This window comes from Oncorhynchus nerka, linkage group LG16 (genome assembly GCF_034236695.1).
Source record: "Oncorhynchus nerka isolate Pitt River linkage group LG16, Oner_Uvic_2.0, whole genome shotgun sequence".
Classification (NCBI taxonomy): Eukaryota; Metazoa; Chordata; class Actinopteri; order Salmoniformes; family Salmonidae; genus Oncorhynchus; species Oncorhynchus nerka.
The window spans coordinates 13,239,179-13,527,536 of NC_088411.1; the positions used below are offsets into that span (position 1 = coordinate 13,239,179).

Consider the following 288,358-nt stretch of genomic DNA (forward strand, 5'->3'; position numbering starts at 1 on the left):
AAGGGACTCAAAAGACACTCATTTCGCGTATGACCTATCTTCCTGTCCATCTCCGTCACACCACAATTGTCCTTTAAAAAAAAAAAATCTATTGATTATGTCGGAGATTAAAGGACTGGCTTTCATTATCACAGTAATGTGCTGTTTCAACTCTCCATATGGAAACACTTGTCAGGCAGACCTGAACGTGTCTGTCACAATGCAGTCAGAGGATGTGACAGAGGTGGATATGAATGCAGAAGCCCAGAGTGAATAACCATGCATTCTGGAGATGACTGTATTGAAGAATTGAAAATTGTATAAAGATGACATTGTGGTGATAAATATTGACATATCTAACCAGATGCCCAACTGCTGATTAAGAGTGTGTGTGGTCTTTTCTTCCTGCATATGTAACAACCTCACAAACTGTGCCTGTGGTCACCTCATACAAGACTCATTACATTGCAAAAACAAGTATGACTGTTATATAAAAATAAAACACTGAGTAAGGATGCCAAGACCCCCAACCATTACTCTCACTGCTGATATATGCAAAAAAAAAAAAAAAAAATGCCTTCCTGCGGTGACACTAAATGACAGTATTTTTTTTCCACAATTACAAACAAGGCACTCTCGATACCTCTCCTGCCAATACCTTGGTTTCAGCTCCGTTTGTGGTGGCTTAGCCTTACGCGTGTGGTTTGCAACAGCTCAAAAACATTCACCAGTGGCATGCGAGTGGTTTTGATGAAAACCATGCATAGCAAACGACCTTAACTGTTATTTCTCTTGATAGGGCACGTACGTACATCTTTTCACAACGAGGGCTGAATCCAAAAATAACGTGACGAGTAAAAGAACGTGTCGTTTCTTTCCCACAGCCTCTATGGAATGATGAGAGGTGCAGCGCAAGCCCATGTCTATGACAACCCTCAGAGAGTAGAGACCCTACTGATTAACGGGACAGGAATGGCTAGCCGCGCCGCGCAGCGTTGACACGTTGAGTGGCGCCTGTGTGCAGGTGAAGGAAGCCCTCTTAATAACCCAGAGCATTTACCTATCAGGTAAGAACAACTGTCTTTGGAGTCGGAGACGACTCCTAATCCCATCCCTGGCCCACAGGTGCTTCCCATCCAAATAAACTTGTTTACTAAGAGGCTTCTTACTGAGGGATGATGACAAGAAACACCAGGAATGTCTATTGCGAACAGTGCCGAGCCAAGTTAGTAATTGGGCCATTTGTTTTACACAAACACTTCTGAGAAGATACAGTCCAGACAGAGAATTCCAAATTAGAACCAGCAAAGCTATTTACAGAAACTATTCCGTGAGGAAGACCACAAACATCAACAGCATCTTGCTTTGCTATTTTTTCCAGAGATATGAGTAAGAGATCACTCGCCAACTGATATACTGACGACTATTAGCATTCCACAATCCAGATGGTCGAAAGATGTACCGCTTCAGTAAGTATTCGCTACCATCCGGCACAGTGGCAAAACCAGTTCCTTGAGAAGACGGCCATTATACACCTTCTTACACTGAGCCATACCTGTTCCCATGGCTGACTGACAATGAGCACGTTACGTGCACACAATATTATGATTATTGTGAATAGTCAGATGAATATAATAGTTTGATTTAAATGGCAACATGCTTTGCAAAAAAATAACCATTTCCCTAATAATCTAGTTTACATGGACATATCTGAAATCAGGCAACCTGATGGGACTTTGATAAATGCAGAAGATCACCAATCTAAATAAACGGTCTACCACAGTGACCATGTTATTTTTGGGAAGCATATTTGATTCGGAGTTCGGACAAATGTTACGTTTTTCCAAGCTCACTTCACTTGTGCAAAAGAAGGAAGCTGGTGTTAGCACATCCACAGATCAAATACAGCACTGTAACTCTGATTAAGGCCTTTACATCAGAGGAGGCGGGAGGAGCTATAGGAGGACGAGCTCAGCGTAACGACTGGAATGGAATTAATGGAATGATATCGAAGACCTCAAATATATAGAAACCACGTTTGACTCCGTTCAATGAATTCCATTCCAGCCATTACAACAACCCCGTCCTCCTATAGGTCCTCCCACCAGCCTCCACTGGTTTAAATGTCCTAATGGAAGGCCACAGATGATGCAATCTCTATTGCACTCCACTCTGCCATTTCTCACCTGGACAAAAGGAACACCTACATTTGAAGTCGGAAGTTTACATACACCTGAGCCAAATACATTTAAAAACTCAGTTTTTCACAATTCCTGACATTTAATCCTAGTAAAAATTCCCTGTTTTAGGTCAGTTAGCATCACCACTTTATTTTAAGAATGTGAAATGTCAGAATAATAGTAGAGAGTGTAAGGTATTTCCTCCTCTTCTTCCGAAGTGGAGAGGCGAAAAGGATCGGAGGACCAATATGCGGCGTGGTAAGTGTCCATGGTTCTTTTAATACGAAATAGTACACATGAACAACTGAATACAAAAACAATAAACGAAACCCAAAACAGTACCGTGTGGTGAAAAACACAGACACGGAAACAAACACCGACAAACACACAGTGAAACCCAGGCTACCTAAGTATGATTCTCAATCAGAGACAACTAATGACACCTGCCTCTGATTGAGAACCATAATAGGCCGAAACATAGCAATACCCAAATCATAGAAAAACAAACATAGACTGACCATACTAAATAATGACAAAACAATGGAAATAAAGGTCAGAACGTGACAGAGAGAATGATTTATTTCAGATTTCATCACATTCCCAGTGGGTCAGAAGTTTACATACACTCAATTAGTATTTGGTAGCATTGCCTTTAAATTGTTTAACTTGGGTCAAACGTTTTTGGTAGCCTTCCACAAGCTTCCCACAATAAGTTGGGTGAATTTTGTCCCATTCCTCCTGACAGAGCTAGTGTAACGGAGTCAGGTTTGTAGGCATCCTTGCTCGCTCACGCTATTTCAGTTCTGCCCACACATTTTCTATAGAATTGAGGTCAGGGCTTTGTGATGGCCACTCCAATACCTTGACTTTGTTGTCCTTAAGCCATTTTGCCACAACTTTGGAAGTATGCTTGGGGTGATTGCCCATTTGGAAGACCCATTTGCGACCAAGCTTTAACTTCCTAACTGATGTCTTGAGATGTTGCTTCAATATATCCACATACTTTCCTACCTCATGATGGCATCTATTTTGTGAAGTGCACCAGTCCCTCCTGCAGCGAAGCAGCCCCACAACATGATGCTGCCACCCTCGTGCGTCACGGTTGGGATAGTGTTCTTCGGTTTGGAGGCCCTCCCCCCTTTTTCCTCCAAACATAATGATGGTCATTACAGCCAAACAGTTCTATTTTTGTTTCATCAGACCAGAGGACATTTCCCCCCAAATGTACGATCTTTGTCCCCATGTGCAGTTGCAGACCGTATTCAAGCTTTTTTATGGCGGTTTTGGAGCATTGACTTCTTCCTTGCTGAGCAGCCTTTCAGGTTATGTCGATATAGGACTCGTTTTACTGTGGATATAGATACTTTTGTACCGGTTTCCTCCAGCATCTTCACAAGGTCCTTTGCTGTTGTTCTGGAATTGATTTGCACATTTCGCACCAAAGTACGCCTTTAAACCTTTAATGAACCTCCTACATCTCTAGGAGACAGAACGCGTCTCCTTCCTGAGCAGTATAATGGCTACGTGGTCCCAAGGTTTTTATACTTGCGTACTACTGTTTGTACAGATGAACGTGGTACCTTCAGGCATCTGTAAATTGCTCCCAAAGGATGAACCAGACTTGGAGGTCTACAATTAGTTTTTCTGGGGTCTTGGCTGATTTCTTTTGATTTTCCCATTATGTCAAGCAAAGAGGCACTGGGTTTGAAGGTAGGCCTTGAAATACATCCACAGGTATCTCCAATTGACTCAAATAATGTCAATTAGCCTATCGGAAGCTTCTAAAGCCATGACATCATTTTCTGGAATTTTCCAAGCTGTTTAAAGGCACAGTCAACTTAGTGTATGTAAACGTCTGACCCACAGGAATTGTGATATAACTCACTGTATGTGAAATAATCTGTCTGTAAAAAATTGTTGGAAAAATTACTTGTGTTATGCACAAAGTAGATGTCTTAACCGACTTGCCAAAACTATAGTTTGTTAAGTGTATGTAAACTTCCTAAGTGTATGTAAACGTCCAACTTCAACTGTATGTGAGAATGCTATTCATTGACTACAGCTCAGCATTCAACACCATAGGACCCTTGGACGAAACACCTCCCTCTGCAACTGGATCCTGGACTTCCTGACGGGACGCCCCCAGGTGGTAAGGGTAGGTAACAACACATCTGCCACGCTGATCCTCAACATGGGGGCACCTCAGGGGTGTGTGCTCAGTCCCCTCCTGTACTCCCTGTTCTCTCATTACTGCATGACCAGGCACGACTCCAAAACCATCATTAAGATTGCTGATGACACAATAGTGGTAGGCCTGATCACCGACAATGATGAGACAGCCTATAGGGAAGAGGTCAGAGACCTGGCCATGTGGTGCCAGGACAATAACCTCTCCCTCAACGTGATCAAGACAACGGAGATGATTGTAGACTACAGGAAAAGGAGAACCGAGCACACCCCCATTGTCATCGACAGGGCTGAAGTGGAGCTTCAAGTTCCTTGGTGTCCACATCACCAACAAACTAACATGGTCCAAGCACACTAAGACAGTAGTGAAGAGGGCACGACAAAACCCATTCCCCCTCAGGAGACTGAAAATATTGGTCATGGGTCCTCAGATCCTCAAAATGTTCTACAGCCGCACCATCAAGAGCATCCTGACGGGTTGCATCACTGCCTGGTACGGCAATTGCTCGGCTTCTGAACACAAGGCACCTCAGGGGGTAGTGCGTATGGCCCAATACATCACTGGGGCCAAGCTTCCTGCCATCCAGGACCTATACACCAGGCAGTGTCAGAGGAAGGCCCTAAAAATGGTCAAAGACTCCAGCCACCCTAGTCATAGACTGTTCTACCGGAACGCCAAGTCTAGGTCCCTACCCCTAAGCCATAAGACTCCTGAACAGCTATTCAAATGTTCTACCCAGACTATTTGCAATGCCCCCCCTATTTTACACTGCTGCTATTCTTGGTTTATTATCTATGCATAGTCACTTTAATTCTACCTACATGTACATATTACCTCAATTACCTCGACTAACCTGTGCACATTGACTCTGTACCGGTACTCACTGTATATATCCTCGCTATTGTTATTTTACTGCTGCTATTGAATTATTTGTTACTTTTATTTGTTACTTATCTATTTTTTACTTAACATGTATTTTTCTTAAAACTGCATTGTTGTTTAAGGGTTGTAAGTAAGCATTTCTCAGTAAGGTGTTTTATTTATTTATTTATTTTTTTTGAAAACATGCTCAAGCGACAAATAAAATGTGTTTTGATGAAAACATGCTCCAGATTGCTCAAGACCTCAGACTGGGGCAAAGGTTCACCCTCCAACAGGACAACGACCCTAAGCACACAGCCAAGACAACGCAGGAGTGGCTTCGGGACAAGTCTCTGAACGTCCTTGAGTGGCCCAGCCAGAGCCCAGACTTGAACCCGATCGAACATCTCTGGAGAGACCTGAAAATAGCATTGATGCTACCCATCCAACCAGACAGAGCTGGAGTGGAACTGCAGAGAAGAATGGGATTAACTTCCCAAAAACATGTGCTAAACTTGTACGTAGCATCATACCCAAGAAGACTCAAAGCTGTAATCGCTGCCAAAGGTGCTTCAACAAAGTACTGAGTAAAGGGTCTGAATACTTATGTAAATGTCATATTTCAGTTATTTATTTTTTATGAATTTTCAAACATTTCTAAAAACCTGTTTTTGCTTTGTCATTATGGGTATTGTGTGCAGATTGATGAGGGGGAAAAAATCATTTAATACACTTTAGAATGTAACCGAACAAAATGTGGAAAAAGTCTAGGTGTCTGAATACTTCCCGAATGCACTGTATATATTGGTGCATGAGGCAGAAATAACGCAGTGCGACTTGAGGTTCGCCATCAGCCAGAAGACAGAAAGAGCAGAGAGACAGTAAGTCGGACGAGAGGCAGTCTGACCGCTGTTCCCTCCCTCCCCCCAGACTGACCATCAAATGCAGTTCATCAGTCCAGTAAAATAAATAAGCTAATTATTATGCTCACTCAGCTGTGCCTCACAAATAATACAACCAATTATCTATTACCAGCGTGATCATATACCTACATTTAAAAAAATATATAATTTCTAAATGGTCTGAGAAGAACAATATTGGCCGGGCAATTCAAGCCAATATGCAGTGTTAATGTATTGGGCCTATAGCCTACTGCACAAACCTCATTGCTACACAACTGTTTGTTTAATGCTGCATAAGCGTAAGTTTTTTAAAAGATATATGTTCAACAACATAAATACTGAGCGGTATAGATCTCAGCTTGCGTTTGGACTCTGATGTAAACAAACATACTAACTCCATCAGTAGGGCCAGGCTCCAACATCGAACCCCTTGGCCTAAAGGTTTACATTATAGAAGCAAAAAGATTTGAAGACATGTAAAGTTTATTTCACTATATCTTCACACTTGGATTGCCATGGGCTCATTCAAAAAAAAAATTGATTTGTGAAGAGGTCCCCTCAAAATCCCCTCAACTTTCCATGCACAGCGTGTCAAGAAAACTCTAGACACATTCCCTCTGGTTTGAGCCATAGCCATGCATTTTGTGGATTTTAAGGGGGCATCATCACTTCAGGGAACAGTGCTTAAGTGGCAATTAGAGAGCAATAGAGAGACTTGAGAGACTCTGTAGATGGGAGGAGAGAAGGGGGGGGGATCACGCTTGTGGCAGCCGCAGAGAGAACACCATCCACAGACCCCAAAGCCACCCCAGTCACCCAACCAATGATATTTACACACTTACTCAGCAGCCTGTGGTCACCATGTTATCCACTGGAAGTCTGTCGATGTGTCTGTCTCTGTCTGTCGACGTGTCTGTCTCTGTCTCTTTTGCCTTGGCTCTGCCAGGTCGTTACTGAAAATGAGAGCTGTTTCTCAATGAATGGACCTGATTAAATAAAGGTGGATTGATTTGAATTGGCGCAGTGTCTTCAGCAGCCGAGATGGTTTTTCTTGTTTCCACCAAGGTGAAAACACCCCTGTAAAAGTTGTCAGTTTGCAGCAAACATCCACCTGTGTAAATGTACCTTCGGACATTAATTTAGTGCAAACATTTATGTTTGTTTATTAAACCTGACATCTAAATGAAGTTTTAGTCTGGGCACTGGACCCTGTTGACTAAGGTCTTCAGACTATGCCTTAACAGCCAGGGGAACAGACACAATGTATAACTACTGTATATTCCCTCAGGGTAAGAACTTCTACTCACATATTTAAGTGCAACAAATGCTGACTCACATGCACAGGCATGACATGTACATGACATATACTAATACTATACCTATGACAATTATTTTCTAATATTTATTAAGTAAATCCACAAAATATTTAAACCTGCTTTTTTGGTATGAACCCAAGGAAACTTAATCCCCCCAAAAATCTCCATGACCCAGTCATATAACCATTTTGGGAGCTGCTTGATATTTAGGATGAGACAAAAAATAACGTGTTTTAAAATGGGTCTTCCTGGCCTTTTAAAGGATTGCAAAGGGGAAGTCTTTGATGCCTTTAAACCTTTAATGAACCTCCTAGTCTACACTAGCAGTAATGTTGCTGTGAGAGACAACTGGATTCAATCAGAGGAGAAAAGCTCTTCCTTTGAAAGATAACAATGACTGCACGTCTGATAGCCGAGGAGGCAATCTGTGATACTTAAAAGACATTGCGAGAGGATGATAATGGGAGGACCTAGAACAGGGCTCCTGACAAAAAAACCTACAATGGTAATGATAATTGATATCACATGTTCCCCTATCAAAGGACAAAGACAGGAGCTTAGAGGGAAAAGGCTATACATTAGTCTCCTGATCTCCAGTCTGCCAGTGCACTTCCTCAATGGTGCCTCTTGCTAATTTGTAGGGTTCCCTACTCGGCTCCAGAGAACCTCTCTGATAAATGGGGATTATGATGTGTGGATGGAACAACTAATGAAACGTCATAAAGACTAGGCCTGCTGGCTCCACTCCTGGTTGCCAGTAATGCCAGGGGTTCTCAAGGCCTCTTATGATGAATACAAGAGAAATCCTGAGGGGGAATGCAGAGAGAAAAGACAAGGTGTGGGCTTCCTTTAATCCTCTATGGTGACTCTCACAGGCCACAAATCCTTGTCCGTCTAGAGACTTGAGGGGGCACTTCAAGTGAGTTGGACTCATAGGCCTTTACTAATTTAAATGTTTATATGTATACAGTACCAGTCAAAAGTTTGGACACCTACTCATTCAAGGTTCTAATATTATTTTTTTTTACTATTTTCTACATTGTAGAATAATAGTGAAGACATCGAAACGATGAAATAACACATATGGAATCATGTAGTAACCAACAAAAAAAGTGTTAAATATATTCTTCCAAGTAGCCTTGATGACAGCTTTGCACACTCTTGGCATTATCTCAACCAGCTTCACCGGGAATGCTTATCCAACAGTCTTGAAAGAGTTGTCAGATATGCTGAACACTTGGCTGCTTTTCCTTCACTCTGCCGTCCAATTCATCCCAAACCATCTCAATTGGGTTGAGGTTGGGTGATTGTGGAGGCCAGGTCATCTGATGCAGCACTCCATCACTCTCCTTCTTGGTCAAATAGCCCTTACATAGCCTGGAGGTGTGTTTTGGGTCATTGTCCTGTTGAAAAACAAATGATAGTCCTAGCGCAAACCAGATAGGATGGCGTATCGCTACAGAATGCTGTGGTAGCCATGCTGATTAAGTGTGCCTTGAATTCTAAATCAATCACAGACAGTGTCACCAGAAAAGCACCCCCACATATCACAACTCCTCCTCCATGCTTCACGGTGGGAACCACACATGCAGAGATAATCTGTTCATGTACTCCGCGTCTCACAAAGACACGGTGGTTGGAACCAAAAATAAAACATTTGTACTCATCAGACTAAAGGACATATTTCTAATGTCCATTGCTTGTGTTTCTTGGCCCAAGTAAATATCTTCTTCTTATTGGTGTTATTTTGTAGTAGTTTCTTTGCAGCAATTGGACCATGAAGGCCAGATTCACGCAGTCTCCTCAAAGTTGATGTTGACATGTGTCTGTTACTTGAACTCTGTGAAGCATTTATTTTGGCAGCAATTTCAGAGCCTGGTAACTCTAATGAACTTGCCCGCTGCAGCAGAGGTAACTCTGGGTCTTCCTTTCCTGTGGTGGTCCTCATGAGAGCCAGTTTCATAATAGAACTTAATGGTTTTTGCGACTGCACTTGAAGAAACTTTAAACGTTGAAATGTTCAGAATTGACTGACTTCATGTCTTAAAGTAATGGAGTGTCGTTTCTCTTTGCTTATTTGAGCTGTTCTTGCCATAATATGAACTTGGTCTTTTACCAAATAGGGTTATCTTCTGTATACCAACCCTACCTTATCACAACATTGGCTCAAACACATTAAGAAGGAAAGAAATTCCACAAATGAACTTTTATCAAAGCACACCTGTTAATTGAAATGCATTCCAGGTGACTACCTCATGAAGCTGGTTGAGAGAAAGCCAAGAGTGTGCAAAGCTGTCATGAAGGCAAAGGGTGGCTACATTGAAGAATCTCAAATATGTTTTGATTTGTTTAACACTTATTTGTTTACTACATGATTAATTTCATAGTTTTGATCTCTTCACTATTTTTTCTACAAGGTAGAAACCCTTGAATGAGTAGGTGTGTCCAAACATTTGACAGGTACTGTATATACCATATATATATATACAAATATATACATATTCATATTTAGGTCAAGTCATCTACAATCAACATATCCTATCAGTTTGACAGTGGTCAAATGATCGTCCGAGTTCCATTGAAATCTAAAGGTGAGTGTTATCTTCGACAATCCAGCCATACGTGTACTGGAAAGACAGCAGCTTTTGCTGAGTAATTGGTTGAATCCTTACTGCAGCAGCCACTTCAGGAATGTTGGAAGCAGAGCAGACGTCGTCAAGTGTTTGAAGAGACAAGATGGAGATTCATGGCTGGATAATGATATGGCTCTGGACAAGAGGATTAGGGCTTCACTAATACATATACCATTTGACACGGAAAGTCACTTTGCTCATAATACATCTGAGAGGTTATAAATAACTCTGTCAAAGATGGACTGAAGTGCACGACCAAATCAGTATGGTATGCCTGCTTATTTGTTATCAAGACAAAGGGCTGTAGGGCTCTGGTCAAATTGTAGTGCATTACATGGGGAATGCAATGGCAGCCACAACTTTATCCTTCATTTAGCGTACCCCTCCTCCGACCACAACATTTTCACCAGTTATATAATATACAGACTCCCTAATGCATCACAATGACAATGCCTCTATGGGTACTGTAGTAATGTTCTACATTGATCAGTCTGTGGTGGACTGCCAGATTCAGGTTACAGGGCAGTAGCAGTGTCAGTGTGTCTCCCATTGGGCTGAAACCTGATCCGAGCTAGTGTTCAGAGTAGACCTACTGGCACCAGGCTGCACAGAGAGGGAAGATGCTAACAACGCTGGAGGCAAGGCCTGTCATTAGAGTGGCTGACTCCAGATCAGCTGTATGATTAATTACCCAGAAGAGCGGCGCTGTGTTGCACGGCCCTGGCTGCCCGGGACAGAGAGAAGAGGGAGTACTAGCGACACACCTTGAGCCTTGCTGGGCTCGCGCCTGCTGGGGTCACCCAGACCCCCCGGGTCTCATTAGGGCCTGCTCTGGCCTGTAATTTACTCTCCCCTCCCAGAGAGATCTGCCTTTGGCCCATCGTCAAAGGCTGCCTGCCATTCACCACAACACACTGAGGGGTCTGACCGAGGACCATTCAAAGAATTCCAGGAGAATAAGGTTGGAATATTCCATGGTAATGAAATCGTAACCTCTGAGATAATGTCACAAGTCACCGGAGAAATAAACGAGTTAAATTAGATCATCGTCACTCACGATATGGTCAGTTATTAATATGAACTTGAAATCCAATCGTTATCAAATAAATATGTCAAAACTGTATGACTGTATGAAGATACTGTATTAGTACCAAGACCTTTAAACATATCACATGCATAGCGCCCAAGAACCTCGAAGCAAAGCGTAGTCTACACAGCAGACAGACACATCAACAAAACAATACTGAAATATTTCAGCCCGACAGCGTGGAGATCAAATTCCTTCCTGTAAAAGAAATGACTTCATCTTCCTTGGAGGAGTCTTCCTCCAGTAATGAGCGGTGGGCGTAATGACAAGGCAGCCGGCGGCAGTTGTACATGCTAAGGCTGTGAGTGACAGCGGGAGTGTCTTCTCTCTGGCGTCGCTAGTCCTCAGACCATCCACACAATTTATCTTATTACAAGGCGATGCAGTTGATACAAGCCCGGCTACAAAATAAGCAATTACAGTTAATTAGACAACACAAAAAGATGGCATCGTGTACTTCAGTCAGTCTGACTGCACTCAAGCCAATGAATGAAGGAAACATCAAAGTGTAAGTAAAATGGCGGTTTCATCACTGGAGCCAACTGTGGACCCTAAATCGCGTATTCTTCTTTTCCCTGAGAGAAATGAGAGGTTTAAAGATAAAGTTTATTCTATTCAGACGGAGCTAAAGTTTGGATTAATTATCCCACGTGGTATAAATCCAATTAGTTTTCACTGTAGTGTTTTTGCATACTTTATAGCATTGTGGACATGACTGTAGTATTTACAGTTTACTATAGTATAAATACTGTCGTAAAATATATTCTATAGTCATTATTTCTGCTGTTGCGAACTGTAGTATACTGTAGTATTTACTGCAGTATTTTTGCAGACATTGCTGTAGTATTTACTATATTGTTTTTGTTTTATTATAGTTGGCATTGAAGTGGGGGCTGTCTCCTTGAGAAAACCTGGACAACATACTCAAAGAGTAATGTTTTCATAGCCTGTAAGTAGGTAGGTACTTGGCATGTAGGCTTCTCACTTATGGGTGGCACAAATTGGGATATGGGGGAGGAGAATGGGCAGGGTATATGTAAATTAAATACTGTAGTTTATATTATAGTAATTACTTTAGTGTTTTTGCGGACAGTAGTATACAGTTGTGGCCAAAAGTTTAGAGAATGACACAAATATTAATTTCACAAAGTCTGCTGCCTCAGTTTGTATGATGGCAATTTGCATATACTCCAGAACGTTATGAAGAGTGATCAGATGAATTACAATTAATTGCAAAGTCCCCCAATGCAATGCAAATGGACTGAATCCCCCAAAATATTTCCACTGCATTTCAGCCCTGCCACAAAAGAACCAGCTGACACCATGTCAGTGATTCTCTCGTTAATACAGGTGTGAGAGTTGACGAGGACAAGGCTGGAGATCACTCTGGCATGCTGAATGAGTTCGAATAACAGACTGGAAGCTTCAAAAGGAGGGTGGTGCTTGGAATCATTGTTCTTCCTCTGTCAACCATGGTTACCTGCAAGGAAACACGTGCCGTCATCCTTGCTTTGCTCAAACAGGGCTTCACAGGCAAGGATATTGCTGCCAGTAAGATTGCACCTAAATCAACCATTTATCAGATAATCAAAAACTTCAAGGAGAGCAGTTCAATTGTTGTGAAGAAGGCTTCAGGGCGCCCAAGAAAGTCCAGCAAGCGCCAGGACCGTCTCCTAAAGTTGTTTCAGCTGCAGGATCGGGGCACCACCAGTACAGAGCTTGCTCAGGAATGGCAGCAGGCAGTGAGGCAAAGACTTTTGGAGGATGGCCTGTTGTCAAGAAGGGCAGCAAAGAAGCCACTTCTCTCCAGGAAAAACATCAGGGACAGACTGATATTCAGCAAAGGTACAGGGATTGGACTCATGAGGACTGGGGTAAAGTAATTTTCTCTGATGAATCCCCTTTCCGATTGTTTGGGGCATCTGGAAAAATGCTTGTCCGGAGAAGACAAGGTGAGCGCTACCATCAGTCCTGTGTCATGCCAACAGTAAAGCATCCAGAGACCATTCATGTGTGGGGTTGCTTCTCAGCCAAGGGAGTGGACTCAGTCACAATTTTGCCTAAGAACACAGCCATGAATAAAGAATGGTACCAACACATCCTCCGAGAGCAACTTCTCCCAACCATCCAGGAACAGTTTGGTGATGAACAATGCCTTTTCCAGCATGATGGAGCACCTTGCCATAAGGCAAAAGTGATAACTAAGTGGCTCGGGGAACAAAACATTGATATTTTGGGTCCATGGCCAGGATACTTCCCAGACCTTAATCCCATTGAGAACTTGTGGTCAATCCTCAAGAGGCGGGTGGAGAAAACAGAAACCCACAAATTCTGACAAACTCCAAGCATCGATTATGCAAGAATGGGCTACCATCAGTCAGGATGTGGCCCAGAAGTTAATTGACAGCATGCCAAGGCGGATTGCAGATGTCTTGAAAAAGAAGGGTCAATACACTACACAATTCCATAGTAAGTACTACACATGATCGAGGGATACTACATTGTGTAGTACAGTATTCTAAAGTATACCACAGTTAACTACAGAATTAAATGTTAAGTACTATAGTTTTCTATAGTAAACTGTAATATTATTTAATGTGGGTGTTACCTAAATTCACCTAAACTGTTCATGTTGCTCCAGTAAAAGTGCTGTGTGCACAATTCCACCTTGTGTGAACAACATCCCTCACTTTGAGATTAACCTGTGAGAAGATTCAAAGCACTGAGTCACACAAGGCCGAGCAGACACACCAAAACACAGCTACTAATCCTGGCCCCAGTCAGTGGAGTTAAAAGGCAACGGCTTCCTTTTCTTGTTGTAGTTGCGGCAGGCAGACCGGCATAAGACACTCTACATGCCGTCTTGCCTCTCTCTGGTAATAGATCTGCCCAGCTCGCTCTTAATTTGCCTGGCTTCTCATCACTGTCAGGGCCTCCCGTTTGATCTCACAGACACCCTCTCCTCTACAGTCTATCTGCAGCCCTGGGAACAGCCACAGTAACCTCGCTAACACAGTCAGCGGTAATAAAGACAGACAGAGAGAGAGAGCATGCCCAGCTACTACACACACACACGAAAGGCAGACCTCTGAGGTCTGCCACTCGCCTCCTGTCGCCATGCCAACCTGTGTCTGAGGTCAGCTGACCAGAGGGTGGCATACTGTAATACTTAAGTGCAGGGGAGAAAGTGACAAATGCCATACATAGTAGGCTGCATCTACGGCTCTGAAAGAGACCTTCTTATATACAATATATGGGTCCTCACCTACTCTGAAGTCATTTGATCATGTCATATTCAGATTGATGCATGGGTGATAGAGGGACACTGTCACTCATTCATGGCCCAGTATCTTAAAATCAGCGTGGAATCAACAAGTGTTATAGTCATCAACACATATGCCAGGAAGAGATTCCTCTGAAAAGCAGAAGGCTGACTCTTACCAGGAAAATACAGGGAATTTGGAAAGTATTCAGACCCATTGACTTTTTGTCACGTTACAGCCTTAATCTAAAATGGATTAAATTGTTTTTTTCCCCATTCATCAATCTACACACAATACCCAATAATGACAAAGCAAAAACAGGTTTTTAGATATTTTTAAAAATATATTTTTAAAAGATACAACGACATACCACATTCACATACGAATTCAGAGCCTTTACTCAGTACTTTGCTGAAGGACCTTAGCAGCAATTGCAGCCTCAAGTCTTGGGTATGATGCTACAAGCTTGGGGAGTTTCTCCCATTCTTCACTGCAGATCTTCTCAAGCTCTGTCAGGTTGGATGGAGAGCGTCGCTGCACAGCTATTTTCAGGTCTCTCCAGAGATGTTCGATCGGGTTCAAGTTCGGACTCTGGCTGGGCCACTCAAGGACATTCAAACACTTGTCCCGAAGCCACTCCTGCGCTGTTTTGGCTGTGTGCTTAGGGTCGTTGTCCTGTTGGAAGGTGAACCCTCACCCCAGTCTGAGGTCCTGAGCACTCTAGAGCAGTTTTTAATCAAGGATCTCTCTGTACTTTGCTCCGTTCATCTCTCCCTCAATGCTGCCATCACCATGCTTCACCGTAGGGTGCCAGGTTTCCTTCAGACATGGACTTGGCATTCAGGCCAAAGAGTTCAATCTTGGTTTCATCAGACGAGAGAATGTTGTTTCTCATGGTCTGAGAGTCCTTTAGGTGCCTTTTGGCAAACTCCAAGCCGACTGTCATGTCCCTTTTACTGAGGAGTGTCTTCCGTCTGGCCACTCTAACATAAAGGCCTGATTGGTGGAGTGCTGTAGATATGGTTGTCCTTCTGGATGGTTCTCCCATCTCCACAGAGGAACTCTAGAGCTCTGTCAGAATTACCATCTGGTTCTTGGATACCTCCCTGACCAAGGCCCTTCTCCCCCGATTGCTCAGTTTGGCTGGGCAGCCAGCTCTAGGAAGAGTCTCGGTGGTTCCAAACTTCTTTTATTTAGGAATGATGGAGGCCACTGTGTTCTTGGGGACCTTCAATGCTGCGGACATGTTTTGGTATCCTTCCCCAGAACTCTGCTTCGACACAATCCTGTCTCAGCGCTCTACGGACAATTCCTTCGATCTCATGGCTTGGTTTTTGCTCTGACATGCACTGTCAACTGTGGGACCTTATATAGACAGGTTTGTGCCTTTCCAAAACATGACCAATCAATTGAATCTACCACAATTGGACTCCAATCAAGTTGTAGAAACATCTCAATGATGATCAAAGGAAACAGGGTGCACCTGAGCTCAATTTCGAGTCTCATAGCAAAGGGTATGAATACTTAATTAAATGAGGTATTTCTGTTTTGATTTTTTATATAAATTTGCAAACATTTCAAAAAACCTGTTTTCGCTTTGTCATTATGGGCTATTGTGTGTAGATTGAAAATATTGAATCCATTTTATAATAAGGCAAAATGTGGAAAAAGGGAAGGGGTCTGAATACTTTCCAAATGCACTGTACATGTTAACCCTTTGATTACTGTCCAACTAAGGGCCCTCGTGTGATTTCATTATGTACTGACTCACTACACTGATTACAACATGTGCCAGTGTCATAGAGACATTACTACAGCACAACTTGCTTTTTATTGTATTGCAGTCCTTTGTTCCCCTTCTCTCTGCACACGTGTGTGTAGGCAGAGATAGGACGGAGGTTAGTGGGTAGCTAGTTTGAAACTTTTAAATGTACGATTCTCGTGCTAAAAACTACAATCATTGCTTTTTTCTAGAACTATGTTTATAATGCCTGGCATCCATTCTGTATAAACCACAGTGTTAGTAAAAATATATGGTTGTCACACCCTGATCTGTTTCACCTGTCCTTGTCATTGTCTCCACCCCCTCCAGGTGTTGCTTATTTTCCCCAGTGTATCTCTCGGTGCCAGTTTTCCAAGTCAACAAGGGTTTTCCCCGTTCTCCTGCTTTTTGCATTCTCCCTTTTCTAGTCCTCCCGGGTTTTGACCCTTGCCTGTTTCTAGACTTTGTACCCGCCTGCCTGACCATTCTGCCTGCCTCGACCACGAGCCGGAATGCCACTCTGCACCTCCTGGACTCTGATCTGGTTTTGACCTTTTTGCCTGTCCACAACCATTCTCTTGCCTACCCCTTTGGATTAACAAACATAGTAAGACTCCAACCATCTGCCTCCTGTGCCTGCATTTGGGTCTCGCCTTGTGCCTTGAGAGTGGGGGCATCCGATCATCGGTGTAAATGACTATGTCTACGGAATGTCTGCAGGCATGGCCATTTCAATCTGGACAAAAGCATGCTATTACAGTCACATGGATAGAAATTGTACATCTCACACTTGACAGAACGGATATCTGAGGGAATAACAACATTCCTTTGCATGGTTCGCTTTGAATGAGCATAATCCTCACTTCTATTCATGCATCATTTAAATATTGTATTATTCTAAAGGAATCCCATTAATAACACAAGATCCCCATACACTCAAAACAGACATGATTTCATTGCATGCTTGTTTTCAAGTCATGCCTCCTGTTTTATTCCATTCCTGTTTTATTCCACTTGCTTCCTAAAGCTTACTGTAGAGCTAGAAATGACACACTGAATGACTATGGGATGATGAAGCTGCATACCAAATACAGCTGTGCCTTACTGTGCAATTTACCTGCAGTATAAGGTGTGTGCATACCTCCGTTCAGGCCTGGTTGGAGGAATACAGATAGATCCATTTACAAGTAGTGTTTGGTAAGAGCTGTGAGATGAGAAGACTGAGATTGTGTTATTCAAGGCAGGGGGCTTAATCATGTCAAATTAGGCAAAGTTGACCATATACAAACCGAAACGTGTAATTACAGTTCCATTAGTGTTGTTTGATGTTGGGTGGAAATACAAAAGGGAAGACTTGAAGACAAGCCCTAAAACAAATCCTGTGTTTGTGATACCATAGCAACCTCAACCTGAATCCAATGCCCTGGCTAGGCTGCTAAATAACAGGGTCCGAGCTTGAAGCATCTGATAGGCCTATCGACAATGGGAACTGGGTTGAAAACACATTCAGCTACAACTGAACAATAGGTGGCCGATAATCCACCATTCTGAACAGAACAGTCACGGAGGTCGAGTCATCAAAGGTTCTACCTCAATGTCTCGCAGTTACAAATCGTGTGCTTGTTGGATTGTTGTCAAATGCGTTCTCCAACTCCAGATACAGCTTGACTCAGCAGCTGGGGACAAAACTAAATGGGGTGAACCAAATAAAAGCCACAGAATGATGGCTTGCCTCGAATTCCAGACTATTTAGTGAGTCAGTTAAAGTTATTGGCATGAAACTCAGAGATACTAAATTCAGCTTTTAGGCAAATCAACACACTTTACGAGCACAGGGGAGTCGTGTTTTGTTTCTCTGAGTGTGCAGTGAGGGAGTTGATTTTTCGAGGACGCCAGACATCGTGGTCGGACTTGCATCGCATCCAGCTGTTATAATGAGAACAGACAGTCAAATTCTCATTTAAATATCTCTTTAGCGCCGGGTCCACCAAGGCCACTGGAATGTGCAAATGGAATTTTTCAAATTTGGTTTTAACAAGACTCCCTGCTGGGATGTTAGGAGCCAGTTGGATGGCTGGCCAAGGTACTGCTGGCTACAGCTACAGTAGCAGAGTAAGTACTGAGCCTGAAGCAGCCCATTGGTGTGAGGGTATGGTATATCATGATTGATTCACAGTGATTGATTGATTCCTCATACTCATTCTAGCAGAATTGATTTTCTACTGTAAATCTTGTGTGGTAGATAGTGTCTACTATAGACTTGGTTAGCTAAAACTGCTAAGCCCAAACTAACTCGGCTAGCTCCTTACCTGCCCATACGGTAGCAGAAGCATTGCTAGCTAATTCGTAATGAGTTCCCTAATGTGGAACGAGTTCTCTACCTTGAATGGTATCATTGTCAGCACCCTTGTGTAATACAACCTACATTCACTTGTTTTCATTGACTAGACTGACTGTTTTAGCCTCTCACTATTACGGTCATGGGAAATGTTCTACCCAAAGATGAATATCCATGCGGTTCCCTTTGGCTACCACTGTACTAGCTATAACAACCTTTGCCCATGAGCTGGTTGCTATCTAGCTAACACCTACACTAGCCCCACAGCTATATTGTTTATACTGTACACAGTGCTCACTTCAGCTAGCCATTAGCTGTGAGGCATCTAATAAGCTAGCTCACACCTGTCAAGGATAATTCGCAGCAGGCACTACTGGGTTTGCAGGCCTTTTTCCACGAATTAGGGACATAGAAAGGGTAACAGTGGCTTGACCATGGCCCAACCTGACTCCCCGGTTCATCAAATTATGGCCACTGCTACCCCGCCTGAGGTAGGCACTCAAACCCCCTTGCTCTTACGTAGGCAGCTCAATGATGCTAGGAAGCCAGCTGCTACAGGCTCTTCCACCAACGGTGGAATTGCCAGCTTGCTCTCTTGTTTAGTACATCTAACGTTCACTTTTTTGGGGGGCTAAACTGACCGGTTACACCTCACCGTGCTATGGTAGAAAAGAGACTCAAGACCGAAGAATCAAAGCAATCACTAGCCTGCTATTCAGTGGAGTGGGTGTGTGGTCCAAGTCTGGGTTTAAGGGTCTCTTTTCCAAGCTTAAAAGGATAAACATTCACATGAAACACCATGGGCAAGAAAAGTTTGAATACATTGGCCATGCTGTCAATCCAGTTTATGGTGAGTTCAAAACAACTGGAAACTCGGAACTGGGAACGCCTCTTGACACAGCTGCACCAATGTGTTGGAGGAAACACCGAACAGCTGGCGACCGAAGTCAGTGTGCATGTGCCTGGCCACCACAAGGAGTCGCTAGAACGTGATGGGACAAGGACGTCCCAGCTGACCAAACCATCCAATTAACCCAAACAAAGCAGGGCCAACTGTGTGCCCGCTCATGGGTCTCCTGGTGGCGGCCGGCTGCGACACAGGCCGGGATCTGTAGTGACACCTCTAGCTTGGAAGGCAGCCATGGTGCATACTTTATTTAAAGGGGAGATCAAGCTGATCCTAACTGTTATATGCCTTTTTTTGTATGTTTATTGACAAGTTTTTCCAGCACTTTTGATAATAAACTGAGTGGCTTTCTTGATGTCTATATTATTATCTCTGGTTTTTATTGACTTGACCAAAGCTCTTGATACGGTAGACCATTCCATTCTTGTGAGCCGGCTAAGAAGTATTAGTGTCTCTGAGGGGTCTTTGGTCTGGTTTGCTATCTACCTCTCTCAAAGAGTGCAGTCTATAAAGTCAGAACATCTGCTGTCTCAGCCAATGCCTGTCACCAAGGGAGTACCGAAAGGCTCGATCCTAGGCCCCACACTCTTCTCGATTTACATCAACAACATAGCACAGGCAGTAGGAAGTTCTCTCATCCATGTATTTGCAGATTATACAGTTTTATACTCAGCTGGCCCCTCCCTGGATTTTGTGTTAAACGCTCTACAAGAAAGCTTTCTTAGTGTCCAACAAGCTTTCTCTGAACTTAACCCTGTTCTGAACAACTCCAAAACAAAGTTAATGTGGTTAGGTAAAAAGAATGCCCACCTTCCCACAAGTGGGATTACTACCTCTGAGGGTTTAGAGTTTGAGGTAGTCTCCTCATATAAGTACCTGGGAGTATGGCTAGACAGTACACTGTCCTTCTCTCAACACATATCAAAGCTGCAGGTTAAGGTTAAATCTAGACTTGGTTTCCTATATCGTAATCCGGTCCACTTTCACCCCAGCTGCCAAACTAACCCTGATTCAGTTGACCATCCTTCATATGCTAGATTACAGAGATGTAATTTATAGATCGGCAGGAAAGGGTGCTCTCGAGCAGCTAGATGTTCTTTACCATTCGGCCATCAGATTTGCTCCTTATAGGACAAATCACTGCACTCTATACACCTCTGTAAACTGGTCATCTTTGTATACCCGTCACAAGACCCACTGGTTGATAAAACCCTCTTAGGCCTCACTCCCCCCTATCTGAGATATTTACTGCAGCCCTCATCCTCCACATTCAATACCCGTTCTGCCAGTCACATTCTGTTAAAAGGTCCCCAGAGCACACACATCCCCGGTCGCTCGTCTTTTCAGTTCGCTGCAGCTAGCAACTGGAACAAGCTGCAAACAAACACTCAAACTGGACAGTTTTATCTTACAGTTGTGGCTGCTTTGCGTGATGTATTGTTGTCTCTACTTTCTTGCACTTTGTGCTGCTGCCATGTTGTGTTGCTGCCATGTTGTTGTCATGTTGTGTTGCTGCCATGCTATGTTCTTGTCTTAGGTTTCTCTTTGTGTAGTGTTGTGTTGTCTCTCTTGACGTGATCTTGTCGTGATGTTTTGTCCTATATTTTTATTTTATTTGTTATTTCTAATCCCAGGCCCTGTCCCCGCAGGAGGCCTTTTGCCAGAACGTCATTGTAAATAAGAATTTGTTCTTAACTGACTTGCCTAGTTAAATAAAGGTTAAATAAAATATATAAATAAAAGAAGCACTGCGATGCAGTGCCTAAGACCACTGTGCCACTCGGGTGGCCTAAGAATGCCAGACTTTGATGACAAAATTTGCCCACAAGAAGGACCGCCGGGCCACCTTCCCGTTCAAGTGACCACAGCACAACAAGGTGAGTCCAAAAATGTATTGTATGCTGCTGCATAAATGATGTAACATGTCAGGGAGATATATATACTGTAGCTAAGAAATTAATACTAAGTGTATGTGTAGTAAGCTGTTAGTAGCCCATGTGCCTCACCCTAATAATTTGGTCCCTTTCCCCCTCATTACTTAGCCTACTGTTCTGACTTGGTGGTGCACATGTAGCCTATATACTGTTTTAAAGATTGTATATCATCAAATATTGTAAAAGCTTCCATTGTCTTATATGCCCCCTTTATTCATCCTATCATTCGGACTTGGTGTACAGGGAGAATAATGTAAGATACTGTCCATGTTCTGAAGTCTGTCGCTGTACATTTCAAAAGTGCTGAACACATAATTAAATTGACTACGTTCGTCCTAGCTTGCTCATTAATGTCTTAATCGAAATTACAGATTGCCTCTCATCAGATCATCATTTCCTTACGCCATAGTTTGTACACCTCAATTGTCAGTTGAAACCACATTTGATTAAGCAAGTCAGCCACATCAGTTGTTTATAAAAAGGCAGTAAATGAGGCTGAATGAACTGTTTCGCTGCCAGACAAGGCTCCGCTGATAGCCAGGTGTAGCGGTGGTAAGGATTCACTCCATGGTGCTGAAGAGAAAGCTCTGCTGTTGGGACATCTTTATGTGGACCCTAACAGTTTGTGGGCACCATTTGTCACCATTATAGTGCAATTAATGTATTATTTAGTATTGTTTAGTTGCTTTTCTGGCATGCATCCCATTTTGTAAGATTTACGTGCTAATATCGCCACCGGTATCATCTATGGCCTCCTCTACTGCAACAAATGGGGCTGCATTAATCATCAATGTCCTTTCTAATCACATCACTGACTGCTTCAATCAAACCATTCTGTTTGATGTACCCGAAAACACTAGACACTTGGTGGAAGTCTCCAAGTGTCTAGCTAACCTTTCGTCTTTTTCAGCAAAGGCATACAGTAACTCCACATAGTTGCCATGATCACACGAGCCTGTGCTCTCATCGTTACTGCAAAATTATATCTTGTTTCCCTAGGTAGCGCGTTGTTCTAATAATGTCCTTCAACATCTCAGGGTTTTCCTTTACCTTAGCATTGCATACGTTCACTTGTTTTAGCTGCTCACCTTTTCTGAGGTTTTGATGCAGTTTTAGACCACAAAAACTATCAGAATTATTTAGATTTTTATTTTTATTTTTTTAATTACAATTTTCTTAACAGCTTTTTTTCAAAAGGTAAGCAGTGCCTAGCCTGACTGCACATCCCTGTCGACAAGCCAAAGGCAACTCAACTCAATTGATGAAGAACCCTCTCCATCGAGCTAGAGATCAGTCAGTATAGTTGAATAAAAGGTGCATGAATCATAAAGTAGTACCAGATGAATATGGGCTTGACATCATTAGCAAACTGAGGGAATGAATATACAAAGGGATATAATATAGGACAAGTATATATTATTTAGGACTTACATTCTACAAACAGTATTATAACAAAGGGCTCTTACTTCAGCATATCATGCCCAAAGTAAGGAACAGCCTGTGGCATCACCAAGCATGAACCATTACTAGGGTGGCAGAAGGAGCATGCTGCTCATATGGGAAACAGAGGAGTGAAAAAGGAGAGGTGATTAGGGAGGGGAACAGGTGTGGTGGAAAGGGGGTTGTGGCCTAGGGTAATTGGAAGCAATTGGAGTCCTGTAGGGGTGTCACGACCCTTCACAACAATGGTATTTCCTTTCTTATATTTTCAACAGAGCCCCAGACAGCTATCTGTTACTCCCAACTCCATAACTCTCAGGCATTTTCTTCGTCCTGTTTCTACCCTGTGGTTTGTTCATGCGGTTGGGCCGTTGCCTGCTCTACTTCCCTTTACGAGCGCGAGCTGCTGGGGATTATTTTGCCCTTGAAAACCCTCCTCCTTGGAGTAGGGCCAAGATGGACCCGTCATCAGCTGCTCTTCTGATGGTGTTAAGAATGAACTAAAATTACATTTCGTCTTTAGGATTTGGTTGACGGATTGCAAACGTTTAGGTGCATACACCACCACCTACTCAAATCAAATCAAATGTATTTGTCACATACACATGGTTAGCAGATGTTAATGCGAGTGTAGCGAAATGCTTGTGCTTCTAGTTCCGACAATGCAGTAATAAGCAACGAGTAATCTAACCTAACAATTCCACAACTACTACCTTATACACACAAGTGTAAAGGGATAAAAATATGTACATAAAGATATATGAATGAGTGATGGAACAGAACGGCATAGGCAAGATGCAGTAGATGGTATAGAGTACAGAATATACATATGAGATGAGGATTGTAGGGTATATAAGCATAAAGTGCCATAGTTTAAAGTGGCCAGTGATACATGTATTACATAAAGATGGCAAGATGCAGTAGATGATATAGAGTACAGTATATACATATACATATGAGATGAGTAATGTAGGATATGTAAACATTATATTAAGTGGCATTGTTTAAAGTGGCTAGTGATACATTTTTTTCCCATCAATTTCCATTATTAAAGTGGCTGGAGTTGAGTCAGTATGTTGGCAGCAGCCGCTCAATGTTAGTGGTGGCTGTTTAACAGTCTGATGGCCTTGAGATAGAAGCTGTTTTTCAGTCTCTCGGTCCTTGCTTTGATGCACCTGTACTGACCTCAACTTCTGGATGATAGCTGGGGAACAGCCAGTGGCTCGGGTGGTTGTTGTCCTTGATGATCTTTATGGACTTCTTGTGACATTGGGTGGTGTAGGTGTCGGGTGGTGTTGCCCCCGGTGATGCGTTGTGCAGACCTCACTACCCTCTGGAGAGCCTTACGGTTGTGGCCGGAGCAGTTGCCGTACCAGGCGGTGATACAGCCCGACAGGATGCTCTCGATTGTGCATCTGTAGAAGTTTGTGAGTGCTTTTGGTGACAAGCCGAATTTCTTCAGCCTCCTGAGGTTGAAGAGGCGCTGCTGCGCCTTCTTCGCGACGCTGTCTTTGTGGGTGGACCAATTCAGTTTGTCCGTGATGTGTACGCCGAGGAACTTAAAACTTACTACCCTCTCCACTACTGTCCCGTCGATGTGGATAGGGGGGTGCTCCCTCTGCTGTTTCCTGAAGTCCACAATAAACTCCTTTGTTTTGTTGACGTTGAGTGTGAGGTTATTTTCCTGACACCACACTTTGAGGGCCCTCACCTCCTTCCTGTAGGCCGTCTCATCGTTGTTGGTAATCAAGCCTACCACTGTACTGTACTGGTGTGTGAGGCCATTCATGGTCTACCTACATTAAATTATTGATACAGTAATACAAAATTGGGAAAAAGGAAACTTGCCCTGCCAACTACAGTATTACCCCTCTCAACAACACCGCCCCACCCCATTCCACTATTAAACCCTATCTAATCCTATTCCAGACCAACGATCTGAGAGGACGGTACACTACCACTCAAGACCCCTTACAACTGTTCTGCAGTAAATCCTCACAATCACAAGTACTTCTCTGCCACTGCCAACTCTATTTTCAGTGACTTCTGATCCATTTCTGCAGTACAATTGACAACCATGACTATAAATACTAAAAACCCACCTTACTGAAGCACATATTCCTCCCTTCACGCTCTCTTGGTTTCTGCCTACTCACAGGAATCCTCTCAGTATCCCTCACCCTGTAACCATCTTCCTCTACCACTCTCTTCACTGCTTCGGCTTACAACACTTTCTGTACTACTCTAACCCTGGCAACCTCAACCTGCCTGTCTCTCACCGGACACCTCCGATCCCCACAGCTAATACACACAGCTTTCTCCACCGATACTACACATTCCTTCGTCTCATGCCATCTTTCCGGGCTGTCTAGCTTCCACCTATTCCTTCTCACAATTCGTCAAAATCGTCATGACATTTGCAGTTCTTTATGATAGCCACATTAGCAGCTAATTAGCATTTCATTTTGGGGGGGTAAATACGGGCAAATATATTGATAAGTCACCTTGTCCTAGAGAGATTTACACGGTTATCCAAACGTCACGCCGGGGTACGCCTACATGAAACACAGCCCTTATTTGAAGTCTTTCAAAAACCCCCCTGGAACTCCCATCTCATATTGCTCAAATGAACAGCAAACCTGTTTTTTCTTAAATGATAAAAATGTATGTAGTTCGGGCCTCCCGGGTGGCGCAGTGGTCTAGGGCACTGCATCACAGTGCTAGCTGTGCCAACAGAGACTCTGGGTTTGAACCCAGGCTCTGTCGCAGCCGTCCGCGACCGCCAAGAGGCGACGCACAATTGGCCTAGCGTCGTCCAGGTTAGGGAGGGTTTGACCGATAGGGATATCCTTGTCTCATCGCGCACTAGTGACTCCTGTCCACGGTGTTTCCTCTGACACATTGGTGCGGCTGGCTTCCAGGTTGGATGCACGCTGTGTTAAGAAGCAGTGCGGCTTGGTTGGGTTGGGTTGGGTTGTGTTTCGGAGGACGCATGGCTTTCGACCGTACAGGAGTTGTAGCGATGAGACAAGATAGTAATTACTAAACAATTGGATACCATGAAATTGGGGAGAAAAGGGGGTAAAAATTTAAAAATAAAAATGTATGTTATTCTGTTCTTGTCTATTAATGTTCTGTATTATGTCATGTTTCATGTTTTGTGTGGACTCCAGGAAGAGTAGCTAATGCTTTCGCAACAGATAATGGGGATCCTAATAAAATACCAAATAACCTACGGGAAAAATGAATGGTGGAAAAACGATTAGATCCACTTCCATGTTTGACCACTAGGTTTTATGGGTCAGAACAAAAATTTGGGAGAGAAGACCAGACTTGGATGCAACACTTTAACTAGTTGCCTTGAATGCAGCTCCACAACAAGCATCAGCTGCAACTCATTGCTAATCAGCCTCCACACCTGTCCTAACTCTTCTTAATCACCACTGCCACCTTACTTAAACCTGACCAAACTAACACTTCTCCTCTTTTGTTCTCCCCTTTTTGATTCTGTGTATTACTAGCCTTATCAAGTTTTGTGGCTCCCATCTGGTATCGCTTAGGTTCTTCCAAGGACCTCCTTGGAGGAATGCCATCACCACAGCAGCCTAACTATCATGGCCTGACAATGAGGTCTACCTGGGACTCCAAACCAAACTCCACAGAGTCCACCCCCCTGGATCCTTCATCTGCAGCCCCTGGCTTCAACTGGTCCATTCTTATTCCCTTCCTGAATCCTCATTCTCACACCAGTTAAATTTCCTCAATGAATATTCTAAACTCATTTCAATGTCTGGTCCTTAAAACTCGAGAACTCAGGATTAAGACATCTGATAGCCCTGTTCTTGCCACTCAATAGGGGCACAGTCCAAGAGGATTGAGAACTCAAAAGCGTCTTTCTCAAAAGAATACTCTGTCGACATAGCCCCGACATATGCCTCGGTCATGCGTTGTTGTACCCTGGAGTGCACATGACACGCATGCACTGGCATTTTTCACCTCTAAAGCACGCTTTCGTGTCTATCCAGACTGACTCCCAGACTGGTAGAAGGGACAACCCTTTGGAAGTTTTTGAAAAAACACTACTAGGGGTGGAAGTGCTAGAATCTATGCCTGACACTCCATCCCTTATCTTAAAGCCTCTCGATGGGCAGGGAAGGAGATCACTCTCCTACTTTACAACCAGCCCCGGCAACTACTGTTACGTAGGGATCTTTTGAGGCTAGCAAACAAGGAGATTTCCCACCCTCACCCAGGTACCGTGGGACTGGCCTTGAGAGGATGAACTTGACAGGTCTGCCACTCAAGGTCATTTAGACTATCCAAAGTGCCAGAGCCCCTTCTACACGCTCACTCTATGAACAAGCGGAGAGTTGTTTTTTAAGAAGTGTTGTGACCTAAGGCAGATCATTCCTTACCTATTGCACGCGTTGCATCTGAGGTTCTATGCTTTTTTTTTTTGCAGGATCTTTTGGATAGAGGGAAGGTTTTCTCCACTGTAAAGGTCTATTTAGCCTCTATCTCAACCTGTCATATAGGTTTTGACAATACACAGTATTGTCTTTAGCCCTGTCTTGGGACCTGTCTATTGTGCTTGAGGCTTTTCGCAGCAGCCTTTTGAGCTGCTGGAAAGCGTGGAGATGATATCTCTCTCCCTCAAAACAGCTTTATTTTTTTGCCTGCAAAGCAAGTGAGCGACCTGCACGCACTGTCAGTCCACCATTCGCGCTCACAGTTTTTCCCCCCGGGGTTATCCAAGGTAACCTTGTTACCTTACCCCGTCTTTTAGCCTAAGGTCAGTGGTAATTATCATTGCCTCGCCTTAGTTTGTGGCTTTCCACCCTCCGCCCTTCACTTCTACAGAAGAAGAGTGTCTCCACCGTTTATGTCCAGTATGCGCTTTGCACATTTACTTAGAACGAGAGCATTACGTAAGAGTGACCAACTCTTTGTACCTTGGGCACCTCGGCTGCTAGGGTAGACCACTCTCTTGTTTACACTTATCCCATTGGATATTGGAGGCTATTATATTGTCATTTAATAGCAAGGATTTACAGCCCCCGGAGAGCATGAGGGGCTCTTTCCAGCAGAGGTGTGGCCACCTATTCAAATGCATCTCTTTGTTGAGATTTGGGATGCAGCGTGTTGGGCCACCCCTCAAACATTTGAGGTTTTTACCAACTTTCGCTGGAGAGTACTGCCTGTCTTCAGTGTGGGAGCCTCTGAGGGGTGATGCTGTTGGGACTATCCTGGGTTCAGAGAGGATGTCTGCTATACTAGAGTTGGCCATATCCCACTGTGATACATCAAGTATTTGAAAGAGAACTCAGTTACTTCCGTAACCCTGGTTCTCTGATAATACGACTGAGTTGTGTCACCACATTTCCCCTGCTCGCAAGAGCACAAGGTAGGCATGCTTGAGAATAACCAGAGGGTGAGCGAGTGGCACCTTTTATAAAGAGGAGCTCGCTTAATTCGCCAGTCGACCTGTCTGTCTCCGACAGACGCTGTGGGGTTGATCTGCCTGGAGCGAATCCCATAGTGATGCAATCGCGATTATTTTACCAGAGAACCGGGGGTTAGGAAAGTAACATCAAGTTCTGGCCCCCCAATGGTGGAACAAACTCCCTCACGACGCCAGGACAGCGGAGTCAATCACTACCTTCCGGAGACACCTGAAACCCCACCTCTTTAAGGAATACCTAGGATAGGATAAAGTAATCCTTCTCACCCCCCTTAAAAGATTTAGATGCACTATTGTAAAGTGGCAGTTCCACTGGATGTCATAAGGTGAACGCACCAATTTGTAAGTCGCTCTGGATAAGAGCATCTGCTAAATGACTTAAATGTAATGTAAATGTAAGTTCTCTGTTGGTGTGGCGAAGACAGGTAGTCTACAATGTTTTTTTCACCTGTGGGAAAACATGTTTAAAACAGTATTTTCATTGTGTAAAGAGGACATTATTTGACCCAATGAGTGTAATTCTAATGTCTGAGCAGGAGACATGCATAAAGCACCCTCTCATTAGCTTGGCCCGACTGTGCCGAGCTTATATTTTCCTATAGGCCTTGCGTTTTGAGATATAATAAAAATGCTTGGGTGTGATGCCATCCACATGATTTACTCTGGGTATGTTTGTGGGTGAAGGGAGATCAAGAACATCTCTCAAATGTTAACTTAGACTGCACACACAATACATCAATTATAAAGCAAGAAGAATCTACACTATATAGTTTAGAAAAATGCTAAGAATTGGCTCTATCGCGGGTGTCAATTTTCACATAGTCCTGCCATCATACAGTGTGACAGAAATTTGGAAAAATATGGGTATGAAATTGGGAAAATATGGGTATGAAATTGGGAAAATATGGGTATGAAATTGGGAAAATATGGGTATGAAATTTGGAAAATATGGGTATGAAATTGGGAAAATATGGGTATGAAATTGGGAAAATATACAAACTGTTAGATGTGGTTCATCTCTAGTGAGTTTAAACAAGTGAAACAGTAGAATATGCCCACCGAGCTATTATCCACCTGCAGTCAACATCTCTGAAGCTACTGTGTGCTGTGTTTTGTCCGGTGTGTGTGTGTGTGCATGAGCGTGCATGCATCCTATTGCATGCATGAGTTCCAGTCAACACCAGCTCCCACTTCTGTATTGAACTTAAACCGTAGCTCCAGGTTCTGTATTCTGACACTCGGAGCGTCTCCCTCTGATCTTCCTGCTAATTATAGAATTTAAAGGGACCATGATGATCTGTTATTCCAAATCTGCAAGCTTGTAATTATTCACTTCATTATTTATTTTGGATGTTTGTTTGAAATATTTCAATGGGGATCCATCATGTGAAGATCAAAGGGGATAATGTCATTAAAGTCATGAGGTAGGCAATCTTGTAATAATTTTTAAGTGTTAATTAGACTGCCTCTCCTTGTAAGTTCTCTCTCTCTCTCTCTCTCTCTCTCTCTCTCTCTCTCTCTCGGCGGGGGTTCAAGAGCAGTGTAATTCACTTGTTTTCTCCCACGACTGCACTTATTGTGGAAGAAAACACACCGCTCAGTGTGACGAAGCCTGCTGGTGAAAAGTCATCTTCGAGTAGATCAGGGCACGTTGAGAACAGTATGGCACTCTACCTGTGAATTTAAACGTTAATTAACAAAGATCTACACAAGTCATTCCTATGCAGAGGTGAACTGTTTTTTTTTGCAGGACGTGACTGTCATTATATCATGCAATTAAAAACAATTGTTATAATTGGCACTTAAATTAAACATGTTTACTGCCTGTAATCAAACCAATTGATTCAACACCAGGGGTTGATGTAATGCAAACGTCATCACCTCCATCTACTGGTGAACAGCAGTTACTACAGTTACTTCGCCAGCAGCATACCACCCTGCACACCACTGCTGGCTTGCTTCTGAAGCTAAGCAGGGTTGGTCCTGGTCAGGTCCTGGATGGGAGACCAGATGCTGCTGGAAGTGGTGTTGGAGGGCCACTAGGAGGCACTCTTTCCTCTCGTCTAAAAAAACATATCCCAATGCCCCAGGGCAGTGATTGGGGACATTACCCTGTGTAGGGTTCCGTCTTTCGGATGGGACGTTAAACGGGTGTCCTGACTCTCTGTGGTCATTAAAGATCCCACGGCACTTATCGTAAGAGTAGGGGTGTTAACACTGGTGTCCATTCTGGCCCTCAAAACCATCACGGTCACCTAATAATCCCCAGTTTACAATTGGCTCATTCATCCCTCTCCCCTGTAACTATTCCCCAGGTCGTTGCTGCAAATGTGTTCTCAGTCAACTTACCTGGTAAAATAACAAATAAATAAATAAAAATACAGAAATCAGTATCACGACACATTAGTCCTTTCAATTCCTTTCTCTCTCAGGGCTCTCTCCACATAACCTAACTCTCTCCACATAACCTAACTCTCTCCACATAACATAGCAGGTGTAAAAGAAACGCCTTTCTCTCTCAGGGCTCTCTCCACATAACCTAACATAGCAGGTGTAAAAGAAACGCCTCTCTCTCAGGGCTCTCTCCACATAACCTAACATAGCAGCTGTAAAAGAAACGCCTTTCTCTCTCAGGGCTCTCTCCACATAACCTAACATAGCAGGTGTAAAAGAAACGCCTCTCTTTCTTTCTGGTCCTGCCGAGAGAGAAAAAAAACTTCTGCACAGTTCAACCAATCCATTAAATGTGCAGGTGGAGTTAAAATGGAGTGTCGCTTCGTTAAAGTCCAAAAGCAGAAGTCAGTTCATATGAGGAAATCAGTCAATTGAAATGTATTCATTCGGCCCTAATCTATGGACTTCACATGAATTGGAATACAGATATGCATCTGTTGGTCACAGATACCTTTAAAAAATAAATAAAAAAGTTGTGGATCAGAAAACCCGTCAGTATCTGTGGTGACCATTCTTTGGCTCATGCAAAGTGACAAACCTCCTTCGCATCGAGTTGATCAGGATGATGATTGTGGCATGTGGAATGTTGTCCCACTCCTCTTCAATCGCCGTGCGAAGTTGCTGGATATTGGCACCCTGTCGTGCATCAAAGCTGGGACCGAGAGACTGAAAAACAGCTTCTATCTCAAGGCCATCAGACTAACATTGAGTGGCTGCTGCCAACATACTGACTCAAATCTCTAGCCACTATAAACAATGCCACTTTATATAATGTTTATATACCCTACATTACTCATCTCATATGTATATACTGTACTCTATACCATCTACTGCATCTTGCCTATGCCGTATGGCCATGGTTCATCCATATATCTTTATGTACATATTCTTATTCATTCCTTTACACTTGTGTGTTTAACGTAGTTGTTGTGAAATTGATAGATTACTTGTAAGATATTACTGCATGGTTGGAACTAGAAGCACAAGCATTTCGCTACACTTGCATTAACGTCTGCTAACCATGTGTATGTGACAAATAAAATTGGATTTGATTAGATTTTTTGTCGTACATGTCGATCCAGAGCATCCCAAACATTCTCAATGGGTGACATGTCTGGTGAGTATGCAGGCCATGGAAGAACTGGGACATTTTCAGCGTCCAGGAATTGTGTACAGATCCATGCGACTGTGCATTATCATGCTGAAACACGAGGTGATGGCGGTGGATGAATGGCACGACAAAGGGCCTCATGTTATCGTCACTGTATCTCTGTGCATTAAAATTGCCATTGATAAAATGCAATTGTGTTTGTTGTCCGTAGCTTATGCCTGCCTATACCATAACCCCACTGCCACCACGGGGCACTCTGGTCACAACGCTGACATCAGCAAACCACTCACCCACACAACACCATACACACTGTCTGCCATCTGCCTGGTACAGTTGAAACCAGGATTCATCCGGAAAGAGCACACTTCTCCAGCGTGCCAGTGAAGATCGAAGGTGGGCATATGCCCACTGAAGTTGGTTACAACGCAGAATTGCAGTCAGGTCATGGCCCTGGTGAGCACGATGAGCATGTAGATAGATGAGCTTTCCTTAGACGGTTTCTGACAGTTTGTGCAGAGATTATTTGGTTGTGCAAACCCACAGTTTCATCAGCTGTCCGGGTGGCTGGTCTCAGACGATCTCGCAGGTGAGGGAGCCGGATGAGGAGGTCCTGGGCTAGTATGGTTTCACGTGGTCTGCGGCTGTGAGACCGGTTGGACGTACTGCCAAATTCTCTAAAAATGATGTTGGAGGCGGTGTAGTAGTCAAAATGATCACTATTTAATGAGATATCTAGATTTGTAGCTAACTTTAAAATAATTCACCATGGGGAACGAATTTGATCGTAATAAACACATTTCTGAGCCCAAAACATGTTTTTGGGGCCATTCTGCCCCATTGTAATTTACATAGGCTTTCTAAGGCAGACCAGGGCTTTTGGCACCGCTAGGTTGCTACGCAGTAGCTGACCAACAGAGCTTATAACTTCACATTCCAGACTGGACATTGGGGGCCTGTGAAAACCCATTGCATCCAGTTGTTTCCGACCCGTTGAGGGTGCTCGCTACAAGTGGATAAAGTAAAAGTAAAATGTAGTGTCAGATGCCATTTAGTGGATCACTTGAGAACACTGTGATTCTTCAAAAAGCCTGAAATAAACGGCGTAAACTGTCCAAAGGTATTGCTTAAAAATAACTGGTTTGAGGTTTCATGTTAGGTGTCAACACAACACAATTCAGTCAGATCCGTTTTAAGGCTTCAGCATGCATCAGTTCGGCTGGCGAACGAGTGTGCTGCATACTCCCTTAAAAATAACTGTTTCGCATTTGAACGCCTTTAGCCAACTTCTGCATAGGGGTTGTTTTGACGTGTTGGAAGTGGAACTGCACTACCTCTGTCAAATCCACAAGTGGCTCCTTATATCTTAAAAGCGGACATTGCCATTGGCTGCACAGAGTCGCATGAACAGAAATCCCACGCAGCGCTGTTTACAAGTTGGAACAGTGGAATGTGAGATGTAATCTACACCTCCATTAGGATGATAGAAACACTCATTATTTAGTTGAGTCATTTTTCATTTTGAGTGCTATAGCACCCCCTGATAAATCGAAATGAAAGAAATAATAATAATTGCATTACTCCTGTATGAACCTGAAACATTTGCATAATATTGCATCAGCCTGAAGTAAAAAGTGACTTAAATAAAAATAAAAGAGTTCACATACTCTCTGGCAGGAAGACTTAACATGAATCTATGGTAAACTCAGGAAAACTGTGAGATTCTCCCCTAGTATTTCTCACATCCAGGAGAATGTTGAAATGTTGAAATGGATTGGGCCTGAAAGCCTCCCTGGTTGTCAAGGAAACTAATTTGTCAACAAGCCAGAGAAAGAGAGAAGCGGTGATGGTGCTGGAGCAAAGAGCAGAGTCAATTTTGGAGATTGGTTTTTCTCTCCCCGTGTCTGGAAATCATAATCAGATGGGAGGACTCCGGCACCCAGAAGGCTTTGCCCTGCAGGAAAAATGCTCAACACCCTCATTAGCATAATCAGCCTGTGGGAGCAAAGAGCACAGTGAGTCTGGTAGCAGCAGTTGGGATGTGTGTGTTGCATGAGTGTGTTTGTTTGTTTTGTGTGTGTGTGTGTGTGTGTGTGTCTGTGTGGGTGTATGTGTGAGTGAGTGCATGTGTTCTAAGGTGCAGAGAATCAGATTTAATGTTTAGCAGTATTTTAGATAGAAACGGTCTCTGAGCCTGTTGGTATCAGACCTCATGCTCCAATACCGTCTGCCCGACAGTAAGGGAGTAAACAACTCATGGCTGGGGTGTGTGGGGCCTTTGATAATGCTACAGGCTTTGCTCAGGGCACCGAGTAGATATCCTGGATAGGTGGTTGCATGGTCCCAGTGATGTACTGGGCCATCTTCACCACCCGCCTGAGGACCTTACGGTTATTGATGGAGCAATTCCCGTACCAGGCCGTGACGCAATCGGTCAGGATGCAGTCAATGGTGCAGTGGTAGTATTTGGAGACGCTATTGTGCCCTCTTGACTAGAGTGGTGGTGTTGTTGGTCCATGACAAGTCCTCTGTGATGTAGACGCATATGAACTTAACTACTGACTCTCTTTACTGCAGTCCCGTTGATGTGGATTGGGGCATGTTCCCTCTTTTGCTTCCTGAAGTCAACAATCAGCTCCTTTGTTTTGCTGACATTGAGGGAGAGGTTGTTGTCCTGGCACAATGCCAGTTCACTTACCTCCTCCCTATAGGCTGACTCATCATTGTTGGTTAGCAGGCAGGGGGTTGAGGATACACCCCTGGGGGGGCCCTGTGTTAAGAGTCAGTTTGGAGGAGGTGTGGTTGCCAATCCTCACAGCCTGTGGTCTGCCTGTGAGGCAATCCAGGATCCAGTTGCATGGGCTGGTGTCCAGACCCAGATGCCTGAGAAGATGCCCGCTAGCTGGTCAGCACACACTCTGAGAACGCGGCCAGGGAGTCCATCTGGGCTGACGGCTTTGTGAGAGTATTCCCTCTTTTGAGAGTTTTCCTCAAGTCAGCCTTGGAGAGCGAAAGCACCTGGTCGTCCAGAACAGCGAAAGTCTTGCTGGATGGCTCGGAATTGTCTGCCTCAAAGAGAGCATAGAATGTGTGAAGCTCGTCTGGGAGGGAGGATTCGATGGGCACCATACAGCTGGAGTTACCTTTGTAGTCCGTGATAGTCTGTAGTCCTTGCCACATGCATCGTGTGTCTGAGTTGTCGAACATCAATTCAAGTATGAGTCTGTATTGAGTCTTTATGCGAGAGCCTAATGGATTTGTAGAGCTCGTACCTGCTTGCCCTGTGCGCGTCGCACACCCTCAAGTCATCAGGGTTCCTTCTGCTGACAGTGAATGCTTCAGTATGGGCTTTAAGCATGGTATGGATATCTCCGTTCTTCCAGGGTTTTTGGTTGGGGTATGTCCGGATTGTTATTGTAGGTACATCATCAACACATTTCCTAAATATTTGCAGTGTTGACCCTTCTTTTTCAAGACCTCTGCAATCCGCCCTGGCATGCTGTCAATTAACTTCTGGGCCACTGATGGCAGTCCATTCTTGCATAATCGATGCTTGGAGTTTGTCCGAATTTGTGGGTTTTTGTTTGTCCACCCACCTCTTGAGAATTGACCACAAGTTCTCAATGGGATTAAGGTCTGGGGAGTTTCCTGGCCATGGACCCAAAATATCTATGTTTTGTTCCCCGAGCCACTTAGTTATCACTTTTGCCCTATGGCAAGGTGCTCCATCATGCTGTAAAAGGCATTGTTTATCACCAAACTGTTCCTGGATGGTTGGGAGAAGTTGCTCTCGGAGAATGTGTTGGTACCATTCTTTATTCATATTGTTGGTCCATGTGTTCTTAGGCAAAATTGTGAGTGAGCCCACTCCATTGGCTGAGAAGCAACCCCACACATGAATGGTCTCAGGAATCTTTACTGTTGACATGACACAGAACTGATGGTAGTGCTCACCTTGTCTTCTCTGGACAAGCATTTTTCCGGATGCCCCAAACAATCGGAAAGGGGATTCATCAGAGAAAATGCCTTTACCCCAGTCCTCAGCAGTCCAATCCCTGTACCTTTTGCAGAATATCAGTCTGTCCCTGATGTTTTTCCTGGAGAGAAGTGGCTTCTTTGCTGCCCTTCTTGACACCAGGCCATCCTCCAAAAGTCTTCGCCTCACTGTGCATGCAGATGCACTCACACCTGCCTGCTGCCATTCCTGAGCAAGCTCTGTACTGGTGGTGCCCCGATCCTGCAGCTGAATCAACTTTAGGAGACCGTCCTGGCGCTTGCTGGACTTTCTTGGGCGCCCTGAAGCCTTCTTCACAACAATTGAACCGCTCTTCTTGAAGTTCTTGATGATTTAGGTGCAATTTTACTGGCAGCAATATCCTTGCCTGTGAAGCCCTTTTTGTGCAAAGCAATGATGACGGCACGTGTTTCCTTGCAGGTAACCATGTTTGACAGAGGAAGAACAATGATTCCACCACCCTCCTTTTGAAGCTTCCAGTCTGTTATTCGAACTCAATCAGCATGACAGAGTGATCTCCAGCCTTGTCCTCGTCAACACTCACACCTGTGTTAATGAGAGAATCACTGACATGATGTCAGCTGGTCCTTTTTTGGCAGGGCTGAAATGCAGTGGAAATGTTTTTTGGGATTCAGTTCATTTTTATGGCAAAGAGGGACTTTGCAATTAATCACAGTTCATCTGATCTGCAGTTCATCTTCATAACATTCTGGAGTATATGCAAATAGCCATCATACAAACTGAGGCAGCAGACGTTGTGAAAATTAATATTTGTGTCATTCTCAAAACTTTTGGCCACGACTGTATATTCCTCAATGCTGATGGATGAGTCCTGGCTGGATGAATCTTTGAACATTATCCAATCAGTATTCTCAAAACAATCCTACAGCATTGTCTGCCTCCTCTGTCCAGTGCATCACTATTCTCTGTATTGGTCGCTCCCTTCTGAGTTGCTGCTTGTAGGCGGGGAGTAGGAAGAGAGCCGTGATCTGATTGGCCAATGTGGGGGTGGGGGATGGCTTTGTACGCGTCATGGATGTTTGTATATACAAGATCCTGCATGTAGGATTCCGAGCAGGAACCTGCAAGACTACGAACCGCTATCTCTTTATCAATTGAGTTAAAGCAGCTGATTCAGACAGCACATTTCACAGGTTTGCCACTTTGAACAATACTGTTACGGGATATTTCTGTTGCTATTGGCTAGGATTACACGTATGGTGAAATTAAATCACAATACAAACCAAATAGTATAACATGTTAGAAATATTGGCATTATTGATATGTGACAACAAGTGTGAGCTTTGAACAGACTTGATTCAATTCAAAGTTGACCATGTAGAAATAGATAAGCTTTGAGTATGTAGACATGTAGATATGATTCCAGAGCCAAAGCACACTACTTCTCAGCTTATATGATTCTCCTCTGGATTAATGAGGTGAACCATCCTCTGACTAACGCAGAGATAATAAGCCCAAATGAATTCACTGTGTACGCACTGGCATCGCCATAATCAGGCAATTTATTTAAATCAATAAAAATGGATGTTTGATATATTCTCCTTCCAGAAACGATTAAAAAGAAACACTTTCTTCTTAAGTTCTCTAGCTCTAGTGAATAGCAACCAAAGTACTTGAAATGTAATCGATATCACACTGCTGATTCTCAGAGCAAAAGCAAACACATGGACATTTAACTGACTGCAATATCACATTTGAACTATGCATAGAGTAGACTGGGTTTTTGAACTTGGCATACTTCTCGATGCAAACAAATATATGTTTTATTATTTCAGAGAGGGGGAAAGGACTAGATGAATAAAACTAGCATCATTTTGGTGTGAAATGTTTATTTCTGTATCCATCATCAGGTCGGTAGCCAGACAGATGAAGGTGTGTTTGATATATCAGCACTAGAACAAAGATTACTGCATTTCTTTATGTGCTTATAAACATCACATGGCCAGTACGAATACAGATTCAAAACAAAGACCACAACCAGAATTGTTATTTCAAGACGTGTCAAATATGCAGTATGCAGCAAACAAGATAGTATTTCAATTCTCCCTAAAAAAATGTAACAATCTGTATAAAAATGAAAAAAAAAATAACAATGGATTCAAGTCTGAGTGACTTTTATGATTGGGGTGTCTCCAAAGCACAGCTATAGGCCCAGGTGGACAGCAAGTGCATCCCTAATCAATACATCTTCATGTTTCCCAGCTAAATTGATCCAGTCTTCTATGGAAACAACATTCTAGAAGTGGCTATATTAGGAAAATAGCATGTAAACTCAACATTTTGAAGAACCTGTATTTAAAAGAAACATCACTTGCTGGTTGCAAAAACTCTTAAATGAATGTAGCTACATTTAGATGTAGCATATTTTATAAGATTACGCCAATTACTTTTGTACTGTAAAAGCAAACCAGTGGATTTACTGATAAAGAAAGACATTATATTGAAATTAAGTGCAATTCAATTTAGCTTTATGCCATAGAATTGGAGGACAATACTAAAAAGTACAATTTGTCACATACTGTAGCAAAGTGGAAATACAAAAGTCACAGTTTTGTCATTGGTATGTGCAGATTGTTCCAAGGCCCCATCCATAGCTCCTCCTCATCGGACTGTGTGCGATCGCTCTGAGATTCTAAAGGTTCTCTCACGTCCTCATTGTCCACTGGTGATTCCTGCTCCTCAGCGTTCCGGCTTCTCTCGCTCCTGGCCTTGGCGATGTTGGACTTTGACGTTATGCTCTCTGGGCCACTGGTGCTGGAGGCCAGGGAGCCGCTGGAGGGCTGGGTGTTGAGGGTCTTGTCGACCGAGGACGTGGTCGCCACGGGGCTGTTGAGGGGCAGTCTCTCCTCGTGAGTCACGGCCAGTTTGTCCAGTTTCTTAAAGTGCTTGCCCAGCCGCACTGGGGAGTTGACCTTGATGTTGTTTGAGTGGACAAACCGGCGGGTGCGTATGACCGAGCCGTTCTGCGCCAGGTACACGCTGCCATTGATGTTGCTGTGGTTAGTCAGGTTAGACAGACGGTTTCTTTGGGGCTCCGGAGCGCTGTCCTCCCCCGTCGAACTAGTCTCATACTCCCTGTCCACCACCAGCTTAATCCGCTTCTTCCTCCCGTACTGAAGAACACAAACAAACAAATAAACAGAAGGAAGATATGAGAGACATGAAGCCTAACATCACGACATCATTAGAGATGGGTTCACACCATTTGACGGGCAAGGCGAAGAGATGCCAGCAGCAAACACAATGTCACACTGTCATGCCGGAGAAGGAGCTGTTGAAGGAAATGATTATGTCTTCTGATGTGATTTAACCACAATCTGTTATGCTTCTTGACACAGACAGATGAGAAGCAATCATTAACCATTTACTACAGAGCCCTAAGAGCTTTTGAAGGAAGAATACGATTATCCCACCAAAGGACAATGCTTTCAGTATTCATGAAAGCAATGTAGAAAAGGCAGCAGCAGCGGCAGCTAGAGATTGGACCAAAAAGTGAACAAAGCAAGGAAGGGCATGCATTTTAGACTCTCTGTAATTTAAAAGCTTCCTAAAATGGCTTATATGACAATAATAAATTCCACTCAGATAATTGCACACGCAATCCAAGGCATTCAGTGATCTTACTTAATGGGATCAGAATTCACTTTAAGATGTTATGGCTTCATCAGCATCGGAATCAGCTGGGTTGTCATCTTCCGATTCCCCGTCTTCCTCCTCCTCTTCCTCTGTGCTCTGCTTCAAGCCTTTTCCATAAATGCCGCTGGACGGTCTCTTCATCGTGGCTTCCTCCTCCTCGTCCTCGGTGACAGGGGAATGGTCATCTGAGGTGTCCATCATGCCACCGCTGACCTCTGTAGAGTAGGACACAGCGGTCGGTCCTCGTCCATTTCCTGTTGAGGCCGTTGTCCGACTCCCACTGGACTTCCTGGACGACGACCCTTCACTATGCTCCTCTGGTGATTCTCTGCTCTCAGCCTCCACTTCCTCCTCCCCCGAAGACTCCTCCTCTTCCTCGCTCTCCTCATCGATGGTGTCCTCGGACCCTAGAGTGTGGGAGGAGGACCTGGATGTAGCGCTTCTTGTCCTGGTAAATCTAGAGCTCCTGGAGCTTGGGTCAGAGACTCTTCCATTGTTGTCAGAGGATGCTCTCCTACTGGCTCTGCTACTGCGGCTCTGTGACCTGTCTGTGTCACCGCCACTGTCTCTGTCACTGCTCTGGCTGGTGACCACAGAGGCTCTTCTACTGGATGGTGGCCTGGGTGAGGACTTCTGAGCCCCTGGTGCTGTGTCCTCAGTTTCTGCAGATGTCACACTCCTCTTGTTGTCCTCAGTCTCTGATCCCGAATCTGCCTCTTTCTCTGTGTCCGAGTCTCTCTCTGTCTGGGACTCCTCCTCTGTCTCCAAATCCTTCTCTGTGTCTGAGTCCGCATCTGAGTCTCGCTCTGACATCCTTTCCTCCTCCTCAGAATCTCCCTGGCACTCCTCCTGCTCCTCGTCTGAATCTACAGCCCTCCCCTGGTCATCCTCTCCACCTAAGTCTCCTCCAGGGTAGCCCGCGGTACCCAGTGTGGAGGATGAAGCAACACTGCTCCTACTACTCCTGTTGGAGTAGGCCTCTTTACTAATGCTTTCTGCCTCAGAGCTGCTGCCCTCCTCTTGCTCACTAATGTCCCAAGCCAGGGAGGCCTGCCACCTCCTCCTCTCCTCCCCCTTAGTGTCATTGGAGCTTTGGGACCCAGACCCAGACATCCTCTGCTCAGCTAGAGAGCTCACACTGAGGATTTCAATAGGGGATATCCTCCGCTCTTGAAGCCTGCTGGAGATGTTTATACGGCTCAGCGCTTTCCCCAACTGCTGTTTGACCGAGGGCTTGGCATCATCCGAAGCCTGGAAGTAGCTCCCATCTATGACCATGCCATTGTCCATGATCAACATGCTGTCGGAGCGGTAGGCCTTAGTTAGTGTCAGGAAGTCCCCACCATCTCCTCCGTCCCTCCGATCTTTGGAGGAGAACTTCATGGGGAATATCCTGGCTTTGTTCCATGGGGGGTGGAGCGAGGGGGGGTTACCAGGTACCTTGCTAACCGAGACAGGGAACTTGCAGAGTTTCATGACTGCCTTTAGTTTCTGAATGACCGTGGAGGAGTGGTGGGGCTTGGAGTCTGATGCAGCAGTGCCCTCTTCTGGCGGTGGCCGGTCCTGCTCTGTTCTAGAATAGGGGGGCTGCTGGTCTCTAAAGGCCTGTCTGGGGGGGCCACTGGGTGGGCCGTGAAGGGGTCCTTTGCCTTGCATAGGGGGCCTCATCCCACCACGCATGGCCACCTGTTACAGTCACATCAGCCCAAGCTACCATTAAAGCCACTGTTAACCATTACTGAGCCATTCAACACGCAGTGTTTCCTCCAGGCACATAGTGTACTTTCCATTGAATTCAAAGTTGCATCATACATGTAGCTATTGAACAACGTAACAGTTGTAGATAAAATCAGCTACCTCTCCCTCCGACTCCTGCGGACTGTAGTAGTAGCTCCCATCGTCGTCCACGATCACCTCTCCGTACTCATCATACAGGCCTGTCGGAGATATCAACTTCCTGCGACTGCCATACTGAGGCAGTTCATACCTGGAGGGGAGATGGAACAGGTTAGTTACACACTGTACTGACACACATACACACACAAACAGACAACACAAACATAGCACACCCACGCACACACTCGCAGCCATCACTACATTTATTCAACCTCATTTCTCAGTAGAATTCTGTCATTTTGTTCTCCAGAAGTGAGTGTAAAACAGAATATGTGAATAAGCCCGGGTCCCCAGTGCCTCCAAACTGTGTATGGATATGAGAGAGAGAGAGAGAGAGAGAGAGAAAGAGAGAGAGAGAGAGAGAGAGAGAGAGAGAGAGAGAGAGAGAGAGAGAGAGAGAGAGAGAGAGAGAGACGGCAAAGGAGCCTCTTTATTTAGGCGAAGGCCTCCTTATGGGATTTTACAGTCATTACCCCAAGGAAGTGTTTCCTTTTCTTCTTTCCGTGTGTTTGTTCAGCTGATCTTTAGTGCCAGAGGGGGGCAGACAAGGCGTACCATAAGGTCCAGGGCCCACTCACTACAGAGTGTAGAAGTAAGGTCACTATGCGCCCAGATTAAAGGCTTTTAGTGCTCCCAGGGAGAAAGCGTCTTTTAAAATAGAAACAGACCATCAGCTTAACAGGGCGCACTCTGCCATCACTGGATGGACCAACAGTACATGGTGTCAGTAATGGTTAAATAGCTCAAGCCTCCAGCCAGAAGACTATTACCCCACATCTCAACCCCACGGGAGCCAAACTCTAATTGTATTAATGGCGGTCGGTGTGACGGGAAACATGAGCATTTTGAGAGAGAGGCTACATAGCAGAGAGAAAAATAACACCCGGTATGGCTGGAATGAGAGTCGGGACGTTCTAATTAAAAGTTGAACATCTGCGTAGAGAGAGAGAGAGGCGAGAGAGACTCAGAGGCAGGGAAAGGTAAATGTACTGTATCCTCTGCTGCAGTGTCTGTAGAACCAATCTTTCATCCTCTAAAACTAATCGCCCTCTCACTTTGGTGCTGCAGGGAGAAAGTCTTAAGAGCCTAATTCCGTGCACAACATTCAATCTTAATCCGCGCTCCTTTCTGCTCTGTTATAAGACACCACATGGATGGTGCTCATTGGAACAGGTTAGGTGAGTGATTAGACTCTCTAATTATGGAATTCATCGCAGGTGGCAACAAATGACAATATGAGCCGTTTCGTCTGAAGCCGTCGTTATGGATTCCGACCTGTATGCTCCACTTCAAGGCTGTTCGAAAAACTCATTCTGATGTTTCAGCGGGGAGGGGAGGCAGTCTGGAGGCCTGTCGTGACGAGAGCCGTTTGGTATTGAACACTGAAGGAGTCTCTGGACTCTGCAGACTGACTGAGCTTCCCTGGTGCGAGGCAAGCTGTCGGCCCTTGTGTACACGCAGGATCAGAAAGGCCTCAGTAACAAACACGCACATGCATGCATGCACACAAACACACGACACACACACTGTGCACTGACACACCGTGCACACACACACACACACACACTCTCTCTCTCTCTTACCCGTGGTCATAATTATAATAATCCTGGGTGTAATAGTCCTGGCCTGGGTCGATGCCAGACTCCATGGAGAGCTCCTGTCGTGGATAAAACAAAGCATTACTCAAAGACAATGAAGTTGAAGGAAAACATGAGAAGGCCAACAAATAGGCCTCTGTGCTTTATTAAAGACAAATATTTCACTACTTAGCCGAAGCCCAAAGGGGGGAAAGAGATTGTGTTCTGTACCTCTGGTCTCAGAAGAGAGGGCCTAAGCAACTGTTGTTGCTGCCAGAGAGAGCGCAAAGACAGAGGAGGAAAATACAGAAACAAGACGGAGAGAGAGAAATATCGGGTTTCATTAAAGAGATTGTGGATCAACGTAAATATGGATGGGGAAGGGGTAGCAAGCAAGGTCAGAGGGAGTTTGACGGGAAATAGAGATGAAAAGGAAACAGCCTGTGTCAGTGAAGTATAATAAGAGAATTTCATAACCAAAACCCAAGGTATATAATACCAAGGGATGACAGCTTACGCCATCTGCAGAACTTTTCCAATATCTGTTCATCACATCGCCTCCCCCAAATGTAAGGCGGGCGGCGCATTGGAAGTTTTATTTCCCCATTCCGATTTTGTCATTCTATCAAGGCGGTGTCTATAGATAACATTATGTTAAATAAACTGACAAGTAGGACGACCATTCAAAAGCAGCCATGTCAATTTTAGGCGAGTGGAAACGCCAACGTACCTCATGATGTCCGTACCCACGCCTGTAAGGGAAGAAACATTGTGGAAATCAGTAAACAAGATTGTCAAGATAACGATTGCTTGAGCTTTCAGATATGAACATTGTTTTACTTACTGTAGCTGAATTTGGCTGCTTAAATCAAACGTGGTCTCCCTTCACAAACGTAGTCTCCCTTCACACATTTTTCAGTTTCAAGTGGGTAAGAATTGTAAAGCATTTGTTCATTTCCTTTGGAAGGCAATAATCTGAAACATTCTTCAGTTCTCTTAAATCTATTCTACCCCTGTCCCTTAACCAGAGAGAGAGAGAGAGAGAGAGAGAGAGAGAGAGAGAGAGAGAGAGAGCCAAAAGCCAACAGAAAAATAACTTTTAAAATTGCATATTCTAATATGATATATAGCCATGGCTGTATTTAAAAAAAACATGTTTTAGGTAGTGCTGCTGTTCAGAGAAAAAAATGGAAGTTGTTGAGAAACTGTTTCTATTGGTTCTACAGACAGATTTGTTTTCTCTTTAATACAGTAGGCATTTGTTTTCCAAACTACGTTTTCCCCTGCAATTAAGATAATTTGCGAAAGGCAAACCAAGAGTCGCAACCAAGCATATAAATATAATCCATAGATGACAGTCAGGACTGGCAGCCATTGCTAGTGTACCCATGAGTTTAATAGTCAAATTGCCAAGGTAAGACGTTACAAAACCCTTCGATGGATTATATGTCTATAGCCACAACGCAACAAGATGTATATTTGGCGTGCATGCTGCCAAAATTGTGTCCTTCCCGGCTGTAGGCATACCGATAAAGGTAGCATTTGAGTAAATGAGGGATGAAAGTATACAGCACCTTTGGAAAGTATTCCGACCCCTTGACTTTTTCTACATTTTGTTACGTTACAGCCGTATTATAAAATTGATTAAATCATTTTTTTCTCAGCAATCTACACACACACAACACCCCATAATGACAAAGCGAAAACAGGTTTAGACATTTTTGCTAATTTATTAAAAATAAAAACAGAAATACCTTATTTACATAATTATTCAGACCCTTTGCTATGAGACTTGAAATTGAGCTCAGGTGCATCCTGTTTACATTGATCAACCTTGAGATGTTTCTGCAACTTGATTGGAGTCCATGTTGTAAATTCAAATGATTGGAAAGGCACACACCTGTCAATATGAGGTCCCACAGTTGACAGTGCGTGTCAGAGCAAAATCCAAGCCATGAGGCCGAAGGAATTGTCCGTAGAGCTCCGAGCCAGGATTGTGTCGAGGCACAGATCTGGGGAAGGCTACCAAAACATATCTGCAGCATTGAAGGTCCCCAAGAACACTGTGGCCTCCATCATTCTTAAATGGAAGAAGTTTGGAACCACCAAGACTCTTCTTAGAGCTGTCAATCTGATCAAACTGAGAAATCGGGGGAGAAGGTCCTTGGTCAGAGAGGTGACCAAGAACCCGATGGTCACTCTGACAGAGCTCCAGAGTTCCTCTGAGGAGATGGGAGAACCATCTAGAAGGACAACCATATCTGCAACACTCCACCAATCAGGCCTTTATGGTAGAGTGGCCAGATGGAAGCCACTCCTCAGTAAAAGGCACATGAGAGCCCACTTGGAGTTTGCTAAAAGGCACCTAAAAGACTCTCAGACCATGAGAAACAACATTCTCTAGTCTGATGAAACCAAGATTGAACTCTTTGGCCTGAATGCCAAGCGTCACGTCTGGAGGAAACCAGACATGGCTAATCACCTGGCCAATATCATCCCTATGGTGAAGCATCCTTGATGAAAACTGGCTTCAGAGTGCTCAGGGCCTCAGGCTGGAGCGAACGTTCACCTTCCAACAGGACAACGACCCTATGCACACACAGCCAAAACAACGCAGGAGTACTTGAGCCCAATCAAAACATCTCTGGAGAGACCTGAAAATAGCTGTGCATTGAAGCTTGAGAGGATCTGCAGAGAAGAAGAGAAACTCCCCAAATACAGGTGTGCCAAGCTTGTAGCGTCATACCCAAGAAGACTCGAGGCTGTAATCGCTACCAAAGGTGCTTCAACAAATTAAAGGGTCTGAATACTTAAAAATGTGTTCAGATTTGATCATCAGATTTCAATTTTTAGTACATTTGCAAATATGTAAAAAAAAAAAAAAAGTTTTTGCTTTGTAATTATGGGGTACTGTGTGTAGATTGATGAGGGTAAAAAATAAGGCTGTAACGTAACAAAATGTGGGAAAAGACAAGGGGTCTGAATACTTTCTGAATACACTCTAAAACAATTGGGAAATTAGATTTTTTTTATACTAATACAATTGCTCAGAGAAAGAGATTTAAAAAAAATAATAAGTAAGTAGGGGGTCAACATTATTAACACATTATTAACACGTCTGTATTCAATACCTCACCTTCCGAGGATAATGGCACTGAGCCTTTTTCTAAAATGTTTTATGAGTCAGAGAATACATTGGGACCATTCCACTATACATAATCCTTCCAGATCCTTGATATCATTCGCATGCGTCCATTGACTGTCCTCTTCTATTCAAACCACAATGGATTTCCAATGGATGAGACTGAGATGGCCATTGCAGAATGTTGATTTTGTGGCCAATTAATCATTTATTTTAGTGGGCTTTTGATGTGTGCTTGGGGTTATTGTCTAGTTGGAAGATCCACTTGCGCCCATGTTTCAGACTCCTGACAGAGGAAACCAGGTTTTTGGAAAAAATATCCTGGTACTGGGTTCATGACTCCGTTGACCTTAACAAAGGCCCCCAGGACCAGTGGAAGCAAAATGGCTCCATAACATCAAAGACCCACCACCATATATTACTGTAGGTGTGTTATTTTCCACTCATGCAACCCTCATTTCCGCTCCAAACACAGCACTGGTGTGCTCGGCCATCGGCCAAAGCACTGGTTCCAATCCAAGTGCCAATGTCGTTTAGCTAACTTGATGACCTGATAATAGAGCTCTTAGGCCACACACACACACACACACACCAGTGTTGTGTTTGGAGTTGAAATGAGAATGCATGAGCGGATGATAACCCAATACTTACTGTCAAATATGGTGGTGGACCTTTGATGTTATGGAGCCATTTTGTTTCCACTGGTCCCGGGGGGCCCTTGATAAGGTCAACGGCATCTCAGCGTATGAGTTCATATGAAAAGACAGGGAGTCTTCTCATTCACACTTTACACAGACTAGACTAACGGCAGTCGTTTGACACTACACTAACCATTGACACTACAATAATCATCCAGAGACACTGGACAAAAGGGAAACGTTTAATTACACCGAGGATGGGGGAAAAAAGGATCGGGAGGAGAGCATCTCCATTCGTCAGCTGAACCACTTTGCGTTCAACACTAGTGATTAGAATTCAGTCCAGGACGCTGATCATCTGAAGCAAATGATTGCAATTGTTCCCCGATGAGAACGTAATGAGGAATCCCAAATGAACATTTCACGGCTAAACAATCATTGTTGACTTTGAGAGAGGAATTTCTCAGCCCCACTCCGCTGGTGATGTGACTAATGTGCCCCCTGGGTGGTGTAGCTTGTCCAGTAGAAATACCCCTGCTCTTGTGTCGGGCTACAAAGGTCATGCCTCGTCCCCAGAGGAGGGTGTGTGGGACTGGTCCGAGTAGTGGATGCCTATGCTCCTTGGTCTAGGCCTGGATGTCATCACTGGCAGAGTTGATAAGCAGTTTGTGGTACTGGGTGGGAAAATAAGTCTCGCTAGTCAAGCTTATCATGGGTCACAAATCAGGGTTAACACTCCCAAAGACACAGTACTTCATTAAGTGACTCTGGCGGAAATCAGAGTCAAAGTGTATACAGTACATATAGAGTACGTACTATACATCTGTGATTGTGGAATACATCTGTAAAGTGTCCGGGTTGTCAGAAATGAGATTGTATAAACGTGTTAGCGCGATACTGTGAAACACTGTGGATGCTTACTTTGATCTCAGCACTAAATCTAGTGTCTTGACTTCATAGTGTGACTCGCCTGACTTCATAGTGTGACTCGCCTGGCTTCATCTGCCTTCACAGAAAGGCAGTGTCCTAATCCTAGACAGGAAATCATGAATATTTCCCTAGGATTAACAGATTCTGGAGAACAGTGCGTCATCTGTGAGGTGCTACTACCTCCTTCTCCCTGCTGATCAACAGCACCTAGTGTAACTAGGAGAAAACAGCCATGAGCACAGCATGAGCTAAGGATGAAAGGGAGGCATGACATGATACAGGGGGATATTGAGGAATGATGTGTGGAGGAGAGGATACTCTTCCAGGGCAAGTAGTGGAAAGAAATTGTAATAGAGTGAGAAAGGGGTAGAACGAGAGAGGTAGAGAGAGGGGTTATAGAAAGAGAGAGAGAGGGAGGAAGAGAGAGCGGTGCAAAATCAAGAATCAAGGCTATAGAGAGATGTCAGGTCAACCTTGAGTTTCTCTCTGCCAATTAAACTGCTATTTCTTCTACCACTGACTACCTGAGGTCCTACGATCAAACTCACACTGGCAAACAGGACACAACAAGGAGAGCCTCAGCAGCGGATATTGATGAAAGTGAGTGAGAACCACATGTAATGACGTAGGATACAGTCTCCATTAGTTGCCAGCCTAATGAAAAGTGGGATTATGGAGGGAGTCGGAGGGACGTCGGGCTGAATAAATGTGGAAGAGTTACCGCCGGGGTACAGGCGGGAGGTGACAGGAGGCCGACCAGAAACACGATGGATTGGTTAGGTAATTAAAAGCACATGCATCCCAATTTGACAAGCAAGTTGTTCCACCAGCTAAGATGTGCAGAGACACGGAAAAAGCCAAGTACCATAGAGAGGTACTCAGATCACTGACTGAGTCTCCGTGTCTGTATTTCATTCCACTGGCTGGCGTGTCTCCTCTTCAGATGAATAGTGATCCCTCTAGTGCTTTAGTTCTAGTAGGCTGGCCTTGCCTCTCTGTGTGAGACAGACTATCTTTCCAAAAGTATACTTGAATCCCATTCAATGAAACTGGTGGGTTTGTATTACACATTGTGTATAACACCACTATTGAAATAGAGAGTGTACACCTAACACGAGTGACAAATAGAAATGATTCCACAAGCCAAGACGTGGCAGCCCCTCGCACCTCAATCACTATCAAAGAGCAGAGCAGAGAACTCAAAGTTTCCCTCTGATTTCATACATGGTGTAACTTTATTTGAAAGTCATTTACATAACGCAGTAGACTTCAAACCTGCAGAGTGTGTCTGCGTGTGTGTTTGTGTGTATGTGTGGGACTGCATGAGGGAAGATCTAGGCTAGTCAAGAAGATGTAGAAGAAGGAGAAATGAGAGAGAGAGAGAACGTGTGGTGTGCGAGCGAGCAAAGCTTTATAGAACACATATACAGTGCATTCTGAAAGTATTCAGACCCCTTGACTTCTCCACATTGTGTTACGTTACAGCCTTAACCTAAAATGGATTAAATAAATACAACTATTAATTAAAAATGAAAATCAGAAACAACTTATTTACGTAAGTATTCAGACCCTTTGCTATGAGACCCGAATTTGAGCTCAGGTGCATCCTGTTTCCATTGTTCAAGCCTGGATGTTTCTGCAACTTGATTGGAGTCCACATGTGGTCAATTCAATTGATTGGACATAATTTGGAAAGGCACACACCTGTCAATGTAAGGTCCCACAGTTGACAGTGCATGTCAGAGCAAAAACCAAGCCATGAGTTCGAAGGAATTGTCTGTAGAGCTCAGAGACAGGATTGTGTCGAGGCACAGATCTGGGGGAAGGGTACCAAAAAAGTTCTGCAGCATTGAAGGTTCCCAAGACCATAGTGGCCTCCATCATTCTTAAATGGAAGAAGTTTGGAACTACCAAGACTTTTCCTAGAGCTGGCCGCCTGGCTAAACTGCGCATTTTGGGGAGAAGGGCCTTGGTCAGGGAGGTGACCAAGAACCCGATGGTCACCCTGACAGAGTTCCAGAGTTCCTCTGTGGAGATGGGAAAACCAGCCAGAAGGACAACCATCTCTGCAGCACTCCACCAATCAGGCCTTTATGGTAGAGTGGCCAGATGGAAGCCACTCCTCAGTAAAAGGCACATGACAGCCCACTTGGCGTTTGCCAAAAGGCACCTAAAGGACTCTCAGACCATGAGAAACAAGATTCTCTGGTCTGATGAAACCATGATTGAACTCTTTGGCCTGGATGCCAAGAGTCACATCCGGAGGAAACCTGCCTCCATCCCTACGGCGAAGCATAGTGGTGGCAGCATCATGTTGTTTTTCAGCGGCAGGGACTGGGAGACTCGTCAGGATCGAGGGAAAGGTTAAAGGAGCAAATTACAGAGATCCTTGATGAAAACCTGCTTCAGAGCGCTCAGGACCACAGACTGGGGCGAAGGTCCACCTTCCAACAGGACAATGACCCTAAGCACACATTTAAGATAACTTAGCAGTGGCTTCGGGACAAGTCTCTGAATGTCCTTGAATGGCCCAGCCAGAGCCCAGACTTGAACCTGATCTAACATCTCTGGAGAGACCTGAAACTAGCTGTGCAGAAACACTCCCCAATCCAACCTGACAGAGCTTGAGAGGATCTGCAGAGAAGAACTGGAGAAACTTCCCAAATACAGGTCTGCCAAGCTTGTAGCGTCTTATCCAAAAACACTCAAGACTGAAATTGCTTCCAAAGGTACATCAACAAAGTACTGAGTAAAGGGTCTGAATACTTACGTAAATGTAATTTTTCAGTTTTGTATTTTGAATAAATTTGCAACAAAATCTGAACCTGTTTTTGCTGTGTCATTATGGGGTATTGTGTGTAGATTTATGAGGAAAATGGAATCCATTTTAGAATATGCCTGTAATGTAACAAAATGTGGAAAAAGTCAAGGGGTCTGAATACTTTCCGAATGCACTGTAGTTACTCTGTGGAGTCCCACCAAACCAAAATTGGTTTGGTGAAAGTTCCCGGAACATTCATTAGGTCGCTGCAAATGTTTTCATAACACAAAAACTGTTCAGTCAGGCTTATGATTATAGAATGTTTGTATAAAACATTTGCCTGATGTTGCAAGAACGTTCCTAGAAAACATTGAATCTGTTCTTCAAAGGTTCCCAGAATGTTTAATTAGGTTGTGGGAACAGTCTGGAGAGAACATTGTGGGGACATAAAAGATGATATGTTTCCAAAACACAAAAACTGTCCAGTTGTGTTGATGATAATAAAAATTGTATTTTAGGGCACAAAAAACATTCACCAGATGCTACAAGAACGTTCCTAGAACACATTTTGTCGGTCCTTTAAAGGCTCTCAGAATGTTTCATGAGGTTGTGGGAACAGTCTGGTGGGAAAATTGATGGGACATCACAAAAGATATGTTCCCAAAACACAAAAACTTAATGTTCTGGCTACAGAGTTGAAGATTGCAGGTCCAATCCCACACTTTCTTAAACCACATTTCTTAAAAAAAAAAAAAAAAATGAAAAGAAATGTGAAATTGAGGCTCATATATAATCTACGAAAAGAGAGGATGTGTTTATTTCATCCAGATGTATAAATCTAGTAAGAAATGCAGAATTTAGCCTAACTGTAAAAAATAAAATGTGTAGAAATGGAATGTTCAACTTTTTTTTAAACACACCTGATAAAATTCCTACTTTGAGATGCTTGACATGGTCCCCCATGTCTTATTTTTCATGATCTGAAAAGCATAAGTGATCCGAGATCAGCACTCAGTCTTGGATACCTTGTAAATATGGGCCCAGAAGTATGCAACACATAAAGAGGATTGGTGAAGTAATGGTGAACAACCCAGTGACCAGTATATCCCTGGGTTAGTTACGTCTAATAATGCTAATAATTTAATTCCTGATTCAACTGAGAGCTTCCCTGGTGGTGCAGAGAATAAAAAACCTGGTGTGGGAACCAAACATTTCAGGTTCAAACCCCACATGTGCAGACTTTCAACATATAAAGTGTAAAAAATATGATTGTGTTTTTATGATTAATTGGGATAGGGGGCAGCATTTTCACTTTTTGATAAATAGCATGCCCAATTTCAACTTCCTGCTACTCATGCCAAGAATATAAGATATGCATATCATTAGTGATTTGGATAGAAAACACTGAAGTTTATAAAACTGTTTGAATCATGTCTGTGAGTATAACAGAACGTATGTAGCAGGCAAAACCCTGAGGACTAACCATTCAGAAAAGATTTTTAAAAGATTTTAAAAATTGAGGTCACTGTCTATTTCTTAGGCACTTGTTTGCAGTTCCTACCACTTCAACTTTATGTCACCAGTCTTTGGAATTTGGTTGAGGTTATTCCTTTGTGCAATGAAGAAGTACGGCCATCTTGGAACTGGGTAACGTTATGTGTAATGTTGAGAGTTGCGTAAGACTTGAAAAGTAGCGTTGGTTTGTGATCCTCCTGTAAACAGATAGACCTGTCTTCAATTTGATTGATTATTAACGTTTAAAAATACCTAAAGTTGTATTACAAAAGTAATTTGAAATGTTTTGGCAAAGTTTACAGGTAACTTTTGAGATATTTTGTAGTGACGTTGCGCAAATTGGAAGCTGTTTTTTTCTGGATCAAACGCGCCAAATAAATGGACATTTTGGATATATATCGATGGAATTAATCTAACAAAAGGACCATTTGTGATGTTTATGGGACATATTGAAGTGCCAACAAAAGAAGCTCGTCAAATGTAAGGCATGATTTATATTTTATTTCTGCGTTTTGTGTGGTGCCTGCAGGGTTGAAATATGCTATTGTCTCTTTGTTTACTGTTGTGCTATCATCAGATAATAGCTTCTTATCCTTTCGCCGAAAAGCCTTTTTGAAATCTGACATTTTGGCTGGTTTCACAATGAGTGTAGCTTTAATTTGGTATCGTAAATGTGTGATTTAATGACCGTTTGAATTTTATAGCATTTTTATTTTTTTGGCGCTCTGCATTTTTCCTGGCAATTGGCCAGGTGAGACATTTGCGTCCCGCCTATCCCAGGGAGGTTAAATACTGTTCAAATGTCCTATGAATGTCTCTATATCACATACAATACAGTCCCTTAAATCGACTTGTCATTAAATCTGGAGAGAAACATAGTGGGAATGTATTTGAATCTGCTTTAAGGAGCTACAAATTTGCAAGCTGAGAATTTTGTGGTAATATTAGGTAAAACTTACAAATAAATTCCCTCCAAGACCAGGTAGAATGTATATTGCGTGAACATCAATGGAATATTATGTTAAACCTAAAACAAATAGGCTATGAAAGTGATAAAAATGGACATATTTGGAAATTGTGGAACATTGTGCAACAGTGTGGGAATGTTCTGTGCAACCTATGTGAATATCACAAGAATATTCTTGCAACATTCCAGACAACTCCCATAACTTGATAACATGTTATGGGAACCATTAAAGAACTTAGACCAGGTTTTCTGTCAACATTCTTACAACATTAGAGGAATGTCAGCACAACTGGACAGTCTTTGTGTCTTGACGAAACATTCTGGGAACCTTTTAAAGATCAGATGAAATGTGTTCTGGGAACGTTCTTGCAATATCAGGTGAATGTTTTTTTGCACCCTAAAAGAAACATTGTACAATCATCCACACAAATGGACAGTGTTTTGTGTTTTGGGAACATATCTTTTGTGGTGTCGACACAATGTTCCTACCAGACCGTTACCACAACCTAATGAAACATTCTGGGAACCTTAAAATAATAAATTAAAGGTGTTCTGGGAAAACATTACTGGTAGATTGTGTTACTACATTACCTGGAAACCTAATGAGAACTTTTGGGGAATGTTCTGTGGTGGTTGTTGCAGATGTTAAGCACAATATTATAGTGAATGTTAGGAGAACATTCTAAGGATATTTCATTTACAACATAAAATAAGAAGAATACTTTGTTGTCATCATTAGATAAAACCCTAACTAGAACTTATTGGGAATCTTAGATAATGTTCTGGGAATGTTAACGTTTTGCTGGGGTGTGGCTTCAAGGTAATCCAATGTACTGGAGAACTTTCGTTATATATCTTTCAGGTTGGGAAAATTCTCATTTGGGGATTTTGACCATGAGACTCAAAATGAGACTCTTTAATCTTTAGGTGACCATAGAATTAAACAATTATAGGCTAACTATAGGCTAAACAACAAAACATCACTAACAATACGTACATCAATAAATAAATATTGATGTCTGATCGAGAACAACTCCCTTGAAAAAAAATACATAGATGACACACAAACAAAGAAAGAACACAAATGAAAACAAAGATAAAGAATGGAATTTCAAAATTAACAAAAAAATGAAGAAACAGTCAATGAAGAAAGAAAGAGAGAGAAGAAAGAGAGAGTCACATTGCAGTGGACTGAGAGGGGAAGCGTTTCTCCAGCTCTTCCACTATAGAGTTCATGCTAACGTTTGATTGGACCTGCACCTGATGTGGCTGTTCTGCAACCAGAGCCTCTGCCTGTACCTCTGTTATGGTGGGGGCTACAATCTCTGCAGTGTCTAGTATGCCATTTAAAGAGTCCATGGAATCCACAGACCCTCGTGGCCTCAGGGCGCTCCGTGGAAGCATCTGTTTTTTGTCTATTTGACTGTACATATTAGCGACAGATTTCTCGATGTCGGCGATGTTCTGTATGTTCTTCAGGATCCCCTTCAACTCCTTCCTGGGGGGCTGGGGATCGGTGGGGAGGGGCGGCGGGGAGGGCGCAGGGACACGGGTCTCAGGGTGGTCACAGCGGGCAGGGGGAGCACAAACGTAGATGGACGATTGAGGGAAGGGGACAGAGGAGGAGGGAGAGGCGGAGGAGGGGGCGGGGCAGGGTTTTTGCCGTAGTTAAGTGGGGGGATGGATGGGAGGTGGGTGGAGGAGGCGAGAGGGGGAAGAGGGGAGTTGGGTGGGGGTGGAGGGGGCACGTCAGGGGGGTCAGGGATGACCTCCAGGTTGACCTCGTAGGGTTCGGCGGAGGCTGAGTTGTAGCTGGAGAAGCTGGAGCTGAACCTGCGCCGGACAGGTGGAGTGGGCTTGTGGGTGGGGGGTGGAGTTCCATCGCTCTGGGTGATAATGATGCAGGGTGGGCCCTCTCTGTCTTGGCCCAGGTGGCGTTCCTCTCTACCCAGGATGGAGCTCACAGAGTGGCGGTGGCGCTGGGGGCTGTCGCTACCCAGGATGGAGCCCAGAGACTGTCGGTCCTCTCTGGCCCGGTGTTGGGGGCTGTCGAACCCCAACCCCATCAGGAAGTCTGGAGAGAGAGACCCCCGGGAGTCCCGACTCTGCCTCTGCTTCATCTCCCTCATGGCCTGCTGCTCAAACTGCCTGGCCTGCTCCTTCACCGACAGGGGCTTGGGCTCCATGTAGGTGCCGCGCCCCAGGTTTCCCCAGTCCAGGCCGTCCAGCATGTCCTTACTGTCCTTCAGCTCAGTCTTCAGAATCTCCAGCTCCCATTGCACCGGGTCCATCACCACCTGTCTCCTCAGAGCATCATACATCTCCTTCCTGTGGAGTCTGGAAGGTAGGGTCCAGGAGTGGCCCGAACCACCAGAGTTGAATCTCAGGAAGGAGTGTCTCAGGCCTCGAGGGGCCTGAGGAGGGGAGTAGGCCCCCAGGAGGTCAATCCTCCTCTGGTGCTTCCCCAGGGTCTCTGGGCTGCTGAGCGTGCCCGTGCCTTCGTCAAACAGGGGGTTCTTGGTGGTTAGGGGGTTCTCGTCCGAGAATAATGTGATGTTGCTCTCAGACTTGGGCATATTGTTGAGGAGGATCCCATTGGCACTGGACTGCTTGTGGGCAGTGATGGCCCGTGCGGCAAATGTGCTTATGAGCCTCTGGCGGTCACCTTCCTCTAGCACACAACGCTTACTCCTGCTTTCATGGAGACGGCAGAAAAGAAAAATACTTGAAATAAAAGAGGGAGATCAGGTGTGATGAGACAGTCAGAATGAGGGGATGCAAGAGGAAAGTCATCTATGAGATTCTAGCTAGACAAAATAAGGGCTAATTTCCAAAGAAAAAGGTTGTTTATCTGAGGCTACCATTTACACCTTATTGCCACCAAATAACGAAGCCAAATGAGACCACAACTGCCAGACTGACACAATCTACACTGACCAAAAATATAAATGCAACATGTAAAGTGTTTCATGAGCTGAAACAAAAGATCCCAGACATTTTCCATATGCACAAAAAGCTTATTTCTCTCAAATCTAGTGCACTATTTTTTTTACATCCCTGTTACTGGGCATTTTATCCTTTGTCAAGATAATCAATCCACCTGACAGGTGTGGCAGATCAAGAATCTGATTAAACAGCATGATCATCACACATACGCAATTTGTGCTGGGGACAATTAAAGCCCACTTTAAAATATGTTTTGTTAAGTTTTGTTATAAAATACAATGCCACAGATGTCTCAAGTTGCGGGAACATGTAATGTCCACCAGAGCTGTTGCCAGAGATTTGAATGTACATTTCTCTACCATAAGCCACCTTCAACGTTGTTTTATAGAATTTGGCAGTACGTAGAACCGGCCTCACAACCGCCGACCATGTATAACCACACTAGCATCTAGCTTCTTCTCCCACATCCAGCTTCTTCTCCTGCTGGATCATCAGAAAGAGGGGAGGGGGGTTGTGGCGGGGGGTGCTGAAGAGTATTTCTGTCCATAATAATACCCGTTTGTAGGGAAAAACTAATTCTGATTGGCTGGGCCAGGCTCCTATGCCCTCTCAGGCCCACCAATGGCTGTGCCACCTGCCCAGTCATGTGAAATCCATAGATTAGGGCCTAAGGAATTTATTTTAATTGACGGATTTCCTTCCATGAACTGTAACTGCAAAATCTTTGAAATTGTTGCATGTTGTGTTTATATTTTTGACAGTAACTGACGAGCAAAACATAGGGAATAGTTCACTCTGGGAAACTATCTACAAACAACTGAAGTCGGAAGTTTACATACACCTAGCCAAATACATTTAAACTCAGTTTTTCACAATTCCTGACATTTAATCCTAGTAACACTTCCCTGTTTTAGGTCAGTTAAGATCACCACTTTATTTTAAGAATGTGAAATGTCAGAATAATAGTAGAGAGAATTATTTATTTCAGCTTTTATTTATTTCATCACATTCCCAGTGGGTCAGAAGTTTACATACACTCAATTAGTATTTGGTAGCATTGCCTTTAAAATTGTTTAACTTGGGTCAAACATTTCGGGTAGCCTCCCACAAGCTTATCACAATAAGTTGAGTGAATTTTGGCCCATTCCTCCTGACAGAGCTGGTGTAACGGAGTCAGGGTTGTAGGCCTCCTTGCTCGCATACGCTTTTTCAGTTCTGCCCACAAATTTTCTATAGGATTGAGGTCAGGGCTTTGTGATGGCCACTCCAATACCTTGACTTTGTTGTCCTTAAGCCATTTTGCCACAACTTTGGAAGTATGATTGGGGTCATTGTCCCTTTGTAAGACCCATTTGCAACCAAGCTTTAACTTCTTGACTGATGTCTTGAGATCAATATATCCACATAATTTTCCTTCCTCATGAAACCATCTATTTTGTGAAATGCACCAGCTCCTCCTGCAGCAAAGCACCCCCACAACATGATGCTGCCACCCCCGTGCTTCACGGTTGGGATGGTGTTCTTCAGCTTGCAAGCCTCCCCCTTTTTCCTCTAAACATAATGATGGTCATTATGGTCAAACGGTTCTATTTTTGTTTCATCAGACCAGAGGACATTTCTCCAAAAAGTACAACATTTGTCCCCATGTGTAGTTGCAAACCGTAGTCTGGCTTTTTTCATGGCGGTTTTGGAGCAGTAGCTTCTTCCTTGCTGAGCGGACTTTCAGGTTATGTCGATATAGGACTTGTTATACTGTGGATATAGATACTTTTGTACCCATTTCCTCCAGCGTCTTCACAAGGTCCTTTGCTGTTGTTCTGGGATTGATTTGCACTTTTCGCACCAAAGTACATTCATCTCTAGGAGACAGAGCGCCTCTCCTTCCTGAGTGGTATGACAGCTGCGTGGTCCCATCGTGTTTATACTTGCGTACTATTGTTTGTACAGATGAACGTGGTACCTTCAGGCATTTGGAAATTGCTCCCAAGGATGAACCATCCTTTTTTTTCCTGAGGTCTTGGCTGATTTCTTTTGATTTTCCCATGATGTCAAGCAAAGAGGCACTGAGTTTGAAGGTAGGCCTTGAAATACATCCACAGGTATCTCCAATGGACTCAAATGATGTCAATTAGCCTATCAGAAGCTTCTAGCCATGACATAATTTTCTGGATTTTTCCAAGCTGCTTAAAGGCACAGTCAACTTAGTGTATGTACATTTCTGACACACTGGAATTGTGATACAGTAAATTATAAGTGAAATAATCTGTCTGTAAACAATTGCTGGAAAACTTACTTGTGTCATGCACAAAGTAGATGTGCTAACCAACATGCCAAACCTATAGTTTGTAATGAGTATGTAAACTTCCGACTTCAACTGTATAAAACTTAAAAAGGGCCTCCTACATAAATAATAGCCAAAAGACACGAAGCGGAAACTAATACTCTATCTAATAAGCAACTGTACAACTTTCACAGCTCACAGATTTGACCCCCCATTTACAACCTAGCGATACAACAGAAGTACTCACTTTAGTCTGGAAGCCAAGGAAGGGAAAATGAGGGAATAAGATAGACAGATGAGTATAGCAGGAAATGCAGGGTGAATCAACTAAATGCTATAGGCTGTACAACCAATAATTGCAGAATTAATTATCCGGTGGATGGCTGACCATATCAAAAACAATTTGCCCTGCCATTGCATTGGCTTTGATCGGATAAGGAGGAAGCTACAACCCAAGAAAACAAAGTGAGCACTGAGGGCAACATGAGCAGCGTACCACCCTCATAACCCTAGAATCCAGCCTATGCTCCATGTACTCAACAGCCTTAGCGATAAAATTAATTATGTTTCACCAAGGCCCATATAAATAGTGGCTGCATTTACTTTAATTATCTTAAATTGACATTCATTTCCCCCTATTTTTCGAAGAGTTACCCAGTCTGGTTGGATTTTCTTTACTGTCCATCTTGAACAGTAAAAAAAATCTAAAATAATAAAGATTCCAGATTGTATTCTCCTTGCATATAAAATGCTATCATGTTAATGGCAGCGAGCGTATCTGGAAGGCAGGAAACTGCTGAGCCATGGAACCGTGATAACAGCTCTGCCCCGAATTACACTGAAACATAGCATGTCTTTAACCTCCCAGATAAACTTAAAACAATGTCTACAGTAGCGCCTGTTTGACCAGGGAACCCAATCATGGCCAGGGAAATTGGTCCGATTCTAAATCAAAAAGAGAATTTGCAAGAACACTACAGGCCAGTCTAGGCCGCTCTGCCGCTCTAGGAGAGGCACAAAAAAAATGCCACCATCATATACTCGCAAATCTAGAATAGTCCCAGTAAGCATAATTAAGTTTAAAGATACCTAGAATACATATTTTCCAGACGTTGAAGTTAGGTTCTGAAGGAAGGTGAAAATGCATATTTTCCAGACGTTATTTAAAAAAAAAATTTATGGACATTGAAATCCGGTTAATTTTTGGTTCATAAAGAAAGTTGTGTCATTTACAGAGGTCTATTTTTGGACCAAATCAAGGCCGGTCCAGACAGGACCAAATCTGAAATCAAACATAGACGTCTATGATTGGTTCAAGGCCCCCCCTCCCCAAAAGAAAGATGCCCAAAAGAGTGGCGCAGCAGTCTAAGACACTGCATCACAGTGTTAGAGGCATCACTACAGATCCGGGTTTGATCCCGCACATTGGTGTGGCTGGCTTCCGGGTTAAGTGAGCAGTGTGTCAAGAAGCAGTGTGGCTTGGCAGGGCCGTGTTTCGGAGTGACGAATGGCTCTCGATCTTAGCCTCTCCCGAGTCTGTACGGGAGTTGCAGCGATGGGACAAGACTGTAACTACCAATTGGGGAGAAAAGGGGGGAGGGGGCTGTAGCCCAAAATAAATTGTGATACAAACTGAAGACCACTGCCACTGATCATGACAATTTAGCCCATGGGGTGAAATAGACATCAGATGTGAGTAGCCTGATTGTCTATTTGTTGTATGGTGTTTGTTCAAATGTCAGCGCATTTTTAAATATTTTTTATTGGGACCCATTTAGGTTGGGCTATTTAATCGGAGAATTGTGCATGATGTAAGAATTGTCCATCTCGTTGCATTGCACACATTTTATCTTCAGCCTGTAGGCTACAGCAAAGGCTACATACTATTTCTACCATATTATATATCTGCTACATTATTTGTAAGACGATTTTTTGACTGAATGTTGATGGAGCACAGCAGTGATGAGACCAGCCACACATACAGCTGATGAAACTGTGGGTTTGCACAACCGAATCATTTCTGCAACAAACTGTCAGGAAGCATCTCAGGGAAGCTCATCTGCATGCTCGTCATCCTCACCAGGGTCTTGACCTGACTGCATTTCGGCGTCGCCACCGACTTCAGTGGACAAATGCTCACCTTCGATGGCAACTGGTATGCTGGAGTAGTATCCTCTTTACGGACCCCGGTTTCAACTGTACCGGGCAGATGGCAGAGAGCGTGTATGGGGTCATGTGGGAGAGCGGTTTGCTGATGTCAACCTTATGATGTCATTTACAAAATAGCCTCCAATACCGTACTCAATAAATTGGATGCAGTCTATCACAGTGCCATCCGTTTTGTCACCAAAGCCCCATATACTACCCGCCACTGCGACCTGTACGCTCTCGTTGGCTGGCCCTCGCTTCATACTCGTCGCCAAACCCACTGGCTCCAGGTCATCTACAAGACCCTGCTAGCTAAAGTTCCCCCTTATCTCAGCTCGCTGGTCACCATAGCAGCACCCACCTGTAGCACGCACTCCAGCAGGTATATCTTTGGTCACCCCCAAAACCAATTCCTCTTTGGCCGCCTCTCCTTCCAGTTCTCTGCTGCCAATGACTGGAACGAACTACAAAAATCTCTGAAACTGGAAACACTTATCTCCCTCACTAGCTTTAAGCACTAGCTGTCAGAGCAGCTCACAGAATACTGCACCTGTACATAGCCCATCTATAATTTAGCCCAAACAACTACCCCTTCCCCTACTGTATTTATTTATTTTGCTCCTTTGCACCCCATTATTTATATTTCTACTTTGCACATTCTTCCACTGCAAATCTACCCTTCCAGTGTTTTACTTGCTATATTGTATTTACTTTGCCACCATGGCCTTTTTTTTGCCTTTACCTCCCTTATCTCACCTCATTTGCTCACATCGTATATAGACTTATTTTTCTATTGTATTATGGACTGTATGTTTGTTTACGCCATGTGTAATTCTGTGTTGTTCGTGTCGAACTGCTTTGCTTCATCTCGTCCAGGTCGCAATTGTAAATGAGAACTTGTTCTCAACTTGCCTACCTGGTTAAATAAAGGTGATATATATATATTTTTTTAAATGAACAGCGTGCCCCATGGTAGTAGTGGAGTTGGGTATAAGCTATGGACATAATTGCATTTTATTGATTTTATTCATTGCATTTTAGTGATACAGTGACAAGATCCTGAGGCCCATTGTCGTGCCATTCATCGGCCGCCATCATCAAGTTTCAACATGATAATGAACGGCCCCATGTCACGAGGATCTGTACACAATTCCTGGAAGCTTCCATGGCCTGTATACTCATCAGACATGTCACCCATTGAGCACGTAAGGGATGCTCTGGATCAACGTGTATGACAGCGTGTTCCAGTTCACGACAATATCCAGCAACTTTGAAGAGGAGCGAGAAAACATTCCACAGGCCACAATCAATAGCCTGATCAACTCTATGAGTAGGAGATGTGTCGCGCTGTATGAGGCAAATGGTGGTCACACCAGATACTGACTGGTTTTCTGATCCACACCCCTACCTTTTGTTAAGGTCTTTGTGACCAACAGATGCATATCTGTATCCCTGTCATGTGAAATCCATAGATTAGGGCCTAATGAATTGATTGAAAATGACTGATTTCCTTATATGAACTGTAACTTAGTAAAATCTTTGAAATTGTTGCATGTGACGTAAAAATTCCACAGTGTATGTTGTTGGAGGTGGTCAGTTTAGCTTGGAAAATGCCTCCCTTGTCAATCCTCCGCCATAGGCTAACCGTATAATCCTGCCTAATGGGCGGGGCCGGCCCTGAGGACACACATGACGGAATTTGTTGGGATATATCATAACACTTACATGGCACTGTCCCCAAGCTCTTCGTAAAGGTTGTTGGTGGCGGCGCCCACTGATTTGCCTGTAGGGAGGGCCATTTGGATCCGGGCAGTTTTAGCACACTCCGCTTGTCTCCTTTAGTAGTAGCATGGAGAGAAAGTCAACCAAGTTACGTTAAGTTACAGCATCAGCATATTCGAACAGGACACTGCTACATTATACATGCACATCACTTGGTAAGCAGTGTCATAATATGCTCAAATAAACCAATTTTGCCGGCACATTTCTTATTTATAGGCCTCCGACTGCAATTTAAGGCAGTGTATAAAAACAGGTTATGCACAATTTATTTGTTTTAGATTTCATTGACTTCCCTGGTCCCAAACGTTTACTTAGAAAACAGTGGAATGTGAATGCAGGTGTCCAAATAAAGGCCATAGAAATAAGTAATAACGACAATAATACTCACTCTTTGAATCTGTTGATAATGAAAGGAAATGAGAGAGGAAGAAAGAGAAGGGTGTTAGTAACAGCGAAGGGCAAATTACAGACAAAATGCTTCTTATAATCATTGTCTTGATACAAAAATAAAGAGAGTGAAAGAATTCACTGTAGGTTAAGCCAATCTCCTGAACCCGAGACACTGAAGAAGATGACACTGAGGATTCTCTTCTCATCTGTTTAACATCCATCCCTTGAATTTGTGACAGCCTTCAGTCTAGCCTTCCCGGCTTAGTTCGCAGGCTCAGGGAGGGGGGAGAAAAACCTCCCCAAACGGCAACAATCAGTCTGCGGTGTTTGTCTGCTCTGACATTAATTCATGTGCTTTTACGCTGTATAAATAAACATTTATGCCGGCTCTCAAAGGCCTTTCCATGGTAAATTGTGGAGTGAAAGCTAGCTTCCTCCTACAATGATGGGTATTAGGGAGAGCCTCTGGGGGCTGGAGAGCAGGTAGCTTGCTGTCTAAACCCCTGTGTCTACACTAATGTCTCTATCTGCACCAGTACTTGTGCCTGATGCCCTATCCCCTATGTCCTGCCCTGTGTCCCAGTCATACTCTCCTTTCTCACGACCAGTTCCCATTTGACACAATGTACTTCCAATAAAGCAACTGAACTTCGAACTGTTCTTTGTACTCACTGCCTGTAGGTGATGATGACGATGAGGATGGCAGGGATGCAGCAGAGGATGATGATGATGGCTAGGGCGAGCAGCGCCCCCTCTGTGTAGCCCACGGTCTGCACAGCCTTCTTCACACTGGTCACCACATCCGGTGTGCGGATCTCTAGGATCCTCCCGCCTCGGCCCAGGTACGGCTGGAACTCCTTGTTGATGTCCAGCAGCTTCCCGTCCAGAAACCTTGGATGTAAACAGACAATATATACAGTACAGTTACACACACACACACACACACACACACACACACACACACACACACACACACACACACGGACATTATCATCTTTATCACTACCCATCATCCTCATCGTCAGTCAAAGACTGCCTGGAGTTTTTCCTGATCACCTCATCTGATCTGACCGGGCCTTCGTCAGGAAAGGTCTCATTGCAAAATGAAGCCCGTTGCCGAAACAAAGACACTTCTGACAAGTTATTTGAGGAAGACAGGATTGCTTCACATCACTCTCTCACGTGAGTATCTTACCTATATAATCACAACATGTAAAGTGTTGGTCCCATGTTTCATGAGATTAAATAAAAGATCCCAGAAATGTTCCATACGCACAAAAATCTTATTTCTGTCAAATGTGCACAAATTTGTTTACGTGGCTGTTAGTTAGCATTTATCCTTTGCCAAGATAATCTATCCACCTGACAGGTGTGGAATACCAAGAAGCTGATTAAGCAGCATGATCATTACACAGGTGCTGGGGACAATAAAAGGCCACTCTAAAATGTGAAGTTTTGTCACAAAATACAATAACACAGATTTCTCAAGTTTTGAGGGAGCATGCAATTGGCATGCTGACTGCAGGAATATCCCCCCAGAGCTGTTGCCAGAGAACTCTATGTTCCATTTCTCTAACATTTCAAACATCGTTTTAGATCATTTGGTAGTACGTCCAACCGGACTCACAACCACAGACCACGTGTAACCACTTCAGCCCAGGACCTCCACATACAGCTTCTTCACCTGCAGATTCGTCTGAGACCAGCCACCCGGACAGATGATGAAACTGGGGAGTATTTCTCTTTGTAATAAAGCCCTTTTGTTGGGAAAAACTCATTTTGATTGGCTGGGCCAGGCTCCCCAGTGGGTGGATCTGGCTCCCAAGGCCCACCCATGGCTGCGCCCCTGCATTTCATGTTAAATCCATAGATTAGTGCATAATGAATTCATTTCAATTGACTGATTTCCTTATATGAACTGTAACTCCGTAAAATGGTTGAAATAATTGCATGTTGCGTTTATATTTTTGTTTAGTATATTTATTGTCAGATCTCATTTTGCTCTTTTGTAGCTTTGGCAACTCTGTGTTTTATATCCCAGTTCGCTCCTGTCACTGTAGGCTGTACAGACAATCCCCACCCCTTGGCTGCAACCCTTTTCATTTAGTGGAACCTGAGCACACAACCCATGTGGAATTCCTGATCTCTGGCAGCGTTTGGAACTGCCGATCTATGGTGAAGAACACGGAGTTCATCTCAGCCTATGCTGCCCTTCAGTCCCCTTGACTTTTTGGCCCTGAGCCAAGTAAACCCCCCCGGTCAAACCCTCCCCTAACCTGTACGATGCTGGGCCAGTTGTGCGCCACCCTATGGGACTCCTGGTCAAGGCCAGTAATGACACAGCCTGGGACTGACCACCAGGCTGTAGTGATGCTGCAACACTGATATGCAGTGCCTTAGACTGGCAGTCAATCTCCTTGCCTCTTTTGACCTCACCCTTCCCCTGTCCCCTCCCACTCCCAAGGCTGGTCAATAAGCTTGACCTCATCTTTACTAGAGGCTGTTTGCCTACTAATCTCACTGCATCCCCCTCCAGGTCTTATTTGATCCTCTTCTGTATCCCTTTCCTCCAACTCTAGCCACTCAGACCCTACCCAGATTGTCATGCGCTGTCGCAATCTTCGTTCTCTCTCTCCCCCACTACTCTCTTATCATCTCTCCCTTCTGCTAAATCCTTCAACACTACTGTCCTCCCTTTCTGCATACTACGACTCACACTGTCCCATTTCCTCCTGGCCAGTCTCGGCCCTTACCTCCTGCTCTGTGGCTGAATAGCTCATTGCGAGCTTACAGAACAGGGCTGCGGGCAGTGAAAATGGAGGAAAACTAAACAATCATCCTTCCACTCCCTCCTCTCTACCTTCTCTTTCTCTGTATGCGCTGCTAAAGCCACTTTCGATCACTCTAAAATAACCCCAGGAAACTCTTTTCCACCTTCTCCACCCTCCTTAATCCACCCCTCCCCCCTCCTCCCTCTCTGCGGACGACTTTGTCAGCCACTTTGAAAAGAAGGTTAACGACATCCGCTCCTCATTCACTCAGCCTATTGAGTCCACTGCTCCCACTCACACAGAACTACCCTACTCCTTGACCTCTTTCTCCCCTCTCTCTCCAGACAAAATCCTGTGACTAGTGAGGTCCGGCCACCCGACAACGTTCCTGCTCAATCCCATCCCCTCCTCCAGACCATCTCTGACCAGACCTCGCATTCCTTACTTCCTCAACTCATCCCTGACCAGCCGCTGAGTCCCCACTAAGTTCAAAATGTCAAAATGGCCCGAGTCGCTCCTGCCTCAAGAAACCAACACTCGACTCCTCTAACATCAAAACCTACAGACCAGTATCCCTTCTTTCTTTTCTTTCCAAAACACTTGAGTGTGCTGCCTCTGACCAACTTTCCTGCCATCTCTCTCAGAACGATCTTATTGACCCTAACCAGTCAGGCTTCAAGACGGATCACACCGTCTGGTGTTCAACCTTCCCAAGTTCTCCCATGTCACCCCACTCCTCTGCACACTTCACTAGTTTCCAGTCGAAGCTCGCATCCACTACAAGACCATGGTGCTTGCCTACGGAACAGCAAGAGGAGCTGGCCCTCCCTACCTTCAGGCTATGCTCAAACCCTACACCACAACCCGAGCACTCTGGTGTGCCATCTCTGGTCTCTTGGCCGTCCCACCCCTACAGGAGGGTAGCTCCCGGTCAGCCCAGTCCAAGCTCTTCTCTGTTCTGGCACTCTGATCAGTTTCCCCCTGAAGCTAGAACAACATAGTCCCTGCCCATCTTCCGAAAACATCTGAAACCCTACCTCCTCAAAGAGGATCTTAAATAATCCCACAGCACCCCCCCCCACCAAAAAATATATTGCACTTTACTTTTTCCCCCTTACCAGTTCTGACTTTTCTGATAGCTACTTTAATGTAAGTCACTCTGGATAAGTGCGTCTGCTAAATTACTAAAACGTAAAATGTAAAAACGAATGGCTCTAGTCATAACAATATGTATGAGAACAGCAGTAGTTGTGCATCTCTGAATGTTGTTATATTTATTATCGGGGTCATTGAAATGACCGAATCGATAGAACATGGCTCAGAGATAAATATACAGTGGGGAGTACAAGTATTTGATACACTGCCGATTTTGCAAAGCATGTAGAGGTCTGTAATTTTTTATCTTAGGTACACTTCAACTGTGAGAGACGGAATCTAAAACAAAAGTCCAGAAAATCACATTGTATGATTTTTAAGTAATTCATTTGCATTTTATTGCATGACATAAGTATTTGATACATCAGAAAAGCAGAACTTAATATTTGGTACAGATCCCTTTGTTTGCAATTACAGAGATCATACGTTTCCTGTAGTTCTTGACCAGGTTTGAGTGGAGAACAGGAGGGCTTCTTAAAGAAAAACTAACAGGTCTGTGAGAGCTGGAATTCAAATACTTATGTCATGCAATAAAATGCAAATGAATTACTTAAAAATCATACAATGTGATTTTCTGGATTTTTGTTTTAGATTCAGTCTCTCACAGTTGAAGTGTACCTATGATAAAAATTACAGACCTCTACATGCTTTGTAAGTAGGGAAAACCTGCAAAATCGGCAGTGTATCAAATACTTGTTCTCCCCACTGTATATAACAATGGAACACTACAGAGTGTGCAACACCATACTCCCTATAATGCCTGGAATCATAAATGACAGGTGTGGGGGGCACACTGCAACACAATCCTGTTGCCGTTGTTCACTAGGTCTATTAGACATGATCCCGAGCTGCAAGAGGCAGAGGGGTGGTTAGATGAACACTCAGCCTGCTGTGTAGAGCTGGTAGGAAGCAGTAGCGGGTTGACAGCCAGTTGAATGGCAGAACTAGAGCTGCTGTCGTACGAGGGCATGAGGAGGTTGGCTCTCTAATGAGGGCCTGACTGCAGGGTGACGGGAAACAAAATAACCCTGGTGAGTAGTGACATTCCCCCCTGCCACACACACACCTCTGTCTGCCACTGGGTAAACACCTGCTCCACGGGGGAATGGTGTATCTAGATACTACAAGGGGTGGCTCTGTCTGCCACTGGGTAAACACCTGCTCCACGGGGGAATGGTGTATCTAGATACTACAAGGGGTGGCTCTGTCTGCCACTGGGTAAACACCTGCTCCACAGGGGAATGGTGTATCTAGATACTACAAGGGGTGGCTCTGTCTGCCACTGGGTAAACACCTGCTCCACAGGGGAATGGTGTATCTAGATACTACAAGGGGTGGCTCTGTCTGCCACTGGGTAAACACCTGCTCCACGGGGGAATGGTGTATCTAGATACTACAAGGGGTGGCTCTGTCTGCCACTGGGTAAACACCTGCTCCACGGTGGAATGGTGTATCTAGATACTACAAGGGGTGGCTCTGTCTGCCACTGGGTAAACACCTGCTCCACGGTGGAATGGTGTATCTAGATACTACAAGGGGTGGCTCTGTCTGCCACTGGGTAAACACCTGCTCCACGGTGGAATGGTGTATCTAGATACTACAAGGGGTGGCTCTATCTGCCACTGGGTAAACACCTGCTCCACGGGGGAATGGTGTATCTAGATACTACAAGGGGTGGCTCTGTCTGCCACTGGGTAAACACCTGCTCCACGGTGGAATGGTGTATCTAGATACTACAAGGGGTGGCTCTGTCTGCCACTGGGTAAACACCTGCTCCACGGGGAATGGTGTATCTAGATACTACAAGGGGTGGCTCTGTCTGCCACTGGGTAAACACCTGCTCCACGGGGAATGGTGTATCTAGATACTACAAGGGGTGGCTCTGTCTGCCACTGGGTAAACACCTGCTCCACGGTGGAATGGTGTATCTAGATACTACAAGGGGTGGCTCTGTCTGGTAAACACCTGCTCCACGGTGGAATGGTGTATCTAGATACTACAAGGGGTGGCTCTGTCTGCCACTGGGTAAACACCTGCTCCACAGGGGAATGGTGTATCTAGATACTACAAGGGGTGGCTCTGTCTGCCACTGGGTAAACACCTGCTCCACAGGGGAATGGTGTATCTAGATACTACAAGGGGTGGCTCTGTCTGCCACTGGGTAAACACCTGCTCCACAGGGGAATGGTGTATCTAGATACTACAAGGGGTGGCTCTGTCTGCCACTGGGTAAACACCTGCTCCACGGTGGAATGGTGTATCTAGATACTACAAGGGGTGGCTCTGTCTGCCACTGGGTAAACACCTGCTCCACGGTGGAATGGTGTATCTAGATACTACAAGGGGTGGCTCTGTCTGCCACTGGGTAAACACCTGCTCCACAGGGGAATGGTGTATCTAGATACTACAAGGGGTGACTCTGTCTGCCACTGGGTAAACACCTGCTCCACAGGGGAATGGTGTATCTAGATACTACAAGGGGTGGCTCTGTCTGCCACTGGGTAAACACCTGCTCCACGGGGGAATGGTGTATCTAGATACTACAAGGGGTGGCCCTAAGGGGCAATCCCTTGTATTGTGACCTACTTTGTCCCTCAGGGCCACTGTAGTGACCGGCTACTACTCACTTGAATAGCTCCTGGCGTGAGATGGCCCGGTTGGTCAGAGGGTCGATGGCGTAAACCATTAGGTCCGACTTGGAGTAGTCCTCCTGCTCGAAGCCGTCGCCGAACCGCTGTGGCCCGATGGACTCCACCACCACTTTGGCCCCGGGAATCTGGTCCTGCACATAGCGCTCCAAGATCCTGCAGAGGGAGTGGAAGGAATAATCAAGTGCTTTGTATAAGAACAAGGTGACAGCAGGATCTCTGGGAAAACGGTGAATGATACGTTAAACCCAAATCGTAAGAACGTACTGCAATTCATAGTTGCTACACCGACCTGTAGCTGTATTCTATATCCCCACTTGACCCTGAGCTAACGCTGCCTCAACTGTTTAAAAAGAAGAGGCCTTGACTGAATGGATTCAGGCTCACTGAAAGGATTTCTCAGTCAGAGGATACATCCTTGATCAGTACATGAATTAGGACAGTGGTTAGAATGAGGTTGTGCATTGCATTTGCAATGGAAAAACATGACAACCTATATCCTCCGTCAGCAACTATAAAGAGTCAATTCCCACACGTTTCCATGACCCTGTCAAAATCACCTCTCGCTCCAAAATTCTTAATTGAAGCATCTACAATAGAATCAGTTCAAGGCGAATGCATCTTAAATGGCACGCTGTTCACTATAAAGTGCACGACCCACTGTACCAGCATAGGGCTCTGGTCAAAGGCAGTTCACTATATAGGAAAGAGTGGCCAGTTCAGACACAACCCTTGTTTGGTGGTGGGCGTCTGCAGCCGGGAGCTCTGATCTGAGCGGGACGGCAACGGCAAAATAGGCGTTGAAACAATTACCTGCTGTGCCCTGGATGTTCCCGCTCCCCTGGGAAACTCCGAAAAGAGGATGGCAGGACAGAATAGTAACCAGATGGATGTATTTCTGATTGGGTGGGGAGAGCATTAATAAACTAGGTGGCTCCATTGCTGGGGCCAGAGCCCTTGGAGCTAAAGTGGAGACCTGGGATGAGACCAAGTCAGAGGAAGTCCATCATGGAGGACTGGTACTCTATGACTGTTTGTCAGTAAGAGGATAGGTTGAGTGATGGATAGGTGTACAGAAGCAATACAGCCAATACACGCAAGCTCACAATACACGCAAGCTCACAGCCAATACACGCAAGCTCACCCCCACCTCAGAGGAACAGGAGACAGCCAGGGAGCCACTGACACTTTCCCTCTCTCCCTCATTTGCAACTTAGCTTCAGAGAGAAGTTGGACGCCTTTCTGATCACAATGCTAATAGCTAAGCAGTAAGCTCAAGACAAGGATGGAACCATCATTGAATGGCTGTGTGAAGTGTATGACAGAGCTCTGACAGAGCTGTGGCGACAGGTGGTGAGCGGCTCTAACGGAAACTGAAGGAAGGCTCTAACGGAAACTGAAGGAAGGCTCTAACGGAAACTGAAGGAAGGCTCTAACGGAAACTGACGGAAGGCTCTAACGGAAACTGACAGAAGGCTCTAACGGAAACTGAAGGAAGGCTCTAACGGAATCTGAAGGAAGGCTCTAACGGAAACTGACAGAAGGCTCTAACGGAAACTGAAGGAAGGCTCTAACGGAATCTGAAGGAAGGCTCTAACGGAAACTGACAGAAGGCTCTAACGGAAACTGAAGGAAGGCTCTAACGGAATCTGAAGGAAGGCTCTAACGGAAGATAAGTGTCTGCATATCAAGTATAGGAGACGGCTATAAGCACAGTTGCGACTTGACTGTTAAAATATGGATCATAAGATCTCTTAGATATCTTCTACGTTACCCGAGGAGCTTGTCCTTGTTCTGTTCCACTACTGTAGGAGCAACGTTGGAGACCACCACCTGCATATCCAGCAGATTCACCACAGATACCTGGGAAACAGAGGTCAATCAAAAGGATCAATGGTACAGACACAAAACAAGCATCTGTTTCCCTCCCCTCCCCAACTTCTACAAATAAGCTTTAATGTTGGACAGCAGGCTAAATCACACGGAAAATCTCCCTGTAGTTTGTGCAGTGCCCATGAAATGAAGCTTCCCATTGGAATTAGATGAACTTAGCCACAGCGTGGTTCCTCTTGTTCAGGCAAGGCTCTGGCCCAGCCAGCCTCTTATTTCATTAAGAGCAAAGGGAGTCAAATAGGCTGCAATGTATAATCAATGGTCCCCATCTGCCCTGGGACAGTTCAATTTGCAACAAACTGGGAAGAGGCCAGCACAGACGGAACACACATTCATCTACTCTCTCAGGGATAGCTAGCCTATCTACCACAAGGCTGGCACAGGACATGGACCATTGATTAGCTGGAGTATCAACACCATGCTTTTTTTTTTTTTTACAAATGCAATTCCTATGGGAAGCTTTTGAGTGTGTATTTTGGGATGGCTGGGGTGTTTAATGCCAATATACACCTGGGGAATGGAGATATTGATATTGTGGATATCGACACACTTAATGTTGGTCCCTCAGTTATTTTTAAAAGAGCCATAAGCTGGAATTGATCAAGGCTGGCAAGGCGGCTATGAACATTTAGCTGGCACTGATAGTACTTAGCATTGAACAAATAGAAATAGAACGGCTAGAACAGACATTCCATTTCAATACTCTGGGAGCAGGATGAACTCACCACCACCTCTGCCTTGCTGCTCAGCCCCCCCACGCCGTAATTGTCAGTGGCGACCACTTCAAACTTGAAGTAGGACCGTCGCATGTTCCTGTACATAATGGCAGTCTTGATGACGCCGGTGTAGGGCTCGATGACAAAGCCGTCCTTGCCGTCGGTGGTGGGGGGGATAATAATCCTGTATTGCATGGAGCTGTAATTCCCTGTGTCCTTGTCCAGGGCCTGAGACAGACAAACACAGACACACAGACACAAAGGATTCAAGAGGTTCAGACACAGCAGCGTCATCAACAACAACACAACATCAAGATACAGCTCAACTCATCCGTCGAAAATGAAAGGGCACAGATAGATTTTTGGGGCAGTTGTAGTTCTCAATTCTTGCTGTAGGGGGAGTCTTTGAGCTGCGAGCCACTCTCTAACAGAGAAACTCCTGTCAATCTTGCCCAGCTGATTTCACCATTTGCCACGTTGCTCTGCAGTGACATTGATTTATAATACCTTTTGACGACTGGGACTGAGTGTGACAGCACTGTGCCCTGCCCCGCCGGAGTCATTAATACAAATTAGATATTTTCTATATTCCGCAAGATTCATTCAACTCAATCGTACACCACAGGCTAACACTATTTATCTAAAGGTTCTTTGGTAACAGATTCCACCACCTGGGTTAGTTATTGGTGATACCAGACCAGACCAGGAAAGAACACATCAGTCTATGAATGCAGAGTGAAAATGTGGCACAGAGACAGCGCAAGCGGAGAAAGGAGAGCCTTTGACTGTGTTCTGAAAGAAATCCCAACCTGTTTGAAACTGTGGATCAGATTTGAGGCTGATTTGCTGTGAAACCCTCATGACATTGGATTTGCTCCTTGCAGAGATTCCTCTTTGTTCTCCTATATTTACAGAGACACAAATGCATTCCTCCAAAACAACTTATACTAACGATCAGATCAATGTGTCCTTCACAGACAACATGTGTCGCTCAGACGACGAGTCATTATTTATTTCTACATTGCCACTTCTGTCTCTCGCTCTCTCCCCACATGAAAAAAATACTATAATATTCACTGTGGTGTTTTTGTGGACTTTACTGTAGTATTTACTGAAGTGTTTTTGCAGACATTACTGTAGTATTTACTGAAGTGTTTTTGCAGACATTACTGTAGTACTTACTGAAGTGTTTTTGCAGACATTACTGTAGTATTTACTGAAGTGTTTTTGCAGACATTACTGTAGTATTTACTGAAGTGTTTTTGCAGACATTACTGTAGTATTTACTGAAGTGTTTTTGCAGACATTACTGTAGTATTTACTGAAGTGTTTTTGCAGATATTACTGTAGTACTTACTGAAGTGGTTTTGCAGACATTACTGTAGTATTTACTGAAGTGTTTTTGCAGACATTACTGTAGTACTTACTGAAGTGGTTTTGCAGACATTACTGTAGTATTTACTGAAGTGTTTTGCAGACATTACTGTAGTACTTCCTGAAGTGTTTTTGCAGACATTACTGTAGTATTTACTGAAGTGTTTTTGAAGTGTGGTTTTGCAGACATTACTGTAGTATTTACTGAAGTGTTTTGCAGACATTACTGTAGTATTTACTGAAGTGTTTTTGCAGATATTACTGTAGTATTTACTGAAGTGTTTTTGCAGACATTACTGTAGTATTTACTGAAGTGTTTTTGCAGACATTACTGTAGTATTTACTGAAGTGGTTTTGCAGACATTACTGTAGTGAAGTGTTTTGCAGACATTTTTACTGAAGTGTTTTTGCAGACATTACTGTAGTACTTACTGAAGTGGTTTTGCAGACATTACTGTAGTATTTACTGAAGTGTTTTTGCAGACATTACTGTAGTACTTACTGAAGTGTTTTTGCAGACATTACTGTAGTATTTACTGAAGTGTTTTTGCAGACATTACTGTAGTACTTACTGAAGTGGTTTTGCAGACATTACTGTAGTATTTACTGAAGTGTTTTGCAGACATTACTGTAGTACTTCCTGAAGTGTTTTTGCAGACATTACTGTAGTATTTACTGAAGTGTTTTTGCAGACATTACTGTAGTATTTACTGAAGCGTTTTTGCAGACATTACTGTAGTATTTACTGAAGTGTTTTTGCAGATATTACTGTAGTATTTACTGAAGTGTTTTTGCAGACATTACTGTAGTATTTACTGAAGTGTTTTTGCAGACATTACTGTAGTATTTACTGAAGTGGTTTTGCAGACATTACTGTAGTTTTTACTGAAGTGTTTTTGCAGACATTACTGTAGTACTTACTGAAGTGGTTTTGCAGACATTACTGTAGTATTTACTGAAGTGTTTTTGCAGACATTACTGTAGTATTTACTGAAGTGTTTTTGCAGACATTACTGTAGTATTTACTGAAGCGTTTTTGCAGACATTACTGTAGTATTTACTGAAGTGTTTTTGCAGACATTACTGTAGTATTTACTGAAGTGTTTTTGAAGACATTACTGTAGTATTTACTGAAGTGGTTTTGCAGACATTACTGTAGTTTTTACTGAAGTGTTTTTGCAGACATTACTGTAGTACTTACTGAAGTGGTTTTGCAGACATTACTGTAGTTTTTACTATGGTGCTTTTGTTTTATTATCTTTGACATAGAAGTGGAGGCTTTTTTGTCTTTCAGGAAGCCTGTAGGAAAAATAGGAAGAGCAACATTTCCATAACCTGTAGGTTGGTCGTACTAAGGACTGTTCAGAGCTTCTGTTCTTTTCTATAAACTTTAGATAATTTGGTTTAAACTTGGCATGTAGGTTTCTCACTTCTGGGTGGCACAAAATGCGACATGCGGGAGGGGAATGGGCAGGGTACATGCAAATTAAATACTGTAATATTTACTATAGTTTTTTTTAAAGTGTAGTGTTTTTGCGGACGTTACTGTAGTATTTACTACAGTGTTTTTTTGTTGTAGATAATACTGTAGCATGTACTGTGGTATTTACTGTAGTATTGTACAGTATACTGCAACATTCTATAGTAAGTACTACACATGATTGAGGGATACTACAGTGTCTAGTATAGCATTCTACAGTATAGTACAGTTTACTACATAATTATGTAGTAAGTACTGTAGTATTCCATAGTAAACTGTAGTATTTTTTCATGTGTGTCCATCTATCCCTTCTTCAGGTTATACACCACTCCACAGGGGGTTTAGATTCCTTCTTTCTCCCTAAAAAACTATTTAAAGAAGGATTTCAAAGTAGATTAGTCTAATCTTAGGGATACTGAGCGGCTTTTACAGAAATCTATATTCAGATCTGCTATGAATTTACGATTAGTTAAGCAACAGGGAATAGGTATGAATACTAAAGAGGAAGATATTGACCCGGACGATGAGTGAAACACCTGAGAAGTTGAATGATACCGTTAGGAGATGGAACCAGTGGGAGTCTCAGCTCAGTAAATCTTTGACCCAGTAATTCCATTACCTCCTGGTCGAAAGGATTATCTCTCTTTAGAGGTTCCTGGCAAACCCGTTTGCAACTGTGTGCTCTGCACTAACAGTCTTGCTGCCTACTCCAGTTGCACACGGACATGGTAGAGGCCCAGACAGACAGACAGACAGACAGACGTCTACGGCTCATCATTCTGCAACAGAGCATGAGATGCAAATGACCATCCAGCGGGTAGTGATTAGGATTATAATGAAAGGTGCCCTTGTGTGGGCGCTGTATAGTCTGCCCTCATCACACACACACACACACGCACACACACACACAACAGGTGTCACAGTGGCTTTAGCTACAAAAGGTGTGAAAGATAAACACAAAAACAACACGTTGGAACATGTGAATGCACCCGCCCTGGTGCACACAGAGAATAATTCCCTTTCACACAGGATGGTGCGGCATACGATTGACAGGTGTGTGGACATTTGTATGTGAGAGCCTCTACGGCCTTAGCATTGTAAGTATTGCCAGGGGTGTCGGAAAGTCTCAGATGTTAGAGCCTCCAGCTGGTAATGCATTGTCAACACGGGCCAAAGATACCGGCAGGGAGAATAACAGTTCTCCCAGGATTACAACTACAAAACTCTGCATTTCAAATGCAAGCACAGATAATCACTCAACCAGACACATTTTTTGGGCGTAGAACCTGTCTGTTCCTTTGGCTGGTTTCATTGTGAGGAGGAGTGATTGTGAAATGCGTCACGTATATTTGAGGATGTTTTGAAAGTTCCATTTGAGAAAATAATGGGTTGTTCTTTTAAGACACCAATTGCACTATCTAGAAGTGGTACACTTAGGCTGCGTTCAGACAGGCGGCCAAATTCGGATCTTTTTTTCCACTAATTGGTCTTTTGACCAATCAGATCAGCGCTGAAAAAGCTTTGGAAAAATAAAACAGAATTGGGCTGCCTGTCTAAACGCAGCCTTTGTGTTTGAAAAGAGCTGGTTGTACCTGAACTTGTAGTACAGAAGTGAATGTCTTGGCGTCCTCTGCCACTCCTCCCAGGTACAAGGGTTTGGTAAAGACAGGAGGGTGATCATTCTCATCCCAAACATCAATGAACACCCTCGCTGTGTTCGCTGCAAACAGAGGAGAAAGAAACAAAGGATTCAAAATGAACCCCCAGAGGAAAGGTGAATCTCATCTGGATGAAATAGAAATGTAAAAAACAAGAGGGCATGTCTAAACAGCCTAAATGTGCATCATATACAAAATAGGAGTCTACAATTCACTGCCAACACACTGATTTAGACGTTTGACTAATATAATACAACACTGCATTGCGGTTTGTCATTTCTCATAGTAAAAAGCCAAGCCACATCCTGAAGCGATACAACTGCGCCGAGGGACCTTGCCAAATAAAATGCCATACATCATCTGACAAAACGCTCTGGGACCGACCAAGGGGACAGTAGAGTCGGCACATTTCTCCTTTATCCCTGCCAGGATGTCCAATGTTACAGCGGATGACAACAGTAAACGGACAACAACAGGAGAGCACTTGCTGCTGCAATGCAACACATACAGACACACGCACGCGCGCAAATGTACGCACGCAGGCACACCAGCCACACACACACACACACGTCCCTGTTGAATCAGTGATGTGGCTCTAATCACTTGAACAAAGTGTCTTCATTATACAGTTGATGGTGGCCACCTTCATAGCCAAACGCAATGGGGAGTACCCATCCACACGCCGCTCGAGAGCAGCCATTTAACACTCCACCTCCTCCAGTGGAATGAATCAAACAACATCAATAGCCCCCCCCCCCCCCCCATTATGATACTCCCACCGCATCTCAACTCTAGCTGCCATGCCTGCTTCAGTGGAACGAGGTACTAATCTATTGCCATTGGGTGTCCTCGATCATGTTTGCCGCTGCCACCTCTCAGCTTGAATGACACATAGTGAGTGGCCAGGGTATATTAGTTAAACCATTACAAGAGGGGGAAATGCAACAATTCTCAGTCAATTGAGTTCGAGTAAAGACAAAACCTGCAAAATCTATTACAAAGCGCAATACAAAAATTATCTCTGTGTATAACATACAGCAGTGACTATATCCACAAGGGTTTCCTTTATTCTAGATGTAAAGTGGTTAACATGGGAATCACATTGATTTGAGTGATTGTTTCTGCATATTGAGGAGACATGATAAGATTGGCAAGAAATGGATGACTTGTTTAATCTGCCACACGAACCAGTAACTGCTTAATTAAAATGTATCCTCCGCAGCAACTCAGCATGATGTTGACTAATTAGAAAACTAAATAACGTGAAAGGACGAGGCGTGCTTTTAGTCTTTTGGAAAAAGCAAAGATGGGAAATAATTTATAGCCAAATGCCAGGCACATTTCTGTTACCAGAGAGAGAAAGACGGTAGAAGCAAACATTCAAATTACTCAAATTAAGGCCGTAAGAAGCTATTTGGCCGACTATTGCCTTCCGTTTTTAAACCTCTCTGAGGCAAATACCCCACAAAAGGCTTTTACTACTATGGCTGACTGTGTAAAACAACACATTTCACTGCACCTATCTGGTATATGTGACAATAAAACATACAAAGAGAAGAAGACTTTTAGCCCTGGGCAAAAGCCGTGCACTATATCGGAAACAGGGTGCAATTTCCCAAGTGACAGTTTAAATGGCAGGCAGGCTTACTCTTGGAGGGCGCTCTGAGATTGGAACCGACCACTTCCATGGAGTCAGCCTCCACTTTGAGGATGTAGCTGGCATTGGTCTCGTAGTCCAGCTGCTTGGCCGTAGAGAACACCCCGGTGCTGTTGTTGAGCCTAAATACACCTGGGAGATACATTCAGATCAACAGAGTAGCGCTACAGTCCGCACCATATCATATCAGTCCCGGGGAGAGAGGGGGGAGACACGCATATGTACAGAGTAGAGCAGATCTAGCACCATATCATACTGTATCAGTCCCCTAGGTAGAATGACAAGGGCATTCACCTCCCCAAATCCCACTGTGTGTAGTGTCAAGTGTTGAGGCACGACACCAGAGAGATCACACTACCCTGGAGAATCACTGAGTCACTGATTGTTTTTTTGTGTAAGGCATAATTGATGACTTACACTGAAACGCATAGCTAGTACTCACTTTTCAGACCTAAAAATGAATTCCCCCTGCACGCCATAAACTTTGAAAGCCACAACGACGAAGGAGACTGTCATTATCTTCCCGAGCTTCTTCATTGAATCTAATGAGAGTTAAAAGTGAAACCAATTCCATTTGTTTCCAAATGAATAAATGGTTCAGATGCAGTTAAGTGCAAGGTTCAATATGGGGATGCAATTTCATATTTTCCCACTCTGAAAAGCATGAGCCCCGGTTTTAATCACTGTGAGGAATAGTGGGAGGACGGTAGGGTCTAATCATCCCTCAGGTACTTTTACATGGCAGAAACTGTCAGCAACAGGGGACACTGACTAGTGCACACAAACACACACACTTTTGGTAGACTTAGGGGCAAAAAAAAGAGTGCAGTCTCAGGACAGGTACTCTTTTAGGTCCTTTAGACCATGACTATGACGGTGTATAACTTACATTGAACATATTTTACATTGCCCCTCGCTCAAGGCAAATGGTGAAATCATTCTGAGGTGCGGAGGATTCATAACTAAATGATGTGAAAGTAAGTGACTGACTAGAGCCACAGGTCCTAGGCCGTCATTGTAAATAAGAATGTTCTTAACTGACTTGCCTAGTTAAATAAAAATAGAGGTGTGTAGAGCTACATAGAGTTGTAAAGAGCCACATATGGCTGTATAGAGCCATATAGAGCTATATAGAGCCATATAGAGCTGTATAGAGCCACATAGAGCTATACACAATCATATAAAGCTGTATAGAGCTACATCGAGCTGTAAAGAGCCATATAGAGCTGTATAGAGCCATATAGAGCTGTATAGAGCTGTATAGAGCCACATAGAGCTGTATAGTCACATAGCTATACAGAATCATAGAGAGCTGTATAGAGCCATATAGAGCTGTATAGTGCCACATAGAGCTGTATAGAGCCACATAGAGCTGTATAGAGCCACATAGAGCTCCATGCATGGCTCTGTGAGTGACCTCATCACTACTTCATGTTGTTTATAGTGTGTCAGAATAAATGAGTGGTACTATCACTGCTGTATAGAAAATGATAACATGGCCTCTGGAACTAGGTCAAAGGTATAGTGTAGGTTACAGTATGCGACTCACCTCCCTCATTGCCCTCCACTATAGAGTAAATGATTGTTTGATTGATAGCAGCAGCCAGGATGACCCCGACCACCTTCCCCACCGTAGCCATCTCACTCACCGGGGGAAACCTGGAAGAAAACACACACACACACACACACACACACACACACACACACACACACACACACACACACACACACACACACACACAAATGGGAACACAAACGGATACTGAATAGAGCTCCCTTCCAACGGAATACAGAAATTACCAGATTTTTCCAGGCCACATGTTAGCTATTGATCTCTGCCAGCGCTATAATCTGCATTCCAATACCGCACTGCTGTTCATACTAATACCAGTCACAACATCTTTAGGTCCTAAAGGGTATTTTTCATATTTTCCATTTAATCAGCGACTGACTTTCTGACTAATTAGAGCTGTTAATTGACCAAAAAAGTGCCAGAAAGGAATAAGCAACTGCAAGACTACGGTCCGTGAGGCATGGAGTTGGGCACCCTTGTTTTATTCCACTTCCTCAGACCTAAAACTCTATGTGACGTACTGTAGTTGGAAAAGACAAGCCGGGAAAAACACCCACTTATATACAGAGGAAAAGTAGACAAACTACCCACTTACTTTTACACAGAAGTGTCCTGCTAACCCAGGATATGACTGACTGTGGAGCAATCTTGTTTACAAATCATTTCTGCATGATATGGCGTAATGACAACATGAATGGAAACACTGGCAGAGACACTGTAATTGCTTTGCCAAATAGCTTGATTATACATACTCCTACTTGGCACTGTGAAATCTCCCAGGTCAATTTCATTTAATTAAATAAACTCAATTCATGTGGTCTCTGATCACAGCTGGTTCACCTCGAAAATATTGGTAATTAACTAGGTAAGTTATCACAATGTCATAAACGTTCCGTTGATTTGACTCATATCACAAACAAAATGTGCATGTTAAAAGCAACTGAATGGCAGATTAAATGGGCATAAGGCAAATGAAGGCAAACATCAAAAAGCTGTGGTTGGACGCAGACACTCTACAGAGGGTCTTGAATGTCTCAATGAAAGACAGGGAAGGTTGTCCCAGTCTGTAATCTCAACATATTTCAAACTGACCACCATTGTCCCTGTTCCCAAGAAATGTACGGTAACCTGCCTTAGTGACTATCATCCTGTAGCAATCAGATCTGTAATTATGAAGTGCTTTGATAGGCTGGTCATGACATTCATCAACATCATCATCCCAGACATCCTAGACCCACTCCAATTCGCATACCGTACCAACAGATATACAGAGGACGCAATCTCAACTGCACTTCATACGCCATCTCCCACCTGCACAAGAGGGGAAATGTGAGAATGCTGAACATAGACTACAGCTCAGCATTCAACACCATAGTCCCCAACAAGCTCATCAGCAAGCTGGAGACCCTGGGACTGAAAAACTCCCTCTGCAACTGGATCCTGGACATCCTGAGGGGCCGGCCCCAGGTGGTGAGGGTAGGCAACAACACCTCTGCTACACTGACCCTCAACTGAGGGGGTGTGTACTTAGTCCCCTCCTGTATTCCCTGTTCACCCACGACCGCATGGCCACGTACAACTCCAACACCATCATCAGGTTTGCTGACGACATGACGGCGTTAGGCCTGATCACCGACGGTGATGAGGAGGAGGTCAGAGACTTGGCAGTGTGTTGCCAGGACAACAACCTCTGCCTTAATGTCAGTAAGACCAAGGACCTGATCGTGGACTACAGAAGGGAGAGCGGGGCTGTAGTGGAGTGGGTCTTAGTTCCTTGGCGCCCACATCACTAAGGACTTAACATGGTCCACACACACCAGCACAGTCATAAAGAGGGCACGACAGCACCTCTTCCCCCATAGGATGCTGAAAAGATTAGGTATTGGCCCTCAGACCCTCAAAAGTTTGTACAGCTGCACCATTGTGAGCCTCTTAACTGGCTGCGTCACCGCTTAGTATGGCAAATGCACCGCCCTCGACCGCAAAGCGCTACAGAGGGTGGTGCGGACAGCCCAATACATCACTGGGGCCGAGCTCCCTGCCGTCAAGGACCTTTATATCAGGCGGTGTCAGAAGAAGGCCCGGAAAATTGACATGATTCCAGCCACCCAAGTCATAGACTGTTCACTCTGCTACCGCCTGGCAAACAGTACCGGAGCATCGGCTCTCGGACCAACAGGTTCCAAAACAGCTTCTATCCCCAAGCCACAAGAGTGTTAACTAGCCATAAGGCTGTTAAATACTTAAATGGTTACCCTGATGATCTGCACTGACCCCATCTTGCGCTGACTCTATGCAGACTCCCAAGACTATATATAAACACTAGTACACTGACACTCTCACACAAACTCAACACACATTCACTACATACATACACCTGTACGTACACACACACACACACACACAGATTAAACACAAACGCACAAAAACACTTTTACACTCATCATATGCTGCTGCTACTCTGTTCTTATTTTACATTCATTACTTTCTATCCTGATGCCTAGTCACTTTACACTGCCTTCCTGTACATATCTACCTCAAATACCTTTTTATTATTATTATTATTATTATTATTTATCCTGATGCCTAGTCACTTTCCACTGGCTTCATGTACATACAGTGCATCATGTACATACAGACTCCTTCACTTTTTACACATTTTGGTACGTTACAGCCTTTTTCTAAAATTGATTAAATTGTTGAATTTTTCTCAATCTACACACAATACCCCATAATGACAAAGCACAAACAGGTTTTTGGCAGTGATTACAGCCTCAAGTCTTCTTGGGTATGACGCTACAAGCTTGGCACACCTGTATTTGTAGAGTTTCTCCCATTCTTCTCTGCAGATCCTCTCAAGCTCTGTCAGGTTGGATGGGGAGCGTTGATGCACAACTATTTTCAGGTCTCTCCTGAGATGTGCGATCGGGTTCAAGTCCGGGCTCTGGCTGGGCCACTCAAGGACATTCAGAGACTTGTCCCAAAGCCACTCCTACAGTGTATTGGCTTTGTGCTTAGGGTCGTTGTCCTGTTAGAAGATGAACCTTCACCCCATTCTTAGGTCCTGAGTGCTCTGGAGCAGGATTTCATCATGGATCTCTCTGTACTTTGCTCCGTTAATCTTTCTCTCCATCCTGACTAGTCAGCTGAAAAACATCCCCACAGCATGATGCTGCCACCACCATGCTTCACCGTAGGGATAGTGCCAGGTTTCCTCCAGACTTGATGCTTGGCATTCAGGCCAAAGAGGTCAATCTTGGTTTTATCAGACCAGGTAATCTTGTTTCTCATGGTCTGAGTCCTTCAGGTGCCTTTTGTCAAACTCCAAGTTGTCTGTCATGTGCCTTTTACTGAGGAGTGGCTTCCGTTTGGCCACTCTACCATAAAGGCCTGATTGGTGGAGTGCTACAGAGATGGTTGTCCTTCTGGAAGATATTCCCATCTCCACAGAGGAACTCTGGAGCTCTGTCAGAGTGACCATCGGGTTCTTGCTCACCTCCCTAACCAATGCCCTTCTCCGCAGATTGCTCAGTTTGGAGGAGCAGTCAGCTCTAGGAAGAGTCTTGGTGATTCCAAACTTCTTCCATTTAAGTTTGATGGAGGCCACTGTGTTCTTGGGTACCTTCAATGCTGCAGAAATGTTTGGTCCCCCTCCCCAGACATGCACTGTCAACTGTGGGACCTTATATTGCCAGGTATGTGCCTTTCCAAATCATGTCCAATTCATTTAATTTACCACAGGTGGAAACAGGATGCACCTGAGCTCAATTTCGAGTCTCATAAGCAAAGCATCTGAATACTTTTTTAGATTCTACAAACCAGTTTTTGATTTGTCATTATGGGTTATTGTGTGTAGATTGAAGAGGATCTTTTTTTCATCCATTTGAGAATAAGGCTGTAACGTCACACACTGTGGAAAAGGGGAAGAGGTCTGAATACTTTTCCGAATGCACTGTATCTACCTCAAATACCTTGTACCCCTGCACATTGACTTGCCACTGGGAGATTTAGTGTGAGAGGACAGAGTGTTTTGTCCTACAAGGTGAATGGTGTTACCTAAGGACATCTATGTAACCTGTTGTGGCATTTCATTGACAAAGAAGAATATGACAAGAGATAGGAATATTCATGTGAATCTTCTTGCTTCATTGTGTACTGTTTTCACAAGCTATATTATAAATTGCAATACCATATGGAATTTACAAATTGCCATGCAATCTTAACCCTTGGAGACCCCAACCTAACAATATAAAATATGTTTTTATTAACACAATGGCAAACCACATCACCCAAGGACAGTTTATCACTGTATTTCTGTGGTTCTTTATTGGTAAAATGTAACGGCCTGAGATCCCCCTTCTGTGAATCTGAATCATTTTGTCAAGGCTTGGAATGTCATCAATTGCCAGAGTGACAATTACGCCTCTTGCAATTAATGGTATTCATTAAAAAAAACTATCTTCTGTTTCTCTGGTCTCTTTGCTAACCACAAGCCGCATGATAAGAGTAACAATGTGTCAGAAGAACACAAACACCTCCTGCATGGTAATATGGCTGGGCTCAGGAATATTACTCTACCTGCATGCTAACCAATATCTTTCTATAGTCAGAAGCTGAGATTGTATTTCTGATGGGTTGTTGTTCTTAACTTTGGTAGCTGGGCTGACCGTTGGTTCACAGTGATACTGCCTCATCTCTACTCCCCACCCATCCCCATCCTCACACCTTCCTGTGTCTGCCTCCCTCAAGGTCTCCACAACAACACGGGAGCTTCCTGCCGGGAATCAGTCGCCACATATTTCATGACACGGTGGGCATGTCACAAACTCCCACCCTTCCCTTACACAAACACCTATGACACACACACACTGACATGCACATCAATACACTGAGACACACACACCAACACACGCACACAAACTTCTATCACACACACACACACACACCCTCATGCAGCATGCGTGGAGGGAGAGTGCTCCACCTCACACATCCCCAGACAAATCATCCCCACAGCACCAGCCTCTCTTGGAAGGAAGGAGGATATTACTGAGAGTTGAGCTGTAATGCCTTTCTCCTCCAGTTATGATGCAATTGGATGGCAGTGTGCGAGACGAGTTGCACTTAGACGACACACACACACGTTTTTTTGTTATGCAAGACCATGCTGAGGCAACGGGCTCTCAGTAGCTCATTCGCCCCCAGTAATCCCCCCTGACATTTCCCAATCAGCCGCTCCTAGCTGCCAAGTGAGTGGCGAGTGCTGCTCTGTTTGCACAGATAACACAAGAGGATGCTCATCTCTTCCCCTGGCTCTGACACAGCTCTAATGGCCACTCCACATAAGCAGACGGTTAAGTGTGAGAGACTAATGAGGTCCACAGAGCAATGCCCATATCACAGCTAACCCTGTTCCCCCATCTCTGTATCGCCATGCTGTACCTACAATCTGGAGCATGGACTGCAGGCTATGGCACCTCGTAATAACTGGAAGGAAAGTTAAGCCTCCAAGCTTATGTAGCTTTCTGGAGGAATTTTAATGGAATGCTTGTATTTTGAGTTGTTTTCCTCAGAGTGCTGTTAGTCGGTCTAGGAAATATGTAATAATGAATAAAAAAATCTGCTTCACATTCACCCCCCTTGACTTTTTCCAAATGTGTTGTGTTACAGCCTGCATTTAAAATGGATTCAATGTAGATGTGTTTGTCACTGGCCTACACACAATACCCCATAATGTCAAACACAGACTCAACCACAATGACCGGGGATGTTTTCCAATGGCTCACAAAGAAGGGCACCTATTGGTAGGTGGGTCAAAATAAAAATAAAGACATTGACATTCAATATCCGTTTGAGCAAATTTAAGTGATTAATTACACTTTGGATGGTGTATCAATACACCCAGTCACTACAAAGATACAGGCGCCTTTCCTAACTCAGTTACCGAAGAGGAAGGAAATTGCTCAGGGATTTCATCATGAGCCTTTAAAACAGTTAGTTTTTTTCCTATCACAGCCATTAAACTCTAAGGTTGATCAACAACATTGTAGTTATTCTACAATATTAACCTAATTGACAGTGTGAAAAGGAAGACTGTGCAGAATGTTTGCAACAAGGCACTAAAGTAATACTGCAAAGAATGTGGCAAAGAAATGTACTTTTTGTCCTGAATACAAAGTGTTATGTTTGGATATCCAATACAGCACATTACTGAGTACCACTCTCCATATTTTCAAGCACAGTGGTGGCTGTATAATGTATCCTGTATCATGTGTTGTGTAGGCTGAGGCTGAATTTATTGTAGCTGGGGATTTTAACAAAGCAAATGAGAAAAACGCTCCCGAAACCTATAAACATATTGATTGTTGTACTCGCGCTGCTAAAAATCTCGACCATTGTTATACTACCTTCCAGAATGCATATAAGGACCTCCCCCGCCATCCATTCGGCAAACCGGACCACGATTCCATCTTGCTCCTCCCCTCCTATAGGCTGAGCCTCAAACAGGAAGCACCCGTGGTGAGGACTTTTCAACGCTGGTCTGACCAATCGGAATCCACACTTCAAGATTGTTTTGATCACGCGGACTGGGATATGTTCAGAGTAGCTTCAGGAAATAATATCCACACATATACCGATACGGTGAATGAGTTTATCAGGAAGTGCGCATGAGAAGTTGTACCCACTGTGACTATTAAAACCTACCCCAACCAGAAACCGTGGATAGATGGGAGCATATGTGCAAAACTGAAAGCGCAAACCACTGCATTTAACCAGTGCAAAAAGACTGGGAATATGGAAAAATACAAACAGTGTAGTTATCCCCTCAGCATAGCAATCAAACAGGCTAAACGTCAGTATAGAGACAGTTGAATCCCAGTTAAACAAGACGTATGTGGCAGGGTCTACAGACAATCACGGACTATAAAAGAAAAACCAGCCACGTCGCGGACACAGACGTCTTGCTTCCAGACAGGCTGAACACCTTCTTAGCTCGCTTTGAGGATAATACTATCAGGAACCAAGGTAAGACCCAGACGCAGACTGTGTGAAGTAACAATGTTTATTGTAACAACAGGGGCAAGAAAACGACAGGTCAAGGCAGGCAGGGGTCGATAATCCAGAGTAGGAGCAAAGGTACAGGATGGCAGGCAAGCTCAGGGACAGGCAGAGTTCAGTAATCCAGAGGTGGAGCAAAGGTACAGGATGGCAGGCAAGCTCAGGGACAGGCAGAGTTCAGTAATCCAGAGGTGGAGCAAAGGTACAGGATGGCAGGCAGGGTCAGGGAGAGTGGTCAGGCGGGCGGGTACAGGGTCTGGACAGGCAAGGGTCAAAAACCAGGGGGACAAGAAAAAGAAAGGCTGGGAAAAGGCAGGAGGGGACAGGATAAACACGGGTAAGCTTAACAAACAAGACCAACTGGCACAGACAGACAGAAACTCCAGGTATAAATACCCAGAGGATTAGTGAGAAAGATGGGTGACACTTAAAGGGAGTGGAGACAAGCACAGGTGAAACAGATCAGGGTGTGGTAGTACCCCCCACCCCATGGGGGGTACTTGGGCCTAGAAACAGAAGACCTAGAAACAGAAGACAAGGGGCAGTCAGAAATAGTTTTGACTCTAGACACAGTAAAGGTAGGAAAAATATGGAGGACAGAGGACAAACAGCAGAGGGGCTAATGATCTTGGAGCGGGGGGGAATGGTCTCGGCGTCTGTAGCAGCGGTACAATAGCGGCGTGCCAGCGCCTCAGGCTTGACCTCCTTGGATACCGGTCGGTGCTGCAGAAGCGAAGTAGCCTGGGCCTTACTGAAGCCCTCCTGGAGGTTCTGGTACTCTGGGGAGCTGGCGGAGTGGTCTAGGGCAATTTCCAAGCCCCCAGGAAGATGTCCCGGGGCAGGCAGAGCTGAGTTCTGGCAATGAGTGTTGCGAGACGGGCTCCAACCCACAATGGCACCAGTAGCCCAGTCAATGGAGGGATTGTGTAGCTGGAGACAAAGAGAACTCCTATACCACGGGAACCTGCGGAGACTCAACCAGCAGGAATTGGATCATCTCGCTGTGGTTCCCCTACACTCGTAGGTTGACGGGGGTGGTCTGGTGGGTGACCCTGCCTCTATAGAGCACCCCGTCCAGCACTCTAACACCCATGGGAATGGAGAGGGGTTGAGTGGGGATTCCCAGCTCGGACGCCAGGGACAACGTCTATGAGACTCACATCGGCCCCAGAGTCGATGAGTACCTGGAGAGATATGGACTGGTCGCCCCACAGCAATGTGACATGGAGAGGGGGGTGAGTAAGTGGAGAAGAACAATTATCTTGAAGACCCACCAGTGTACTCACTCCAACAAATGAGCTTGGTCTCTTGAAGGGACAGGTAGACACAAAATGACCGGCAGTACAGCAATACAGACAACTCAGTGTCTCAAGTCTGCGTACGCATTTGCCTGGAGACAGCCTAGCCTTGCTGAGCTGCATCGGCTCGGAAAGAGTTGAATCGGCAGTCTCCGGAGGCTCTTGGAAGGACTCGGGTAAGCTCGGATCCTCTTGGGAACGTAGATGCCAGGGACTTCCGGAGTTCATCAGCTGCAAGGTGGGATCCCTGAGTGAGCAATTGGGACCGCAATCGGACCTCTTCTCCCTCCTGCGTTCCAGTGGCCAACCATCGATCTGGATGGTTAAAGTGATGAGTGAGTTGAGATCCGTCAGTAGTTCTCGGGTTGCCAGCTCATCCTTTACCGGGAATGTGTCGAACAACTCTTCCGGGTTCCAGCTACCCTCCACTGCTATCGTGCAGAATTCCACTGCATAGTCTGCCACACTGAGGGTGTCCTGCCAAAGCTGGAATAACTTCTGGGCAGCCTCTCTCCCGGACACCGAAGCCTCAAACTTTTCTCACCTCTGTCATGAATACCTCCAGACTGAGGCAGACGGCGGATTGTTGCTCCCACACCGCCGTAGTCCAGGCGAGTGCCCTCCCGGATATCAGCGTAATAATGTACGCTATCTTCGAGTGGTCCGAGGAGAACGAAGAATACTGCAGCTCAAAAATGAGGGAGCACTGGGAGAGAAAGGCCCGGGCAGGTTCTGGAATCTCCATTGTAGCACTCTGGGGGAGGTAAGTGGGGTTCCCGGGAGACCAGGGTGACGGCGCTGCGACCAGCCGGGTTACAGAGGGGCTGGGAGGTTACCGTCGTGGTAAACTGCCTAGTAGGCAACCCACAGAATTGCTCCCGCAATGCGTCCAAGGCTAGGTCGTGACGTTCGGCCACGGCCTGGAACCCTTCCATCAGACCGCGAAGCAACTCCTCATGACTACTTGGGAGGAGATGGCGTTGCGGAGCTGGTCTAAGGCTGCTGGGTCAGTCATGGCCAGTTCGTACTATCAGGAACCAAGGTAAGACCCATATGCAGACTGTGTAACGTAACAATGTTTATTGTAACAACAGGGGCAGGCAAACGACAGGTCAAGGCAGGCAGGGGTCAATAATCCAGAGTAGGCCTCATGGGTGGCGCAGTGGTCTAGGGCATTGCATCGCAGTGCTAGCTGTGCCACCAGAGACTCTGGGTTCGAGCCCAGGCTCCGTCACAGCCAGCCGCGACCGGGAGGTCCATGGGGCGACACACAATTGGCCTAGCGTCGTCCGGGTTAGGGAGGGTTTGGCCGGTAGGGATATCCTTGTCTCATCGCGCACTAGCAGCTACTAAACAATTTGGGGAGAAAAGGGGGTAAAATTCCAAAAAATAAAAATAAATAAATAATAATAATCCAGAATAGGTACAGGACGGCAGGCAGGTTCAGGGACAAGCAGAGTTTACAAATCCAGAGGTGGAGCAAGGGTATAGGACGGCGGGCCAGTTCAGGGTTGGGCGGGCGAGTACAGGGTCAGGATAAGGAAGGGTCAACAACCAGGAGGCCGAGAAAAAGAGAGGCTGGGAAAAGACAGGCGCTGACAGGACAAACGTAAGCTTGACAAACAAGACGGAAGCTTGGCCCAAACAGACAGAATACACATGTATAACTAGCCAGAGGATAAGTGGGAAAGATGGGCAACACCTGGAGGGGGTGGAGACAAGCACAAGGACAGGTGAAACAGATCAGGGTGAGACAAATACAGTGCCACCGACAAGGCCCGCTATCAAGGACTGTGGGCTCTCCTTGGCCGACGTGAGTAAGACGTTTAAGCGTGTTAACCCTAGAGAACTTTTAATTTATATATTTTTTTAAATAAAAATAAAGCCTCACAAGGCTGCCGGCCCAGATGGTATCCCTAGCCGCGTCCTCAAAGCATGCGCAGACCAGCTGGCTGGTGTGTTTACAGATATATTCAACCTCTCCCTATGCCAGTCTGTCAATCTCTCCCTATCCCAAGGATTAAATCACCTCCACTTTACCTGCCACCCTAGACCCACTTCAATTTGCTTACCACCCTAATAGATCCACAGACACCACCACACTGCCCTGTCCCATCTGGACAAGAGGAATACCTATGTAAGAATGCTGTTCATTGACTATAGATCAGCATTCAACACCATAGTACCCTGCAAGCTCATCATCAAGCTCAAGGCCCTGGGTCTGAACCCTGCCCTGTGCAACTGGGTCCTTGACTTCCGGACGGGCCTCCACCAGGTGGTGAAGGTAGGAAACAACACCTCTTTGCTGATCCTCAACACTGGGGTCAGCCCCCTCCTGTACTCCCTGTTCAACCATGACTGTGTGGCCAAGCATGCCGCCAACCCAATCATCAAGTTTGCAGACGACACAACAGTAGTGAGCTTGATTCCCAACAACGATGAGAGTGGAGGGCTCTGGGAGTCTGGTGCCAGGAAAATAACCTCTCACTCAATGTCAACAAAACTAGGAGATGATAGTGGACTTCAGGAAACAGCAGAGGGGGCACCCACCTATCTACATCGATGGGATCGCAGTGGAGAAGGTGGAAAGCTTCAAGTTCCTCAGCGTACACATCACTGACAAACTGAAATGGTCCACCCACACAGACAGTGTGGTGAAGAAGGTGCAACAGCGCCTCTTCAACCGCAGGAGGCTAAAGAAACTTGGCTTAACACCTAAAACTCTCAAACTTTTACAGATGCACAATTGAGAGCATCCTGTATGGGTGTCTCACCGCCTGGTACGACAACTGCACTGCCCACAACCGCAAAGCTCTCCACAGTGTGGTGCAGTCTTCCCAACGCATTACCGGGGGCAAACTTCCCGCCTTTCTGGACACCTACAGCACCTGATGCCATAGGAAGGCCAAAAAGATCATTAAGAACATCAACCACCCGAGCCACTGCCAGGTCACACCGCTGTCATTCAGAAGGCGAGGTCAGTACAGGTGCATCAAAGCTGGGACGAGAGACTGAAACACAGCTTCTATCTCAAGGTCATCAGACTGCTAAACAGCCATCACTAGCACATCAAAGGCGGCTGCCTATAGACACACGTAGATTAGGAATCACTGACCACTATTAGAAAAGGATCACGAGCCACTTTAATAATGTTTCCGTATCTACAGTAACATTACTCCTCTCATATGTATAAACTGCACTCCACACTATTATACGGTATCTTAGTCACTTTTAAATTGTGTTTTTAACCTTTATTTAACTAGACAAGTCAGTTAAGAACAAATTCTTATTTACAATGACGGCCTACCAAAAGGCAAAAGGCCTCCTGCAGGGACAGGGGCCTAGGATTAAAAAAAAAAAAAAAAACTATATAAATATAAAAACACACATCACAACAAGAGAGACAACACTACATAAAGAGAGAGCTAAGACAACAACATAGCAAGGCAGCAACACATGAAAAGATTGCATGGTAGCAACACAACATAACAATATGGTAGCAACACAACATGGTAGCAGCACAAAACATGGTACAAACATTATTGTCAACAGCACAGGTCAAGAAGGTAGAGACAACAATACATCACACAAAGCAGCCACAATTGACAGCAATAGTGTCCATGATTGAGTCTTTCAATGAAGAGATTGAGATAAAACTGTCCAGTTTGAGTGTTTGTTGCAGCTCGTTCCAGTCGCTCGCTGCAGCGAACTGAAAAGAGGAGCGACCCAGGGATGTGTGTGCTTTGGGGACTTTTAATAGAATGTGACTGGCAGAATGGGTGTTGTATGTGGAGGATGAGGGCCTCAGTAGATATCTCAGATAGGGGGGAAGTGAGGCCTAAGAGGGTTTTATAAATAAGCATCAACCAGTGAGTCTTGCAACGGGTATACAGAGATGACCAGTTTACAGAGGAGTGTAGAGTGCAGTGATGTGTCCTATAAGGAGCATTGGAGGAAAATCTGATTGCCGAATGGTTAAGGACATCTAGCCGCTCGAGAGCAACCTTACCTGACGATCTATAAACTATGTCTCCGTAATCTAGCATGGGTAGGATGGTCATCTGAATCAAGGTTGGATTTCTTAGAAACGTACCCAGAAAGACTCACAACTGTAAATAGATGACATAGTTGATTCTACGATGTATTGACTCAGGGGTGTGAATATTTATGTAAATGATATATTTCTACATTTCATTTTCAACACATTTCCAAAAACATAAAACAAACAAAGCTTTCACTTTGTCATTATAGGGTATTGTTTAGAGATGCGTGAGATTTAGTTTTTATATTATCGTCGTCCATTTTGAATTCATGCTGTAACAAAATGTGGAATATGTCAAAGGGTATGAATACTTTCTGAATACACTGTAAAAAAAACAATGTAAAAAATGCATGCGGCAGAGTGGCTACCTTTGGTTCATACATGATGCTACAGGGCCTGACTAACAAAAGTGCAACAAATCGAGGCAAAGTTTTTTTTTTTTAAAGATACTAACAACGTAACTGTTGTCATCTCTTAATCTGATCTTCGTAGCCTACTGTATCTCCTCCTTTGATCTTCTGGAGTGCAGTGGGAAGATAACATGGGGGGTGGAAGCACATCTGCCACACTGATTTGACAATTGTTCAAAAAACCCACCGTAAATATTGAACGTATAATAAAACACATTTAATCCAGAGGTCTTGAATAAAACATGTTTTTTAGGATAATCATATTAATCCACTTGAATACAAAATGAATCGGAGCAGTCTTTAATCATCACAAAGCCAGGGTCAAGTGTGCTAAGACCATGTTGTACATCTACAAATGCAGTAAATACCTTCAGTGTGCTATTAGTAGGAAGAAAACTAATTTACTATGATCCGAGTTATGCGTTTGTGTAAGGTCATGAACCCTGTTTCCGTTTTGTGTTCAAATCAAATGTATTTATATAGCCCTTCGTACATCAGATGATATCTCAAAGTGCTGTACAGAAGCCCAGCCTAAAACCCCAAACAGCAAGCAATGCAGGTGTAGAAGCACGTGTTGAAGTGAGAGACAAATGCTCATAGGTTACCCATGCCGAGCCCTCTAGCAGACCATGTGAGAGTGTGAGTAGCGTAGTAAAGCATGCTGTCTGATGTGGACTATACACAGCATCAATACCCCCCCGAAAACAGCCGACCACACCAATACACACCATGGCTTCAATCACTGCACACAACAGGACTCTCACTGACTCCCATTACTCAGAGCGGTATCAACACTCAACGAAGCCGAGTTAAACTAAAAACATTCATGTTTACTATTTGGCTATTTTCGATAAAGAGCCTTTTTATTTTTGCGACTGTTTTGCTATCTTGAGTGTTAGGCACTCACCTTTTCAAAGAATAGGATCAGTGCAGTTAGGAACCAGTTGCCATACCATGGCTGTCCTTTTGCAAACAAGAGGTAAAAGGTCAACTCTTAGTCCTGCAAACTTTGGTGAAATATCAAATCCATAAATACCAGTTAGCATGAGCACTTCAGTAGTGTTGTGAAATTGGGGAAAATATCTTTAGCCTTTCAAAACAAACCCATTCCTTCCCATTCAGATGGAACACATAAATATAAAGCAAGCATTATGGAAAATTAGTGTTTGTGTTGCAAATGGAAATACTGTCGTGACAATGATCCATAAATACCAGTTAGCATTAGCAATTTAGTAGCTATGATAACTATTTGAGCAGTTCTCCGGTCAAGACTTAGACTAGGGATATATAATAATATTATTGGATAATGTTATTAAGAGTATTTAATGGGAAAAGGGGAAGAAAAGAGACGAGCATCAAGGAAACTCTTAAGTATCATATAAAGTTCTTAAATGTACTTTTAAGCTGTAAAACATTTGAAAAAACATTTCTGGTTTCCAACCATCCCCCTCTGATGCTAGCTAGCTGTCTAGCCTAATACCAAGATTGGTAGCTAGCACATGAAACCCTGAGGCTGTTTCATCTAAAATACATTTGCATGATTCACCCATAGTGCAGCTTCACATTTTCCAATCATGCTCAGGAGAGTTTTTTAAAATAAGATAAGCCGATACATGTGATAAATAATTTAGCACCACAATGAATATTTAAACGATAGGCCCTTGTTGTACGGCTGCCAACAAAAGAGGGAGCAGATAAGGGCTCATGCTTGATTGAGACATTGTGGGATAAAAATGAAAAGGGCTCCATCGAGATGACTCATCAACGACAATCATTTGATTTCCTTATTCTCTGCGGGCCATTTGGCAAAGCTGTTAATCCATCTATCCAAATAAAGACACAGGAAACACACACACACACACACACACACAAAACACACATTAATGAGCCCGGTAATGATCCAATAATATCACCGATATGCAACGCACACAGGTGCCCCGAGAGAGTCCTGACGACATCTCAATGAACGCTGTTCATTGATCAAATCACACTGTTCATCGGGATGTCTGTTGTTGCTAGGTTTACATGTTCGTTTCAGTGTCATTGCCTCTATGATACTTGGCTGCTAACACTATCTATAAATAAAACAACACATGATTTCAGTGCGATCAACACATAAAGTTGCCTGTAGCACTTCAGGCTCTCTCGCTGTGATGCGGCAGCGAAGGTAACCTTGGATGTACTGTAAGTTGCTAGTCATATTTTTAGAACAATTGTTTCGGCACTTTTTACGACTGCACATTTATATCTTTGGCAATACTTGAGAGCTTCTGTGAGTCATGTGTTTGTTAGAGGCACATTTCTTTTTTTATAGCTGGGTAGACTTCATAAAAGTCATAAAAGTCAAAAGAAAAATGTTTTGAGTACGGAGGACAGACGGGTGTAGAATGATTAAATACGTCAGACAATTTTGCAAACCACACACATGTACTGTACCAGATGGCAGTCACATTAAATATGGAGCAACTACCTCCAAGCCACAAGACTGCTAAATAGTTGGTTAAATAGTTATCCAATAGCTACAGGGACTATCTGCATTGACCCTTTTTGCACTCTTTTGCACACTTGACTCATCACCTCCACTGCTGCTACTGTTTATTATCGATCCCAGGGATGGGCAACATTGATGGGGGTGGGGGACACAAAAAAACAGAACTCATGAGGGGCCGCAGCGGCTGGTGGAGCTGCGTACCCACATCCCCCCAACCCCACCTTGCGAGCTAAACATTTTAGCAGCTCCCCTCGTGACAGCGAAGAGGAAAAATGTACATTTTGAAGTAAATGTTTTGCAATTCTACACATTTTGCCATGGGTGGAGAGAACATTTTGCAATGAACTAATTTCATGCAATTTTACTCAATTGGCCATGTTGTGGAGGCAAATGTTTGCAGTTTTTTAACATGATAACTGATGATCAACGGGCCCAATCCCGGTCGATCATGCTTGCTACAAGTTTAGATAGCTGGCAGCGAGAATAACTTATCAATCTAAAAATGTTTTGCTGACCTGGGCTAATTGAGTGACTACTGATGCACAACCACATTTCGAAATTGCATTTTGTGTATTCTATTATTCTTTCTCTCAACAGTAAGTTGAGACCCAGACTGAGTAAAAAAAAAATATATATATATATTTTTTGTTGTTGTTGTAGACCCCATACCTGATCGTCCCCGCTGCCTAATCACTTTATCCTTACCTATATGTACATATCTACCTCAATTACCTTGAACCCCTGCACATCGACTCGGTACTGGTACCCCGTGTATATAGCCAAGATACCGTTGCTCATTGTGTATTTATTCCTTGTGTTATTATTTTGAAATGATTACACCTGCTGTTTACGACGCATGTGACAAACAACATTTGATTTGACTATTGGCTCTACTACCTACATACTCTTTGAAGTGTCATCTCATCTTACATTTTAGTCATTTAGCAGAAGCAAGTGCTTTGCTCAAGTGCACATCGAAAGATTAGGCTAGGCTACCTGTCGCCCTTATCTCGCTTTCAATGCACTGATGCAACTCACCTTAAAAATATCTTAATTCTGTACTCTCTACTTTTAATTACATTCATTAACAAGGCAGTTGTCCATAGGCCATGTCTATTTGACAGTGCACGGTGGTTAACTGAGCTGCTATCATTAGGACATGTTAATAAGCTATGTTATGCTAATGCAGTGTTTGTTTTTCTGCCCCCATGCTGGTAGTGGTGCGTGGTGACTGCCAACGGCTGCATGTTTATACTGCAGGTGCTGTCTTCCGAAGGAGGGAGGGAGGGAGGGAGTCCCACTACCCTAATCATGAGAGAGGGGGAGGGAGAGAGCGAGAAATAGAATTTGTGTGAGAGAGAGAGGGAGGCGCGAGTGGAGAAATTAGGGCATGCCAGAGGGGGGGTAGAGGGAGGGAGGGGGGTGGAGAGAGGGAGGGATGGGTGGTGGAGAGAGGGAGTGTGCGGAAGGAGGAGAAGAGGCTGGACTAAACAGCAGGACTGCCAGGCAGTTAATTGGACCTGACCGTTAGGAATGCATACACCCATGACAGATGACATTTAAAGCACGCACCGCTCCACTACACACTGGAGTGTGACTCTGCACAACCCCCGTCTGTAGTATGAACACTCCAAATAATAGGACAGGCTGGCGACTGGTGGCCGCGAAACTACCCTGCTCTACAGCTCTAAACACACACATTTAAGGGTATTAACACTCTTAACCCGGTTAAACGCAGCATTGCAAAACAGAGTGTCAACCAACTCCAAATAGATCCTTCAGAGGGAGTTGTGCGCGTCTAACGTGCATGTGGGGTGGGCACATTTCATCTGACCGTGTTTATTATTCTCCCCCTCCCCACCCCCCACAGAGAGACTAATCACCCGGCTGTGATGAGCTCCGGGGGGGTTAGGCTGGTCCAACCCATCCTTCCAGCCCTGCCTAGGACACAAGCACACACAGTCAGGCAGGCAACACTCTGTCTCTCCTCCTGCTCCAACCCAATGAGGGCCATGGAGAAAATAGAGCGTCCTCACCCTCTTACTGCGACTCGTGATTACCGTTCCGTACCTAGCAGCTAGTTACACTCCTTGCCTTGTCTGGCGCTCCGTCTCAATAACTTGTATGTTAGGGAGCACGGCGATTGCTTTCAACGCGGCCACAGCTTAACAGGCAGACGGTGGCACAATTTTCGCAATCGTTAAGTCATCCTATTAGGATCTTTCAATCATCTACCTCTGCAGGTAATCTAATTATCATGATTCACAGGTACTGGCATGCAACTCCACAGCTGTTCTTGTTCTCAATCCTGTTGGTTCACTGTTCTTATTCACAAGGCGTATACACAAAGGTATCCCTGGTGTAAAAGTAAGCAAATGACATGTTGTTTTTTCAATGCAATAGCCTTGTGTGTGTGTGTGTGTGTGTGTGTGTACTGCGTAATGACGAATAAACAATCAAATGCAGGGTTTTTCCGCTTTCAATTGGTTGCAGGGCACAAGGGCGCTTACTTCAAAGCCATAGTGTAATAGCCCATGTTTCCAAGCTCCCCTCATACAATCTTGTCTTGGATGATCCGTTTTCCCTCATGTTTATTCATGTCGTAGTCTTACTCAGGTGAAGGAGATGGGGGGGGCTAATTCACACATCTACAGAGGTAAGCAGAAAATGAGACAGTGATTGCAGTGATCGTCAAAATGACAAACTCAGAAGTGGCAAGGTGGTGACGGTGGTGGGTGATTTAGTGAAACCCACTGCGGCTTCATTAAGTGTTTCTATGAGATAACCGCTGTGGAAAACGCACCGGCGGCAGATTTGGGTGGCAAACTTCACAGTCAGTTCCACTCGGGGAGGGGGAATCTACTGGTGCCACTTGCCAGACAGCGCTTCTGCCAGCCAACCTGACATCACCTCACACACACTAAATCAAATCTCCGAAACAACACCAAGCTCTTCGTCAGCCCTATGCAAATTTCGTGATCATTGATGTTCAGAATCAACCAACTTCACACACTAATTAAAATCTCCACAGATTCCAAATGTTCTTGGCCTATTAAGTTCAAAGACTGGGCTACAGATATCAGACAAAGGCTTCTATCATCCAATTAGGTGATCCAATAAACTTTCAACCCAGCTCAAGGATTTCAGACTCTTACATTGTAACACCATTAAACATTAGGCCACATCATATGCCAAGTTCTAAACTGAACAATTGATAAAATGCTGAATATACAGTACATCATATAAAAGCACATACAATAAAGAAAATTGGCTGCAACTCAAAAGTTTGGTTGAAATGGACATTATAACAGTTTGTGAATAGACAGGGAATTATTGATGTACATTGATTGGCATAGCACAAGGACTGCTGGCACTGAGTTAAAGGGCTTATTGGTTCCTGAGAGGCCCACAGACGGAAGAGGGAGGGAAGGGGGAGGGAGAGAAGGAGGGGGTCGACGGAGGAAGGGAGTAGCGTTATCCTGTGGACTGTAACTCGACTAGGGGAGTAGAGGGAGGGATGGATGAGAGATGGAGGGAAGCAGTATCCTCTGGACTGCTCAACTAGGGGAGCAGATGGAGGGAGGGAGGGATTTGAGGGAGAGATAGAGAATAGAGAAGCAGTTTGTGGAGGCCCTGGCTGTGGAGGGGGACATAACACCTGGCTAATGTCTCCACAGGCTCTAATTAACAACTGATCCAGGCAATGCTGCCTGCTAGGTGGCCTGTTACCAACAGCCATTGTTATTCCCCCACCTGCCAAAGAGCCACTATCACCAGCGACCTTCCACCACTGTGTAGGACATGTCATTAATTCAAACCCCCCATTCAAGGCTTTTCATTGCCCATGTTCCTGGCTCTGTAGTCTTAATGAATCAGTAGATAAGGCTGGCTTGTTATAGAGCTGGTTTACACACATACCCCCCCCCCCACTAGATTACAACACAGCTCAACTCCTCTGCCAACAGAGAACTGGACCAAGTTAAGAGGCCTACATGGTGTGCGAGTGTGCATACAAAATATATATAAACGTAGAAGACACATTTCAGTTGAATGCAATCAGTTGTACAACTGGTATCCCCCTTTCCCTTTTTAAAGCATGTTGAGAACTTTAAACGCACTTCATATTCGGTATTGAAAATGATTCGATGTGGTGGGGTGAAAAATCATTGTTGCACAAGAGGCATTTCGCAATGCCCTCGCTAACTTTTTCAAAATTTCATTATGGAAATCAATAATAGCAATTTAGTAAGCCAGAGCTCCAGCATGCTGATCCATCTAGAGTCAATGCCAGGGGAGCTGAATTAATTAGGCCCTTATGTCACATATGTACAATACTTAATTCAATAAAAGAGCCATAATTTATGCAGAGCAAGTGCACTCTACCCTTTGAGAAAACAAACACTGTGCAGTGGTGAAGTACATTTGCTGTACTTACTACACACTCTAGCTATGAGCTATGATACCATATTCATATAAACACTAGCAATAAAAGCTTCACTGACAGGTTCCATATCGCCTCTAACCCTTTCTGAAAATATATCTGCAGTTTAGTGTTCTCTTAAATACCTTGACATCTCCACAAAGGTGAATTCAAATGTTGAGTGTTTAAACAGAGTTCCCGTTGTAAATTAAAAAGCTGGAGATCTATCCCTCTCCGACAGGGGAAGAGGAAATCATGTGCCCGGACTATTATGACCTCATAAAAGCGCAGAGCACTGTCATAAGCAACATTGTGTGACGTGTCAACCTGTTGCCCGCGGCTCCACCTTGATCAAGCCCTGATATTTGACCACTGGGAATAATTTATGTTTTGTGATTTAGAAAGACAACACGAAAACACCTCAGGCAACAAGCTCTCATACAAATCCATATTGAAGGAGAATATCCAAGCTCTACAAATGCAGATCAGTGACCGTGCAAACCATATAAAGTATCATTTCAAGTTCTAGCCTGGTCCCAGATCATTTTGTGCCGTCTTGCTGGTCTGGTTTACCATACCAATTTCACACAAACAGATCTGGGACCAGGCTAACAGTGCACATGCTCAGGAAGAAGTGTACCTGTATTCCTCCTGGGTGAAGACTGGTATGACGGAGGGCTGCAGGACAGTGATAACCACCAGGGTCTTGTTGACTTTCACTGGCTCCCCGTCGTCATAGGCAACAACGATTAGCTGCAGGGAGGCAATAAAACAAGAATCGAACAAGAAAAAAGTGGAACACAGGGTGTCACTCAATTTCTCCACTCAATGACGTTCTTAGAAAAAAGGTCACACTACAGTAGTGTTTATAACAAAAGGTATGTCCTCACACTAAACACTAGATTGGGCTCTTCATTGAGGTTGACACGTGTGATGACGCTGCCTGTGACTTCGTTCACGTCAAAGATGCTGCCGCTGTAAGGGTCCTCATCGAGGTCCAGTCTGTAACGCACACGGCTGGCAGGCGTACCCTGTGAAATACACACACACACACACCTTATGTTCATTTATCTACAATGGCAGGGCAATCTCAACAAAATGCATCAGGACATTTCTAAATAAGCCCCCCCCCCCCCCACACACACACACGCACACGCACACACACACACACAGGATCAAGGGTCAGGAATCAACATTCACTGGCTCTGTGGCTCACGCATTTGAAACATCCCGTTTCCTTGCCACTGAGGCATACTCTACAACGTCTAGGTTTTGTTTTTCATTACTCTCCAAAGGCTCCGGGTGGAACAGAATGGTGTTTCGCTCATTCTAAGACCTCTTTGTGAACTCATGTGTTGCCTTAGCAGGCAGGGAGGCAGACAGAGAGGCAGGAGGTGGCGACTCGGGTGGGTGTCTGGATCATTTGGGGTGGTGAAGTGAGGAGGAAGGAGAGACCCTACGGGGGCAGCGACGTCTCAAACAAATCCATCGTCCAACAGCATAAATGCCATAGCAAATGGAGCCTGATTCACAGGGGCTTAGCATGAAATCTGCCCAATATAGGATTTACTGATTTATTATGAAAGCATTGAGAGAAAGTACATCAATATCGACGAGGAGCGAGCGTCTGAAAACACTGCTTAACCTTCCTGGGGATGCGTCCCAAATGGGACCCTGTTCCCTACATAGTGCACTACTTTTGACCAGGGCCCTGTATCCGCAAAGTGTCTCAGAGTAGGAGTTCTGATCAGGTCCCAACCTGTCCATATACTGTAATCTTATTCCTTATGATCTACAAGGCAAAACTGATCCCTGATCAGCACTCCTACTCTGACAGATTTTTTGGCTTTGGTCAAAAAAAGTGCACAATATAGGGAATAGGGTGCCAATTGGGATGCACCCTGGCTGGAGTCATAGACAGGGAAATCTAGTCGGATATGTGTTCCACCGTGACTCAAACATAATCCTAAATCCTACTTTATCGTATCGCATTTCTGCAAACTTATCTCGTTCAACTCTAATATTTTCTCTGCACTAATACTTTAAGTCACCTTTTTAACACCGCCGAGACAACCTAATTGCACGCTGCCGCGACTGTCACACCGTCACACCTTTTAACAGAGTTCTGAATCTTAAACATGCAGGTTAAATCTCTCTCTCGCGCTCAGATATCGGGCCAAATTTGGCTGTAGTTTAGAATGAAGAAACATGTCTAAAGATGACTCATGAATAAACAGAAGTGTGGAATGTGGGATGCCCAACACGAAGAGACAGCTGACAGATGTTAGGAGAATAGGGGCGCAAAGAAGCGAGGTTAGAGAGAGAGAGCAACAACATCATTGGGCGCCATAACAACAAGCAGGTCAGAGCTGAGATGATAATGCTCGCTGACGAATTAAGGATCTGTCCTTTTGTTTGGCAAATGTCAAATGCACTTTCACGTGCTATGAATTTGGTAGATCACATGGCTTCACTTACAACACACTTTTTCAGTAGCAGTTTCACGATGCAAAAGATGTAGTTAAACAAAACAGCCGAACCAGCATTTGTGTAAACGCTTGTTCACTTTCTGTAATTACTGTGAGTTAAACTAGGATACATTTGTTTAATCACACAGCTCTCCCTTGTAAAGCACAGATTTTTTCTTTTAACTCCTAGGGGATTTTCAGGCAAACATTTCCTTGATTAAACATACATTCTGAATTTAAGTCGTATTGTCCTGATAAACAAAACGACTCAAGTTGTGCTCGAGTTCAGTTCTGTCTCAATAGCTGCTCCTTTTCAATAAACCAACCTAGCACTGAGTCAGCAGAATCTACTATAAAGTCCGGCCTGAGAACCCTTTCTCATATGACAGGAGAGAATCATGATCACAGTAAACAAATAATTCAAGTGTCAGTGTTTGACGGAGGACTATAACAATTCTGCCGAGCTTCTTGAGATGCTGAGAACAGCCCAGAGCCCAGTTTGTGCTCCGTAGCTTAGCAGCAAAGACAAACAAAGTTTCCCATCGAAGTTTCAGGCCTGTAACAAATAGTAAATTAGTCTTCCTAGTCAATAGCCAGTCATGAGTAGATTTGCAGTGCCTTCCCTTATGTACTGTAAATAGAGAGAAAGCTACACTTTCATCAACCGATTATTCTTCAGCCTCCACAACTTTCACGGTGAGAGTAACCCTTGCTGGAGTGCCTTGCAGGGGGGGGGATGTCAGGGGGTAGGGAGTTACGGACAGGGAAAGGGGAGGGGGAGAGGGGGAAAGTAGACAGCTCTGACAGGAGTCTCTGACTGCTCCACCATCTGCTGCAGAGGGGGTGAAGGACACAGGTCATATTGTAAAAATATGCACACAGACACACACACTCTGACAGGAGTCTCTGACTGCTCCAACATCTGCTGCAGAGGGGGTGAAGGACACAGGTCATATTATACAAACGTGCACACAGACACACCCATATAATTATGTGACTTCGCACAATTAGACACACATGCATGCAGACAGTGCACGGGCATGGTGCACAGACGCACGCACACACACAATCTCAGGCGGATCATATAATTTAGTGACTAAGCAACTACTCTGCTTATCAGATTGATTAAAAGGGGAGGAAAGTTTCCCTCTAGGGTGGGCTGTTTAATAATACCAGTATAATGAAGGCTGATCGTGTAGCTTGCTTTTGGATTGCGTCAATTGCGTATCACATTTAAAACTTTAGACAAGATGGGATATGAGAGGCGTAATTGAACTCTTGATATCAGAAGCCCAACACTGATCACCCCCCCCCAAAAAAAAAACCATCCCTCCCTGCATGAATACTGAACATTGGGAAGAAGACAAACAGCTTGTAGAGTGCACTGAATTCACCTGTGAGATGTCAGATAAAAGAAGAGAACAGAGCCAAAGAGGATTGACCTGAGTCTCATCCAGCTGTGGCTTGAGTTTTAAAATGTAATATCTCTTTGAAGGCCAACTCGGACATATGATAGATTTCACTACAGAAGCTTATTAAAAGCAGACCATTGCCTCTGAGATGCTAAAGACAGTGGAGGGTACAGTGACATAACATCTGCAGTGTGGACCCCCACCCTCCACAGCTTATCTGTCTGCAAACTTGGATATATATATATATATAGAGAGAGAGAGCAAGAGAGAGAGAGCAAGAGAGAGAGCAAGAGAGAGAGAGAGCAAGAGAGAGAGCAAGAGAGAGAGCAAGAGAGAGAGAGAGAGAGAGAGCAAGAGAGAGAGCAAGAGAGAGAGCAAAGAGAGAGAGAGAGAGAGCAAGAGAGAGCAAGAGAGAGAGAGAGCAAGAGAGAGCAAGAGAGAGGAAGAGAGAGCAAGAGAGGATGGACTGACAGAGAGAGAAACAGAAAGAGGGAGAGAAGAGAAGAGGGGAGGAAGGTTCTCTGCTCAGTCTCCTCAACTGAATTTATGATCAGGAGTGAGCTGTGTGTGTGACTGGGGGGGGGCTGCTTTGAGGTTCCAGCCAGGCAAGGTGCCAGGCAAGGTGCCAGGAAGGCTCTGTGGAGTCTCTCTCTCCCACCCTGTCTCTATCCGTGATTCATCTCACAGCTCAGCTTGAGAACTTGCCTCTTCTGTCATCTCAAAACTGCTTTACATACATCTGAGGGAGAGGAGTGATGCGGTGTGGGGCGCTGGTAGCCCCAGTCCAGCCAGCCAAGCCAGGGCCTCCCACTCATGCAGAGAGATATCACAAGGGCTCACCTCGGCCTGTCAATCCCGCCAGGCGGGAAGGGGTCTCCAGGGGGGCGAGGCTGGACCTCCGCTGGTGCTCTCTACTCTTCCCTTCCTCTCCTCCTTTCTCTTCGCCTTCTCTCTCCTTTTTTCTCTCTTCTCCTCTCCTTTCATCCTCTCCTCTAATCTACCGACTGCTGGGACCATTCAGAATGCCTTCAAGTTAAAAGGTTAATCTCCACATAGTCCTACAGTACCACTATGCCCTCTACACGTGTGAAAGAAATTATTGCATATAATCTATGTTGTTGTTCCACTGCATGTGAATTGATGAATAATATTCGTTCATGAATAACATTTGCTCCGTGTCTTATTTGCCCTGAGAGACCTTAAGGCATCTACCTCTTTGCGCCAATGTGATGGGTGAGTTTGTGAAATCAAGCGTTTACTATAAGGGGAAATGTAATATCATTGTATATTCAGGAACTTGTTGCCGAAGCATGGCTGATTCGCCACGCCTTGGGACGCCGGCTTGGCACCACTGACATTATTTCCTCAGGCCACAGGGCAATGAAATCCCACAACACAGTGAGCATGTAGAATATGCTCCTATATGATATGCAGTGAGCATATTGCTTTCTGCCTGCAGGTCCACCCGAGGCTATAAGATATCAGAACATGTAGTGATATCAATCTCTCTCATAAATAACCATCCATAACTTATGGATGAACGAACAAATCCACTAGCACAGAACATGATAAACAAATGAAAGCTCAAAACAATGAGACTTACCCTACCAATGTAAAAAATAGCAAAACACACTACAACTCCGTCCGATGCATCTACATTATATCATTAAATCGATGGGACGACTCTGTGGAATACATAGAAACAAGACAAACAAACGCAATGACAATGTACGAGCGCAGTAGCGCAGACACATAGACACACACTATGTTTTCTGTTCTCTCTGTTAAATCCCCGGCTCGGGACGGAGCTGAGCCAATCATGCTTTCACACCCGCGTTGCCACGGGAGCAGCGACCTGGCAGGCATGTTGTAAAGTGACAGTCAGACCCAGAGCAGGGCTGTCACGTTGTTGTCTACTCACAGGGGGGTCTAGGTCCTCTGCATGTACCGTGGTGACCACAGTCCCCTTGACTGCGTTGGGAGCCACCATGCCCCTGTACAACACCTGGCTGAACACTGGAGAGTAGTCATTCATATCCTGGAGAAGGAAGAGAGAAACACACTCATGTAATTAGTGAGTTACTGAATCAACAGCATTTTTACCCTAAAAGCCTACTACTACCACCACCACCATAATAAAGATACCCCTCATGGTAAATGCATCCAGTTGTCAGAATGACAGTCTCTGTGAGCTTGATTGAATCCAGCATTATTGTGAATTTGTGAAGTAGCTAGCGCTGTCACTGCTGACGGACATGGCAAGCCATCTTCCTCAGCTACTCCTTTGATTTCCTCTGAAGGACTGGCTGCATTTACAACTGTCAGCCTGGTCTAGAGAGGCTCACATTAACACTTAGGCAAAGCACTAAATCAAAATGGCAGATACTCAATAGGAGATCACGGGGCTTCATGAAGACTGACATGTGCGACAGAGGGACTGTTTTAACTTCTGGCCTGAGAGAGATCATTAGACCCCGTGTGTGAACCACGGAGACGAAAGCTCTATATGAAGCTTAGCAAACCCCCTAGTAGTGGTAGAGGACATCAGCACTCTATTTTCGCCAAAGAAGTGTTCTTTTCCAAAAGACTGTCTGAAGACTAAAAGAGGTCCAATAATGAGTGCCGCTGGATCAGAATACAAAACATGTGTTAGCCTACAATCTGTCCAGCGGCTGCTCAGCTATTCGCCCTTAAGACGGAGCGGCATTGCAATCCATTCAAAAGAGCCTCCTCACAAAATCCAAGGAGAGGCCAGGGCTCGTTCTGGTGTCCAAATTACACCTTCGTCTTCTGGCTACCTCCTGCTCGGAGAATTTACACTGAAAAGTCCTTGATACAGCGCCTAGGCTTGTTAATAAAACTTGGTGGTTGTCTGTCTGTCTAGACAGCAGCTTTCATCACAGTCCCCTTTTATAATCACACTTCCTCTGGGTGCTGATTTTTGCTCTGGCTGTCTGGTATAGAATATATATATATGAATTGAAATGCCTTTTTTTTTTGCAAGCTCCAAAACATACAACGCAATAATCGACATCAACGTAGCACTAAAAACACCATAAGGTAGAACAAATAAATTAGTGCACAACATTCACTAAAATGTCGCATAACAGAAAAAAACTGTTCAGTCATGCTGATGATTCCACAATATTGGTTTAAAACATTCACCTGATGTTGCAAGACCGTTCCCAGAACACATTGTCTGTTAAAAGGTTCCCCAGAATGTTTCATTAGGTCGTGGGAACAGTCTGGCGGGAACATTGTGGGGACATCACAAAAGATACAGTGCCTTGAGAAAGTATTCACATCCCTTGACTTTTTTTTCAAAACAAATTGTGTCACAGCCTGAAATGAAAATGGATTCAATTGAGATGCTTTTTTGTCATGTGCCTCCACACAATACTTCATAAAGTCAGAGTGGAATTATATTTTCTACATTTTTACAAATTAATAAAAAATCTAAAGCTAAAATGTATTAAGTCAATAAGTATTCAACCCCTTTGTTATGGCAAGCATGAAGAAGTTCAAGAGACTACCTCATCGATGTACACCACACATACAATTATCTGTAAGGTCCCTCAGCCGAGCAGTCCATTTAAAACACAGATTCAAATCACAAAGACCAGGGAGGTTTTCCAATGCCTCGCAAAGAAGGGCACTTAATGGTAGATGAGTAAAAATATAAAAAGCAGATATTGCATAAGTAAAACTGAAAAAAAATGTGGCAAAGTAATTCACTTTATGTCCTGAATGCAAAGTGCTTTGTTTGGGGCAAATCCAATACAACACATCACTGAGTACCACTCTCCAGATCTTCAAGCATAGTGGTGGCTGCATCATGTTATGGGTATGCTTGTCATCGTTAGGGACTGGTGAGTTTCTCAGGGGAGAAAAAAATGACTGGAACCAAGCACAGGCAAAATTCTAGAGGACAATCTGGTCCAGTCTGCTTTACACCAGACACTGGGAGATAAATTCACCTTTCAGCAGGATAATAACCCGAAACACAAGGACAAATCTACACTGGACTTGCTTACCAAGAAGACAATGAATATTCCTGAGTGGCCGAATTACCATTTTGACTTAAATCTGCTCGACAATTTATGACAAGATCTAAAAATGTTTGTGTAGCAATGATCAACAACAAATTTTAAAGAGCTTGAATAATTTTGAAAATAATAAACGGGCAAATGTTACACAATCCAGGTGTGGAAAGCTCTTAAAGACTTAAGGTACCCAGAAAGACTCACAGCTGTGATTGTAACATGTATTGACTCAATTGACATACATTGACATACACTCAATTAGTATTTGGTAGCATTGCCTTTAAAATGTTTAACTTGGGTCAAACGTTTTGGGTAGCCTTCCACAAGCTTCCCACAATAAGTTAGGTGAATTTTGGCTCATTCCTCCTGACAGAGCTGGTGTAACTGAGTCAGGTTTGTAGGCCTCCTTGCTCGCACACGCTTTAAAAAAAAACTTAGTTAAACAATTAAACAATTAAAAAGTTAAACAATTTAAAAGCAATGCTACCAAATACTAATTGAGTGTATGTAAACTTCTGACCCACTGGGAATGTGATGACAGAAATGAAGGCTAAAATATATCATTCTCTCTACTAGTATTCTGACATTTCACATTCTTAAAATAAAGTTGTGATCCTAACTGATCTAAGACAGGGAATTATTACTAGGATTAAATGTCAGGAATTGTGAAAAACTGAGTTTAAATGTATTTGGCTAAGGTGTATGTAAACATCCGACTTCAACTGTATTTGGAATCGATGCTTGAAAAGGTTAACCCCTTATCTGGCACTAAACTATATCTATATACACATTACTTCCATTCATTTTCCAAACTGGAACTGGGGGACATTCAGACGAGTCTGGTGAGGCTTGTGGGCGTCCTAGAGCAAAACAACGACGTGTTCGTGAGAATAGTGATTTCGGGATGTCTCATGGTCTGACAAACACCACTCTAGCTCTGCCACCATTCACCGCAGATGCAGAAGTGCGACATCAGCGGATGAGGTGGATTGAGACACATCCAATGCAAAAAAACAGATATCTATACCTTAAACGGATGGGTTTTGGTGGGGATTTTTTTATTCTGCTAATTGGGGCCGCAGAAATATATTCTAGAGGGTTAAAGTCCTCATTGGCCTCATGGTGAAATCCCTGAGTGGTTTCCTTCCTCTCCGGCAACTGAGTTAGGAAGTTAGGCCTGTGTCTTTGTAATGACTGGCTGTATTGATACACCATCCAAAGTGTAATTAATAACTTTACCATGCTGAAAGTCAGCTTTAAAAAAAAAAACCTATCTACCAATACGTGCCCTTTTTTGCAAGGCATTGGAAAACCTACCTGGTCTTTGTGGTTGAATCTGTGTTTGAAATTCTCTGGGACCTTACAGATCATTGTATGCGTTGGGTACAGAGATGAGGTAGTCATTCAAAATTTGATGTTAAACTCTATTATTGCACACAGAGTGAGTCCATGCAACGTATTATGTGACTTGTTAAGCACATTCTTTACTCCTGAACTCATGTAGGCTTGCCATGACAAAGGGATTGAACACTTGAATACTTTTTAAAAATGTTAAATTCATCTGTAAAGATTTCTGAAAATATAATTCCACTTTGACATTATGGGGTATTGTGTGTAGACCAGTGACACAAAAATCTAAATGGAATACATTTTAAATTCAGGCTATAACAAAATGTGGAAAAAGTCAAGGGCCGTGAATACTTTCTGAAGGCACTGTAGCAGCTAGAGCTAAGTAATTACACTAATGGACACTGACTGAGTAATACAGTCTCGTTTAATGTGTAAAACCACATCACAAGCCTGATCAGTGCCCACTCTTCTACTGGTCTAGGAGCGTCACGCAGAGGCCAACGGCGGGCTAATCTCCATACAGCTCGTGTCTGGTGCTTAATCGCCTGAATCATAATACATCAGATGGCCACGATACTGACAAAATAGAGCCCTCACAAACCTAATGATCATCCAGACATCAAATATCCCAGCACTGTACTACAATATCAATCTGTCAGTCTGTCTTTCATCGGGCAAGGAGAAATGAGAGGTAGCTGAGGAGCATCCATCTCTCTTTTACTTACTCCGTGGTGGTGAGAATGGCTAGTGGTTTTAGACCAGAGAGAGAGAAAGAGAGAGAGAGAGAGAGAGAGAGAGAGAGCAGAGCCATCTATTCATGAAAAATTTGATTCACAGGTCTTCTGCTACGCTTCTGCATTTTTCCTTTTGAATGATGAAGATGGCTTGTGAGTGATAAACAGCCCGGTGGCCTAGCTGATGGGTCCCTGCTATGGAGGCGGCAGAGGGAAGGTACAGTCGTTTCCTTACCGTTATCTTTACAGTGACAGTGGCCAGGCCTGGGGGCATGCTCCCTCCACTGTCCAGGGCTTCCACCACAAAGGTGTGGTCCGTGGCTGCCAGGGTCTCAAAGTCCAGCGTCTGCAGCACAGAGAGCTCTCCAGTCACTGGGTTGACAGCAAACAATTGCCTGGCCTCCGGGGTCCGTATACGGAAGGTGACGTTGGAGTCCAGGTCAGAGTCTTTGGCCTAGAGGAGAGGAGGTGAAGAGATGGAGGAGGAAGAAGTACTGCGGGTAAGAAACAGTTCAGTGTCCTGTATTAGTGGATCTCTGGTCTATGGGACTTGAAGTAACTTGTACTGTAGTTATAAATAGGTGTATGTAAGAAACAGTTTCCCTATTAGCTAAGAACACAACAGCCAGAAAATTACACAACGTTACAGCATGAATCTTAAGTCTATTATTCAATAGGCAATCATAAAAACAAAAGAATCGAGCAATTCTAGTTTCTGGCACTCGTCAGTCAAATCACAGTGACAAGCAGTAATAACTACTCAAATCCATTGTTAGGAGAGGCCTCTCTCCTGACAATGGATTCACCCCTGCGTCTGTGTGGGTTGTGCATGTCGGGTTTTCAAGTGGAGGTGTGTGTGTTCACGTGGAGTGTGTAGCGGGAAGAATAGCTGTGGGCCTACACACAGATAACCCCCCCTGACCATGCTAGTTCAGCCATTAGTGGCTCCACTAATCTGTCTACAATATCAGCCTATCAGCAGGCTCGGTGTGGCATGGGGAGCGACGGGAGGCCACGGTGATGAGAGGTTTGACACTGCTAGGGGATCAGTGCACTAGGACCAGACAGACACTGTCACTGTCACATAAAATCAACCAACCCAACCTGAAAATGTCCATGATTAGCCTCACACAGGGAGATGTGACTGGTCTCCTCAAAAAGGTATTCTCTGGGCTGACTAACAACAAATAACCACAATTCTAGATAGTCCAGACGATATACTCAACTTTTGGATCAAAGAAGAAGCATGTTCTTGGAAAATACAAATAACCACAATTCTAAAGTCAGGTTCTTGGAAAACAAGCAGGATTCCAATTTACATAATTTCACCTCAGAGAATAATGGGGGTAAAAAAAGTTCCTACTCCACTCAGCTCCTGTTTGACCTTTCCTGAGTGCACTTGACTGAATAGTGGGCCATGTAAAAATGTCCAAGTCTGAGGTTTTGATATCCTCTGTCAATATGCTCTAGGCTATCCATATGCCTCCTGACCTTGTGTGCTTTGATGTACCAGAGGATGCATTTGGACTGTGGAGCGTTTGAAGTAGTAAATACACTCCTGCCTTGTGGCTCCTGAGTGTCCATGGAGCATGCTGTACACTCTTGGACACACACGCACAGGCTGGCAATCACACACACGCACATACATCATGCACAAACACACACACACAAACTCACAGTAAGCTGCAGGATGACTGTCTTCTTAGGACTATTCTCCGGTAGATTGACCGTATAGGATGGTTGTGAGAACACCGGACTGTTATCATCCACATCCAGCACGGTCACCGACAGAGTCAGCGTGGTCCTCCTGGGGTCCTCCACCGCTCCGTCCTCCGCCTCCACAATGAGGTCATACTGACCCCTGACCTCTCGGTCCAGAGGCACGGCGGTGGAGATGGTGCCATTGGAGTTGACCCTGAAGAGGTCGGCGTGGTTGACTAGTCGGTAGCGCACCTGGCCATTAACCCCTGCGTCTGGATCTGTGGCCTGGGTGGATGGATGGGTGGGTGAGAGGGAAGGAGACAGGGGGTTAGACCCTCCATATCAAATCAAATCAAATGAAATGTTATTTGTCACAAGCGCCGAATACAACAACTGTAAGGTGTTCACCTTACAGTGAAATGCTTACTTACAAGCCCTTAACCAACAATAACGTTTTCGGGAAATACCCCCACCCCCCCACAAAAAGTAAGAGATAAGATTAACAAATAATTAAAGAGCAACAGTAAATAACAATAGCGGGGCTACATACAGGGGGTACCGGTCCAGAGTCAATGTGCGGGGGCACCGCTGTCGAGGTAATTGCGGTTATATGTACAAGTAGGTAGAGTTATTAAAGTGACTTTGCATAGATAATAACAGAGAGTAGCAGCAGCGTAGAAGGGTGGGGGGGGGGGGGGGGGGCAATGAAAGTAGTCCGGGTTGCCATTTGATTAGATGTTCTGGCTTGGCTTGGGGGGTAGAAGCTGTTTAGAAGCCTCTTGCACCTAGACGTTCCGGTACTGCTTGCCGTGCGGTAGCAGAGAGAACAGTCTATGACTGGGGTGGCTGAAGTCTTTTTAGGGCCTCTGACACCGCCTAGTATAGAGGTCCTGGATGGCAGGAAGCTTGGCCCCGGTGATGTACTGGGCCATATGCTCTACCCTCTGTAGTGCCTTGTAGTCGGAGGCCGAGCAGCTGCCATACCAGGCAGTGATGCAACCAGTCAGGATGCTCTCGATGGTGCAGCTGAAGAACCTTTTTGAGGATCTGAGGACCCATGAAAAATCTTTTCAGTCTCCTGAGGGGTAATAGGTTTTGTCGTGCCCTCTTCACGACTGTCTTGGTGTGCTTGGACCATGTTAGTTTGTTGGTGATGTGGACCCCTACTGGCAGGCATCATGCATACATTAATATGGAGGAACTCTCACGCACACATGCAGACATATACACAACACACACAAGCACGCAGGTAAGTGCACACCCCCCCTTCACACACACACACATACAAACAAACACACACAGATGCACACACACAGATGCACACACGCACAAGATGAGACACCTCTTTCAACAGCAGGGAGAGAGCAGTACACAGATCACAAGCAGACAGCCTTACACAGGTACACAGTGTTACAGTTGAACCGTCTCTTCAAACAGCCTGTTGTGTCCTCTCTGTAATGCAAATGGAGGATTTTTTTGTGCCGCAAGTTAAGCAGTTCTGTCTGTATATGGTAGGGATTGTATTGTATCCATACAGCATTAATCCTACCATTTCACTCTGGATTTATTTGAGATTGTGAAGACAGTGGTTTTCCAATGCACTCTAATGAGCTAATGGAACATATCGCTCATGGTGAAACTGTGTTGTGTGTTTAGAATTGTACTATGCTGTTCCATTGTAGTATATCCTGCATCTACAGTGGGGAGAACAAGTATTTGATACACTGCCGATTTTGCGGGTTTTCCTACTTACAAAGCATGTAGAGGTCTGTCATTTTTATCATATGTACACTTCAACTGTGAGACATGGAATCTAAAACAAAAATCCAGAAAATCACATTGTAAGATTTTTAAGTAATTAATTTGCATTTTATTGTATGACATAAGTATTTGATACATCAGAAAAGCAGAACGTAATATTTGGTACCGAAACCTTTGTTTGCAATTACAGAGATCATATGTTTCCTGTAGTTCTTAACCAGGTTTGCACACACTGCAGCAGGGATTTTGGCCCACTCCTCCATACAGACCTTCTCCAGATCCTTCAGGTTTCGGGGCTGTCACTGGGCAATACGGACTTTCAGCTCCCTCCAAAGATTTTCTATTGGGTTCAGGTCTGAAGACTGGCTAGGCCACTCCAGGACCTTGAGATGCTTCTTACGGAGCCACTCCTTAGTTGCCCTGGCTGTGTGTTTCGTGGTCGTTGTCATGCTGGAAAGACCCAGCCACGACCCATCTTCAATGCTCTTACTGAGGGAAGGAGGTTGTTGGCCAAGATCTCGCTAATCATGGCCCCATCCATCCTCCCCTCAATACGGTGCAGTCGTTCTGTCCCCTTTGCAGAAAAGCATCCCCAAAGAATGATGTTTCCACCACCATGCTTCACAGTTGGGATGGTGTTCTTGGGTGTTCTCATCCTTCTTCTTCCTCCAAACACGGCGAATGGAGTTTAGACCAAAAAGCTCTATTTTTGTCTCATCAGACCACATGACCTTCTCCCATTCCTCCTCTGGATCATCCAGATGGTCATTGGCAAACTTCAGACGGGCCTGGACATGCGCTGGCTTGAGCAGGGGGACCTTGCGTGCGCTGCAGGATTTTAATCCATGACGGCGTAGTGTGTTACTAATGGTTTTCTTTGAGACTGTTGACTGACTCCCAGCTCTCTTCAGGTCATTGACCAGGTCCTGCCATGTAGTTCTGGGCTGATCCCTCACCTTCCTCATGATCATTGATGCCGCACAAGGTGAGATCTTGCATGGAGCCCCAGACCGAGGGTGATTGACCGTCATCTTGAACTTCTTCCATTTTCTAATAATTGCGCAAACTGTTGTTGCCTTCTCACCAAGCTGCTTTCCTATTGTCCTGTAGCCCATCCCAGTCTTGTGCAGGTCTACAATTTTACCCATGATATTCTTACACAGCTCGCTGGTCTTGGCCATTGTGGAGAGGTTGGAGTCTGTTTGATTGAGTGTGTGGACAGGTGTCTTTTATACAGGTAACGAGTTCAAACAGGTGCAGTTAATATAGGTAATGAGTGGAGAACAGGAGGGCTTCTTAACCTCTTCAGCCTATGGGGGCGCTATGTCATTATTGTTTTTTTTTCTTACCCAAACGTGATGAACAAAACGGAGCGATTAGTCGACACAAATAATATTTTTTGTGGAACATCTGCTATCTAACTGAGAGTCTCCTCATTGAAAACATCTGAAGTTCTTCAAAGGTAAATGATTTTATTTGAATCCTTTTCTGGTTTTTGTGAAAATGTTGCATGCTGAAAGACAGGCATAATCCTATGCTAGGCTATCAATACTGTTACACAAATGCTTGTTTAGCTATGGTTCAAAAGCATATTTTGAAAATCTGAGATGACAGTGTTGTTAACAAAAGGCTAAGCTTGAGAGCAAATAGATTAATTTCATTTCATTTGCGATTTTCATGAATAGTTAACGTTGTGTTATGCTAATGAGCTTGCAGATAGATTTACACAATCCTGGATACAGGTTTTTTTCGTAGCTAAACGTGACGCAGAAAACGGAGCGATTTGCCCTAAACAAATAATCTTTCAGGAAAAACTGAACATTTGCTATCTGAGAGTCTCCTCATTGAAAACATCTGAAGTTCTTCAAAGGTAAATGATTTTATTTGAATGCTTTTCTGGTTTTTGTGAAAATGTTGCCTGCTGAATGCTAACGCTAAATGCTACGCTAGCTATCAATACTGTTACACAAATGCTTGTTTTGCAATGGTTGAGAAGCATATTTTGAAAATCTGAGATGACAGTGTTGTTAACAAAAGGCTAAGCTTGAGAGCAAATAGATTAATGTAATTTCATTTGCGATTTTCATGAATAGTTAACATTGCGTTATGGTAATGAGCTTGAGGCTGTAGTCACGATACCGGATCCGGGATGGCTCGACGCAAGAAGTTAAAGAAGAACTAACAGGTCTGTGAGAGCCGGAATTCTTACTGGTTGGTAGGTGATCAAATACTTATGTCATGCAATAAAATGCTAATTAATTACCTAAAAATCATACAATGTGATTTTCCGTCTCTCACAGTTGAAGTGTACCTATGATAAAAATGACAGACCTCTACATGCTTTGTAAGTTGGAAAACCTGCAAAATAGGCAGTGTATCAAATACTTGTTCACCCCACTGTATGTTCTGTTACTGTAGTATAGGCCTACACTGAACGTATCTCTGCATTTGTTGCTAGAAGTGCATCATTATCCAGGTCCTGTGCTCTGCTCTACCCTGATAGCTCTCTTATCTGGCTCTGATCACAGAGGTTCCCTGCATTAATCATCAAGGTGGTAATAGGGAGGCTGACTCTGTACCCATTGACTCCAGATGACATGAGAAGCCAGGATCACACAGAATTATCATATCATCCCTCTCATGACTTTGTAGGAACACGACTCCGTGATCCCATTGAACAAAGGAAGAGAGTAACTTAACATCTCACCTCCGGATTGGAAGCTAAAAGTAATTGAAAAATGGAAAGAAATTTGATGTTGAAAAAGTCATTTATTCTACTAAAAGGCAAGTGATAATTGACTTTGGAGAAAGGTGTCACACCCTGGTCTGTTTCACCTGTCTTTGTGCTTGTTTCCACCCCCCTCCAGGTGTCACCCATCTTCCTATTATCCCCTGAGTATTTATACCTGCGTTCTCTGTTTTTTTGTTGTCAGTTCATCTTGTCAGGTCTTACCAGCATTCTTTCCCGCCTTCCTGTTTCTCTAGTTCTGTTTCCTAGTTTTTCCCGATTCTGACCATTCTGCCTTCCCTGACCCTGAGTGCCGTCCTGTACCTGTCTGACTCTGACCTGATTACAAACCTCTGCCTGCCCTCGACCTGCCCTTTGCCTGCCCCGTGTTTCTAATAAATGATCTGAGAACTGTACTATCCGCCTCCCGTGTCTGCATCTGGGTCATATCATTATTGTGATAAAAGGGAGAGTGGACACAAAATGTTTATTTTCAGAGACATTGTTGGAGTCGTACAGAACATTTATTTTCCACCAGAGAATGAAATACATTGAGGAAATGTAAATGAATCAATCTTGGTGGTAATACTGAGACAGGATCAGTTTGTAATTTTCATAAAAATAAAAATGGAGATTGCCTTAACTCAAAGCATATTGCAATGCGGTGCAAAAAATGGAAAACAATACGGAAATGCTGCCCCTGCTGTTGTTGTGTACGGAACACAACATCCTGCAGGAGATCAGTAAGATACCATGAGAATAATAAGGAACATGTTGACTCGACTGAAGTCTGAAAACCCAATCGTCAAGCCAAAATAATGAAGATAACTCTCCAGTCAGTGATGGCATGAGTTCAATACATTTCTATCAGCTGCTAAAGCAACCAGGACCTGGTTATGGAAGCATTCACCTTCTCAGCAATGGTCGACGTTGGGCATAAATGCTAAATAACGGCTTTTACCTGTAACTTATCAATGCACCATCATACCAGTTAATTTAAAGCATGTTTAAAAAAAATGGATAATGGATCAATAAGATATTTGGCCACAGAAGTGCCATTTCTTACCGATCTCCACAGCTTCCGTCCAAAAACAAATCCTGCGAAATGACGTCAACACTACAAGTGGCTAACTTAGGTAACGAACCAGAATGTCACATCGATGACGCACCAAATGCACACCACAATAAATTGAGAAAGAGGAGTTGGACCATTTTTCGTGCCCAAAGTCGACCTTTAAAAGTTAATGATTTGATCACCCTGCTACAGGATAACTTTTCTGCAATGCAGGAAATAAAATAAAAATAGTCCATTTCAAATTTCAGACTTGATTTTTCCTTACGAACATTTCCAATACTTACAGTTGAAGTCGGAAGTTTACATACACTTAGGTTGGAGTCATTAAAACTCGTTTTTCAACCACTCCACAAATGTCAACGTTTTTTCTCCACATCCTGTCTGAATGACGTGCCCAAAGTAAACAGCCTGTAGACTACGGTTTGCAACTGCACATGGGGACAAAGATCGTACTTTTTGGAGAAATGTTCTCTGGTCTGATGAAACAAAAATAGAACTGTTTGGCCATAATGACCATCGTTATGTTTGAGGAAAAAGGGGAGGCTTGCAAGCCGAAGAACACCATCCCAACCGTGAAGCACGGGGGTGGCAGGAGGGACTGGTGCACTTCACAAAATAGATTGTATCATGACGAAGAAAAATTATGTGGATATATTGAAGCAACATCTCAAGACATCAGTCAGGAAGTTAAAGCTTGGTCGCAAATGGGTCTTCCAAATTAACAATGACCCCAAGCATACTCCCAAAGTTGACAAAATTCACCCAACGTATTGTGGGAAGCTTGTGGAAAGCTACCCAAAATGTTTGACCCAAGTTAAACAATTTAAAGGCAATGCTACCAAATACGAATTGAGTTTAGGTAAACTTTTGACCCACTGAGAATGTGATGAAAAAAATAAAAGCTGAAATAAATCTCTACTATTATCCTGACATTTCACATTCTTAAAATAAAAGTGGTGATACTAACTGACCTAAGACAAGGACTTTTTACTAGGACTAAATGTCAGGAATTGTGAAAAACTGAGTTTAAATGTATTTTGTATGCAAACTTCTGACTTCAACTGTAATAATCCACATAATAATTAACATTTTATGTTCCTGCAGGATTCTTTTCCAGCTGCAGCAAACTGGCTCAAATTAAGATTCTACATCGGTGAAACCTGTATCTATGCCCTCCGACGAACCATCAAACAGGCAAAGCGTCAATACAGGACTAAGATTGAATCGTACTACAATGGCACCAGCGTTCGTCGGATGTAGCAGGGCTTACAAACTATTACAAACTGCAAAGGGAAGCACAGCTGAGAGCTGCCCAGTGACACAAGCCTACCAGACGAGCTAAATTACTTCTATGCTCACTTCGAGGCAAGCAACACCGAAACATGCATGAGAGCATCAGCTGTACCGGACGACTGTGTGATCACGCTCTCCGCAGCCGATGTGAGTAAGACCTTTAAACAGGTCAACATTCACAAGGCCGCAGGGCCAGACGGATTACCAGGACGTGTACTGAGCATGCACTGACCAACTGGCAAGTGTCTTCACTGACATTTTCAAACTCTCCCTGTCGGAGTCTGTAATACCAACATGTTTCAAGCAGACCACCATAGTCCCTGTGCCCAGGATTACTAAGGTAACCCGCCTAAATGACTACCGACCCGTAGCACTCACGTCTGTAGTGCCCTCAAAGCTCATCACTAAGCTAAGGACCCTGGGATTAAACACCTCCCTCTGCAACTCGATCCTGGACTTCCTAACGGGCCACCCCCAGATGGTAAGGGTAAATAACAACACATTTGCCATGCTGATCCTCAACACGGGGGCCCCTCAGGGGTGCATGCTCAGTCCCTCCTGTACTCCCTGTTCCCTCATGACTGCACGTCCGGGCACGACTCCAACACCATCATTAAGATTTCCGATGACAACAGTGGTAGGCCTGATCACCGACAACAACGAGACAGCCTATAGGGAGGAAGTCAGAAACCTGTCCATGTGGCCCCAGGACATCTACCTCTCTCAACGTGATCAAGAAAAAGGAGATGATTGTGGACTACAAGAAAAGAAAGACTGAGCAACATTCTCTGAGACAGGGCTGTAGTGGAGCAGGTTGAGAACTTCAAGTTCCTTAGTTTGTTAGTGATGTGGACACCAACATGGTCCAAGCACACCAAGACAGTTGTGAAGAGGGCACGACAAAACCTACTCCCCTTCAAGAGACTGAAAGTATTTGGCATGGGTCCTCAGATCCTTAAAAGGTTCTAAAGCTGCACCATCGAGAGCATGGTTGCATCACTGCCTGGTAGGGCAAATGCTCGGCCTCCGACCGCAAGGCACTACAGAGGGTAATGTGTACGGCCCAGTACATCACTGGGGCCAAGCTTCCTGCCATCCAGGCACTCTATACCAGGTGGAGTCAGAGGCAAGGCCCTAAAAATGGTCAATGACTCCAGCCACCCTAGTCATAGACTGTTCTCTCTGCTACCGCATGGCAAGTGGTACCGGAGCACCAAGTCTAAGTCCAAGAGGCTTCTAAAGAGTTTCTACCCCCCAAGCCATAAGACTCCTGAACATTTAATCAAATGGCTAGCCAGACTATTTGCATTGCCCTCCCCCCTCTCTTTTACACTGCTGCTATTCTCTGTTTATTATCTATGCATAGTCACTTTAACGCTACCTACATGTACATATTACCTCGACTAACCGTGGTCCCCGCACATTGACTCTGTACCGGTACACCTTGTATATAGCCTCGCTATTGTTATTTTACTGCTGCTCTTTAATTATTTGTTACTTTTATTTATTTATTTTTTTCTTTTTTGTTGTTGTAGGTATTTAAAAAAAACTGCATTGTTGGTTAAGGGCTTGTAAGTAAGCATTTCACTGTAAGTTGTGTTGTGTTCCGCACCTGTGACAAATACAATTCGGTTTGATTTGATTTGCAGAGACTCTGAGCTATGTCTTACACCGTTCATCACACCAGAGTCCAACTGGTAAACACTACAATATGGGGATAGTTTCATTATCTAGTGAGGAAGAGAGGGCATGCTGAGCCAGAAAGAGTACAGTGATTTCTGCTTCACTTGTCTGTGAAGCTCTCTCTCTCTTTCGTTAAGTGAAAACAGTAATGTGTCTTGATGGCTTGATAAGCAGAGCAAAAGGCCTCTCAGGAGCACAACACTGAATGTGCCAAGTCAACTCATTTGTCTTGCAGACAGTACCTTGGATCACATGGATCAACTTTACTAATATTATTATTATTATTGTTGACAGGACATGGACATAAATCAGAAATGTTGCATAAATAACACCATAACACACATGGCGGTAACCCACCACCTCTACTAATATCCATTTCAGACAGGAAACGCCACATGTATTCGTTTAACCATTTGTTAGTCTTGGCTCCGTCGTGGTGGCTGGCTGCCAGAGCATACACAATAATTACAAGCAGAGTCCAAACAGGTGGAGGCCGGGGTGGGAAAACAGAAAACAGACTGGCATGGCGAGTCGCGCATGTTACAACAATAGCGTGCCACCGAGAACGCCAGCGCACAGCGTGCCACCGAGACCGCCAGCGCACAGCGTGCGCGTGGCAGCCCTCAGAGAATGTGGAAGCAGAAACCTGGTCCACTAAATAGACTGCCACATCGGGGTATGATGAATCTAACTGGTGCAATATCAGCCGATGCAAACACTCGGGCTTCCTGTATGAACCTGCTGTGCTCGATGCGTTCCCAGATTGGGGAAGAACTTGTATTCAACAGATGGATTAGCGTTTAGTGTTCCATAAAGGCTTACTCGTTTCGATGCACATATTGTTGCAAATCCCACTTGGCTGATCATATACTGAGACAGTATGGGTGAAGTGCTGATCACACATACACACCAGAGTGTGTGCATCGATCATCAATTATTCCCAGCAGTCAATGCAGCTCCAGCCACTTTCCCTCCAACTCTTCACCCAGGTAAACATTCATCTTATGATCCACAACACAGCAGTGCGCAGTACTGCGCCGCGCAACACCACACAAAGTCGCACGACTCCCTCCAAAGATGTCTGCCTGCATTATCCTCCGCTTATTCCACTAACAATCCCCGGCCCTATTAAACTACACCACTAATTACAACTCCTCGCAGCTTAACAGAGCCTAACAAAGCTACTCATTATAGAATGTCCCTGAAGGTGACAAATGATTTAAATTACATTTATTAAATTGGAAAATGATTAACAGCGGAGCGGGCAGGGAGCTCGCGGGGGGCCATCAGCCGCCTGGGCCCGCTCTGCTCTGGGCCTCCTGGCAGCTGGGCACACATGCTGGGGGGGATCGTCAGGCCGAGCATAGAGTGGGGCCATTGGCACTCGGCCATCACCTCCCTGCGGGCCTCTGATTACAATTAGCCAAATGGGACAGGGAGAGTCAGCGGGAGAGAGCCACCAGAGCCACAAAGGAACAGTAGGGTGTACTGCTGCAGGTCAGGTACAGATAAGTTCAATCGCATGGGACAGACTATTTCAATGTCAAAGGCCCCATGGACAGTATGCCTGCTTATACAAGCTGCAATTTACATGTTGATAGATTCAGTGCAACAGAAACATTACTCTACAGGGCAAGCCAGCAACAGTACACTGACTTATTCATCAGACAGATCTTAACATGAGTGCATTATACAAGGGGCTATGTATGAGCCAGCAATGTGGACGATACAGTAAATGCCACACAGTAAACAGTGTGGCATACATAAACGCAGACTTACCTTTACTTGGCCCACAAAAGAGTTGGCCTCCTCCTCTGTAACTGTTACGTTTTGGGGCACGAGTGGATCGAAGACGGGGTCATTGTCGTTGACATCAGTGACCACAACATTCACAGTAGCTGTGGAGGTCTGGAAGCGCAGGATAAAAACAACACAGTTATTGATCTCTGCTTCGAACAAAGCCTCTGGCAAGAGCAAATCAGCAGGAGTTCTTTCTCTGAAACAGTAGCTTAAAAGCACCGCAGACTTCTCCGTATGTCATGCCTGACCCAATCAGCATGTGCGTGAATACATTCTATGTCATTCTTAAACTCTCTAATCAAATAATACATTTGGTTTCATTATTCAGGGCCTGGGTGGGTTTTCATCAACAAATCCACTTGTTTCCTGATTAACTGCTATAGCTCTTGCAATAACGCTGATGTATTTGCATTCGCCATCGTGTGATGAATGACAAATCTCCTCAGCTTTAGGTGAATTAGCATTTTTGTGTTTGATATGACAACGAGATGCTCCCAAACCCAACACATTTAGTTGTAGGTTCTTTCAGACGGTGCATCTTGTCGAAATTATCACTTGATTAACAAGACTACTGAGCCGTGTAGATATAGCACATTAAATCTCTTCAGAAACCAGGATATATCATGACACAGGGACGGCAATCGCAGTACCCGGCTCCGGATAATCTTGAGCTGGCTACGAGAGCATCCTGTGACCATAGCGACTTGCAGTCTATTATAGAAAATAAAACATGGAGTTCAAGGCTTTTATAAAACTGAATTAATCAAATCAATGCCCCTTTGACTTCTAGCTACACGTTTTCCCCCGATAGAAGAACAGAATCCAGGAAGCTCATCCAGGTCAACAGGTGCAGGTAATCACATTCAATTTTTTTGTCATTTAGCAGACACTCTTATCCAGAGCAATTTACAGTTAGCGCATCCATCTTAAGATAGCTAGGTGGGACAACCACATATCACAGTCATAGGAAGTACATTTTTCCTCAATAAAAGTAGCTATCAGCAAAGTCTGTCCTAGTAAGAAAAGACAAGTGCGAGTGTTAGTGCAAAGAAGGCAAGTTAATTAATCAAGGTACTCCATCACACTACTTAAAGTGGAACTGACATATTTAGTACCATCAAATCTTATTCAAATATGCTCATATAATGTACAACCTAGGGAAGAATAAGACAACATTTTTCATTGTGTGAGAAGCGAGCACATAGAATGTCATGTTTTCATACATTTCATAGAACGTTTGGAAATGACGTAGAGTCAGGAATTGGTGAGCTTTCTAATAGTAATATTAATGGGAAAGCAGCCATGCGCGTCGGGCCATTCATAGAAATGCAGTAAATAAAAACAAATACAAACTTGTCGGTCTTGTCCTGGGCCAGAATCTACACAGACCGGTGTGCCATAACCAATCACTGCTAGATTAGGCAAATAAGCCATGCCAACAGCACTTTGATGTTGCACTCCACTGGACAGGCAGCGGAACAGCGCAACATCTCTCCTTCAGTTGCCTATCCAGAACAACAACAACGTTAGCCTGAACCATACGAGTTCAAATCTAGCACGGAGGACAGTAAAACTTCTCATATGGGGAATAGTAGCCTGCTCGGCCTCCTGCAGTGCCCCCCAGCCCAATAACAACATGACATCCTGCCAGCTAGCTACAAGGCTCTGCTACAAGGCTCTGTGTCATTTTAGGTTCTTTGGCTATCAAGTCATATAGCTAGCTTGCTAAATAAGTAGACCATACATAATAGATAAGGTATAGCCTTAACCACATCGCTACTGCATCGCTAGATCGATTGTGTTGAGGCTCCCAATCACTGCCCTTTTTGTCCAAAGTTTTGGTTGGACCTTGTGTGCAATTGAACAATAAAGTGATCTGAAATGTAACTTAAAAAAAAAAAAATGAAACCTCTTATGAAATTGGTTTTAAAGCACAAACTGCAAACGTGATATTTTAGACCAACATACTGATGATCTGTTTAGTTAAACGGTGTCAGATCCACTTTAAGCCTGCTTTCTATAGAGGTGTGGTATTTAAAAGCCAACATTTCAGTGTGGAAAGTTAATCTGTACATAACCCATCACCGTGACTTCTCTTCAATTTAAAGTGATCCTGAACCATTACCAGACCGTGGGAGGAAGGAAGAGTGATCACTGCCGGTCATCTAACATCTCAGCCCTTAAAGGTTTCATCCGTGGTCTGTGACGCTACAGACTCAGCCCTTAAAGGTTTCATCCGTGGTCTGTGATGCTACAGACTCATCCGTGGTCTGTGACGCTACAGACTCATCCGTGGTCTGTGACGCTACAGACTCAGCCCTTAAAGGTTTCATCCGTGGTCTGTGACGCTACAGACTCAGCCCTTAAAGGTTTCATCCGTGGTCTGTGACGCTACAGACTCAGCCTTTAAAGGTTTCATCCGTGGTCTGTGACGCTACAGACTCAGCCCTTAAAGGTTTCATCCGTGGTCTGTGACGCTACAGACTCAGCCCTTACAGGTTTCATCCGTGGTCTGTGACGCTACAGACTCAGCCCTTAAAGGTTTCATCCGTGGTCTGTGACGCTACAGACTCAGCCTTTAAAGGTTTCATCCGTGGTCTGTGACGCTACAGACTCAGCCCTTAAAGGTTTCATCCGTGGTCTGTGACGCTACAGACTCAGCCCTTAAAGGTTTCATCCGTGGTCTGTGACGCTACAGACTCAGCCCTTACAGGTTTCATCCGTGGTCTGTGACGCTACAGACTCAGCCCTTAAAGGTTTCATCCGTGGTCTGTGACGCTACAGACTCAGCCCTTAAAGGTTTCATCCGTGGTCTGTGACGCTACAGACTGACTGGGTGTGTTCTTACTGACGGACTGTTTCACAAATATGATGGATTCTCCAATTAGCTCGTTTTTAGGCTGGCGGTATCAGAGCAGAACATTTAATAAGGCTCTGGGCCATCATGTTGATGCTGATTAATGAGGTCTGTGATGGATCACAAAGACCAAAGCCCCCAATCTCCTCCTTTGTGAAGAAACTGCGGCTATCAAACAAAACACAATATCCAAACAGGTCAATTCCTCATTGAATGACCAGATAATACAGTAATTGTCAGAGCCAGACAGATGGTTGCATCATTCAGAGGTTCTCCGTCTTTTGTCTAACAGCCCTACGATTCAACATTTAAAAAAAAAAAACATCCAATTACAGCACAGAATAAATTAGCAACCAGTGGGTCGTTAGACAGATAGAGCTATAGCTAATTCCTTAGCGGTGGCTGTTGTATTCACACCGGTAACCCAAATCAGGCCGTACGTTAGAGCGCCAGCCTACGGGAAAGACTAAACCGCCATTAGCCCAGAACATATGGCTTCCCTTCGTCAGCGGAAGAATGGAGGGGAGAAAAGTGTGCAGGTGTGCCCTCACAGCAGGTCGATCCCTTCACTTTGCATCATCCCTTCCTAATGTCTCACTTCCTCATTCTCTTCTCCGCATGTAGCTTTGAAAGAACATCAAAAGATATTCCTTCCCACGACACACCCAGGGGAATGAAAAAGTGAGGAATAATCCAAAAAGAAGGTGTGTGTTATTTTCTGCTGTTTTGTCATGTCAGAAAGAGCATTTGAGAGAGGCTGGGATTATTCATGAGGCGTAACTTCACGATGCAAAACATCTCTGCGCTTCAGAAAACATTTACTTGGAGCGAGGAGGGGTAGTAATGAGTGAACTGGACAAATACATAGGAAATTCAGGACTATTGTTTGACATGAAAACAATGGTGCACAGCATGTGCACTTTGAAAAAGGTAAACACTCACGCTTTGTTTAGGACCAAAACTGCATTTTCTCTTCAAAGTGGTAGAAACAGCAGTAGAAACAATAACAAGGCATACTCCCCGCCCCCCATTTAGTAAAATGCTAAGGGATGGGGTTGGAGAGTGTGACCACTCTCAAATTCATAGACCAAGTAAAGGATACAAAAACTGGACCATCCATGATATCAAAATAACAGCTTTAACCATGTTTTGAGGCTATATAGCGTTTGTTAATATTTACTTTGTTTAAAAACATTGGAGGAAAAAAGGTTTTGATGGGGTACGACAGTTGAACTAAGCTCACGAGGCATTTACTAGTCAAATTCTTCAAGAATCAATGAATCAATGAACATCCATATAATTAAATGGATGTTCAAAGATGGATGTAAGAACTGATGATTGCCCCTTTAAGACCAAACAGTACAACCAGTATTTATCATCTGTAACAGAGTGTTATCTGACACCTCTGATATGACTGTATAATAGATACTGTCGGTCTCCCTCTCATGTGGTCCTCATCAGATAATATTGGCTAGCCCCGGGCCCTCCAGGCCCCTCTGGCACACCTGCAGGTGCCTAGAGAAATTCACGCCCCATCCAGTAGGAAACATCACCAGGAAGGGAGGTCAAACAGTTCTGGAGAGTCAGTGACAGTGGTGTGTGTGTGTGTGTGTGTGTGTGTGTGTGTGTGTGTGCGTGCGTCTGTGTACGTATGTTGTGTGTGTGTGCGTGTGTGTGTGTGTGTGTGTGTGTGTGTGTCTCCTAAGCCAGAGAGCCTTCCCTAGTCCCTACAGGACTGTTTATTAGCTTGGCTAATGACCAGCTGATTTGGAAAGGTCAATGAATTTTAAAGGCCTCAGTCTCTGCCTTTACCCTACCCGCTCAGGCTGCAGTTTAAACTTTGCTCAATGTCTTATAGAATAAGTGGAAACGTGGGGGGCACAGAGGGGAGGAGAATGTTGGCGAGCGCAGAGGAGGGAGGTTTTACTGGTACTCACTGTCCGCTGTCTCATTTTACTTGCATGAGACAACCAACCACACTGGGCTACTCTTTTAAGAAGAGGATGAGAGGTCCCCTCTCCACTAGGTGAGCGAGACCAGCTCTGAGAATATTGGCCAATTAAGTGATTCAATCTCGGGGGAGGTGCTTCAGGTATCAGAGTGTGCCGGAAGAGAGACGTTTGTATTCATTTCCATAAAGGTCAGCCGCGGTAAAGTGTCACACCTGCATTAAATATGCCGCCGCTGGCATCAAAGAGAATAATGCCACATGAATCGGTCTGCTGGCTTCCTCGTTAAGTGTGATATCGAAAGAGATGTTTTGGACATCGGGATATGCAACGACAAGGCAATATCTTTAGCCGTCATTAGAGTGATGCGTCAAAGGTTTTTGAGACCATTCACATTTTCTCAACACTGGATACAACCATTAAAGGGGGCCATGATTGATGACAAATACCGCTATTGCATTATTAGACTGGATTTGAAATCAACCCCGATTTTCACCGAACAACCCCCGTTACTGTTATGCAACATCTTATTCCTTGTTATTATCATTTACAGTACATAAATCACTGCTCCTCCAGTTTGGCCAGGATCCTATCAAAACAATGGACTGCAGACCTCCAACACAGTAAAAAAGGCTAGATACACAACCTACCATCCACTTAACTGAATGGTTAATGAACACAATAAATTGATTAATGGTGAGACAGCACACAGATTAATTAATAAATTAAATCATTTATGACGGAGAATAGATGAACGAATAGATGGATAGAAGGTCAATTGACGCAGGCTTACCCCGTCCGGATGGCCATCTGAGGCTGTTACAACGAGAGTGTAGCGATCCTCTGTCTCCCTGTCCAGCGGTTTGCCCAGGACCAAAAGCCCTGACCTGGGGAGAAGAGACGGAGACACGGTGGTTCTTTTTCACTAAACCACCACCAGACCACGACACACTCACATCATTCAATACAGTCCATTTGCAGCTTTCGTGAAACTTTCCCACTGACTCTGCTTCCCGCTGAGCCAGAAGCTTTCAGGGTTCCTAAATCAAACAGATCTCACGTAGTGATAAACAATACCCACACAAAAACAAGAAGACGTGAAGGAGACAGAAATTCTTGCATCAAAGTCTGCATTCAGACATTGTGAATGTGAACATTTCAACAAATGATTGAATCACAATTGAGACAGGTTTCAATTGGCCCAAAATCACAACTTTGTCAGTGTAAGCAGATTATTTTTTCCTTCTAATGCAAAACCACCGTTTATTTTTTTGCTTGTATGTGGTTTATAATGGGGGTTTATGTAAATCTGGCTATTCAATTACATACACGTCGGATACTGTGGGGCATGTGGACCCGCCAGCACATTAGAATGAAACGGAAGCTCCTTCTCTCGTTCTGCCGACAGAGGAGAGTTATATGTTGGCACTTTGACAAGCTACTGTAGCCTAACACACACACATGCTTTGTAGAATTTACAGTGCACGGTCATTCGGTGTGGGGTACTCTTGGCATGCATACAGCAGTGGTTTCAGCCCTCTCACAGAGCGATCCCTGAGTGTTTCAATACATGGGATGATTATCTGCTGTCAGCTCTACACTCGTAGAAAACAAAAAGGTTCCAAAAGGGTTATTCGGCTGTCCCCATAAGAGAACCCTTTTTGGTTCCAGGTAGAACCACTTTATTTCCAGGTAGAGCCCTTTTGGGTTCCACCCCGGAATCCAAAGTGTTCTACCTATAACCAAAAAGGGTTCTCCAAAGGGTACTCCTACGGGGACAGCCAAATAACCCTTTAGTGTTCTCGACAGCTCTCAGAGATGAGCCCAAACTAGAGGGCAATATACAGCCACCTAAGGAAACGCGTCTGCCGACCACGCATCTCGATTGTCCCTCTACTTGTAGTTTTCTGATGGTTACTCACCAGCAGTCATTTAGACACACATGAATCAGATATTAGAGGTACTTTTTAACTCCGTATTTTTAACGGTTCATAATCAGACGATTCTAAGAGACCGGGTGCACACATCCTAAGAGGGATACGAGCTCCGTGAGGACCATAGTGGAAGGATATGCCCCTGTTAAAATGAATTAGACAAACGCAAAGCGGCACCTCAAATGCTGCTGCCACGGCTCTCATGTATATTTATAAGCTATTCATAGAGAGCATTGTCTCTACACGCACACACACACACACACACACACACACACACACACACACACACACACACACACACACACACACACACACACAATCATCCTCCCATTCGAAAATATCAAGGATGATGATAATGCCAAGCTGAATGAAATATCATGATTATTAGCAGCTGGAAAAGCAAACTGGATCAGATCCAGCATGTGAGAGAACCTCATTCACAAGGGTGTTGTTTTGAAGTGCTGAATAACTAAGAGAGTATTAAAGATATCATCTGAGGCCCACTAAGAGGCAACACAGAGCATAGGTTATTCAACAGATTGTGATCTGTAAGGCCTGCCCGTTTCTGGCATTACGCTGGCGATGAGACGCAGGCAGGTCTCTGATCACAATCACCTCTACAGCGGACTTAAAGGCTTGACACGCTGACGTTTTAAGTCTAATACAAAGCAATCAAATGGGTAACTTGTAAAACTGTCTTGTAAACGATCAACTCATTAGCTGTACCAGTTGGATAAAAAGAGCTTTCTTTCGAAAGAAACAGATAAATATGCAAGAACTGGCTCAGTGGTATGACAATGGGGATACAATGTGTTGTGATAGGCACGTGAATCTATCGGGATGTATCCATAAATAGGGGCTATATAATGGGATAAACTTTAGCTCATCCCCTCTAGGACTGGGGAGCTTGTCCCCTACTGTTTTCATTTGCCTCTTCATTGAGGAGACGGAGACAGGCGCAGGGCTTATTAACATTTTGGAGTTGTGGTGTATGCAATTTCTTGAACCTGACAGTCTGCAACAGGAGAGGCACGATGACAATTTGAGTTTGGAGCTTTGATTGAAGTGGCCTCCGGTAGCACAGTTATGACTGCATGGCAATGTGCTGGTTATTGCAGAGAAAAATGGAGAGAGAAAGAGAGAGAGAGAGGGTGGGGGGGAGAGAGATTGAGAGAGAGCTCTTAGAGGTCTACCTGAGACCCGACCCAAGACCGAGTGGGTTCGGGTCCAAAATTCAAACTTGTCCATCAGGTGCGGGCCGAGTCCTGTTTGATTGCTATCGGTTATCGGGTCTATGTAACTAGAGCTGATAGACCCGAGTGGATCTGAATGGACCCAACGACGGCCTAGAGCATATTTATTGATTTGTAGAAGGCCTAGCAAAGATATAAAGAAATATTTGTTAACAAAAGTAGCTGCTTGCCAGGTAGCCTAGCAGTTAAGAGCATTGGGCCAGTAACTGTAAAGGTTGCTGGTTCAAATCTCAGAGCCGACTAGGTAAAAAATATGTTGATGTGCCCTTCAGCAAGGCACTAAACCCTAATTGCACCTGTAAGTTGCTCTCGATAAGAGCCTTTGCTAAATGACAAAAAATAAATAAACCATTATTTTTTGTTACATTTGGGTATGGTCGGGTCTAGGTCCGGTTGTAGTCGGTAGTCGGGTCCATTCGGGTTCGGGTCTGATTGTTCTCGGGTCCGGGTCCCCATATTATTATACTTTTTTGTATTTTACCCCCTTTTTCTCCCCAATTTTGTGATATATCCTAGTGATTTGAGCATTGCGCCAGTAACCTAAAGGTTGTTGGATCAAATCCCTGAGCTGACAAGGTAATAATCTGTCGTTCTGCCCCTGAACAAGGCAGTTAACCCACTGTTCCTAGGCCGTCATTGTAAATAAGAATTTGTTCTTAACTGACTTGCCTAGTTAAATAAAGGTTCAAATAATACAACATTTAAATAAAATATATATATCCTCAATTACGGTCTTGTCTCATCGCTCCCCAACGAGCTCGGGAGAGGTGAAGGTCGAGTTATGCTTCCTCCGAAACATGACCTGCCAAACCGCGCTTCTTAACACCCGCCTCCTTAACCTGGAAGCCAGCTGCACCAATGTGTCGGAGGAAACACCATTCAACTGACGACTGAAGTCAGCCTGCAGGCGTCCGTCCCACCACAAGGAGTCGCTAGAGCGCAATGAACCAAGTAAAGCCCCCCTGGCCAAACCCTCCCCTAACCCGGATGGCGCAGGGCCAATCGTGTGTCGCCCTATGGGACTCCCGGTCACGGCCGGTTGTGACACAGCCTGGGATCAAACCCAGGTCTGTAGTGACACCACAAGCACTACGGTGCAGTGCCTTAGACGGCTGCGCCACTAGGGAGGACAGGGTACCATTTTTTATAAATAAATCAGGGCCATTCAGCTCTGGGTCTAATTGTTGAGTACGAGTAATAGCTCTACTCCAAAGCCCCAGGGGGAGAAGGCTTCCTTCGCCACTAAACATAGAACAGTGCTCCCTAAAAAAAATCCCAGCAAATCTTATTGCAGGCTTGGATTAAATCTATGAAATTGTAAGAGGAAATATTTACTCCAAGCCAAGGCACCAATACTTTTCCCGCCAATACCAAAAGTGAAGCTCAGAGTAACCTTGGGACGACTACTGTATAATCTGATATTTGGTCTGTTTTTCAAACTGGGAGAAAATTGTTTTGGTTTTTATTCATTTATCACTTATTAATTATGTATTTGAGATGCTAGGGAGAATTGTATCTACCTTTTCAGCCCCTCGTGTCTCGCGGAGAGCTTCTGAGAGAGCAATTCAGTTTACTACAGATCACACATCATGGCAAAACACAATCCAAAATCCCTTTCCCCTAAATCGACTCCTCTGTAACAGGGTAACACTACCGCCAGCAAAGTTTCATGAATAAATCCTCCACGATAATACAGGTAGGTGTTGTTGATGACTAAAATAAGCTTACGCACGTTCGGGAGAGCTCGAAGAGGTGGTGGGAATCTCCGCTCTGGATGCTATAGGTAATAGGATCTCTTTCACGGTCCTTTGCCTGTAGAGACACAGAGACAGAGAGCCTCGTTCATGTCAAATAAAACCCAATTTCACAACAGACAATGAAGAATTCTAAATGACTTTACTCAGCAGTATCCGGGCCCATTTCTACTTGATGCATTACAAACAATAGTTTGGTAGTATTAGCGGACAACAACACAGTAGCGACGTCTACCGTCTGAGTGGTCTAAATAAACAGCTCGAACCATTTCTTCTCAAACAGAATAGACAGTAACATTGGTCTCAGTCCCTTCTGGTACAGACTGAAAAAGAAGCCATTGTTAGGAGCTCATCGGCTGTATACACGAAATGTTCCGAAGGGGATCCCACCGCCGACGCCAAATGTCACCCTCTAGATAAGAGTTCAGAGTTCATCACGCTAGGTCTGAACTAAAGAACAGTGTGTTATTGTGAAGAAGTCTCGTCCCCAGGCTCACCTGCAGGTGGAGGAGAGTGGCGCCGGTCCTCATGGCCTCGCTGACCTCCAGGCTGTAGAGGAAGCGAGGAAAGCGTGGGGGGCTCTGGTTGTTGGGTGGGAGCACCTCAATGTACACGGTGGTGATGGAGCTCCTGGGAGGGGAGATAAGGATGGGAGATGGGTGTTAAATTAATTCTGGTGGAAAAACCCAGATGAACGCGGGTTAAATTCGTTGGTATACATTTTTACAATCAAGAAGCACTTTTATCAACTTTAACTGTCCTCCAAGAGCTTCGATTCTGAAAGACCGAGACTGTGGGAGGGTTTTGTTTACAGTACGACAATTGGTGTGTGGGATGTAGGGTACACACAGATGCAATGTTATTGGCTGTGGGTGTTTGTTTTGGGTTTGTTAGGGTGTGTTTTGCAAGAAGATCCATATGACTGTAGATCAAACAGCTGTTGGGTACTGTACGTAGGCTGAAATCCAGAGTTGGCCGAAAGAGCCACGTCCATTTGCGACATTACAAAAACAAAGACGTTATTTCAAACAACCAACACTGTTTCTTCACTCAGACATCATTGTACGCGCGAACGAACAGCGTCGCTGGATGCTGTTCTCACCTGGTTCATCACCAAACAAAAGTGAAATGTCATTTGTGTACATAACATTAAGCCCCAAGTGTCCGAGTCGGGCCTGAACATAAACATCATTGAATGATTACAGCCACTTTTACAAGTCAATTTCAGAAAGACTGAATATGGGGGACTTCTTGAAGACTTTTTCCCAATGGGGCATGAATCAAAACCTGCTAAACATGAATCAAATGGTTTTGATGGATCGGCAGCATGTTCTGATCCTAGACATGCTACAAACAGTGCCCTGTAAAGCCAGGGCCAACTCTCCCTCTCGTAAAACTTTGAACCTGAGCAGTGAAATGTTTTGGGGGTTTTTCTCTGGGTTTTCAACCGTCCATAGTTGAAGCTCCATCTGGCCAATGCAAATAATTACACACCTGCTGGCTTTGCTATTATCAGCATTTATTTTTCTGCTCGACAAGATGGCACTCCAGACTTTTTACGTATTCACACCCCTAATAATCATCATCACAGTTTTATTTTGCGTCTCTGTCCTTTACTTCTCAAAAGAAAGGCTTCCAAGGTTCTTTGTGCGATGAAACTTTTACCTGGCCGTGTTTCAGGGAAGACGAAATTCCAAAAACTGCTGCCACAGAAACCCCCCAGTGAACTAAGACCACAGAAACCCCCCAGTGGACTGAGGCCACAGAACCCCCCCCCCCCCCATTGGACTGAGGCCACAGAAACCCCCCAGTGGACTGAGGCCACAGAAACGCCCCAGTGGACTGAGGCCACAGAAACCCCCCAGTGGACTGAGGCCACAGAAACCCACCAGTGAACTGAGGCCACAGAATGCCCCCAGTGGGTGCCTTAATGTTTTTCCTATTGAACTCAGGCACCAGTTAGTTCCCAATTCACTACATTTCCTGCAAAAAAAATATCTTTCTATGTTAGTGTATTGAGCTATATTGATTCTGTGGCCACCAAGCATTACAGAGGGCACAAAGGCGACACAGATTGAATTGAGTTGGGAGGGTGGGCATTGCCAATTATTGTGAAAAGCCTCTCATTTCCGCTTTGGGTACCAGATGGGTCAGTCCTGAGAGTAATGTCTATCAGCACATTGTTACAGGGATATTTCCACAGCAGAATGTGTTATCCTGCAGAACACTATCGATTTAAGAGAGCAAGAGAGAGGGGCAGAGAGAGAGAGATGCATAAAAAAAGGAGAGGGGGGTGACAGAGGGAAAGAGGGAGAACGGCAGCAAGGGAGGGAGGCTGTGGCTGCTGCAAACGGAATGGAAAGTACCTGGTCCTCTGTGGCTCTCAGCCTTTACAGTCCCCACCAGTTTCCAGCCACCACCACCACTCTACCTCTCCACGGCCCTGCTCAGTCTCCCCAACACCCAGCCCTCCCCATCCTCCCCTCCAGCCTCCCATCCCTCGGGCCCCCCCAGGGCTCCCTAATAGCCTCACCTCCTCTGGGACTCTGGGCCGTTATCCATGGCCTTCACGGTCAGGGAATAGGAGCGTCCCACGGCCAGGGAGATGCCAGGCATCACAGTGATCACTCCCGAGCGGTTATTGATGGCGAAGTGGCCTTGATTCCCCGCCAGGATCTTGTAGGTCACCAGCCCGTTGGGGCCCTCGTCAGCATCCAGGGCCGTCAGCTGAAAGGGATACAGGAGAGGAGCCACATAATTTCCCCGTAAGTCTCCATCGACAGTGTCCACAGTCGTCCTAGGCCCAGGGACATCACTAGGGGAAGGCAATCTATACCAATTTTCCCCCCACATTTCAAGGAACATGCAAATTCAGTGCTGATATTATTCTTAAACATATCTAATGCGTAATTAAACGTCTCGTGTTCGGGGCGTATTACAAATCAATAACATATATGGTCAGCAAATTTGAAATAAGAAGGTAGAGACTACTATCAAAATCAAACGCAGAAATACCTTTTAACATTAGCATCATCTCTGTACAACATATAGTACTTCATATTCAACACACTGTGATGTGTAAATAAGTGGCCACACATGAATAGAAACCTCAAAACATGAATGTGTTTAAAACAAACAGAAAGCTACAGTATGTGACTAAACAAAAGCATGACTACAACATCTTTAGTGTAATTTTCCCCATATGCCATTCTAAGACTTTACGTACTGTAACTCAAAGATGTCTCTGACTCATTAAGTCATTCAGCAGACAAAGAGTTAACTCATAACTGTCCTTATTAATGCATGTTTCTGAAGCCTAACCTGGCTTGCTATGAGAGGAAGTCTTCTGATCGGAAACAGAGATTTAACTGCCTGGACTTGACCTTTTCTGCCAGTCTTTTGTTCCCTGCGACTGAACTGGGCTCATGCTCAGACTGCAAAACAGGGGTTATAACAAATTACCCACAATCTTCCCTGGGCACAGAGGGGAACAGCCTATGGCAGCAGCCTGCTGAGAGCTAAGCCAAACAGTCTGCTGCCACAATTATTCCAGCTATAATTCATTAATAAATTAGGTTTACTAACGCTATTACTCTAAGTGGGTGGTTTGTTTGGGAAAACAGCGAGTGAGTATAGCGTATTGATTACCTGTAATACTGTTTCCCCTGGCTGAATGTCTGTGTAAACATGAACACTGTAGGAGGAGTTGAGGAAGGTTGGTGTGTTGTCGTTGGCATCAATCACTGTGATATGAACGGTCACTGTAGGGCTCTCCTGAACTCCGTCTGAAGCCATCATCTATAGAGAAGAGAGGGGGGGGGCAGGAGGGAGAGAGAGACAGACAGACAGAGATAGAAAAGGAAGGAAAGAAGGAGAGAGAAGGGGAGATGGGGAGCGAGAGAGAAATGATCAAACACCTTCAGAGAAACCATTGAGGAATGTACTTTTGAACAGCCTGTTGAGAATATCTAGGAAACAGTCAAACAATGCGAATGCATGATATACTGTATGTATACAGTAGAGACACTATATAACCCATGACATGTTCTGTCATGTCACGAACAACGGGTTAGACCCGGAGAGTCACAGTCACAGGAGAGAAAAGGAAGACAAGGATGGTGACCAATGGTAAAAAAGAAAATTGCAAGATTGAGAGCAATAACCTTACTAAAAATCCATTTACACCGAGATATGAATTCATCACACTGACTAAACAAGGCCTATTGGCTTAAAAACGACTTACAGTAATGAAGACTACACTGCTCTTACAACTCTAATCATGATTGGCATACCAATGTTGTTTTTTCATTAGATAAAGTGAACAGACCCTTTAATGTGCCTTTGCTAATTAATACTCTTAAGCTTCACTAGTGTGTGTGTGTGTGTGTGTGTGTGTGTGCGCGTGAAGCAGTATCTGACTGTGAACTTCCACATAGAACACAACCGATCACATGGATAAAACAAGACTAAGATTGTTTTTTTTTTTTAAAGGAAAAAAAAGAACATGCTAACAAGCATCAAACAGCGAGAAAAGCACAATGCTCCTCAGTTGAGCCGGAGATAAAACACCATTTGTCCCACTGGGATGTTCAAAGCTCTCCCCCATTAACTTTTCGAATTAAAGCTACTTATTTTGCCACCATTGTGATCTTCCCCACAAAACAATGGCGGAAGCAGCTAAAAAAAGCCCACAGGTAAATAAAGTGGTAAGTGCTAGCGGAAACCGGAATCCAGAGACATCCCTTTAGTATTTCTTAATGTCTATAGTGCTTAGCAACACCACACTTCAAAGTCTTGACAGGATAGCGCTGCGGGCTCCTCCACTGTTCCAGCAGGATGTGGCGGTGGGGAGAGAAAACGTCAAAGTGTTGTTTTCTCCTCTGAGTTTCCGGTGCAATGCTCTACCCTTGACATTATGAGGCTCTTGTCTCCGTTTTAGTCTGAGCAAGTTAGCACTATAAAAACCTCTACCAGCTCCCAACAACATAACAGTACAAATCCTCTTGGCAAGACAGAGGCAAAATGATTATTTTAAGCACTAAGCCATCATTAGGTGGGTAGTGGTTGTTGTAGCTGTGGTTGTATTCTGACTGGCAGGAAGGGTATCTTTCAGGGTGGGTAGCATAACAGATTCAGTGCCATTTGTCATTTGAATGAAATCAAGTAAACATACGCTGACTGAATATGTATCGGAATTAAAAACCCATCGAGACACATCCACATGGATATCTTCATGGTAATGATGGAGAGGGGAAACACATTGAGGCGCTGACTGACTGGGAAGCATTCGTATGTGAGACGAATCCATAATTTAACTCAGCATAGTAACTCCCAGACAAGCATGCTTGTTCTCAGTGTTTTAATCATTCGGTGACTGCCAGGACAAGGCCAACTCCAAGTGATCGAAATGCTAACAGGATGCTAAAACCACGTCCCACAGAATTAGGGCTGAAGGGAGCAGCACACCAATATTTGCATTCAGAGAAGTCTTCTGGATCTTCTTTGCACCATTATTTCATATTCTGATGGTTTTTGACGAAAACAGAGTTGATCCTGCTGTATTAACATACTGTTAGACAGGCACAGTCAATCGATAAGACATTGCCTTATCAATAAGAATGGCCCCCGGAGGGGATGGCTGCTATTTTACAGGCTCCAAAACAAATGTGCTATTTTGTGTGTTTTTTCACATTTGTTTTTAACTTATTTTGTACATAATGTTGATGCTACCGTCTCTTATGACCGAAAAGAGCTTCTGGATAACAGAACAGAGATTACTCACCTCGAACTGGGCAAAGATTATATAATGTTGCTCCCAGGCAAATCCCTGTCATTTGCATAAAGAAAATAAGGAAATACAGGGGTCAGAGATCAGGGTGCCTTGTGAGAATTCACCGGCAAGAGGGTAACCCGGCTCTACCATCCGTTCTATTGGCCAACGTGCAATCACTGGTGAATAAACTGGATGAGCTCCGTTCGAGACTATCCTACCAACGGGACATTAAAAACTGTATTATTGTCACGCCCTGGTCGAAGTATAGTATGTTTGTCTTCATTTATTTGGTCAGGCCAGGGTGTGACATGGGTTATTGTGGTGCGTTTTTGTCTTGGGGTTTTGTGGGGTGTCTAGCATAGTCTATGGCTGCCTGAGGCGGTTCTCAATCAGAGTCAGGTGATTATCGTTGTCTCTGATTGGGAACTATATTTAGGCAGCCATATTCTTTGAGTATTTCGTGGGTGATTGTTCCTGTCTCTGTGTTAGTGTTGTCACCAGATAGGCTGTATAGGTTTTCGCGTTACGTTTGTTGTTTTGTATTGTTCGTTTGTTCATTTTCATTAAAGAACATGAGTAACCACCACGCTGCATTTTGGTCCGCTCCTCTTTCTACAGACGAACGCCGTTACAATTATCTTATGTTTCACCGAGTCGTGGCTGAACGACGACACAGATAATATACAGTTGGCTGGCTTTTCTGTGCATCGGCAGGACAAAACAGCTACGTCCGGTAAGACGAGGGGTGGGGGTATGTGTCTATTTGTCAATAATAATTGGTGAGCGATGTCTAATATTAAGGTAGTCTCGAGATATTGCTCGCCTGAGGTAGAGTACTTCTTGATAAGCTGTAGACTACACTATCTACCAAAAGAGTTTATCTATATTTCAAGTAGTCATCTATTTACCAACACAAACCAATGCTGGCAGCAAGACCGCACTCAATGAGCTGTATAAGGCCATAAGCAAACAGGAAAATGCTCATCCAGAAGCAGCGCTCCTAGTGGCCGGGGACTTTAATGCAGGCAAACTTAAATCCATTTTACCTAATTTCTACCAGCATGCCACATGTGCAACCAGAGGGAAAAAAATCTCTAGACCACCTGTACTCCACACACACAGACACGTATAAACCTTCCCCTCACCCTCCATTTGGAAAATCTGACCATAATCCTATCCTCCTGATTCCTGCTTACTAGCAAAAACTATAGCGGGAAGTACCAGTGACTCGCTCAATACGCAAGTGGTCAGACGACGAGGATACTATGCTACAGGACTGTTTTATTAGCACAGACTAGAATATGTTCCGGGATTCATCCAATGGCATTGAGGAGTATAGCACCTCAGTCACTGGCTTTATCAATAAGTGCATCAACTACATTGTTCCAAAAGTGACCATACGTACATATTCCAACCAGAAGCTATGGATTACAGGCAACATCATAACCGAGCTAAAGGCTAGAGCTGCTGCTTTCAAGGAGCGGGACACAAATCCGGAGGCTTATAAAATATCCTGCCAATGCCCCCGCAATGCCTTCAGACGAACCATCAAGCAGGCAAAGTGTCAATACAGGATTAAGATTGAATCATACTACACCCTGCCACATCCAACGCCGGTCGGATGTGGAAGGGTTTGAAAAATATTAGACTACAAAGGGAAACCCAGCCGCGAGCTGCCCAGTGATGCGAGCATAGCCGACGAGCTAAATGCCTTTTCTGCTTGCTTCGAGGCAAGCAACACTGAAGCATGCATGAGAGCACCAGGTGTTCTGGGCAACTGTGCGATCACGCTCTCCGTAGGTGATGTGAACAAGACTTTTAAACAGGTCAACATTCACAAGGCTGCAGGGCCAGACAGATTGCCAGGACGCGTACCCAGAGCATGCGCCGGACCAACTGGCAAGTGTCTTCACTGACATGTTCAACCTCTCCCTGACCGAGTCTGTAATACCTACATTATTCAAGCAGACCACCATAGTACCTGTGCCCAAGAAAGCGAAGGTAACCTGCCTAAATTACTACCGCCCCCTCGCACTCATGTCAGTAGCAATGAAGTGCTTTGAAAGGCTGGTCATGGGTCACATCAACCAAATCATCACGGAAACCCTAGACACACTTCAATTCACATACCGTCTTAACAGATCCACAGATGACGCAATCTCAATCGCACTTCACACTGCCCTTTCCCACCTGGACAAAAGGAACACCTATGTGAGAATGCTGTTCATTGACTACAGTTCAGCATGCAACACGATAGTGCCCACAAAGCTCATTACTAAGCCAAGGACCCTTGGCCTAAACACCTCCCTCTCCAACTGTATCTTGGACCTCCTGACAGGTCACCCGCAGGTGGTAAGGGTAGGCAACAGCACATCTGCCACGCTGATCCTCAACACAGGGCCCCTCAGGGGTGCGTGCTTAGTCCCCTCCTCTACTCCCTGTTCTCCCACGACTGTGTGGCCAAGCACGACTCCAACACCATCATTAAGATTGCTGACGACACAGCAGTGTGGTACACTGGCAGTGTGGTACCAGAAAAACAATATCTCCCTCAACGTGAGCAAGACAAAGGGGAGGATCGTGGACTACAGGAAAAGGAAGGCCGAACATGCACCCATTCACATTGACGGGGCTGTAGTGGAGCGGGTTGAGAGTTTCAAGTTCCTTGGTGTCCACATCACCAACAAACTATCATGGTCCAAACACACCAAGAAAGTTGGGAAGAGGGCACGACAACGCCTTTTCCCCCTCAAGAGACTGAAAAGATCTGGCATGGGTCCAAGATCCTCAAAAAGTTATACAGCTGCACCATCGAGAGCATCCTGACCGGTTGCATCACCGCCTGGTATGGCAACTGCTCAGCATCTGACAGTACAGCCCAGTATATCGCTGGGGCCAAGCTTCCGCCATCCAGAACCTATATACTAGGCGGTGTCAGAGGAAGGCCCAAAAAATTGTCATAGTCAATTGTCAAAGTCATAGACTGTTCTCTCTGTTACCACATGGCAAGCGATACCAGAGCGCCAAGTCTAGGTCTACAAAGCTCCTTAACATCTTCTACCCTCAAGCCATTAAACTGGTCAACAATTAATTAAATGGCCACCCGGAGTATTTGCATTGACATTTGTTTTTACACTGCTGCTACTCACTGTTTATTATCAATGCAGTCACTTTACCCATGTGCAAATTATTTTGACTAACCTGTACCCCCGTACATTGACTTGGTACTGTACCCCCTGTATATAGCCTCCTTGTTGTTATTTTATTGTGTTACTTTAAAAAAATTAATAATAAAAAATATATTCTAAACTCAATTTTCTTAAAACTGCATTGTTGGTTAAGGGCATTGGTAAGCATTTCACAGTGAAGTCGACACCTGTTGTATTCTGCGGATGTGACAAATAATATTGGATTTGATTTCATTTGGATTTGATCAGATTGCTAAAAAAAAAGAACGTCTCTCAATTCTTAAAACAGAGTGGTAAAGGTGAGCAGGAAAAATGGAACTCCAAAACCTCCAAAGTTCTTAGGACAAATTCCAATTATGGTTTCTGATGACATGGCACTTGGCAATTTCAAAGCCTGACAATACTACGGCTCTCAGGCTGAATGATACAGCTGTTAGGCGACACTTCCTCAAATAAACAGGTTATCTGATCCGGAGGGAACAGCGAATAACCCGGTGCCAGTTTGAGCTGAAGGAAGAATACATCATCAAACATACTGAGGAATAGTACTGAGGTTAGCAGTGTGCTGTGCTGACCTGTGTGTTGCTGTGCTGTTCTCTGCTGAGCTGAACTATTCTGTTCTGAGCTGTGCTACGGCTTAACTGTTTTGTGCTGAACTCTGCTGCGCTGTGCTGTTCCGTGTCATGCAGTGAACTATACTGAGCTGTTCTGTGCTGAACTATGCTGTTCTGAGCTGTGCTATGCTGTACTTAACAGCTCTGTGCTGAACTCTGCTGTTCGGTGCTTTATCATGGTCTTCCAGCTGGTAACAGTGCACTAGCCAGCCGCAGAGAGTTTTACTCTTGCATGAAAGCTCAGTTATTGGTGAGTATTGGTTTCATTATTGAAACTTTGTAGGCGCTGGCTCAGGGGATTGCACAAATACTTAATGAGAGGCTACTGCATCACATTACATTAATCATTCACTGTTATCTTTTAGCACAGTAACATTTTTCAATGAGTGCTTTTACAGTGATTGCTTTCACTTTTTACTTACATATTAGAGTATGTTAGCCTACACAAAAACACTCAGACACACACACACACACACACACACACACACACACACACACACACACACACTACATCAAATACAGGCCCTGTGCCAACTGGTTGTCTGGGCAGAGGGAAGCGGGAGACTTTGGTGTGAGCAACAATAGAGGATTATTACTTGAAGACGAACACCATTGTTCTATCCCAATGGTCATAAAGTTTCGGGAAAGATTGTGATGCACCAGATAAAAACTAAAATAACCCTGCATGCTGTTGGCTGAGGATACGATGTGGAAGACATTTTTACAAAGGATAGGACAATCTCGTACATTTTTTCAAAAAAATAATAAATTGGCCTGAAATTTCAGAAGCATTGGCAAACTAGTTACTATGGGTATAAAAATCCCAGCTATGAATTTCAAGGAGCAAGAAAATAAGTATCTTGCTGATTCAATAGTGTATATGTAATAGTACTGTACTGACATACCTATTGCCATTCTAGCAGTGTTCATGAGCTTGCTACAAGACATACTGTATATGGGCATTAAAGGACAAGTGACTGAATTCCAGTTTATGATGTACTATTTCATTTGACAGGTGCTAACTTAATTGTGGGGGGAGAAGAAGAGAGAGAGAGAGAGAGTAGTGTTCAGCTAGAGCTAGCCTTACCGTGAACGTGTAGCTGTCCTGCTCTTCACGGTCTACGGGCTTCAGCAGTGTCAGGTAGCGAGTAATCCCCGAAGGTGTCAACATGAAGATTGTGTTGTAGTTGTCCAAGGATATCTGCACCATGGGATCTTTCATCTTCAAGGGAAGGAAAATAAATCACTGAATTTTTTTTTATTGGCAACAACAAGTCCACAAACAACAACTGACGGACTGGAGTCCCATTGATGAAAGCAAGGTGATGAAACCTAGTCAGTCAGTTTCAAATACACGTTTTGGAGACAAAGGAAATATATGTGAGGATAAACACTCATAACAGTTGAACTATGAAGTCACCTCACAGGTTTTAATTTCTTCAAACCATTTCGTTTCCATGAAATCCACCGTGGTGTTGAATGACAATGAAAAACAATTACACAGCTCTTTGTACGATGTTACCATGGCACTGATGTTGGTATCCGTATCATATTTGCATGACAAAGTATACTAAGGATTTGTTGTTATCAATGCACTTTCTCTCCACGGTATCTGTATGGCTGTGTTGCGGGGTCTGTTGTGCCAAACTAAACGGGCTTTCGAATGTTAAACCCCATACCTTTCCCTAATTCATCTGAAGTCCTGCAAGGCTTTGTAGTCCTTGTGTTCTGCACACACAGCAACACCTGCTACATTTGTGTATGAATACAGACCAATAATGAAAAGTCCAACCTCATCCACTGCCTACCCCTGCAATAATAGCGTCCGCATCCGAAATGGCACCCTATTCACTATATAGTGCACTATTTTTCGACAGAGCCCTATAGGAATCTCTATGGACCCTGGTTGAAAGTAGTGCACTAAAGTGAATCGTTTGCCATTTGATAAGCAAGCCAGTCCTTTTAATACAGGCCCATTCCAGACAGGCGACAGCCTTCATTACTAATATGCACCCCTCAGCACTGTGGATATTGTTGATGCTGCTTTAGAGGATATTGAACTTACACCGCTGCCCCTCTGGGCGGAGGGAGACATAAATAAATTGAGCTGCGGCAAATAAAAGTAATTTGAATAATAATCACCACAGACACTTAACAAATGTCTGGGTGAAAGTAAAGGTCCCCTCTCCCAATGCCCCCGCACAGCAGGAGATGACACAGCTTCCATCAGCATGAGGTTTCCCAAAATAATCCAACTCACATGGACCTTAGCCTGCTCCAGATCGGCATGTAAGGAACAACTCCACTAGACCAGGCTAAACCCAGAGTGTATACGTATATACAGCACATATGGCACTAGTAACAACTATACACAACTATATGCCTTATCAATGTAATACAGACATCCATGTACTGTGGGAAACAAGTTCCTCGGGTCAGAGAAAAACAGATAATTGCACTTCAAAGTCTAACCAAGCTAGCTACAAATGTTAACAAAAATCTATAAACGAGGCGTGAAGCGGAAATCATGTAAATAGAAGAATTGGAGGGTTTGAAAAAAAGAGGCTGATCAGCAGAAAAAGCGAGAAAGAGAACTTCACACTAGTAATCACCAATCACTAATGCATTGGCTAATAGCTACAGGTTCATCACCAGGGAGGAGCTGAATTAAGAACAAACCAAAAAGTGTGATTGGGACAACCTGCTCAACCAATGAGAACTCGGAGATGGTGTTACAATCACGTTAAAATGAAAGTCATGTGTGTTTTTTGCTGATTCATTCCTATAGTATCATCTTGAAAGCCAAATACCTTATTTGCAGCTGACATAAATGGATCCTGGAACTCTACCTAGACAGTCACTTGATTTTATGTACTGTAACAAGGTTAGCTCGTAACCTCTCTGATCTCAACCTCTCTGCTCTCTTATCAAGATCTACAGCACTATTCCATAGAGAGAGTGAGTGCAATTATTATTTTTATTTTTTTCCACCTATATTTAACCAGGTAGGCTAGTTGAGAACAAGTTCTCATTTACAACTGCGACCTGGCCAAGATAAAGCAAAGCAGTGCGACACAAACAACAACACAGAGTTACACATGGAATAAACAAAGATACAGTCAATAATACAATAGAGAAAGTCTATATACAGTGTGTGCAAATGAGGCAGGATAGGGGGGGTGAGGCAATAAATATAGGTAGTTGGATGGGCTATTTACAGATTGGCTATGTACAGGTGCAGTGATCTGTGAGCTGCTCTGACAGATGGTGCTTAAAGCTTGTGAGGGAGATATGAGTCTCCAGCTTCAGTGATTTTTGCAGTTTGTTCCAGTCACTGGCAGCAGAAAACTGGAAGGAAAGGCGGCCAAAGGAGGAATTGGCTTTGGGGGTGACCAGTGAAATATACCTGCTGGAGCGCATGCTGCGGGTGGGTGCTGCTATGGTGACCAGTGAGCTGAGATAAGGCGGGGCTTTACCAACGACGTATAGATGACGTGGATATAAAGCGAGGGCCAGCCAATGAGAGCATAGAGGTCGCAGTGGTGGGTAGTATATGGGGCTTTGGTAACAAAACGGATGGCACTGTCATAGACTGCATACAATTTGCTGAGTAGAGTGTTGGAGGCTATTTTGTAAATGGCATTGCCAAAGTCAAGGATCGGTAGGATAGTCAGTTTTACTAGGGTATGTTTGGCAGCATGAGGGAAGGAAGCTTTGTTGCGAAATAAGAAGCCGATTCTAGATTTAATTGTGGATTGGAGATGCTTAATGTAAGTCTGGAAGGAGAGTTTACAGTCTAACCAGACACCTAGGTATTTGTCCACACATTCTAAGTCAGAACCCTCCAGAGTAGTGATGCTGGACGGTTGGGTAGGTGTGGGCAGCGAACGGTTGAAGAGCATGCATTTAGTTTTGCTTGCATTTAAGAGCAGTTGGAGGCCACGGAAGGAGAGTTGTATGGCATTGAAGCTTGTCTGGAGGTTGGTTACCACAGTGTCCAAAGAAGGGCCAGAAGTAAACAGAATGGTGTTGTCTGCGTAGAGGTGGATCAGAGAATCACCAGCAGCAAGAGCGGCATCATTGATGTATACAGAGAAAAGTGTCGGCGTGAGGATTGAACCCTGTGGCACCACCACAGAGACTGCCAGAGGTCCGGACAACATGCCCTCTGATTTGACACACTGAACTCTATCTGAGAAGTAGTTGGTGAACCAGGCGAGGCAGTCATTTGAGAAACCAAGGCTGTTGAGTCTGCCGATAAGAATATGGTGACTGGTAGAGTCGAAAGCCTTGGCTCTTATCGATGGCGGTTATCATGTCATTTAGGACCTGGAGCGTGGCTGAGGTGCACCCATGACCAGCTCGGAAACCAGATTGCATATTGCAACCAGATTGCATGGGATTCGAAATGGTCGGTGATCTGTTTGTTAACCTGGCTTTCGAAGACCTTAGAAAGGCAGGGTAGGATAGATCTAGGTCTGTAGCAGTTTGGGTCTAGAGTGTCTCCCCCTTTGAAGAGGGGGATGACCACAGCAGCTTTCCAATCTTTGGGGATCTCAGACAATACGAAAGAGAGGTTAAACAAGCTAGTAATAGGGTTTGCAACAATTTCGGCGGATAATTTTTAGGAAGAAAGGGTCCAGATTGTCTAGCCCTGCTGATTTGTAGGGGTCCAGATATTGCAGCTCTTTCAGAACATCAGCTATTTGGATTTGTGTAAAGGAGAAATGGGGACGCTTGGGCAAGTTGCAGTGAGGGGTGCAGGGCTGTTGACCGGGGTAGCGGTAGCCAGGTGGCCAGCCGTAGAAAGATGCTTATTGAAATTCTCAATTATCGTGGATTTATCGGTGGTGACAGTGTTTCCTAGCCTCAGTGCAGTGGGCAGCTGGGAGGAGGTGCTCTTATTCTCCATGGACTTTACAGTGTCCCAGAACTTTTTGGAGTGCATCAAAGCGGGGACCGAGAGACTGAAAAACAGCTTCAATCGCAAGGCCATCAGACTGTTAAACAGCCATCACTAACATTGAGTGGCTGCTGCCAACATACGGACTCATCTCTAGCCACTTTAATAATTACAAATTGAATGTAATAAATGTATCACTACCCACTTTAAACAATGCCACTTTATATAATATTTACATACCCTACATTACTCATCTCATGTGTATATACTGTACTTTATACAATCTACTGCATCTTCATCCATATATTTTTATGTACATATTCTTATTCATTCGTTTACACTTGTGTGTATAAGGTAGTTGTTGTGAAATTGTTAAGATATTATTGCATGGTCGGAACAAGATGTGCAAGCATTTCGCTACACTCACATTAACATCTGCTAAGCATGTGTATGTGACATACAATTTGATTTGAGTTAGTGCACAGGATGCAAATTCCTGTTTGAAAAAGCTAGCCTTTCCTAACTGCCTGTGTATATTGGTTCCTAACTTCGCGGGGGCTATTCGATGCTAATGCAGTATGCCACAGGATGTTTTTGTGATGATCAAGGGCAGTCTGGAGTAAACCAAGGGCTATATCTGTTCCTGGTTCTACATTTTTTTAAATGGGGCATGCTTATTTAAGATGGTGAGGAAAGCCCTTTTAAAGAATAACCAGGCATCCCCTATGTGTTTTAGGGAGCGTTTGACAGTGATGAGGGGTGGTCGCTTGACCGCAGACCCATTACGGACGCAGGCAATGAGGCAGTGATCACTGAGATCCTGGTTGAAGACAGCAGAGGTGTATTTGGAGGGCAGGTTGGTTAGGATGATATCTATGAGGGTGCCCGTGTTTACAGATTTGGGGTTGTACCTGGTGGGTTTATTGATCATTTGTGTGAGATTGAGAGCATCAAGCTTAGATTGTAGGATGGCCGGGGTGTTAAGCGTGTCCCAGTTTAGGTCACCTAACAGCACGAGCTCTGATGATAGATGGGGGGCAATCAGTTCGCATATGGTGTCCAGGGCACAGATGGGCGCAGAAGGTAGTCTATAGCAAGCGGCAATCGAAAGACACTTGTTTCTGGAGAGGTGGATTTTTAAAATAGAAGCTCAAATTGTTTGGAGAGGTGGATAGTATGACAGAACTCTGCAGGCTATCCCTGAAGTAGATTGCAACTCTGCCCTCTTTTGCAGTTCTATCTTGTCGGAAAATGTTATAGTTAGGGATAGTTAGGGATGGAAATTCTGGGTTTTTGGTGGTTTCCTAAGCCAGGATTCAGACACGGCTAGGACATCCGGGTTGGCAGAGTGTGCTAGGGCAGTGAATAAAACAAACTTAGGGAGGAGGCTTCTGATGTTAACATGCATGAAACCAAGGCTTTTACGGTTACAGAAGTCAACAAATGAGAGCGCCTGGGGAATGGGAGTGGAGCTAGGCACTGCAGGGCCTGAATTAACCTCCACATCACCAGAGGAACAGAGGAGGAGTAGGATAAGGGTACGGCTAAAGTCTAAAAGAACTGACCGTTTGGTACGTTCAGAACAGAGAGTAAAAGGAGCAGATTTCTGGGCACGGTAGAAAAGATTTAAGGGATAATGTACAGACAAAGGTATGGTAGGATGTGAATACAGTGGGGGTAAACCTGTGCATAGATTGACGATGAAAGAGATATTGTCGCTAGAAATATCATTTAAACCAGGTGATGTCACCGCATGTGTGGGGGGTGGAACTAAAATGTTAACTAAGGCATATTGAGCAGGGCTAGAGGCTCTACAGTGAAATGAGGCAATAATTACTAACCAAAACAGCAATGGACAAGGCATATTGACGTTAGGGAGAGGCATACGTAGCCAAGTGATCATAGGAGTCCAGTGAGTGGCTTCAGGCAGCTGGTGGGCCTTTGAGGGACATTGTGATGGAAGAAAGTCTGTTGTGGCCCCCTCGTGCTGTGACGGATCAGCAGGGCTCCGTGTGGTAAACCAGGCCAATTGGCAAAAAAGGTATAGTGGCCAAATAATTTGTCCGATGGGCCTCTTAAGCTAACAGTCCGATGTGCTCTAGACAGCTAGCGGGCTGCGGCTAGCAGGCTAGCGGGTGGGTATTCAGCAGACGTCGCGACGGAGGAGTCAGTTGAAAAAAACCCTCAGGCGGAATTAGGTCGGTGAATGAATGACTGAAATAATGAATAAATTAATGAATAAATTAACGAATGAATGAATGAACGAAGAGACTGGTCAGCTATGGGGTCTTACCTCCTCGATGTCATTGTCCAGAACCTTGATGCCCAGGGGGGTGGTGAGGCTGACGTCAGCGAACAATGTGGTGCCCACTGGCGCTGACTCGATGATGAAGCCCTGGTATGTGGTGTCTTGAAAGTATGGTGCCTGGTTGTTCTCATCCAGAACCTCGATCTGGAGGTTAGCAAACGCAGGCAGGGGGTGGCCGTTGTCCTGCTCTGCCTGGAAAACAGAAAACGTAAATCTGTGTTCTTATTGGACACGTTCAGGTGGCACCTTCCAGATTCACTTCACCTTAATGAACATGACTGAGAACTACTCAATAAGGGTATGTATGCAGCACTGAGGGTTTCAAAACTCTTTCTTTACAGCACAAGTAATGCTGGGTTCATGGACTAAGCTTTCCAAAGACAACTGATATAAAATAGGGTTGAATCCAACACAAGGATACAGAAAATAACCAATTAATTAATTGAATAACATTTGATGATTTCGACAGCAATCTTTGTGTGATACTTATTATTCCTTTGTAATCATATTCCTCTCCAACAAACATGGAAGGACACTGGAAACTCATTAATCCTAGCAGGGCTGTTTGTTCTCTCCATCAGTGATGTTGATCTAATCTATGGCCAATTAATTTTTTTACCTTTACTTTACTAGGCAAGTCAGTTAAGAACAAATTCTTATTTTCAATGACGGCCTAGGAACAGTGGGTTAACTGCCTGTTCAGGGGCAGAACGACAGACTTTGTACCTTGTCAGCTCTGGGATTTGAACTTGCAACCTTTCGGTTACTAGTTCAATGCTCTAACCACTAGGCTACCCTGCCGCCCAATCAGCACGGTTGTGTCAATACAGAGGAATGAAACCGCCTTTACAATTATTGATCATAACGAGAGAGAGAGAGGGGAGGGTGACCCTGGGCCCCTCACAAAAAATACCCACTTTATATGACTGATGACCAAATTAATTCCTTCATTTTTCAGCCTTTTCAGACGTTTTTGTCATTATCCCTCCTCCATAATTGATTACTAATGCTTGACCCGTGTCTATAAATTCACCTGTTTTACGTGAACTAATTGAGATGGTGGTCGCCTGTCCTAGAATAGCCTAAACCACGTCCTGTTGAACTCCGTATGATGTCTCGTGTCCAGTCTTATTGTTCAAATAGCTGATTGTCCACACTAAACGGCGCGTTACATCGGTGGCACCTGTGTTCTTTTTTTGTGCTTTTTTTATGACCGTGGAACCGAATATCTGCTGACACGTGGCTAAATGCTAGCTAGCGTACCGAAGCAGCATCGGACAAATGTTATTCTCATTTGCAGTGCACCATCATCTCCCTCACTGCTAGCTGTCGGACAAGTGAAGCATGAGTATTGGACAGTATTGGGGAAGCTACTCTGAAAATACAGTTTATCAAGACACAAATGACTTCACACTGGAAGAAAATTAGAGTTAATTTATTTAAAGTTACTTTGAAAAAGTAGTTCACTACATACAAAGTATATACTTTGTGAAAAATGATCATATCTAAATCTGAAATGTCATATTCTACAAAATGCAAGAACAGATCACTCTGGAGTCAGACGTTAACAGAATGTGTCATTTTGCCTATTAAACACAAAAAGTGGTGTGTAGTTTCATTAGTTAGCTACACCCCTCTTGTTGCTTGTTGGCAGAGAATAGATTATGCAGTTTACATCTTATTTCTTGCAAGTCTACACATTTTGTCAAGGGGTGCAAATACATTTGTGCAGTTTTAAATCAAATTTTCATGCAATTCTATACATTTTGTCATGTCTAATGTGCATTCATGTGCTATTTAAATTACTTGAATATTACTACAAAATATATGGGCTAAAAACATTAGCTGACATAGGCTAGATGACATCACCGACAAGTTATATGGGGCAGGGTAGCCTAGTGGTTAGAGCGTTGGACTAGTAACCAAAAGGTTGCAAGTTCATATCCCTGAGCTGACAAGGTACAAATCTGTTGTTCTGCCCCTGAACAGGCAGTTAAACCCACTGTTCCTAGGCTGTCATTGAAAACAAGAATATGTTCTTAACTGACTTGCCTATTAAATAAAAGGTCAATAAAAAGCTCTCTAAGGCACATGTGTCAAACTCATTCCATGGAGGGTCAAGTAGCTGAGAGTTTTTGCTCAACCCTTGTACTTGATTGATGAATTAAGGTCACTAATTATTAAGGAACTCCCCTCACCTGGTTGTCTAGGTCTTAATTGGAGAGATTTTTTGGGGAAAATGCAGATACTCTGCCCTCCGTGGAATGAGTTTGACACCACTGCTCTAAGATATGCAATGACTGACGTAACTGATGATGCACTACCCAATTTTCGAAATTGCACCTTGTGTATTTTACTAGTAGTGTAGCTCAGTGATTCCCAAACTGTGGCATGCAGACCTCTCGCACACCCTACCCACAGTTTGGGAATCACTGAGCTACACCACTACATGGCAAGAAAGTTATTAACTACCTGAAAACACTACTACATGTTAGTTCACTACTCCCCACCATTGGTATTGGACTGTCCACCTGTCTACAACGGCATTACCAACTAAATATTTGTTTTACCGAGGCTTTTACACATCTTGGAAATGTACTTTTGCTTAGTGGACATAAATGGGTCTTCTCCCACCACTCTTTGCGGGCCCGAGCCTTGGATTCTACAACTTGGATCAGAGAACGATTCTAGCTACGTGGCTGCATGGGGGCGCACTCGAGCGGGATGACTCCGACTGCTGGTTATCCATAAATGATGGATGAAGTTGCCTATCTGTGTGCTGCATGGGAGAACTGTTCTACCAGCTTTTGTTTGTGTGTGTGTGTCTGTGACTTTTTGTGTCAGTATGAAAATGGAAATGATGGAGGCCTTGAGGTCACCACTGCACAGCTGGGCCTGCTGCGTGCATATGGACGATGCATGGGACAGCAAGTCGGTGGTTACACCAAGTTTGGACACACCTACTCATTGGAAAAGCATTCCAGGTGAAGCTGGTTGAGAGAATGCCAAGCATGTGCAAAGCTGTCATCAATGCAAAGGGTGGCTACTTTGAAGAATCTCAAATATAAAATATATTTTGATTTGTTTAACACTTGTTTGGTTACTGTGTTATTTCATAGTTTTGATGTCTTCACTATTATTCTACAATGTAGAAAATAGTAAAAATAAAGAAAAACCCTGAAATGAGTAGGTGTGTGCAAACTTTTGACTGGTACTTGTATAATTTTCAGAACTATTTTCAATAAAATCTCCAGTTTACTGCATCGAACACCATCCTCCGCTCTGTGCCCATGTCTCTGTGCTCAACATGGAAGCTAAAGTGTTGTGAGTAACAGCATGGTCCCCATTATCGGCTAGAGGAGTGTGTAACTGTTTAAATATGAAGAGCAACCACTTGTGTCAAAAGCACTTCATAATTCCCTGGTAGGCGAATATCAGTCGATTCGCCCCCCCTAAAGATCTGATTCTAAGACTATACTGACACCTCGTACAGAAAAAAAACACATGATTTCACATGAAATTTCACACGTGAAATCATGTGAAAACCTGGTTTTGGGAAACTTCGCATGTAATCACACGTTTTCAAGTGTCATTTCATATTATCACGTGTTGCTTTATATGTTGTCTGAATGTTATCACATTCATTTCACATAGATCACATGTGATTCACGTGCTTTTGGAACATGTGGAATGCATGTGTTTCTTCCGTAAGGGACCTGCGATCATATCAAACGGAATGAGAGGCAAATCTAAACTTGCAAAAAAGGCAATTATTGAAATGATTACATCTTCAAAGTGTTCTTCATGGTGCAGAACCAAACACATACTCCGCAGCTTAATTGAATTACAACGGTGGGATGGTTGACTCCAAATTGGATGGTTGACTCCAAATACTCAATTACGGGTGATTCACATGTACGTCATCATCTCTCAAACTACTCCAATAGTCAATCACATACACTTATCAGTCAAATCTAATGGCAATATGATAGTCATCATTAAAGTACATGTTTCTGTCCACCAGACAACCACAGCGCCCTCCCTCCATTCTCTGAGACTATTCCTGTACAGTATCTGGATCATACTGTGTATCTATATTTAACACAATCCCAGGGCAGTATAGAGTACCACAGTATGAGTCATAATACCCATAAAACCTAGTGGTCAAATAGGGAAATGGTTCCAATCATTTTTTCACTATTCATTTTTCCCATAGGAGATTTTAGAAACACATAAAATAAGGGCTGGGTTTCGTGTAGGCTTACTCTGGCGTGAGGTAAATCTCTCTAGGACAAGGTGACTTTTATCAATATATTCACCTGTATTTACCCCCCAAAAATGTAATGCTAATTAGCTGCTAATGTGGCTATCATAAAGAACTGATGCCATGATGAGACAAGACTGCCGAATCGAGGCATAGGTAAGAATCTCGGGATTAACTATCGAAGGTTAACTAAATATAGTAATTTTATCAATTGTCTACATTTCTTTAAATGGACAATTATGTGAACTGTCTTGTGCAAGTTTTACTTTGACACAATACCTGTTAGCAAAGGTGTCAGCTAGAGATGACGTGCAGGAGCTTGCAGGGATTTGTAGTCTTGCATGATGTCTACTTTGATGTTAAATAGCATTTTCGAATCTGAGAGTAAATAGAGCTGAATATTTTTATAAAAGTCACCTTGTCCGAGAGAGATTTACATGGTCATCAAAACATCCCTCCAAGATAGGCCTACACAAAATAAGTTTCTAAAATGCCTTATCGGAAGAATAAATGGTGGAAAAACGATTGGAACCATTTTCCTGTTTGACCGCTAGGTTTTATGGGTATTATGACACCTCCACTGTGGGGCTCTGCACAAGTTGTATTTGCAGCCTGGCAAGTTCCAACTCAATGAAGCCTAGAAAAAAACTTTCCCTAGTTTCCAACACACACAGATGCCTGTAGAAAGATAACCTGATTTTGTTTTTTTGCCTTTGTAAAAAAAGCTTTCTCCCCAAGAAGGATTTGCACTCTACACAGTACCTGTCCTTGGACAGGGCAGACTGTAAATGGGGTAACTGCTGAGCTGATCTCTTCCTGTGGTGGGCCACCTTTCTCACTGTTAACACAGTCGTTGTGCAGGAGTCACTTCTCATTCACCCAGCCCAGTCTACCTATCATGTGAGAGGGATCTGTCCAATATCTGGGGGGTAGCTGCCTGCTCCTGAGCTCAGGCTAGGACGGAGGGAGAGGGGAGGGCACTCACCGCTCACCTTCCCCTCACCGACTCCTGAAGCAGAAAATCTCTCAAGCACGTTGCTGGTTGATACCGCTACCAATCTGGCCATCAGCATGCAGCAGCGCGAGCATGACACTACACACACACACACACACACACACACACACACGGTATACACACATAATTCAAACACTACACACTGCCTGACTATTTAATTCACACATTTCACACACACACTGCATGCATATCTATGTCACACATGCTAGGTTGAACTGAAGCCCCCTACGTATGAACACAGTGTCATATAACCCATAGCTTGCACTGGGCTCTTTCCTCTTTGATCTGGAGTCTGAGACACCTGTAGTACAGGAGTTTCCCCCTGTGCCGATAAGGGAGCTTTATCTATATAAGCTCATGTCCATACTCCCCCCTCGGAGTGTGAGGATCCTTGTAGCATGCAGAATGTTCCTAACGGATCACCGCCTTCTGGAGTTTAAAGCAACAAGCCTCGTCGGCAGTTGTGTGTGTGTGTGATACCTGACTCATCCTGATGGGGGATTTAGCACCGCTCACTGCCTAACCTGCTCTCTATCTCACACACACACACACACACACACACACACACACACACACACACACACACACACGCACACACACGCACACCCACACACAGCCAGTCCATCCCCAGTCTCTGCTTCTCTCTCTAGCTGTGAATTATTGGATCATTCCCCCTCTTAATCAGAATGAAAGACCATGATCTTGTCACGAAGACAGCATGCCGGGCTACAGAGATTTATTCTTATTACCTTGATTACCAAGTCAAATCTTTGATACAGGTCCCTGTTGAGTGGTTTGAGGAGCTTCAGCTTGGCAGTGGTTCGGTTGAGAGAGAAGAAGTCGGCGTACTTCTCAGGCTTACCTAAACAGGGTACAGGGAAATAATTGACCGTCATGTTGAAGGTCAGGGGAGAAGTTGGCGGCTTTATGAAAGTAAGTGCCTCTATGTTTCACCATTTTTTTTAATGCCCCTTGCATTACACGAATGTGAATGTAATTCTAATGAGAAGTCTTGAAAAGACTCATAATCTTTAGATATAATTTCATATTGTCAATGTATGTCAGAAAATAGAAAAATATCAGGCATCTCCTTACTGGCCTCCCAGAGAGCCCGGGGAGTGAGATGGGAGCATTGCACAGTAGCATAGTTCCCTGCAGCCCTGCACTGTCAGTTCTCATCTCAGCTCTCCACAGGTGGCCCCCTGCTCCCCTTCGCCAGAAACGCACCCCATCCCCACCCGCCTCCTTCTCGTCCCTCCATTGCATACTCTCTCTCTCCCTCCCTGCCACCACCATCAGCCTTTCGGTTAGAGCTGCACTGCCGAGCCCCCACAACCACCACTCCTTACACTGGAGATAGCTATCCCCTCTGCATGACCTGGCATGGGAGTGGTACAGTGGTGACGGAATATAGATGACAGCAGTGTTGACAGGTACCTACCAATGAGGATGGAGTAGAGTATTCCTGGCCTCTCAGAGGGAGGCTGGATGTTCCTGTCCTGGTCCACGGCCTGAATGATGGGCGTCACGTTGACAGGGTTCACTTTGCTCTGAAAGGAAAGAGTAATGGTTAGTTCTATCTGTCAATACTCAGAAATGAGCCATTTACACAGTGTGGGATGCGGGGGCTTCCATTCTTAAATGGGATAAAAGGCTGGCGAAAAGAAAAGTTGTAGAATTAATGCATGGTGTGCAATCTTCACCAATTAGTTACCTTTGGGTTTCACAGCAGCGACAGCAACATAATTGCCGTGTTTCAGTTGTACCTTTAAACATCATGGTCAAAGCAGAAATGATGTAGATTGTGCTGGCTTGCTTTGCAGTAAAATGTCTATTCATAAAACAGTGAAAACTCATAAACTGGATGATGTGAGGAAGGAAATTATTATATATAATGTGGACCTCTTTATCACAGCACCCGTCACAAAAAGCAATAAACTGCAGACATTTGTTTCCTCCTGAAGCAACATTTATTTGAGTCATTTAAGAGGTTGAAACCACAAGAGAGAGAGTTGGGAGAGACCGAGACCGAGAGAGAGAGAGTGTGTTTGCGAGAGAGAGAGAGAGAACTGGAAGAGAGAAATAACGATATGGAGTGAGTAACTGGTCCTTCACTCCAAGTTTCCCCAGCCTTAGGGGGAGGAGTAAATTGTCTACTCCCTGTCAGCTCGTCTGCATAGATGTGCAGAAGCACAAGCACCACGCCGGCCTAGTCTCAATCCCAGTAAATAAGCAGCTCATTTATAATTCAACTCTACTCAGAGAAACCAAGTGAAACTGCTAAAAGTGAAGATGTTAGCTGCCTGGATGCCTCTGCAATAAGGCTCCGGGATAATATGTGTGTGCCTGTGTGTGTGCGCGCCTGTGTGTCAGCATTAGCCGTACAGAGACCCCATTGGGTAATTGTGATCCCTGTGTGCTGGGAAGAAGTCTCGAGCAGCTGCTGTAAACACACACACAGGTAGGACCATATGCTCTGGGGGCTGGTTGGCAGGAAACTGCAATTTGTGACAAACATTGACGACAAATCTGTGGCGAGCTGGAGGAGTAGACGCTGTTTGTATGAATAGTAATTACAGACATCTTGGTTTCATTACCTGGTAGAGTATCAAGATAACAAGGAGGCAAGACATTCACACCAGCAAATGTAATATAGCCACCTGGAATAAAGCATTGGATTCAAAAGTCAAGCTCTGCATCTCCAAATGGAACTAAAGCCTTTTCCTCCTATCACTGTTACCCATTGTCCTTGATCATCATGCTTCACACAGCCCTATGAGTAGTCATTAAGTAGCGGTGAACATGGTCTCCTCTCTGCTCTGTACATCTCCCGCCTGGCTCATCATGGACCGCTGGTAACAGTCTGAGCATGGACCTTTGGCAATGATTTATCTCTGTGGGGCCCATTGTAATCTCAGCACCTGCAATTACAATGGCTCCAGTATGACTGCAGTAAATCTAATGACTCTGTGGGGCCCTCTCCTCGGTGGACAGACAAGCTATGATGATACTCCCTAAGTCAGCCCTTAGTCACTAGCAGTATGATAAGGAACTACCCCAGTTGGCAAATAACGTTCCGAGAACCATATGTTTCTTAGAGCTTGGTGAGAGCTTGGTTGTACTTTGGTTATTTTGCATACAACCTTTCCAAACCTGTCTGAGAATGGTGCAGGCTAGTTGCTTGGCTTTGAAACATTCTTAGAACATTGAAGGAACTTGACCAAAAAAAAAACTTTTGTTGGGTATTTCATTAATTTAACTGAACGTTTCCTAAAAGTTCAAACCTTGGGAATGTTGTCAAATAGTCCAGAGAACGTTAAGAAACAACGTTCTCCTGTGGGAATTTCAGTACAGGGCAGTATACTGTGTTTTACTATACCGCTATGAATGCAACGACCGGTTTGGGTTTTTACTTGACCTTCTATAACTGTATTTCAATGTCTGGTTTGTTAAATTTGATACGCTATTCTGTCGTGTGTAGCACGTTTTTATAGTTTACTCCGCTACTTGAGTCATCTCTCTCCTCTCCCCCTCTCTCTCTCTCTCTCCATGCCGCTTTCCACACAGACCAAGCCCTGGCCCCTGTCACTCAAGGAGCACAGTTGTCGTTGCTTGACTATGAGACCACCTGCGGTCAATCTGAATGGTCAATGCAGCACATACAACATGATGCTGATGATCAGCTTCTTAATATACACTGAGTGTACAAAACATTAGAAACGCCATCCTAATATTGAGTTGCACACCCATTTGCTCTCAGAACAGCCTCAATTCATCGGGGTATGGACATTTACAAGGTGTCGAAAGTGTTCCACGGGGATGCCGGCCCATGTAGACTCCAATGCTTCCCACAGTTGTGTCAAGGTGGCTGGATGTCCTTTGGGTGTTTGAACCGTTCTTGATACACACGGAAAACTGTTGAGTGTGAAAAACCCAGAAGCGTTGCAGTTCTTGACACACTCAAACCGATGAGCCTGGCACCTACTACCATACCCCGTTCAAAGGTACTTAAATATTTTGTCTTGACCATTCACCCTCTGAATGGCACACATACACAATCCATGTGTCAATTGTCCCAAGGCTTAAAAATCCTTCTTTAACCTGATTAATCTACACTGATTGAAGTGGATTTATCAAGGGACATCAATAAGGGTTCATAGCTTTCACCTGGATTTACCTGGTCAGTTTATGTCATGGAAAGAGCAGGTGTTCCTAATGTTTTGTACCCTCAGTGTAAATCCACAGGTGTTCTATAATTAAACTATTCGTTTGTGCATCTTACCCTCTGTAAACAGTTAGTCTTTTCTTAGCAAAACCGCTAATGCTAATCAGCTGGCTAGCGAGATAATAAATGCACTGAGTCAGAGCAAACGTAGCTAGCTAATACAGCCTGATACCAGTGATGGTGTAGGCCCAAATCAGCATGTTGTTTGTGCAACAGTTTCTTCTAAATCAAAGAGGAATAGGTGAAGCATGAATATGTTAGCTACATCAAGTAGCTAAGAGAGAAAACATTTAACGTAGCCAAAGATTATAGGGTCCCCTAGGAAACCACAACCAACAGTTTGATTCCTACCCTGTCACAATAACTCCTCCCTGGCTTTTTCATTGGTTATCATGTCAAACCACACTGTATTCATAGTGCCCACTCTTATAATCTAACTATATAATTAGAACATGATCCATTAGTTTTTTACACTGCTGCTATGCTGTTTTTCAGTCACCTCACCCCTACCTACATGTACAAATTACCTCGACTAACCTGTACCCCCGCACATTGACTCGGTACCGGTACCCCCTGTATATAGCCTCGTTATTGTTATTTTGTGTTACTTTTGGTAAGCATTTCATGGTACGGTCTATATTTTTGGTCTACATGTTGTATTCGTCGCATGTGACAAATAAAGTTGTGTTTATTCTTCAATCAAGTTGATTATTGGTTGGAATTGAGTTGATTCAAGGCAAGGGATTATAATTTTGATGATGCGTGGTACTTAATTTAGAAGCCTGTATTAAAAAAGTAGAATGTCTACTCTAGCTCTGTCCTTTTCTTTAAATGGGACTGCAGCAGGCCGAAAATATTTGTGTCTGACTGACTATACACTAAGAAATGAGAATCCCTCAATGGTTCTTTGGGAAGAGTGGTGGTTATTTGTGGAACTATACTGACCCAAAGAACCCTTGCGCCCTTCAATAGTTCTTTACAGGTGAAAAATATTTCCTATTTGAATGATAATTAAAATGTAGGGGTGGTGGCTCATTAGAATATTTATTTTTGTACAACCGAATATAACTCTTTTTGTACAACCGTGAGTGAGAGTGTCATTCCAGTTTCTCTAATCTGTTGTGCTAAGCAGTTTGTTCTGTATTACTATGGCCAGTGACAGTGTCGTATAAAAGACTGGTGTATGGCCTTGTGTCAATTGAGAAAGCTTGATTAAGGCAGTAGTCCTCAATTCTCTCAGGGACCTCCAGCCATTCCCCCAGCCATTATCTAAATAATATTAACAATATGGCTAATAAACCCAAATAAAAATATATATATGGTTCTACAAAGATAATTTTTAGATTGAGAAGGGTTCTTTATAGAACCACTCCATAAAGGTTACATAAAGAACCATCAAAAATAGTTCAATATAACCCCACACTAAACACGAATGGTTCTATATAACAGGTTATTAGGCATGTAGCCATAGCAGAACCCTTTTTTGGCCCTACATAGAACCTTAGGAAAGAGTTCTTTATAGCACCATGCAAGTTCCATTTAGAACCTGATGAGCGTGGTTCTTTATAGAACCTTCAAAAAAAGGTTCCATATAGCACCAAAAAAGGGTTATGCTATGGTTAAAAGCTAAATAACCAGTTATATAGAACCCTTCGTCATAACAATGTATATTTCATGGGACTGAGATACACAACTAGGCATGATGCCAAATGAATGTGTTTACTTTGATCTGATCGACAACGTAACGACGACTCCTCGGCAGACCAGACAGAGTCCTCCGCTCCGTGGTCCATAAATCAACGATTGACTGAACGTTAGCTGGCTGTTTTAAAGGCTGAACTAGAGGAAGATTGGCTTTTGGAGGGATCGGTTGAAAAGCACGGGAAGATTTTGTTCGTGTAATTAACCGAGGACGGATTCTCTGGAGGGGTGTGATCTGTGATGGCATAACGAACGAAAAGCAGCCCTGTGCTCACACCTCTACTCCCACTCAACCACAGGAGGACACGCCAAAAGACTGCTCTACTCTACTCTGATGAACCCAACCTTCCAATTAAACATCTTCCAGACTCCTGTATGATACATGGTGAACACTGACAAAGAACTTACATCAAAAGGCGATCTGGCATATTTTGACATGATTTGCAATTTCAGCACCTGTGTTCAAAAATCGGCTAATTACCCACGGTGAAGCACAGTTTAGCAAAACAAACGACTTGCATTATAGATTTGAATCACTTGTCTGTTCACATCTTTATTATTAGCCACATCTTATTCCATCTTTACATTTCAGCCCTGGAATAAATAAGCCAGTGAATTAATATATTGCATGCAGCCGACTTTCCTTTCCATTTTATGCACACCCGTCACAAACAAAACAATTACGCTCCACTCAACACTGGGGTACAACACTTTCCAAGCCCCCTGTTGTAATTGTCAACAGACACCAGCAGTAGCTTTGCCCACAGTTCCCTCGGTGCCATTTCCAATCTGATATCTGGGCTCTGATGGTATGTTAGATCCTACCGACACCAGCTACAGAGGATGTCCAGAGTGCTGCTGTGTATGGATGGGGGGAGAAAAAAATGGTAGAATTCACAGAGGACACAGCATTGGAGAGCCACTCCAGCCTCACCACGGATGTTCTTACTGCTCCGGAGAGGCTCACTGGCTCTCTGCTATGGAGGGATATAAAAGGGCGGAGTGATCAGCTTGTCTTGGGGAAAGTACCTCAACTCCAGTAGAGGCTGGTGGGAGGAGTCATAGCAGGGCGGGTCATTGTAATGGCTGGAATGGAATAAAAGGAACAGTATCAAATGCATCACACATATGGAAACCACATTTGACTCCGTTCCATTCATTCCATTACAATGAGCCAGTTCCTCCTATAAAGCTCCTCCCACCAGCCTTCACTCCTCCACTCTCCTATCCTCTACTTATGAGCATTCTATCTGGGACAAGAGGGCCGGCCCATGGCTCATGCTCCCCAGAATGTCTCACTGTGTCCTGGATCCTCGGCGGAGAAGTGTAACTTTGGGACAAACAGCTAAAGGAGTTTTTACAATCTGGCCTATCAGCTGTTTCCCCATCTCCCCCTCCTCCTCTCCAATCACAAGCTTAGATTTACTTGAGTGGTACTGAGAAGAAATAAATAAGTTGAAGCCTTATTTAAATGTTTCATCAAGCACCGACAGAGGAGATACGAGAGGCACATTTAGGAGATAGCAGTTGAGCTCCCTGACACCATTGAGAGGACGTCTGAGAGAGACAAGAGGAATATAACAGGACTTCATCATTATAGTGTGAATCTGAAATAGCCCCCTGGGAGCGATGGGATTGATGGGGATGGCATTCTTGGAAGGATGAGGATGAGGTGGGGGTGTTTTGAAGACCTGATAAGAGGTTATGTTGGCATTGCCACTGCATACATAGTCAGAATCAGGGCCCCTCACATAATGTAATCTCTCACAGCACTCGTAAACCATGTCCTTGAGTGCGTTCTGGCTGGCGTAAAAGTCCAGCCCCCAGCCTCCCAAAACAGTGGCGTAAACTTAAGGCTCCTATTACCTTGTTCTGTCATTTGGCTGCAGGGTGTTGAAGGATCTCAACGTAAGCAAATTCTGTTTTCGTAAACTGTAATTAAAAAGTACAAATATTTAGCTTTTATGTGGATAATGGTGTGTGTATATAGATTGTGTATAGGCTTGTCTCCCATATGGATCTTCTCTTTGTGCCAGACTGGGTTCAAGTGACTTCTGTTCCTTTTTTCCTTTTTTCCCCTGTATGTATGTATGTATGTCTGTATGTATGTATGTATGTATGTATGTATGTATGTATGTATGTATGTATGTATGTATAGTGGGGCAAAAAAGTATTTAGTCAGCCACCGATCGTGCAAGTTCTCCCACTTAAAAAGATGAGAGAGGCCTGTAATTTTCATCATAGGTACACTTGGCAGAAAAACATCATAGGTCCCTTTGCAGAAAAACAGCCCCAAAGCATGATGTTTCCACCCCCATGTTTCACAGTAGGTATGGTGTTCTTTGGATGCAACTCAGCATTCTTTGTCCTCCAAACACAACGAATTGAATTTTTACCAAAAAGTTCTATTTTGGTTTCATCTGACCATGACATTCTCCCAATCTTTTTCTGGATCATCCAAATTCTCAAAAACTTCAGACGGGCCTGGACATGTACTGGCTTAAGCAGGGGGACACGTCTGGCACTGCAGGATTTGAGTCCCTGGCAGCGTATTGTGTTACTGATGGTAGGCTTTGTTACTTTGGTCCCAACTCTCTGCAGGTCATTCACTAGGTCCCCCCGTGTGGTTCTGGGATTTTTGCTCACCGTTCTTGTGATCATTTTGACCCCACGGGGTGAGATCTTGCGTGGAGCCCCAGATCGAGGGAGATTATCAGTGGTCTTGTATGTCTTCCATTTCCTAATAATTGCTCCCACAGTTGATTTCTTCAAACCAAGCTGCTTACCTATTGCAGATTCAGTCTTCCCAGCCTGGTGCAGGTCTACAATTTTGTTTCTGGTGTCCTTTGACAGCTCTTTGGTCTTGGCCATAGTGGAGTTTGGAGTGTGACTGTTTGAGGTTGTGGACAGGTGTCTTTTATACTGATAACAAGTTCAAACAGGTGCCATTAATACAGGTAACGAGTGGAGGACAGAGGAGCCTCTTAAAGAAGAAGTTACAGGTCTGTGAGAGCCAGAAATCTTGCTTGTTTGTAGGTGACCAAATACTTATTTTCAACCATAATTTGCAAATAAATTCATTAAAAAAAATGTTTTCCTAATTTTGTCTGTTGAAGTGTACCTATGATGAAAATTACAGGCCTCTCATCTTTTTAAGTGGGAGAACTTGCACAATTGGTGGCTGACTAAATACTTTTTTGCCCCACTGTATGTATGTATCTGTGTATGTATGTATGTATGTATGTATGTATGTATGTATGTATGTATGTATGTACAGTATGTATGTACAGTATGTATGTGATGCACAATGCAGAGAATACTGGAAGAATTATTATTATTTAATTACCATAGTGAGTTATTGTAATGTTTGTTTGTGTGTCAATTAATCCCATAAGGGATGGGTCGCCAATTGACGATGTGACACAAAAATTTGGTGAGGCTCTTAGTGTACCACTGCCGTCTCAAGGTCATAGTTTGACCTGTAACTCTATCTTTCTTAGGATATTGCCTAATGTTTGGAAAAAATGTCATTTTTAAAACTTTTCTGCAAAAATGTTGCTTGGTAGTATCAATGCAATGGACTGACAATAGCATTGGCCTGTATTGCAGTACTACTCAAGGTCCTTGTTTTTGTGCAGTCTGGGATTCAATCTCCGGGTGTTTTCAAGTCATGAGTGATAATAACTAGACTTTTCTAGATTCATTTAAGGCATTTTAATGGGGTTGCCTGGAAAAAGCAATTGTCCTTGTTTCTGTCAGTATCTATTTTACATTTGTATTAGTAATACTTTAAAGGAATCACTGATTCTACTCAAGGTAAGAGAGCCCAAAGTGTAAAACTAATTACCTGTGAATTATCTGTCCTGTAATTATAGCATTTCCATGCTTCCATGACTCAGCCATTTACTTCTGGTAGACTTTGATCAAGAGAGACTGCCTACCTAGATCAGTGAACACAAATCAATAGAACTGACAAGGAGATATGTTGATAATCATTCTACATGAGAAAACACGTGTCACGCTGTTTGGAGTTTAAATCGAATCTAGTCGAAAATACTTCCATACACAGTAGCCCTGACAAGTCAACACGATTCCTCCAATCATAAGAAGTGTCTGTCATCTGTATAGAACGCCACAATGCATTCACAATAGCAAACCACTACTGCTATTGCGAAAGACTAATCTAACGCTGGGTTGGGGAAGTTCTGTTGGATGGGGGTCAAAGGAGAAATGTTTGTCTTGTTCGGTCCTGTCACTTGTTTCTTTGTCCATGTGTACCTGTCTTACCAATAACAATAAAATATAAAATGGGATCACGAAAAAAACAAAAAACAGTGGTCGCTAATGTTCATAGTCATTCTCATAATTTGAACTTGCATCATCATGATGATTATCCATGAACACCACATGAAATATATCACTGCCCATGAATCTAGCATAAATCCATCGCTATCATAAATCGAATAGCCCTGCGTATTCAAAGCCATAATCTTGGAAATGAGCTTAAAAACCGAGGAAATCACACTGAGCCTCGTGTTTAATATTAATATGAGCGCACCCATGCTGCTGACATAAATGGCTCCTGAGGCTGACATACAAACAGAGGCCCAGAGAAGCCAAGCAGTCTCTCAGCTACCTCTCTCCCCAGCGCTGGGAGGAGTGAGCTGCCTCTCAAGCAGCCCTGTTTGAATAGAGGGACATGTCAAATGTTTCTACTCAGCAGGGGTTCTAGAGCTGGGGCTGGTCTGCAGTAACACTTACTGGGTCAGTGAGCTCCAGGATGTGGGCCCGGTAGGTGAGGGGGCTGCAGTCACGCGTGTTGTCAACCAGGGAGCAGGGCAGGAACATAGGCCCCAGGTCATCCCCATCCAACACGTCTACGGTAAGGGTGGTGGTGGCGGTGCGTCGTTCGTTGGGGTATGGGGCGCGGTCCTACAGGGGGAGATTATTATTTACAAAATTGTATTTATCCTTTATTTAACCACATTGAGATTGAAATCCATTTTCAATCCAGAAAGCTGCATACATACACAGTGGGGCAAAAAAACGTATTTAGTCAGCCACCAATTGTGCAAGTTCTCCCACTTAAAAAGATGAGAGAGGCCTGTAATTGAAAAAAAAATCCAGAAAATCACATTGTAGGATTTTTAATGAATTTATTTGCAAATTATGGTGGAAAATAAGTATTTGGTCAATAACATGAGTTTATCTCAATACTTTGTTATATACCCTTTGTTGGCAATGACAGAGGTCAAACGTTTTCTGTAAGTCTTCACAAGGTTTTCACACACTGTTGCTGGTATTTTGGCCCATTCCTCCATGCAGATCTCCTCTAGAGCAGTGATGTTTTGGGGCTGTTGCTGGGCAACACAGACGTTCAACTCCCTCCAAAGATTTTCTATGGGGTTGAGATCTGGAGACTGGCTAGGCCACTCCAGGACCTTGAAATGCTTCTTACGAAGCCACTCCTTCGTTGCCCGGGCGGTGTGTTTGGGATAATCGTCATGCTGAAAGACCCAGCCACTTTTCATCTTCAATGCCCTTGCTGATGGAAGGAGGTTTTCACTCAAAATCTCACGATACATGGCCCCATTCATTCTTTCCTTTACACGGATCAGTCGTACTGCTCCCTTTGCAGAAAAACAGCCCCAAAGCATGATGTTTCCACCCCCATGCCTCACAGTAGGTATGGTGTTCTTTGGATGCAACTCCGCATTCTTTGTCCTCCAAACACGATGAGTTGAGTTTTTACCAAAAAGTTATATTTTGGTTTCATCTGACCATATGACATTCTCCCAATCTTCTTCTGGATCATCCAAATGCTCTCTAGCAAACTTCAGACGGGCCTGGACATGTACTGGCTTAAGCAGGGGGACACGTCTGGCACTGCAGGATTTGAGTCCCTGGCGGCGTAGTGTGTTACTGATGGTAGGCTTTGTTACTTTGGTCCCAGCTCTCTGCAGGTCATTCACTAGGTCCCCCCGTGTGGTTCTGGGATTTTTGCTCACCGTTCTTGTGATCATTTTGACCCCACGGGGTGAGATCTTGCGTGGAGCCCCAGATCGAGGGAGATTATCAGTGGTCTTGTATGTCTTCCATTTCCTAATAATTGCTCCCACAGTTGATTTCTTCAAACCAAGCTGCTTACCTATTGCAGATTCAGTCTTCCCAGCCTGGTGCAGGTCTACAATTTTGTTTCTGGTGTCCTTTGACAGCTCGTTGGTCTTGGCCATAGTGGAGTTTGGAGTGTGACTGTTTGAGGTTGTGGACAGGTGTCTTTTATACTGATAACAAGTTCAAACAGGTGCCATTAATACAGGTAACGAGTGGAGGACAGAGGAGCCTCTTAAAGAAGAAGTTACAGGTCTGTGAGAGCCAGAAATCTTGCTTGTTTGTAGGTGACTTATTTTCTACCATAATTTGCAAATAAATTCATTAAAAATCCTACAATGTGATTTTCTGGATTTTTTTCTCTCATTTTGTCTGTCATAGTTGAAGTGGACCTATGATGAAAATTAAAGCCCCTCATCTTTTTAAGTGGGAGAACTTGCACAATTGGTGGCTGACTAAATACTTTTTTGCCCCACTGTAGTTTCACATGAAACACAACCTGGAGTGTAGTGGAGCGGCTCACTTTTTTCAATTTGAGAATGCACGGAGATGGTAAAACTATTTCTAGAAAATGTATTTGGATACATTTGAAATAAATGATATTTATTTACCACTACAATTCCATGAAAGACAATAGGTTGACAAACCAAATAAATATGTACATCAGCCTAGAGGTAGGTAAATGAAGATTTCTTCCCCGTCTTCTTTCTGGCAGCGGTGAGAATGATGAAGAACTATAGGCGTGTATGAAGTGCACTGAAGAGGCCATTCGGAGGCTTGACCACTTTGGCCAGTCAGAATGTTGAATTTAAAAAATCTAAATTCACTGTGCGTCTGCCTTGATGTTCATAAAACTCCACGGACCCCCTCTTGTGGAGTGGAACCCAGAACGATATGTGCCCACTTAGTTATGGCAACATTGTTCCGCCGAGGACACCCAAACCAGAGTGGCCACCGTAAAACCCAAGGAGCCTGACCCGCTCTGGACGTTGCTGTAGCTCTGCTTTGGATATTTATCCCACACTGGTTGGTTGTTGAGACACAGGGCCTGTTTTAGCTTGGTGTGTCGGGGTGAGCAATTGGAAATGTCAATTGGGGGAAGTTGGAAGTAATAATGCATTTAGGTTATAGTTTATTGAGATGCATAAATACACCACATCAAAAGTTTGATTTTATGGCTGTTTTAAAATTAATTTCCCACAATTCTATGCAGTAATTATTTATGTTCACTACTCGGTCAATTGATATTGATAGCATGTTTAATCTATGCAAATAAATTATATGAATTGATAGTTCACTTTTTATTCTGTAATAGGGTATATTGTAGCCATGTGTCAAGCTAATCAAATCAAAGTATATTTATGATACAGCGTGTAAGCTACACAATACAATGAAATGCCTATTTGTAAATAAAGCTCTCCTAGCAATCTATATGTATTTGTATTTGTATTAGGCTATAGTCTACAAATGGCTATACCACAGTCTTAGGTCCTATTAGGCTGTCCTTCAGCACCACAAGTTGGTTCAACATCTTTAACATCATTCCGCGATCCTGGCGCTGTCCCTTTCAGCACCAACGAAGGCCGCTTCAATCGCTTGAAATGACATTTCATCCATACTGATCACTTATTATTATTATTATTATTACAAATAGAAGATGATCACTTCTCACAATGTTGCTCGTTTAGTAAAGTTAGATCAAAGCTGAATCAAATGTCTCACAAGATCACATAATGAGGAATTAGCATTTTACATAACAGAACCAAATAGAATATCATAGTAAGAGTATCATAGTATATTCTGTAATTGACTGATCTAAAAGAATAGCACCACACTACTCGACACAACACAACATAAAACAACTATGAATGGAAGTTAAAACAGTGCAAAGTGCATCAGAGAACTTAGATTGCACACTCTCAAACCTGATCTAAAATGGTAAACAGCCCTCCTATCTGGGATGTATAATCATCAATGAGAATAAAATGATCTTGTTTTAAGTCCTTTTGCGAAGTGTTCCTAGATGATGGGGCAGCAATCCTAAAAGCACTCTTACCAAACTCTGTTCTTGTGTTCGGAACAGTCCTGTGAATATATTGGCAGCTGCCCTAAAATGGACTTACAGACCAACATTAAGGCTTACTGTACCAATGAGCCTGTCGCCTTACAGTTCAGGATGGCCATCCTGCTAACTGATATAAGGTACGGTGATGTGTAAAAGAGATTTTGTGTTGGTTCCAAATCTTAAAGCAGCGTGGTAAAGTATATCTAGTGTGTGCAGGTAAGACCCCAGGGCATTCGTGTACAGAATATCACCACAGTCCAACAAAGGCAAAAAAAAGAGTTGCTGTCTCTTCTAGCTTGAAATGAAAAACAAGACTTGTTTCGATAGAAGACTGGCAGCTTAAGTTTAGGCTTTTCAGTGAGCTGTTGAACGCGGAGCTTTACAAAGACAGCGTTTCATCGATGTGAAATCCCAAGTATTTGCATGATGACGCCACCTCTACTGGCATGTTTTGCAAAGGGACTCTCTGAGGCAGAGTAGAGGATTGCTTTCTTGTTCTTGAGAATACCATTTGTTTGGTTTTCTGTGAATTTATGGCCAATTTGAGCTGAAAGAGGTTATGTTGGACAACATTAAATGCTTTCTGCAATTTGAGAAATGCCACATCTAGTGTGGGAGCCGTGCTATAGATGATGGTTTCATTTGCATATAGATGACAGGGGTGGATATTAGTAACTGAGAATTGAAAGCAGGGTAGGCAACTAGATTCAGCCGCAGTCCGATTTTTTGTCGGAGCAGATGGTCGGAGGGGCGGAACATAATTATAATAATTTGTACACTGCAAATTGACCACAACTAAGCCCAAAGAGAGATTGTATTTGAAAATAACAATAATTTCACATTGATACACATATGTATTATTTTATTTGTGGGAATACTTGAGATCAGATTTCCTAAATTAAACACATTTCTAGCTAAATTCCTGGTGATTTAACAATTACTATTATTATATATATATTTTTACAAAAATCTTAATGGGGCCAAAATAAATAACTCGCGGGCCAGTTTTGGATGTTGCCAACCAATGATTTAAAGTATATTTTTGTTTGTCTACCTTTATTCCGCAGCTGGGTTGTTCCACAAAAAGAGTGCCTTGTTGCATCCCTTTGATATTGTAAGTACAAATTGTGCATTTTAAAAGCCTGCTATATCAGATGAAGTGCCCTTTAATAAAGACCACATGGAAAATTCTATAAAATCAGATGTTTCATAGGAATAAAGTTAAACATTTTGACATGTTCCTCTGTGCATCCTCTCTGACTTCTAAGAAGATTTGAACCCATTACCACAACATTTCTCCAAGTTTTCACCATCATTGTAAAGACCAAGATAGTTATTTTGTTACTTTTTACAAAGTCCATTCTGAAGATTATTATTTACTTAATGTGATTAGAGATTCATTTTAAGGTCGACCCTGGTACCTGAACTGAATTCCGTTTCAATATGGTGAAAACATTTTTAAATTATACTTTTTTGAAAGAAATATTGAACATCTAACTGTCAAATCATAGTGTAAAAGTAGGTGAGCTGGTTCTACTCCTTTTAGGCTTTTTCTGGTGTTTTGTGGTGGAAAACTGAGCGGGTCGGCATTACACGTCAACAATGTTACCCATTCTGTAGCTAGACAGGCTAGAAATGCTTTCACAATACACAAGGGGATTTATGGCTTCCTTAAGATGAAAACATCCACCCTGTTACGGTCAACGCTGTTGCTTTACTTGGCACTTAATAGGCTTTTATTTTTATTTTTTATGTTTACTTAATAACCTCCTGAGATGGGAAAACATGTTTTCTATTAAGTTGAACATGTGCTCTTTATGACTGAATGTTAAAATGAGGGGAAATAAATATAACCATAAAAATAAAATTATTTTATTGCTTGTGGCCAATCCTCAAAAAGGGTTTTTAGTTTTTGAGATACCCCTACCCGAGGTAAAACAAAACCACAACCATGTTTTTTCACATCTCTAATATTCATGAAATGGATGATTGTGTAAAAATATTTTACTGCAAAAGTGGTTAAATTTATAGATATTGTGACACCCCTTAAATTCAAACAGTGCAGAATAATGTCTGGCTGGAGGGGGGAGTGACCACATAAACTCATGGAACACAAACTGTCAAGCTCTGATATTGCTAAAATTAAGTAGTCGGTTATCTACACTACAAAACAAACAGCAATAGGATATCTTAATGCATCTTGAAAATATAGACCTGTAAACACTGAGATAGAAGAGGTAGAAATATCAACTATGAATATTTATTACGAATGTTTTTTGTTGTTGTGGCTATTGAAATCTAAATCGGCTCTGGGCAGAGACCGCGAACACTGTCATTTATTTTCAATCAAAAGGTACCTCTGTGGATTGGATGTTCCAGCCTCTTTCAATTACGTTAGGGGGCCAAATCCATTATGGCGTCCAGAATCCAATATGGCTGCCACAATACCATTGAATGGTGTTTTAATCACCTGTACATGTTTTAGATCTTTTAGATTTGTGTACTTACTTACTTAGTGTACTATGTCAGTGTAATTCAACCATGGTTGGGAATCCAATAGGCCTCCCACAATTACACTCAAATAGCTTGGTCTGGATATAAAAAAGGAAGCAGACTTCTTGGCATGCATGGCAACACCAAGTATTCCAAGTCACAAGCCTCTGAGGATCAATGAGGCAACTCAAGAGGCTCCAACGAAAGAAAAAAGAGGGCATCCTCTCCCTAGCTCTACAACTTGCTGTATAACAACTGTGGGTTAACTTGTGCTTCCAGGAATGGGCTCTTAAATCACTTTAAGTAATCGTATCATTTAGAAGTAAGCTTTGATTCAAGTCCAATACGTCTGACTGAATCGAACATGACCTTCCGCTGGCTCACTGCATTTATGATGCGCATTGGGGACGTTCCGGTGCACTCCTATGCTGTTTGGGTTGAGCTGGCATATTTATTTTTTGTCCACCCTCCTGGCCATCTGCTTGGAGTTGCCGTATATGTTGACTTGGTGATATTATGGATGCAACCACAGATGACGACAAGCGCATTAGGCAGGTGTTCCCTACAATGAATCAACACAATCTGAAACTCATCGAAAAGAAATGCCATCAACTTAGTGGGCCTTCACATCATGGGAATTGTGCCTAGCCAATGTCAATGCCATCTTGAATCTCCCAGTCTGCCCTGGAGTTGCCCGTACACGTTGACTTCGTGACATTGGGATGCAACCACATAAGGCAGCTTGTTCACCACATTGAACCAACACACCTCTCCAATGTCAATGCCCTCCTGAATCTCCCAGAAGTGTCCTCGATAGGCCCACTCCACCATCAGTTCCCCCTCTGGCAGTTAATAAAGACAGAGACACAATGCAACTGGACTGCCACATGTCAGGAGGCCATTCAACAGCCAAAACACCATCTGGAAAGTGCTGATGTGCATATTGCCCTCATATGCACCTATTTTTCTACCACCCAGGGTTGGCCAGCCCATGTGACACCTGAACTGTACTAGCATGTGAAGAATGAGCTCTCATGTTGTGGTGACTAATGCATTGGCGTGGGAAACTGTACAGTAATCCCAACATATAAGGGCATAATGCCATCTATGGCAAACAAGAGGTCCTTTGGGAGGGACAAACTTAAATAAAGATGCTGTATATGATTGTGTATGGTGGCTGGGGATTGACTGTGAGATAGTGGTCTCTGCTTATTTACAATGACGGCCTACCAGAAGGCAAAAGGACTCCTGTGGGGACGGGGGCTGGGATTAAAAATTTAAAATTAAATAAAAATATAGGACAAAACACACATCACAACAAGAGAGACACCACAACACTCCATAAAGAGAGACCTTAGACGACAACATAACATGGCTGCAACACATGAATATATGCAAATTAATATTAATACCATTGTAGATGTAGATGTTTTTTGCATTGGATATAAAGAAACATAAACCTTTTGCCTTATAATAAGTAGACATAATTGCAAAGGAATTCCCTGCCGGTCAAACCCTCCCTAACCCCGGACGACGCTGGGCCAATTGTGCGTCGCCCCATGAGCCTCCCGGTCGCGGCCGGCTGCGGCAGAGCCTGGGCTCGAACCCAGAATCTCTGGTGGCACAGCTAGCACTGCGATGCAGTGCCTTAGACCACTGCGCCACCCGGGAGGCCATCTTCATGCTTTTTGATGCATTTCAGAACTGCAGTTTCCTCTGCTTGGAGCAACAGTGAAGTGGGCAGGGCAGTACTGATCTTATCTTACATCTGCAAGCAGTCTGAACATCAGACAGGATGGCATTGTCTCCCTCAATTTGTGCAATGGCTACTTCTATCGGTTTCAGGAGTTTCAGACTGCTTACCACTTTCTCCCAAAATTCATCATCCAGGAGGATCCTCTTGATGGGGCTGTCCATAATCGGCAGCCCCATCAAGTGATATGGCCATTTCTTGGAGACTCCTTCCCCTCCAGGAGACTGTCAAAGATGATGACAACACCACCCCAACGGGTGTTGCTGGGCAGCTTCAATGTGGTGCTCTCGTTATATGCTATAACTTGATGACCCTTCACATACCTAACCATTTCCTTGGCTCTCTTGTAGAGTGTATCCATTGTTTTCAGTGCCATGATGTCCTTGAGGAGCAGATTCAATGCATGAGCAGCGCAGCCAATGGGTGTGATGTGAGCGCAGGACTCCTCCACTTTAGACCAAGCGACATTCATGTTCGCAGCATTGTCTGTCACCAGTGCAAATACCTTCTGTGGTTCAAGGTCATTGATGACTGCCTTCAGCTCATCTGCAATGTAGAGGCCGGTGTGTCTGTTGTCCCTTGTGTCTGTGCTCTTGTAGAATACTGGTTGAGGGGTGGCGATGATGTAGTTAATTATTCCTTGCCCACGAACATTCGACCACCCATCAGAGATGATTGCAATACAGTCTGCTTTCTCTATAATTTGCTTGACCTTCACTTGAACTCTGTTGAACTCTGTTGAACTCTGCATCCAGCTAATGAGTAGTTAAAGCATGTCTGGTTGGAGGGGTGTTCGCTGGACGAAGGACATTCAGAAATCTCTTCCAATATACATTGCCTGTGAGCAGGTGAACCAGTTGTATACACAGCTCGAGCAAGACATTCATCAGCATTTATCTGACTACGTTCCTCCATTGAGTCAAAAAAACATGTGATTCCAGGACCATTGAGCTGTTGCTATCGATAAGGTGTTAAGAGTCATCATTTTCACTTCGAATAGAAGTAGAGGGACTTTTGTCAGAGGTTGCTTGTTGTGAGTGCTGAGGGAACTTTATGCACTTGGCCAGATGATTCTGCATCTTTGTTGCATTCTTCACATATGATTTAGCACAGTATTTGCAAATGTACACAGCTTTTTCTTCTACATTAGCTGCAGTGATATGTCTCCAGACATCATATAGTGCCCGTGGCATTTTCCTGTAAAGATTAGAAAAAAAATTGTAATACAAACCCAAATACAATTCCATGTACAAATAAATAGTTAAGCAGTTAGATTAACCTCTTCCCTCTACTCGGGACGCTTGCGTCCCAACTAGAGCTCTGGAAATGCAAATGTGCTACGCTAAATGCTAATAGTATTAGTTAAAACTCAAAAGTTCATTAAAATACACATGCAGGGTATCGAATTAAAGCTACACTCGTTGTGAATCCAGGCAACAAGTCAGATTTTTAAAATGCTTTTCGGCGACAGCATGAGAAGCTATTATCTGATAGCATGCACCAATACACTACAACACAAAAGCACAGCAGGGGACGTAAACAAAATAATTAGCATTTCGGCGTTACACAAACCGCACAATAAAATAGAAAACAGTCATTACCTTACACCATCTTCTTTGTTGGCACTCCTAGATGTCCCATAAACACTATTGGGTCTTTATTTCGATTAAATCGGGCCATATAAAGCCAAGATATCGTTATATGTAGACTGTGTGATAAACGAAAAAAACAGCGATTTCACAACGTAACGTAATTTTTTAAATTCAAAAAGTAGACGATAAACTTTCACAAAACACTTCGAAATACGTTTGTAATGCTACTTTAGGTATTAGTAAACGTTAATAAGCGATAAAAATCATCATGAGGCGATGTAAAAATCATTAGCTGTCGTCTTGGAAAAAATTTCACGAGAGAGCTCTTCCAAATGACCTGGGCGGAGACTGGAGGTAAGTGGTTCCCCTGTTTCGGTTCAACCAAGAATCAAAGATGATTCAATTCACAAGACTCTAGACAACATGGGGATGCTGTGGGAGTTGAATGCTCGGTCTTATCTAATTCGGCTCACTGTGAACAATTGCTGGAAGTGGCGCAAGGATATTTATTTCCATTTTCTGTGATCAGGTTTTCCTGCGCTTTCCGATGTAATGCACGATATGTTATAGCCACAGTCGTGATTTAACCAGTTTTAAAAACGTCCGAGTGTTTCCTATCCACACATTCTAACCATATGAACGTACTATATTCCTGGCATGAGTAGCAGGGCGCTGAAATGTTGCGCGATTTTTAACAAAATGTTCAAAAAAGTAGAGGGTAGGAGCAACAAGTTAAACAACTCCTTTGTAAGATAAATGTTTTAAAATGAAACATGTATGGAAACAGGTGAATTAACACTCCTCATTGAGCAGGCTCAAGCAAGCTAAAAACCACATGGTAGCAAAAACTAACTAGCAGAAATTGTTAACAAGTTAGCAATGATTTAAAACACACTTTGATGTAGGCTACTATTTAATAGTTAACAAAAAATAATGTATGTCATATAAAATATATTCACCCCACCCAGTATGGTAATCAAAACTTACCAGAAAGCATGTAGTCCTTGGCTCAGAACCCACACTCAGTGTAGTAGTGTGGGCTCAATAGCATTTCATTAGTGTGCAAGATCTTGAGAATCAGCTGTACATAAGATGGAATAATGCACTGTGCATACAGAGGGTTGCAATTCCATTGAATTGTGGATAATTCAACCAAAATATGCCACAAGACCTAGATTTGCCTTATGCGTATCCCACAAAAAAAATTTCACTGTTATAAGCTAACTTTTTTTAATGAATTTAAGCAAAATTCCCAAATTTTCCGGGCTTAACGTCCCATGGAAATTTTCCGGAAGGTTTCCAACCCTTTATAACCCTAGTAGCAACACAACATGACAACAGCATGGTAGCAACACAACATGGAACAAACATTATTGGGCATACTGTAGACAACAGCACAACGGGCAAGAAGGTAGAGACAACAATGCATCACACGAAGCAGCCACAACTGTCAGTAAGAGTGTCCATGATTGAGTCTTTGAATGAAAAGATGGAGACAAAACGGTCCAGTTTGAGTGGGGTTTTTTCAGCTCGTTCCAGTCGCTAGCTGCAGCCAACTGAAAAGAGGAGCGATCCAGGGATGTGTGTGCTTTGGGGACCTTTAACAGAATCTTACTGGCAGAACGGGTATTTTATGTGGAGGATGAGGGCTGCAGTAGGTAGCTCAGATATGGGGGAGTGAGACCTAAGAGAGTTTTATAAATAAGCATCAATCAGTGGGTCTTGCAACTGGTATACAGAGATGACCAGTTTACAGAAGAGCATAGAGTGCAGTGATCTGTCCTATAAGGAGAAAATCTGATGGCCGAATGGTAAAGAACATCTAGCCGCTCAAGAGCGTAATCACAGCCAACTACGCATAGTAAATATCGGCCAAATAAATCTCTCTACCTGACTTCCAAAGGAATATAAAGAAATATGCCACATTCAGGTCTGTTTGTGACATCAATCTCACACTCTCCTTCACAACCAGACAACTAACCATTCCACTGCTGGAGTACCCCCTGCATCAATTAGGCTGAGATAACATTACAGTTAGTCAATGATTCTCGTTGGCATGCAGACTGCATGTGCGGAGTGCCTCGACCCAACTGTTGTATAACTGGAAACTGTATACCCTGACAGTCAAACAGGAAGGATACTTACTGCCCTTGTGGCTGCAGCATTGCCAGAATGACCAGTTAGCTGTGTGACCTGGTCAGGCCCCAGAACTAAAACCAATACGGGCTACTTTCTCTCCTCACCCTGTTAGGACACACTCATGTCCTGGTCACCTCAAAAGACTTTGAATCAACGTTGCTTCGTTTCAGTAGGCTAAATAAGGATGCGGTTAAAGCTGTACATATACGCTGCTAGAGTGGCTGACTGTTGTATAACAGGTTGCTTTCCTGTAACTTGGTTACACTACTGTGTGCTTGTGTCGCGAAAAACATGAACACACATTTAAAAGCTAGTTGGCTTCAGCTATTCAAAACGGAGGCATAGCAGTGCCACTCATAGTTATACCAAGAGCCGAATGAAACCCTTTCAACACTAGAACCGCTAGAGCAGTTATTTTTGACCACTCATGATTTATTTATTCACAAACAGAACTGGAGTTATAACCCTTTTTTGGAGGGCATGTCATTTTTTGATGGTTTTCCCATGTTGCCTCTGACTTCTCCCAGGAGTTGAGCCTGCTCCGCTCCTTCTGTTGATAGTTGATAATCACTCTGATAATTACCTCGAAACTGAACCTAAACTATACCGATTTCACACACATAACAACAGATGAAGTAAGGTATGATGGGGAGAAAGGGGGAGAATGGGTGAGTTGATGAGGGAGGGGAAGCGGACGATGCATAACTATGTAAATCACCAATTGTGAATGAAGAACAGGGCGGCCATTCTATTGTATTGATCTATTCTAACTATCACCTCAAAACGGTGTACTCCACATCAGTCCACTGAATCCAAGCAGTTTTGTCAGTCTACTCTTGTCAGTCTACTCTCCAACTAGGCTACACAGTAAGAGTACATGCTGAATGGCTTTCAATATCTGGGAAAATATCCCCACGGGGCAGCAGGTGAGAGGGAGTCAGAATGTGGTGATGAGTCTTGTGGAACCTTAGGTTGGCAAGGGGAGAAATGTCACCATGTAACATTTCTTCACTTTACTGTCATCGGTGAACAGGTTGCTTGCAAAGAAAACAAGTCTGGCCGGCAGCATGAACAAAATGAGACGGGAGCTCCCTCCCTCCGCACAGAATAAGGCACCTGCACAGCCATTGTACTCCACAGCGGTGCTGAAGAATGATAAGACAACGGGGCACAATAACGAGAGAACCGGAGACCATTACGGATGACAACCAAACAAAGGTATGTCAAAGTGTGTCAAGCCAGTGAACGTTACGAAAATGGTGGCAACTGTTGCGACAAGGGATAACAGCTAAATGAAATCCAACTGACGCACAAAAGCAGCAGATAAGTGCAATTGGCTATTTGTGACTGCTGTCCTATTGACACTTATTACTTATATTCATTATAATGCCATACTTGTTTTTGTGCTGAGATTCACTATTTACCAAGGCCATTATAAAATGTTTAGCCTACTGCTGTTTCCATCATTTGACTGGTGGTTGAGGTATTTTTTGTGTATTTTGTTTTTAGAAAAAGAAGCTGTTTACCGTCTTCCAACACATATGCTTTCCGTCTCATAGTTGTAACAAAAGCACTCCACAAATAAAATAGATTGATTGAACACTTGAATTGAATGTTTGTACAGTAACAAACTAATGTAAATGCTATTATGTTACTTCAAATATATATTTTTAAGTATTCTAATGTTACCCAAGGCCTTCATAAACACAACCAAACAATTATTTTGCGATAGAATGAATGAAATGTATTAATTACACTGTTAGAATGTTTTAGTCAGAGGCCCAGCAGCTCCCGTGTTCAAGACAGACTAACACAATACAAAATAAACCAGGGCAATTTATATGCAGGCAAAGGTGTTTGAGCTTAATTATGTTGGCCATATTGGATTCATAATAAAAATGTATTTACACTGACACAGTCTTTCATCATTTGGTTCTTTGAGTCATTATGTTTCCACCAGTCGAGGCTGCTGAGGGGAGACCGGCTCATAATAATGGCCGGAACTGGGCAAATGGAATGGTATCAAATACATCAAACACATGGTTTCCATGTGCTTGATGCCATTCCATTTCCCCCGTTCCGGCCATTACCATGAGCCCATCCTTCCCAATTAAGGTGCCACCAACCTCCTGTGGTTTCCACATAGAACCTTCACCCTTCAGGAGCCCTCCGTCCTTTAGTGTGTATGTATTTTTGTCAGGCAGGACCATATAGCACTGAGTGAGAGACCATTTGACTTGTAAAGTTGTCTATTAACCAGCTACCAAAAAGTAAAGCTTACATTCATCAGAAATATTCAGAATTGGCAACTTCCGCCGAAACTCTCTCAGTGTTTACAGGTCTATATTCCCAAGATCCATTACGATACCCTTATGCTGTTTGTTTGTGTGTGTAGTGTAGACAAACTGACTACTTGCATTCCACATTTGAGCAAATGTCAGAGCTTGCAATATTAGGTTACGTGAGATTATGCAACCCGTCCACCTTCTAGCCACACATTATTCTGCACTTTTCAAATTTAGGGGGTGTGTCACAATATCTATCAAATTGAACCACTTTGGCAGTACACTTTTTTTTACACAACCATCCATTTCATAAATGGGATACATTAGAGAGGAGAAAAAAAAACATGCTTGTGTTTTGTTCTACCTCGGGTAGGAGTATCTAAAAAAATGCGTAGGCCTCGCCACTCACCTAAAAGGCACCTAATTGGTGGAACACCGCGATTCCATCTTAAGTGCAACATCCTGTCTGTATTTTCCAAAAGATTAAAGTTTTCAAAAACATTCTGCATTGCATTCATTTCAGCCTGGAAAGCACTTGCATTGAAAATACACACCACGTCGGTTCAAGTATCTGTTCATTCAAATGTTCCAGTATCAAAAGACATTCCAAAACATTTTGGTACAATTCTGGTATTGAATGACACCTTTGGTGAATGTTCCATTCTAGAGTCATACCTTGACTGAGGAATAATTGAATGGATTATTCTGTACTCTCTTTTACCATTCTTGCCTTGGACATCTAGTATGTCCTTCTTTTCAAAAGAACATCCAACAATCATTTAACTTCAACACAACAAAAATATGATTTTGCATTTACAAAGTGGTATAAAGTTTCACTTCAAGTTTTTCTTAGTGCTACAGCCTACCCTATTAAAAAAAAACACATTGTACAGTACTGTACCCATGTACAGTACAGTATGCTCCAGTGTTTGGTTTGTCCATCGCTTACCCTAGACAGGCAGGCCCTGGCCAAAAGTAGTGTACTATACAGGGAATAGGGTACATCCCCAGACATGACCACAGACTTTGATGACTAGATAGCCATGCAGACAGACAGACTTACATTAGCCTGGATGATGACCAGGTAGCGGGTGATCTCCTCGTAGTTGAGCCTCTCCCTCAGGACCATCGAGCCAGAAAGGGTGAGAGGGATGTCAAACGTCCTGTTGGCCATCTGTGACACAAAGAGATACACTACCCTGGGTTAAGAGTGCACTCCACTCGGAAAAGCTCCCCCTTGCCTCATTCATTGTCTACCAGAGCGAGTGCAGAGATCTCCGGTGTAGAGATTGCCTCAACAGGACATTTGTGGCTTTGTGACCCCTACCTAGTGATATGAGTAATACGGTCATAATCTAATATCACTAGCATTCTTTTGAGGCTGTGCAGTGTGATTGCCATCAGTCGTGGGTTTAAAGAGAATCAGATTGGATGGGTCAGTCAGTAAGTATTGAGATGTAACATACCGGGTCAGTTGGGTTGTACTGGATGATGTATTCGATCTGTCCATTTGGGCCGTCATCAATGTCCTGAGCTCCATTATTCCCAGTGAAGCCGGAGAAGATGGTGGTGCCAACTGGGGTCAACTGTAAGACATTATTACATCGTTATGACAATACTAACGATCCAAACTATAAAAAGAAGTCTCCACACACTTGAATCAGATGTAAGTGTCAGTTTTCCTGTGCTAAGCATTCGGTCGACAACAACCTTCATCAAAACACTAACGATCCAGCCATTCTGAGTGAAACAGACAGTAAGGGCTAAACCAACATTAGGGCTGGGAATTGCCAGGGACCTTACTATACTATATTATCACGAGACTTAGGTGCCCATTCGACTATTAAGATTCTCTCGATTCTATATGTTTTGTGATTTGATACTGCAATTTAATTGCGATTTGACATCCCTGACATATTTCTCACTATAGTGTACATCTGCTGCATAGGGACAAGAGAGCGCATGAGAAAATGAGTTTTGATCAGTCATGGAAACAAAAGTGCTGAAAACAATATTGGATCGCTATTTTTTTTTAAAGATGGAGAACAAGCTGCAGTTTTGGTGCAGGCACAGTCAACAATAGCGCTAGCTTACACTACCTAGCAACAAAAAAAGTAGCTATCTAATATCGTCAAAAATAGCATTGCGACACGCAACTGTAACAATTGTTCCCGCGTCACAACATGCCGTTGATTTGTTTACAGACAACAGGATTAGTTAGGTTTTGAAGTGACTGGTTGCGCAACAACATAATCCCTGTTGGATTCTGGCTAGCTCAGCCAGTCACCTACAAAGCCTTGCTCTTGGTCTTCTGAGAGGGGCGAGTGATTCACAGCACCAGAATGCTTCCTTTCAGCTGTCATACCTGAGCCCCACAGTGGACCGCTATCAGATGTGAGAAGAGAAGGTAATAGTCTAGTGCCTGTTGGCAGCACCAAGGAAACCTGGGTATTTTAGCTCCTGAAATGCTACTCTGCTGCTCTTGTATCTGACTTTTCAGGAACATGAACACACAAAAGAAGTCAGATACAAGAGGAAGAGAGGAGAGAGTTCAGTGAAACACGACTGTAGAAATGTTTTCACTGAGCTGAATAGGAAAAACCTCATAGAAACCCACAGCAGGGACCCCAAGTGTAATTTCTAAAGAGGTGCTGTAATGAAAAGTAGAGGCACGATTTCCATGTTTCCCATTCGCAAAAATTGAAATCTACTCTGTCGTCCTCGACAGGATAGGGACAGCCATACATCCCATCCACTCTGCAATTTTGTTAACCGCAGAAATACATAAGCACACATTATTTAGGAGCTAACATTATTTAGGACAGGCACCACGATTCCTCATTGGGATGCAAGGCTCTCCCAGCGCCAACCGGTCACAGACACGCCTCTGGGAGCACATCACTCCTCCACGTCCCTTAGTCTGCACATCAGCGCCTCAGTGATAAACATTGCGTAACAGACTGTATGCATGAAGGCCGCCGTAACGAATGAATTCATGTGGCATAAAGAAGTGTACAGTGCATTTAATAACCAAGGGGTTACATATACCATTTAGCACATCTTAGTAGTGTATTTATTGGGATACACAAGGAGAGGCCAAAAGATTCTCCCCATATGAGATAACAAGGTGTTGAAAGGTTAAGGTGCATCTAGAGCTGTCTAAAGACTAAGTGCCCGATTAACACGTGTGAGTGATTCAGCCTCGACTATAACTCTTGATGCCAGTTTCAGGTGAAGGTGTAGTTAATGGAATTTTTAAACAGGGTCAAGGTCTCACAAGAGCATACAGCTAGCACGCATGATTGGCATTCACTAACTCCTCCATCCTCCGGGCTTGCAACTTCAGCGGAAAGTTGGAAAGCATGCAAGTAAGGCTCTCCAGATACTCTATGACACACAGTACCGTCATGCCAAGTATGTCCAAGGGTGCAGTCAAGATCTCCCATTAGCAGATGTCTTCAGCTCCACAACATACTTCGTTCAGCCGCGAATACCTCTAGCTGTTGTTAGATCGCTCTCTGCTTCGACAGCCCCGTAGCTCTCCACTACATGGGCTTCAAAAGCTGACTGATGGACAGGAGACCCTGCATTCTATTGGACCCCCTATCTCCGTGTCAGTAGAACATTTCAGTCGCACTTCGTTTGGATAGTCTGGTTTCTCCCATCTGTAGTTGCTCTACAGGTCAACTATCTGTCGATAAGCAACTATTTGGGTTACGGTTAGGTTTAGAATTAGGGTCAGGGTTACGTTTAGGGTTAGGATGAGGGTCAGGGTAAGGGTTACGTTTAGGGTTAGAATAAGTGTCAGGGTAAGGGTTACGTTTAGGGTTAGAATAAGGGTCAAGGTAAGGATTACGTTTAGGGTTAGGATGAGGGTCAGGGTAAGGGTTACGTTTAGGGTTAGGATGAGGGTCAGGGTAAGGGTTACGTTTAGGGTTAGAATAAGTGTCAGGGTAAGGGTTACGTTTAGGGTTAGAATAAGGGTCAGGGTAAGGGTTACGTTTAGGGTTAGAATAAGGGTCAGGGTAAGGGTTACGTTTAGGGTTAGGATGAGGGTCAGGGTAAGGGTTATGTTTAGGGTTAGAATAAGGGTCAGGGTAAGGGTTACGTTTAGGGTTAGAATAAGGGTCAGGGTAAGGGTTACGTTAAGGTGAGGGTTAGAGCTAGAGCTAGTAGATAGTTGAAAATGTTGCTGATAGTGTGCTGAGCATCTACAGATGAACTATCCAAGTAAAGTTTTACCAACATTTCAAACTGTGTGAAAATAAATCTGTAGAGCAGAATAACGAAAGCAAACCATTTCCAATAGTTTGAGAACAGAAGCCTCTGCAGAGGCTGTCTTCTCTGTCTGCTACTCCAAAAGGCTGCTCGCTAATGAGCTCAATCTAACACAGAAACACTCAGGGGACCCTTTTTCTATTAGGGAAAAGCTGCAAAATCACCATGTAGCTAATTTGTCCTCTGGTGGGACACCTCAGTGAGACACCAGCTGCTCTGTGGCCCTCTATGCCCAGAGCCCATGGAGAATGTACTGTTAAACCACATAGACCCATGGAGGTCCCAAAGTTAAACCACATAGAGACCCATGGAGGTCCCACTGTTAAACCACATAGAGACCCATGGAGGTCCCACTGTTAAACCACATAGAGACCCATGGAGGTTCCACTGTTAAACCACATAGAGACCCATGGAGGTTCCACTGTTAAACCACATAGAGACCCATGGAGATCCCACTGTTAAACCACATAGAGACCCATGGAGGTCCCACTGTTAAACCATATAGAGACCCATGGAGGTTCCACTGTTTATGGAGATCCCACTGTTAAACCATAGAGACCCATGGAGGTTCCACTGTTAAACCACATAGAGACCCATGGAGATCCCACTGTTAAACCATATAGAGACCCATGGAGGTTCCACTGTTAAACCACATAGAGACCCATGGAGATCCCACTGTTAAACCACATAGAGACCCATGGAGGTTCCACTGTTAAACCACATAGAGACCCATGGAGGTCCCACTGTTAAACCACATAGAGACCCATGGAGGTTCCACTGTTAAACCACATAGAGACCCATGGAGGTTCCACTGTTAAACCACATAGAGACCCATGGAGGTTCCACTGTTAAACCACATAGAGACCCATGGAGGTCCCACTGTTAAACCACATAGAGACCCATGAAGGTCCCACTGTTAAACCACATAGAGACCCATGGAGGTCCCACTGTTAAACCACAGAGACCCAAGCAGTCCCAGGGGTTGGATGGGCCATCAATGTTAAACCACAAAAAAAATCAGGAGGTCTCCAGAATAAAATGTTGGAAAGATCCTACAGTAGCTATAGTTACAGTAATTTTAATGACCACAGTCTTAGTCTCTTTAACAGTCAAAAAAGCTCCATGGGAATAAATGTAATTAGATTTGAATTTATTACCGTACCTACCAGTCCACAGTCACTGAGCAATGGCTAATATTTCACATTTTTACAGCCTTTCCCAAATTGTATGGCCCTATTCAGGTTGAACGGACTGAAATATTCAATACTAAGTAAATGAGATACTGCTCAATGTTGGCTTGTGAACTCGGAGCGAGAGTCAGACACATCGTCTTGGATTGTAAAAAAGATTTAACTAGGTTGTCCTGGGGGTCTCACCTCGTTTATGGCGACATAGTAGCGAGGCTTCTGGAACTGGGGCGCGTTGTCATTGCGATCCCTCACAACGATGCGCACCTCGTGTCGAATGATGCTCCCGACCAGCTCGTTGGTGCACTGGACCTGGACCACGATGGAATGGATGTAGGAGGGGGGCTAAGAGGGGGGGGGAGCATAGTTTCAGAAGGAACCAAGGACAGCAGGGGACAGAGAGTCATTTGTCTCCTTTCAACTGGTTCACAATGAACAAAATGACTGGGATTGATGTGTAGAACATGTAAAGAAAGTTATGCTTCAGATCAGACGTATGCTTTGCTTTTCTATTATCATAAACTACGCTAACACCGGTACATAACATATACCATTTAGCCAACGTTTCTATCCGGTGCACTGTTCAAAGTGTACAGTTCAGTGCATGTGCAGGACTTTTCTTTCGAGAATGGATAGGTTTGTTGCTTGCACACTGTACATGTTTAATAGGAGAATGCAAAGAAACAGAATGCAAAGAAACACAGCGTGGCTACAGTATGCTGTGGAGATTATTTTACCTCAGGATGTATTTGAAGGGAATGTAAATGTGTCGCTAACTTGTGGTGAACTGTTTTTTTCTTCTTTAGAGTAACCCAAACCCCACAGCAAAAACATAGGAATAGTTGTAGCGTGTTTGAATGCTTACATCTCGGTCGAGGGCCCTGCCGGTGCTGTTCAGGTAGAGCCTCTGTCTGACGGGGTCCAGTATTACCCAGTGGTTGTAGTTGTCTCGGAGGGAGAGAGAGATGGTTCTACCTGGGTCTTCCGCTCGGCCTTGGATTTGCATATTCTCAACCAAAAGCGTTCCTTATGAGACAAAAGAAAAAAGTGGTTCATTTGAAATGCAGCCAGGAGTTGATTGACAGAGCTGTGATAAATATACCTGCTGGGAGCAGGTTTTCCCTAGGCAACATTCCCTTGTGTTGTTAATCTTCTCTCTTCTCGAGTGCTCTTTTACGAGCTATTGTTACGATCTTTCAGAAAAGCAGGAGTAGAGAGCAGTGTGCCCAGGAAAACAAAGCTTCACACTCATAGAACTTATTTTCTGACAATGAAAACATTCTTATAGAAAAACCTCAACAACTGCTTGACTGAAATGTTTTCAAATCAAAGGAGACCATTTGAATGATACAAAACGTCTGAAAATATGTCTTCAACTATTGGTCTGTAAAAACCAGGGAGGCGGCCAAGCTAAAATTACATTTGAGCTCTTGACGACCTTGTCTAAAACATGCTATGCCTGCTTTCCCACACACACTTTGCTGCTGCAGTCCAGATAAGGACTAAGTGCCTGCCTGGTACCAAGCTTTGATGAAGCCCAAGCCTGAAGGTACTGCAGTCCATGTACATTCATTCTAATTCAGATAAGCACTGGCCAGTTCAGCCTCTGCTAATTACACAGTACCTGTATACATAATTTAAAAAAACATTTGAGCCATTTAGCAAACGCTCTTATCCAGAGCGAGTTACAGGAGAAATTAGAGTTAAGGGCCTCAAGGGCACCAGCAGATTTTTCACCTAGTTGGTTCGGTGGATTCAAACCAGTGACCTTCCGGTTACTGGCCCAATGCTCCTAACCACAAGGCTACACACACACACACACACACACACACACACACACACACACACACACACACACACACACACACACACACACACACACACACACACACACACACCTTTTCTGACATCAACTGTTGTGCAGTTGGAAAGGCAATCAAACCCATGTCTAGCCTACATCCAGTATGCAGCTAGACCAGAGGGAAGTCAGGGGAAGGGCAGACAGGCCCACGTATCTCTTTCTCCTTTGCTAGCCACGTCATGGCTGGTCCAGCCTGCTGTGATGCGTCTCACACTAACGCTCATGGACAGTTGGTAGCCACCCTTTGCCTTGATGACAGCTTTGCACACTCTTTGCATTTTCTCAACCAGCTTCATGAATAATTATTTTCCAACAGTCTTAAAGGAGTTCCCACATACGCTGAGCACTTGTTGGCTGCTTCCAACTCATCCCAAATCATTTCAATTGGGTTGAGGTTGGGTAATTGTGGAGGCCAGGTCATCTGATGCAGAACTCCATCACTCTCCTTCTTGGTCTTGGTGTTTCGGGTCATTGTCCTGTTGAAAAACAAATGATAGTCCCACTAAGCGCAAACCAGATGGGATGGCATATGGCTGTAGAATGCTGTGGTAGCCATGCTGGTTAAGTGTGCTTTGAATTCTAAATAAATCACTGACAGTGTCACCAGCAAAGCACCCCCACACCTCCTCCTCCATGCTTCACGGTGGGAACCACACATGCAGAGATCATCCATTCACCTACTCTGCGTCTCACAAAGACACGCCGGTTGGAACCAAAAATGGCAAATTTGGACTAATCAGATCAAAGAACAGATTTCACAGGTCTAATGTCCAACATGCTTCTTGGCACAAGCAAGTCTCTTCTTTTTATATGTGTCCTTTAGTAGTGGTTTCTTTGCGGTCACAACTTGCAGACTTGTTTACGTGCTGCTGCACGTTTTGTTGCCAACCTTACTTTGCTACCAACTTTACGGTTTTTACTTTTTAATTACAGTTTGTATTTTTAGTTTTTCCCCTCACTCAACTTTTTTTCATTCAACTTTTTCACTCCGGACGTTTCATCTGGACATGGTTTGTCAGGACTTCCAACAGCCGAAGCTAAGTAGCAACATTAACATGATGCCTTCTAATTGCAGTCGCTGTACTCATAATATACAGGAGAACAATAGCCTTACGGCGAGGATAGCCGTGCTACAGCTAATTTCAGTGTAGGAAAGGATGAAACAGCGTCTGTGCCACCAGTAAGTACAGATAGTAATGTTAGTATAAATCCCCTCGCACGGTCCCCGCAGCCGGACAACTTTCTCATGGCTTCTGGAGGGAAATGCTGTAGGAATGCTCAACCGGTGTTGCTCATTCAGCCAACAGAAACTTTCAACCGGTTCTCCCCATTAAGCAGCGAGTCGGAGTCAGAGGCCGAGCCTTCTCTGGTCTCTACTCCACCCGTTACGGGGTCCGAGACACCGAAGCTTCCCACCATTAGCTCTGACAAATTGAAAACCCTAGTCATTGGCGACTCCATTACCCGCAGTATTAGACTTCAAACGAATCATCCAGCGATCATACACTGTTTACCAGGGGGCAGGGCTACCGACGTTAAGGCTAATCTGAAGATGGTGCTGGCTAAAGCTAAAACTGGCGAGTGTAGAGAATATAGAGATATTGTTATCCACGTCGGCACCAACGATGTTAGGATGAAACTGTCAGAGGACACCAAGCGCAACATAGCTTCAGCGTGTAAATCGCCTAGGAAGATGTGTCGGCATCGAGTAATTGTCTCTGGCCCCCTCCCAGTTAGGGGGAGTGATGAGCTCTACAGCAGTCACACAATTCAATCGCTGGTTGAAACTGTTTTCTCCCCCTCCCAAAATATAGAATTTGTAGATAATTGGCCCTCTTTCTGGAACTCACCCACAAACAGGACCAAGCCTGGCCTGCTGAGGAGTGATGGACTCCATCCTAGCTGGAGGGGTGCTCTCATCTTATCTACGAACATAGACAGGGCTCTAACTCCCCTAGCTCCCCAATGAAATGGGTTGTAGGCCAGGCAGCAGGTTGTTAGCCAGCCTGCCAGCTTAGTGGAGTCTGCCACTAGCACAGTCAGTGTAGTCAGCTCAGCTATCCCCATTGAGACCGTGTCTGTGCCTCGACCTGGGTTGGGCAAAACTAAACACGGCAGTGTTCGCCTTAGCAATCTCCTCCTCCATTCCTGCCATTATTGAAAGAGATTGTGATACCTCACATCTCAAATTAGGGCTACTTAACATTAGATCCCTCACTTCAAAGGCAGTTATAGTCAATGAAATAATCACTTATCGTAATCTTGATGTGATTGGCCTGACTGAAACATGGTTTAAGCCTGATGAATTGACTGTGTAATGAGGCCTCACCCCCTGGTTACACTAGTGACCATATCCCCCGTGCATCTCGCAAAGGCAGAGGTGTTGCTAACATTTACGATTGCACATGTCAATTTACAAAAAAAACGATGTGTTCATCTTTTGAGCTTCTAGTCATGAAATCTATGCAGCCTACTCAATCACTTTTTATAGCTACTGTTTACAGGCCTCCTGGGCCATATACAGCGTTCCTCACTGAGTTCCCTGAATTCCTATCAGACCTAGTAGTCATAGCAGATAATATTCTATTTTTTGGTGACTTTAATATTCACATGGAAAAGTCCACAGACCCACTCCAAAAGGCTTTCGGAGCCATCATCGACTCAGTGGGTTTTGTCCAACATGTCTCTGGACCTACTCACTGCCACAGTCATACTCTGGACCTAGTTTTGTCCCATGGAATAAATGTTGTGGATCTTAATGTTTTTCCTCATAATCCTGGAATATCGGACCACCATTTTATTACGTTTGCAATCGCAACAAATAATCTGCTCAGACCCCAACCAAGAGGCATCTAAAGTCGTGCTATAAATTCTCAGACAACACAAAGATTCCTTGATGCCCTTCCAGACTCCCTATGCCTACCCAAGGACGTCAGATGACAAAAATCAGTTAATTAACCACCTAACCGAGGAACTCAATTTAACCTTGCGCAATACCCTAGATGAAGTTGGACCCCTAAAAACATTTGTCATAAGAAACTAGCTCCCTGGTATACAGAAAATACCCGAGCTCTGAAGCAAGCTTCCAGAAAATTGGAACGGAATTGGCGCCACACCAAACTGGAAGTCTTCCGACTAGCATGGAAAGACAGTACCGTGCAGTATCGAAGAGCCCTCACTGCTGCTCGATCATCCTATTTTTCCAACTTAATTGAGGAAAATAAGAACAATCCAAAATGTATTTTTGATACTGTCGCAAAGCTAACTAAAAAGCAGCATTCACCAAAAGAGGATGGCTTTTACTTCAGCAGTAATAAATTCATGAACTTCTTTGAGTAAAAGATCATAATCATTAGAAAGCAAATTATGGACTCCTCTTTAAATCTGCGTATTCCTCCAATGCTCAGTTGTACTTAGTCTGCACAACTCTGCCAGGACCTAGGATCAAGGGAGACACTAGTGTTTTAGCACTATATCTCTTGACACAATGGTGAAAATAATCATGGCCTCTAAACCTTAAAGCTGCATACTGGACCCTATTCCAACTAAACTACTGAAAGAGCTGATTCCTGTGTTTGGCCCTCCTATGTTGAACATAATAAACGGATCTCTATCCACCGGATGTGTACAAAACTTACTAAAAGTGGCAGCAATAAAGCCTCTCTTGAAAAAGCCAAACCTTGACCCAGAAAATATAAAAAACTATCCACCTATATTGAATCTTCCATTTCTCTCAAATTTTTTAGAAAAAGCTGTTGCACAACAACTCACTGCCTTCCTGAAGACAAACAATGTATACAAAATGATTTAGTCTGGTTTTAGACCCCATCATAGCACTGAGACGGCACTTGTGAAGGTGGTAAATTACCTTTTAATGGTGTCAGACCGAGGCTCTGCATCTGTCCTCGGGCTCCTAGACCTTAGTGCTACTTTTGATACCATCGATCACCACATTCTTTTGGAGAGATTGGAAACCCAACTTGGTCTACACGGACAAGTTCTGGCCTGGTTTAGATCTTATCTGTCGAAAAGATATCAGTTTGTCTCTGTAAATGGTTTGTCCTCTGACAAATCAACTGTAAATGTCGGTGTTCCTCAAGGTTCCGTTTTAGGACCACTATTGTTTTCACTATATATTTTACCTCTTGGGGATGTCATTCGAAAACATAATGTTAAGTTTCACTGCTATGCGGATGACACACAGCTGTACATTTTGATGAAACATGGTGAAGCCCCAAAATTGACCTCGCTAGAAGCCTGTGTTTCAGACATAAGGAAGTGGATGGCTGCAAACGTTCTACTTTTAAACTCGGACAAAACAGAGATGCTTGTTCTATGTCCCAAGAAACAAAGAGATCTTCTGTTGAATCTGACAATTAACCTTAATGGTTGTACAGTCGTCTCAAATAAAACTGTGAAGGACCTCAGCGTTACTCTGGACCCTGATGGCTCTTTTGACGAACATATCAAGACTGTTTCAAGGACAACTTTTTTTCCATCTACGTAACATTGCAAAAATCAGAAACTTTCTGTCCAAAAATGATGCATAAAAATTAATCCATGCTTTTGTTACTTCTAGGTTAGACTACTGCAATGCTCTACCTTCCGGCTACCCGGATAAAGCACTAAATAAACTTCAGTTAGTGCTAAATACTGCTGCTAGAATCCTGACTAGAACCAAAAAATGTGATCATATTACTCCAGTGCTAGCCTCACTACACTAGCTTCCTGTTAAGGCTATGGCTGATTTCAATGTTTTACTGCTAACCTACAAAACATTACATGGGCTTGCTCCTACCTATCTTTCCGATTTGGTCCTGCCGTACATACCTACACGTACGCTATGGTCACAAGACGCAGGCCTCCTAATTGTCCCTAGAACTTCTAAGCAAACAGCTGGAGGCAGGGCTTTCTCCTATAGAGCTCAATTGTTATGGAATGGTCTGCCTACCCATGTGAGAGATGCAGACTCGGTCTCAACCTTTAAGTCTTTACTGAAGACTCATCTCTTCAGTAGGTCATATGATTGAGTGTAGTCTGGCCCATGAGTGTGAAGGTGAACGGAAAGGCTCTGGAGCAACGAACCTCCCTTGCTGTCTCTGCCTAGTCGGTTCCCCTCGCTCCACTGGGATTCTCTGCCTCTAACCCTATTACAGGGGCTGAGTCACGGGCTTACTGGTGCTCTTCCATGACGTCCCTAGGAGGGGTGCGTCACTTGAGTGGGTTGAGTCAATGATGTGGTCTTTCTGTCTGGGTTGGCGGCCCCCCCTTGGGTTGTGCCGTGAGGGAGATATTCGTGGGCTATACTCAGCCTTGTCTCAGGGTAGTAAGTTGGTGGTTGAAGATATCCTTCTAGTGGTATGCTTTGGCAAAGTGGGTGGGGTTATATCCTGCCTGTTTGGCCCTGTCTGGGGGTATCATCGGATGGGGCCACAGTGTCTCCTGACCCCTCCTGTCTCAGCCTCCAGTATTTATGCTGCAGTAGTTTACATGTCGGGGGGCTAGGGTCATTCTGTTATATCTGGAGTACTTCTCCTGTCTTATCCGGTGTCCTGTATGAATTTACGTATGCTCTCTCTAATTCTCTCTTTCTTTCTTTCCTGTTTGGCCCTGTCTGGGGGTATCATCGGATGGGGCCACAGTGTCTCCTGACCCCTCCTGTCTCAGCCTCCAGTATTTATGCTGCAGTAGTTTACATGTCGGGGGGCTAGGGTCATTCTGTTATATCTGGAGTACTTCTCCTGTCTTATCCGGTGTCCTGTGTGAATTTACGTATGCTCTCTCTAATTCTCTCTTTCTTTCTTTCCTGTTTGGCCCTGTCTGGGGGTATCATCGGATGGGGCCACAGTGTCTCCTGACCCCTCCTGTCTCAGCCTCCAGTATTTATGCTGCAGTAGTTTATATGTCGGGGGGCTAGGGTCATTCTGTTATATCTGGAGTACTTCTCCTGTCTTATCCGGTGTCCTGTGTGAATTTACGTATGCTCTCTCTAATTCTCTCTTTCTTTCTCTCGGAGGACCTGAGCCCTAGGACCATGCCTCAGGACTACCTGGCATGATGACTCCTTGCTCTGCCCAGTCCACCTGGCCGTGCTGCTGCTCCATTTTCAACTGTTCTGCCTGTGGCTATGGAGCCCTGACCTGTTCACCGGACGTGCTACCTGTCCCAGGACTGCTGTTTTTAACTCTCTACAGACAGCAGGAGCGGTAGAGATACTCTCAATGATTGGCTATGAAAAGCCAACTGACATTTACTCCTGAGGTGCTGACTTGTTGCACCCTCGACAACTACTGCGATTATTATTATTTGACCATGCTGGTCATTGATGAACATTTGAACATCTTGGCCATGTTCTGTTATAATCTCCATCTGGCACAGCCAGACGAATACTGGCCACCCCTCATAGCCTGGTTCCTCTCTAGGTTTCTTCCTAGGGAGTTTTTCCTAGTCACCGTGCTTCTATACCTGCATTGCTTGCTCTTTGGGGTTTTAGGCTGGGTTTCTTTACAGCACTGATATATTAGCTGATGCAAGAAGGGCTATATAAATACAATTCGACCATGAAGGCCTGATTCACGCAGTCTCCTCTGAACAGTTGATGTTGAGATGTGTCTGTTACTTGAACTCTGAAGCATTTCTTTGGGCTGCAATTTCTGAGGCTGTTAACTCTAATGAACCTATCCCCTGCAGCAGAGGTAACTTGGGTCTTCCATTCCTTTGGCGGTTCTCATGAGAGCCAGTTTCATCACAGCGCTTGATGGTTTTTGCGACCGCACTTGAAGAAACGTTCAAATTTCTTGACATTTTCCGGATTGACTGACCTTCATGTCTTAAAGTAATGATGGACTGTCATTTCTCTTTGTTTATTTAAGCTGTTCCTGCCATGATATGGACTTGGTCTTTTATCAAATAGGGCTATCTTCTGTATACCACCCCTACCTTGTCACAACACAACTGATTGGCTCAAACCGAAGGAAATTAAGAAGGAATATAATTCTACAAGGCACACCTGTTCATTTAAATTCATTCCAGGTGACTACCAAATGAGGCTGGTTGAGTGAATGCCAAGAGTGTGCAAAGCTGTCATCGAGGCAAAGGGTGGCTACTTTGAGGAATCTAAAAAAAAAATTGTTTAACACTTTTTTGGGTTACTACATGATTCCATATGTGTTATTTCATAGTTTCATAGTGTCTTCACTATTATTCTACAATGTAGAAAACAGTCCAAATAAAGAAAAACCCTTGAATGAGTAGGTGTGTCCAAACTTTGGACTGGTACTGTTCTTACAATGACACTCCAACACACACATACGACATACGCTCACAACACAAAACACACACATGCATATTGACGCCAAACACACATGTTCACACTCTTCACATACGGTGATGCTACTGCTTATTATGTAACCTGATTGCCTAGTCACTCTTACCCCTACCTACATGTACATATTACCTCAACTACCTCATACTCCTGCACATTGACTCAGTACCGGTACTCCTTGTACACTGAACAAAAATATAAAACGCAACATGTAAAGTGTTGGTCCCATGTTTCATGAGCTGAAATAAAAGATCCCAGAAATGTTCCATACACACAAAAAGCGTATTTCTCACAAATGCTGTTTACATATCTGTTAGTGAGCATTCCTCCTTTGCCAAGATAATCCATCCACCAGACAGGTGTGGCATATCAAGAAGCTGATTAAACAGCACAATCATTGCACATGTGCACCTTGTGCTGGGGACAAGAAAAGGCCACTCTAAAATGTGCAGTATTGTCACACTAAACAATGCCAAAGATGTCTCAAGTTTTGAGGGTGTGTGGAATTGGCATGCTGACTGCATGAATGTCCATCAGAGCTATTGCTAGAGTATTTTATGCTAATTTATCTACCATAAGCCACCCCCAACGTCGTTTTAGATGATTTGGCAGTACGTCCAACTGGCCTCACAATCGCAGACCACGTACATGTATGGTGTCGTGTGGGCGAGCCATTTGCCGAAGTCAACGTTGTGAACAGAGTGCCCCATGGTGGCAGTATGGTTAGGCATAAGCTATGCACAATGAACACAATTGCATTTTATCAATGGCAATTTGAATGCATATCTGTATTCCCAGTCATGTGAAACCCATAGATTAAGGCCTAATTAATTGATTTACTCATATTAAATGTAACTCAGTAAAATCAAATAAATGGTGTTTATATTTTTGTTCAGTATACATAGCTTTCTTATTGTTATTTATTATGTTACTATTTTCTATTTTCATTCTCACATTTTCTTACCTTTTAACTCTGCATTGTTGGGAAAGGGCTCGTAATTAAGCATTTCATAGTAAAGTCTACACCTGTTGTATTCTCCGCATTTTGACAAATACATTTTGACTTGAGTAGTTAACCTCAGGCTGTCTCCAGCCTCTAGCAGCGCTGGCTGAGTGACCTGGAGTAGCTCTGATTAGCTAGCAGAACTTTGCAAGAAAGATAGATGAAATGTACAGATGAACACGATTCTCCAACCTCACGACTCTCCTTGACTGTTTGACTGTTCTTAGTGCACAGTAAAAACAGCTGGGTTTTTTTCTACATTAAGTGTCATAGAGTCAGAAGTTTTCCTATCAAGGCACAGCAGGCTACAAGGACTGATAAATAACCTGCCATTTTTACACTGAAGCGCAGTTTAATGCAAACACATATTTGAGGATTACCGTTGCTGTATGTTGACAGTATATGGGAATGTGAAAGCCACAACTTGTGCTTGAAGCAGTTTACTATCGTGTTTGAAGCATGTTTCTGACAACAGACTAGAATGCTTGGCTATGTAGAATTTGAATAAGCACGAGTGTGTGTGCGGCTTACGATCAAGATTGGATTTACATTAGTGCGCATGCTACCAAAACCCTGTCACCTTCAGTACTTCTTTCATTTACATTTTCCATGGCTCTTTTTCTTTTTTTACTATAGTTGGTTCCTACCTAAATTCCTTAATACAATGTTTATGTTGCCTGATTGGAAAACCAGGGTCCCTGTAGACAGAGATCCTCAAAGATCTGCATGTTCAATCAACAGACGACTACGCACGCACGCACACACACACACACACACACACACACACACACACACACTCACTGCCCGTTTGCTTTTGTTTTGGCGGGATGTGCTGTATGTTGCTGTTGAGGTAACTAGGTCCAATGTACTTCTCCACCAATACAATAGTAACTGTTTTACCAGTGAAGACACTGGGAAGTGGGAACAATGCATGTAACTAAGCCAATATCGACAGGGAAAAAACGAAAGAGAATTACAAGCTGAGCTGAAAAAGGTTAATAGGTTTTGTTTTTACATTTACTAGATGAGGAGAGCGTAAGGAATTCGCACAAGTAAACATCCCAGATTTCTATGAGAAACTGGGGTGAGACTTGGTTCACAGGCTGCATCATTCCTCTAATGTGCTAAGGGACTCTTCTTCCTTGTGATGGCGTTCATTTAAATGTTTGATGACAGACAATATGTTTCACTCGTTCATTTGCTGGACAGAATAAGTAGAAATATCTGCAATTTCCCAAAATGTGATGCACGTGTCAGACAGACACACCAATGGGCAAAATGTCAATCTCCACTGGAATCCTCGTCAGATCAAGTCATCGATCTGAAAGATATCAAAAGCAGAAGTGTCGGGCTTTCCCGGAAGTTCAGCTATCGGTGCTGGAGCATTTCCATTCGTTACACATTTGTTTTTACCATCTACACATCATTCATGTCTTCCTTATCACTCTCTAATCGTACCTCCTTCCCTACTATGTTTGTGTACAGCAGCCAGATGGTTGTTATTCTACACTGATGGTTAAAGAACACATTATTGGCTGATGCCGACGGTGTTTGAGTTAGAGCACAGGTACAGACTGCACTCCACTCCCTGTTCTCCGGCAGCTGTAGGCTGACATTTGACTAGCAGTGAGCGGAGTCGTGCAGGTCCCTCAGCAGCTGGCAAATGGGATGGCATCTTGGCAGCCTGACATGGTCCCGCAAGCTGGCAGCGCACCTGTGACTGGTGACGTAGATGGGGGGGCTTGGCTCTCTGTCTGATCATACTGGGCTCCAGCCTCCAGGACACAGGGAGAAGGTTGCTGCTGGGTCAGGCTGGCTGTTTACACATTAACACAATGTTCCCATTCACCCCATGCAGAGAAAGCATATACAGTAGGACAGGCAGCAGAGAGACTGATGTTGATCCATTATCTCTTTTGGAATTGCCCAGACAGAGTAGAGTATCCTCATTGGCGGGGATATTTTGTTAGTAGGCATACTGCTATTGGGCATATTGTTGGGGGATGTAAATAACTGCACATCACCCGACGTCAATCTCAAGCTTTTTATGTGGAATAACTGAGACCACAAAATCCTGACGGTTATTGAATTAATTCCTTACATCTGAGCTATAGAGTGCCTGTCTAAGGTATATTATTTTATTCTTATAAATACCAGAGACCATGGCATGGAATGTAAGCATTTACATTCGCCTATCATTGTCAGTGGGGTTTTAGTCACACACACAGTATAGAAGGCCTTGCAGTTTGAGAGAAAAGCCTATAGGAGTGATCAACTAGTTTGTCATAACTGTAATAACTGATCAAGTACTAGACGTCTGATCTGCTCGGCTGCTCTCTCTATAGATGGGTTGGATGACAACGTCACGAAAATGATGTGCACCCCTCCATGGGGCAGAAGGCAGCCTGTTGTCATGATTCTGGTTGGCCAGATTGCTGGCAAGAATGACAAGAAACTGCCATGTGGGGAATCGCAAGTGGCTCATCTCAGCTTGTTTTATCATGTTGTTGATACCATGTCTTGTATAGCTTACAAGTTGTCAACAATCTAAGCCAACCTCATCTGTTTTGCCCCGTTGTTGCTAAACAACCAACCCGTCTACAGCTCCATAAAAAAAAAAGCCCCTACAGCAGACACAGTCTTTCAATCTCACTCTCACTCGGCAAACCTGATCCAATGACCTGCAATCTATTTTCCTTCTGTGAGGGTTATCCCACTCCCCGACGTACCAAAATCACAAACGTTGTTTTGCCTCTTGACGCCCATCAGCATTTGTTGTGATACCATCAAGGCGAAGACAAACGTGCACGTGTTGCTCGTTTCTACGTACACCGTGGTGATGAACAGCACTCAAAAGAAGAACACGGTACAGCAGATTCCCAGTCTGTTGCACTCGGTAAAAGCAAAATACAAAATACATACAAATACATTGTTTTAGTGTGTAAATGTATTTTATGTTGAGTATGACATCTGCGGATCATTGATGAGATATCAACAGTGTTATACATAGGCTTAATACCGTATGGCAATTATAAATCAATGTTATACTTTATACAGGTAAAAATGTTTTATTTAAAAGAGGGAGAACTTTTGCTTCACATATTTTCCCTTCAATTGAATCCAAGGAAATATATGTTTTTGGCCATTGACAATGGTAATAAATAGTCTACTTCGCCCTGACATTACAAGTCAGCAACTCAGGCCAGGAGGAGTCTGAAGATTAATATTACATGAGTAAAATCAAATGGGTGTATCAGGGGTGAGTAGATTTCCTGCAGGATGTACTGGTAGATTAAATAAGCTCTTCACAAAAAATTAGGGAGGGAGCGAGTCAACGTGACCAATGGTGACCGACACAGTACAGCCTTGTACATCATCTTCATCTCCAAGGCTCCATCTGCTTCTAGAAATAATGGTGCTTTGTGGGATGTGGGACCAGACACGCTAGAGTACATGTATGAGGTAATGATCCAAGTCTGTCCGGGGGAAATGTCCGTTTGTGATATTTTCTACCATCACCATGAAGCCTAAAGACATTTTTCACTTTCAAAACCCTTAACCTGAGGACAATTGGACATGGTCCCCATAAACTGGCCTAAAGACATTTTTCACTTTAAAAACCCCTAACCTGAGGACAATTGGACATGGTCCCCATAAACTGGCCTAAATATTTTACCCTCTGCTGCAACTGCTAGTACTACAGTCCTTAAAGGACCTGACCACTACCATTCCACGAGCCTGGGACTACTTTGGTCTAATCAAGAAACATAGTCCAAGGCTCTAGCTAGGTCTCATAGAACTGTGAGCACAATGCCGATCTGCCGGTCTACCTTTCCAGAATGAAATAGAGCAGTGGCTGGCAGAGAGTCCTAATGCAAACCACCACGCAGTCTGGGAAGAAAGGGGACACAGGCAGCAACAACACAGGTTCTCAATCACTGAATGATAGCACTTCTCATAAACAGTACAGACCTGGGTAAAGATGCTTATCCTCCCGGAGTGGCAGGTGATCGGGACAAAAGGGTTTTAGGGTAATGTTTCATGTTATGTATTACTGTAAAGATATGTATTGCTCGAATCTGACTGGAACGGCATAACTGGTATTGCATAACCAACTTTAAAATATTTCCAAAATGTTACAGTTGCCACATTATAGGGATAATAAAATACGAGTGGAGTTAAGAGGTGAGGAAGTAACCAGGAGAAGAAGGAAGTGTAAAAAATATCTAACCAGGACTGGATGTCCACCATTCCATCTCCTCCTTCCCCATTTCAATAGTCCAGTCCTGGTCATCTTTTCTGCCTGATACCTATCCTTTAGCATGGTCTACTGTATGTAATCGCATGGAGTTTTAAAAATGGCATCGAGATCTGGTACCAGACTACCTATGCCCTGCCTCCTTTGACCCTGTCCCTATCAGAAGCTCCCATTCACACTCAGTACTGTCCTATTAGATTAATGACCCCTGTCCTTCCTCGTGATGTCACAATTGATTCCTATCCCTCTCGTTACCTGACCCCGCCCCCTTCTCATCACCTTTGTCTCCTGTGCTATTGGGTGGACACTCAAGAAGGGGACCTTGAAATTGACCCCAGGGTTGCTGATCTGCTAACCACCTCTCTCCTGCCTCATAGGCCATAGTGTGTGTGTGTGTGTGTGTGTGTGTGTGTGTGTGTGTGTGTGTGTGTGTGGGTGGGTGGGAGGGAATACCTCCTACTGCATGACCCTCGGGTGCACCTCCATCACATTCACTGGCCCCACACCCCAGATTCTATCATCCACACCTGACACTCGCCACTGTGCCTCGACATTAAAAGACCATAGGAGAGCAAAATTCATCTAGCAATGAACCCCATGTCACAGTGTCTATTGTTTTTATACCAGTTGAATTTGCAGAGAAATACAGAACAATTGTCAAAGCCGGCTAAGGTTATATCTTCAAATGACACTTTAGGTTTATATGACTTGGCAATCATACATAAAATTGTCCCTTTATAATAAAAAGTTGTCAGGGCTATAACTTTATTCATTTCCTATTAAATGACTTTCCAGCTGTCGGAACGGAGTGAAGTACACCTGAAAAAAAGCCGAAGTTTTAAGGAAATGGGTTCACAAATTTACAGCTGACCTGATTTGCTTTCATTTTAGAGCGAAATCTTTATGGTGTCTGCAGAAAGGTCTATTCTCCAAATTCATCTCACAGAACAGTGATTTTAGCAACACTCCCTCTCAGTCTCTAGCTGGAAAAGGATGATTGAATTCAACTTCGGGAGAATGATAATATTGCTATGTTAATCTGTGTGATACACAGCACTTGGTTTGTGGTCCATCACTGTTTTTCCAAAGCTTAGGCGTGTTTCTTTATGCCTGCACAAGGAAGCAAACTCTCTGAAATTCAAAAAGGGGGCCCATGAAATCAATGTTATTGAATAAATAAATTGACTGTGGATCAGTGAACAACTACAAACATACTATATGAGAAATATCCTGGTGCCAATCTAAAATATATTCTCGACAGCAATTGCTTCGGATAGGGCATGACTTAAACTACATAACATGTGATTTCTTATGCTGAGGCATGGTTCATCCATTAAGTGAGGAGTTAAAGGCGCTTTCACGCAGTATGGGGTGAAAATCACAGGTAAATTACTGTTTCACAAGGAACAAATTCCCTTAAATCCTCTGACCTTGGAAAATATACAGTTGAACTAAAGAGCATTTTAATGCAAACATTCTGACTCCTGCACAAAACCTCTCCCCCAATTTTTTGTTTCTTTGATACTGCAAGTCAAATTAGAAAATTATTGTTGTCAATCAATAATGTGAAACCAGATGGAAAACTACTTAGGATGGTAGCGGACTATATTGCCACTCCTGTTATCTTTCATCTGTGCCTGGAAAAAGTGTTTGTCCTCAGACCTGGAGGGAAAATAGAGTAATTCCGCTACCCAAGAATGGTAAAGCGCCCTTTACTGGTTCGAACAGCCAACCAATCACAAACTTTTGGATTTTTGTTGTTGATACAGTGCTGTTCCATGTGAACAAATTAACAATGTACTTACAGCATGCTTATAGAGAAGGGCATTCAACGTGTACTGCACTGACACAAATGACTGATGATTGGCTAAAATACATTTATAATAAAGAGGATTGTGGGAGTTGTATGGTTTTACTTAACGCAGAATTAAATATTATTGACCATAATCTGTTACTGGATAAACCTATGTGAAATGACTTTACATCCTCTACCATAATCATGGGTTGAGAGCAATCTATCCAACAGAACACAGAGGGTTCTCTTTCATGGAAGCTTCTCCAATGTAAAACATTAGTGTGGTGTTCCGCAAGGAAGCTGTCTTGGTCATTTACTGTTCTCTATTTTTACTAATGATCTACCACTAGCCTTTAACAAAGCCTGTATGTCTATGTACGCTGATGATTCAACATTATACCCATCAGCAACCACAGCAAGTGAAATCACAGCAACCCTAAACAAATAGTTGCAGTCAGTTTTAGAATGGGTGGCTAGTAATGAACTAGTCCTGAATATATCTAAAACTAAAAGCAGAGGTATGGAAGGGCTGTGTGTGGTAACGAGATACTCAGCATTTTTAAAACAACAGTCAACCAAACAAGTCTTGCAGGCTCTAGTTTGATCTAATCTTGAATATTGCCCGGTGCTGCAAAAAAGGACCTAGAAAAGCTGCATCTGGCCCAGAACAGAGCAGCACATCTAGCCCGTCAATGCACACAGAGGACTAATGTCAACATGGCAGTCGCTCCTGGCTCAAAGTAGAAGAGAGATTGCATCAATTCCTGTTTTTATGAGAATGTGCTGAAAATTCCAAATTGTCTGTGTAATCAATCATCAATAGCTCTGACAGGAAACATACAGTATTATATAGAGCCATGATTGAATGGAACTCCCATCTCATGTAGACAAGGGGCGGCAGGTAGCCTAGTGGTTAGAGCGGTAGTAGTGATTTCTTTGCAGAAATTCGACCACGAAGGTCGGTTTCACACAGTCTCCTCTGAACAGCTGATGTTGAGATGTGTCTGTTACTTGAAGCCTTTATTTGGGCTGCACACCTGTTAATTGAAATGAATTCCAGGTGATGAAGCTGGTTGAGAGAATGCCAAGAGTGTGCAAAGCAGTCATCAAGGCAAAGGATGGCAATTTGAAGAATCTCAAATAGAAACTATATTTTGATTTGTTTAACACTTTTTTGTAAACTACATGATTCCATGTGTTATTTCATAGTTATGTCTTCACAATGCAGAAAATAGTAAAAAAAAATAAAGAAAAACCCTTGAATGAGTAGGTGTTCTAAAACCTTTAACCGGTATTGTGTAAATAAATAAATAAATAAATAAATATATAAATATATATAAATAAACTCAGCAAAAAAAGAAACTTCCCTTTTTCAGGACCTTGTCTTTCAAAGATAATTCGTAAAAAATCCAAATAACTTCACAGATCTTCATTGTAACGGGTTCCGACACTGTTTCCCATGCTTGTTCAATGAACCATAACCAATTAATGAACATGCACCTGTGGAACGGTCGTTAAGACACTATCAGCTTACAGACGGTAGGCAATTAAGGTCACAGTTATGAAAACTTAGGACACTAAAGAGGCCTTTCTACTGACTCTGAAAAACACCAAAAGAAAGATGCCCAGGGTCCCTGCTCATCTGCGTGAACGTACCTTAGGCATGCTGCAAGGAGGCATGAGGACTGCAGATGTGGCCAGGTCAATAAATTGCAATGTCCATACTGTGAGACGCCTAAGACAGCGCTACAGGGAGACAGGACGGACAGCTGATCGTCCTCACAGTGGCAGACCACGTGTAAACAACACTTGCACAGGATCGGTACATCCGAACATCACACCTGCGGCACAGGGACTGGATGGCAAAAACTGCCTGAGTTACACCAGGAACGCACAATCCCTCTATCAGTGCTCAGATTGTCCGCAATAGGCTGAGAGAGGCTGGACTGAGGGCTTGTAGGCCTGTTGTAAGGTAGGTCCTCACCAGACATCACCGGAAACAACGTTGCCTATGGACACAAAGCCACCATCATTGGACCAGACAGGACTGGCAAAAAGTGCTCTTCACTGACGAGTCACGGTTTTGTCTCACCAGGGGTGATGGGTGAGTTTATGGTCGAAGGAATGAGTGTTACACCGAGGCCTGTACTCTGGAGCGGGATCAATTTGGAGGTGGAGGGTCCGTCATGGTCTGGGGGGGGGGGGGGGGGGTCACAGCATCATCGGACTGAGCTTGTCATTGCAGGCAATCTCAATGCTGTGCGTTACAGGGAAGACATCCTCCTCCCTCATGTGGTACCCTTCCTGCAGGCTCATCCTGACATGATCCTTCAGCATGACAATGCCACCAGCCATACTGCTCGTTCTGTGTGTGATTTCCTGCAAGACAGGAATGTCAGTGTTCTGCCATGGCCAGTGAAGAGCCCGGATCTCAATCCCATTGAGCACATCTGTTGGATCGAAGGGTGAGGACTAGGGCCATTCCCCCCAGAAATGTCCTGGAACTTGCAGGTGACTTGGTGGAAGAGTGGGTTAATATCTCACAGCAAGAACTGGAAAATGTGTTGCAGTCCATGAGGAGGAGATGCACTGCAGTACTTAATGCAGCTGGTGGCCACACCAGACACTGACTGTTACTTTTGATGTTGACACCCTTTGTTCAGGGACACATTATTCCATTTCTGTTCGTAACGTCTGTGTAACGATTGTCTTCCTCTTCTGATGAGGAATAGGATGGATCGGACCAATGCGCAGCGTGGTAAGTGTTCATGTTATATTTATTAGAACAGAAACACTAGACAAAATAACAAAGAGAGTGAAACGAAAACAAAACAGTCCTGTAAGGTGCAGCAACACAAAACAGAAAACAACTACCACCACCCATAGTGGGAAAACAGGCTGCCTAAGTATGGTTCTCAATCAGAGACAACGATTGACAGCTGCCTCTGATTGGGAACCATACCAGGCCAAAACCAGAAATACAAAACCTAGAACAAAACATAGAATACCCACCCCAACTCACGCCTTGACCAAACTAAAATAGAGACATAAAAAAGTAACTAAGGTAGGATGTAACAGTCTGTGGAACTTGTTCAATTTATGTCTCAGTTGTTGAATCTTGTTATGTTCATACAAATATTTACACATGTTAAGTTTGCTGAAAATAAATACAGTTGACAGTGAGAGGATGTTTATTTTTTTGCTGAGTTTAGATTATATACAGTACCAGTCAAAAGTTTGGACACACCTACTCATTCAAGGGTTTTGCTTTATTATGACTGTTTTCAACATTGTAGAATAATAGTGACATCATCAAAACTATGAAATAACACATAAGGAATCATGTAGTAACCCAAAAAAATGTTAAACAAATCAAATATATTTTAGATTTTAGATTCTTCAAAGTAGCCAACTTTTGCATTGATGACAGCTTTGCACACTCTTGGCATTCTCTCAACCAGCTTCATGAGGAAATGGATTGCTTTAACAGACAGTGAGTCACATGGCCGTGGCTTCTATATCAAGCTGGCAGACAGGCATTGAGGTATTCAGTTTCTGCCCGATTGAACGTTTCCCGAGAACGGTTGGAATTTTTTTGGGGTTCCAACCCCTGACTCTAACCAGCACCACCACCTTGGGGAGCTGTAAACAGTCCTGGTGACAAGGTGAGGGGAGCTGTCTGATGATACCGGGGTATTTCCGAATACTAACGGTATGATTTTCAATACAGTTTAAAACTTCTTAGGGATAGGGGCCAGTATTTTCACATCTGGATGAACAGCATGCCCAAAGTAAACTGCCTGTTACTCAGGCCCAGAAGCTAGGATATGCATATAATTGGATAGAAAACACTCTAAAGTTTCTAAAACTGCTAAAATAATGTCTGTGAGTATAACAGAACTGATTTGGCAGGCGAAACCCCGAGGACAAACCATACAGGGGAAAAACAATTGAGGTCATAGTATTTCCCATTGTTTTTCTATCGAAAGCCCTATTTAATAGGAACCTGGTTGCAGTTCCTATGGCTTCCACTAGATGTCAACAGTCTTTAGAAATTGTTCGATGTTTTTCTTTTGAGAAATGAAGAAGTACGGCTGTTCTTTGTGAGTGTCACAGATGGATTCTACTGTTTGGTGTGAGTGAAATGGAATGCGCTTCACGTAGTTTTTATCCGGTATTGAACACAGTATATTCCGTCTTAAATTTTATCGATTATTTACGTTTTAGGATACTTAGGTTGGAATTAGGAACGTTGTTTGAAATGTTTGAACCAAGTTTACAGGTAACTAGATACTTTATAGTTATGTTGGGCGAGTTAGAACCGGTGTATTTCTGAATCAAACGCGCCAAATAAATTGACATTTTGGGGATATAAAGAAGGACATTATCAAACAAAAGGACCATTTGTGATGTTTATGGGACATTATGGAGTGCCAACAGAAGAAGATCTTCAAAGGTAAGGCATTTATTATATTGTTATTTCTGACTTTTCTGTCACCACCTGCCTGGTTGAAAAGGATTTTCATTTGTTTGAATGCGGGGCGCTGTCCTCAGATAATCTCATGGTTTGCTTTCGCCGTAAAGCCTTTTTGAAATCTGACACTGCGGCTGGATTACTACACTTATATTTTCGGTTATCTTGAATATTGATATTTCTGTAGTTTGAATTTGGCGCTCTGCAATTTCACTGGATGTTGTCAAATGTATCCCGCTAACGGGATTGGCGCGGGAAGGAATCACTAACAGGTTAAAAATAGTTTTTATTGTTGTTGAGCTGCTTAAGTATAACTATAAAAAAAATGAAAATGTGTCATAAATGATATGCAGCTCAGGGCTCCAGCTATGCATTTGGTTTGCTAACTTGGCTAGATGTCAAGATCAAGCTTCTTGGTTACAGCAGAGACATTCAATCCCCTTCTGGATCAAGATCCCTGTTGCCTAAATTATTTTGTGTGTTGAAATAGCGCCCCTTGTTTGCACTTCTGGTAATACCGTATACCCTGGTATAGTATAGAAACGGTATGATTGTAGGAAAGTCCGGATACCGCCCAACTCTACTGCTGATGTCCATTGCCAAGAAGCAGCAGTGTGGAAAAGCCTTGATGCTCATTAGGCAGTTGGTAGCTAAAACAACAGCCAGGCACTGACTTCCGCTTATACCTGTCAAATGCATCAGTAATGTTCAAACGGAATTACAGGTAACAACGAAGCCCAGCCCGGGCCACCACACCGAATAGTGAGTCTGGAGAAAGAAGGGAAAGAGGGGAAGAAGGAGGGAGAACAAAGAGATCTATTACAGCGAGGGGCCCCTGGCTGTGCAGCATGCTGAACACCATCTGTGATGTGGCTGCCAGGGACCGGCCCAGCGTGTAACCATCAAGGGAGGTTTTAAGAGGGAGAGAAATATGGCCACAACAACGAACAGAAACAGCAGCTCCACTCATTAGTGCCTCCCTCCCCGGTGGGCACATTTAAATTCACCCATAAACTGGTAATGGCTTAGCCCTCAACTGAGGGAAACAATTAGGAAGTGGAGAATGTGGAGTTTAAGTGGTAAACACACACATGGTGAAAAACCTCCAGAACAAGAATTTTGTGAACTATCCATTTGTCTGTTTTATTACATGGGAAAAGGCAATGCTCTTTGAGGTGTGAGGAGCTTTTCATTCCCTGCGACTCAACCAGGGTTTGTGATTATTTATGATCCCAGCTTCCGTTACATTTTAATAATTTAGAAGACGCTCTTAGGCAGAGCGACTAACAGGAGCAATTAGGGTTAAGTGCATTGCTCAAGGGCACATCGGCAGATTTGTCACTTCGTCAGCTCAGGGATTCGAACCAGCAACCTTTCGGTTACTGGCCCAACGCTCTTAACCATTAGGTTAACTGCCACCTCTGACATTGGTGCATTGTTTCAACAATGCTGCATGTAAAGAATACATACCATTTGGGCTCTCTTCATCTATGGCAACAATTGTGGCAGGTGGTCCAGTCCTGGAGAGTTTGCATTCTGAAAAAAAATAAGAAATTACATTAACCTGTCATCTCCTGTTACGCACCATTACAATTTACAGTCGTACTATGACTAGAAGCCACACAGGACGGAACATTGAATGGAACTAAGCTATATAGATGTACTGCCATGGGGGAGAATAGAGGGAGAATATGAGCAAAGTGCACAGTGGTAATGACATATGACTTCTTTATGAGCAGTATGAGGCTATTACCGGAGGGTTGGTGGGGGTAAATACACTTTTAGAAAAAAGGGTTTCAAAAGGGTTCTTTGTGGAGGGATAGCGTTCTACCAAGAACCGTTTTGATCTGAATAACCTTTTTTGGAAGACAAGGGTTCTTTGTAAGGCAATGGGTTCTACCTAGAATCTTTAACATCCTAAGAACTGTTTTTGGAAGAAAGGGTTCTTTGATGATTCTTTGGAAGGCCAGAAGGGTTCTACATACAGTATAACCATATATCATATTTCCTAGCATGCTCTATTTCAGGGGGATTTTCAGAATTGTTTGTTTTGGCATGTTACATTGATTGATTGATTCTTTGTGTAGCATAAAATGTTAAATAGCATAGATTTTGCTAAACTAATCCAATCTGTTAGTAGTTGTACTCATTACTGAGATGGTTGTTCCAGTTTACATGATCGAGGTAGTTTCAGTATTCAATCTTCCCTAACTTGGCAGTCATTCTGAGTGCCGGTTGCGGGTGATATAAAATCCCACGTGTTGGATATCCTAACTCTGGCTAGATTCTAATAGGAATGAATTAAACACCACTTTGCAAGCCAGCATAATGTGACTTGCAGGCTTGATGTTGCCTGTAAACCAGGAGTTTCTTAACACCACTGTGTTATAACTAGGCCCTCAAACAAAGGCCTTTTGATATATGTAATGTATTGTCATAAATAATTTAACTTGAAAGGCTAATAAGGCTGAGGAAGAACCCTCCAAAGATACGTGTATTTTTAGAACCCTTCGTAGATGGTTCTAGGAAGAACCTTTAGATGATAAAATTGTTCTTGGTAGAACCCTTCATAGAGGGGTCTATAGGAAGAACCTTTCATAAAGTGTTCTAGATAGAACCATTTACAGGTGGTTCTATGAAGAACACTACATAAAGGGTTCTAGGGAGAACCCTCTTCAAAGGGTTCTACCTAGCACCAAAAAGGGTTCCCCTATGGGGAGTAACCGAAGAACCCTATATGGTTCTACTGAGCACTTTTTTTCTCCCTGAGAGTGACTGCTAGAGTCAGATCACAGGGAGAGACAGGGAGAGACAGGGAAAAGATCCATCGTCTTACCATCATACTGCCAGTCTGGAGTCAAAGACAGTGTCATCAGCCAGAGAGCAGAATAGAATGAAGGAAAGAAAAAGACGAGCAGGGAGTCAGAGTTCCATAAGATACTTGAAAGAGAACAAAAAAAATAGGTAAAAGTGATGGAAGAAAAAGTATCAAAAGAAAAGTACAGAAACTTTGTAACTTTGAAACAGAGATGCGAAAGTTCACATTATAGTACATTATAGCACATTATAATCCACCACTTGCACCTCAAAACACAATCTCCACCGTCCTTTCTTTCCTTGCCAAGAGCTACAGAATCAGTTATAAATCAATTTATGATATAAGTGCAGGTGGACTTTGAGCAAGTAAACATAAATATCTCACCATCAGGACCACTTTGACACCAGCCAGGCGACTAATTAAGCTATTACCTCAAAAACATTTCACCCCCTTAAATTTTTCCCCTTCGCAGATCAGTATGCGCAAACATTACCCACAACCCACTATGGTAGATTTACAGTCTAGCACAGAGCAGTGGGACGAGGCATCTGAATAAAGTGCATCAATGAGTAATTTGATGAACACCGTTCCTGGGTGGCAGGCTGGGAGAGATCTATTGCATCATGGGACTGCATTTGTTTTACGGGGGGGTGGGTGTCAGTCTCACCCCATCACTCCCAACCTCCCGGTTTAAGACACACACCTTTACAAAATATGAATGGCTAGTTATGAGAAGACCGACAGCTCGGTATAAATCACACCGCGTCAACACAGTGTTGAATTCCCCCTGAAAGAAAGGGATGTGGTCACGGGGGAAAGGGTTTCCTCAGGGACGGTGCACTTGCTGGATTATTACTTTAAAGAATACAACTATTCATCTTCCCAACACAATAGCCGTTCGCAGACGGCAGTGGTAGTGGGTGAGCAGTGCCACCAGTACGTTAACACTAGGAAACCATTGCTAACTGACAAGACATCAAAACGCTCCAGCTCCCATATAGACAGCTCCAAAACGGTCTGGGACTTGAGTTCGCTCGATTATGTCGGTTTGTCGTATCTGGAGAATGGATGTATGGACAAGCAAGGGGCAGCAACAGATGAGAGATACGTTTAGAGTCCTTATGCTTTTAGGTCCTCGGTGTGTCTGGCCTTCATAAATGACTAATTACCCACTAGAGTTAAATGAGTCACATGACATCAGAAAGGCTGTAACCCAACAACCCCCTGGCAACTGTGGCCCTCATATCAACGCCAGCTACTGTAATGCAACAACCGTCTCTACGGGAGAACAAAAAGATAGTGTGACGTTGAAATATTCATGGAGGGGTGTTACTTCTATATACTAGTACGCAGAACAGAGGGACTCCTGTCTGTGATCGACTTTCCAGATTCCAAACAGGCACAAAGAATGTTTTGATCAATTGTTTGGGACTGTTCAATAGCCAACCGCCGCCTATAGACACAGTATCCAATTTCACCTACTGTTTGAAAGAAAATGTAACCAATATACCAGTTTCCACAAAGGCATGTATATTTTGTATGTGTAGGCCTACAGCTACGAACATCCTGATGCACACCGTGTACACTATCCAACGTCATGTTATTGCATATTGTAATATGATTGCTATTCATTAATACCATAAAGTATATTTAAGTAGTGAGTAACAGGCGGACATTTCAAAACATCTCCTCAAATGTCATAGTGGGTAGCAAATGCCTCAATAAGCAGACATTCAGTAAGCACATTATCTATCCAATCATCCAATAACAAATCCACGACTTTGTACGAATGCCCAAAACTGTAAAAGTCAAAAGGAACAGTCCCCTAAAACCTGATCCAGCCAAAAAAGCAATCTCCAATAAACTGATAAGTGTACCTAAATCTAACAGTGAGAAATATACTTGTATTTGATTTGATGGATTCAGCCTTATTTGAAGCAACACCAGTTTGGACTTAAGGTTGGTGTTATTATAGCCATTGGGGTCAATACCTGACCAATGACACACTGCATTCAGGTGTTCTCTCTCCACAGATCATTGGTTCAAAGGAGACCACTAGGATTAGTATTCTATTTCAGAATAATGAGGGTGATGAGATCATTGGCTAACATCTGACCCTCTAATTGGTTAAACGGTTAAATGTTTCTTTGACCCTGCAGGTGTATCATTCCTCCCATAGAAATATAATTTACTAATTCTATTTCTATGCTCTCCCCCTCCCCCACTTGTCCTGATATGGCACCAGAACATTGGCTGATGACAAAGTGGAGCGACGACGTGTGACAGTGAACTTTTGATGTTCAAAGAAAATCCCTGCATGTGCCCGCTCCTCTAACTGTGATAACCTATATGAGAGATGCTGCTATGAGATTGGACCGACACCATCCAGAGTAATCGCCACAGAAATCAATAGCCAGCTATAAGGAAGCTACCTGCACAAACTCCAGGTCAGCGAGGTTAGATTTACTCCCAGGACAAGAGGCCATTCTAACCACGTTATTTCTCCTCAGCCCATTCAAGAGAAATACAATGTAAAGGGGAGTGGGTTGGTAATGAGTTGGGGTTTGTTGTATGTGAGGTGAATTGGATACGAACAGAGTATATGTGAAATTGATAAATAATGATAAAACACAGAATGTGATGTCCATATATATATATATATATATTTTTTTTTAAACACGCGTAATAGAACCAGTAACAAAAACAATTGCGTAGAGAACTTCACTAAACAATAAGTGCTTCTACCATAGCATATGATTTTCTAATCAAAAACATAATGCAAAATATTAATGGATACAAAGAAATATTCAATATTCATTCCAGAATCCACTTACAGTCCACCGTTCCTGTACCATGAATAATTTCATACTTCACTAATGTTTCAGTTTGACATTGAATTAAAACTCTCAATGGGGATAAACACATTAGGATATGATATTCAGAGTTTGGCAAACCACCTTTTGAAGTGAACGCGTCATGAGCACAACAGGTGGCAGTGCCTGACTTATTTTGGGCATTCATTTAGCCTGTGCACACCCATACACACCACCACCCATCCCATTATCTCTAATGAAGCAGATTTTAAAAAATCATGCAAATCCATTGATGAAAACATCAGGAGTCTCTCTCTCTCTTCCTCTCCCTCTCTCTCTCTCTTCCTCTCCTCTCTCTCTCTCCTCTCCCTCTCCCTCTCCCTCTCCCTCTCCCTCTCCCCCTCTTCCCTCTCCCTCTCTCTCCCTCTCTCCTCTCCCCCTCTCCCTCTCTCCCTCTCTCTCCCTCTCTCTCTCTCTCTCCTCTCTCTCCCTCTCTCTCCCTCTCTCTCCCTCTCTCTCCCTCTCCCTCTCTCTCCAAAAAAGGAAACACACTGGGGGGGGTTACAGTCAGTGTGGTGTCTGGATAAGAAAGAGAAACATACAGGCTGCTGCCCCAGTCTGAGCCAAACGGAGGCTGGCAATGCATGCTCCCCTGATAAAAATGAGTTCTGGAAGTTCTGTCAATAATCTGATCTCCACCATCAAATAGTGTGCTACTGTGCTTGGCCTGAATAGTAAACTGGTGGGAACTCTGACAAACAAACCAAAATACAGGAATTGAAATAGATTTTGTTTTAACTCATGAACCTCAAAAAGAACTGAGGGGAGACATTACTAAAATATTGATGAGAGTAGTGCTAATAAAACAAGTGAATGTCCTTGATAGTTTGCTGTGAAGTTAGTTTGTTTTTCTCATGCGATTTTAAATATGCAACTAGCTAAAGTAGGTCTATAGAACGATATATTATTCCTATGCACAGATTAGCTATACACTTATATTGATATGTACAGTATAGCCCAGAGGGGCGTGTGGCACATAACAGAGAGATAACTATCTGGATAAGTGTGTAGGTGTGAGTGGGACACTTTGCATGCCCGGGCACCTGAGTGGTGCTGCTTAGTGCTCAAGGGGAACCAACCTCCAGTCTCATTAATACACAGCGCTGGATCCACGGGATGAGCCCCATACTGAGACACATCCATACATAATGCAATGGAGAGGAATCCCACTCTGTCACCTAAGAGGGGAAATTCAACTTTCTAACAGGAGAAATAGAAGAAGAGAAAGAGAGAGAGAGGAAGAGAGAGCGAGAGCGAGAGCGTAAAGAAGAAAGCACGGGCCAAAATTAGGACTGTCTTGTAGGTGACACTGATCACTGGCTTAAGATGGTATCTACTGCTCCATGGCAACCACAGGATGAGGATGCACTCATTTGTTTCTGCATTAGAGTTGCTTTGCCACAACACACTTGTCACTATTTTCTTGCATCCATCTCCTACAGCGACAAAGTGATATTTTGAAATTGGAATAGGAAGTACTTGACCATGAGTAGTAATGTTATGTCACAATCTAGGCGTTCTGTTTGTCCCTACATGGATAGACAGACTAGAAACTATTTTCCAGCACTGATACACAGCTTGATGATCATTCTAGGTAGAACAATACTAACTACAGCCTCAAAACCTTATGCCCTAATTAAGTCTAAATTGCACTGTACATCAGAAAGTGACTGATTTCTGAAGCAGAGGTGAAATTCACATTGGGCCAAGGTGAGAACAATTAATTAAAGTGTCAGTCATTCAATTGATCAATTTGATTGATTAAAAGTGTCCAACATTAGTAGCCCAACACGATAAATCAGTTTGAAATAGACATTTCCCTTTTTTCTTTTTTAAAAGGTCTCATTTTGAGCGGATTCAGACAGACGGATGAAGGAGCGTCAATAAATCAATAGTACATTTCTGAATATTCAACTCCATTCAGGCACTGGTCAAATGTGGAGGCAGTATCCGTGACTTCACTGACATCAACGTAAAATATGCTTCCATGAATCAAGTATCGCCACGTAAATCCTGAGGAATCTGTCAGGTTGAAAGTGAATCAACGAGCAAACGGCTGCAACTGAGCAGGAGTATAGAATCAGAGCTTATCACTGGGTGGAGGCAGTTTGAACATATCAGTTACGTTTAATCTGAGACCATTAATCAAATACAGTGGTACAAATGGTATAGAAATAGAAAAATCAAGATAAACCCATTCAGTGTATTTTAGCATCTGGGTATTCTGAAACAAAAACAAAACAGGCATATGTGGTTGTATATTCGCCTTGTTTGCATAGAATATAGGTACTTGAGGTGTGGAGGACTTACCATCTGTGTCTTGTGACAGGCAACACGTGGCTAACAGCAGAAGTCCTATCCATATTCCTAACCATTTGAAGTGCCATGACCTCATTTGCATTTTCGTCAAGCGTTACTGCGTGCCCACCTGGAGGGAGAGAGAGAAAAGAGAGGGATGAGAATGACCTTTTCTGTCGTGTATATCATAAGGGCCAGGGGTTGAGTTCAACAGCAAAAAACGACCCTTGGACCTATTCACTAGATCTAAAAAGCTACATAGCCAGGTGATAATTAATAGGTGAACTCTTGTAGATCCAAACCTTGACATGAACATCCACAACACAAAGCAAACAGAAATTGTCATGGTATATAAAAAAAAAAATTAAGTTACTTTTTCATCATTTTATCTCCTTACAACTCTCTACAACATTTACCACCGTCTCTCAAGAATTCGGAAAAACCGAACACGAACAGGTGAATTACAGGTATTCTGAAAGGAACCCTACACCGGGGCTTTATGAGTCAGTCCATTTCAAAAGGAAATTTCCCATCCAATTTTACCTTTGGGAAATAGTCTTTTATCGAAGGGCTATGGGTGTCTTCTGTCAAATTCAGGTTCTCTCGTGTAATACCACCGGGGAGGAACTACATTTAACCTTGGCCTTTGAAGTAGACAGTGAAGTTGATAGGTGTTTTCCACCTGAGAGACACAATCCACAATACAGTATAGCTTTGATGTTTCCTCCATCATGGATGCTCCGTGTCTTCAGTGGTAAACTTATTTTACTGTATGAAAACCAGGCTTTGCCAGTTATCCCTGCACTACTGATAATATACCACAAAAAAAAAATAAACGTTTTTGGGAAATATATTGAGAGGATAGTGAGAGGATAATCTTGTGGTTGAAAATACATGAAATTGCTAAGTTGCAGGAACTGTGAACTTATGACCTTGTGGATCTCACAGACGGTGCAGAATGCAAGGTTTTGCATTATACTTCACGGAAAAGAATTTCACTGAAATGAAAAGACACAAAGCAACGAACAACGGAGAAACGCACTGGATTGAAACACTGTTTCAACGGGAGATACTTTGGCAGAAAGTTTGAGTCCTGAGCTAAGGAAGAGATACCAGACAGACGGAGACCGATCGTGACGGAGGCTTTCAAGCCAACCGATTCCTTTAATGTCAAGGCCCTCCTCTTTATGAACTGATCGCTCCACAGTCATGCAGGCTCACTGATCATTATGCACGGTCTTTGTTCCTCTCAACCAAGAACTTCTTTGGGAGAGACAAATACAAATGTAATCCACTCTATTGTCATGGTGGATGCATCTCTTTCCTCGCTGTAGTTCTTTCCTCAGATTAAAAAGAGAAAAGACCACTGACAACCAAGACTCAAAAGCAAAATGAACACTAGTGTTTCAAAGCCTTAACGCCAAAATGTGCCTGGTTTTGTCACGTTTTCAGAGCTTTTAATCTACAAAAAGGTCAGACCATAGAGATAACGTTTTGAAAAACATACAGTACCAGTCAAAAGTTTGGACACACCTTTGAATGAGTAGGTGGATCCTAACTTTTGACTGGTGCTGTACATCCACACACACTGAACAAGCGCACACATGCACACACGTACGCCCACACACACAAACACACACAAGCATGCACATACGCCAACACACAAACGGCAAACATCTTTCCCAGTATTGATAGGTCTCAATAAACTAATGGCCCAAAACAGTACCATTCACTTCAGCATTAATCCCAGAGAGTAACCATGTGATTGGCTCAACCTTCCAGCAGCACAATCTCACAAAAAGGCTCAACATCTACTCTAACAACAACTACCTTTTTCTTAATATTCTTTGAGAGGGAAAGCTAATATATTTTTGTAGATTAAAATGATTTTCCAATATTTTATAATGTGGAAAAAGTCGGCATCGGAAAAGAAAAAAAACCTATTATTTGCTCCCTGCTGGGGTTTCTCTTGAATAGGCTGTTGGTTCGTCCTGTAATATAAATGTCTATAAATTGGAGGAGGCAGGAAAGTAACATGGTACTAAAGTCACCAACGTGTATTGCCTCTCTAACAACAGTACTCAGAGGAGGAAGCTGAGAAAGCAGACAATGATCAGCTAGGTAATGGACCACGTTGAACTTGTTAACACTGTTAATCCATTTCTGTCACCGGCGTTTCACTAACTACGTGAGGAGACACGCCATTAGCCTGGCGCACTACCTAACGGGAAACTACTCATTGGGAATAATGAAGCGGATAGGTTATGTGATGTGGCGGAACTGGAAATAACACTGAAGGATTACTCTTACCGGTAATTACTCGATCGGTAAAAATTGGCCATCTTTACCTTACTTTACTTAACATGTCAGTAACAACTCGATAAACCTTTAAACATATTAGTCTGCCCAATAGCGCTCTGCTGTCTTGGAAAAGAAAATATGAAATATTTTGTCAACAAAAAGTTACATCTCATTACTGTATTCGGACACTGTGTAATGGTCTTGTAATGGTCTTGCCCAGGGAACTGATATCTATTAGGATGGTGACAGTTTCCCTCCATTATCCACAGTGAGAGGTGATCAGGCAGGCCTGGGTTGTAGTGGAGCTGCAGCCAGAGGAGATTGGCTGCAGGCTGCAGTCCTCAGTTGGCACTAATGCCCGTCACTAACACTAACACCGGAGCACCTTGATTTACTTCTGCTCATTACTCATGCAAGAGGGCATCTCTGAATCATCCACAACCCTCTGTTTGTCCTCCAATAAAGATATCCAAGCTCTGCTAAAGCTACTGAAGCCTAAGTGATAAGACAAAGAATGCAAAATGAAGGCAAGTAAAAATATGAATAATTGATTAGATTCGGTATATTATTTGTTAAATTCTTTGAGTGTTTTTCCCTTATCAAAAAAGCTGTGAATGACTCATGTAGTTGTTCAGGGATGAATAAGGGAAACAAATTAATATAATTAAGTGCATTATAATCCAGATTGCCACAAATGAATGCTCTGACTGGAGTGCTTTGTGTTAATCATAATGAAAAAAAATGTATGATGCAAAGTAAAGTGGGCCTGCGTGCCCTGTGCATCCCCAAACATCCATACAGTACCTCTCTAGGCTTATTCTCATACTTGCAAGTGTTGTTGAGCATAATGTCCTCGACACTGTGCTTGTGCTATTTGTTCTACACCACATGTAAGTAAACTAAAGTATGCCAATGGATATCATTAGACTAACCTTTTGGGTAGGGGGCAGTATTTTCACATCCGGATGAAAAGCGTGCCCAAAGTAAACTGCCTGTTACTCAGGCCCAGACGCTAGGATATGCATATAATTGGTAGATTTGGATAGAAAACACTCTAAAATGATGTCTGTGAGTATAACAGAACTGATATGGCAGGCGAAACCCCGAGGACAAACCATCCAGGGAAAACAAATATTCAGCCTACCACTGTTTTCAATGGAAATCACTTTTATTATAAGGCAAAATCCTCGCAGATTGCAGTTCCTAGGGCTTTCACTAGATGTCAACAGTCTTTAGAAAGAGTTTCATGCTGGTTTTTGGAAAAATGAGCCAGAAATTGTCATTTTTCTAAGTGGCTCCCATTTTGGCTGTAGTGTTTCCAAGTGCGTGGAAGAGAGCGCGTTCTTTGGTATTTTTCTCCGGTAAAGACAATAACGATTCTCCGTCTTAAATTGTATCGTTTATTTACATATAAGGATTCCTAAGGTTAGATTGTAAACATTGTTTGACTTGCTTGGAAAAGTTTATTAGTAACGTTTGGGATTAATTTTGTATGCATTTTGATGGAGGGAAACTGGGTGGATTATTGACTGAAACACGCCAGCTAAATTGAGTTTAAAGGACATTATCGAACTAAAGGACCATTTGTGATGGATCTGGGACATTTTGGAGTGCCAACAGAAGAAGATCAAAAGGTAAGGCATTTTTTATAATCGCCATTTCTGACTTCCGTGGCGCACCTGCCTGGTTGAAATGTGTTTTTCATGCTTTTGTACGCGGGGCGCTGTCCTCAGATAACCGCATGGTGTGCTTTCGACTGTAAAGCTTTTTTAAAATCTGATACAGCGGCTGGATTAACAAGAAGTTAAGCTTTATTTTGATGTATTACACTTGGGATTTAATGAAAGTTAAATATTTATAATTCTAAGGTTTGAATTTCTCACTCTGCAATTTCACCAGATGTTGGTCAGGTGGGACACTACTGTCCATAAGAAGTTAATGTAGCACTGCAGAGGGCTGCAGAACAATAAATGGCAGCCCTGAAGGTATCCCAGTACTATTCAGCACCATGGACCACAATCCTAATAGCACCAGTACTATTCAGCACCAAGGACCGCAGTCCCAATATTACCAGTAATGTTCAGAGCCATGGACAGCAGCCCCAAAAGCACCAGTACTATTCAGCACCATGGACAGCAGCCACATTAGCACCAGTGCAATTCAGCTACATGGACAGGAGCCCCAAAATAACTAGTAATATTCAGTGCCATGGACAGCAGCCCCAATAGCACCAATATAATTTATAGAGATCTCGTCTTTGTATCTGTGCCATTATAGCTCTATTTGTCACATGCTTCATAAACATCAGGTGTGGACTAAAAGTGAAATGTTTACTTGCGGGTCCTTTTCCAACAATGCAGAGATAAAGATAAGCATATTTTGTTGACTTGCAGCCAGTCAAGATGCTCTCAATGGTGCTGCTGTAAAACTTTTTGAGGATCCGAGGGACCATGCCAAATCTTTTCAGCCTCCTGAAGGAGAAGAGGTGCTGTCCTGCCCTCTTCTGTGTGGGTGTGTGTGGACCATGTTAATTTCTAGGTGAAAAATTCAACCCGCTCCACTAAAGCCCCATTGATCTGGATGGGGGCATGCTCGCCCCTCCGTTTCTTGTAATCCACGATCAGCTCCTTTGTCGTGCTGATGTTGAGGGAGAGGTTGTTGTCCTCTGACCTCCTCCCTATAGGCATCCTCATTGTCGTTGGTAATCAGTCCTACCAGTCGCGTCGTCAAACTTGCAAAAGTTGATGATTGTGAGTCGTGGGTGAACAAGGAGTACAAGAGGGGACTAAGCACACACCCCTGAGGGGCCCCGTGTTGATGGTCAATGTGGTGGATGTGTTGTTGCCTACCCTCAAAAGTCAGTGAAGACACTTGCCACCTGGTCAGCACATGCGCCGAGGACGTGCCCTGGTATTCCATCTTGCCACACGGCCTTGCGAATGTTAACTTCTTTAACCTTTTCACACGTACCAACAAATGGGTGTGATCATTCTATAGTGGTCCCTGTTGCGTACGATCAAACCAGTGTGATTAGGACGCTTGATTAGAATGCTTATTTAGAAAGTACATTTTCTATTGACCCAAAAGTCAGCATTTGAGCTAGCCACACTGTTTTTTATTCACAGAAACACTGCAAATTGATTTTAACAAACAATTGGTCCCCCCCAAAAATGCGTCCCTCCGCTGAATTTCCCGATGTGGAAATCCCGATGTGGCCCCTGAGCCAAAAAGTTTGCCCACCCCTGATCTATATGATAGCACCATTACTAGTCAACACCATGTACCATAATAGCAGCCTCAGTAGCACCAGTATATCTCCAGAACTATTCAGCACCATGGAAGGCAGCACTAATTGCACCAGTGCTATTCAGCACCATGGACGGCAGCCCTAATTGCACCAGTGCTATTCAGCACCATGGACGGCAGCCCCATTAGCACCAGTCAATTCAGCACCTTGGACAGCTGTCCCATTACCGCCATCCCTTTAGGCACCATTGACAGTACCCTCCACTATGTTTTCAGCATCACGTGCAGAGTCGGCTGGTCGGACAAAGTTTGGCAGCTTGAGCACTTAAAAAATATAGATTGTTTTAGATGGGTGTCCTCCGAACAGACTTTTTCTAAGCAGAGGAAGAAAAAATCTGTGAGCCCGCCATCGTATAAAAGAACTTTCAAAGCTGACTGCTTCCAGAAGAACATTTGATTATTTTGGTGTGTTTTAAGAAAAGGGGCTCTCAATAATAAAGTCAGAGAAAAACTCATAAAGTGAAGAGGAGACAAAGACAAAAGCCTCGACTGAGTTTAGGAGCACTTTAAAACATTCACATGCTCTGTTTGAAGGACTAGCGTTCAACCTCCATGATAGAGGTCAAACCTCTCCGTCAAGTGTTCTGTTCTTCCCTTCCGTCCTCTGGATGGAAGTGAACTGACTCCATGCAGGTTTGGGGAGAATGGAGACAGACCGAGACAGCAAAGACTATTTGTTTTAAATGACAAGCTTATTCAATGAATACCCGCTTTCATTCTTTTCTCCCTGTTCTGTTCACTGCTACTGGCTACAGATTGGTCTAGGTGGCAATGATGGATGGATGCGACAAACATCCCTGGACAGCTAATTAAAGAAACCTCATTTGATAAGGGGGCTCCAGACTTAAAGAGCATTAAATGCAGGGCCTGAAAGCAGGCTGAATCCAATTACCTATTGTCCTTATTGGCAGAGAGAGAAAGCTTATAACAAGCCATTGGCAACCAGTCTGACTGTGTATGATCCAAAAATTAATTTTAAGGCTTTTAAAAATATATAGTAATTTAATCTAAAATTAAAAATGGAGACAGTCAAGTGCTGAACTGCTCTACAATTCACTCTTTCTCTATAGTACTGGATACAAACATACAACTGAATGAGAGACAGAAATGCAATTCAACGAGTATCAGGAAACAGTTAAATGCTAAGAGCGGCTTGTTGACCCTGACCAGGAAGTGTCCTGACTTTTTGAGTCACTGAGATCAGTGATGAGCCCATGGCAATGTGTACACATCTGAAATGGTAAACACGATGATGTGGCTAAACATCAGAAGTGAATTTGATGTTACCATTTTTATCTTACACTTGGAGAAGGTTACCATCACTAACAGCCCAGAGGTTAGGCTTAAGAAACTGGATAACTCTTGTAGTTCAGCATGTGGGCCATTGATAACAGAAGTTTGAACCCAATTGTTTTTGTACCTCAGTGGATGAGGTCTACTACTGGGCTGTGTGTGCAGGCTGACACTTGAGGTCATATGAGCTAATATGACACTGATATATCCATAATATACAGTTACAACTTATGTAGGCTAATCATGAGTTCACTCATATTAATAGTGACATTATGCATACAGTAGCTAGAGGGTGTTATGGATTGGAAAATGAGGCTAGTCTAAAAAAATGCACATAAGCTCATAAGTGTTCACGTAAATCCAGGTACTGTGAGCCTAAAGAGAAAGTATTCCTTGTCCACAGGGCTTGGCTTAACCGGATATGGTAGATATTGCGAATGGTACGGCGGGAAGGGTCACTGCACCCATTCCGTTTGAACTGCTTTTGACGAAAGTCTGACATAATGCTACATAATAAGGCATCGGCGCCGAATATTTGATTCTTTCTATGAACACTGGGAAAATGCTGCAGGGAGAATATTCATATTCCTCATAAGACATCCAAATGTGAGTGTCTTTATTATTTTGCTCCTGCTAAAAACAGACACGGAATTCGGGAAGCATTGGCAATTAAACGTATACTTTTTTCTTCTTTTTTAACGCTGTAGGCTACCCCTATTTTTCAAATATCAGTTTGGGACACTTTCATTTGCAGTTAGGCTACTTTTATCTTACATCTACAAAGACAAGGCAACAGATTGTTAAGAATGTTCACAGTAATTGGATGACCCGTTGCATAATCCTGCGTGCTCGATGTACGACGGGATAGTGTAAATGCAAGCTTGATATAGAGAACTACAGTATTGTAAAGCTTTCATTCACGCGAGTGCTGTTGAAAAAAAATGTCAGATTAAACGAATTCCATATAGTTCTGCAGGTATGGGATAACTACATTCACGTAGCATAAGTGGTGTCGTGTCGAGGATAACCGGCTACACGTTTGTATGTGTTCTATAACGCGCTAACAGTATCCCCAGCAAGTAATAACTAGGTCATATCGCAAAGAATCGTTCACCCAGGATGACCAATCTATGAATTTGACAAATAGTGACAACCAGTCTGTGAGATAAAATACACTGACTTCAGTAGGACGGTGCAATAGACGACTGGCACATCATTCCGTAAGTCCCTAAGAACGCATGTTTTTCAAAACATGTTTTTCTTCTCAAACAGTAATTGGCAGAAAAGGTCTTACCATATTAGCTCTAAAGCCATGTACATCCCGTTCAGATAGTGCTTCTTAGGGCAAAGCGCATCCCTGAACATCATCAGGAATTCTGCCACCCTCTGTCTTCTTTGCTTTCCCGTTCCCCGTTCTAGAGTGACTTTCAGAACCAGAAATCACATACGCCTCCTACGAGAAATGGCAAAGTAGCCCGTGTGGAATTTGCTCGTATGAATTGATGACTTCGACTATTTGAGCGCCTAAACAGTATTCCCCTTGCGGTGCTCTATGTATTAATCTGAGCGTCGCTGCTAAGAGAGCAAATGTCCCTTGGGGCCATGCATTCACACCAGCACTAGAACGCCGTAATCTAATTAGCACACAAAAGGCACACTTAGATTATATGCGCAGAATACGGTACATGCGCCCCGCTGCGGACAGCGCACTATGGGCAGACCAGACAGAAAATTCCACACAGGCTACAACCAAGCATGGGCTGTGTTGTAAACCCTATTAAATGAACTAATGACTCCTTAACGTGTTTCATGTTTTTGTAATGCCAAGAGACGGTTGACTATTGTGTGGGTGCAATACTGTAGCCTACACCTATGGGCTACGCTTGCCAAATTGCGTGGAGGGGTGCAGTGCAATTATAGCTCAGTGGCTTTACCTATCTGTCCATCTGTTCAGTGAGTAGGATTACTTCAAATTCTGTTGCGCCAGGGTATTCAGAAATACATGGACCAGTAGTAGTAGTAAGCTGCCCTCAAATCGACTGTGATAAAGTCGAGCAATGACACAAAGGTGATGTATTTCCTTTGTGTGAATGATGTAGAAACTGATGGACATGATTATGGGGGGGGGGGGTGCATGGTTGGTATTCATTTCAAATGACACTTAAAATGTAGGATGTCTCAGTCACAAGGAAATAAAAAAAAGAAGATAATGCAGTCTGTGGTGCAATAGTAGTCCCAATGATTAGGAGCGAACTGACATCATAGATATTACAGATTGAATGATAAGCATTTTACAATTTGGTGATTCCATTTGGAAAGCAGATGTTTGTTTCCTACAGTGTCAGATTGTTATTTAATTCATCCTGATATAGGATTTATTGTACACACCTGGGAAGATCAATTCAACCATTTATTTAAAAAACTCTCGGACTTGAAAATTACCCTCTGGAGCATGACAACATGAATTTACAACTTCAGATGTTTACTGTAGTATTAACAAAACGAAAGGAGTTTTGTGAGGGTAATTCCAATCTAAAATGCAGGTGCCTCTATTACCTTAGCAAATCAGCAGACCGAAACCATTTAACATACACATCCACATCAATAAAAGGTCAAGCAAAAAATAAACAACCTTCCAGTCTTATTTATGGGAACTTGACACATTACAATTCTATCCCGATGGCAATGTGCCAACAATAAGAGAGCCTTCAAAACACAGACAGAGAGAGAGACAGAGAGAGAGACAGAGAGAGAGAGACAGAGCGAGCGAGCAAGAGAGAGAGAGAGCGAGCAAGAGAGAGAGAGAGCGAGCAAGAGAGAGAGAGAGCGAGCAAGAGAGAGAGAGAGAAAAGAGAGCAAGAGAGAGCAAGAGAGCAAAAGAGAGAAAAGACAGCAAGAGAAAGCGAGAGAGAGAGAGCGAGAGAGAGAGATAGCGAGAGACATAGAAAGCAAGAGAGCGAGAGAGAGAGCAAGCAAGAGAGAGAGCAAGCGAGAGAGCAAGAGAGAGAGAGAGAAAAGAGAGCAAGAGAGAGAAAAGAGAGCAAGAGAGAGTGAGAGAGAGAGCGAGAGAGAGAGATAGCGAGAGACATAGAAAGCAAGAGAGCGAGAGAGAGAGAGCAAGCAAGAGAGAGAGCAAGCGAGAGAGCAAGCAAGAGAGAGAGCAAGCAAGAGAGAGAGCAAGCAAGAGAGCAAGAGCGAGTGAGAGAAAGCAAGAGAGAGAGAAAGCGAGAGAGAGAGAGAGAGAGAGAGAGAAAGCAAGAGAGCGAGAGAGAGCAAGCGAGAGAGAGAGAGCGAGAGAGAGAGAGCAAGAAAGCGAGAGAGAGAGCAAGCGAGAGCGAGCGAGAGCAAGCGAGTGAGAGTGTGCGTGCGAGAGAGAGAGAGCGCACAAGAGAGAGAGAGAGAGAGCAAGAGAGAGACTATAGGAGCCAATCTACAGACAGGCAATAAAGATTTGACAGACTCTGCCCAACGCAGAGACTAAATGTACTCTTCTCATGGTTACTGAAATTATACAGGCCTCAATGACGTCTTCAATTGGACTGCCTGGTTTTGTTGTGCCAGCAATAATGAATGTGTTATTTGGAAAGCAAGAATGGCAATAATGGTACACTACTAGGTCATTTGTACCAGTGGCTTTCACTCTTGCAGATGAACACAGGGTTTTGGATGCACTGTTGCCTCACATTATAATAAGGCAATGTGTGGACCTAATATGCAAATATCCCTGTATGTAATGGATATATGTTCACATTTCTAATGTATGATGTAGTTACTGACTGAAATTAAAATGTCACATTTTCAATTAACACAGAAACCAATCCAGCCTCATATAAGCTAGTGGATTCATGCTTGAAAGGTGTAAAACCCTGATATGAATATATTCTATATGATCACACAGGCCCTGTATCACAGCCTGAAGCTAATGAAATACATATGTTCAGGCCTTTTGCGCTATATGTTTATCCCTCAACTCTCCATTTCAAAGACCCACAGCAAAAAAATGGCAGCTGTTCAACAATATGTAATTTTGCTTCACAAAGGATTTAGTCCATCTCAAGTTCAAGGGACACAGAATACAATTCAATGTGCGTAGCTACTGTACAGAACCACCAGCATGTAACCGCTACCATTTCTTTTGACCTATGTTGTTAGCTGAGACTTTCCATCGGGCGGGAGCAAAGAGTGTGTGTTGGAGCTCTCCATGGTGCTGACAATGCTTTGGCTCAAAGACAGACCTCAAGGAAAACCGCTCAGTATGTTAAGTGGTGACAAATATGCTACTACTGTGTCATTGGATAATAACACATCCCAATAAAAGGGTATTTAGCCCAATGACAGTATGTAGACACAATGCTGTGTGCAAAGCTATTATGCTATTGGAGGGACACTAGTGATTGAACACTGTGTCTATACGTGAAGATGACACCCATATACGGTAGAGTATTTAAGACTGCAAATCTCCACAGGGGTCCGAAGACATCAAGGTCTTGAAATCCCATTATGGTATCAGGGTCTGATCAGGGCTTAGGGTCCCTCATCGGTATCAGGGTCCCTCATCGCCGGCCACCTGTACACAGGATCCTGTATCTCTCTCGCTCTCGTGCTCGCTATCTCTGAGCTACTCAACAATTCTTGTAGTTTGAATTTCACCCACTGCCATTCCCGTGCATGTGGTTTGGTTGTTGGTTACATTTCTTTCTTTCCATCCTGGAGCTTCAACCTGTGTCTTAGTTAGTGTAGGTCTGCTGGAGAGACATGACGCATGTGGAGGATTGCGAGGCGGGTTCTGGCTCTGTGGGCCATTATAACAGTGCTAATTGCTCCTTCTCCAGTGGCAGTTGGGTGCCCTTGGGGCAGGAGCTGGCTACAGCAGGTGCACACACACACACACACACACACACACACACACACACACACAGCTTCCAAATGTCACTACAAAGTTACTGTGGAGTTGTGTGTAAGTTGTGACTTATTTTTGCCTTGGTCTCCACTGACATTGTGTGGGGAGTTCATATGTACCGTATGTGTCACGCCCTGACCTTAGAGAGCCTTTTTATTTCTCTATTTGGTTAGGTCAGGGTGTGATTTGGGTGGGAATTCTATGTTTTCTATTTCTTTGTTTTTGCCGAGTGTAGTTCCCAATCAGAGGCAGCTGTCGATCGTTGTCTCTGATTGGGGATCATATATAAGTTGTCATTTTCCATTTGTTTTTTGTGGGATCTTGTTTTCTGTATGGTTACGTAGCCTTAAAGAACTGTGCACTTTTGTTTTTTGTCGTTGTTGTTTTGCTTTTGGTGTCATAAATAAAAAGACGATGTACGCCTTCCACGCTGCACCTTGGTCCAGTCATTCTACCAACGAGAGCCGTAACAGTATGTTATGAAATTTGTGTACATTCGGTGACAGCCTACAGTAAATCTATACTTAGAGCATGATTCGTGGCTGCCTATCAAGCATAATAAAAAGGGACAAAGGAAATGTCACAATGGATATGAAGATGAGGGTAGTTGTGAGTACAGATGTAGAATCTTCATTTGATCACACTTTTGTTGCTGAGAATTTTCCTGCACGGCAGGAAATGTAAACATCTGGTGTATTCGAGTTTTAAAAAGGCTTCTGAAGTTTGTAATTTCCACTTTAAAATGTTAGACTTGATTTGCCCCAACAAAACATTTATCAAGCCCCACATTACCACTAATTATAATCCACATAACCATTTCCTGGTGTAGCAAACTGGCTCAAATTAAGATCCTAGATCTGTAAGTGTCATTCATCTGTTATGTTTTATTGTGTTCCATTCTTTTCGGGGTTGGGGGAATATTTTTAAAACCTGCTTCTTTACACGTTCCTCAGGAGAGATCATTTGGAAAGATCCACATTTATTTACAGTGTCTTTAAAATACCACCAGCCAACAGGACTCTCAGTCTGAGCCTTGGAATCCTCAGATAAGAGCACTAGTACACCAAAAACCAGACGACTATTCAGTTTAGTCATGGCAACGCTGGAGCGAGTGTATAGAGAAAAAAAAAATGTGTGTCTGAAGTTATGAAAAGCCCAAAGTCATTATATCTGCTGTTTCCAGAGAAACTGTGAGAGGGTGATTACTGGAGATTACTACCACCTGCCTGTGCTGCCAGTCAGTGGTACCTGAGAGACCCCAGGCATACAGGGCCAGGAGCCGTTCCAGGGAACTTGCACTAATATAACTAATTACAAGTGAAGTGGAAGGACACCCAAGGTCCCCCATTACAAGGCAGCAGCACCTCTATAAATGCAGTGGTGGCAGCTGACAGATTTTGTGGATTTTTTTAAGCAATATATTTACGACCTGCTTACTTAGACACCTTTACGGCCCCACTCAATCTAAATGGCAAAGCCCATCAATTCACCATGAATATTAATGTGTGTTAAAAAGGAGCAATCTACATCGTTTTATGTTGTATACCAGCCCTTCCCACACTGTATAGAATGGTGCAGCGAACAGCTCAGAGCACAGTACTATTCCTCCCATAGCTAGTATCTAAATCTTCAGTGAACTTTGACCCTGTGAAGGTTTAGATAGGGCTCACGGTGGTTGGTCTGTGCTAATGTTATATCTTTTTTTCTATGTTTTCAGAATATACAGTGGGGAGAACAAGTATTCGATTCACTGCCGATTTTCTAGTGACATAAGTATTTGATACATCAGAAAAGCAGAACTTAATATTTGGTACAGAAACCTTTGTTCGCAATTACAGAGATCATACGTTTCCTGTAGTTCTTGACCAGGTTTGCACACACCTTGCAGCAAGGATTTTGGCCCACTCCTCCATACAGACCTTCTCCAGATCCTTCAGGTTTCGGGGCTGTCGCTGGGCAATACGGACTTTCGGCTCCCTCCAAAGATTTTCTATTGGGTTCAGGTCTGGAGACTGGCTAGGCCACTCCAGGACCTTGAGATGCTTCTTACGGAGCCACTCCTTAGTTTCCCTGGCTGTGTGTTTCGGGTCGTTGTCATGCTGGAAGACCCAGCCACGACCCATCTTCAATGCTCTTACTGGGGGAAAGAGGTTGTTGGCCAAGATCTCGCGATACATGGCGCCATCCATCCTCCCCTCAATACGGTGCAGTCGTTCTGTCCCCTTTGCAGAAAAGCATTCCCAAAGAATGATGTTTCCACCTCCATGCTTCATGGTTGGGATGGTGTTCTTGGGGTTGTACTCATCCTTCTTCTTCCTCCAAACACGGCGAGTGGAGTTTAAACCAAAAAGCTCTATTTTTGTCTCATCAGACCACATGACCTTCTCCCATTCCTCCTCTGGATCATCCAGATGGTCATTGGAAAACTTCAGACGGACCTGGACATGTGCTGGCTTGAGCAGGGGGACCTTGCGTGCGCTGCAGGATTTTAATCCATGACGGCGTAGTGTGTTACTAATGGTTTTCTTTGAGACTGTGGTCCCAGCTCTCTTCAGGTCATTGACCAGGTCCTGACATGTAGTTCTGGGCTGATCCCTCACCTTCCTCATGATCATTGATGCCCCACAAGGTGAGATCTTGCATGGAGCCCCAGACCGAGGGTGATTGACCGTCCGTCATCTTGAACTTCTTCCATTTTCTAATAATTGCGCCAACAGTTGTTGCCTTCTCACCAAGCTGCTTGCCTATTGTCCTGTAGCCCATCCCAGCCTTGTGCAAGTCTACAATTTTATCCCTGATGTCCTTACATAGCTCTCTGGTCTTGGCCATTGTGTAGAGGTTGGAGTCTGTTTGATTGAGTGTGTGGACAGGTGTCTTTTATACAGGTAACGAGTTCAAACAGGTGCAGTTAATATAGGTAATGAGTGGAGAACAGGAGGGCTTCTTAAAGAAAAACGAACAGGTCTGTGAGAGCCGGAATTCTTGCTGGTTGGTAGGTGATCAAATACTTATGTCATGCAATAAAATGCAAATTAATTACTTAAAAATCATACAATGTGAATTTTTGGATTTTTAGATTCCGTCTCTCACAGTTGAAGTGTACCTATGATAACAATTACAGACCTCTACATGCTATGTAAGTAGGAAAACCTGCATAATCGGCAGTGTATCAAATTCTTGTTCTCCCCACTGTACATGTATGTGTGTTTTCAGTATATCTTCCCAGAACATGAGTTTTCAGGTTACCATCTACATCATGTTCATAGGCGTTTCCGTGACACTTGAGCATTCAATTAAAGGTCTTTTCACCACTACATTGTACTTAGCCAGAGGCTAGACTGGCCCTAGCCTAGCTTAGTCTGTGTTCACACAAGCATTTGTTAACCCTGGGCTAAGTTTAGCACTGGGCAAAAAATGCACACTTGTATGCCACAGATATAAGCAATACGACATCATTAACACAGGTCCAGCAAAGTGCTCTGAGCGCTCCAAACCGCCAGAGAAGTAGAGGTGGTCTGCTGTTGTACTATATCTGAATTCACCCTCTCCTCAGCGTCCCCTCTTCCAGTCCACTTGTCTCATGCCTGGCCACCCGCCCTCTCACCTTTCAAGGTCACTTGTCCTCTGTGATGAGGGATGAACCTATCACTCCATTTTCTTTTACAGGGAAAACAACAGGTTGGTGCTGGATCAAATCAAATGGTTGCTGGATGTCTATTATTTCTGACAATTGAAGACTTAACATATAGCTAGTAGACAGATTCTGAGAGGCCTGGCTCTTGATTCGCTCCACCAGTGGTCACATACATAAGGATTTATATAATATGATACAAAAAACATAACATTTTGCGATAAACAATGAGACATCCTGGATGAGTTCAAACAATGACATTGGGTGGTGGAAGAATTTCCAAAATCCTGGTAAAAAAAAAAAGATATATATATATATATATATATTAAAATATAGTCTTTGTCTCTCAAAATCATTGTAATGTGGTTCACCTTAAAACCCGGAATGAAAATGATTCAAATCTAAACGTAAAAATTCAACCAGAGTGCCCTTAGATTGTGGGAAAAGGCCGCACTTGACCGTTGCACTTGAATCATTCCCATGGTGAATGGCTAGGCTCACCATGATATGAAACCACACACTATTGCAGAGACGTTGATATTACTGGCCGCAATTGATATGGTGAAAACCATGTGTGGAGAGGCAGGCAGAGGTACAGAAACTCACGTCAATACCTTTGTCAAATAACACTATGAAACTAAGAGGTTAGGCTATAACTAGAAATGAAGACGACTCAAACTCCCCACCATATGTTCTCCAAATGGACTTAGCTGTGAGGGCCTAGATGCCCATGCATTGACTTTTCTACACGTCGGGGTATGCTATTCACGAGGACAAATTGTTCTGTCTCACGATTCTCAAGCATTAAACGGCACAGGGGATTTTCAGTGTGCTGCGTGGCTGTATTCACGAATTGAATGGTGGGCTTTTGCACAGATGGGGCTCCATCTATGGCGGAACGGCGGACAGGCCTCTGCATTCTAGTTAAGAACGTGTCTATCTCTGCCATATGGACGCATTGTATGACACACCCACTGAGCTATAATGGACACACCCACTGAGCTATAATGGACACACCAAGAGCAACTGGGGGGCAAAAGAGCTGAGTGCAGAACTCTGAGAAAAGCAGCAGGTAACTTTGATTGTAAACTACATTGCTCACACACCTGTTCGCAAAACTATGTGATCAGACATATGAGGCTTGGTGATTATCGACGGGGAGTTTTGGAAGAAAAAAAAATTATTGAGAGAGGAACTTTTGTCATTCGCAATGGTTGTAAAAAAAGAGACTGTTGACTTTGTGTAAAAAAATAAATGTGTCTCCTTGCCTATGTAACAGACTTACTGAACTGAATGCGGGCATGCAGCAGAAATACCCAAGAATGTGACAGATGATTGACCAAATCTGTTTCACTGTGATCCTGGCTTAGTTGACATGGCGGAAAGTGAAATGGAACAGCTGATCGAGCTGTCAAGTGACTGAATGCTGCAGCCAATGCATTTACGGGTCACCAAGGAGGAGTTCCTGACTCAAAGGGAATACTGTGCCGTCTCCCTCCAAGTATTCAAACTCATCGTACGCTGATTCAGTGCTCCCGTCTGCATTACAAAAAAAAGTATTGATCGATGGTTGGATTTGACAGGAGAGATGAGGCGCGCACTGACTCTGAGAAGCTCCGACGTGACACGCATCAAGCACACCCATCTCTTAGTGGTGGTGAGTATAAGATCAATTCTGTCACTAATTTGCAATTGACTGTCATAGGCCCACATTAAAATAATACAGTATGATTGGCTTTTTTTAAAAGTTTTTAAAAAGTAAAAGAAAGCATGGGCTGTTAATTACATCATTTTTTTCCCACATGGTTTGGGTTGCGAGAATTTTCAGATACAAACTGGGGTTGTGGGCCAAAAAAAGGTTGGGGACCCCTGGCAAGGCTGGCATCAAGAATGATATTCAGATGGTAAAACAAGAAACAAGGAAGATCAAGACTTACCTAGGTTGTTTCTTCTTGATCAAAAAGCATGTCTTTCCTCTTGGGCACAATGCCAGCACCTGCAAGAGAGAAGTTTATTATGGTTTTGAGCAACATTTTAATGAAAAGGTTCTCTGTCGATTTGAATATGTTCACAGATTATAAAAAATATAAAAAATAATAATAATATTGTTCAGAATTCTGAGCTACAAATAATCCTGCAACAAATGGAAATGTGAATTTTTATGTGGATTATAATTAATGGTCCATTTTTGTGGGGGTTGATACATTTTTTGCAAGTGAATCAAGTTTCAAATTTCAATGTGGAAATTACAAATTTCAAAGTGGAAATTACAAACAGCTTTTTTAAACTGCAAATACACTACACGTTTTAAAATTCCTTGCATTGCAGGAACATTCTCCTGCACCAGGCTGATCAAATTAAGACCCTACATCTGTAGTGATGGCTGGTTCGAGGATTGTTGGTTGAGTGATGCTCAATGTGTTTGTTAATCAAACATCTAGAGGCCAAAACTGACAGCTGATTAAAAGCTCTGTATGCATTCTCTTATGAGAAGACAACGTCCTATAGATAAAGACAAACATATAAGTTCCATGGATGAAGACAATCATTGCTGTTTTGAACATTACAGGGTAATGTCACCCATGACAACCGCCTCAACCGTCCCAAGCAATGATTGATGAGAAATATGACTTTTCACTGTTTTCTCAAAGGTCACACCTCCATCCTATTAAGAAGGATATATATTTTATGTCAGAAGAAATGAGCGGGAAAGCAGCTGACAACGATGGGCATTGGGCAACAATTTCTCCTCCCCTTCAGGGTTACTGCCTGCTGTGGGGAGATAATGAAGAATTATAGGCTGTATGAACCTGAAACCCATGTTTGCCTTAGGTTTAATTAGCTGTCAAGCACTGTGTTTATACAGGCAGCCTAACTCATATCTTTTTTTATAAAATATATATATTTTTAAAAACCTTTATTTAACTGGGCAAGTCAGTTAAAAACAAACTCTTATTTACAATGATGGCCTACACAGGCCAAACCCTAACAACGCTGGGCCAATTGTGCGTCGCCCTGAGACTCCAAATCACGTCCGGTTGTGGTACAGCCTGAGACGCAGTGCCTTCGAACGCAGCACCACTCGGGAGCTAATTGGCCCATTTACCAATCACATTGGATCTTTTCAGAGCTGATCTGTATGGTCAAAAGGACAATTAGTGGAAAAAAAGATCAGAATTGGGTAGGGCTGGGTGGTATACCATATTTTATGATATAATGGTATTGATGCATGGACCGGTTTGGGTTTTTACTTTACCTTCTATAATGGTATTTGATCGTTTGGTTTGTTATATGGAATACGCTGTGTGTAACATGGATTTTTATAGTTTACCTCGCTACTTGAGTCATCTCTCTCCGCTCGATCTCGCACAATGCTGCTTTCCACACAGACCTAGCACCACTCCCTGTCACTCAAGGAGTGCATTTGTTGTTCCTCGACCAGAGACACTTGTGTGGTCTGCATGGTCAATGTAGCGCATGCAACAATGTTGATGACAACGATACTTTTCTTCTTAATATAAACCCACTAGCGTTCTATAATAACACTAGTCTTTTGTGTTTCTTACATCTGCAAACAGGTAGTTTGTCTTTTCTTAGCAAGTTGGGCCTAAAGCTTGTTAGCCGCTAATGCTAATAGCTAGTTACATTTACATTTACATTTAAGTCATTTAGCAGACGCTCTTATCCAGAGCGACTTACAAATTGGTTAGCTGGCTAGCTAGCTAATACATGTACTGAGTGAGAGCAAACATAATTAGCTATACAGCCTCATAATACCAGTGATGGTGTAGACCTAAATCAGCATGTTGTTTGTGCAACAGTATCTTCTAAATCAAAGAGGAATATATGAAGCATGAATATATTAGCTAAGTAGCTAAGAGAAAATATTCAATGTAGCCAAATATTATAGGGTTCCCTAGGAGACACTTGTCAACACTTTGGTTCCTACCCTGTCACAACTCATCCCTGGCAACACTGTATTCAAAGTGCTCACTATTATATTCCAACTATAGAATTTGAATAATCATTCTAGTTCCATGATTCCAACTGTTCACCCAAGTGTTTTGCTCTAAATCACAAGTCAAATCGCAACTGCAACATTTAGTTCAAAATAAGGTCCAGGTTGTTTGCCCATATCGTGCGACACTACGTGGCAGTGTGGAAATTATTTCAAATTAGTGCAAGAAATGCATTAATGTATCAAAATGCTGAATAGTATTTGTGGTTGGGGTTTGATTGACCAGTATAAAACAATCAGAATGGAGAAAGGGCCATTGAAATCACTTAGAATGTATCCGTTGTCACTTTAGGGTTATGCAGTACTCATGAAGCAAATTTAGGACTTTTATTATTAAAAAACATCAAATATCATCAAATACCATCCATTTTTAAACATTTTAAATACACTGATATGATATGTGTAAACACAGGCAATGACTGGCAGCTGGAACCGAAACATAAGTCAGAAAGGGGGAAGACATTTGGGCTGGGTAGATAAACTGTAGATATTAATGACAATACCTTTTTATTTTATTTTCATGACACGCTTGGCTTTAGTGTTAAGTTAGCGTGGGGATACGCTAGACATCTCATTGATTAACTCCAATTGGAAAGCCACAGATATCCACTGAGATCTCATTTGGAGCTCATTTTACTACAGTACAGTAAACAAAAGTTACAGTGTACAGATCATTATTACAGGAGCTGGCAAAATCATAAAAAAATTCACATACAGTCCCTTCAGAAAGCATTCACACCCCTTGACTTTTTCCACATTTTCTTGTGTTACAGCCTGAATTGAAAATGTATTAAATTGAAAAATGTTGTCACTAGCCTACACATACACCATAATTCCAAATTGGAATAGTATTTTTTGAAATGTTTACAAATTAATTAAACATGAAAAGCTGAAATGTCTTGAGTCATTATGTATTCAACCCCTAAATAAGCCTAAATAAGTTCAGGAGTGAAGAGTTGCTTAACAAGTCACAAAATAAGTTGCATGGGCTGACTGTGTGTGCAATAATAGTGTTTAACATAATTATTTAATGACCATCTCATCTCTGTACACCACACAAACAATTATCTGTAAGGTCCCTCAGTCGAGCAGTCCAGGGAGGTTTTCCAATGCCTTGCAAAGGAAGGGCACCTATTGCTAGACGGGTAAACCTTTTAAAAAGCAGACATTGAATATCAAGGCGCAAGGTGCAGTTACCGATTACACTTTAGATGGTGTATCGACACACTCAGTCACTACAAAGATACAGGTGTCCTTCCTAACTCAGTTGTCCGAAAGGAAGGAAACTGGTCAGGGATTTCACCAGGAGGCCAATGTTGACCTTAAAACAGTTACAGGGTTTAATGGGTGTGATAGGAGAAAACTGCAACAAGGCACTAAAGTAATGCTGCAAAAACCGTGGTAAAGCAATTAACTTTTTGTCCTGAATACAAAGTGTTATATTTGAGGCAAATTCAAGGACTAGGGAGTTTTCAGGATGAAAGGGAAACGGAGTGGAGCTAAGCACAGGCAAAATCCTAGAGGAAAATATTGTTCAGTCTGCTTTCCACCAGACACTGGGAGATTAATTCACCTTTCAGCAGGACAATAACCTAAAACACAAGGCCAAATCTACACTGGAGTTGCTTACCAAGAAGACAGTGCATGTTCCAATTTGACAGAGCTTGAAGGATTTTGAAAAGAATAATGGGCAAATGGTGCACAATCCAGGTTTGGAAAGCTCTTAGAAGACTCACAGCTGTAATCGCTGCCAAAGGTGCTTCCACAAAGTATTGACTCAGGGGTGTGAATAATTACGTAAATGAGATATTTCTGTATTTAATTTTCAATACATTTGCTAAAATATCTGAAAACATGTTTTCACTTTGTTGTTATGTGGTATTTATTGTGTGTAGATGGCTGAGGAAAAAAATATATTTAATAATTGAATTCAGGCTGTAACACAACAAAATGTGTAATAAGTCAAGGGGTATGAATACTTTCTGAAGGCACTCTACACCAGATAGGTGCAGTGAAATGTGTTGTTTTACAGGGTCAGCCATAGTAATACGTCGCCCCTGGTGCAAATCAGGGCAAGAGCCTTGCTCAAGAGCATATCGATAGAGGGTTCAAATACCCGAGCCGACAAGGTGAACAAACGACTTTTCGGTTACTGGCCAAACACTCTGCAACCTGCTGCCCATTATTTGGGGTCAAGATTTCAAGGTCATAGCTAATCATCCACATGTTACTATGTAAAGGTGTGGACAAGTCCTGTCCCAGCATATGCATGACATTATCAACCCTCTGAGACAAGACCACTCTTAACCGAACAAGATAAGCAATAACGCGATCCAGATATTAAACCAAACATTAGATTCTCTTGACTACTTCCCCTCTATGACATTTGCAGACATTAACAATATAGTTTAAAACTGACTGGGACATACAATTCTAATAATTTGACTCAAATGAGAAGGGGGAAATCAATGATCAATTTAAAGGTTAAGCCTTCTTAGCTTTCTTGCAGGGGCATAATTCTATTGATCTGTCTCTGTTTATACGGAGATCTGATAGTCGGGACGACAGAGACTTAATCTTTCATACTCATCTACAACACAGAGTTAACCATTAAGCAGTACAGGGACCAATAGAAAAATTGTATTGTCAAAGTGCAACTAATTCTCTACAAACAACTTCGACAATGCATGGGCTTTCACCTCAGAACAAGTCATTTAACATGCCACCTTGTTGCCATCCATCATCAGCCAATTGTTAACACTTCTAATATTCGGAACTACATTTTGCTCATCTTCACCTTTTTGGGGAACAAACCTATTTAAAAGCTACAACACTTATACCAAAACTCTCAATTCTTCATTTCTGGAAAGATACCTTCTACTTTTAGACTGTGAGCGAACAAAATTGAACTGAGCGTGCGAAAAACTTGCTCATCCCTCAAAAAGACAACAGCAATCTCCCCCTCTCTCTGGAGACTGCAGCCATTCATCTAACGTGCACCATGGGCCCTTCACTTTGTGTTCTGCTACCATCTCCCTTCGACTACTCAACAAGACTGAGCTAATACCAACACCACAGTCTACAAATGCTATTCAGCCTTCTGAGGCATGAGCTGACTGTTTTCTTTTTATATTAAAAAGTGGAAATACATCACATGGCAACCATTCAAAATGTAAAGGCTTTTAATAGCAGTCTTACTAAACTCACCAAAAAAAGAAACGTCCTCTCACCTGTCAACTGCGTTTATTTTCAGCAAACTTAGCATGTGTAAATAGTTGTATGAACATAAGATTTAACAGACATAAATTGAACAAGTTCAAAATCAAAAGTAATAGTCCGAATCTGGTGTGGCCACTAGCTGCATTAAATACTGCAGTGCATCTCCTCCTCATGGACTGCACCAGATTTGACAGTTCTTGCTGTGAGATGTTATCTCACTCTTCCTCCAAGGCACCTGCAAGTTCCCAGACTTCTGGGGGGGAATAGCCCTAGTCCTCACCCTTCGATACAACAGGTCCCAGATGTGCTCAATGGGATCCGGGCTCTTTGCTGGCCAAGGTAGAACACTGACATTACTGTTTTGCATGAAATCACGCACAGAACGAGCAGTTTGGCTGGTGGCATTGTCAAGCTGGGGGTTCATGTCAGGATGAGCCTGCAGGAAGGGTACCACATGAGGGAGGAGGATGTCTTCAGTGTAAAGCACAGCGGTGAGATTGCCTGCAATGACAACAAGCTCAGTCCGATGATGCTGTGACACACTGCCCCAGACCATGACAGACCCTCCACCTCCAAATTGATCCCGCTCCAGAGTACAGGTCTCTGTGGAATGCTCATTCCTTCGACCATAAACGTGAATCCGACCATCCCCCTGGAGAGACAAAACCGCGACTCGTCAGTGAAGAGCACTTTTTGCCAATCCTGTCTGATCCAGCGACGGTGGGTTTGTGCCCATAGGCGACATTGTTGCTGGTGATTTCTGGTGAGGACCTGCCTTACATCAGGCCTACAAGCCCTTAGTCCAGCCTCTCTCAGCCTATTGCGGACAGTCTGAGCACTGATGGAGGGATTGTGCGTTCCTGGTGTAACTTGGGCAGTTGTTGTTGCCATCCTGTACCTGTCCCGCAGGTGTGATGTTCGGATGTACCAATCCTGTGCAAGTGTTGTTACACGTGGTCTGCCACTGCGAGGACGGTCAGCTGTCCTGTCTCCCTGTAGTGCTGTCTTTGGCATCTCACAGTATGGACGTCGCAATTTATTGCCCTGGCCACATCTACAGTGCTCATGCCTCCTTGCAGCTTGCCTAAGGCACGTTCACGCAGATGAGCAGGGACCCTGTGCATCTTTCTTTTGGTGTTTTTCAGAGTCAGTAGAAAGGCCTCTTTAGTGTCCGACATTTTCATAACCGTGACCTTAATTGCCTACCGTCTGTAAGCTGTTAGTGTCTTAATGACCGTTCCACAGGTGCATGTTCATTAATTGTTTATGGTTCATTGAACAAGCATGGGAAACAGTGTCTGAACCCTTTACAATGAAGATCTGTGAAGTTATTTGGATTTTTTAGGAATTATCTTTGAAAGACAAGGTCCTGAAAAAGGAACGTTTCTTTTTTTTGCTGAATTTACATATTTAGTACAGATCAAAATCGCTCTTCATGGTCCAAGTGGGTGGTTACTATAGATGGAAGATATAAAAGGAGCAGTAGCTGGCTTCTGAAAACAAAATGTCAACTGACGATTTGACAGGTGTGTGGTTGGTGTGTTACAGAGTACTGAGTGAATTTACACTAAAATATAAAACTGCCTCCTGTGGCACATGGACCACCTGCTTTTTGACCGTCACTGAAAATAAAACTTGAATTGGCAAAGTTATGTGCTTTCTCAAAATGTCTCAATAGGTTTTCAAAAGAGCAGAGATTCCCACTATGAGCCACACCAACTGAGTTGAAGTGAACTCTTGGATTCCACCAAAGTGCATCTCCACACTTACTCCCAATATAACTAACATGAAAATACATTTGTTTATTTTTTCAGATGGAGGGGGGGAAATGCTATTACATTCTAGGTTTCTTAGGGCAGAAAATCATGTTGTGGCATTACCCAGTGCACTCGGAGAAGATACTGCAATGAGAGAGAGGACAGTGTTGCAGACTGGTTCCCATTCAGGGGAAATCAAGCGTTACCAGCAATTCACAGATCAAAAGGAGGAAGTCGCTGGAGGTTCTCTGTAAATAAGAAAAGCCTTCACATCCAGCATGAGTACTTGTCCTCAGATATATCTGATTAATGAAACCAATTACATGGTGTTTGCATAGCTTCTGCTCTGATCTACATAGCCTGATTGACAGCTACCTGTCTTGTGGTTCTAAATCAGAAAGCTGGGGAACAGACAAGGGCCAATAACGAGGGACCTTATGAGAAGCACCTGATATGGAGTAGGTGCACATTCATATGGGAAAACGTTTTTATATTTATTTAATTATTTATTTAACTTTAATGAGTTCAAGTCCAACTAAATAGAATAAGAAAATGCCCTGTTAATTTCAGAATACTTATTTTTAAGCAGAGTGATCGTATGTTTGTTAACTGAAATAATGTAGTACATCTGCAGTTTTACAACAGCATAACAATTCTGAAGGTGTTATACCACTTAATTGTAATTAAGACGGTATTATACTCCGAGACAATGTATTGATTGAGATAACATTCTGAAAGCAGTTTCACATTCAGACAAAGGCGATGAGATTCTAAAACAATATTCTACTCCCTTCGTTGTCAGCTTGACCTCGTTTCCTTGTGATATACAGACAGTACCACACTGTGGGACTCAAAGTTGCCCTTCAGAAGTGCAAAGACAGAGATATGTCTTCAATTGCGGGTCATGATTCATCGAGTGGTCGTCATTCATGCTGCTTTCCGCTGGGACTTTGCAGACCCACTGCCGAGGTGCAAAGCCAGATAAGTTACTGATGACCCCGGAGATAAAGCATCCTCATCTCAACAAAACAACTTTCTAAAAGAGGCATTAGAAGAGAAAGCCACATGAATAAAAACACGGGTGATTATATTTTCCTTCTTGCTGAGACAGATAGCTCTATTTAACATAGAAGTGTATGCAACGTAGAAATGGCATAGACACATGCTTTAAAATAACGGATAACAGTAAAGCAAAGATCGGGGTAATTATGTAAAGCAACAATATCCAAAAAAGGTCTACTGTTTGGTTCTGATATCGACTCTCAACGGCTCATGCTGGAGGCAATATTTTCCTATCCAATACAAGGTCCTAAGCTTGAGAAACTATGGGAACTCGGAAGTACTACTCTCTACTAGTAGTACTTCCGGGTTGGAGCGAGCGGTCGCATTCGCACTTCGGCCGCAGGTTGTATAACTTTTCATTACATTTCATTACATTTCACTATAGTACAACGGTTTGATTTGTCTAATCTTAGCAATTTCTTCTTAGCTAGCTACATAGCCGTCTTTGTATCAAAGATAATTGCGTAATTATCGTATTTCGTCGTCCTAACGCAGTCTACACTGCTATCTGCCCAGCAGCTAGCCAGCTAGCCAGCTAGCTAACGTCCACCGTCTATCGAATAGCAGCACTAAAAACTATTACACTCAACTGAATGACCTGATTAGTGTAGTGTTAGCTAGCTACATAGTTGTCTTTGCTGTCTTCGTATCCAAGATAATTGTGTAGTTTAGAGTGTGTAGTCTTAGAGTGATTATCTTAATTTACCGAGGTTAGCTAGCCAGCTATTTGTCGTCCTTAACGTAGGAGACACTGCTAGCTAGCCAACAGCTAGCCAACGTCCACCGAATTGAACTTCCTCACTCAACAACCCGGTCGCATTCCGCTTCGCTCCACAGGTAGTATCACATTTTCATTTCATTTCATTACAGTACAACGGTTTGATTTGTTTGATCGTAGCTAGCTACATAGCTAGCTACATAGCCGTCTTTGTATCAAAGATAATTGTGTAGTCTAGAGCGATTTTCTAGGTTAGCTAGCCAGCTATTGTCGTTCTTTTAACGCAACGTAACGTAATCAACACTGCTAGCTAGCCAACAGCTAGCCAACGTCCACCGAATTGAACTTCCTCACTCAACAACCCGGTCGCATTCCGCTTCGCTCCACAGGTAGTATCACATTTTCATTTCATTTCATTACAGTACAACGGTTTGATTTGTTTGATCGTAGCTAGCTACATAGCTAGCTACATAGCCGTCTTTGTATCAAAGATAATTGTGTAGTCTAGAGCGATTTTCTAGGTTAGCTAGCCAGCTATTGTCGTTCTTTTACGCAAGCGTAACGTAATCAACACTGCTAGCTAGCCAGCTAGCCCCGAATAGCAGCACTGTCGAAACTATCACACCCAACGGAACGACTTGATTAGTGTAGTGTCAACAACGCAGCCACTGCCAGCTAGCCTACAAAGTCAACAAACGCAGCCACTGCCAGCTAGCCTACTTCAGCAGTACTGTATCATTTTAATCATTTTAGTCAATAAGATTCTTGCTACGTAAGCTTAACTTTCTGAACATTCGAGACGTGTAGTCCACTTGTCATTCCAATCTCCTTTGCATTAGCGTAGCCTCTTCTGTAGCCTGTCAACTATGTGTCTGTCTATCCCTGTTCTCTCCTCTCTGCACAGACCATACAAACGCTCCACACCGCGTGGCGCGGCCACCCTAATCTGGTGGTCCCAGCGCGCACGACCCACGTGGAGTTCCAGGTCTCCGGTAGCCTCTGGAACTGCCGATCTGCGGCCAACAAGGCAGAGTTCATCTCAGCCTATGCCTCCCTCCAGTCCCTCGACTTCTTGGCACTGACGGAAACATGGATCACCACAGATAACACTGCTACTCCTACTGCTCTCTCTTCGTCCGCCACGTGTTCTCGCACACCCCGAGAGCTTCTGGTCAGCGGGGTGGTGGCACCGGGATCCTCATCTCTCCCAAGTGGTCATTCTCTCTTTCTCCCCTTACCCATCTGTCTATCGCCTCCTTTGAATTCCATGCTGTCACAGTTACCAGCCCTTTCAAGCTTAACATCCTTATCATTTATCGCCCTCCAGGTTCCCTCGGAGAGTTCATCAATGAGCTTGATGCCTTGATAAGCTCCTTTCCTGAGGACGGCTCACCTCTCACAGTTCTGGGCGACTTTAACCTCCCCGTCTACCTTTGACTCATTCCTCTCTGCCTCCTTCTTTCCACTCCTCTCCTCTTTTGACCTCACCCTCTCACCTTCCCCCCTACTCACAAGGCAGGCAATACGCTCGACCTCATCTTTACTAGATGCTGTTCTTCCACTAACCTCATTGCAACTCCCCTCCAAGTCTCCGACCACTACCTTGTATCCTTTTCCCTCTCGCTCTCATCCAACACTTCCCACACTGCCCCTACTCGGATGGTATCGCGCCGTCCCAACCTTCGCTCTCTCTCCCCGCTACTCTCTCCTCTTCCATCCTATCATCTCTTCCCTCTGCTCAAACCTTCTCCAACCTATCTCCTGATTCTGCCTCCTCAACCCTCCTCTCCTCCCTTTCTGCATCCTTTGACTCTCTATGTCCCCTATCCTCCAGGCCGGCTCGGTCCTCCCCTCCCACTCCGTGGCTCGACGACTCATTGCGAGCTCACAGAACCTGGACAACACCCTGTCGTTCTCAAATAACATCAAGGCGGTGGCCCGTTCCTGTAGGTTCATGCTCTACAACATCCGCAGAGTACGACCCTGCCTCACACAGGAAGCAGCGCAGGTCCTAATCCAGGCACTTGTCATCTCCCGTCTGGATTACTGCAACTCGCTGTTGGCTGGGCTCCCTGCCTGTGCCATTAAACCCCTACAGCTCATCCAGAACGCCGCAGCCCGTCTGGTGTTCAACCTTCCCAAGTTCTCTCACGTCACCCCGCTCCTCCGCTCTCTCCACTGGCTTCCAGTTGAAGCTCGCATCCGCTACAAGACCATGGTGCTTGCCTACGGAGCTGTGAGGGGAACGGCACCTCAGTACCTCCAGGCTCTGATCAGGCCCTACACCCAAACAAGGGCACTGCGTTCATCCACCTCTGGCCTGCTCGCCTCCCTACCACTGAGGAAGTACAGTTCCCGCTCAGCCCAGTCAAAACTGTTCGCTGCTCTGGCCCCCCAATGGTGGAACAAACTCCCTCACGACGCCAGGACAGCGGAGTCAATCACCACCTTCCGGAGACACCTGAAACCCCACCTCTTTAAGGAATACCTAGGATAGGATAAAGTAATCCTTCTCACCCCCTTAAAAGATTTAGATGCACTATTGTAGAGTGGCAGTTCCACTGGATGTCATAAGGTGAACGCACCAATTTGTAAGTCGCTCTGGATAAGAGCGTCTGCTAAATGACTTAAATGTAAATGTAATCTCCTCTGATTGACAGTGCATGTTTACACTGAGCAGAGGACAGTGTTTGTGTGGATGACTGCCGGGCCTTTTTTCGCTGAATATTGGAATACTTTCACTCCAGGCAGCACAGTATCATCCTCCACAGAAGCATGGCCAAAGATACTAGTCTCGGAAACGGGGACATGAGGGATTATCTTGGCAACTTTGAAAAAAAATCTTCCAGGGACAGTGCTCTTCTAACAGATAACTCTCCCAATAAATCACAAATTTGGGCAGGTGAGACTTAGAAATGTGAGCAGGAACTGTGCTCTTGAAAAAGGAATCCCCTCAAAAACATGGACAGAGGACACAATTTCAGACGCAGGTAGTTCAACTATTTATAGCTACAGCCATTCAGTGGGTGAAAGCTTGTAACACCAATGTTAGTTGTCACGGCTCATGCAAACTACTCAAACAAGCTAAATACACTCAATTTGGGGATATGTACATCAGGGCACAAACGGATAAGCCAGATTTTGCTCATCCAGTTCCACCGATGCCAACCGATGCTTTGTGTCTGTGCAGACGTGCATGTCGGAACATTGTTAACGTGGGAGGCAACCAGTCTGTCGATAGAGACTACAAAGGCAACGAACCATTAAATGGTTCAAATAATAGAAGGCTGGGTCCATTCTGAAAATGTTTCACATTCCAAGAAACGAAAACGGCTTTCTCTCCAGGTTGCTATGGCAGATGTATATATTCTCGCCGAGACGGAGTGAATGTGCTTTGTTCATAGCCTATAGTTGCGTTTCTATGTCTACCTGATCAATTCTAACAATCGCACACAAAAAGGATGAAGTAAAAGTAATGACATGTCCAACCACATGTTGCTGTATACAGACAGACCCCTAAAAACACAGAAATCTAACAAACAACACTTCAAAGTTTGCGTGATTCCAGGTTGCAACGACAAGGATCAAAAGGTAACTATTTGACCGAGGCACAGTAATACATATCTTTCACCAAAAATAAAGGACTAAATCCAGGAATTGAAAATGTGACATCTCTTATTTTATCAACGGAGGGTAAAGATGACATCAAATTCTGTGTGTGTGTGTTCATGTCAGACGGTTAGGAGTGGATCTGCAGTAGCAGTGCTGTACACACAGCAGGCTATAAAACAAAGCCAGTCTAACATTGTCAAGCTAGCTTGTCACCTCACTTAGCACAGTCAACTTCTCTGTCGAGCTATAAACGCTAGCCATTTGTGAGACGAGGGGGAGTTCCAAGCACTGAATTGGCCTATCATTTCCAGCCAGTGACAAATAATGTATGGTATTATTTTAACTTCCTTTGTCACACTTATGCCAGGCCTGTCATAGCGTTTCATATGTCATTTGCGGTGTTCAAACAAGCATGTATCCTATTTAGGTTGAATAAAATCAGCCGGTGCACTTCCCGGTGGACTGTACTAACGCACACGGGTCAGTCGGTGCACCTCCCGATGGACTGTACTAACGCACACGGGTCAGTCGGTGCACTTCCCGATGGACTGTACTAACGCACACGGGTCAGTCGGTGCACTTCCCGATGGACTGTACTAACGCACACGGGTCAGTCGGTGCATCTCCCGATGGAATGTACTAACGCACACGGGTCAGTCGGTGCACGCTCATCATACTACTCCATCAGAGGTCTTTATGCTCAAAGCCTTGGCACTTGAACTACCGACAATGTTGTTTTTGTCAATTAAAATGTCACTCTAGAGAAGGAGGATAGCTAAAGTCTATGAGCAGACCTGTGCTTTAAAAAAGTTTTTTTTAAATGTAATCTTATTTTCTTGCACTGAAAGTGCTTTGAGATACGACTGAATTGTTCTTAGCAACGGAATTGTTCTTAGCAACTGAATTGTTACCATGCTGAGGACGTCCCTTGAGGACCACTAAATAAGAGAGGGTGGTAAGTCGCTCTGGATAAGAGCGTCTGCTAAATGACTTAAATGTAAATGTAAATGAATATCTCCCTCCTGACTAATGATGGCCCACAGCAATCCCAGGGCAATAAAAAGGAGGGCCTTATTTAAAAAAATGTGATGCAACGAGGACAAAGAAAGGAGGACACAGCCCAGTAGTTTATAGTGAGTAATTACCAAACAAATCATGTTCAATAGTAACCTTCATGTGCCCAAGGAGTACCACAGGCTGATGAAACATTACATAGGGGGAGTTTATCTCTCTATAGATGAATTCAACCGTATGTTAATATTCTTAAATAAACATCTCTATAACCAGTGGGATGAGGACAGATTCCCGGAGGGCAAGGATCTAATGCTATTCGGTGGAGAGCAACGCTAGAACAATGTCTTTAGAGACAGAAGTATGTCTCAGTGAGAGCTGTTTGGGAGATGTGAGAAGTGCTTAGAGAGATGTTAGTCCCTCCTACTCTGTATCTACTGTAGCTGGAATAATAGCCTCACACCACCCCCATGTTTAAATTGGTTGTCAGGACCCAACCTGGCAACTCTCCCAGATGGCTATTCCAGACCCCAAACTGTTACGCTGAACACTAACAGTCAAATGCATCCAGCCGCTAGCCGTAAATGTAGTCTCTCTACACTGGCCCCTGAGTTCAAACGGATAATATTTCCAACAGACCGTGGAGCCTCGGGCAGTTGTTTAAGAGAGCTTGTCTTAAATCCACGATTAGGTACAGGTATTCAACCCAGCCATTTCCTCATGAAGAAGGTTTATGAATGCTGCTTTCCTCAAATTAAGTCAAATTTTAAAAAGGCAGTCAGAAGAGTGCATTTCTACCTATAAATATACACTAATTCTCGACAATCCTGTGTGGACTTTTAGGAAAAGGCATGGTCTTATCAGAGGGTAAAAAAATACAAATCCTGCATCCACAGATTCCCTACTCAAATGGATTAGATTGGATTTTTAGCCCAGACTTCTTAATTGCATGTCATCCATTAACTTCAAAGTGGCGTTGACAAGAGTTCCAAGACTTTGCCGAATTCGTAAGCCCCCCCCACCCCCCCTTCACAGCCTCATGCCTTGTACTCATTAGACACTCGGTCGCCTTATCCTGCTCTCTCCTCTTTCTCATGTAGCCTAGTACTGCCCATCACATTTCTCCCTCGATGTTTCTTGCTTTGAGAAGAATTAGAACTCAAATGTTAAAAACTGCTTGTAGGAATCAACCCAAATTAGGTACGATGCCATCTCCACCTCTGATCCTGTATCCACCATGAGGCTATGTACTGTAACTATCTGTGTGGTATCATTTTTGTTACGGTGTCAATTGTATATGTTGTCACCTTGACGCTAGAGAGTGGCCAAAAACCTTGACTAATCCTGAGTCTATTTCCCAGCTTGGTTTCATGAAACAGGATGTACAAGTGCACAGAACACCCACAGAGAAATATCACAACAAAAATGCCAGAGAGGACTGATTTTAGAAGGGGAAAAAAGTATGACTCTGAAGGAGTTCTCTTAAATGTTCTCGACTACAATATGTTGGCTGTTTCCAAAAGACTAGCCTGTTTGCACTGCCTCTGACAGTTGGATGCCATGGTGAGAGATAAGGCATCAACCAGTAGATAAACGCTATCTACCTCGCTTTGGCTCAACTCCTAGGTCTTCGGTATTTTACTCTTGCTCAGCTGAAGAAGGGATATGAGGAGTCTGAAGAGATATTTCTGGAGAAGTGATTCACACTTATTAATATTTTAGTATTATTAAATGATAGACATGAATGATTGGTATCCTACTGTATTATTAACACCATGTTAAAGATAGTAAATCACCAGATAAATATGTTTGGTACCGTCAGCTTGACCCACTGAACAGATTTCAAAACGGTCATCAGTCTTTCATATAGTCCTAGAGCTTGTCGACTGGGGCCCTAAACTGGTCTGATAGACACCATTCATGTTACAGTTTTAGTCAGAGTACTGGTAGCTGTAGGGGTAGTGGAAGTAACAGTAGCAATGGTATTAGTGGTAATATAATGGTGGTGGTGGTGGTGGTAGCAGAAGTAGTAGAAGTCAGAGTGAGTAAGCTAAGGAGGCCTTACACTAAACGCCAGTGGAAAACACACTTCCTGAAAGAGCAGGTAAGACGCTTTTTCCCCTCAAAGATGCAATAAAATAGGGGCGATCTTCTCAGTCAAGCCTCCCTGCACTTGAATTGGAACACAGTGACAATGCCTTGACATTAGTAATATTACAGCACCACCCACCCCTACACACTTTTCCATTTCACAATTTATACATTAAAGCACTCTGATTTTGTGCTTACACCCAGAGTTCCTCCCACGGCCATTACTGAACTTAATCATGTTATTTAATATGGTGCACATAAGAAAAACACAACCTCTGTCGTGCACATTTATTATCCAAGCTGGAGGGGAAAAAAGAAAGCACAGTTGTAGGATCTTAATTTGACCCGTATTGTTGCAGCAGAATAATCCTGCAGCAACAGGATATGAACAATTAGTACATAACATTGCTTGATGGGTGGTTAGGCTATTAGCTGGACAAAATTACACTACGTGAAAAGTGCAATACTGCTCATAGAACTGTGTGTTAGGGCAGGGTTTCAGTGAATTTATCTAAATCACGAAGCACATCTGCATTTCCTGGGCTGCTGGAAAATTCTCAGCAACAACAGAGTGGTCAAATTAAGATCCTATGTATGTAATGAAAAACAGAAACGTGGCTCTAGATCTGGGAGCGACAAGACAATAAAAGCCTCTGTCTTCATGGCCCTAATGTTGAGATACAGTATAAACACCTGTAACGATGAAGACATCATTCTGTATGTGTTCTCTTATGGTCATCTAGTAGTCAAACCAGCAGCATTTATGGATTAAGCATTGATCTGTTATGGATATCAGCATCATCCTTTGAGCCTTAAACAATGAGTGTTCAAAGCCTCCAAATAATTGCAAGTCCAAACGCATCCACATAAAACTCAAGACGGGAAACAAAACAGAAGTATAGGGCACATCTTAAACGTTATCGGGGACACTGCCAGCCCTTGAGAGCGAGATTCAACACGTGAGCAACTTTGAGGACCAGTTTTTTTTTTAAAGGTCAAGAACGTAGCTAACTAGAATGGTTAGTGAGCCGAGTCCGGGTGCAGCAGAGATGGGATACAGTATCACCTGGCGAGATTGAACTACATTGCAGTGAGTGGATTAGCCTACTAGAAGGTGCCTGCGGAGACACAGTCGCGTGGCACAACATGCTTATGGAGAATTCCATTCTCCAGTAGATTGCCTTCCACATCCCTCCTGGGCAGTGGAAATGAACCGGTGAGCGACAGGGAGGGGACACTAAGATGACGATTGTGCTTTGTTTGCATACCCTGGACATGTTGATTAAATCCATGGGTGATTTGTGACTGAGAGACACCAAATTCAGCAACAACATTAATTGCCTTGACTCTCGGTAATTAAATCTATATTTTAATTCTGACGATATCAAACAATGAAATCATTGAAAACTAATGAATTAATATAAGGACGTAATTCCCCTCGTTCAATCTGTGCACATTTTTTTTTCTCCAATTAAAACATTTCCTAAACACCTTCTGTGTGCAATTAGAGCCAACGCAAAGTTTGATAATCACATGATCATGGAGCCAAGAAAGATGTCCACCTCACGCATGTTTAACAAATGGCCATATCTAAGGTCATTGTATGGCCAAGTAAGGTAGACGATGGAGAGAACGAGATAGGAATTACAACAAGCATAGATCCTATCTCGTCTCTATGATTGAGTAGCAGTCAATACGTTTCTGCACCATACATTAGAAGTCAAAAGGTGGGCTTGCAGGCCGCAGTTTGAGATAAAAACGGAAATACGTGACAGCTTTCCTGTCTTTCCTTTGACACATTCACCATCGCAAGCAGTAAGAAGATAAATTCATTAAATATTTACATTCAACATCCACAAAAATCTCTATTACAAATCCTCAACAGAGATCACATCAGTAGATTCAACAATGTTGATGGAAGAACAGTGTGTGTGTGTGTGAGTGAGTGAGTGAGTGAGTGAGTGAGTGAGTGAGTGAGTGAGTGAGTGAGTGAGTGAGTGAGTGAGTGAGTGAGTGAGTGAGTGAGTGAGTGAGTGAGTGAGTGAGTGAGTGAGAAAGAAAGAGAGTGAGTATTTGTAGGCTACAGTATGTCTCCGTTTTTTCACAAATTTTGTTGTCTCCGTTTTGTTTTTCCAGGCTTCCTTTTCCCCCCGATTTTTTTCAGGTTTTCACACTCTAAATCAAACTTTTTAATAGAAACAACAACAACAACATTGGATGTTGTAAGTCCACAACAACGCTTAAACCACATCAGGAGACCACTTTTGAGGTCTCGGAAAAATGTACAAAATTTGAATTTTGGGGTGTAGTTACCCTTTAATGCAATTGTGCACCAGCAAGAGACCATTGTTTGGTTGGAGGTTTCTGTAGCGCTCATGTGACTGTAGAGTTTGCAAAACAAAATGGCCACTGGATAGATGCAAGTAATCGTGATACTGGATCACTCTGCCAGGTAGGCATAGGTTACTTTGTAGTGAACATTTCATTTAGAAGGTTTTTGGGAAAGCCGTTCCATCTCTACCAGAGAAGACATTAACATCCTCTCTAAGTGTACACCTCGCACACACAGACAGGGGCATTCCTGTGCCATTTCAGAAAGATGCAGGAAGTGAATCACTGACACCTTGTGTTCATGTCATATGATTAACTTGAGCAAATTGAACAAAAAAGACATTTCTAATAAAGTTCAATACATTTAGTTGATATCCTAATTTAAAAATATATAGATATTTTACCCCTTTTTCTTCCCAATTTCATGATATCCTACTGCAATCCATTTATGATATTGTCTCATCGCTGCAACTCCCCAACGGGCTCGGGAGAGGTGAAGGTCAAGTCACACTTCATATACTTGACCCATCAAACTGCGTCACCCGCCAGCTTAACCCGAAAGCCAACTGCACCAATGGGTCAGAGCAAACACCATTCAACTGACGGCCAAGTCAGCTTGCAGGCGCCCGGTACGCCACAAGGAGTCACTAGAGCCAAGTAAAGCCCCCCCGGCCAAACCCTCCCCTAACACGGATGACGCTGGGCCAAATTGTGCGCCACCCTATGGGACTCCAAGTCACGGCCAGTTGTGATACAGCCTGGGAACGAAACCGGGCCTGTAGTGACGCCTCATGGATTAAGTATTGCGATGCAGTGCCTTAGACCCCTGCACCACTCGGGAGGTGTTCAATTCCACTCCGTTCGTGTTCTCTACAACGCAGATTTTATAGGGCCCGATGTAGCGATACTGTTGTTGGCCTGTCTATGCTCTTACAGACTGCAAACATCTTGTGTATGCGATGTAGTTCCTTGGTTTGCAGAGTCTTCTAGAGATTACGCAGCACAGTATGGTACCTTGTGAGCAGAGCGATATGGGAGCAGATTTTAGACTTCATACTAACAAGATATTCATCAGTCAGACTTTGCAGATGGGACCTCCTTTGCTATGCAGCATATTCTCTCTCTTTGACCACCTAGACTGACACATACTCCATGGTACTCAAGGAATAATCCGTCCCAAATCAACATCTCTTGACAGTATAGCTTACCTCAAAAAGAGGTCTAAAGTAGAACTGAGTCCCCCATTTGGATCTCAAATCCCCGAAGACCTGGAAAGATTGGCAGCAGCTAATTGTATAAAATAACACGGTGCCAGTCTTTCCAAATCATGTGGGATTAAGATGAAATGCATAACGCATATAATAGGATCTACACAACAGATGGCGTGGACCACAGACTCAGCTTGGGGTAGTAAAATGTCTGACAAACTTTTATTCGGAGGGCAAAGTATTACTTCACCTGCCATATGGACATGCGGTATTGAGTTTGTCTATGTGGTCTCTTGGCTAGTTGTGTATATACTGTACATCTTGCCCACTACACACCACACATGCCAACCTATTTGAAGACAAAAACATAAAGCAGGGAAGAATGCTTCTTCTTATTGAGCAGGCACCTGTTCTATCTGTAAATATAGAGTTGGCTAATCAATTTACATTCATGAGCATTGATTACTAAAAAGATAAACTTCACAAAGTTTCGACTTCATATTCATCATCTCCAGCACCACCCAAACATCAACATATGTGAAAATGGTGTGTTTCTATGTTTTGTAGTAAAAAAGATAGAGGAAGATAAGTGTTTCCATTGACATCATTGGTGTGCATCGTGTGAATTTGACCAATTGAGAGTAGACATTGTCTACTAATGGTCAACTAATTGGTTGATGATGTCAGTGGAAACACTATTCTTTCTCTATCTTTTTTTACTACAAAACATAAAAACACACCATTATCACATATATAGATGTTGGGGTGGTGCTGGAGATTATGAATATGAAGTCTAAAAATGTTGAGACCTTCTTAGATACATTGCAATGGATTTTCCAGGGCTCTCAGTACAGAGCAATTTGTTTCTAAATCCAAGAGCGAGCGTAGAAGTGAATTAAACTATAGCCATGTTGGGGCATACATCAGTACGTACATATTGGATAAATACATATACAGTATATATATTTATTTATTGCCATGGATTTGAAAAAGGACCAATGCAGCCGTTTTCATCTCAATATAAAATACATTTGAGTAATAATTAAGTACCTACCTGTGATTGTTTTCAATTAAAATGGTCAAAAAGAAACATAAATAGCCTCTTAGCAAGAACACTTTCTCAAGCAAGAATTTGTTATAGGACTGTCTGGGAGTGACCGGAGGAAAACTGAAAACTAGATTTGATTACATGTTTTTTTTACCCTTATTTACCAGGTAAGTTGACTGAGAACACATTCTTACTTACAGCAACGACCTGGGGAATAGTTACAGGGGAGAGGAATGAGGCCATTGGAAAATAAGGCTGATTACTGTAGGTGGCCATGAATTTAGCCGGGGTTAGCACCAATGTTCCCACAACAAATGTTTGGCACTCAGAAAATTTCAGGTCTGCTGAGCGCAAACTTGAACATTGTGAAAATTCTGTGAAACTTCCAGTGTGCATTTACTGTGAACAATGAAGCTGTACCCACTTTAAGTTACACTTGTAACAGTGGCCAAGTAGGCTATTGTGGCTATTTGATCATAATGTAGGCCTACCAAAAACAATGGAGAGAAATGCATACCATAACATTTCAAATTGAAATAGCTGTTCTACTCAGTCTACAGTAGCAGCCAATCATTGCATGAGACTTTTGAAGAAGAAAAAAACATGCAGGAATTGAAAATAACCTGTTTATCCAGTTGTCCCTCAGACAAGGAGATGCCCGAAAATGATGTTTGATGCAAGAAACCACAAAATAAAATGTATTATTATTCCCACACCATTATTACAGATAATCAGACAAGCTATGCTACCCTCTGCCTATTGGCTACTTAGCTTATTCACTGCCCCTTTAAGACATAAAAAAAAGCTCTTTACCTGACTCGCATTTCAAAGATTGCTAGAAATGCACACATTTGTGCTGTTGTAGGAAGCAACCACTCCCCCATTGTTGACTAGAAATTAGCTATAACTGGGCTAATACCTCGCAAAGAATATGAACACGTGCACCGGCGGCTACACGCAGCTCTCGCTCTGATCTCAAAACAAGCGCATCTACTTGCGACCGCTCATGGTGTAAACAACGTCCAATTCAAAGTGAATGGCACATATCCAAATATGGCAATGGCTATTTGCATATAGGTCTACTGCAGCTCTGATTGGTTATGTTGCACCGGTCTGAGTCGTGCATGTCAATGCAATAGAATCCTACTCCATTGCGCTATTCCTACAAGAAAATCTCTTGCAGTTAGATTTGTTTCTGTATGTTAAATTGAAAGTGGCTAATATTGCGTTGATTCAATCACAATTTCCACAGAGCAAAATGTTGATAGTGTTAACTAAAGGAGAATACTGTGAGAGTGATGTTCAATCTTGTGCATCTCTGCACGGGCTGATATTTCTTCTGCATGGACCAAGGGGAGTATGATAAGTGCCATAGGATCTTTTCACTGGCCACAGAGAATCGGAACACCTCATTAACGTCCCATCCAAAAGACAGCACCCTACACAGGGCAATGTCCCCAATCACTGCCCTGGGGCATTGGGAGGAAAAAGTGCCTCCTACTGGCCGTCCCAAACCCCTTCTAGCAGCATCTGGTCTCCCATCCAGAACCAACACTGCTTAGCTTCAGAGGCAAGACAACAATTGGATGCAGGTTAATATACTTCTGGCAGAGAGGTTTGGAACTCTCTTTCTTATTGGCCTATTAACTAATTTACCTCCTTGTGATGTCACCAGGCAGGCCAAAATTCCATCCCACCAGAACAGGCTGAAAGTTCAGGCTGTCTTTCCAAAGAGCTCTTACACTAAAAAGGCATTATCATCATTTTCTAAATTTCACAGTATTATTCCAACTTCATAGCGTGGAAGTATATATAAAACACAGGAAAATCTAGTTTTTGACTGCTCTGGTTATTTCAATGTTTTATGATGACATCGAAATAAAGCACTGTATCGTAAATGTCACCTCAATGTAGCTTTGACATGTTATACCTGGATACAGTGCCTTCATAAAGTATTCACACCCCTTGACTTTTTCCACATTTTGTTGTGTTACAGCCTGAATTTTAAATGGGTTCAATTTATATGTTGCAACACTGGCCTACTCACAATACTCCATAATGTCAAAGTGGAATTATGTTTTTAAAAATGTTGACTAATGAATTAAAAATTAAAATCTGAAACCCCTTTGTTATGGCAAGCCTAAATAAGTTCAGCAGTAAAAATGTTGCATGGACTCACTCTCTATGCAATAATAGTGGTTAACATGATTTTTGAATTGACTACCTCATCTCTGTACCCCACATATACAATTATCTGTAAGGTCCCTCAGTCGAGCAGTGAATTTCAAACACAGATTCAACCACAAAGACGAGGGAGGTTTTCCAATACCTCGCGAAGAAGGGCACCTATTGGTAGATGGGTAAAAAACATTCAATCAAAATCAAATCCAATTTTATCGGTCACATACACATGGTTAGCAGATGTTAATACAAGTGTAGCAAAATTCTTGTGCTTCTTGTTCAGCCTATGCAGTAAAATCTAACAAATTCACAACTACCTTATACACACAAATAGATGAGTAATGTAGGATATGTCAACATTATTAAAGTGGCGTTATTTAAAGTGACTAGTGATACCTTTATTAAGTCAGTTTATTTAAGTGGCCAGAGATCTGAGTCTGTATGTTGGCAGCAGCCTCTCTATCTTAGTGATGGCTGATTAACAGTCTGATTGCCTTGGGATAGAAGCTGTTTTTCAGACTCTCGGTCCCAGCTTTGATGCACCTGTACTGGCCTCGCCCTCTGGATGATAGCTGGGTGAACAGCCAGTGGCTCAGGTGGTTGTTGTCCTTGATGATCTTTTTGGCCTTCCTGTGACACCGGGTGCTGTAGGTGTCCTGGAGGGCAGGTAGTTTGCCCCTGGTGATGCGTTGTGCAGACTGCACTACCCTCTGGAGAGCCTTGTGGTTGAGGGCGGTGTAATTGCCGTACCAGGTAGTGATACATCCCAACAGGATGCTCTCGATTGTGCATCTGTAAAAGTTTGTGAGTGTTTTTGATGACAAGCCAAATTTCTTCAGCCTCCTGAGGTTGAAGAGGCGCTGCTGCGCCTTCTTCACCATGTTGTCTTTGTGGGTGGACCATTTCAGTTTGTCCGTGATGTGTACGCCGAGGAACTTAAAACTTTCCACCTTTTCTACCACTGTCCCTTCGAGGTGGGTTCTCACCTTGCTGTTTCCTGAAGTCCACAATTATCTCCTTTGTTTTGTTGACATTTTAGTGAGAGGTTATTTTTCTGATACCACACTCCGAGGGCCCTCACCTCCTCCCTTTAGGCTGTCTCGTTGTTGTTGGTAATCACTGTTGTGTCGTCTGCAAACTCGATGATTGAGTTGGAAGAGTGCCTGGCCACGCAGTCATGGGTGAACAGGGAGTACAGGAGAGGGCTGAGAACGCACCCTTGTGGGGCCCCAGTGTTGAGGATCAGTGGGGTGGAGGTGTTGTTTCCTACCTTCACCACCTGGGGACGGCCCATCAGAAAGTCCAGGACCAAGTTGCTCAGGGCGGGGTCGAGACTCAGGGTCTCGAGCTTAATGATGAGTTTGGAGGGTACTATGGTGTTAAATGCTGCGCTGTAGTCAATGAACAGCATTCTTACATAGGTATTCCTCTTGTCCAGATGGGATAGGGCAGTGTGCAGTGTGACGGCGATTGCATAGTCAGTGGACCTATTTGGGCGGTAAGCAAATTGGAGTGGGTCTAGGATATCAGGTGATGACAGAAGTGAGTGCAATGGGGCGATAGTCATTTGGTTAAGTTACCTTAGCATTCTTGGGAACAGAAACAATGGTGGCCATCTTGCAACATGTGGGGACAACAGCCTGGGATAGGGATTGGCCAGCTGGTCTGCACATGCTCTGAGGACGCGGCTAGGAATGCCGTCTGGGCCGGCAGCCTTGCGAGGGTTAACACGTTAAAATGTTTTACTCACGTTGGCCACGGAGAAGGAGAGCCCACAGGCTTTAGTAGTGGGCCGTGTCAGTGGCACTGTATTGTCCCCAAAGCAAGCAAAGAAGTTCTTTCATTTGTCTGGGAGCATGACGTCGGTGTCCGCGACGAGGCTGGTTTTCTTTTTATAATCCGTGATTGACTGTAGACCCTGCCACATACGTCTCGTGGTTGAGCTGTTGAAATTCTCTCTATACTGACGCTTTGCTTGTTTGATTGCCTTGCGGAGGGAATAGCTGCACTGTTTGTATTCCGTCGTGTTTCCGGTTGCCTTGCCATGATTAAAAGTGGTGGTTCGCGCTTTCAGTTTCGTGCGAATGCTGCCATCAATCCACGGTTTCTGGTTAGGGAAGGTTATAATGGTCACAGAGGGAATGACATCGCAGATGCACTTGCTAATAAACTCGCTCACCAAGTCAGCGTATACATCAATGTTATTGTCTGAGGCTATCTGGAACATATCCCAGTCTACGTGATCAAAGCAATCTTGAGTCATGGAATGCGATTGGTCAGACCAGCGCTTTATTGACCTGAGCACGGGCGTTTCCTGTTTTAGTTTCTGTCTATAGGCTGGGAGCAACAAAATTGAGTCATGGTCAGATTTGCCCGAAGGCAGGGCGGGGGGGGGGGGGGGCTTTGTATGCAACACGGGAGCTTGAGTAGCAATGATCCAGAAAGCTACCAGCTCTTGTCGCGCATTCGATATGCTGAGAGAATTTAGAAAGTATGGTTCTTAGGTTTGCTTTGTTAAAATCCCCAGCTACAATAAATGCAGCCTCAGGATGTATGGTTTTCAGTTGACATAGAGTCCAGTGAAGTTCTTTCAGGGCCGATGAGGAATCTGCTTAGGGGGGATATGCATGGCTGTGACTATAATCAACAAGATATCCCTTTGAGCAGAATGAAGTTATTAATTACATTTTGGATGGTGTATGATTACACCCAGTCACTACAAAGATACAGGTGTCCTTCCCAACTCAGTTGCCAGATAGGAAGGAAACCGCTCAGGGATTTCACCATGAGGCCAATGTTGACATTAAAACAGTTTCAGAGTTTAATGGCTGTGGTAGGATAAAACTGAGGATGGCTCAACAACATTGTAGTTCCTCCTCAATACTAACCTAAATGACATATTGAAAAGAAGGAAGCCTCTACACAATAAAAAATATTCCAAAACCTGCATCCTGTTTGCAATAAGGCACTAAAGTAAAACAGCAAAAAATGTGGCAAAGAAATGAACTTGTAATTGCTGCCAAAGGTGATTCTAACGGTGGTGTGAATACTTATTTAAATTAGATATTTCTGTATTTCGTTTTCAATAAATTTGCTACAAATTCTAAAAACATGTTTTCACTTTGTCATTATTGGGTATTGTGTGTAGTTGGGTGAGATTTAAAAAAATAATATGGAATTCATGTTGAATTCAGGCTGTAACACAACAAAATGTGGAATAGGTCAAGGCGTATGAATACTTTCTGAAGGCCCTGTATATTGACGACAACGATTTGAGTGGTTGATAGGACAGATTCATTTGCTAGGATGCATAAGCCTTGAGATGTTTTAGTTTGTACACTGAACAAAAATATAAACACAACATGCAACAATTTCAAAGATTTTACTGAGTTTAGAGTTCATATAAGGAAATCAGTCAATTGAAATGAATTCATTAGGCCCTAATCTATGGATTTCGCATGACTGGAAATACAGATATGAATCTATTGGATCGAAAAAACAGTCAGCATCTGTTGTGACCACCATTTGCCTCATGCAGCGAGGCACATTTAATTTGCATAGAGTTGATCAGGCTGTTGATTGTGGCAGGTGGAATGTTGTCCCACTCTTCTTCAATGGCTGTGCAAATTTGCTGGATATTTGCGGGAACTGGAACACATTTACATTACATTTAAGTCATTTAGCAGACGCTCTTATCCAGAGCGACTTACAAATTGGTGCATTCACCTTATGACCTCCAGTGGAACAGTAGTGCATCTAAATCTTTTCAGGGGGGGGGGTGAGAGGGATTACTTTATCCTATCCTAGGTATTCCTTAAAGAGGTGGGGTTTCAGGTGTCTCCGGAAGGTGGTGATTGACTCCGCTGTCCTGGCGTCGTGAGGGAGTTTGTTCCACCATTGGGGGGCCAGAGCAGCGAACAGTTTTGACTGGGCTGAGCGGGAACTGTACTTCCTCAGTGGTAGGGAGGCGAGCAGGCCAGAGGTGGATGAACGCAGTGCCCTTGTTTGGGTGTAGGGCCTGATCAGAGCCTGGAGGTACTGAGGTGCCGTTCCCCTCACAGCTCCGTAGGCAAGCACCATGGTCTTGTAGCGGATGCGAGCTTCAACTGGAAGCCAGTGGAGGGAGCGGAGGAGCGGGGTGACGTGAGAGAACTTGGGAAGGTTGAACACCAGACGGGCTGCGGCGTTCTGGATGAGTTGTAGGGGTTTAATGGCACAGGCAGGAGCCCAGCCAACAGCGAGTTGCAGTAATCCAGACGGGAGATGACAAGTGCCTGGATTAGGACCTGCGCCGCTTCCTGTGTGAGGCAGGGTCGTACTCTGCGGATGTTGTAGAGCATGAACCTACAGGAACGGGCCACCGCCTTGATGTTAGTTGAGAACGACAGGGTGTTGTCCAGGATCACGCCAAGGTTCTTAGCGCTCTGGGAGGAGGACACAATGGAGTTGTCAACCGTGATGGCGAGATCATGGAACGGGCAGTCCTTCCCGGGAGGAAGAGCAGCTCCGTCTTGCCGAGGTTCAGCTTGAGGTGGTGATCCGTCATCCACACGGATATGTCTGCCAGACATGCAGAGATGCGATTCGCCACCTGGTCATCAGAAGGGGAAAGGAGAAGATTAATTGTGTGTCGTCTGCATAGCAATGATAGGAGAGACCATGTGAGGTTATGACAGAGCCAAGTGACTTGGTGTATAGCGAGAATAGGAGAGGGCCTAGAACAGAGCCCTGGGGGACACCAGTGGTGAGCACGTGGTGTGGAGACGGATTCTCGCCACGCCACCTGGTAGGAGCGACCTGTCAGGTAGGACGCAATCCAGCGTGGGCCGCGCCGGAGATGCCCAACTCGGAGAGGGTGGAGAGGAGGATCTGATGGTTCACAGTATCGAAGGCAGCCGATAGGTCTAGAAGGATGAGAGCAGAGGAGAGAGAGTTAGCTTTAGCAGTGCGGAGCGCCTCCGTGATACAGAGAAGAGCAGTCTCAGTTGAATGACTAGTCTTGAAACCTGACTGATTTGGATCAAGAAGGTCATTCTGAGAGAGATAGCGGGAGAGCTGGCCAAGGACGGCACGTTCAAGAGTTTTGGAGAGAAAAGAAAGAAGGGATACTGGTCTGTAGTTGTTGACATCGGAGGGATCGAGTGTAGGTTTTTTCAGAAGGGGTGCAACTCTCGCTCTCTTTAAGACGGAAGGGACGTAGCCAGCGGTCAGGGATGAGTTGATGAGCGAGGTGAGGTAAGGGAGGAGGTCTCCGGAAATGGTCTGGAGAAGAGAGGAGGGGATAGGGTCAAGCGGGCAGGTTGTAGGGCGGCCGGCCGTCACAAGACGCGAGATTTCATCTGGAGAGAGGGGAGAAAGAGGTCAGAGCACAGGGTAGGGCAGTGTGAGCAGAACCAGCGGTGTCGTTTGACTTAGCAAACGAGGATCGGATGTCGTCGACCTTCTTTTCAAAATGGTTGACGAAGTCATCTGCAGAGAGGGAGGAGGGGGGGGGAGGAGGATTCAGGAGGGAGGAGAAGGTTGCAAAGAGCTTCCTAGGGTTAGAGGCAGATGCTTGGAATTTAGAGTGGTAGAAAGTGGCTTTAGCAGCAGAGAGAGAAGAGGAAAATGTAGAGAGGAGGGAGTGAAAGGATGTCAGGTCCGCAGGGAGGCGAGTTTTCCTCCATTTCCGCTCGGCTGCCCGGAGCCCTGTTCTGTGTGTACACGATGTCGTACACGTTGATCCAGGTCCGTAGCTTATGCCTGCCCAAACCATTACTCCACCGCCACCATGGGGCACTCTGTTCACAACGTTTCATCATCAAACCGCTCGCCCAAATGGTGCCATATACGCTGTCTTTTTATTATTATTTTATTTTTTATTTTACCTTTATTTAACTAGGCAAGTCAGTTAAGAACAAATTCTTATTTTCAATGACGGCCTAGTTAACAGTGGGTTAACTGCCTGTTCAGGGGCAGAACGACAGATTTGTACCTTGTCAGCTCGGGGGTTTGAACTTGCAACCTTCCGGTTACAAGTCCAATGCTCTAACCACTAGGCTGCCCTGCCGCCTGCCCTGTACAGTTGAGACCAGGTTTCATCTGTGAAGTGCACACTTCTCCAGCATGCCAGTGGGCACTTGCCCCACTGAAGTCGTTTACGACGCCAAACTGCAGTCAGGTCAAGAACCTGGTGAGGACGACGAGCATGCAGATGAGCTTCCCTGAGACGTTTTCTGACAGTTTGCGCAGAAATTCTTTGATTGTGCAAACCTACAGTTTCAGCAGCTGTCTGGATGGCTGGTCTCAGACAATCTTGCAGTTGAAAGTCCTGGGCTGACGGAGTTACACATGGTCTGCGGTTGTTAGGCTGGTTAGACGTACAACCAAATTCTCTAAAACAAAGTTGGACGTGGCTTATGGTAGAGAAATGAACATGAAATTATCTGGCAACAGCTCTGATGGACATTCCTGCAGTCAGCATGCCAACTGCACACTGCTTCACAACTTGAGATATCTGTGGCATTGTGTTGTTTGAAAAAACTGCATATTTTAGAGTGGCCTTTTATTGTCCCCAGCACAAGGTGCAGCTGTGTACTGATCATGCTGTTTAATCAGCTTCTTGATATGCCAAACCTATCAGGTGGATGGACTATCTTGGCAAAGGAGAAATGCTCACTAACAGGGATGTAAATACATTTGTACACAATATTTGAGAGAAATAAGCTTTTGTGCATATGGAACCTTTCTGGGATCTTTTTATTTCAGCTCATGAAACATGGGACCAACACTTTACATATTTTTGATCATTATATATACAGTATGTCAAACTTCACGCACTCTGCATTGCATGGCTGCTGTGCCCTGGAAAATCAAAATTGGTCACACAAGCCCACATCTCCTCCACAGAGGGAGTAGATTAGTGACACACACACACATATTTTTGAAAAGGGGCAAGATGAAAACATTTCATTTATTTCCTTTCTAGATTATCTAGATTTGATCTAACATGTGCTTTGGCATGGAAATATGTTTAAATGTTGTGTGCAACAGACTGTATTAATTTAGCTGACCATATGATAACCTATTTGTATACTGTACAGTACCATGGGCCCATGGCTATGTAAAACATCTGCAACATTGTGCTTGTTCAAATAAAGGTTAGATGTGACATGTGCGAGACCCCCTTAGTTTCTTGAATCTCAATAATACTGTATGTGTCAAACAATGGCAACCTTGCTCCCACAAGTGAAAGACTTTTGACCTCTGTAATCAGCCTTGCCTCGATCCAGGTCAGGCTCAGCGTACTGTGGTATTTGTGATGCAGATACCTGTTTGCCATTCATTTACCCAACCATAACCAGAAGCAGAGACAAGCCAATTCAATTAATATTTCAGAAAAAAACAGAGAATCCCTAGCCTAGGTACCAGTCTGCTTAGCTGACATTCCACTCTTGTATGACGCCAAGCACAATACAATAGTCACGCAGTGACTGTGTGTGTGGGTGTGTGTTTTAGAATCTAAATCATCTGAACCCTGTTGAACAAAAATACATTCAATCAATGACCCACTTTAGTGTCTTTGATTCAGGAAAATAGTTCTTGTGAAATCCTTCAGTCCAGGCTACTTGTGGAGTGGTTGTATCAATGTAAAGCCCATTCGATATCAAATTCACAAAATATCAAAGCAAACTATAAACAGGCTATAACTTGATACCAAAGTAGAAGACTAGGACTCAGGCAAAAGTATCCTCAATGGGTTTCACAACACACTACACTTCATGAGATATCTGAAGATTCAAGTGGACCTTAAATGAGCAAAGTCACTGAGGGGGGGAAAAAGAGAGGGAGAAAATAGGTATCTTTAGGTTTCATAAGGGCTGACAACCTCTCACTAGGCTTATCTATGCACATTGCTCTCCTTGTTCGCCTACTGTGATCAAAATAATATATTAGCCGAGGGATGAATCAAATAAAATGCATTCCATGAAATGACATATGCCTATATAGCCTACTGAATATTACATTTCAACAGGCTGCATCGCCACCGATGTCGCTAAAAAATAAGGAAAGGAAACGAACTTACCTTCCTACAGCGCTTTCAAAATAGAATATAAGTTTCCTCCGTAAACCAAGCAACGCCTGTGACGGACTCAGGCAAAATTAGGGAAAGCATGAATGGATTGATATTCCTACACTTTTGACGCTCCGACAATTTCTTAAGATGCTGTGCCGGGAGACGAGATCAACGCCCGTCCACCGCACTGGGCGAATCTCGCTTCCTCCAGAGCACTTGCAAAGTTTTCCCTCTGGGTCTACCAGCAAGCAGTGACCGCCTTCTCTGCTTTTACACCGAAGGTTTCAGTCCTCATGGAGACAGAAAAGAGGTGAATGATACTTGATGTTGTTCTCTATTCCTGACAGTTGACCGAAAGACGGAGCTAGTACTAAATGCGCCGGTATGGGAGAGAGAAGAGAGAGAGAGAGACCCAAAGGATCTCTTGCCACTAAATAATTTCCTTGAACTCCAGCGCCACCCTCAGAGGTAAGAATTTTAACAAGTCAAGTGGAGTAAAAATGAAAACAACCAATACACATAGGTGGGGTGATTCTGTGAGATATTAATGAGTGTGTTATTCCAATATGGGATAGAATGCTAACTAAACCTTCAGCATACCAAAACGTCATTATCTTAAACCAGTGGTGTAAAGTACTTTTAAGTAAAAAAAATACTTTCAAGTACTATACTTAGGTCATTTTTGGGGGTATCTGTGCTTTACTATTTATATTTTTGACAACTTTACTTTTACTTCACTACATTCCTTTTACCTTGTGCATTTTCGTTGACACCCAAAAGTACTCATTGTATTTTGAATACTTCACAGGACAGGAAAATAGTCAAATTCAAGTGCTTATCAACCAAACATCCCTGGTCATCCCTACTGCCTCTGATCTGGTGGACTCACTAAACACACGTGCTCCGTTTGTAAATTATGTCTGAATGTTGGAGTGTGCCTGTGGCTTTCCGTAAATAAAATGTAAAAAACAACAATCTGGTTTGTTTAATATAAGGAATTTGAAACTATTTATACTTTTACTTTTCACACTTAAGTATATTTTAAACCAAACACTTTTAGACTTTCACTCAAGTAGAATTTTACTGGGTGACTTTTACTTTTACTTGAGTCACTGTCTAAAACGGAGGAAATTAGCCTAGAAAGTATTTGTGAACAAATGTCATGGCACGCAAAACGGTATTTGTTTTTTAGTCAATGACAACCTTCTGCTCCATGTATTAGATGTCAAGGGTGCATGAGGTAAACCGCTATCTGAAACCTTCCATCTGTCAGGCATTAGCGGGTGGCATGTCTAATGACATGATCCAAGGCTGAGGAGGAGGGGGGGTTCGTAGGATGCCGAGACAGTAAATTGGCTCAGACGGGGTGGATAAACATTTTAGTTTTACAGTTTACAATCTACACCTCAAGCTATTTGATCTAAGGGTACTATGTTTTGATGATGACGATGATCCTGATGATTATGATGATGAAGAATCTTAGTGAGCGGGCCTTATGTCCTAGTCATATCTTTATCCCGCAAGTTCAACAAACCCTGAAATCAGTTTCACCAGAAAGCATTTACTTTGAATGTTGCAGTGCCATGGACAACAGCCAGCTGATAAATGGTTAGTCCTTGGAGACAAGGGACATGTAAGGTTAACCATAGAGAACCATCAGTTTTTCAAGGCATTCCTTTGCTTTTTTGGTGAAAATGCTTTAGTATAACGCACAAATGCTGGGTAATAAGCTCATGATCGTGCACAGCTTCTCCTCAAACCAATAATCAAGAAGAACAATAGGTACGACCCTGTAAAGATTTCAATGGTGCCAAAGGTGTGACAATTCCACAAACAAAACACATTGTCACAAATGTTACAGTGCGTCATGTTTGAGCCAAGCTCAAGAAAAGTGAAAATGAAACCTCTGAAATCCTATTGGGAAAGAGTTTGTTATAATTCTCCTTGTAAGGCGGTGGCAGTCTCCCACAACAGATGGCACAACCGGCCTCTAGCATTATCCCGTCTGTAGCTCCACACCAAATTGGATGACGAGATTGCCCAACGTTTCCAGTCCACAACTGTATGTCAAGAGCTGAACTAATGTGATTGTCCTTTATGCAACAAGTAAATATCCCCAAGCTTGCTCTTTCCATTTGAATATGAGTGACAATAAGAAAAGATATAGATACAGACACAACAGGGACGCTATATAGACGTCTGATGACGCAAGGTGTCCCACCCTCGGTCATAAGTAATGAGTGATTAATAGTGCTTATACAACTATTACGATGTCATCCGCTGATCAATGATCTGCATGCCAATCGATGGCTGAGGGGGTCTATGGTTTTACAGAGGAGGGGTAAGAATGATGTACTGTATGATGAAGGGGTTTGAAGCCCCTTATACAGAACCAGTCAAAAGTTTGGACACACCTACTCATTCAATGTTTTTTCTTTATTTTTACTATTTTCTACATTGTAAGATAATAGTGAAGACATAAAAACTATGAAATGACACATATGGAATCACGTAGTAACCCAAAAAGTGTTTAACAAATCAAAATATATTTTAGATTCTTCAACGTAGCAACCCTTTGCCTTGACTAGAGAGACTAAAAAGCTTGTGACAGTGACGCACGGCCTAGGTTTATTTGAAACACCGCCATCTCCTGGCAGCATTTACCGGCCAGATTCAGAATCTTGAAAACGCATTAGGAAAAAAAAGCTAGAAAACTCTATTCGATTATATTTTTTGTACAATGTTTTTTATTTTTTTTTATTTTTAGTTGCTTTTGGAGTCAAAGATAATAGTTTCAGTATAGTTTTAGTTTTTCAAAAAGGGTTTCTTAATTAGTTTATTTCAGATTATTTTATTTCATTTTATTCATGATTAGTTTTAGTTTACTATGATAACCTTGGTGCTCATACACCCACTAGACCTCTCGCTAAAATTGTGCTGGTTTTGTATTCAACAGGAAGAGTCTACTTGGCAGTTCATAAAAATATTTTTGGGGGACAGGTGGCATACACAAGAATGTGCCAAAAGCTCGAGCGTTTGTTCCCACACCCTGCTCCTTGCTATCATGAGCCTACAAATGACTAAACAAATGCATATGTGAAAAGAGTAACATTTCTTCTTCATTATAGTTAGATTCAAGACCACACTTTTAGTATGACTGCTGTCAACAATGGTTTGTTAAGCTTGTTCTCTTCTGAAACTGAGATGAATGCAAATGGCTTAGTATGTCCCCTATGCTGGAAGGCTATTCTGTCCGTTCTCTGTTGACTGATTGACCTCAAGAGAGACATGGTCTTTCTAAAAATGGTTTCAGCTATGCACAGTCTGGCATTTAAAATGCACTAAGATTTGATTTCCCATGACCCCAGTCTCAACCTATTGTGGAAGACATTTATTATCTCCATCACTACTCAACTATACAGGAGTCCCATTTTAGAAATTCCATACCCACAGTCACCTTTTAAAGTTCACACAAACCCCCATTGCTTTTCTATTGCGTTACCATTCCGTTGCATTGCAAGTTCCGCACTAGCCTTCAAGAACAGTAGGCCTCCAACTTAAAGGGCAAGTCATGCCATAATTATTTTTCATCATTGACATTGTAAATTCGACTGCGATTAACAGGCGATTAACAATTCGCACAAATTCAAGGGCTTTTGAAACCAACTCAGGTATAGAATACACATTTATCTTGATCTATATATCGAAGCAGAGCATGGAATATCTAATGTAAAGGATCCACTCACTGAGGAGTTGAATATAATGAGGTAATGTACACTCAGTGGCCAGTTTATTAAGCACACCACCCCGTTCACGAAAATGGTTCACTCCTGCAGACAGTAATTCGCGTGGCAGACCGGCATTGAGACATTAAGTTACTGTTCAATGGAACGTTAGAATGGGCAAGACGAGTGACCTAAGCCACTTTGAACGGTATGGTGGTGGTATGATTGTCAGGTGCCAGGCGCGCCGGTTCCAGGATCTCCGAAACGGTCGGCCTCCTAGGCTTTTCACGCACTGCAGTGTCTCGGGTTATACAGAGAATGGTGCAACAAATATACAGTTTGCGGCAGTGGGCGAAAACAGCTTGTTGTTGGAGAATGTCAAGAATCATGCAAGCTAACAGGTGGGCCACAAAAACAGGCAAATAATGGCACAGTACAATAGTGGTGTGCAGAACGGCATCTCGGAACGCACAACCCGTCGGTCCTGGTCACGGAGGGGCTATTGCTGCAGACGACCACACCGGGTTCCACTCCTATCAACTAAAAACAAGGACGAGCAGCTCCAGTGAGCGTGCGATCACCAACACTGGACAATTGAGAAATAGAAAACATTGCCGGGTCTGGCGAATCCCGGTCCCTTTTGTGTCATGCTGATGGCAGGGTCAGGATTTGTAGTAAGCAGCATGAGTCCGTGGCCTGGTGTCAACGGTACAGGCTGGTGGCGGTGGGGTAATGGTGTGGGGAATGTTTTCCTGGCACACGTTAGGTCCTTTGATATAATTTAGAAACTTTTGAATGCCACACCTTGTAGAATGAATGATGACTGAAGAATTCAGGCCGTTCTGGAGGCAATGGGGGATACCCAATAGACTGGTCACTGAGTGCATGTATAACCACCAAGGACACTATATACCATCTGAGGAGAGCTTCCATCAGTACTACGGACCCAGAGGATTATTTTTGTTTTCCACAGCCACCTCACAGAGGGGCCTTGTCTCCCAACAATTTGGAGAGTCTGAAATGTAATTGGTAAAATTCCAGTTACGACAGACTAATCAGCTGAAGCAATTGCGCGTTTCCAAAGCATTGTACTTTTACACCCTTTTTGTCTCAGCCACCGAATTCAAGTTATATCTTCAACAGTAATTTCCTTCTCATTTCTTCGAAAGGATATACAGACATTGGACATACAGCATATGCATGCTTGTATCCTCAGCCGTCAGGGACTAAATAAGCTAGAATCTTCTACATCTAAATAGTTGAGTCTTTTTGGTCCCAATTCATCCTTCTCAGTTTTTTTAGTGTCGGATTTACACTGTCATTATGCCAGTCTGTCCTCTATGGGACAGCCCCTTAACCCTCAATGACAGGAGGGGAAACCTGTCACTATGCCATCTGATTGTTTTATATATATATATTTTAAATATATATATATATATTTATATATATATATATATATTTTACCATTGGGCAGAGAAACATTTGCAGTTTTATAGCTAATTTCATGCTATTTTACACATTTTGCTGTTCTGCCATGCTCCTGTACATTTATTAAATATTTTACATTTATAGTTGTTTTTGTTTAAATCTTTTTCATTTATTTTTCGTTTTGAATATCTAAATTAGTATAGATTAAGTCTGGGTTACTTTACGTCTATTTGTTTCATGCCCATGAATTTAATGGCAAATCAGGTCTTTCAACATTACTAACCAACAATACTTGCAAGCTAGCTATCTAGTTAGCTAAAGTGTTTTGATTTTAAATGCACCTCCCTATTTTGATGTTGTTTCTATGGTCTCCAGAACCATGAGGAGCACTGCAATAGATGACAAACTGGCAGAGATGAATTAATCGCTCAATCTGAGAATGGAGCGATTGGATGACGAGCTGGCATCATTGAGTGAGTCACCCCAAAGCTTGTGGGCCCCCCTGGCTGGCGGGGGCTGCAGGGTTGTATGGTTCACCAGGGACACACACACACAATCTCAGAAACATAGCACAGTGGGAAAAGTGACTACGTGAAAAGTGACTACGTGAAAAGTGACTACTTTGCACACAAACTTACCTGTCTGAGCCCCTTTAAAGACTCAAGGATTGTACTGTAAGTTCAATAGGCACACAATTCCTAAAATATCAACCCGGAATACCAGAGGTCAAATTCGAAAGACATTGATTCAAAGTCTAAGATTTGAGATATTATGGGTTGTCACTTCCCTTCTGCCCTGTATTCAGTGCATATCAATGATTTTTTTTTTTTTTTAATTTAAGTGGGTTTCTCTAAAGACCCCTATCCATATTGTAGTTACAGAAAGTAAAAAAGAATATGAAAAAATCATGCTGTTTACTTACAGTTACAGTCAGTTGGAGATGGACAGCCAGCATAATTTCTCTGTGCCCTGAGGTAACCAGCTGTCTGATGAGAGGCTGTCTGAGGGAGAGGCTGTGCCTGTGGCCACCTGCAGCAGTGCTGAAAGCCAATCCTGCAGGATGGAATTACAGCTAAAATAGGTTTAATTTCTTATGGGCCACAAAGGACTGTTTGATGTCTTGGCAACCGAACAGACACTCACCTAGTGATAAATGCATTTGAGATTCCATTAAAAATACATGGTGCAAGTGATCAATGCCGATTTGAGATTCTGCGCAGATTATTACAGCAATGGTGAAGATCTCCACAGACCTGTGACAACCTACGCACGCTTTCTTGAACATACACGCTTTATATGATAACATAAGACGAAATGTATCGTTACAGTAACCTCAACACGTGGCCATAGATGTGTTACTCATTGTAAGGTTGAATGTTATATTCCTTTGTGAGATAGTCTCAACATTAGTCTATTTACTGCATTACAAAAGTAATGTTGAATTGTGTTTAGATGCCAATGCTACCAAATATCAACATTTAAAGGAGACGTACCTACTGCTTGGATAGGTCCATCTGAGCCACTACTGACTTAACTACTCTCATTCTTTAACTTTTCTTTTTGGTTGAGTTGGAGACGTGAATCCAACATATCGTTTGTTAACTTTTCGTCAAGTTAATAGGCTATTTATTGTATTTCGAAAGTGATGTCACTGCAACCAAATATACACATTTGAAGAAGATGTATCTTCTGCTTGGATAGATCCATCTGTGTCACTGACTAAGTCTGGCTATAATTCCAGTGTGTCTACAAATTAATAATTGATATGTTGGATTCACATCTCCATCTCAACCAAAAATCATAATCTGAAATACTCTGTTAAACCTACCCTTTGGAATGAAATAGCAACAGTGAATCTATTTCATTTTTAAGTGGCAATCTCATAACAATCATTCTCACGATAGACCATTGGTAATAGTCAGTGTCAAATATCATAGCTGGGCTTGATTAAAAACCTGGATGGGAGACCAAAGAGTAGCTTTAGATAGATCAGTTAGGAGGTGCTGTCCAGCCTATAGTTTTTTTCTGATAGTGGATATAACGTTGAAGATCTGCTTTTCCTGTGACAGACTGACTAGGTAAATCCAGGTGAAAGCTATGATCCCTTATCGATCTCAACTGATAAATCCACTTCAGTCAGTGTAGATGAAAGGGGCGTAGACAGGTTAAAGAAAGATTTTTAAGCCTTGAGACAATTGAGACATGGATTGTGTATGTGTGACATTCAGAGGGTGAATTGACATGACAAAATATTTAAGTGCCTTTGAAAAGGGTATGGTTGTGCAGTAGGTCAAATCAAATTGTATTATTTGTCACATACACGTTTTTATTGCAGGTGTAGCGAGATGCCAGGCGCAATGCTTTGAGTGTGTCAAGAACTGCACAGCTGCTGGGTTTTTCGCACTCAACAGTGTACTGTGTGTATTAAGAATGGTCCACCACCCAAAGGACATCCAGCCAACGGCAAGCCAGTAGTCGAAAACGGGTCATTGATGAAAGAGGACAGAGGAGGCTGACACGAATTGTGCAGAGCAACAGACGGGTTACAATTAGTCGACTGACAGTCCAGTTCAACATTGGTGCCCACAGACCCATGAAAGAACTGGTCATACCTTGACACAAAAGGTTTATGGCAGCCGACAACCTTACAGAGTTCCACTTCTTTCAGCAAAAAAAAGAGGAACTGTGGCTGCAGTGGGCTAATGAATGAAAACACTGAACACTGGGGAATTGGTAAAACATTGCCTGGTCTGATTAATCCCAGTTCCTGCGGTTTCACACTGATGGGAGGACTAGGGTATGGAGAAAACCACGAGTACATGCATCCATCATGCTGTGTGTCAACATTGCAGGTTGGTGCTGGTGATGTGATGTGAGTTGTGTTTTCATGGCACACATTGTGCCCCTTGATAAAAGTGGAGCAATTTTTGAATGCCACAGGATATCTGAACATCATTGCCAATCAGGTGCATGCATCTCTTCATGTCAGCAGTGTATCCATCTGGGAATGGATTTTTTTCAACAGGATAATACCCCATGCCACAAGACTAGGATTGTCCATTAATGGTTCCAGGACATGACAGTGAATTCAGCTTAGGGAGTGGTCGAAATTGATTAACATTTTACCTGGAAGAAAATGGGGGATTTTTCCATTTCAGTCAGCTGGAGGGTTTAGTATTTTTTATTTAGTCCATGGGAGGGTCATGTAATTTGTAATTGATTAACAAACCACACGCAATGGTAAATCTAAACGCTGACGGTAGCGCTATAGGTTCGGGGGTGTGCAGAAATATTTGAGCTATTTTCACAACCAAACATGATTGGCACAGTGCTGGTGGTGGCGTGAAAGGGCTGGGTTTTGCTGAAGAAAACCAGTTGTGGGTGTGTTGAAGCTTGGCCCCGCACTGGCCAATCAGAATGTGCTCCATGGCTAAATGTGGCAGCTTCAAATTGTGTATTCCAATGTTAGTCCGTTATAGTTTGTTAAATAGCTTACAGAAACTAAATAACAAATCGTAGACCCATTCCATCTTTGCTAAATATGTTAACTTGAATCTGTTTGTTGTCATTGTTCTAAGACATTGTATGGGTTCAAAGAGGAAATATATACAGTGCCTTCAGAAAGTATTCAGACCCCTTGACTTTTCTACATTTTGTTACGTTACAGCCTTATTCTAAAAAGGATGAAGTAAAAATCCCCAGCAATTTACACACAATACCCCATAATGACAAAGTGAATTTAAAATGATTTTTTAAAAACATTTATAAAAAAATACAAAAACAGGAACACCTTATTTACATAAGTATTCAAACTCTTTGCTATGAGCTCAGGTGCATCCTGTTTCCATTGGTCATCCATGAGATGTTTCTACAACTTGATTAGACTCCAGCTGTGGTAAATTCAATTGATTGGACATGATATGGAAAGGCACACACCTGTCTATATAAGGTCCCACAGTTGACAGTGCATGTCAGAGCAAAAACCATGCAATGAGGTGGAAGGAATTGTCTGTAGAGCTCTGACACAGGCTCGTGTCGACGTACAGATCTGGGGAAGGGTACCAAAACATTTATGCAGCATTGAAGGTCCCCAAGAACACAGTGGCCTCCATCATTCTTAAATGGAAGACGTTTGGATCCACCAAGACTCTTCTAGAGCTGGCCGCTGGCTGCACCACTGAGCAATCGGGGGATAAGGGCCTTGGTTAGGGAGGTGAACAAGAACCCAATGGTCACTCTGACAGAGCTTTAGAGTGTGGAGATGGGAGAACTTTCCACAAGGACAACCATTTCTGCAGCGCTCCACCAATCAGGCCTTTATGGTAGAGTGGCCAGACTGAAGCCACTCCTCAGTGAAAGGCACATGACATCCCACTTGGACTTTGCCAAAAGGCACATAAAAGACTCTCAGACCATGAGAAACAAGATTCTCTGGTCTAATGAAACCAAGATTAAACTCTTTGGACAAGTCTCTGAATGTCCTTGAGTGGCCCAGCCAGAGCCCAGACTTGAACCGGATGGAACATCTCTGGAGAGACCTGAAAATGTATGTGCAGTGACGCTCCCCATCCAACCTAACAGAGCTTGAGAGGATTCTTCAGAGAAGAATGGGAGAAACTCCCCAAATACAGGTGTGCCAAGCTGGTAGCGTTACACCCAAGAAGACTCGAGGCTGTAATCGCTGCCAAAGGTGCTTCAACAAAGTACTGAGTGAAGGGTTTGAATACTTATGTAAATGTGATATTTCGGTTTTTATTTTTAATATATTAGCAAACATTTCTAAAACCAGAGAGGGAGGTGAGCAACTTTTCCAACTCCAGCAGGGTGCCCCATTCGGCTGCAGAGTATGACAGCCTCCAGCGGATGAAATGAGCAGGCAATCCGCACTCTATTCCTTAGTGGACTGCGCAAGGATGTCCAGACGGATTTGGAATGTTGGGATGACAACATAACCTTGGACACTCTCATCGTGATGGCCATCCATCTGGATAACCTTCTTCGGGGTGCCGGTGTTCACCTTTGGCTGTCCTGAGGCAGTGCCTGAACCCACGGTAGTGGCCACACACCTCTCCGTGGCAGAGCGGCGTCGCTGGAGACAGCTGTCCCTATTGTGGCCAGGAGGGGCACCAGCTTCAGTGGTGTCCAGTGTGTCCCAACCTCAGGTCCACTGGAGCAGAAGCCAGCCCATTGGCCTTCTGTCTCCCAGGGTAGGCGTGAGTATTCCGTTATCATCGTTTTCCGCCAAACCCTTTCTGGTTCCTATTTCACTGGGTGGCTGGCCCTCAAATGTTGTCTCTACAGCTCTAGTGGACTCCGGTGCCACTGGGAACTTAATCGACCAGGCCCTCACCTCCTCCCTGAACTTAACTTCATACCCACTCTCCTCTCCTTTTCCTGTCCAAGCCCTGGAAACGCGACCTATCAAACTGTCCTCCCGAATCATTGGACCTGTGTGTTGGGACATAGATGTGGACATCCACCAGGCTCTGGAGAGGGAACCCGCTCCTGCTACCTGACCTCCAGAGTGCATCTACATCCCCATGGGATGAGAGATCAGCTGTGACCTGGGTACACACATCCCTCGCCGCTGGACACTCCAGTATCACCTGCACCATCCAATCCCTCTCCGATAAATACTGGCGGTCCACCTTGGCGTAGGACGTCGCCCACTATGTCAACTTATGCACCGTATGTATCCAATCCAAATCTCCCCGGCACGCTCCAGCAGGGAAACTACTTCCCCTTCCTGTGCCTCAGCGGCCTTGGTCACATCTGTCCATAGACTTTGTTAATGATCTCCCCCTTTCTGCTGGATTTTACCACTATTATGGTCGTTGTTGATAGACTCTCCAAATCCTTCCGTTTTATCCCTCTCTCTGGTCTACCTACAGCTCTCCAGGTTGCAGAGGCACTATTCCAGCAGGTCTTCCGACACTATGGCTTTCTGTGGGACATCGTTTCTGACCATGGCGCCCAATTCACGTCGCGGGTCTGGAAAGCCTTTATAGAATACACTCAGAACTCACTTCGTCACCACTCCACCGGGATGACTCCCTTCCAGTGCGTCCTGGGATATCAGCCAGCCCTGGCTCCTTGGACTCCAAGCCAGACCGAGGCCCCTGCAGTGGATGAGTGGTTCCGACCAGCAGAAGAGGTGTGGAATGCCTCCCACATGAAGGATCAGGCAGACCGCCACCGCAGTGAGGCTCCCCGTGTTCCATCCTGGTTATCACGTCTGTCTCTCTACCAGGAACCTCCTGCTCTGCCTGCCCTGAAGAAAGCTGAGCCCCCGGTTTGTGGGGCCCTTCAAGGTCCTCCGGAGGGTTAAGGATGTCACTTACCGTTTAACAACTCCCCACCAACTGTGTGGCATGGAATTTGTTGATTGTTACATCTCAATGTGTGCCCGATGCTGCCCCTCATCCCTGATTCTCTGCTGGGGGCGCACAATATCAAGTGTGCCTAGTGTGGTCTCAATCAAATGATCCATAGCCTATATTATAGGCTATAGGCCTAGGCTATAGGAAGAGCATGCTTGAAGAAGCACAGGGCAAAGTTATATTTCTAAGAAAATGTACTTCCTTCCCAATTTGTTGCACTGCTGGCTACACTGCGTTACACACTGCAATGGATAGGCTACCTCGATCATGAGCTGTGGACAAAAGAATTGAATATCTGTGTGCTCGGACTAGGCCAACTGATGTCCTGTTCAGTTTGAAAGGGAGAGCAGGGAAGATTTTTAATAAAAACAATATGTTTTGTTGCCCATAATGAAGCTAATAATCAGAGTTACTGACCTCACAATAAGCCATATTCAAGTCATTGACATAACTTACATTCCTATGAAGTGGCACCACAGAGATGGACAGTGCATGGGTGCTGAAAGTACGCTAATTCTAGAAGTCCTAATTCATTTAAACAGTCTTCATTTTAATTTGACTTTAGGCTACTAACAACGAGGACTTTGTGTTGGAGCCTATTTCTTCCTATTCAAGAAATGTTAAATTATAGCGTACTATCCATTGATTTTTTTGTCAGACAATTCCTTCAGTCACCGAACACCATGCACTCCTTAAATATCTGTGTCAGTGGTGTGTTAAGTTAAAAACAGGGCTCGAATTGAAGGGGTGTGTGAGGGTATTATGGCTTTTGTTAAAGAAAATCGCTAAAAGCTTTATTTATTTTGTATTTTTTAATGGAGTTTTATAAAGTGGTCTATAACGACGCTTTAGTCCGCAATGCTTGAAGATAAAAAGAAGCTGTTAAAATGCCGAGGAAATATGTGTTTCCGATGCATATGGGATATCTTTGGTTTGTATCTATGACATTCAGAGGCTGTGCTAGAACCTTCTATATCTGAGGAGATATGCACTTTTTCTTCCTAGGACTGCAAATGAGGTGATGGATTCATGCAGTGATTTTATTATAATGGAGATCTTTGCAACCCTACCCTTGTTCACAGTGGAATGTGAATCCACAGCCTTCTGGCTACTTTGCCATGTGGGCTAATGCTTACAAAACAAAGAACCGTTTCTAAAACGGCATATCTGAAGTCTCTCACGGATGGCGTATTCTCTGCTATCCACTTTATGTTTTGCTTATTCTTTATGTTATAGTGGAGGGTTACTCGTTTTTTGTTTTCAAGGGTTCAGGGAGGGTCGGGTAAAAAATATATTATACTGAAGGTAGGCCCATCCATTTTCATTTCAGAGAGGTGCGATTTGATCCAGGTATCCTTCGTTACAAAGAATGTACAGTACCTTACTGCAGTGGCCTGCTCAGTCACCAGATCTCAATCCAATTGAGCATCTGTGGGATGAGATGGAATGAGCTATCCAGAGTAGAGATCCACGACCACTACCAGCCTGGGCGCCCAAGTGGCGCAGTGGTCTAAGGCGCCACCACAGTCCCTGGTTCGGATCCAGACCGTGATTGGGAGTCCCATAGGGCGGCGCACAATTGGCCCAGCGTCGTCCAGCTTTGTTATTAACTGACTTGTCTAGTTAAATAAATATATCAAGAACAACTTGACACAACTGTGGGAGGCATTGGGGACAACATGGGCCAGCATCCCTGTGGAATGCATTCGACAGCTTGCCCTGACGATGCCCTGACGAATTGAGGCTGTTCTGAGGGCAAAAGGGGGTGCAACTCAATATTAGGGAGGTGTTCCTAATGTTTTGTACACTCAGTGTATTTTATACACTTTGTCTATGTTGAAATTTGGTTACCATCATGACATAATCCTGTGGTTGAATTTTCACAGTCAAAACAATGTTGATTACTTTTTTCAAACCAAATGTATATTCCATGTAACAAAATGTTGACAAATTACGTTGAAACAGTGTTGGTCCAGCCCAATGAGTGGGCTCTTCATTTACATACATCCAGAGGTCTGGAATAAGTAACATCACCCATTCTGGAAGGGTTTTTAGAGTGTTATTGAAAAATATCATTTTAATTGCTGCTTGAAGGTGTTTGTAGACCTCTGTGTGTCTATCCAGATGCTCACATCACATTTATCACACACAGAAAACACTACACACAGTCGCAGCTGTTGGTATGTCTGTCTGGCTGTCACTTAATCAATCTATACTCCCGGGGTCTAGATTCAACAGAAATCACTGAAATTGAATTATCTGACCGGGTGGGTAATTGGACAACATTTGTATTAATTCCTCAGTGCTCTGATCGCATTGACACAGGTTCATTAGCCTCTTAGCAACAACTGACACTGACAATTTCACAATCAGGCATGCATAACTGACCACAGACGAGGGATTATGGATAGACTTGTGTAATAAATGGACTTCAAAGCATGTTCTCAAACTCAAGAAATACCTCACTGTGAAATACATGTTTTAATGGAGTTTGTTTGTAGTATTTCATCATGTGTACCAAATATAATTTGTCCTGGAGTGGATGGTCATAGAGTTAAAGAAAACTGAACACCAATTTCTTCTTGACTTTCATGTTTTAGAAATAACTATATTTTCTTCCTATACTCTTTTTTGGGGGGGGCGAGACTACACTGCTGCTGGCCACTTCCAGCGGCCAACCTCCCATCAGCAGCATCACAGTGAAAGGCACAATATATAGAAATCAATTTGCAATGGATGGCTAGTTCTAAATTAGTTGATTCCCCCGGAGATTCCTCTTCCACAGTCATCTCACATATCACAAGGTCAGAGCAACAGAGATATTACATTTTTCTCTCTCTACTTGGAAGTCTGGGAAGTCTTGCAGGAGAACCACATGTATTCGCATGTGGAAAAATCACATGCTTTCACATGAAATGTCGCATTGAATCATGTGGACAAACTTGTTTTTTTGGAACACTCGCACGTGATCACGTTTTCACATGTTTTCCATGTGAATACATGAAAACAAGTATTGGAACAATTCACATGTGATCACTGATATTCATGTCATTTTACCATAAGGGATGTGACTTACATATTAGGTTCTGATTTTAAACAGCATTACACAACCCTTAGAAATACATGACAAGATTATATTTTGAAACGGCCTCTGTGGCTGGCACATATGTTTATCTACATGAAAATGTACTGTATGCATGCAATGTGTTGGAACACAGTGGAGGTTTGAGATGGCTTGTTTGACACGTGCCACTGCAGATGTGTGAGTGACACCGGTTTTCTGCTCCTCTTTCCATTTGGAAAGAATGGCAGAATCTCTCTACGTGTGTGTTGCAAATTCCCACCTAAATGAACACTTTTATTAGAGCTGATGCTTTTACACTTCGCCAGTGTTTAGATGAGTTTGTTCGTCACATGCACAGGGTCGCAGATGTAATTGCAGGGTACCGTGGAATTCTTCTGGCGGTGTCAATTCCAATCCCACTGGTGTTAACTCTTGTAGAATTAACACTCAGATATAACACTCACACTTTACTTCAACACCGAGATTTTAATACCCGCAAATTTGCTGTGTGTATTTGTTTACTATTTCCCTATGCTGATAGTAAAGCCTCTCATTAACAGCACTTAAGCTGAGAAACGGAAGTGGCTATGTCTCTAATGAGAAAAAGAAAAGCTGAGTCCCTTCAGACCAATGGACAATAAACTCTTCTAAGATGAGAGAAATGAATGCACAGCTCACAGGCTATTAGTGCGAAATTGTTTGGGCCTTTGAAAATAATCCAGCTGTTTCATCTGGCTATACAAACACAAACAAACAATTGGGCATAGATGGTTTTGAACATGAAAAGGACCTCATACACATGCCCACTTAATGAGGGCCAATTGGAAGTGTGCCTTGAATACACTCAGCACTCTCATAGCTCCTGTGCACCTGCTGCAGGTGGAAATAGACTGCTGAAAAGGAAAAAGCAGAACATTATCTGCCTGACATTGATTGTTTCTGTTTGTTTTCAGGTTTCCCGCCTCCCCTCAAACTACCAATTAGATGGTATTTTATGGACCAAGTAGGCAGTTTGCATATGCAGTGCATTTTCCGACCCACACTAATGCATTAAAAGCTAGTTTGCATAGAGCCCTCGGCCGTGTAATAAGCTCCTATAGGCCAGGCTGAGGGGCCAGGCTAAGTGGGTTGCTAATGAGTGGAGAGTTAAGCTACAGCCAGGCAATGGTAGACATACAGTACAGCACCACATGATGTGTGATATATAGAAACTGTGGGCCTAAGCCCTGAGTCCCAGTGGAGCTCCGCTGCCAGATCCTCACAGATGGTTTGGGTTGGATGAGACAGGGGTGACACTTTGCTGCTCACACTACTACAGTTATCCTTTTACTGCAGTGAGATACATCAATGTAATAGTTTTAAGAAGGTCATACCGAGGATTATTTAGCTTTTTGATTTTGAATTTTAAAAAATTCAATACCAGTCAAACGTTTAGACACACCTACTCATTCAAGGCCTTTTCTTTATTTTTTACTATTTTCTACATTGTAGAATAATAGTGTAGACAAATCTATGAAATAGCACATATGGAATCACGTAGTAACCTCAATTGAGATGGTTTGGGATGAGTTGGACCGCAGAGTGAAGGAAAAGCAACCAACAAGTGCTCAGTATATGTGGGAATTCCTTCAAGACTGTTGGAAAAGCATTCCTCATGAAGCTGGTTGAGAGATTGCCAATGGTGTGCAAAGCTGTCATCAAGGCAAGGGGTGGCTACTTTGAGGAATGTAAAATATAAAATAGATTCTGATTTGTTTAACACTTTTTTGGTTACTACATGATTCCATATATGTTATTTCATAGTTTTGATGTCTTCACAATTATTCTACAATGTACAAAACAGTACAAATAAAGAAAAACTCTTGACTGAGTAGTAGTGTCCACACTTTTAAATGGTAGGGGTACAGTGACTATGTATAGATAATAAACAGAGAGTAGCAGCAGCGTAAAAAAGGTGGGGATGGTCTATGTAAATAGTCTGTGTAGCCATTTGATTAACTGTTTAGCATCCTTGGTCGTATAAACTGTTGAGGAGCCTTGGACCTAGACTTGGTGCTCCGGTACTGCTTGCAGTGCAGTACCAGAGAGAACAGTTAATGACTAGGGTGGCTGGAGTTTATTTTTAGGGCCTTCCTCTGACACCACCTGGTATAGAGGTCCTAGAAGGCAGGAAGCTTCAGCCCCAGTGATGTACTGGGCTGTATGCACTACCCTCTGTAGCGCCTTGGGGTCGGCTGCCGAGTAGTTGCCATACCAAGCGGTGATGCAACCAGTCAAGATGCTCTCGATGGTGCAGCTGTAGAACTTTTTGAGGATCTGGGGACCCATGCCAAATCTTTTCAGTATCCTGAGAGGGAAAAGGCATTGTCGTGCCCTCTTCACAACTGTCTTGGTGTGTTTGGACGATGATAGTTTATTAGCAATGTGGACGTCAAGGAACTTAAATTCTCGACTCGCTTCACTGCAGCCCTGTCGATGTGAATGGGGGCTTGGCCTCCCCTTTCAGCTCTTTTGTCTTGCTCACGTTGAGGGAGAAGTTGTTGTCTTGGCACTACACTGCTAGGTCTCTGACCTCCTCCCTGTAGACTGTCTCATCGTTGTCGGTGATCAGGCCTACCACTGTTGTGTCATCAGCAAACTTAATGATGGTGTTAGAGTGGGTGAACAGAGAGTGCAGGAGGGGACTAAGCACATGCCCCTGAGGGACGCCAGTGTTGAGGATCAGCATGAGAGATGTGTTCTTACCTACTCTTACCACTTGGGGGTGGCCTGTTAGGAAGCCTAGGATCCAGTTGGAGACGGAGGTGTTTAGGCGCAGGGTCCTTATCTTATTGATGAGCTTTGATGGCACTATGGTTTTGAATGCTGAGCTGTAGTCAACAAACAGCATTCTCACGTAGGTGTTTCTTCTGTCCAGGTGGGTAAGGGCAGTGTGCAGTGCAATGAAAATTGCGTCATCTCTGGATCTGTTGGGGCGGTATGAGAATTGGAGTGGGTCTAGGGTTTCTGGGATGATGGTGTTGATTTGAGCCATGACCAGCCGTTCAAAGCACTTCATAGCTACAGACATGAGTGACTACTGGGCGGTAGTCATTTTGGAAGGTTACCTTTGTGTTCTTGGGCACATGGACTAAGGTGGTCTGCTTGAAACATGTAGGTATTACAAACTCAGTCAGGGAGAGGTTGAAAATGTCAGTGAAGACCCTTGCCAGTTAGTCAGCGCATGCTCTAAGTACGTGTCCTGGTAATCCATCTGGCCCTGCAACTTTGTGAATGTTGATCTGTTCAAAGGTCTTACTCACATCCGCTACGGAGTGCGTGATCACAGTTGTCCGGGATAGCTGGTGCTCTCATGCATGGTTCAGTGTTGCTTGCATCGAAGCAGGCATAGAAGGCATTTGGCTCATCTAGTAAACTTGCTTCACTAGGCAGCTTACGGCTAGGTTTCCCTTTGTAATCCGTAATAGTTTGCAAGCCCTGCCACATCCGACGAGCGTCAGAGCCAATATAGTAGGATTTGATCTTAGTCCTGTATTGACGCTTTGCCTGTTTGATGGTTCATCGGAGGGCATAGCGGGATTTCTTGTTAGCATCTGGATTAGTGTCCCGCTCCTTGAAAGCGTCAGCTCTAGCCTTTAGCTCAGTACAGATGTTGCCTGTAATCCAGGGCTTCTGATGGGGATATGTACATGTATATGGTCACTGTGGGGACGACGTTGTCGATGCACTTATTGATGAACACAGTGACTGATGTGATATACTCCTCAATGCAATTGGATGTGCTAGCAATACATTCCTGTAGCTTAGCATCCGCTTCTTCAGACCACTGGTACTTCCTGCTTGAGTTTTTGTAAGCAGGAATCAGGAGGATAGAATTATGGTCAGATTTTCCAAATGGAGGGCGAGTTAGAATTTTGTATGCATCTCTATGTGTTGAGTAACAGTGGTCTAGAGTTGTTTCCCTCTGGTTGCACAGGACATGCTGGTAGAAATTAGGTCAAACGGATTTCAGTTTTTCTGCATTAAAGTCCCCGGCCACTAGGTGCGTCGCTTCTGGGTAAGCATTCTCTTGTTTGCTTATGGCCTTATACAACTCGTTGAGTGCGTTGTTAGTGCCTGCATCGGTTTGTGGTGGTAAATAGACAGCCAATAAAAATATAGATGAAAACTCTCTTGGTAAATAGTGTTGTCTACAACTTATCATTAGGTACTCTACCTCAGGCGAACAAAACCTTGAGACTTACCTAATATTAGAAATTGCGCACCAGCTATTTTTTTTTACAAATAGCCACAAACCACCACCCCTCGTCTTACTGGAGGTTGCTGTTCGGTCTTGTCGATGCACGGGAAAACCCAGCCAACTGTATATTATCCATATACTCGTTCAGCCACGACTCCGTGAAACACAAGATATTACAGTTTTTAATATTCCATCAACATTAGGACGTATGGTAAAGGCGGATTATCCACTCGCTGACAAATTCTCACAAGGAATCTGGATCTACAGCCCCTGTATCGGCGTCTCCTCATCTCCTCATCTTTGTCCAGTCCGATGTGAGTAATTGCTGTTCTGATGTCTAGTAGCTCTTTTTGGTCATAAGTGACGGTGGCAGAAACATTATGTACAAAAAAGTTACAAGCAACGCGAAAAAACACACAGAATTGCACGATTGGTTAGGTACCTGTAAAACAGCAGATATCCCCTCGGCGCAACCTCAGTGTGAGGTTATAGTTTGTAGGCCAAACTGTTCTTACGCTACAGACGATTTTGTGAGAAGGCTGATTTTCGGGATGTCTCATGGTCTGACAAACACAGCTCTAGCTCTGTCACCTTTCACCACGGATGCAGAAGTGCAACATTGGCAGATGTGGTCAATGGTTGATTAAAACGCATCCAATACAAAATAAAACAGATATCTCTATCGTAAACCGACAGATTTGTATGGCTATTTTGTTATTATGCTAATTATATTTATGCGGGGGCGCAGGCATCGAATCTAGTTTTTTTTAAATACGTTTCATAATTTCATTTTTAAAATTTTTATAATTCAACAGTGTTTTTATGTCAAACAGTTTTGTTTTATTTGAGTCTTCTGTGATGTATATAAAGTGTAACATTGGGATGCAAACTCATAATTAAATTAATTTAAACTCTATATCTGACATGGTCTTCTTTTTGTAATCCATAACCACGTGTGTGAGGTGTATACTTGTTTCAAAGTAGATTTGTTTAAGACTACCAAGAAACACTCTGTGTGACCCTGATTTTGCCCACTGCAGTATTAAACTTCTGCCGTGCTTCATTTCTTCCTCATCACCCCAAAGATAGATTTGGAATGAGGTTCCTGTGATTAAGCGCTTGATTTGTCCGCTCTTAAATTTTTCATCCACTCCAACCTCAGAAGCACATGATTAAAATACTCTTTCAGACCATTAGTGCAAGGCCAAGCATTATTTAATTCACTTCTCAGTAGTTTACCCGAGTGAACTGCACTCCAATGGGGGAGTATTGATTTGATTTGGCATTATAGCAGACACCCCGCCACCGTTTTGGTAAACAACTGAGGGATAGGGCTGAAGAAACGTAACTACTCTCTAATTCATAGACAGAGTTCTGGATGCAAGGACTGACCATCATTGATATTAAAACATATATATTTTTAACCATGTTTTGAGGCTATACAGTGTTTGTTCACACTTACATTGTTAATAAACATGGGGTAAAACAATCTTATATTTTGGGTTCTGATGGAGGACGACAGTTGAACTCATGAGCTCATGAGGAATTTACAAGTTATATTTTTCAAGAATCAGTGAGTATACACCAATCATTTCAAAGTCAAAAAATGCATGTAGCCATCTCACAGATTGCCCCTTTAAAGGTTTGACGTTTGGTATGCCTTTCTCTCAATGTATACCCTGAATAATTGGGGTGCAGAAGGCATTTGGGTAAGCAGCCCTGGCATGCCTGGCATCACTCTAAAAGTTCAGACATCACAGGACACTCACAAAGTTTATCATAAAGCAATCTCTTTTCAACTTTATCCCTCGCTCTGGTTCACCCACATTCTGAGCCTCTTCATTGCACTTAAGTTTGAGTCATAATGATTACATGTTTTTTTGTGCCACCAAGTGATTCAGATATCGTATGCTGAGAAAATACAGCCAGACAAAAACATGAGTGATTGTTAGACCACTATGCATACAATAACTCCATTCAGAGACATAAAATGTGTTTCTGGTTTTGGCCTCTGAACATTTTATTGACAATCATTGAATATGAAAAAGGCCATGCAGTTTTCAGTCACCAACGCGTTTTTTTTGTCTCCTTCTCTCAATAATGTTTTTATTGCAATCTAAAGAAACCAGTAACACACCACCAAACTCACTCATCAAACGATAGAGTTAGCAACACACAGTAGGGATTCATTTTCTTCACAAAAATCTAGCAAATTTCAAAACCGGGATAATTCACATTTGTCCTGGGAAGTGCCCATTTAAAGTGTTTAAAACCAAGATATGGTCACTATGCCAAGGTTGTCCCCAAACAAGAGGGGCACTGCTCCACCTTGTTAGCTTGGCTGTGCAACTATGTCAGGGGCAGGCAAACCTGTTCCTAGAGTGCCCCAGGTACTGCAGGATTTATTCTAACTAGGCACCACACCTGACCAACTGAGTTAATTTATCAGTTCAGTGATTGCCTAAATTCAATACACCTGGTCTTCCAGGTCAGTTACACGAAAAACATGAAGTGCCTGCTGCACTCCAGGGCCAGGGTTGCCTACCCCAGCACTAACTAAAGATTTCAGAGTAAATTAAACTGATATTTACTAATGACAGAGTAACTACAGTACCTGTATCTTTGATCGCCTGTGCATGTCAGTAGTAGGCCATCTTGAATGTGCTCAGGACACACAGAGAACATTCTGAATATAGCGTTGTAGAATCATTCTAACTTTGTAACGGCAGTCAAACAAAAGTCAAGTGACAAAAGTTGCTATCTTGCTACAGATGTTAGATTTGAATTTGATCACTCTTTTTAGTTGCTGAGAATGTTCCTGCACAGCAGGAAATGAAAACTTGTAGTGTATTTGAGTTTTAAAAAGGCTTCTAAAATGTGTCATTTCCAGACTTGATTTGCCCGAACAAAAAAGGTATCAACACCTACCTACAAAAATGTCCATTCGCCTAATTATAATCCACATTATAATGACCATTTCCTGTTGCTGCAGAATAATTTTCCAGCTGTAGCCAACTGGCTCAAATTAAGATCCTACATCTGTAGATAACCTCCAACGAATGACAGAATGTCTCCTATATTTGTCAAAATCAACTTGATGATCATACAGATAGCAGATCATCTCAGGAATAATGGGGACATCGAGGAGATCAGGAGTATAAATAGTTTAAATATCAAGGTACTGTATTTTAACAGGGTCCAATTCTGTTGAAGAAAATATCCATATCTACTCTCATACCGTTTCTTGATCACACATTCTCTACCGAAGCTGTCATATGGGCAGCAAGTAGGCTACGAGAAATGTTATAGGCCTAGAGGTATTTTGACATGCATAGGGGAGAGACAAGCTTTAATAATGCAACCTGTGGAGGGATTACAGAAGTTAAGAATTTGCATGCAAGACAGGAGTCAGGATTTGGGGTTTCAGTTGGATTGGGATTGGACAGGAAAATAGCCTAGGATCTAGGACAGAATAAGATAGGAAGTTATCTCATGCCTCTGAATTGTTCAGAGACTTTGTCTGTAACCACGTTTCCATCCACAGTTTTTACGCAAGTAAATTCATACCGTATAATGAAAAAAAAAACGCTGCAATGGAAACAGAACGTTTCAGTAAAATGTTATAAATATGGATTGATCATTTGTTCGTTGGACATGGTGGGATATTTTTGTGTTTGTAAAATTAATTGTGTGAGAAATGGGTGTGGAAATGCCTTTTTGCACAAATATTGCTGATCAATGGGCCCCACCCCGGTTGGTAATTCGACCACTCTTTTTTTTTTTTAAAGGGGTGGATCAGCTTAATCTTGCGGAAAGAATATTGGTTCCATCACTGTAATTGTCTGCATCATTTCCAATCCCCCATATATTTTTGGGTAAATATATATTTACTTCGACCACTCTTACTATAAGTTTAGATAGCTGGCCGCTAGACACTTACCAATCTAAAACATTTTTGCTGACATGGGCTAATTGAGTGACTGCTGATTCACAACCAAATTTTTAAAATGCACCTTGTGTATTCTATTATTCTAATGTTCAACATTAAGTCGAGAACCCGACTGAGCTCCTAAAAAAATGACTGAGTTCCTAAGTGCGTTCGGAAAATATTTAGACCCCTTGACTTTTTCCACATTTTGTTACGTTACATCCTTAGTTTAGAAACATGGATTCAATCGTTTTCTTCCCCTCATCAATCTACATACCATACCCCACAATGACAAAGCGAAAATAGTTTTTTAGAAATGTTTGCACATTTTAAATTTTTTTATTATAATAATATCAGAATTACATAAGAATTCAGACCCTTTACTCAGTACTTTGTTGAAGCACCTTTGGCAGTGATTACAGCCTCGAGTCTTCTTGGGTATGATGCTACATGCTTGGCACACATGTATTTGGGGAGTTTCTCCCATTCTTCTATTCAGATCCTCTCAAGCTCTGTCAGGATGGATGGGGAGCATTGCTGCACAGCTATTTTTAGGTCTCTCCAGAGATGTTCGATCAGGTTCAAGTCCTTCACCCCAGTCTGAGGTCCTGAGCGCTCTGGAACAGGTTTTCATCAAGGATCTCTGTACTCTGCTCCGTTAATCTTTGCCTCGATCCTGACTAGTCTCCCAGTCCCTGCCGCTGAAAAACATTCCCACAACATGATTCTGCCACTACCATGCTTCACCGTAGGGATGGTGCCAGGTATCCTCAGGACGTGAAGCTTGGCATTCAGGCCAAATAGTTCAATATTGGTTTCATCAGACCAGAGAATCTTGTTTCTCATGGTCTGAGAGTCTTTAGGTGCCTTTTGGAAAATTCCAAGCGGGCTGTCATGTGCCTTTAACTGAGGAGAGGCTTCCATCTGGCTACTCTTCCATAGAAGTCTGATTGGCGGAGTGCTGCAGAGATGGTTGTCCTTCTGGAAGGGTCTCCCATCTCCACAGCGGAACTCTAGAGCTCTGTCAGAGTGAAAATCGAGTTCTTGGCCACCTCCCTATCCAAGGCACTTCTCCCTCAATTGCTCAGTTTGGCCAAGCGGACAGATCTAGGAAGTGTCTTGGTGGTTCCAAACTTCTTCCATGTCAGAAAAATGGAGGCCTCTGTGTTCTTGGGGACCTTCAATGCTGCATAAATATTTTGGTACCCTTCCCCAGATCTGTACCTAGCGACAATCCTGTCTCAGAGCTCTATGGACAATTCCTTCGACCTTGGTTTTTGCTCTGACATGCACTGTCAACTGTGGGACCTTATACAGACACGTGTGTGCCTTTCCAAATCATGTCCAATCAATTGCATTTACCACAGCTGGACTCTAATCAAGTTGTAGAAACATCTCAAGGGTGATCAATGGAAACAGGATGCACCTGAGCTCAATTTCGAGTCTCATAGCAAAGGGTATGAATACTTATGTAAATACGTAAATATCTGTTTTTTTTATTTGTAATACATTTTCAATAATGTATAAAAACTTGTTTTCACTTTGTCACTATAGGGTGTTGTGTGTAGATTGATGAGAAAAAAACATTCATTTGATCAATTTTAGAATAAGTGTCACGGCTGTCGAAAGAAGCGGACCAAGGTGCGGCGTGGTGAGCGTACATGTTCCTTTTATTTAAGATAAATGACGCCAACAAATGAGAAAACGACCGTGAAGCTTACAGGGCACAATGCCTCAAACCAAGTTAACTACCCACAAACACAGGTGGGAAAAAGGGCTGCCTAAGTATGGTTCCCAATCAGAGACAACGATAGACAGCTGTCCCTGATTGAGAACCATACCCGGCCAAACCAAAATAGAGACGTAAAAAGCTCTAAGGTCAGAGCGTGACAATAAAGCTGTAACGTAACACAGTTTTTAAAACGGGAAGGGGTCTGAATACTTTCCAAATGCACTCTATATATCATTTTTTGTTGTGTAAAAATGATCCTCAGGCCTACAAAAGTAGGGGCCAGTTGCCCATCCCTGATGTAGGCTATACATGCGCTACTGTAGGCTATACAAGCTGTTGGCTACTATATAATGCAACATTTTTTGTGAGAAAACCATCAGTGGATTTGTAAATATGATGGAAACCCATTTAACTATAGTACTTTTTATTTGGTACATTGGAACTTAATCGCAAAAATTTTGTTTTATGTGCACTACATCATCATGCACAGCCTTTAATCTGCAACAATTCAATTACGGAAACACATCTCTGGTTGGAAAATTTGCATATTGTTTTTATGGAGATTTTTGAATATTCGCATGAGAATCTGTCCCCAATTGGACGGAAACCTGGTGAATGACCGCTCGAATAGGTACATACTACTTTTATAGTTTAAAGGCCTACTGTAGGGGTTTCCTGTAGGGTTTAATAACTGCATTTGGGTTGCGTGTGCCGTCCGGCAGTGTCAATTATGCATGCGCTTTGAATTTATTGTGACCTTGTGTGAAGTAAATATGCTAAAAGCTTCCATGTGACAACCTGTTTGGATACTGTGCTATTTTAGGGCCTGCATTGGTGCCGACATTGGGGGGAAAATAGGATTTCCCAGGTCTTGACATTACATTTTTGGGGGGGAAACACACAGGTGCAGTGGTATTTCCACCAAAATGATTTGCTGCATACAAAAATCTGTGCTTTATGACATGGTTTCCATCCTGTTTTTGTCACAAAAACTGTTGCATTAAATAGCAAAGGTGCCTACTCTGGTCTTGGCATGGGCAGTCTAACCAACAACTGGCAGACACAGTGTGGGTAGGCATTGCGGGCAGGCTAGACTACATGATGAGATTATTAGTATGGAGCGAGAATATATTTTTCGTGTCAAAAGGCAGTCAAGCTTTGATCATCATGCCACCATACTAAGACACTCAATATTTATTGGAAAGGAGCATCAAGATCACCTTGCACTTTCACAAAACTGTGAAATTCATCATCATTTATTTAATCTGTAGCCTATTAAACTGCATGGTTTCCTGAGTCATAGTGGGAGGACCACACACCATGTCACCGTGTGACTCCAAGTTTACTTCGATATGATGGTTGTTATATCAATATTTGCACATAGAAGTGTTTCCATTGCCTTTTCTTGCATAACACAATAAGATCCCACCGGGCTCCCGAGTTGTGCAGCTGTCTAAGGCACTGCATCTCAGTGCTAGAGGTGTCACTACAAACACCTTGGTTCGAATCCAGGCTGTATCACAACCGACCGTGATTGGGAGTCTCATAGGGACTCATAGGCAACTCATAGCCACTACTTGGGATCTGATTTGGTCATTTGGTAAAATTCAATATAATCGCTAGTGTAACATGGCTTGCTATTGTCAACGACCACTAAAAAACAACAAATTATCTCTGGGTAAAAGTTAGGGTAAGAGCTTGGTTCATGCTTAGCCTACATGATAACATTGGGGATAGGATTTTGACTGAAGTCCAAGGCATTTACTTCAACTGCAGTCAAGACAAGTCAAGACGGGTGTTAGATACAGTATATTTGGGTTACATGGAAAAGGAATGAGCCAAATCTATTCAGAATTCTCTGTGCTTCCGTGATGTGCATGGTTCCACCTTTGGCACTGTCCTCCTACATGATGTTACTTTAGCTTATCTATCTGTGAAGGGCGTCTACAGTCCTGAGCCAATCAGAACATAGCATGGCCAGAACCAGAGAACCTGGACATCACAAAGACACAGTTATCTAATGCACTGTATATAATGCCCAGCCAGGCTGCTCCCATTATCAGAGGTTACATGTAGTTAGATGGACACATAGAGTTGACCTTGCCGACCTTCACTAGCCTTAGTAATCATGGCGAAAACATGATCAAAATGGCTCAACCTCAGAGTCAAGCACGTGTGAAATCATTGTGGCACAAATCAGTGGTACAATAGAACAGTAAATTATCACTGGGGTTTTAGATAGTGCACACACTTAGAAAAGAGGTCTCCTCAATGGTTCTTTGGTAAGGGTGATGGGTCTACAGTATGTGGAACCGTAATTACTCAAGGAACCCTTTGAGCTCTTCATTGGTTCTTTTCAGTTCAGAAAATGGTTCTTTAATCTTTTAGTGATAATTCAAACGTATAGGCGAATATTTTGAGGCATGTTTTCCGCACAGCTCTTTCTGTGCAACAGTGAGTGAGAGTATCATTCCAGTTAATTTCATCTGTTGTGTTATATCATTACATATTAAACAGGACTATGGCCAGTAACAGGGTCTTGTGTAAGTCTCATGTAAGGCCTTGCGTCAACTGAGAAATCTTGACTGAACCAGTGGTTCTCAAGTCTCTCCTCAGGGACCCCCAGCCATTCCAGATCTATCACACCTGATTCAACTTGTAAATTAGCATAATAATAACACTGAAGAAATGTAGGTTATTTGTAGAACCTTTGCAATTTAGAAAAGGTCCTTTATAGAACCATTCTCCATAAAGGTTCTCAGGGCTATACACACAGATTTGATTGTCTAAATAGTATAGGGGCTCTTTGGCTTTGTAACCATAGTGGAACCCCTTTTTGGTGCTATATAAAACCCTTTTATGAAGGTTCAATAAAGAACCATGCTCATAAGGTTCTAAATGGAACTATAAAGAACCGTTTCCTAAAGTTGAATAAAGAACCAAATCACCCTTGGCCTATAAAAGCCGCGCCCCCGCAGAATTCTAATTAATATAATAAAAAAATCCCCATCAAAATATGCTTGTTTAAGCTAGAGATATGTGTTCATTTGCATGAGCTGCGTCTCAATACATTGCATCCTCCGATATCGCCCTTCCCCATATGCAGTGAAAGGTGGCAGCGCTAGAGCCGTCAGATAATGAGACATCCCAAAAATCGGTCTTCTTGCCTAAAAGTCTGTAGCGTCTGAACAGTTTGGCCTATAAACTATTATGACCACTCCATGGAAAGCTAAAAGACTCTCACGAACACGACTGTGTTCTCAGTTTTGCTAGGACGCCCCGAAGCCTCACAAGACTCATCGGAAGGTCCCAAGTATCAGTTAAAAGAAATTATGGAAGTATATATGGAGATAGTTTAGTTCCTACAATAAGGGGATAAAAACATGTAAAAAAATATTTATTTCTTATATCTCTCAGATAGTTTTCATCTATATTCTTCGTAGTTGTCTATTTATCACCACAAACTGTTAATGGCACAAAGACCCCACTCAATGTGCTGTACATATAAGGCCATAAGCAAACAAGAAAATGCTCATGCAGAGGCGGCGCTCCTTAGTGGCTGGGGACTTTATTGCAGGGATACTTAAATCCATTTTACCTAATTTCTACCAGCATGTTACATGTGCAACCAAAGGAAAAAAACTCTAGACCATCTTTACTCCACATTCAAAGAGCTCTCCTTCGCCCTCCATTTGGCAAATCTGACCATAATTCTATCCTCCTGATTCCTGCTTACAAGCAAAAAATAAAGCAGGAAGTACCAGTGACTCGTTCAATATGGAAGTGGTGAGATGACGCAGATGTTAAGCTACAGGTGTCACACCCTGACCATAGTTTGCTTTGTATGTTTCTATGTTTTGGTTGGTCAGGGTGTGATCTGAGTGGGCATTCTATGTTGGATGTCTTGTTTGTCTATTTCTATGTCTGGCCTGATATGGTTCTCAATCAGAGGCAGGTGTTAGTCATTGTCTCTGATTGGGAACCATATTTAGGTAGCCTGGGTTTCACTGTATGTTTGTGGGTGATTGTTCCTGTCTATGTGTTTTGCACCAGATGGGGCTGTTTTTGGTTTTCCAAGTTTATTGTTTTTGTTAGTTTATTCATGTCTAGTGTCTTTATTAAAAAACATGAATAACCACCACGCTGCGTTTTGGTCCGCCTCTACTTCACCTAAAGAAAACCGTTACAACAGGACTGTTTTGCTAGCACAGACTGGAATATGTTCCGGGATTCATATGATGGCATTGAGTAGTTGTTAGGAATTTTATGAATAATTTTAAATAGAACAATAACTAATTAAACTTATACTCTGTTTTATTATATCTGATTAACAATATTAATTCATAAGGGATGGATTGTGGAGCATGAAACAGGGGGTAAGTAAATTAAATAAATACCATTCCAGCCAGGTTGGAGAAGACTGGAATTGTGGGTTTTTAAGTAAGCAAAAATGATTGTTAACCTATGGTTGAACCGACTCAACTTAGCTCAGGGATGTTTAGATAAGGCAGAGTGTGTTTTCTTAGGTTTTCCATTAGCTGGAACTGTCTGCTGAATGGTGATGGATGAAGACTTCAGAAGTTTAATCGAGATTTAACTGTGTGTCTGGAGTGAGAGAGAGTAGG

At 43.3% G+C, this 288,358-nt stretch overlaps 1 protein-coding gene and 1 pseudogene across 1 annotated transcript; both read right to left on the minus strand.

Annotated features, from left to right (window-relative positions):
• Window positions 1-38,873: 38,873 nt before the first annotated feature.
• Window positions 38,874-228,922, minus strand: LOC115144062 (protocadherin-15-like). The gene is made up of 37 exons (XM_065002441.1): window positions 228,862-228,922; window positions 211,506-211,623; window positions 204,975-205,040; window positions 183,655-183,815; window positions 182,979-183,134; window positions 178,791-178,910; window positions 178,388-178,498; window positions 163,648-163,818; window positions 154,402-154,510; window positions 153,710-153,822; window positions 147,667-147,873; window positions 141,558-141,692; window positions 134,544-134,693; window positions 133,429-133,622; window positions 131,393-131,525; window positions 130,874-130,953; window positions 126,748-126,841; window positions 121,128-121,256; window positions 110,785-111,093; window positions 109,343-109,561; window positions 104,902-105,018; window positions 99,991-100,131; window positions 99,741-99,853; window positions 79,360-79,469; window positions 77,802-77,942; window positions 76,088-76,215; window positions 71,651-71,869; window positions 70,807-70,895; window positions 69,012-69,188; window positions 63,131-63,349; window positions 62,457-62,465; window positions 62,012-62,122; window positions 43,689-43,710; window positions 42,965-43,038; window positions 41,343-41,472; window positions 39,474-41,171; window positions 38,874-38,962 (listed from the first exon to the last, which is right to left on the minus strand). Exons 2-36 carry the CDS (start codon window positions 211,594-211,596, stop codon window positions 39,495-39,497), a joined length of 6,225 nt encoding a protein of 2,074 aa, XP_064858513.1. The 5' UTR covers window positions 211,597-211,623; window positions 228,862-228,922; the 3' UTR covers window positions 38,874-38,962; window positions 39,474-39,494.
• LOC135561252 (protocadherin-15-like) lies at window positions 45,835-61,578 on the minus strand (annotated as a pseudogene).
• Window positions 228,923-288,358: the final 59,436 nt, after the last annotated feature.

Coding starts and splice junctions, on each gene's coding strand:
- LOC115144062 (XM_065002441.1), bottom strand. CDS start 211,596: ATGCAAATGAGGTCATGGCACTTCAAATGGTTAGGAATATGGATAGGA. Junction 178,499..178,790: donor AGTACAACCCAACTGACCCG/GTATGTTACATC, acceptor TTTGTGTCACAG/ATGGCCAACAGGACGTTTGA. Junction 100,132..104,901: donor CAGAGGACCTAGACCCCCCT/GTGAGTAGACAA, acceptor TGTATTTCACAG/GGTACGCCTGCCAGCCGTGT.